The sequence below is a fragment of the Ictidomys tridecemlineatus genome, chromosome 11, assembly GCF_052094955.1.
Source record: "Ictidomys tridecemlineatus isolate mIctTri1 chromosome 11, mIctTri1.hap1, whole genome shotgun sequence".
Taxonomy (NCBI): domain Eukaryota; kingdom Metazoa; phylum Chordata; class Mammalia; order Rodentia; family Sciuridae; genus Ictidomys; species Ictidomys tridecemlineatus.
The window spans coordinates 58,423,197-58,639,540 of record NC_135487.1 but is presented as its reverse complement, the minus strand read 5'-3'; the positions used below and the strand labels follow the sequence as shown (position 1 = coordinate 58,639,540).

The following is a 216,344-nucleotide window of genomic DNA, read 5'->3' as shown; positions in this document are numbered from 1 at the left end:
TATTAATATATTCCTTAGAGTTTTGATGTGGCCTATCTGGTTGCCAAGCAAATAAGAAAATCACTGTTTCAAAGATAATAAATCAGAATTATTAACTGGTTTATTTTTAACTTTTTCAAATAAGCAGTACATGATTTATGCTGAAACTGTCATTTAAATGAGATATTGACCATTGCCTTAAACTGTTGCAACTATTCTATTTCACAAAATTGATTATATTTTTAAACAATGTATTTGTACATCTCCACAAAAATAAATTCACAAAATTCTTATTTTTCCAATTTATTTTCCACTAGAGTTTTTGAATTTATGGTATAGAATTATAAATTACATCATAAATCTGAACATTATTGAGGTAATATTCAGGTAAATCCTCTAAAAAATAGGACTTGAAAATATAATGAAAATAAGATATTTATATTTAAATGGGTATTCTCAGTATCTCTGTGAGAGTATATTAAAGAAATGTAAAAACAACATTGATAGTTTCATTTCCAGTGGTAAATACAAAGAATTTAATCTTTTTTGTGCCTTTCTTTGTTGGTAAGTGAGCATGAAGTAATATTTGTTAAAGGATATAAATTCACTAGATGCAGTAGTGCACACCTGTAATCCCAACAATTTGGGAGGCTGAGGCTTTACAATCACAAGTTTGAGGCCAGTCTGAGCAACCTAATGAGAACTTGTCTCAAAATAAAAAATTAAAAAATGATGGGGTTGTAGCTTAGGGATAAAACACCTCTGGCTAAATCCCCATATACTTGTCAGGGGACAGATAGAATGGTGGGAGTACAAGGTTAAGAGAATAATTCTATAGAATGGGCTCACTGCACTGACTCCTACATGCTTTCTTTGCCAAAAAGCAATTTGCATGCAGCCCTGCCTAGCCTAAGTGAAGAGAATATGTCACATTCCTCAGCATACTACCTGTAATCTGCAAGGAAATGCAGGACAGAAATAACATTGATAAGAGGAATCCAAGTTACTTTGAAGGGAGGGACTTTTGTGATCCTTTCCAAAGACCAGATTCTAGAAGATAAGGATAGTTCACCTCACCATAAAATATGTAAGAATGTTATGATTAAGAATCCAATTAGAACTAGTCAGCATGGGCCAAGGAAACCTAAGGTTGCCATGGCAGTGGGGACTGATGTCACCCTGCTGTCAGAAGTCAAGAGGTAAACCTGGATAGGACTCTCTGGAAATTTCTCTGAGGTCCCCAATATAACACAATCCCTTTCCTGAGAGGACCCGCTCTCTTGAGAGTATCCCCTTTCCGTTTTCCTATTCCATCAATATACTCATTTCAGACATGTTATTCTGAGCAACATGTCTGAAATCTGACTTATTTGCAAAAACAGGGATTTGAAAGCAGGGTGAGGTCTTTGCATTGCTTCAGTTTCTTGGAAGGCCCTTGTCTGTAACACCTCCCTCACCAAAAAGGACTGGGGAAATGTTACTCAGTGATAGAGTGTCCCTAGGTTCAGTCCCCAGTTCTAGGGGCAGGGGGGATATAAATTCAACAGGAATAAGAGTTACATTTCTGTCACTGGATAAAGCTTTCTTTTCCAAATTCATAGTACTTCTTTCAATTGTCAGGTTAGCTCTTCACTGATGGATTCATTCAGTTACCCACTGAAGTATGTGTTGTACCAATTACTCCAAAAAGCTTCTGGGGATCAAGTATGGGTAAGTGAACAGGAAACTGCAGTATAGCGTTTGTATTATGATAGAGATACATGATCGGTGAGTCTGATAAAGACTGGATTCCAATCAGAAAAAAGTTTCTTTGATATATCAAACATTTAGAGTAACATAATAACTTAGGACCCTACCTTGCCTTTTTCATCCTTTCTTTTCTTCTTCCAAGAGTTGATTTGCTTAGGAAATGACATTGTGGTATAATTGTAGTTCAGTTAATGACTAATTATTGTTTTGGGCAAATAACATTTCCATGCCTGAAGTTTGTCATTCGTAAAACAGAGTGGAGGATAAAAACAAAAATAATTAGTTCTACTTATATTGAGTTAGTTTCCTTTTCAATTAACAATTATCCATCCATGGCTGTCCTTCAAAGTGAAAAGAAAGCAAATTTGATGCAGGGTACACAATTATTTCAAGGTTTAAAAGTGGGACTATACAAGGTGGTTTTCAGAGAATCCATAGACATGTGGTTAATTATTTTGTAGCTGATTTGATGAAGAGATTCTGTTGGAACCCACATGCGGTTATTTCAGTGATTGTTTCTTTATATTTTGCTGCAGAAATCTCCAGGGAAAAACAAATAGTTGGATCTGCTAGAGTGTCCTGTATTTTCAAAAGTTTTAGAAGTCATTCAGGGTAACCTTTAACTTTGGGAGAATTCTATAACTGCTTTTCTCAAATGTTGAAGGCCATGAAACCAAAGTGTATTATCAAAGTACCATGTCTCTGGGTTCATATATAATCCTGGAGTTAGCCTGCTGAGTGTTTCCATATGACCAATTCTTAGTTCCTTCCTGCAGAGACAGTCTTAATCAACCGTTTTTTCAAGCATAGTTACCATTATTATTTGTCACATCTTTTCCTAAATCTTTTCAATGGCAGAATGGTAATCATGCCATATCCTTTTTGTACCTGCCCCCTTCATCCTACTTATCACTGCCGCAATGCCATAATTCTTTCACATGTGCTCAAAGGTTTGGCTAACCCTTGCATCACAATGTCCATTTCAACACCCTCAAAACCAGAACTGACTGATTCATTCATAAACTATTATACATTTTATACTTTTAGTTGTAGAACTAGGCTGGCTTCCTTCACTGCTGAAATTTCACCCATATAATGTTGAACATTGGGAATAAATATTTAATGAAGCATTAGGAGTTAGTGTAATGCTATTGGAGGCATAGAAAGTCAGTTTTTGCCCACAATTCCATTTGGCTGGGTTGAGGGTCAGACAGCGTTCTGACTTGGTTTTGAAGGGACTATTGTCTCTAAAGCTAAATTTTCAGGGAACTTGCTATAGCAAGTAATTTAAATTTTCAATTAGAATTATTGAGAAAATTACACACTACACACTTTTGCTTACAATTTTCTCCCCTTCTTTAATATGGGTTATCAAATCTTTAAGTCTAAAGAAAAATGATAAAAAGACATTTCCAACATGGGGTTTTTTGATGTCTAGTTTTATTAAGTCTTGTAGAATACAATGGACATGGATTTCAAGTCTTCAGTCTCATTGTTTAAGGTGACTCACTGTATGATGCCATTTTCTAACTGCTGGTTAGTTTCCCAAGTCTATATCTAGGTTTGATTATAAAAATATACTCATATTTCTCTGCTTTGTACATGGATCCGGAGAAGAAATTATGGAGCTTGTGTAAAGTGGTACAAGGTATTTGAAATTTATGTGGACCTTAGGTATATCATAATGAGAGATAAGTGAAGGCTTGTCACATTGAGGTTTTCACAAATTAACTCCATCATTATTTTTCTGAACCTTGCATTTTCCATCATGTCCAAAAATCCATTTCAAGTAGTCATGTTATAATAACTAACTTATTACCTATGGATCCTCTAAAGATCACATTTCCTCTCTGAACTATTAAAGAAACTTTATTCTAGATAGTCTGGACATGTGTTAATCCACAAAATCATCTGGAGATGGTGTATTAAGTTTGCATCCTCTAATGTTACTAAGCATGGCTATTCTATTGTAACCATTTTTTGGATACCTAATCATATTTATATTTGGCAATTATGTACTTCAAAGGCATGCTCTAAGTTGTTTCTATGAATGCAACATCTACTTTTATTAAAGCACTTTTCACAGAAGATAGAACTAATGCTTCTCTCTCTCCTGGTATGTGAGGAGCCTCTTGAAAGCAAGGATCTTTGCATTAAAAGTAGCTTAGTACAGTGTCTGACAACAGATATAGTAAGATGTTAATTGGCTCGTATTTAATCAAATTGATCTAAACTAAACCAAACTGAAGAGGATTGAACCAATTGAACTGAATGGAATCAATCCCTTCAATAAGAGAAATATTGCTAAGGTCTTGAAAAGTGAAATATAGATGAAGTTATTGCCAATTCTTCACTATAAGTAGCATTTTGAAATTATAAGCAGATTTTAATCTCTATTTTCCTCATTTTCATTCTAAATATTTACCTACCCATTAAGAACTTTTTGTTATCTGGAGTTTATTAGCACTAGTCATTAATACAAGATGTTTGATGCCCTGGAAATAATTTATAAATGAGAATTTTTCAGGAAACATTTAAAAACTACAATTATCAGAACACACCCATGATCTAAATACAAAATCTGTGGGGTTAAGCCCTTGAATTAGGAATAAATATAGGAAAACTCCAAAAAGTGTTTGGAACACAGCTTGTGCACAAAAGAAATACACAGCAGAGTCCATGCCTGTAGAGTTTGCAACCTAATTTGATTGTTGATAATCTAACTTACTCTACAAAGTCATTTTGTTGAGACTCAAATGATTGATCCAAAAAATACATATATAAGTTAATAAGAGGAAAGAGTTAAGTTGGACTGGCTGCAGGAAAATTTTTGAACATGGCATGTCTCGAAATAGATCTTGCTACTTGTGGAATTTTCAAAATCTTAGAGGAAAAGGAAATAACTATTTAATCTCTAGCATATGATAAATTGAGAGTTTGGACACAATTTAGATCATTATATCACTTCAGAGGATTCACAGAAATTATTAAGATGATGTTCATTAAAATCCTTATTATTGCTCGACACAGTAAAACAAATTAAACAAAACTGATGGGACCAAAGTAATTTAAATTTCATCTTGGATATTTTCTGAGACTAAAAATTGATGAGGCTAAATTAGGCAAAGTCATAAATACCAAATGACAGAGAAATTATATATAAAGTAGCAGCAGTGATGGAAAATATGAAGAGGAAAGATGAAAAGTTTCAAAAGGAAAAAAGTGTTAAACCAATAGAGCTTAGAAAAGCTAAGAAAATCATAATTATTGGAGGAGAGAAGGATCTGGGGAATCGTATGAGCCAGTATTCTATGAGTGAGAGAAACAGGCAAATTTTATGTAAATTCATGGTAAATTGAGAGGAATGTTTAAAACAGAGGAGGGATTTTATAAAGAACATAAAAATGTTGTTGGATGCATGTCTATTGAGATTACATTTGAGATGTAATGTTCAGTGTTGGATACCTACCTTATTACCTTAAGAGAAAAAAAGATCAAAAAAATTTTTCTTGAAAATGAAGAAATGAATCATGAAATATACTCTCTTTGCTTAAAAAGAAAAATTGTACATATTCTCCAAATGTTTATTTAATAATTACATAAATTTCCTACTTAGCCAATTGATAGGCAGCATATTTTCACCATTTGGAGAGTTTTTTTTCTTTCAATTCCAAAACAATTTCTAATAACTTTTATCTGACCATCTCAGACTCACAATACTCTGTGCCCTTGGAACTTGTATATCTTGACTTTATTGTTTTAAAGTAGATCACAGTGTGTTAATGATATAGCTGAGAATAGAGCAAAAATGCTGTCCAATTTTTATGTTGCCTTTGTTGAGCTTTTTGCTTAACTAGAAAATTGTTTTTTGTTTTCATTCACAAAAAAACTTTGAAGATTATCTTATTCTTTAACTAATGTCTGATTATAGACCATAAAAGATGCATTTATGTAAGTATTTTGTTACCGATGTTATTTTTCTATAAAAGCCATGAAAGAAAAGTTTTATGAAGTGGAGTTAAATATCTGAACACATTCTTTTTCCTTTTTAAATTGCACTGACACAATAATGTTATATGGGGTGTCATCTCTGTATCATTAAAAACACCACTTGCATACTGAATTTTTAGTTCAGCACAGATGATTATAAACTTGTAAAGACAAAAGGTTATTGTTCATGTTTAAACAAAAACATTTTCCAGAAATACACATTTTAAGGAGAATATAAAATGCAGGATTAATCATTAAAGTTTCAAAGTCTAAATTTTTTTTTACGTTCAAAGTAAATATGCTTCAGCACAATGTCTGTACTATATTAATTACTCATGAAGTTTCTGTTTTCCAGTTCTCTCCTGATTCACTTTTTCACAGTTCAATTTGCATAGCTTATGGCTAAGCAAAGCTATCACATGAATCACCACTTTCCTTTAATTTATAGTGTTTATAAGGAAGTGATCTGTGGGGAGATGCTGAAATTTTTTCTCCCCTATTTCTTATAGTTCACCTGAGCGTAGAGTCAACTTTTGTCATTTGGCAGCCAAATACTGAGACTTGCATTTCCATCACACACACATGTAACTAAGTATACACGTAACTTCCTCTGTTATTCTCTCCTCTTCTCTGAAAGGGATTATTGATCTTATTTAAATTTCTAAGAAGGTATCATAATTTTGGTAAAATATTATGAATTAATCTAGAATTTTGACATTTTTCAGTCCATTCTGTTATGGTTTGTCTATGAGGTATTTCCCCAAAGCTCATGTATGAGACAATGTAAGAAGGTTTGGAGGAGAAATGATTGGGCTATAGCCTTAACCTAATCACTGAATTAAATTCTATTGAAACTAAATGAATGGTAATTTGGAAGCAGGTGGCTGGAGGAAGTGGTTCACTGGGGGCATGGCCATGGAGTATTTTCTATCAGGAGAGTGGAGATTCTTCTCTCTCTCTTCTTTCTTTTCTCTCTCTCTCCTCATCATGTGAGCTGCTTTCCTTTACCACACTCTTCTGCCATGATGTTTAGCCTCACCTCAAGCCCAGAGGAATGGAGCTGGTCTTCTAGGAACTAGAACTTCTTAAACTGTGAACCCTCAAATGAACTTTTCCTCCTCTATGATTGTTCTGGTCAGATTTTTTAGTTACAGTGGCAATAAAGCTGACTAACACTTTCATAAACTACCCTTAGATTGGGCTTCTTTTACAACCTACTATGCACAAGGCATTCTTGCTTTCCAAACTACCTAAGTGCTACTCCTGCTGCCAAAATATATTCTCCTTCTCACCATCTCTCTTCCAACCTCTCACAAAAATCAAACAAAAACAGGATAATTCCTATTCTTCCTTTAGGTCTCAAGTAAATTTCCTGATTGGTAGCTTTTGTTAATGCCTTCTGCTGAGTGTACTAATGACATCCTCTACTTTCTTTATTGTAGCTCTGGTCAGAATTATATTTTTTTTCCTTATTATCTAAACTGGAAGAACTCTGAAATACATTTAATTCCTATCAAAGTCTCTGGCACATAATTAATACTTGGTATATGTTTGATCACTTGAAGTTAGAAAGGGTAGTATATCTGATTTATCTATTTTAAATGATGTCCTTACTTTTGAAGAAATTATGTAGATTTTCTATTTCAAGATATACACATTAAACAAACATTTAGACAGCTTATGTTTAATCTGACTTTCTCTATAAAATATTTAAAGTGATTTATCATCTCTATATGAGGCATTATGCTAGATTCTGTGTTGTCTACCCTCATCATGTAGTTTATTTGACATGGACTTAAAGGATTGAGAATAGAGACATTTACCTTATTCCTTTTTTTTTCTTTCATTATCTTTACATTCCATGATCATAACATCACTGGAAAAATACATTGTTTACTACCACTATCCCCTTCAGTAATATACCACCTCTTCTACTAACAAAAATATACCATCAGTAGGAAAAATGTTGAATAGAAAGTCAATAAATAATAGAATTATAGTTGATTTTTCATATAAATGAGGATGAACTGATTTTTATATATTAGCTAAATAAAATATAAAATTATAATCAGAGATATAAAAGAACTAAAAACAATAAGGCTATGTATACATACGAAAAAACTTGAATTCAGACATATAAGTGGAATAGGGGGTAAGTTTTTGTACTAAGGCATTTGCCAAAAGCATATAGGACTTATGTTCTGAGAAATCAGAGGTTGGCCCAGGGCTCTCTCAGGTTTAGAATTCTCAAAGGGGAACTTTCACATATTCAGCTGGAACTCTCTAAAAAATATGCCTTCAGGTATGGATCAACTAGACATAAACCTGCCATCCATTATTCTGAACTGGGGGGATTATGGATCAGGCCGCCTAAGTGCTGAGCACAGCAGAAGAAAAAAAGAAAGTAAAACCAGGTTCTTGAGAAATTACAGCCATAAGTATGCTCACTTTGGATTTACTCCTGGGTATGCAGAGTCTGATAAGCCAAATAACCTCAGACTTGAATTTATTCTAAGATTGCTTTCAAATGACAACATCTCCCCTGTTTCCTAATAGAAGCAAATACAGTGATCTTAGGTCATGGGGAACATCTAGAAGATGCTTTATTATGGACAATGACCAATAAACAAATTTATGAAACATACAGAGCATACAACATGAGCTGAAAAACAAGCATAAGAAATGGTCTCTTAGCCCGTCTGTCTTGGTGGATCATGCCTGTATCCCCAGGGGCTCAGGAATCTGAGGGAGGAGGATCTCGGGTTAAAGCCAGCCTCAGCAAAAGACAGGCACTAAGAAACTCAGTGAGACACTCTAAATAAAATACAAAATAGGGCTGGGGATGTGGCTCAGTGGATGCCTGAGTTTAATCCTGAGTACCACCCCCTCCCCAAAGAAAAGTGATCCCTTACTGACTTCAGATATTTGGATCTGGAATGTCCCCAGAGGCTCATTTGTTGAAAAATTGGGCCCCAGTTCAGAGATGTTCAGAGGTGAGGCTTTTGGGAAGTGACTGGATTCAGAAATCTGAACTCACCAGTGAATAAATGCACTGATAGCCGAGTGGACTATGGAGGTGATGGAAAGTATAGGTAGTGGGGCAAGACTGGAGCAAGTAGGTCACTGAAGGTATGTCCTGGAGGGAACATTCTTATCTCTGGCTTCTTCTGTTCTTGTTCTGTTTTCCAATTGCCATGAACTGAGAGCTTTCTTCTACCCTGCCCTTCCACTATGATTTTTTTCCTTACCTCAGGTCCAGAGCAATGGAGTCAGCCAACCATGGACTTTTAAACAATCTTTACTTCTTTAAATTGTTTATGTCAGATATTTTTGACATAGTGATGAAAAAGGTTAACATAGTAGAATTATCAGATATAGTTTACAAAACCACAATCTTAGGTACCACATTTAAAGGTGTAAAAAAAATGAGATAGATATCAGTATAAATATATATCCAGAGGAGAAACTCTATAAAGCACAAAACAGACACGGAAAAACTATGAATTAAAAAATTTTTTAAATTAGAAATTATCATTTCACACCTTCCAAAATATGTTCATGAAAATTTTAAATGACTTAGTTATTTTTTTATTTTAAATTTGTATATACAATTTTAAACTGATATGAAAATATTAGAGCTTAAAAATATTGATCAACTTAATAAAAATGGTTAAGACTTTGTTATACATTTGAATTTTTAGAAAACTAAACAAATTATTTAAATAAACTATGTCTGCAAATTTAAACTCTTCTTTCCAAAACCGCAGTTTTTGTTGAAATCTCCTTATTTCAGATTTCTGATATTTCAGAAACTAATAAAAACTATATTGATTTTGCTATAATCCTCAAATATACATAGAATCAAGGTTCAATGCAAAATACAGTTAGCATTGGACACCTGTTATTCCTTTATTCTTAAATAAACTTATTAGGAGTCTGTGCTATGATGATGGTATATTTTGTGCACTTCTTGGAATAAATAATGTACATAAATCATTCAAATGCATATTCAGTGGGAAGCCATCTGGCTTCATGTGAATTTATGAATATTTTAGCTTGTTCAGCTAGTCAAAAGTAAAATCTGGCACTAGGGATTATCATGTAGATTTGTGAGAGTATTATAAAAATTTTGCTTCCATAAATCAATGATTGACACATCTACTACATTTTCTTTCTTTCATTATAGATTGAGTCCACTTAAAATATGTACAATATTGCATGATTAGTTTGAAAGTCATCATAATTCATCTTGAATTAGAACATGCATATTTCATTAAAATAGTTTTATGTAAAAAGGGAATCTTGGCATTGATTTGGACTTCATAAGTTATTGTGGTGGACACTGTGATGTGGCACCCAGATCCTTTTTCAATGACAGACCAGATGCTTGAGCTACTGGGAATGCTGTTAGTAGAGGGCCTTCAGGTGTTAGCCCCATTCACAGAAATGAAAAATATTAGAAGTGCCTCACACTTGCCTCAGTCACAAAGAACTACCTTTTCAAAGGTACCTATTGGTACCTACATGATGTGTCATATAAATCCTGGGCACACACATTAAATTTGGGACAATATTGAAATGTCTTCTACCACCAAAGTTCCTTTTTGGATCAGCCAATTGAGACTGTTGCACACTAGTTTGACTTCTCTCTTTTGTCCAATCTTGATCAATGTTATTTTCAAGGATACTCCATAAATATCTATGCTGTATTCTGAACTCTATCTCATATTCCACTCTAAAAAATCTGACCTGTAGCAATTATATAATCCTACTTCTTATTTGAAACAAGAACTGCCTAGAAAAACTCTTGGTAATTGTCTTCCAGCACTTTGTATTTGTGTTATTGGACAAAATTCTTATAAAAATATATAGAATCTTTCTTCCTTGTATAAAACCCACTTCATTATGCTACTGGTTTCCTAATTCACTAAGTAAAAATCTGAAACATGCTCACAACTTATAGAATTATACTTTTACCCTTTGCAAGAATTATAGTTTAATAATGAGGAATGAAGATTTGAGAAATCATTGCACATATGAGCTCTGAAAATGGATCTCTGAGAAGTGAATATGTATATAGAAATCCAAACACAAAGACCTGCTTTCTAGTGATAGGAGACATAAGGATCATGATAAGGAAACAGTTTAAACAGACTTAAAAGAGTGGCCAATGACTTTGGAAAAGAACCAGGAGTTGTGGGGGATCTTGAAGTCAATTAAAGAATATAGGTCAAAGAAGGAGTAGTCAGTTGAGATAATGCTGATGAAAGAGCATGAAGATGTGAATGAGAATGACCATTGCATTCAGCAAATGGGGGTCTTAGAATGTTCAGAACAAGCCCAGGAGAGTTGTGGTGGTGGAAAAGTGGGGCTAAAAGTCTATTTTGGGCTGAAGAATAAATGGCACAATTTATTCCACAGATATTAGTGTAAAGGGAGCAGAAACTAATCACTGAAGGGAGTTAAGAAAGAGGTGTTTTTTTTGCTGTTTTTTAACTGGAAAAATACAAGAATATTTGTGTACTGATAAGAATGATTCAGTAGAGAGGGGAAAATGATGATATAAGAGAACGAAGGGAGGCTGAGGCAGGAGGATCTTGAGTTCAAAGCAAGCATCAACATCTTAGTGAAACACTAAGCAACTCAGTGAGATGTGCTCTCTAAATAAAATACAAAAAAGGGTTGGGGATATGGCTCAGTAGTTAGGTGCCGGGGTTCAACCCCAGTCCCCCCCCCAAAAAAAAAGAATCACTAGAGTGGTGTCCTCATAAAAATGTTACAACTAAATTGTCCCATTTTATTGGATATTATTGTTAAATTACAGTGCTTCAGAACACTCAAAATATATGCTTCACATTTAAGGATATGTAAACTCAGGAATTATCAAGTATATTTCTAGATTTCATTTCAGAAATTGTAGCCTGGGTGAAGTCACTGGTTTACTATAACGAAGACAGAGATAAGATTACACAGCATTACGGAATATTCTTTTATCACAGGAATAGGCAATGAAGTGCCTCAAACTTAGTTGATATCAGTAAGCTTCTATAGTTTTTATAAACTAAAATTCTCCTTACATAACTATTCATAGTATTCATGAAGTTTAGTCTAAGGTCCTTCCATCTCTATAAAAATTGTCATTCAATAATAAGCAGCAGAGGTTAGTATCTAGAAAAGGATTGTAATAATATGTGGTCAACCACTAATAACGAGCACTTTTTCATTGTTGTAGAATCACTTAATACTCAACTTTCAAATTAAAGAAAGCACTGTATAACAACGGTGCTAAAACCTTCTATGGAAAGTGGCTCTTGGTAATGAAAAGTTCTTTTAGTTCTGTTGAGTATCTGATTTGTCTGAATATGTGAAGATCAGCCTAGTGTTTGGAAGAGGGTTGTCAGCAAAACTGGGAAACCTATTAGAATGAAAACTTAATATTCAAGTTACTAGAGATAATGTGGACACAATTGGTATTCTAGTAAGGGATTGGTCAAGGAAAGAGAAAAAAAAGTTGTCAAAGAGGTACTTTTGAATTACAATAAAATAGCAAGTGAAGAAATTCTTGGTGATGAGGATGGCAAAGAATTTCTAAGAACAGTTATTTTTATACATTGTTGTGTTTTCATTGCTGTGATATATCCTTTTTTCTCCTACCACCTTTTTCTATAGCCACAATTATTTAGAGAAATATACTACACACAATATTGTGAGAAGGGATTTTTTTTTTCCTGAAGAGGATGTGGATACAGTTGTACAGAAAAGAGGAAAAGTTTAAGGTTCATATAATGAAAAATGCAGCTAGATTTTAGGTTATTAATTATGGTACATTTATAGTCTAGAGATATATAAATGATGACATAAGAAACATGAACAACTTCACAAATTGTTATCTTTTCTTATTGAACTCATGGCAAATATTTTTCTATTTAAGTATCATCAATTGTAACAAGTACAAAAGAATTTCACTAAAACTTCACTTTCTCCCTTTCTTACCCAGGCTAGTTTCCATAAACAACTCTTGATTTGACTGGATAATAGTTAATTAGGAATTCTATTAACTTTAATTTCAGTAAGTGATTTTTTTAAAGTTAAATTTCATTAAAAATTGGTGTCAATGATATATAATTAGTGAGTTTTATAAGCTGATATCCTTGTCAGTGTTCCTGTATATTTAATATTTGCACTTAAGAGTAGTTATGATCATAATTATTTTTTGTGTAAATTTTTCTAGGTTTAGGTTTTACTAAAAATATTTGAAACTTCTCGGAGGAACAGCATATTGGTGAATATAATTTACTTCCTCAAAGCCCAAGGCTAAAAATAATAGGAAAGAAACCAATCATGTAAAACTTCATTGAACAGTGCAACATTTCTCAACCTGCAAATGAAATGAACACTTACTCGATTTCAACAAAATTGTATTTTAAAAGATTTTTGCCTCAAGTGTAAATGCTTTAATTCTTGCCTGGGTAAATGCGACACTTTTTTACAAGGTAGTGGTAAATTAAAACTAACTTGAACCGTCTGACTCTTTTGCATAGAGAAAAGAGTGAATACAGATGAGTAATAATAAATTAAAATCACTCACATGTGCAGTTTACTTAGCCACAAAGTGTTGGCTTTTAAGAAGGATGGAGATTCAACAAGCAGATCTGTAACACATCATAAAATAGTGCCCTCAAAAAATAGACATTAGAGTTTAGATTGTTTCAGCAATGCATTGAAAAATAATAAATATGGCACAGATATCTGGGATATGACTCTAGTAGATGGACTGCACCAGTCTGCAATAATCAGAAATGAATTGCTGTGTTTGAATGGTTGAAATTTATAAAATTGGATGGGTAAGAGATCCTTGCAGCCAGAGGCTTCAGGACAGACTACTTGCCCAAGTACCCAGAAGGAAACATTAACTTTGTTTCAATTGCTTACTTGCGTGGGGAATAAGGCCCTTGGGGTGAAGGTCTTTAGAAACAAATATAAACAGTCAAATTGCTTTAAATGGATAATAGCTACTCCTCACAGGTATCTTTCTCTAATTCTGTAAGTATCAATGCAGTAGGTAATCATCATTTTTTATTATTCCTTCATATCAAATTTTAGCATAACCAAAAATGGTGGTCTACTAAACTACAGCCAAATTGTTAAGTTTGAATTCTATGGTAAGTTTGGTTTATCATGGCTCATACAGGTAACCCTGACAAGTACAGAACTATTAACTTTCCAAGCTGTAAACTGCCTTTTCTTATATACAAAAAAATCTACTCAGAAATTCCTGTGTAAATAAAGACAAATGGGAATATGAAGAACACAGTAATATGATAGAATTGAGCGCATAGATACTGGAGGGAAGGAGAATATGCAATGTGAAATAATCCCTGATGAAGTTAAATAAGTCAATTATGATAGTATAATTTCATTAAGTATAAACAATAAAAATTGTTCTTTAATCTCAAAGGAACTTGGCTTTGCCTAAAGAAAATTTAAAAAAAAAAACAGAAATTCAAGTTAATTTAAGTAGATAATAGTTGCTCTAATTATTACTTACCCTAAATAAATTCAAGATTTTTCTTTTATAATTCTTGGCAGAAATGAAAACTTGGTTATTCAACTGAACAACATCAAGAAGAGAATTTGAAATTATTTAGCATATTAATAATATTTTGTTCTTTTTTTCCTCCATCTTAATTCTGCTTGACTAAAGTTCCTTTTTTAATTTTTAAAAATTTGTTCTAATTAGTTATACATGACAGTAGAATGCATTTTGACATATCATACATAAATGGAGTATAGCTTCTCATTCTTCTGGTTGTACATGTTGTACAATCACACTGGTCATGTAATCACCTATGTACATAGGATAATTATGTCCAATTTGTTCTACTATTCTTCCTACCCTCATACCCACTCCCCTCCCTCATTTCTGCATCTACAAGTTATTCAAGTCCAGAGGGCATCATGGTATGAATGTGAATGGTGTCTCTGATTTTGCTGTATAATAACGCAAACATTCTGCCATTGGTAAAGTTTGATTTTGATTCATTGTTGAATTTGGTAGTCCTTATGTAACATTGGAAGATCTCAGTTGATGGTCAGCCAACTCCATCACTCTGGGCTTGAGGTGAGGCAGAACATTGTAGCTGAAGGGTGTGGAAGAGGAAAGCTGCTAAACCCAGGGCAGCCAGGAAGCAGAGTGAGGAGCCAGGGACAAAATATAATTCCCAAGGGCATGTCCCCAATGACCTAATTCCTACAGTCATACCCCAACTGCTGTTCACACAATAGTTCATTCAAATTATTAAATCAAATGGATTAATCCTTGATGAGGTTACAGCTCTCATAATCATTGCACTTTTGAATATTCCTATATTACCTAAAACTTGACCTATCTATCTCCAAATCAAAAGTCATTATTCATCATTAGCTTGTCAACAAGTTTACAGAATACAATTAGTTACAAGCAATAGCATTCCTTTAACCTCAGAGTATATGATTTAAGTGCTGTGCTTTTATAAAATTAAAATTATAAATCAAGAGGAAATGTACAATTTACATGCAGGCCTTTTTTATTGCTGATAAAATTCAGAAACAAAAACTATGAATCTTTTTTGAAAGGCTAAATAGAAAGTAAAAAAAAAATGTGACTGTCATAAAATTGAGCCACTTATCCAAAACAGGTCTCCCCTTATCATCACAGGGGTTTAAGAGTAAATTACTTTCTGAAGGTCTTTTAGACAAAATACAGACTAAAGTTCCTAATTTATCTTTTTTTCTCCACATTTCAACATATAAAGTGTATCATAGAATTGATATGTTTTAAAACAACTATTAGACAGGTAGCAATAGTAATGGAGTTACTTGTCATGTGAACTTAGTCATCAGTTGTAGATGTGACTGTTACTTCATTTGAGTTAGGTACAGTGTTGATACATGTGTGGTTCTGATACTACACACAAAGCAATACATCCCTAGGCAAGAGACAGGCATAACTTTTGAACAGATAACATTTTAAATAGAATGAATGTGTTGTGCAGGATTATGATAAAATTAAGATTAGGTAAACTATAATATTAAGCATTTAATGAATGATAAACACTAATTTCTGAAAGCTCTGAAAGTTAATCAATACATGTTTAACAATAGTTACATTTTCTCCATGGGAAGAACTTTAGAAACAAACACACACACGCGCACACACACACACACACACACACACACACACACACACACTCTCTCTCTCTCTCTCTCGCTATCTCACACACTCTATACTTTAGATAGACAAGTCATTTATGGTTACCAATTATTTTCATAACTAACATATCAATTTGTCAGACACCTCCTGCTGACTTTGAATTGAGGCCACCTATTTTTTAGGGACATGATTAAACTTTAGCAAAAATGAAACTTCATTTGTCAAGCAGTAAAGTATCAGCATCAAAACTTGCAGAACAGGTGCCTGGTATCTGCAAGTTGGTGTAAAATCTAGACAAAAGCATTCTAGGGCATTGTTAGAAATATGTAGCCTTACTAATCACTTTGATGACACAGAAGATAGTTCTTGGTGGAAATATGGGTATCAACAGTTGTGAATTGAAAGCATTTCAGAAGAGTTTGGCTCTGTCAAACTGCAGAAATATCCTCGTGAAATCTCCATATTTTACTTTTTGTTCCTTTATATTACATTCAAAAAATTAAATTATACAAGTCTATGCTTAAATGAATAGATCTCCAATAAACATAAAAATTATTCAATAAAGCAATATGTCATTCTTTATTGGTAGTGTTTTCTCTCAGTAAAACATAAACTAATAACAATTCTCATAATTAATAGCATTTTAAATTAGGTAAAATTATAGTCTTGAGCCTTTAATAAACAACACACACATAAAATTCTCTGAAAGCTCTAAATCAATAAATGTTAAAATAACCTCTATACATTTTATTTTCTCCTTGGAAAGAACCTTGAAAAAATAAAAATATGTCCATACATAAATAATTAAGGGTTTTAAATAAGTTATTTCTAGCTTACCAATTATTTTTATATTGACGTTAATTTATAAATAAAACTGGCACAGACTAGTTCTTATTCCAATTTAATTTAGAACACAAAACTGACACATCATGTCTGTAATTATTTATTAGAATTTGCTATGAAGATATTTCACTTATGTGCTTAAAACAAAATAGGAATATATAGACTGGGATTCTAGCCAATTTTAGTTACTTGAAGCTATTTATCATTTGTGTACTATCAGTTTTTTTTTTATACTTTTGCCTTGCTCCTTTTGTCCACCTTTTGGCCAATTATTGCTTCTCAGCATTGTCACTAATATGTGGTCAGAAAACAAAAATGGAAAGTAAAATCAGTCCACCTGGTACTTTAACAATTTTGTTAAAGTGAGTATTAGGAGAAGATGAATGTAATGTCCATGGTGAAACTGCATAATTGTCAGTGAACCTCAATTATTCCTACCACCTTCCCCACAGATAACTGATTTTATTTATGTATGTATACGTGTGTGTGAGCACGTATGTGTTTTCCTGCAGAATATAACTTCAGATAAAAGGTATAAGTTTTAGCAATACATGTTCAAGTATAAAAGGATAAAATAATATTTAGTTTTGTTTCATTTTGATAAGATCAATGAGACTCAATTTGTTATTATCAGAATAATTTGTATCTAGTTATTTATCAATTAAAATAATCTCAAATATTAAGCATTGATTTAATCTGAATTTGTCAGCTATGAATTTGTTTTTGGAAAAGTATTCCTACAGTATTTGGAAGACCCTGTAAGATGTCATTTTTATTAGTTTATAAAAATAAGACTATATTTGGGGAGAGAATAGCCAATAACACTTAGACTTTATTTGAACCAAAGTCCAAAAGAAGATGAATAAGTTCTAAACAGACTAGTGTTTAAAATTTCCTTTAAAACTAGTATTCATGATGTAAACAAAAGTGCTCCACATATACATCCTTATAAAAAGAAAATTACAATAATAAAAAACATCTAAAATTTATTTCTTTTCTGAAGTCAGTTTTAAAATATTCAATTAAAAATGGTTTATCTGTATTTTTGTGTTAAAATACTACAGCAAATAATACAATTTTCACTAATTTGCTTTACTAAATCCTCCCCAAAATATCTATGGACAATGCCTGTATTTTTAATCATGTTCATAGAAGGGCAAAGTATACAATATTTATGGTATCTCTAAATCAGACTGCTTTTTATTTATACTTATTTCTAGAAAAATTTGTTCCCTATATGCTATCATATCTTCTACATCTTTGTAGGCAAGCATTTCTTCAATTGAAAACAACTTATAGCTATTCAAGCTGAATGGTGAATTGTTCTTTATAGCATCTAACATTTTTAGCGATGTTATGACTGATTCACTCAAAGAAGAACAAACTGGGAAAATGCGAGCAGTCCACAAACTCATATGTGTCTTATTTCCCGAGAACAATTCTTCTGTAATTTTAAGATTCCAAATATCTAAACATGATAGAAAAGAGACTCCAAAGAACTGAAGTAACTTTACATCTAACAATGTTTTAACATTATTTTTCAAGTTGTCTTGCACTCCGAATGCCATGGTTGAATATGCTAGGTGTCCATTTACCTTCAAGCTTAAGGAACACACAAAAGAGTATGCAGGCACCACAGCTTTTGTTATGATATAAGAATTGCTAATAAAACAGTTTTCCCCAACAAATACATTAGGCCCCAATCTGGAATACTCTACAATTGAGCCAGGTGCCACAGAACATCTTAAATCCAATATACTTTGAATGATACAGGATGCTTTACATGAGCATTCTGGAATATCTGGAAGGATGCTAAAAGCTATGGACTGGAAGCCAAGCTCTGACTTTAAACTGCTCTCTGAAGTAAAATGAAACAAATATTCTTCAGTCGTTCCAATGTGATAAAATTTGGAGTTATTAAGAACAACAACATTTAGTGATGTTCCTTTAAGAAGATGAAATATTCTCTGCCTCATATGTACCAATTCTGATTCTTCTTTAGTGACATTTGATGTGTTTCTGGTGTATTCTATAGTTGCTCCAGGTCCTAAAGCCTGCAGAAAGTCACCATAGGCATCTATTTCACAGTTCAGTGTGCCTATTTCTTCATAAAAAGCAAGTAACTTTTTTGCTGATTTATGATCCATATAAAATACACTATCTGTATAGACATACTCACTGTCTAATTGGAGATAGGCAGTGTCACCACTAGCAAACTCCTGTTGACAAAAATTTCCAGGTCTACACACAGCATTAAATTGATGCATCTCTTCTATGCTGGGCTTATGAAGAAAACGATGGCAACATCTGTATTCAAGGTCCCTATGTTTTAAAGAATTTAAAGGATCTAAGACGAATACTCCATGTGTTGTACCTACCTTCACACTAGAAGGATGAGCTAAAGCAGTAAAGCCAGGTTTATCAAACTTAATATACTCAAATTCTCCAATACTATATAGTTCAATATCATCTGCACAGGTAACAAGAATTCCAGGATTCATATGTGGGGGAAAGTCAACGTACATGGCTAGTTTTAATTCCAACATCTGGTAAATGGGATTACCAAGTGGTAAGGCAGTAAAAATTTTCCCCAGAGCACTTGCACTTGGAAGGCGTTGACTGTAGCCGCCTATAAAATTTAAAAAGAATAAATATTTAAAAATGTATTAATATTTATAACATTTTCAAAACCCAGGGACATCCATTATAACTCAAATATCTCTAAATATATTTAATATATTCTATGTGTTACTATAATTCTAGAAAGGATAATGAAATCCAGATTAAAAATGAAACAGCAATTCTCCTGTAGCCATTTGATATAATACAATTTTAAAGATTTTAGTTTAGTACAGAAGTCTAATATATTATAGAGCCTGTAAATTGTTTTGAACATCAAGTAAAAAGGACTGTGGGCTAAAACTTGATGTTGTATCTGCATTTAAACAATAAATTTCAATTGCTCTTAAATTCACACATTAAAATTTTATTTCATAGAAAAAATTACAAAAATAAAAATGTAACAATTCCAAAATATAATTTTCTATTAAACTCTTATTTTCAGGTGCATCATTTTCCTTCAAATTATATACACTTAAAACATTTAAAAATTTATACGTACTTTTCATTTAAACAGGATTTTTCTTTATAAGTTGAGCATCATAACTTCTTAATTCATTGAAAAGTGTTCTCTTAAGTACTTTAAATATCGTATATCATTTTTATGCAAATAATTACAGTGAGAGGTAGCTTACCTTAGTCGAAAGAGTGATAAAAATTGAGTTCAAACCTGGTTCACCACTTTTAAGCTTTTTATCTTTGGACTTACTCCAAATTAGCACAAGTGAAATAACACTTGCCTTATCATGTTTTGTGAGATCAATAATACAGATAAAGCACTTGGCACTTAGTACACTGTTCAACAAATGACAGCTAATTATAATTTTCTATTTTTCCTTTTTCCAAGACTAGACAATAGTAAAATTTAGCACTAATGAATTATCTACAGCTGTCCTTCAGCATTCACAGAGACTGATCAAGACCCAGGAGGATATCAACATCCAATGACACAGTATTTGCATGCAGTATTCTCTTGTGTACTTTAAATCATCTCTAGTAAATTGTAATATAAAGTAATGTTATTAAAATAATGTATTAAATAGTTGCTATATTGTATTGTTTAGAGAAAAATGATAAGAAAAATGTGGGCAAATGTTTAGTACAGCCTCAATTATTCTTTCTCAAATATTTTCTATTCATGGTTGATTGAGTTTACAGATGTGGAACCTATGGATACAGAGGGCCCACTATATTTCTAACTATGTATTATTTTTTGGTGTCTAATTAAAATTTCCACTAAATTGGTAAGAGTTATAGTTACTTTTCTAGACTAAAACTATAAATTGAATTGTTTTACATTTAATTAGTCTAGAAACCAGAACTTGGTTGTACATTGTTCACATCATCTTTACAAAGAATCATGATCCTATATGTGAATCATAAGAAATGAAATGAAAAAAGCCTTAGAGACTATGTAGATGAATGCTTTTAAAATATATATGTCCCTGGACCAGTGACAATCCATGACAAAGTTTTCATTAGTCCTCTAGCATATAATAAAAAATAACAGAGGTTTTCATGTAACCATAATTTTCACACAATAAAGTGTATTCAAACTATTCTTTGTATAAATGCAAAAACAAAACAAAACAAAAAAAAACAAAAAAACCCCCCAAAACTACCCTTTATTCTGAAATTATGTTCTTTCAATTTTCTGTTTTAAAATTTCCTTATCTCTGTGTGTTTCCCCCTTGGTATACATACTTGAGGACTCCATGTCTTGTCACTTTTTTTTTTATGTTTTTAAAACTCTAAGGATTACAGCCTTTAGTTAACAATAATCAGACAAAAGTGCTAGACTGAAAGTTTTAGCAGAAGTCTAGTAATAATAGTGCTAAAATCGCCTGTTCCCCACAGCAAGAATCCCCTCCAAAGAACTCTTGAGAAATGATCATATTTCGATGAGTTCCATTTAAGGAAGAATAATTTTCTACATGCATATGAAAGACAAAACAATATCCATGAAAAGATGATGATGTATGAGATGAATAACTTTTACAATAAACTTTGTGAAAATCATTGTACACTTATTACCTAAAATAGCAAGAAAAGTATAATTTTTTTCAAAGTAAAATAATTTCAAAGAATAAATAAGACTAAAGGGAGAAACAGTCCCCAAGGTAACAGAGGTAGAATAATTCAAAAGAAAATAAAATTAATAAAGTTATAACTTTACCAGAGTGAATTAACAGGATAGTAAAAGAATTCCATTTATCTCCATATAGCTTTTCCAAACATCGAAGAGCACAAAGCGTCGATCCTCCATTTCCTTTAAAATCAATAAAAAGGAAGACTTGTTTAATAGAAACCTACTAAAATCAAGGTTATAATTTTAAGGATATGCTTATTTTAAAGATAAGGATAAGAATATGGCTTTGGCTAAAATTGACAGCAAAAGTACTGGTAAAAAAATAAAATAAATATATGCCATAGCAAGTAAGACAAATGAATATCAGTAAAGAAACCTAGAAAGCAGCCCTCAGAAACAAAAGATTTGCTAATATTCTCCTTAAAAGTAGTAATTAAAAAAATGCTAAATTACACAATGTTTAACACAGGAAGACTGAGACATATAAACACAGGGAGTTACAAATCATAAAATTTATTCTATTGATTTGTATTTTAATAATCCTATGTGACATAATAAAATTCACAAAAATCTAAAAAGATTTTTAGGACTAAAAACCATCCCAAACATAACAACCACACTAGTTATAACTACCAACTAGGCAAGATCTGTACCTTAGATTCTTATCTATACAATAGAATAATACAAGGACTGACCTCATTGTTGATGGAATGAAGACAACACTGGCTAATAAGAACAAAGCTAGAATTATACACATACATGCTAGTGGCTAGGGACTTCAGCTTTAAGTATCATATGGAAAACAGCCTTCAGAAAAACAGCATTTAATTTTATTTGCAAAGAAAGAAGGAAGGTCAAAGAACAAAGCTGACTTAAACTGGAATTTTCAAGTAAATATTCTATGATACTTAAACCACTAGACTTGTGTTCTTTACATTCTGTGTAATGTTCTAAAGTGACCATCTATATATGATGAATGTATGTTGTGCATTGTATTTTGTGTTCGGCATTGTGTTCCCAAGTGGCCATCTATATATGATGTATGTATGTATCTATTTAATTTTTTTTTCTGATTTGCTTTCTTTATGTAAATTTCTGAAGAACAGAAGGTTTGGGAGGCACCGTAAAAAGTCTACTGATAATGTCCAAAGGAGTACTTACTAAATTTCATTAAAACTAATAAAATTCTCTTTCAAATACATTCTGGAAATTTTCCACTATAAGTCACAATGGATTAAGAACAGTTGCTATGCCTTTTATCTTTCTTTAGAAAGGTCAATTTACATTCAAATTTTAAAGTTTGTAAAGGCTATAGGTGGAGCTTATGAACTATAAACCCTGAAAAGCTTTTCTTCAATTATTATTCTGCCAAGAATCTTGTATTATAAACCTGTTCATAAAATGCATACCAATTTTGGCTCCAGCAGGATCAACAAAAACATGATATTGAACTCCAAGGGGTAATTCCTTTCTTTTCAGCTTTTTTGACAGCTGTTGCCTATAAGCAAGTTCCTGCTTTTCATCAGCTGCTGTTATTGCAACTATGTCCCAGAATTCTCCAGCTGCCACAGGTTTGCCTATTTGGGAAAAGCAAGAAAATGATAACAAATATTATCAGAATTCTCTACCTGTTAAAAGTTTGCCTCTCTTAAGGGAAAAGAAAAGATAACTTCCATAATTCTCTTCAAAAATGCATCTTCTGCATTTGAAAATTAGGGAATAATTACTGTCCTGTTTTTATGATTAAAATAGTTCTAATGAGGACTGCTCAATTTTTTTCCCCTTTCAGGGTTTACAGTTTATTTTTTAAGAAATTCTAAAAGATTTAATGTTTCTTGATTAAGTGGGGTTCTTTTTATTTTCCAAAGACTATTATTTCAATTCTTAAATAAGAATAATACACAAAGAATCAAATAATTGAGTATCCTGCTTTAAAAATCAGTTCTCATCTATCAGAGCCACTTAGGGCTTGTTGGCTAAGTAACATTCAATCCAACGATCTATTTCTTCAGTGTTGCTGTTTATTACTTCACTTTTTTATTCCGTTAATGAGAGTCATGGAAGTTTACATAGGCTATTGGACTATGACACGAGGTACTGCATAACATAAAAGGTCCCAATTTTTCTGATGAACTCCTTAAAATACAGGCTGCACTTTTGGTAAACAGTTTGAGTCACTTCTTTATCAATAAAAAGGGTTTTTATTAGCTAACAAACAAGACCTGTAAGCTAGGGTTTAATAGCGTATAATATTTTACTGTTATCCAAATATTAGTAGTTTTTAGGCAATCATTTATTAGATAATTGTACAAGGAATGATAAGTGGCATAAGTAGTTTTTAAATACCGAACCGAACTTCCACTTAAAAACTTAAGCCATAATCCCTCCATGTTCTATTGCTGCCCTTCTCAGTAAGCATTTGCATTAGAGAACGAAAAGGTGAGGGATAGCTGTTAGGGAGTAAGGGCAAAATCAAATTCACTTATAAGGATCAAAACAGCGTGCTCCAGATATTTTCTAATGAACTAAACAATGCATAACTTCGATTTACAGCTTCAGTAGTCAGATTAAATATTTTCTCCTTCCTCCTCCTTTATTTTCATGTCTACACCACCAGGAATAAAGTTTTAAAAAGGCACTAAGCATAACGTAAAGAGAGGACGGTGACAAGCACTCAAAAGAAGTATTTGCCATTCCTGGGTCAGCAACTTAAAAGACTGCAGGTGAGAGGCAGAAAGGAAGTGACAACCCTCGGAAGACACCCTCCCTCTTCATTGCCCAGGAGATCTCAGTTCCTCCTTTGGTACCTCTCAGGTTTGAAAATCTCCGCAATTTTCGTTGGGTGGCTTCTCTCAGAGTTACGTCAAGAGGGACCCTAGCGCTGGCCATGGCCCCACCTTTTCCAGAGCCCGCGCAGCACAGCACGCATGCGCGGTGGGACGCCACGCATTCCCTAACCCGGTTAACGCTGCCCCGCCCCCTCCGTGCGTCCCTCACGTAACTACGCCGGGAGTGCTTTCGTCTCCACCCGGAAGGCGTTGATGGGCTGAGCTGGATCTTTGCCGGTTTCCGTAGCAACGGTCTCTGTAGCAGATGGCCGGCTAGCAATTTGTTGGACTGTGCAGGATCTGGGCCACTTTTCCCCAGCTCATAAGTTCTTACGGCCCAGTTGACCCGGTGAGTAGTTCAGGTTAGATGACACAGTTGTTGGAACCAACCCGCTAAAGAGAAAACGAAGTGCAACCTAGATTCCCACACTTTCGCCCGTGTGATCAGTCCTACCTGGAGGTTTGTTTCAGTCAGAAGCAGTTCTTTATTAACATCTTGTCAAATAAATTCAACCCCCAAGTTATCTGGAGCCATCTGTCCCCTACTCCGGGGCGATACAATAGCTGAGTAAAGTCAGTATTCTCTTCAGGAACTGTAGGTTTGTGGCTTCTTTGCGTTTACAGCTCCTAAAAGAGTGAGCCACACACACCACCGCTGTTTTTTGAGTTGGCTTCCTGGGTACTCATGCCTGTCTCCCAGATGTGGTCTTTGAAGTTGTATAAAATTCAGGTCTCTGATATTTGTTATTTATTTCTTCATTTTGCGCTTCGGTGTTCTTTTGTATGTGTAAATTAATTTAGAACATTTGGTAACATTACTGGGGATAAGTCAGCCTTAGATGTATTTTTGTTGATTATATATTTCTTTTGTGAAACACCGAGTTTATGGTGAGCTCTACGGATTAAGCTCTTCATCTTTATACATAAGAAAACTGAATTAGGGAATAATGACTTAGTCAAGGTATGAAAATTAGTAAATAACAGGATTTGAGAACTGTATTTCAATCCCAAACCCAGAATTTGTGGCACTCCACCATATGTTTTGATTTATTTGAGAAGCCTCTCCACTAAAGTCTTCATTAGGAGCTTAGGCAACCAAGGCCCTTGAAACTTACATAGATTGTAAGGTAACTTAGTTTTTCTTCTAAAGGTGGTGGACCTTGATATATAATTCTGTACTTAATAGGGTAAAAGGGCATATTACTGTTTTGTTGTTTCTGTTTTGTTTTGTGATGCTGGAGATTGAACGCAGAGCCTTGCTTATATTAAGCAAGCGCACTAACATTGAGCTACAATCCCAGTCGCTCTTTGAGTTTTGTCTTTTAAAACTTTTCTTTTTGTTTATAAAAACTACATTCTTTTTGAAGGACATTTAAAAAATACAGATTGACTGAATTGAGAATAGGCAATACAGAAAGTAGCAAGAGATAGGTCAAAAAGAGAAAGGCTATAGAAAGGATTTTGTTTTTTACTCCTGAGTAAAACTATTACAGAGTTTTTATGTGATTTGTCTTATGTTTAAAATGATCACTCAGAATTGTGAAAATAGATTATAGTGGGGGATCAATAAAGATAGAAGCAGGAAGATTTGTTTGGAGGTAACTGGAATAATGCATAAAAGTGATAGTTAGCCAAGATGGTAAAAGTGACAATGGTGAGAAATTGGTCAGATTCTGGATAAATTTTGAAGGCAAAACCAATAAAATTTATTGATAGAATGGGTGTGGAGTATTAGAGAGTGAAGTAAAAAATGACTGCCTGAGGATGGAGTGGTCATCAATTGAGATGGAGAAAGTTAAGGATGGAGAAGCTTGGTTGGGTAGAGAACATAATTTGATTTTGGACATTATGGAATAAACATGTATGCATGTGTGGTAGAAAATTGTTTATGTCTGTGTGCACCATACATGTGAGCGTGGAGTTTAGGAGAGAGATTTGCAATGGAGTTACAGTTTATGAGTTGTCAAAATATAGATGGAATTAATTTTCAACTATGATACTAAATTGAGCTCCTAAGGAAATTAATAAGTCCTACATATTTAGGTACTGTACATTTTAATAAGGTGAAGTGAACAATGAAAGAGTAACCAAAAAAATTCAGAGTGTAAAGAACTATAGTTAGAGTATAAATTGAGCTTTTCTTGAATCTATGAAGGGTGCCATAGAAATGGATATTATTTATTCCAAATATGACTACATTGTTCACATAAAATTTGCTGGAAGTGAATAGGCCACATTATCAGCTATGGTTTTTCTGTTCCTGTTTTTCTTATTTTTATCACATTTTCATTAAATTTTAAGTAATTTTTTAAATAATTCAGTATACTGATTGGGAGTAAATGACTTTGGCTGTAATTATAGTAAGTAAAAAGTTTTAAGTCCAAATTCGATATAATCACATAGTGTGATATAATTGTTTAAGCAGTTAAACAATCAGAGCATTATTATTTTACTTTAGCATTTACCAAAAAGAATGAACCTGGTATTTGCCAGAGTGTTATTTTATCAGAGTACAATATACCAATCCAGCTAAGTAGTAAGCTTATTAATTATGCCAAATCAAACACTGGAAACAATCTTGGTCTTAGATTCCATATTTTAATAAAGACATTGAGCAAATTAGAGTATAATCAATTGAAAAATAATGTTCTGTGAAGGCATTTGTGCCTCTCTTGGAGGAAATTATCTGAAGAGTTGCCATAGAGAGTAAGATACATAAAAAAAAAACAACACAGCTTTCTTAAGTTATACTTTTGTGAAATTAATTTAGTCTGATTTAAGTGAACAATTTAATATTTTTTATTTATAGCTAATTCTAGTTAGATTTTTTAAAATTACTTTGGGCATAAATATGACTGTTGAATGGGAATTTCAGAGAAGCACATTTTAATCCCCCTTTCCTATTCATATGAAGAAGTTGAAACCAAATGAAGAGGGTCATGGCTCCTGAGCCATGGAGTTCATGGTGCATGATATAGTCAGGCCACCAGTAAAAGTACTGGTGCAGCTCTGCTTGCTACCAGTACTTTTATTTATCTAACTATTGCTTCCTTCTACTTTTCATGACATACAGCAACAGCAACTCTTTTTATAGTTATTTTTACTTGAATTTGTTTACTCAGCTATCCTTTTTGAACTTTATTTCTTAAATATTTTTCCCCAATGAACCCTCTTAAAGGAACTCTCATTCCCTCTTTCCTTGTGAAGAGGAGAAAGAAAATTTCTTTCAGAGAAGAATTCTCACCTTCCTCCTGCTTCCAAACTTCTATTTTTACTTTCTTCCTTAGTTTTTTTGTAGACTTCAAATGAAATGTCCAGGTAGTATCCAGATATTATAGTGTGCAGATATTAGCATGAGGTTTGGAGTTTCTTTTTTGTTTGTTTTTTTATGAGGAGATAGAATTAAACTAGTAAAGAAATAGATTTCAATTAGTTTAGTACAATGTTTATTGCTTTTAATGGAAACATACTAGTGGTCCAACTTTAGGAGATAAAAATATGTTTTATGAATGCTAATCAACTGCTTTTGCTTTTGTAGTCTTGCAAGAGTGGAATAAAACCAAAATCTTCAGAGATAATAAAGTGGTTTTGTTATAAGTCTGTAGATTTTGGAGTGATTTGTTACACTGCATAAATAACTGAAAAGTACTTGTTTTTAAAAATTTTTGTAAGAGGTTGAATATTGTTTGTGAATTCAAAATAAAGAATTCAAGGAATTAACATAGATTTCTACCTAAATGAGAGTTTATTCTTTGTACTTAGTAGTCTCTCACACATTCTCACCTGAAAGTTTTCTTTTTCTCTGAGGGAAAGAAAAGACAGCCAGATATATCTATGTATACTAATAGTATTGAAGTCTGACTTAGAACTTTAGGTTTTATATTAAAATTTTTACATGTTAGCTAAACAGAACAAGTTTCCTGTTCTCAAGAGTACATATAATTTAGTGGGAAAGAGGACATTTAAATATCTTAAATTGGAGATATGGGAATGGAACAGAGATTTATATCATATAAAAGTAAATCTTCATCATATAAAAGACAATGATTTTGCACAGAAGCATAATAAAAATTAAAATGGCTGCATAATTATAAAAAAGGGCAAAAATTTTATTCTGACCTTAAGAGATCTTACTGACAACAGTAACTTGCCCTATAGACTTCTGGGAGGAACTGAATTCATCATAGGGAGGGAACTATTTGCCAGAATCTAACACTGCCTTGCAAGGTTTGAGCAACACCAGCTTGGCCAGTTTATTTTTGACCAGACATTCAGTAGACTTGGAAAATTTAAACATTGCCCTTATTTGCCTCATTTTCCAAACATTAGACCTGATAAAAGCTGAAGTCCATTTTCCTTCAATAAAATACTGAGCCTATGATCCCAATTAACAAATTTTTCCATACAAGGCTAAAACTGTCTTCTCTTTTATCTTAATCTTTTTTATGATTTCTCAGTTTGTAAGAGGATTGCACCAAGGCAGAGAGGTGTGACATCCTGTAATGACAGAGTTCAACTATTTCAATAGCTAAGATTCAGTGTTGTTAATTGTTTAGAATTTTAACAATTGGAAAAATAGATATAAACTAATATTTAAATAGTGCTTATTTTTGTTTATCATGTAGATAATTCAGTATTTTCTCCAGTGTATTATTTTAAAACTTTTTTTTTAAGAATTAAGAAAATTAGTTTTCTTTTCATAAAAAACCTTTTAAGCTGTGAACCTGAGTCTGCTTAATCATACTAGTATTTAGTTCTTACTTTTTTTTATTATAATAGAAATATTTTTGATTAAAGCTAAAAGTAGACAGTTATACAAAATGGAAAGAAAGGGCACTGAATTAAGGAATATGCTGATTATCTCAAATTTAGATTGAATAGCCCCTTAATCACACTGGTTTTTAATTCTTACAGATTTTATTTTTACTTACAGTAGACATCTTTTTGATGAAAGGTTAAAAAAAGTTGTATGAATGAAAATAAAGGAATTGTATTACATAATATAAAAATTACCTGGAATTCAGATTTAACTCAATAATTCCTTCTTTGTCAGACTATATGTTTTATTGGCAAGAAGTTTTCAACTGAGTGAAGAATACCAATCAAATTAGTTCCCTTACCATACATTCATTCTAATGTAGAAAATGTGAACATATTTAACATTTTGGTGGGGAGGGTACAACATTTTGAGTAGTATTACAATTGTATCAGTAAACTTCCCGAAACTATTGAGTTTGTTGATCTAATAGATACATTTGAATGCTTCACATAATTGCAGGAACCTCTCATTTCATAAAATTATCTAGAATGTCTGAGATCAGTATAGAAAACAGAAAAGAATTCAGCTTTTGAATAATGCTAGTAGTAGATCATTGACATATTCAGATGACATACAGACAGCATTCATTCGGAAAACTTAGTGAAGTGAATCAATGAAAATTGTATTAACATAATTGCTTTAGTATAATATTAATAAAACAAGATACAGATAAACCATTTTTGATAGAAGACAACTTAAAATAAAAAATTTTATTGTAAGTAATGAGGCTACAGACATTAATAACTATCCTTAGTTGATATCACTGTTTAGAATGTCTGGAAATAAATGTCAGAGTAAATATTATACCTTGTAGAAATAAGCATCAAAATAGAGTATTAGAGATGTAATGATCTGTGTGAGAAATAAACATTAACTATATAATTTTGTGTATGTGTATATATTGTTGGGATGCAGTAATGAAAAGTATAAAGTCACTATCATCCTTATGGGAGGAAATACGATCTCTAATACTTCATGCTAGATGGGTATTAATTGTCCAAAAGTTTTTTAAATGAGTTTTGGAGGTGAAATATAAAAGAACAATTAAGAAAATGAAAAGGCAAAATATAGTCTGGGAAAAATTTTTGCAAAACACATGTTTGATAAGGGGCTGGCTTCCTAAATAATGCAAGAAATTTAAACTCAAGTATAAAAAATACAGTCAAAAAATGGACAAAAGATATTGATATCTCACAGAAAATGCAGATAGCAAATAAGCATATAGAAAGATGTTCAAGATCATATGTCCATAGTAATTGCAAATTATAACAGTGAGATACCAGTATACCTATTAGAATGAACAGAATACAAAATACACCAAATATTAGTGAGTATATGGGGCAATTAATTCCTCTCATTCCTTGCATAGGGGGATGCAAACTAGGGCAATGACTTTGAGAAACAGAGATATTTTCTCATAAAATAAAAATACTATATGATCTAATATGTAAACTGCTGATATTTACCCAAATGATTTGAAAACTAATGTTCACACAAAAACCTAAACACAAATGCTTATAGAAACTTATTAATCATTATTCAAACTTGGAACCCAACAAAGTCTTTTCAGTAGATAAATGGATTAATAAACCATTATACATTCAGTGCTTTAAGAATGAACATTTAGAAAAAAAGATATTTAGGAAACTTAAGTGCACATTACTAAGTGAAAGAGGCTCTACTGTATATCCACATGACATTCTGGAAAGTCAGAACTATGGAGACATTAAAAAGATCAGTGGTTGTAAGGGGCTTGAGAGGAGGGAGGGAGGTGAAGTCCAGGGGACTTCTCGGGTATGAAATAATAAGGATTCTACATGATACAATAATGATGGACACATGTTATTATACATTTGTTGATACCCATAGACATGTAGCAATGAACAGTAAAGTCCAAAATATGGACTTTAGTTAATAATAATGTACTAACATTGGCTCATTCATTTTAAGAAATGTGTCACACTAATGCAATATATTAATAATAGAGAACTACAGAGGTTAGGGGGTTAATGAGAGAGTATATAGGAACTCCGTACTTCTTACTTATTTTTTCTGTTGACATAAAATAGGTCCCACCTTCAAAAAAAAGTTTTCTTTTAAGTCACATATGACCATAAAATAAACAACACACTTCTTTGGTATGTGATTCTTACTTTGCAAATTTCTTGGAGAACAGATATTACTTTCAAAAAGTAGATGCTATAGATGAAACTGTTGAGCACCCCAGAAACTGTTGAGCACCCCATTGTCTTATTTTGAAACATGCTGATATGTCCCTTATATAGTCTCTCTTAAGCTCTTGTCATAAACTGTTCTGGAGCTAGCCTATCTTCAGAAGACAATAGAAAAGTAGTACTTTGAAAGGAGACTTTGAGGAAGGACTTCCTAACAGTATTTTCTGTTTAGAAAAAGAGTGTAAATGAAAAAGATGCATTGTATATATTGCCTTACATTTCAGGGCCTCTAGAGCTTGTGTCTATTTGTGCTGTTTTGCTCTTTGATTTTGGAGGGCTGGTTAACTTTTAGTTTAGATTGAACTTTCTTAAGATATCCATAAATTGCCTGTTTAAATACATAGCTGCACCCTTAACCCAGAGATTCTGATACATAGATATAAAGGCGGGGCTCAGAAATTTCTCATCCTTTTAATTAATTACATAGATGATGCTTGAGAATTGCAAGGTTGTAGGTTTAGGCCTTAGGAGATTAAAAAAAATAGCCAATGTCTTGTTATAATATGAGTTTATCTGGAATTTCACATTCTCATTTGAATTTTTGTTAACTTGAGTTTACCTCACATCATAAAAACTGATTCCTTTATTAGGGAAGGTGGTTTATTGTGTGAGAAGCCCAGATAGACCACATGTGCTTATACATTCTCTTCTAAACTATCACTAATTGACTACCTTTTATGAAAACTAAAATTACTCATACTAAGGGTAAATTCATATGTATGAGATATATCATATAAGATTATACAATAAAGTATTGATCCAAAAGTTTCAGATAAATTTAATTAGCCAAATTTTAAAGTTTTAGAATTCTGAATCCTACTTGTCTAATTGAATTGAACATAAAAATCTATAATGTGATGGTAAGTTTTTTCTTTAAAATATAAATATTGTTGATACCAGTTGAAAATTGTTACACTTTATTTCCTTCTGACTGCATTTTTCAGCCACTGTACAGATTATTATTCTCCTAACTTGTTAACTATTCAGTGGTTTTATTTTTATTTAACATGGTTAAACCAAAATTATTATACTAGCTATGTTAAGACACAATTTTGTTTTTTTGTTGTTGTTGCTTATTTGGTCTGTAAGTGACATTTTTATTAATTCTATGTTCTCCATTCTATGAAAAAGAATATTTTTCTTCCTTTCACTGATTTGTTTTTGATAAGTACAATTATATCTTTTTCAGTAGTGACTAGATATTTAAAACACTTCAGGATCAAATATTCTATGAGAATTAGATACTCCTTTTTAAAATTTTTATCTCTTCTACTCATTTTAATTCTCATTATATCTTAGCAAATATTCTATTTTGTTTTCAGGTAGATTTTTAAAAGTTGAAAAATTTTCCATCTTTTCTAGATGTTTCATGGAACAATCACAAAAGAGCTAACCAGTCATGAAGAATGGAGTCACTATAATGAAAATATAATTGAAGATCAAAAAGATTTTGTTTTTGTGAAGTTCAGTGGACTTTATTTAAAATCTATGGAATATTTGCAATCTTATATCTCTCTTAAAGTATGCATTTTCTCAAATAATTTTATTACAGATATTCATCCACTTCAAAATTGTATAAAATTAATTAAACTTGACCTTCATGGAAATCAGGTAAACAATAGTCATTTAAGATGTTTGAATATAAATGAAATTTATGTGTAATGAACTAATATTATTTACCTACAATATTATTTTTAGATAATCTGTTATCTAAAATATAAATATAAAATTGAAAATAAATTTTAAAAATGTATATTAATACAAAATTAAAAGTACAATATTTTTTAAAATAAAGCACATAAACAAAACATGATTTGGCATATTTTATTTCTTAAATTTATAGTCCAAATTAAGAATACTTCTTGACTCTAGTTCTTTATAGAAGAAAAGTATTTTTGAAAATTTAGAGTCAGCTATTACCAAGTAATTTTCATTGAATCAAATATGTATCGTCATGCGTTTAATTATAACGATAACAAAAGTTTATTACAAATACCCAGTGTATTACGTTGTTTTCCCAGAAATCATTTAGATACTTGGAAATATTTATCTTGATTATTAATCAGAAACTTGCAAGATATTAAATTTTAGAAGATGTTTAATGTTTTGGTATTTTTCCATGTTATATTTAGAAAAGTAATATTTGAGCTAAATTTACTCATGATAATATTTCAGATCAAGAATCTACCAGATACGAAATTTTGGAGTGGATTAAAGTACCTAAAACTCCTCTATCTTCATGACAATGCATTTGCAAAGTTAAAGAATTTATGTGTATTGTCTGCCTGTCCAAGCCTCATTGCTCTCACTCTGTTTGATTGTCCGGTAAGCCTTAAGAAAGGATATAGACATGTTCTTGTTAACAGTATATGGCCTCTGAAAGCACTGGATCATCATGTGATTTCTGATGAAGAAATAATTCAGAACTGGCAACTTCCTGAAAGATTCAAAGCATATAACCAGCGACTTTTCTTCAATTTCTGCACTGCTTTGAAAAAGGTAATTGGCTTCATTAGGATTTCATTAGAAATGATTTTTTATTTTTTAAAGAAGTAGAATTTTAGCTTCTAAATTCTACACTTGAATTTAATAAACTTTTTAGTAGTTTTATCATTTTTATATAATAAATTAATGAATGTATTAGTGATGGCTTTCTATCTGAGCATTCATAGAGACTCATATGCTTTGTGTATGAAGACATTGATCCTAAAATCATGAAGTTGTAGAAAAATATATTTTTGCTTTTTAATTGAAAATAGAGCTCTGATTCATTTTTGTTTGGTATATAAATGACTCCTTTGGGAAATATTTGGTATTTTTAGAATGCTATAAAGTACAATTTAAGTTATTTTTGGAAAAGCAAAAATATTCATTCTTAAACAATTAATTTGGTGACATTAGCATAATCAAACCATCATTATATGTTGATTTATAAAATATTGAAGAAATGATTAGAAAAACTTGATTCCTAGAATCTTTATGATGCAGGATATACAAAAAATAAAATGTTCTTCATACAATATTAATGTTAGAGCAAATAAATAAAAGTTCAAAAGAAGGGATTAGAAAAAAATCTGAGATACAGTAAGTAAACAAGTATGTTGCAAAGCAGTGTTTAATTCTGATGTTCATATATATAGTCATGCATCATTTAACAATGGGAGTATGTTTTGAGTAATGTTACAATGCCTACATGTTATTAGACAATTTTGTTACTGTCTAAACATCATAGGTGTACTTCTGTGAACTAAGATAGCTATGACATCATTAAGTGATATAATCTTATGATACCATGACTGCATATGTAGTCTGTCATTCATGAAATATCATTATGTGGTACATGATTGAAAATGCACAGACATTTTGAGGAAGAATAGAAAATTATTTTGAATAATGATTACAAGTAAAAAGGTATGTATAAATATTAAACAGTAATTATGTATAAGTAGATACAATTCTTTAAAAATTATGAATATAGTAATGATTTTGTAATATTAGTTTTAAAAACTGGGTTTTGATAATAATTTTCTTAGTTTTTTTTTTGTTCTTTTGGTACTGGGGATTGAACTCAGGGGCACTCAACCACTGAACCACCCAGTCCTATTTTGTATTTTATTTAGAAACAGGGTCTCACTGAGTTGCTTAGTGCTTTGCTGTTGTTGAGGCTGGCTTTGAACTCTCAAATGTCCTATCTCAGCTTCCCAAGATGCTGTGATTACAGGTGTGCAACACCCCGACTGTCATAATAATTTTGTAATAATGATTAAAAATATAAAAAAGTGAGGGAGTATTTAAGTTTGGTATATTAATCTGGACTCTTAAGGAAGAATTTTATTTAGGTATTTCATTTCTGATATAATCAAAGATAGAACCATACATGACCCTATTAAAGACAATCAAAATAAATGAGGACCACATGACATTTATGGAAGTGATGAAAAATTTGGTAGGTTGGATAACATATAGAAGAGTTTAGTTTTCTTAGTGAATATAATGAAGATCAATTGAAGTTATTTGAGTAAGAAAATAGAATGGTTCTCTCATAGTATGTGCTCATAAACCAATGATATTACCAAAGTCAATATTTTGGTAGCAGATTAAAGAAGATGAGGGTGGAAAACAAATGATAGCAGGGAGATTAGTTATTCTGACAGGAAGGGATGTTATAGGGTTTATAGAGCAGACTACAATGTCAACTAAAATAGTATAAAAGTAAAGGACAGATGCTTTTTCTGTGAAAGCCATTATGGTAGGAACTCCGTTGTATTTTATTCCTTCACTCTTCACCAAATATGTGCTCTTTTACCTAAAATATGCAATTACTTTGTGTCTTGGGGATTCAGTGGTAAATAATACTGTAAAATTTCCTGCCCTTGTTTAAGGCCAATGGAAAGGAACAGGAAATAAACACCTAAGCTTAAAAGAAATAAAAGAATGGAAGTAACCATAGAATGTCAGATTATGTTATTTGCAAACAAAATGCAAAGAAAGAGCTAACAAAGTATGAAAGGCCTGAAGATATGGGCTATATTAATTCAGATGGATGTGTAAGCCCTTTCTGAAAAAAGCTTATTTATTCCTCATCATTTTCGTTGATGTGGAAAGGTATTACTTTTATTTCACAGAAGAAAATGAAGCATAGTGAGATATAAGGATCTAAGTCAGCATTAGACAAGTAAGTGATAAAGTTGAGATTTCAATGTCTTAGTTTCACATTTTTTCGATCAATGTATCATAAATGGTATCACAATTTGATGAGACATTTTTAAAAAATTGATGTGGGAGGAGAAGAAGAAGAAGAAATAAGGAAATATACCTCTAAAATTTTGAAACTTTATAACTGGGACAAAAAATAATTTAGTGGATTGGACAGCATTTTCAAAGTTATAGTAGAAAGATGAGTTTGTTCTAGGTTTTTTTTGTGTGTGTGTGTGAAGATATATATACTAGGTATTAGCAAAAACGAAGAACTAAAATTTAGAAATAGTGTTCTGGGCTTGGTGTATGTCCAGAGGTGTAAGTCCAGTAGTCATTTGCTTGAAGGCAAAGTTGAAACCAAGCTCTTTCAGGAAAATATAGGGATCAATGAAGACTGAGAACTAAAGGCACACCCTCAGGCTCAATTTGTGTATAGAAAGCAGAGGAACCAGTGAGAATAAAAGGGAGTAAAAGGAGAGATATGGGCATTATTATCACTCAAGCTATGGGGAAAAAAGTGGTTAAAAACTGAAGAAAGTTTCTAAAGGGTTAAAGAAATTTAGCACTGAAAGAAATGTATGTTGATAGTGAAGAGTTTCTTTTTTTTTAATCATTGGAATTTCAGTAGTTTCCAGATGCAAGTATGAAATTGTAATGAGTAACTGATTGCCAATTATAAAATATTTTCTCTAAAAATTTTGGGCAAAGGAAATATAAAGCCTTAATTGCAGGAAATAGAATAAATAGAAGATGTTTTTTAAAAATGAGGTGATACTAAGTTCAACTTATATTTAATCTGCTGAAAGTATTTTAAGAAGATAAAGAGTGAAAATTTTATAATGAGGGGAAAAATGAAGAAAACCACTACTGAAAAAGTATGAATGCAAAACAACACATACACAACAAACCTTAAAGTGCTGTCAGAATTTTTTTGAGTTATAGAGATTTAAAAAAACTATTTTAATAACATTTTGTTACTGTATGAATCAGTTTGTTGATTGTGCTGTAACCAATGTTCTTTTGGTTATTCTTTGATAATTGAAAAATTTATATCACTATTCATAAATTTTGAGAAGGAACAAATGTAAATCTATTAGGATAGATATTTATTCAGCAATATTTTAAATATATATCTTAAAAGATTTTATTGTACTTATTAATGAACATAGAATATTATGAAAACTGAAAATAATCATCCTATAAGTGTTCACATAATGTTTTTTTTTAGTAAAGTGTGAATGTAGAAATTCAAGAAGAATGTTTATTTTGAAAGAAACCAATTTCGTAATGTAATTATTGCTTATACCTTATAAAACATTAAAAACTATCGAGAAGTGTCTTGTTTATTCCTAATTGTGAGGTAAAATGATTTTTTGTTCTTTTTTTATGGGTATAGTTGGATAATACTTTTGTTTTAAAGATAAGAATATAGATGATTATATGAAATAAAAGTAATTTTAGAAATTTGAAGTGCTTATTTATCTAAAAACTTACAATAAAGAAATATATATTTATATATTAATCTATATAATTTTTTAAAAATATGGAATGATCTGTGAAATACCCAATTTCATCAATTGGGATCACATTTTGTCTGCATGTAATAAAAGAACAACTAATCAAGGATTATATTTTGAATCATATAATATGTTCAAGGATTATATTTTTAATCATATAATATATATTTCAAAGACAGGCAGTCCTCTGTGTAGTTAATTGTTTAAGTAATCATAAAGAAACATAGCTTAGTCTATCCTTCTCCTTTGCTATCTTAGCTAGTGGACATTTACTTTAATGGGCAAGAGATTCTTCACATCCTGCCTGGCATGTGGCAGAAAGAAGGGGAAGGGTGAGATCAAAAAGCACATATCAGCCAAGTTTGTCATTTTGTATCAGGGAAACAATAACTCCTATTTTTTTTTTCTGATACAATTCCACTACTGAAAGTGACTCTCCTGGCTACAACTTGATTGAAGGGAATTTGTTACAATGATTATTTTTAAATACAAACATTCACTTTTAAAAAAACTGATATTCTATTAATGAGAAAATAAAGGATAATAGATTCTTGGAAGGCAGCTAACAATTCCCATCATATAGAGAAATAGAAATTTATAGTGATTTTTAGGAATGGTGATTTAATTTAGAATGGTAATTTAAGCAGTTGGTATTCATTTGCTTTTATTTTCAATGAAAATATCAACATAAAGATGCATATGTATGAAGTTACAAAATAAATATTTAAATTCCAATTCATAATTCACTTTTTACAGTGAGATATTAAATAATATTTTTAAAATTTTAAATGTTTTTAATTTCTAAAAAATTAGTGAAGATCAAAAAATAGTCTTATGAAAATGTGTCAAAAGTAAGACTATTTTTACAAAATTACATCTTTACATCTGTGAATGTAAGCTGAATTACCAAAAAGTAAATGAATTATAAATTTTATAAATCAACGTAAAAGCCTTAATCAAGATGATTATTAACAAGATTGAGTTTGAAAACAAAAGTAATATATAAACGATAAATGTAAAATTCTATAGAACAAAACAAAGGACTTAACAGTGGTCTCAAACCATGTAGAATTTAACACACAAAATACGAGATTGCATAAAGAGGATCTCTTTCAACTGAAATAAAAAGAATAACAGTCACAATAAAGCTATTTTCATTCTGAGTAATGTATAAAATAGAATTATGTAAATACATATATATAATAAATACATATATCATAAATGACAATAGAGGGAGTACATAATACTTTATCTCAGCATTGCTAGTCATAAGGAAATGCAGATCAAACAATTATATTACCTCATATCTCTAATTATAAGTACTATTAAATATATAAATGCTTGAGAAATTGAGATTTTGTACATTGTGGAAATATAAAAAAATTAAGAGTTATTATAGAAAACATCATGGAAGTTACCTAGCAAAGTAAAACTATTGGTACCACATCATCCCTTTTCTGGGTATATATCCAAAAATGTTGAAATCAGGATCTCAAAGGAATATTTTTACTCCTATGTTTATGCAGCATTGTTTTCAAAACTATAATATGGAAACCACCAAAATGTCCATGAAAAGACAATTGCATAAAGAAAGACTTGTCACACAATTATTATTCAGCCTTTAAAAGGAAATGCTTCCGTTTGTGATGACAAGAGGAGATCTGAAAGACATCATATTACATGAAATAATTCAGTCACAGAAGATCAAGTACTGTATAATGCTCTTATTTGAAGCATTTGACATAGTCGTACATATAGGAATAGATAATAGAACATATTAGAAGTAGATATAAATGTGTATTAGGGATTGATGGGGGAAGGTTTGGGAGCTTTAATTAATGTTATAAATTTTTAATTATATAACATGAGTAAATTCTTGAGAACTCTTGTATAACATAGTGCCTATAGATTCCAATAATGTGTTGTGTACTTAAGAGGATAAATCTCATGTTAAGGGTTTTTAACACAAGCAAACAAAAACAAAGAAAACAACAAAACAAAAACAAAGCATAGTAACACAAAGGGAATTTGGGTGATGGAGAATTTGTTTATTCTTTTTATTGTGATTGTAACACAAACTTATACATATGTGCAAACTCACCAAATTGTATACCTTATTTATGTTCACTTTTCGGAGTTACCAATTATGCCTCAAAAACCCCACTAAGAGAAAACAGTATGTATATATTAATATAAATGAAATTCTAAAATTGTTTAAGGGGCAGAGAAAATCAGGACTAAGAAAACAAAAAAGTAGAAGAATCAAGGGAAAACAAGGCAGGCTTAAGCACTAATTTGTCAGTAACTATGTTGCAGATTAAATTAATGGTCTAAAAACAGTAATTATAAGATTGGCAGAGTGAAATTAAAAATATAACTCAATTATATGCTGTCTACAAGAAATATAATCACAAAGGAAGGTGGAAAATAAAATGATGGTGAAAGACATATTATTAAAAATTAAAGGAACGTAGAAATGAATGGTATCTTAATATCTGATCATCTAGATTTTAGAGCAAAGAAAATTACCAGAGGAACATTATATAATGATAAGAATTTCAACCCACAAAGACCTTCCTTCTAACTATAAATGTATTATTCAACAAGGCTACAAAATATGTGAACAAAAAACTTATAAAATTGAAATGAGAAATTAATTTTTACAGTTGGAGCTATCAATACTCTTTTTTAAAGAATCAGTGAAATTGGTCAGGACAACTAGACATAATATCAGATATATAAAAGCTGGGCAAGCAACCCCATTAGCCAACAGGATCTAATTGATATATTGTGCTACCTCTAACAATGGTAATATACATTTCTCTTCAAGTGCTCATGTAATTCCATGTTTCTATAAAACAGAGTTTAATAAGCTTAGAAGAATTTAAATCATACAAAGTGTGTGCACTGGTGACAGGGATGAAAGGAAAATCTTCAAACACTTGGAAACAAAACAACACACTTGTAAATATATTGATTAAAGAAAAAGTCTTAAAGAATTAAAGCATAAATGGAAGAAAATATAAATATTAAATATTATAAAATTTGTAGGACATAGCTAAAGCAATTCTGAGATGAAAATTTATAACACTAAAATAGAAAAGAAGGACTAATTCAAATCTTCAAATCAATGATCTACCCTACTAAAGAACTAGAAAAACAAGGGAGAAATAGATAGCAATAAAATAATCATGGTGGATTTCAATATCTCACGTTCATCAATGTACAGATAAATCAGTCAGAAAATTTGTAGGTAAATAATGATATTGAAAAGTACTTAAGAAAATAATGGACCCAACAGACATATAGATCTTTACATCTAACCGAAGTAGAATACACATTCTTCTTTTCCTGCACGTGGAATATTCCCTGGGATAGAATATATCAGGCCACAAAACTAATCTTAACATAGCTTAGAAGTTCTAAATAATATCAAGTATCATTTTTGTCACAGTGAAACTAGAAATCAACAATAGAAGAAATTTTTAGAAATTCATAAATATATAAAGTAAACATTTTTGAATAACCAATTGATCAAAAAAGAAGTCAAAATAAAATTTAAAACTGTCTTGAGACAAATGACAATAGAAACACAATATACCAAAACCTATATGATACAGCAAAAGCAGTTCAAAGAGCAGTAAATACCTACATTAGAAAAGAAGACAGATGCTGGGTGTGGTGGTACATGCCTATAATCCCAGCAGCCTGGGAAGCTGAGTTCAAAGCCTCAGTAATGACAAGGCACTAAGCAACCCAGTGAGATCTTGTCTCTAAATACAAAGTAGGGCTGGGAATGTGGCTTAGTGTCCAAGTGCCCCTGAATTCAATTCCCAGTACAGAAGGAGAAGGAGAAGGGGAAGAAGACAGACTACCAATAAAAGAATAGTAATAAATCAGAGAACAAAAAAGCCACAGGAAGAAAATCAATGACATTAAGAGTTGCTTTGAAAAATACAAACAGATCAACAAAACTACCTAGATAAAGAAAAAAATTAGAATATTCAAACATAAAATAGGGAATCAAAATGGAGGCATTACAAAAGAAGCTCCAGAAACAAAAAGGATTGTACAGGACTATTATGAACAATTGTTTGCCAACTAACTTGCTAATCCAGTGGGTTGTGTGTATATTTTTAGAAAATTGATTGAATCAGGAAAAAATAGCCTGAATAGGCCAATAATGAACAAAGAGATTCAAGAATGTTTTAGTCAGCTTTCTTCACACTGTATACAAAAGATCTGACAAGAACAATTTTAAAGGGGGAAAAGTTTTATTTGGAGCTCAGTTTCAGAGGTCTCAGTCCACAGATAACTGACTCCATTCCTCAGGGTTGGAGGTGAGGCAGTACATCATAGTGGAAGAGTGTGGTGGAGGAAACTGGCTCAGGACATCACACCAAAGGAGGGAGAGGGAGAGGAAGAAGGGTGGGGAGAAGTGTGAGCTCATGCTCTCTCCTTTCCACAGACAAAATATAAATTCCAAAGGCATGCCCCAATGACCCACCTCCTCCATCCACATCTCCCTGCCTACAGTTACCACCCAGTTAATCCCTATCAGGACATTAATGCATTGATTAGGTTAAGGCTATCATACCCTGATTGATTTGCTTCTAAACTTTCTTATGTTGTCTTAAACAACAAAAAACTTTTGGGATACATCTAGTATCTAACCACATTAAGGAGGTACTGAAAAACCTCCCAACAAAAAATATAGTTCAGGACCAAATGCTTCAATCCTGAATTCTACCAAGTTTTCAAAGAAGAATTAAAATACCTCTTACACTCTTAAAAAAAAAGCAAGAAAATATATCTGATAACAATTATTTTGATGCCATCATTACCTTGATGCTTAAACCAGACAGATACCACATGAAAAGAAAATTATAATATCTGTAACATTTATGGTAAAATCCTAAGTAAAATATTAGCAAACCGAATTCAACAACGCATCAAAAAGATTATACCTAAGGATCAAGTGGGAAGAGAGAGGAAGATGGCAGAATATAAAGTTTGCTTCCCTGGTTGCTATATGGTTTGAAACGAAGAAGAGCAGACAGGCAGTTTTTCAGCAAGCTGGGTGAATGAACAAAAATTAGGGGGCACATTAATGGAATTTAATACTGGACTCTCAGAACAGATTGAGGACTCAGGAGATCAAATATAATAAAGTGAGGAAGAAATCTCCAGTGCTACAATCGTAGCAGTAACTGGAAGTACAAGCCAGAATACTTTTTCTGTGAATGCAGTTAGCCACTAAGGGAATTAAAGGAACTCCCTTTCTCAGGAACACTGAGACATGTCAGGATACAGAGAGTTTAGAGATCAAAGTCACTGACTAAAAGAGTAAGGTGTGCTGCACTAAATTCTTGTATGAGAAAGAAGCTAACATCTCTCAGCTTTTGGCAGATGTGGAAGAAATTATTCTGCAGTTGTGTTGCAGGGGCTGGTAGCTAGGGGAGACTATTTCTGGCAGACCCAAGTCTGGCTTAAAAAACAAGCTGGATAATCCCACAGTGCATGACAGATAGTATGCCTAAGTGACCAGGAGAAAAATCAAGTGTGGAGAAAGGTTTACACAGGGAACTACTGGTCATGGAAACCCACCTGGTTTTCCTTTACCCTACAGTCTGGCTGTCTGCTGGATTCGTTGGGAGAGAAACACCTGCCTAGGAATTCAAAAGGGTTTGTGGGGGAGAGATTGAGTTTGGAGACTGAATCAGAGACCAGAAATCATGAGGTCTTCAGGTGACATAGTGGGTTAACAACAAGCACCTATACCATAGTGGCTTCCTGTGGTATACTCTTCCTGGAGGTGAGCTGATTTAAAATCTCCAGACCAATTGGCATTCAGCGAAGAGACTGGAGCATACCTAAGCCTAAAACCCAACTCTAGAAGTTCTGCCTTCAGGATTAACTTCTTACCCTAGCAATCCCATTAACTGCTGAGGATAGAGAATGCATCATATTACAAACAAACCCACCTAAATACTGAGAAAGGAAGCCAGGTATCTTTTGAACTCCAGTGGAAACAATTGTTTAATTTTTCTCTCTCACATTTCTGCTATTTTTGAAACCAATTATTTCCCATGTATAAATTTATTGATTTATTGAAGACTATGATATCTGATTGGTATATTTCAGTATTCTTTTAATTTTACTTCTTCCTTTCTATTTTTATTTTTTTTAACTTTTTACTTTATATATATATTTTCAATCAATTATCTGTTTCCCTCGATCCTCTTTTCTCCTGCTAACAAACAACCTCTATTATTCCCTCTTTCATTCTCTAATTTTTTTTTACTTATGTCTTATCTCTTACTTCTTCATAAATATCACATCCTATACCACTTCTGTTCTCTGTTTGTCCAACATTTGAAATTGTAAACACTTTTGTAAACTTACTGTTTTTATTGTAGACAATAAACTGAACACATCATTTCTATATAAAACTGTAGACACCTTAGTAGGAGCTACTTGATTTAAGTCTGTATATTGTTTGCATTGGTTACTGTTATTATTTTTTTTCTTCCATAACACTAAGTTACTAGAAACCTTGGTATCAATGGATTCTATTATTAGAGCATTTTGGTTTTTCTGAGGTGATTTGTTACCTTGTTTTTTCATGTTGTTTGTATGTCTACCCATTTAGAAGTGTAGATTATGAGGCAGTACAGTGTATACCTTGTAGAGTTACTCTACATTGATACCACAATGGAAGAGATGTCAGAGAAGGACTTTAGACTGTACATAGTTAAAGTGATACATGAGGTAAAGGAAGATATAAGAAGTGAAATTAGAAAATTTAGGAGATGAAAGATCACTTCAATAAAGAGATACAGATTTTGAAAAGAAATCAGTAGAAATTCTTGAAATGAAAGAATCAGTAAACCAAATTAAAAATTCAATGGAAAGCATGACCAATAGACTAGAACACCTGTAGGACAGAGTTTCAGGCAATGAAGACAAAATATATGATTGTTTTTTTTTTTTTTTTTTTTTTTTTTGGTACTGGAGATTGAACCTAGGGCCTTGTGCATTTGAGGCAAGTACTCTACCAACTAAGTTATATCCCCAGCCCAAAATATGATCTTGAAAATAAACCATGAACAAAACTTCCAACAAATATGGGATAACATGAAAAGGCCAAATATAAGACTTATTAGGATAGATAAAGGCATGGAGATAACAAATCAGAGGGAAGCACAAATTTTTCAATGAAATAATATCGAAAATTTCCCAAATCTAAAGAATGAAATGGAAAATCATCTCAGGAGGCACACTGGAACCTAAATATACAAAATTACAACAGACCCACATCAAGGCACATTGTTATGAAAATGGCTACCATAAGAATAAGGATAGAATTTTAAAGGCTACAGAGATAAGTGTCAGATTACATTTAGAGGGAAAACAATCTGAATGTAGCTGATTTCTCAATCCAGACCCTCCAAGCTAGGAGGTCTTAGAGTCTCTAATATATATCAAGCTATGAAAGAAAATGGATGCCAACCAAGAATACTGTAACCAGAAAAATTAAGCTTCAGATATGAAGGTGAAATTAAAATATTCCACAAAAAGTGAAAAAAAAAAGAATTCACAACTGGAAAGCCTGCATTACAGAATATTCTCAGCAAAATAATCCATGAAGATGAAGTGTGGGGAAAAAAAAGTGAAATCCAGCAAAAGGAGGAAATATACCAAAGAAATAGTCAATAAAATGAGAAAATAATTTAAACTAAAAACTAGAAATAAACCAAAATGACAGGGAATACAAATAATTTCTCAGTAATAACATGGAAGGTAAACAGCCTAAACTCATAAATCAAAATATGTAGACTGGGAGATTGGATTAAAAATAAAACCCAACCATATGATGTTGCTATTAGACTTACCTCATAGGCAAAGACATCCATAGACTGAAGGAGAAAGGATGGGAAAAAACATCATTCAGATGGATCTCGTATACAAGTAGGGTGTTCTATACTCAGATAAAATGGACATCAAACCAAAGTTAATTAGAAGGGACAAAGATGGCCATTTCACTGCTTAAAGGAATTATGCATTTTCAAGACATAACCATTGTAAATGTTTATGCCTCAAGCAATGGAATATCTATATACATCAAACAGACCTTTCTCAATTTCATGAATCAAATAGACCACAACACAATAATACCTAGTAAATTTAACAACACTGGATAGATACTCCAAACAAAAACTAAGCAATGAAAGTATAGAACTAAGTAATACAATCAATAATTTAAACTTAACAGACACATATAGAGTAATTTACCCATCAATGACTGAATATACTTTGTTCTCATCAGCATACAGATCCTTCTCTAAAATAGACATAAGCTACAAAGCAATTCTTAGCAAATACAAAAAAAAAAAAAACAGAGGTAATACCTTGCATTCTATCAGATCAAAATGGGAAGAAATTAGAAATCAACAATAAAATAAAAAAAATAGAAGCTACTCTAACACCTGGAGAATAAATAATACACTATTCAATGACCAATAGATAGCAGAAGAAATCAGGGGTGAAATGAAAAAAATACTTAGAAATATATGGGAATAGCAACACAACATCGAAATCTTTGAGACACTGTTAAGTCTGAGCTAAGAAGAAAGTTTGTTGTATTGAGCTTATTCATTACAAGAATAGAAAATAGTTAAATAAATAGCCTGACATTATATTTCTAAGCTCTAGAGAAAGAAGAACAAATCAACACTAAGAACAATAGAAGACAGGAAATAATTAAAATCAGGGCTTAAATGAAGTTGAAACAATTCAAAAAATTGACAAAACAAAAAGTTGGTTCTTTGAAAAAATAAATAAAATTGATAAACCCTTAGCCATGCTAATGAACAGAATGAGAAAATTCAAATTACTAAAATTCATAATGAAATAGGAAATATGACAAATACTACTGAAAAACTGATGAAATTTTGAAAATTTAACTCCAGTGAAATAGATAATCTTAAAGACATTGACAAATTTCTAAAGACATATGACCTACCCAAACCAAATAGGAGGACAATTGCAGTTTAAACAGATCAATTTCAAGCAATGCAATAGAAGATGACATCAAAAGCCTAAAACAAAGAAAAACCCAGGACCAGATGAATTCTCAGCCAAGTTCTACAAGACCTCCAAAGAAGAATTAACACCAATACTCCTCAAATTATTCCATGAAATAGAAAAGGAGGAAACCCTTCCAAATGAAGCAAGTATCACCCTGATACCAAAACTGGAAAAAGACACATCAAGGAAAAACTTCTGATCAGTATCCCTGATGAACAAAGATGCAACAATTCTCAATAAAATTCTGGCAAATTGCATATAAAAATATATTAATAGGATAGTGCATCATGATAAAGTGGGGTTGATTCCAGGGATGTAAGGTTGTTTCAACATATGGAAATCAATATATTCAAAAAATTGACAAAACAAAAAGTTTTAAAGATAAGAATAGATTCTTATCTTTAAAAGATTAAATAATATTTAAAGAATCATATGATCATCTCAATAAATATAGAAAAAGCATTTAACATAATATAGCACCCTGTAATATTCAAAACACTAGAAAAACTAGGGATAGTAGGAATGTACCTTAAAATTGTAAAAGCTATCTGTGTTAAGCTCCAGGCCATCATTCTAAATGGAGAAAAATTGAAAGCATTCCCTCCAAAAACAAGAGCAAGACAGGGATGCCCTTTTTCATCATTTTTATTCAAAATCATCTTTGAAACTCTAACCAGAGCAATTAGACAGAAGAAAGAAATTAAAAAGATACAAATAAGAAAAGATGGACTCAAACTATTCCCATTTGCTGATGACATGATTCTATTTTAAGAATACCCAAGACATTTCACCAGAAAACTTTTGGAGCTCATAAAGGAATTCAGCAAGGTAGCAGAATATAAAATTAACATCAGTTTCATTCCTATACATGATTGATGAATCCACTGAAAAAGACATTAGGAAAACTACCCCATTCACAATAGCCTCAAAAAATAAAATACTTAGGAATCAAAACAACAAACAAAGACAAAGGGGCCAAAAATATACATTTGGAGAAAAGATACCTCTTCAACAAATGGTGCTGGTAAAACTGGAAATCCATATGTAGTGGAATGAAATTGAACTCCTCTCTTTCTCCACAAAACTCAACTCACAGTTTATCAAGAATCTAGGCATTAGACCAGAGACCCTGCATCTAATAAAAGAAAAATTAGGCCTAAATTTATATCATGTTGGCCTAGGAACCACCTTCCTTAACAAGACTCTAAATGCACAAGAAATAAAATCAAGAACCAACAAATGGGATAGGTTCAAACTAAAAAGCTTACTCACAGGAAAAAAAAATCAATAATGTGAAGAGAAAGCCTAGTAAATGGGAGAAAATTTTTGCCATGTGAACATCAGATAGAGTACTAATTTCCAAGATATATCATTAACTCAAAAAACTTAACACACACACACACACACACACACACACACACACAGAGAGAAATAAATGGGCTAAGGATCTGAACAAATACTTCACAGAAGAAGAAATACAAATGGCCAAAAAATTCTCAAGAAAATATTCAACATCTCTAGCAAGTAGAGAAATGCAAATTAAAACTACACTGAACTTTCACTACAGTCAGAATAGCAATTATCAAGAATACAAGCAACAATAAATGGTGGTGAGGATGTGGGGGGAAAGCTTTAATTCATACATTGTTGGTGGGACTGCAAATTTCTGCAAACATTATGGATAGCAGTGTGGAGATTCCTCAGAATGTTTGGAATGGAACCACCATTTGAGCCAGTTATCCCACTCCTCAGTGTATACCCAAAAGAATTAAAATCAGCATACTACAGTGACACAGTCACATCAATGTTTATCCAACTAAACTATGGAACCAACCTACATGCCCTTCAATAGATGAATGAATAATGAAACTGGTATATACACACAATGGAATACTACTGAGTCATAAAGAAAAAATGATATTATAATGTTTGCTGGCAAATTGATGTAACTGGAGAATGACATGCTAAGTGAAATAGCCAACCAGATTAAGAAAAGGTTGAAAGTTTTCTGTTATGTGTGGATGCTAATTCACAATAAAGGTGTGGGGATAGGGAAGAATAGAATTACTTTGGATTATACATATGGGAATGAAGTGATGGAAGAGGGAATGGAAATAGGAAAAACAGTAGAATGAATTGAACATTACTATCCTATGCACGTTCATGATTATGTGACAATGTAATTCTATATCATATATAACTAGAAGTATGAAAATTATACTCCATATATGTCAAACTACAGAAATTTATACTCCATATATGTCAAAATACATTCTACTATCTTATACAACTAATTATAGTGATGCAGCCACATCAATGTTTATAGTAGCAGTATTCACAATAGCTAAATTGTGGAACCAACCTAGATGCCCTTCAGTAGATGAATGGATAAAGAAAATGTATATATACACAATGGAGTATTATTCAGCATTAAAAGAAAATCATGGCATTTGCAGGAAAATGGATGGAGTTGGAGAATATTATGTTAAGTGAAGTAAGCCAATCCCCCCAAAATTCCAAATGTTTTCTCTGATATGAGGATGCTGATCCATAATTGGCATGGGGGTGCCGAGCATGGGAGGAATGGAAGAACTTTGGATAGGGTAAAGGGGAAGGAGGGTGTGGGAGGGATCAAAGGGGTAGGAAAGTTTGTGGAATGAGATGGACATTACCCTAAGTACATGTTTAAAGACATGATTGGTGTGACTACTTCATGTAAAACCAGAGACATTAAAAATTGTGTTCTATATGTGTACTATAAATTGACATGCATTCTGCTGCCATATATAACAAATTAGAATAAATAAATAAATTAAAAAAATAAAAATATCTTTAAAAAAGGATCAAGTGAGATTTATCCCTGATATTTGAGGTTGGATTATTAAATGCCAATCAATCAATGTGATGCATCACATTGATAAGTATAACATTAAAAGACTAATAAACAAGAACCATATGATCATGTCAGTTGACCCAGAAAAGCATTCAAAATAGTTCAACATCCATACTTAATAAAAATTCAACAGTTTCATTATAGAAGGACAGTTTGTTCACATAACAAAGGCCATTTCTGAAAAAAGAAACACAGCTAATATCATAATCAATTGGAAGAAAATGGAAGCTATTCCTCTAACATTTGGTACAAGGTAAGAATTCCCACATTTACTAATTTTATTCAACATAATAATGGAAGTCCTAGGCAAAGCAATAAGGCAAGAGAAAGAAATAAAGTATATTTCAATTGTAAAGGAGGAAATCAAATTGTCACTGTTTATAGATGACATGATCTTGCATTAAGAAAAACCCCAAAGATTCTACCAAAAAGCTGTTAGAATTAATAAATAAACTTAAATTTGTATAATACATAGTTAACATGCAAAAATGTATGGCATTTCTATACACATAAAATGAATGAGCTGGATGAAAAATAAATCAATAAAACAATCACATTTATATTAGCTTCAAAAATTAGTCTCCTTAGTAATAAATTTAGCTAAAAAGACAAGTGATTTGTATATTGAAAACTCTAAAATTAATAATGAAAGAAATTGATAATGACACAAATAAATGAAAAGTCATGGTCATGGATCAGAAGAATTAATATTGTTAAAATATACATAACAACTCAAGGCAATAATCCCTGTGCATTCTATCAAAATACCAATGGCATTCAGAGAAACAAGAAAAAAAAAACCTCTAAAATTTATATGTAACCACAAAAGACCCAAAATAGAATAATTTTGAGAAAGAAAACAGACTTGGAAGAATCATACATTCTGATTTAAAAATTTATTACAAACCTCTAGCAATCAAAATTGCTTGATACTAGCATAAAAATAGCCATACAGACCAGTGACCAAAATAAAGATTCCAAACATATAGAGTCAAATAATTGATCAAATATAAACTAATTTTCAACAAAGAATCCAAGTTGACACAATGAGAAAGAATATTCTCTTCAATAAATAGTTAGAAAAACTGAATTTCTACATTCAGGAATGAAATTGGACTTTTATCTTATGCCATAAATAAAAGTCAAATGAAAATGGACAAAGGATCACAACCTAAGCCAAAACCATAAATCTCATAGAAGTAAACATAGAAGAAAAGCTCCTTGATATTGGTTTTGGCAATGAGGATTTTTTTTTTGTGAGTGTGTGTTTGTGTGTATGTGAGTGTGTATCAGGCAACAAAAATAATGAACAAATAAATAAATGAATATATGGCATTACATCAAACTAAAAACTTCTAAAAAAGTAATTATGAATGAAGTGAAAAATCTAGAAACAGATTAGAAAAATTATTTGCAAACCCATGGGTTAATGCTCCATATTTATGTAGAAATCATACCACCCTGTTTTATTTCCATGCAATTATTTGAGTATAGATATATCATTACTATCACTTATTGTATTGATTATTGATAATTTCTGGCTAAACATATTGTTTTCCAAAATTATAACAGGTTTTTTTTTGTTGAATTGAAAACTTTAGAAGTAATTGGTTTTTTTTTTTTCAGAAGTAACAGCCTTTAATATTACAGGAGTTTGTCCTCTAAAGTAAATTACAAAATTATTTTTCTACCCTAACCAAGTGTTGTAATCAATACACCCCTCCCAGATCCTCACTAGGTATTTGAAGATTCCTCACAGTTTCCCTTCTTAACTAAATTCCCAACCAGAAAATTTAATCATTCTTATAAAGTTAACAGATTCTCAACACCACAAATAGATGGAGGAACTCTTGCCTAACATTTGTATAAGTTCATGTTGACCAAAGAAGACAGGTTTCTCATTAAACTTTTGTTTTATTGGGTCTCAAAATTCTGTGACAGATTTTTGGTCAAGTTGTTTCCATTAAAAGTACTGATTTTAAAAACTAAAAACTTAAAACTGCCACAAACAAAAAACCCCCAAATGGTCCACAAAACATTTTCCTTTCCTTACAATGCTGCATTTTTATCATTAACCAGTCCTTTACTGATTGTTTTTATAATTAATTTATTGATTTTATAATCTTCTGTTAGTTTTTGTAAATTGTTTTCCAAGATACCTTCCTTTATGTTAATTTTTGAATATCAAAATGGTAAGTTATATGGAAGTCCTTTGAAAAATTTAAAACACTGTATAGTTTTAAGTAATTCTATGCAACTGCTGATAGATAACATGTTTGGATGCTTGAAATGTTCCAGCTAATATTGTGAATGCTTTGTAAATATTATTTCATAACAAACAAATGAGATGGTACCAATTTTATCTAAATTTTGCAGGTGATAAAAATAGGGATAAATGGGCTATTTATGCTAGATTGCACAGCTGACAAGTGGTAGAATTAGAATTTAACCTAATCATATTTTACATGGTGCCATTACTTCTATAGTGGAAGAAATGCAATACTTTTCCTTGGAAATAGTGTACTTTCACTTGTCTTTAGATATCAAATGGTTTTTGGCATTTGTACAAGTTTACAGTGATATCTTAATTGGCATTTTACAATATAATTGTTTCAGGACATGGGAAAACTGTCTGGAGTTTACTTTTTCCCTAGAAGGCATTAACACTGCCCATAACTGATGATTATTCTTCATATCTCTTTAAAGAGAAGGGATTACTTATGAGTCATTGGCAAGTAGGGCTCTGCTATAAACAATGTGAGCTTAATAGTTCTTTGCTGATGTGAATTGCATCTGACCAGGACTACTTGAGCTTAGCCATCAAAATCTCCTCCTGTGTTCTTTCGCCTCACTTCTTTCACTTTCTCAACTATGCACTTTTATATACTTACCTGTCACCACCCCTTTCCCTAAGCTACACATAAACACCATAAGCTCAAATACAAAGAAACTTGAAGATTTGTGGTAATAACCTCTATACTAATCAAGGATTATATATATATTTTAAAAAGATTAATTCTGAGAGGTACTTTCTAGATAGAGTGTAGGATTTTTTTCGAAGACATAATAAAGATCAGACTTGCAATGTTCTGAAATGTTTAGCCCTCCCTCAAAATGAAACTTCCCAGTGTGGTAGCTTTTGGAGATAGTATTTTTCAAATGATCACTTTCCAAACTATCAGATTAATATTTCTTCAATCAGTCTTCTGTACTCTCTATCAGGGGATTAATTCACTATTTGGGTTAAGGCTCTTATAACCAAATCATTTTTTCTCTGAAGTTTCTTGCATTGTCTTGCACATGAGCTTTTGGAGGACACCTCACATCCAAACCATAAGATGGGGTTTTAGTGAGTAGTCTATTACAACACTTTGGGCCTACCTTATAAGGAATGATTTAATAAATTGGTACAGGGTATATGGAGTACAGAAGACTGATTGAAGAAATATTAATCTGATAGAATTAAGTAATTTGTTGGATAGAAATGTAGAGAAAGAGGAGTGTGGGTTTAACAACAGTTGTAAGATGAATAATTTTAATGACTACATAGTTAATACTATATTGATTTAAATAAGGGAAATAATTATTTCAGTCTTGATAGGCAGGTAGAGAAATGGAAGTAGAAATTTATTTTGTAGGTCTGTAATTTAAGAGTTAATTTCTGATAGAAAATTATGATTTGTGGCTAATATGCAAATGTGAGGCAGTAAGATGTAGTTTGGAAAGTGATCATTTGAAAAATATTAGCAAATAGAGATAAAAAATAAAAGAGCATCTAAGTTCTAACACTGTTTAAATGGCTTGAGGAAAGTAAGAAGCAATACAGATGGATAAATAAAAATTTAAAAGGTAGAAACATTAAAAATGTGATGTAATTGCAACTCAATAAAAAAATTGAGCTATAAGAATTGATTGCCAAATCTAGATTGGAGATCAATAGTGCTGATTACTTAGTGATTTAATTATCAACTTATGACCAAATACCAATTATAAAACAAAAACTTAGTTCTAGACACATAGAATAAAAATTTGTTGAACTTGCTGAGGTTATGTGGTAAAGATAAACCAATAATTGATTTATGGTATAAACTTGTCAAGTTAAACAAACAAAGCAGAACTTGGTGAGGAGAAGTAAGGGACAGGGACTTTTGCCAAAGGCAGAGGGAGATTATTATAGTAGAATTCTGTTATTGCAAGATCTGCAAAGGACTTAAGGGTTAGCCAAAAGTTGTTTTTTTTTTCTCTAAAAGGGAGAAGTAAGCAAGGTTGGAAAGAGTTTGGTGAAAGGAATTGAGATAAAGGGAAATTATTTGATCTGATAGTAAGATCAGAGAATATTTTACTCTGATTCTAGTCCATAATCAAGATAGGTATAAGCAGATACAGTATATTGGCTTGGGCTGAAGGAGGACCAGAATTCACAGGCCTAGGAAGGGGAAGAATTGTAACCAATATTTGGCACATAAGTATTTTATTCCAATAGATCAGTGGAGACAAAATAGTTCACCTAATCATTAAAAGGTAAAGAATGAGAGTCTGGAAGATTTGTGTCTAGACCTTACATAGGTAGAGAAGGGGAGAATCCATGGGTATTATTCAAATCAGTTATAAGAGGAAGAGTTCCTTTTTGCACTAAACTGAAACAAAGGGATGAGGAAATCTCTTAGCTTTCACTATCTTCCAGGATTATAGGATTTAGCTTTCACTGTTTTCTAGGATTATAGGAGTCAGTGAAAATTCAACAGTGTCAACTGTGAGAGATGAGTTATTGCACAGGATAATATTGTAGAAGGATGTCGTTTACAGATCAATACCAGTAATAATTTCTTAGAGGAAGAAATTGAGTCTCCAAAAAAAAAAAAAAAAACTAAAACTGTTGAGAGAGTAATTCAAGAAAATAGAATGGAATGTGTAAAAAATCATTGAAGTTTGATCAACAAATGATTTACAGTGGTGTAAGTAGCAAGATATTACAAGAGTAGAAGTTATTAAATATAAGGCAAAGGGAGGTGAGTAGGAAAAGATTAGGTCCTGAAGGTCCTTTGCTACAAAATTAAGAAATTTGGAATTGATCTTCCACAGTTGTCAAAGAAATATATTAAGCTTAGATGTCATATGATTAGATTTGCACTTTGGAATATTTACTCTAGCAATGATGCATATTCATATTATTATTGGAGAAAATAGGAAATAGGAATTAATTTGGATATTATTTAGGAGGATTTTACTACTGTTGGAAATGAAAGCAAGCCAAGGTCAAGTAAATAACTTGCTAATCAGTAATGAATGTTTGCTAGAATAAATCTGAAGTAACACCAATCTACAATGCTTTGTGATTTTTTTTTTCAAGCAGCCCATAGATAATTGGATGTACATGAGGAGAAAATGTATATTTTAAACATTATATGGTCTGTAATCTTCATGATAGGTGATTTAAAAGAAGACAAATATAAATGTCATCTTTTAAATGTGTTCTTCTATACTGAAAATGCAAAGTGACTTCATTACTAACCAATCAAGTGATCAGTGAGATATAGTGAGCATGTAATCCCAAATCTAAATACTTGTAGGAAATATCTTCCTTAAAAGTGATATAGGACATTGGATCACCCATCATCTGCCAGCATATTGCCTGTCATGAGTGCAGATCGCTTGCTGACCACCACCAATCAGCCATCATTTGCCCATTTGCCCAGCTCTTGCTTGTCCATCACCATCCTTTCACCTACCAATCACCTGCCACCTGTTGTCTACCTGCTAATTTTTCATTATTAGCTCAAAGACCACCAGTGGATCTCCTGCTGCCCACTACTGCCTGGAAATCCATTGTCAGTGTTTCATTGGGTTTGGTTACATGTGGCCATTGCCATCTTGGGACATCAGACAGGGTCTGGGAGTCCAGGGACAAGGGGCCTGCAGGTTTGCAGCCACCACCATTGGGGCAAATTTGCCTTCATCTGGGGACACCTGCCAGGACCTGGATATATATTATCAGGGTACTTGCAGGTCTGGTTGTACCTGAGGTCTTCCTGCTGAGTGTGCTGGTGGCCGTTATCTGGCTGCCCCTTTGCAGGGTCTCTCTTTTCTGTGAGCACATCCATGGTGGTCTCTCTGCAAGTTGAAATAGCATTGAGAGCCTGGGGCTACAGCAAGGAAGAGCCTGGGGAATATGAAGCCCAGGTCTTTCAGATTGCAGCTGGGTCTGTTTGGGCCAATTTGGGCCTGACAAGCCTGTGGAAAGCTGGAGACTGAGGGGCGTCTTCCCTGGGGAGAACACAGGTTGGAGAAACTGGAGAAAACTAGGCTGTCTCCAGCTAAGTGTGTTGTGAATTGCATGGGGATGGAAGGAGCCGGCTGTACTAAGTGGGAAGACTGGAAGAGGGTGTAAGGTCATCTTGCTATTGGCTCACCCAGCCAACTGGTCCAGCACCCATGGGACTGGAGCTACCATCGAATTCCAGACCACCCTACCTATCAGCAGAAAAAGGAAGTTGAGAAAATATTTGAAAGCCAACGGGAGCAATCATTCAGTTTTCCATTGAGACTTTCCTTTTCTCTTTTGCCTCTCTCTCACATCTATACCATCTTTGAATCCAAATATTGTTCATACATCAATTAGTTGAGGAATGGGATGTCTGAATAGTTTGTTACAGTTTCATTGTATATTCTTATATTTTTATTTATATATATTTTTTTCTTACCTATTTGTCTATTAATTTTTTAAGTTTCTCATTCTCTCATGTAAAAGTCAACCTCTATTAATTCCTCCTTTGCTCTTATTATAAATTTTTACCTATATTTTTTCTCCTCCTCCCTCATAAACATCACATCTTACAATACTTCAGTTTCCTCATTGTCCATCATTTCAAATGGTAAACCCATTTAGCAAACTTACTCTTTATATTGTAGACAATAATTGAACAAATTATTTCTGTTTATTGTGACAAAACTGCAAACAGGAGCTATTTGGTTTAAGGTTCTGTATTGTTTACATTGAGTGGTGTTAATATTGTTCTCCTCTTAAAGGAGATGTATTGGAACCCTGCAAGGACACTATAAAAGTACAGGGTAGAAACTGTATTGCTGAGGGCCATTACCAAGTAGGAATGACGCATCGAAATTTCCTTGCCAAGCGTACCCCATGCTGCTTAGAGGACATTTGATGGAACATTGCATGCATGCTTATAAGGTGACCTTGCTCAAGGACCAAGGCGGATTCGGGTTTAGAGCTGATCAGGTTTGAGGAAGTAACCGGCTCCTTGAGTTTAAGGCGTTGCCAGTTTAAGATAATGGGTTTTAGGGAAGTTGGAAGTTGAAGATTATTGCTGGGATTAGGGTGTTCCTGCTGCTTGTTCCCATTGAGTTCTCGTGAGATTAAAATGGGATTTGGAGAGAGCCTCCTGGAGTAGGTGGTTGGTGCGGGAGACAGGAGAACGCGTTTGCCCCTGGACCTGTGTGGAGGCGGTGTGAGAGCGGGAATAAAGAATTGCTGTTTGAACCTACAAAGCTGTGAGTGCCTCGTGATTCTGGTGCCAAGCCGAGACATTGGCCTTTGGCACTGTATTGCCTCAGATTTATACTACTAGATGGGAAAATATACAAACAATGTGAAAAAACTTGGGAACAAAGCACCTCAAACAATCTAGATGTTCTGAAAATAAAATCCATAGACAACACAGTAGAATAAATGTCAGATAAGGAGTTTAGAAGGTACATGATTAGACTAATCTTCAATATAAAGTTGGTATCAGAGAGAAAATACAGGAAGTGAAAGATCACTTCAATAACGAGGCAGATATTGTAAAATGAATCAACTAGAAATCCTCAAAATGAAGGAAACTAAACCAAATTAAAAATTCAATGGAAAATATCACGAACAGACTACACCACTTAGAAGACAGAACCTCAGGTGATGAAGAGAAAATATATACTCTTGAAAATAAAGTTGACTGTACAGAGAAGATGACAAGAAACCATGCACAGAACTTCCAAAAAATATGGGATAACATGAAAATACCAAATTTAAGATTCATTGGAATAGGTGAAGGTGTGGAGATACAAACCAGAGGAATGCACAGTCTTTGCAATGACATAATATTAGAAAATTCCCCAAATCTAAAGAATGAAATGGGAAATCAACTATAAGAGATTACAAGACCCCAAATTACAGCACATTGCCATCAAGGCACATTATAATGAGAATGACTAACATACAGAATAAGGATAGAATTTTAAAGGCTGTGACAGGAGGAAAAAGAAGCAAATTACATATGAGGAAATCAATTTGGATTTCAGCTGATTTCTTAACCCAGATTCTCAATGCCAGGAGGTCCTGAATAACATATCAAGCTCTGAAAGAAAATGGATGCAAACTGAGTATTTTTTATCCAACAAAATTAAGTTTCCAATTTGAATATTAAATAAAAAGCTTCCATGGTAAACAAAAGTTAAAAAAATAACAACTAGAAAGCTTGTACTGCAAAATGTTCTCAACAAAATATTTCGTGAGGAGGAAAAGAAAAAAAAGAGATAATCAGCAAAGTGAGGAACTACACTAAAGGAAAGGTCTATCAAAGGATAAACTAAGTCAGGTTAAAAAAAATAAACCAAAATTACCAGGGAATCTCAATAATAACCCTGCATGTTAATGACCTAAACTCATCAATCAAAAGACGTAGACTGGCAGATTGGATTTAAAAATAAGACCCAACAATATACTGCCTCCAAGAGACTCAGGTCATAGGCAAAGACATCCATAGATCGAAGCTGAAAAGATGGGGAAAACCATCATTCATGTGGATCTCATAAACAAGCAGGGGTTTCTATACTCATATCAAACAAAGAGACATCAAGCCAAAGTTAATCAGAAGGGACAAAGAAGACTATTTTATACTGCTTAAAGGAATTACACATTTTCAAGACATAGAAATCATAAATATTTATGCCCCAAACAATGGAACATCTATATACCTCCAACAAACCTTTCTCAATTTTATGAATCAAATAGACCACAACACAATAATACTGGGTAGCTTTAACACACCTCTGTCACTACTGGATAGATTTTCCAAACAAAAACTAAACAAAGAAATTATAGAACTAAATAATGAAATCAATAATTTAGACTTATTCATCAATGACTGAATACACTTTCTTTTGGCAGCAAATGGATTTTCATCTGTTACAGACCATATGTTATGGCACAAAGCAACTCTTAGCAAATACAAAAAAAGAAAAAAGAAAGAAAAAAAGAAAAAAAAAACCCTTGCATTCTCTCAGACATTAACGGAATAAAACTAGAAATCAACGTTAAAATAAAAATAGAAGCTACTCTAACACCTGGAGACAAAATAATACACTATTCAATGACAGTGGGTAGCAGAAGAAATCAGGAAAGAAACAAAAAAAATACTTAGTGGTAAATGACAACACTAATACAAAATATCAAAATCTCTGGGACACTATGAGGAAGCCAGTGCTAAGAGGAAACTTAATTGCATTGAGCTCATTTATTAAAAGAATAAAAAGTTAACAAATAAGTGACCTAACATTATATCTGAATGCCCTAGAAAAATAACAAATCAACCAAAAGCAGTGGAAGACGGGAAATAATTAAAATCAGAGCTAAAATCAATGAAATAGAAACAATTCAAAAAAATGATAAAATGAAAGTTATTTCTTTGAAAAAATAAATAAAATTGATAAAACCTTAGCTTCAGTAACAAAGAGAAAGAGATAAAAGTTACTAAAATTCACGATGAAAATGAAATGTTATGATGGACAGTACTGGAATATAGAAGATAATTAGAAACTATTTAGAAAATTTATACTCAAATAAGATAGAAAATCTCAAAGATATTGACAAATTTCTAGTGACATATTACCTACCTAAACTGAATCAGGAAGACATACACAAATTAAATAGATCCATTTCAAGCAATGAATAGAAGACACCGTCAAAAGCCTACTAACTAAGAAAAGCCCAGGCTCAGATGGATTCTCAGCTGAGTTTTACCTGACCTTCAAAGAAGAATTAACACCCAAAGTCTTCAAATTATTCCAGGAAATAGAGAAGAGGGAACCCTTTCAAACTCATTCTATGAAGCTAGTATCATCCTCACCCTGCTACCAAAACCAGAAAAAGACGTAGCAAGGAAAGAAAACTTCAGACTGATATTCCTGATGAACATAGATGCAAAAATTCTTAATAAAATTCTGGCAAATTGCACAAGAAAACATAGTAAAAGCATAGTGCATCATAATCAAGTGGGGTTTATTTCAGGGATGCAAGGATGATTCAACGTATGGAAATAAGTGTAAGACATCACATTTACATACTTAAAGACAAGAATCATATCATCATCTCAATAGATGCAGGAAAAGTATTTGACAAAATACCACCCCTTCATGTTCAAAACACTAGAAAAACTAGGGATAATAGGAACATATCTCAACATTGTAAAAGCTGTCTATGCTTAGCCCCAGGCCAACATCATTCTAAATGGAGACAGGTTGGAAGCATTCCCTCTAAAAATTGGAATAAGATAGGGATGCCCTCTTTCACCACTTCTATTTAACATACTTCCTTAAATAGTAGCCAGAGCAATTATACAGACAAAAAAAAATTAAAGGGGTATAGATAGAAAAAGAAGAACTCAGATTAGCACTATTTGCTGATGATATGATTCTATACCTAGAAGACCCCAAAAATTCTACCAGAAAACATCTAGAACTCATAAATGAATTAAGAAAATTAGCATGATATGAAATCAATACCTTCAAATAAAATGCATTTCTATACATCACTGATGATCCCCTGAAAGAGAAATCAGGAATATTACCCCATTCACAATAGCCTCAACAAGTGAGGTAATAGACCTCTGCAATGAAAACTACAAAACACTAAAGAAAGAAATTGAAGAAGACTTTACAAGATGGAAAGACCTCCCATGCTCTTGGATAGGAAGAATTAATATTGTCAAAATGGCCATACTACCAAAAGTTTTATGCAGATTTAGTGCAATTTCTATTGAAATCCCAATGACATTCTTCATAGAAATAGAAAAAGCAATCATGAAATTCATTTGGAAAAATATGAGACCCAGAATAGTCAAAACAATCCTTAGCAAAAGGAGTGAAGCAGGAGGCAACACAGTACCAGATATTAAACTATACTAGAGAGCAATGGTAACAAAAAAGGCATAGTATTGGCACCAAATAGACATGTAGACCAATGGTACAAAATATAAGACACAGAGACAACCCACATACATACAGTTATCTCATACTAGACAAAGGCACAAAAAAAATAGAGAAAAGATAGCATATTCAACCAAATGTAGCAAAATGAATTCTCTCTCTTTTCCTGTACAAAACTCAACTCAAAGTGGATCAAGAACCTAGGAATTAGAGCAGAGACCTTGTGCCTAATGGAAGAGAAAGTAGGCTTAAATCCTTACCATGTTGGCTTAGGGATTGACTTCCTTTACAAGACTTCTAACATGCAAGAGGTAAAAGTAAGAATTAATAAATGGTATCAATTCAAACTAAAAAGTTTACTAAGAACAAAGGAAACAATAACATGAAGAGTGTGGGGCTGAAAACTAAGATGGCGCCTGGCTAAATGCCAGTAGGGGACGCTGAAGTTGTTTTGAAACCTCCCTGATTGGCTTACTTCAATTCCATGCTGGTGCACAGCTCATGCTCTTCATTAGAAACTATGGTATGGGTATACTTGTGGATTCCTTCTGCTGATTTGATCTTTATGTTGATTGATTCCGGCTTTTCTGTGTTTTAAAATGATTGGCTTTTACTCCTTAGGTATGTTGTGTGTGTTTCCTCAATAAATGAGATCCTGCATTGACTAGTCTCCCAGTACGTCTGATTGTCCTCCAGTGGGGAGGGCTGGGTGGGCGGCTGGCCGACCCTCACCTTTCTTGATCTATCTGGGTTGTGGCATGCTCTCCTAAGCCTCTCTGCGGGACGGAGTCGATAGAAGAAGCTAAAAACCCCAACAGAAGAGAGAGCCTACAGAATGGGAGAAAAATTTTTGCACCTGCACCTCAGATAGTGCACTAATCTCCAGGATATATAAAGAACTCAATAACTTAACACCAAGAGAAACAAGTATCTCAATTAATAAATGGACTAAGGAACAGAACAGACACTTCATAGAAGAAGAAATACAATTGATTGTTCAACATTTTCATATCTAGCAATTAGAGAAATGCAAATTAAAACTACTCTAAGATTTCATCTCTAATCAGGGTGGGAAATATCAAGGTTACAAGCAACAATAAGTGTTGGTGAGCATGTGGGTAAAAAGGTTCACTTATACATTTCTGGTGAGACTGCAAATTGCATAAACACCATACAAAGCAGTATGGAGATTCCTCAGAAGACTTGGAATGGAACCAGCATTTGAGCTAGTTATCCCACTCCTTGGCATATATCCAAATGACTTAAAATCAGCATGCTACAGTGGACCAGCCACAACAATGTTTATAGCGCTCAATTCAGCTCAACTATGGAACCAATCTAGATACCCTTCAAGAGATGAATGGATAAAATGTGGTACATGTACATACTGGATATTACTCAGGTTAAAGAAGGATGAAATTATGACTTTTGCAGGAAAATGGAAGGAACTAGAGGATACCATGCTAAGTGAAATAAGCCAATCCCAAAAAAATGAAGGCTGAATGTTTTCTCGATTATTGGATGCTGATCCATATTGGAAGTTGTGGTAGGGAAGAATGAAGGAACTTTGGATTGTGCACAGAGGAGTGAGGGGAGGGGAGGAGCTCAGGGATGGGAAGAATGGTGGAATGAGAATAACGTTATTATCCTGTATACATGTATGATTACATTATTGGTGTGACTCTGAAAAATGTACATCCATAGGAATGGGAAGTTGTGCTTCATTTGTGTGCAGTATGTCAGAATGCATTCTACTATCATGTATAAGTAATTAGGACATAATTTTAAAAGTTATATAGGATATCTTTCTCAAAGGAGTGTGCTATGTTCCAAAAAAAAAAGCATCTAACATTCTAGTTAAGTATAACAAAAATTTTAACTACTATAAATTCTTGTATGAATTCAACACATATTCGTTTTCTTTATGGTGATTCACAAACTAAGAGTTTCATTGGACACAATTTATAACACTATTTTTCAGAAAACAAGGTGACTATAGTCAAACTTTTACCTATGTTAGCACATTGAAAGAAAAATCTTGAATGAAGAAACTTATCAAGAATCTTGCATGCTGTACACAGCATTAAAATTATTTGATGCTTCTAATTTTTGATACTTTTTAAATTAAAATATGAATTTTTTATTATTTTTTGGTGCTTTGTATTTGTACATATTGATGGGATTTATTGTTATGTATTTGTACATGCACACAATATCACACTCCAGCATTTGTCTCCTCCCTCCCTACCTCTTGCCCCTTAATCCCTTTCCTCTACTGATCTCTCTTTCATTTTTAGGAGATCCACTCCCACTGTTATTTTCCCTTTTCCTTTCTAGTTTCCACTTATGAAAGAAAATACACAGGACCTTAACCTTCTGAGTTTGACTTATTGATGGTCTTTAGTTCCATTTATTTTTCTGCAAATGCCATAATTTTATTTTTCTTTATGGTTGAATAAAACTCCATTGTGTTTAAAAATTACTTTTTAAATATTATGCCTATAAAATACCTATGAATATTTTATGGGTTTATTTATATCACTAGATTACCAAGTATAAAATACCTTCTGGAAAAAGTTTTATGAAAGATAAAATTATTGAATTCTTTTCTTTATACAGGGAACCACCTATGAGGATGAGCTTAATAATATTAAATATGTTATTTCAAGTATTAATAAAATTCTGGCTCATAATTCACCAGTTTTGATTGTTCAAAGATGGATACGTGGCTTTTTAATTAGAAAAAAATTAAGGTATGTTTTATTTTCTTTCCCATTTGAATATTCAAATAATTAGAAAATTAGTGATAAAAATTCTCTAATAATTCACATTTTTGTATTCTCTCTCCTTAAAATGATATTTATACACCATTTGACCTAAGTTAAAGAAAATAAGACTTTGTAGTGATGTATTAGAATATTTATAATTATCAAATTTTGATACTTTATTTTTTGTTTAAATAAACTATAAAGTAACTAATCAATACTTTTTTATAAGCATTGTTTGAATAATTCTGATAGTGTTTAAAATTTATACTTAAAAGTATAAACCAAAACCACATTGAAATTCTGTAATGTAATGAGATATAATAGAAATAGAAGTCATGAACTATATAATGTAATATAATAAAAATATAAACATTAAAATATGTATGAGGATTTTAAGTTTTGTATAAATCTAAAGATAATTTTGCTGAGATATCTGCTAATACATCAATCTGTTTTATCCTTAATTAGTTGTTCTTTCCTCTCTGGAACTGATCTTTACAAATAAAGGAAAATCTTTCTTGCTAGAATCTTTTCACATTGTACTTGGAGAAGTAAAGTAGGATACTGTGTCATCAATATATGTGTAATTTCCAAATATCAAACTTGTGAAAAATAAATGAACATTTTCATATAGCTTATTTTCAGTTGTGTAATGATAATATTTAGAAGATGTAAATGCAATTTGTATATAAGTAGAATTAAAACAGGTACAGATTAGAACAGTGAATGTTTCCTGAGAATGCAAGATTGGGAAGTTTCACCAAAATGAGATTCAGCATTCTGTGGTAAGGTAGAATGTCTTCCTTTCTCAGCCTACATGTGTTAAATCATACTTGTTGATAGTCCTGATAAAGAGAGACAGTTATAGGGACATGTAGCAAAGTTGACAGTAATACAGTATCTGAAAGTTCTGAGGAGTGATTCCATATACTTTTCAAACCAAGGTCAAATTATAAGGAAGAATGTGTTCAGAAAATGGAAATATGTGAAAACATTGGAATAAACGATATGGAAAAGGATCAGGTGGTTGCTGACACGTGCATCTTTATTTAAATATTATTTCAGTCTCATATGTTCTATTTAAATTTAGTATGTACTTTAAATGAAATAAACATCTAATTCAACGAAATTGGCTTTAGTTTATTCCCCAGGATTGAGTTTTCTCTCTTATAATCAAGGCACCTTCTGATACTCAGTAATGTGAGTGAGATAAAAATCTTTCTTCATGGAAACAATCTCTGAAAACTCTGCATGTATGACTAGTTTCAATGAGTTTTGTGGGGAGAGAAATCAGTAATAATAATACATCACAGTGGTTCAAGACAGACTGGTTGGAAATGCTTTCTTTCTTTAAAGTTTTATTCTATTAAGAGCACATCACTTAACTACTGTGAGCGTAAATTTCCTCATCTGTAAAATTGTAAAGAACAGGGGCTAATAGTACTTATTTCTTTGTTTGCTTGTGGGAATGGAGATCATGAATATAATGCATATAGCACGTAAAAAAGGTGGATATTACATTCTCATTAGATGCTATTTTTTTTCTTTTTTTAAATCATCGTTGTTGTTGCTGTATTTGGTGTTGTCTGCATTATTTGACTCTGAGGGATAAGTTCCTTAGATTTCTTGCTCCCTTTCAATTATATTTTCCACAGCATGCCTAGAGTGATCTTTCAAAAATAGATGTCGGATCATTTTATTCACCTAATTAAAATCTTACAAGTGGCATCACACAGTTTTGTTATCACAAACACTTACTATACATGCTGCAGTTGTCTATGTAATTATCTGTATCACCAGATATAATGTAAGCTCTGTGAGGTGCAGAGACTCCATATCTACTTGTTTTCCTTATCTGTAGCATATAACAGTACTTGACACATGTTGAGTGCTCAGAAATGTTTGTGGAGTTGATTAATACATCAATAAATGAAAAGAGTATGGGAGCTGTAATCAGAAAAGTATTTCTTAATTCATCTATGGGAAAGTGAAATCCAGAACTGGGGACACAATATGCTGCCCTGACCTCTGAGTATAGATCCCAAGTGATTAGTCTTCTTATATCTATTTCTAGCCTTGAGAAATGCCTTTCCACACTCAAAACAATTTTTAATCTTGCTTGAAATTTTTTGCTTAAACTACTTGAAATATTGTATACAGACTAAACATTAAGATTAATGCTACTACATTTTAGAATGGAAGTGTTTTTAATATGGATGATAGGATATACTATGGGGAGTACATTTTCATTCTTAGAATAAAATACTATAATCGAATTGGCAGCCTCCTAAACATAGTTGACAATTATGTTGAGCTCATAGAGAAATTATTGATTGGGTTGATGAGCTGTGAAAGAAGTATAACATGGAAAATGGGGAAAAAACATTTATTACAGGCACCGTTTATGTAAAGAATTATGTTAATCCACTTTATATCATTTAGTCCACAGAGTTTTTGAGTTTGTCTTGTATTTTCTGTTGATAAGTAAAACATTAAGGATTTAAACTTGGTGGAGAATTTAAGATATTTATTGATTGTCAGCTACTATTTCGTGTTGGTCATTTGTTGTTAGTTACAAGGAGATGAAATTGTGTAAATTAAGTCTGTAAATATTGGGTTTTATTTCTTGAATTCCAATTCTGGGCTCCTTTACTTTTTGAAGCCCTGAAATTAACTATTTCCAGAGAGCTCTGGTCTTTTTAGTGGGGACTGATATTTGGAAACTCATCTGGGAGTTCATGTGTTAATTGCTCTTGGGGTGTCATGGTTCCTGGGCCATTTCAGCAAACAGAATCTAAATTGATTATTTTTTACATTATGATTTCATATTGATTCCTTAAATACTAATTCAACACAGAGGGTTCTTAACTGCTTTCCTTCAACATTATACTTTCTTTCTACTATGAGAATTAGGATTATCAACATTATCTGTATTTTCACATGTTAACTCCATAATACAAAATAGATTTAGAATTATTGTATATTTACTACTATCAATACATATTTAATAAAACTTGAGATTTGTTAGGTTATTCTTTTTGTCATTAGAATGGAGATATATAATTTAAATTTTCTGTTGAATAGTTATTTGTTTTATTTAGCAAAATGATATTAGTTATTTAATGATTTTGTTTTAATTTAAATATATTTCATATTTTAATCCATTTTCTAGAACATTTTATTTCATTTTTATTTGTAATTATGCTTCTTCTAGTTCATTCTTTCTAAAATGAGTTTTTAAAGTATTGATTCTTTTTCTGTCCTATCACTATTTCCATTTTTTTAAAATTCTAGCTTATGTTGCTTTTGTAAGTTTTATATGATTTTCTTGCTTTTACTTCATTTTGAAATAATAGGTCATAGTTTTTTTTTTGTTTTTTTTTTTAAGATAGGCTTCACTTTCTGTCTTTCTTTCATGTCTATAGTGATGTTATTATTTTCTTTTTCTGTATTATAACAACTATACTTGATTACATAGAAATACTGTTATATTGTTCTTGTTATGAGAAATTAGTTTTTCTGAACTTTAAGAAGCTTTTTTACTTTTGGTTCTAACACTGCTTCTTTGTTGTTTTTGAATAATATTAAAAATATCATGATTTGCTTTCCAATTTCTATGGCTCTCTTTCTTACTACCCCCCTTTTTAATGTCGACTCTCTCTCTGTCTCTTTCTCTGCTACTACTGCTGCAGCTGCTCCTGCTCAATTTGGATTCTGTCTTCAGGACCATCTCCTTAGTTATGAAATTCGACCTAGGGTACAGCTTTGGCTGCTTAGTTTTGGGGGTTCATTGTCCCACTGCTCCAGACCCTTACTGGAGATTCCATTTACATATGTTCAAATATGTAACTCCCCCCCACCAAGATTTGCAATTTACTATTTAGTTTCTGTCCTTAAATTAACTCTACAAGCTTTCCAAGTAGTGTCTAACTTTTTTTGTTTTATTTCTAATCTTCAGATACCTAAATGCTTCCATCAATTTCCTCCTGCATAGTTGCTAACACCAGAGTGTCCTTATAATATTGATGGATTTCCCCAATTGATTCATATTTCGATTTCCAAAGGATAATTTTTCGTAATGAATTATTCTATAGTCATATTATGAGATGAATGGTTAGGTAAATAGCTATTTAAGAATCAAGAAAGTTAAATAGTATAATTCAAATAATTGACTACTTCTTGTATATTAAACAAAGAAAAATTAGTGATAGTGAATGTAGGTTAAAAAAAATCAGTGATAGTGGATGTAAATGTCAGGAAGATAGATTTCATCTCATTTTCCAAGAAAAATTGCTAATTATGTTTATCTGAATGATATCGTAGTAAATTTCTTTTAATAAGTAATATTAAAATAGGAGTCCTTTGAACATTGGAATTTAATAAAGAATACTTTAGCACAGTTCAGAGTTTATTAGTTATAATGCTGAAGATATTTTAGACTGTATTTCCAAGTAAATATCACTAAATATGTTTGTACATGCATCAGAATACAGGAAGAAAACAATATACGATTATATTTAGATTAGGAAAAAGGAAACTTAAAATTATCACTATTATAACTTCCTGAATGTGATAAAATTTCTTTCTAGAAGAAGAAACAATATGTTTGTTTCTTTTAGTTATTATTTGATTTGGCTTTATGTAAGAGATTCCCCAGCCTGTGGTTTAAGCCAGGCTAAAGTTTTCTTTTTACAACAGAAGAGTCCATACTTCAAGAAGTCTAGGCCTGTGACTGCACAAACATAGGAACCCAAGCTTCCTTTAATTTTCTACTTTATCTTTCTATGTTTTGTCTTCTATCCCAAACACACTTGTGGTCCAAAATGGCCGCCCAGTTCAAATCATTTTGCATTTGGAAAACTCAGAAAGAACTTGTCACTTTACTAAAACAGCAACTATAGTAAGCCTTAGTAGGAATACTATATTTCTTTTTTCCTACATTTTCTTTGCCAGAATTTAGTCATCTAGGTACATTGACAGCAAGGGTTGCTAGAAATATGGTCTTTTGTCTGGCTATTTTGTCACATGTTGAAATTTGACTTCTATTACTAAATCTAAAAGGGAGAATGGGAATTGAACAATGTGTAGCATTTCTACCACAAAATATCTGAAAGCAAATGACAAAATAATCATATTTACTGCCCAGCAGCACTAAATGAGTATATGAAAAAAAGGAGCATATTATTGATTAAATATCTGTCTTATAAAGAGGAAAAAAAACAGAAATAATGCTCAGGTATAATTATAAAAAGTTTATAAGAAAAATGCTATAAGAAATTCGTAAAATAGAATACAAATATGCATTGAGCATGAGAAAATGTACATAAAAATCAATAAAACTGGAATTAGTTTTTATCAAAAGGCAAGAAATTGAGAAGTAAAGAGAGAGAAGAAAAAAATACATATTACCAAAATAAAGAATAAATAATAAAATATATATTACCAAGACAAAAAAGGGTTGGGCATGGTGGTGCATGCATGTAATGCCAGCGGCTTGGAAGGCTGAGACAAGAGGAACTCAAATTTGAAGGCAGCCTCAGCAACAGTGAGGCTCTAAGAAACTCTGTGAGACTCTGTCACTAAATAAAATATGAAATAGGGTTGGACTGGAGATGTGGCTCAGTAGTTGAGTGCCCCTGAGTTCAATCCCTAGTATCTCCCCACCAAAAAGAAGAAAAGAAAAGAAAAAAATGATATTATTGCAAGTTTTACATATAGTAAAGGTAATATAATGAACAACTTTATAGCCAATAATTTAATAATTTTTATGAATTGGACAAATTTTTTGAAGGAACACAATTTTCAAGTTGACAAAAGAAGAAAGGAAAATGCTGAATTATACTGGATATATATTAAAGAAACTGAATCTGTCATTGAAATGAAATCTACAAGGAGACATAAGTCCTCAATAACTTTAATAGTAAATTATTCTCTATGGATAAGGAAGATAATAGCACCATCATATACTCATGCATAAATTTTCCAGAGAACAAAAGAAAATACTTTCAAAGTTGTTTATTTATTTTTTCATTTTGAGAGCTCAGCAGACTGTGGATATCAAAACCTGATAAGAACATTTCAAGAAAGAAACTTCTCACATGGATGTAAAAATCCTGAATAGCATTAGAAAATCAGATTCAGTGATATGTAAGAAAGACTAACACCCTATCAACAATGTTTATTCCAAAAACACAAGGTTAATTTAATATTAGAAATCACATCAATAGACTAAAAAGGAAGAAAAAAAGAAATACCATGAGTTTTCTTCAGTTAACTCATTAGGATGTTAACTCAAACTTGTGCAAGCTCTGTGAATTTTTGTGTAATGGATATTTGATCATCTTTCACATGGGCTAGGCAGAATTCCAAGGTGATCCACATGACCTTTACTTTCAGGTGTTTCTCCCATAATTATATTTTGATGAAGGCAAAATGAAGTTTTGAAGCTACTTATTAATCAGTTGAGCTTAAAGTGGAATAACTGAATGGTTCTAACCTATGCATGTGAGATCTTAAAACACAGGGTTTTACTGACATTGATAGAACAGAACATCAGAATTACACTTGAATTACAAAAGGAATTTGGCTTGCTGCTGCTTTTCTGATCATGTAGGAAGAAAGATTTGAGTGTGATCTTTACAAGCTGGGGGTGACTCACTACAAATAGCCAATAAAAAAACAGGAACCTTGGCCCTGCACAAATAACAGGATTCTGCTAACAACCTGAAAAAGGTTGGAAATTAATTTTTCCTTCAATCTCCAGATAATAGCAAAAAGTAATATACTTGATTTTATTTCTTGCACTTTAGGAGTCTTGTTAAGGAAATTGGGGCCTAATCTGACATGATGAAGATTTGGACCTACTTTTTCCTCTATTAGGCGCAGGGTCTCTAGACTTATTCTTAGATCCTTGATCCACTTTGAGTTGAGTTTTGTCCATAGTGAGAGATAGGGGTTTATTTTCATTTTGCTGCATATGGATTCCCAGTTCTCCCAGCATCATTTGTTAAAAAGTCTACCTTTTCTCCACTGTATGTTTTTGGCACCTTTTATTAGTATGAGATAACTGTATTCATGTGGGTTCATCTCTGTGTCTTCTATTCTATACCATTGATCTACTTGTCTATTTTGGTGCCAGTACAATGCTATTTTTGTTACTGTAGTTTTGTAGTATAGTTTAAGGTTTGGTATTATAATGCTTCTTGCTTCACTTTTCTCGCTAAGGATTGCTTTGGCTATTCTGGGTCTGTTATTTTTCCAAATGAATTTTATGATTACTTTTTCTGTTTCTATAAGGAATGACATTGGGATTTTAATTGGAATCTCATTGAAACTGTATAGCGCTTTGGGTAGTATGGCCATTTTGACAATATTAATTTTTCCTATCCAAGAGCATGGGAGATCTTTTCATTTCTAAGGTGTTCTTCAATTTGTTTCTTTAGTGTTCTGTAGTTTTCATTGTAGAGGTCTTTCACTTCTTTTGTTGATTCCCAAGTATTCTTTTTAAGGTTATTGTGCATGGGGTAGTTTTTTCAATTTCTCTTTCAGAGGATTCATCACTGATGTAAAGAAATGCAATAAATTTATTCGTATTGATTTTATATCCTGTTACTTTGCTGAGTTCGTTAATTAATTCTAGAAGTTTTCCGGTGGAGTTTTTTGGATCCTCTAAGTATAGAATCATGGCATCATCAAATAATGATACTTTGAGTTCTTCTTTTCCTACCCATATCTCTTTAATTTCTTTCATCTAATTGCTCTGGCTATAGTTTCAAGGACTGTGTTGAATAGAAGTGATGAAAGAGGGCATCCCTGTATTATTCCAGTTTTTAGAGGGAAAACAAACAACCCAATCAATAAATGGGCTAGGGATCTGAACAGACACTTCTCAGTAGAACAAATATATGAAAAATGTTCAACATCTCTAGTAATTAGAGAAATGCAAATCAAAACTACTCTAAGATTTTATCTCACACCAGTCAGAATGGCAGCTATCAAGAATACATACAACAATACAACAATAAATGTTTGCAAAGATGTGGTGGAAATAGCACACTCATACGTTACTGGTGGGACTACAAATTGATGCAACCAATCTGAAAAGCAGTATGGAGATTCCTTAGAAAACTTGGAATGGAACTATCATTTGACCCAGCTATCCCACTACTTGGTCCAAACCCAAAGGACCTAAAATCAGCATACTATAGTAACACAGCCATGTCAATGTTCATAGGAGCTCAGTTCACAACAGCTAAACTGTGGATTCAAGCTAGATGCCCTTCAATAGATGAATGGATAAATACTGTGATATATATACACAATAGAATGTTACACAGCATTAATAGAGAATAAAATTATGGCATTTGCAGGTAAATGGATGGAGCTGTAGAATATCATGCTAAGTAAGCCAATCCCAAGAAACCAAAGGCTGAATGTTCTTTCTGATAAGTGGATGCTGATCCATAACTGGGGAAGATGGGGGAGGCATGAAAAAATGGAGGAAATTTGATTGGGCAAAGGGGAGGGAGGGAGGGTGGGGTTTATGGGGGCAGGAAAGATGGTGGAATGAGATGGACATCATTATCCTGGATACATGTATGACTGCACATATGGTGTGATGCTACATCATGTACAACCCTAGAAATGTAAAGTGGTGCTGAAATTGTGTACAATGAATCAAAATGCATTCTGCTGTTATATATATCTAATTAAAGTAAAAAAATAAATAAAAATACTGCCAAACTATATAAAATGATGAATAGTTTTGGTATATATAAGGACTCTCATGAACATAGTTTCTTCTAAATTGAGATCTATATGTATCTAATTATTTCACTGTTTGTACAACAAATCAATTGATAAGATTTAGACCTTTTTAAGATTAAGATAAAATTTAGCAAATGGAATTTAAAATAATTTAAAATTAAATATTAGATATCTTCTAGTATGTTTATTAACACTTAAAGATGAAACATTGAAATTGTTCTCCCTGAGATCAGGAAACAAACACATATGTCAATTATTAATACTCTGTCTTAACATTGTGATGGAGAAGAATATAACTAAGTGAGAAAAATAAAAACATAGCCAAAGGATTAGAAAGGAAGAAATAAAACTTTAATTACTTACCAATGTCATGATTCTGTGTATAGGGTAGGAAAGTATTAGTGGAAAAATAAATTCCATTAAAATGCTATTTACATAAACATTAAAATTGACAATTAGAGAATGAGAAGTTACTTTTGATAATATATGAAAAACACCATTTGTTGATTTAATCTTTGAGATGCAGGAAAACAAGATTAGATGTGCAAATGATATATTGAGGAAATGCCTTTGATGAACCAAAGGGAAAGTACAGGAATAGGCAGGGAGAGTCTTTGGTATCATATGAATCTGATATTTATGAAGGCAAAGAGAAAAAAGGATTGGACAGAAAGAGCCTCAGATAGTGACATAATTAAAAAAAAATCTTAACCAAGCCAATTGGGAAGTCCTACACAAATTTGTACTTTGGAGAAATTCAGTATCAGGCATAAATGGGCCAGCATGATTACTTTTGATGTGCTCAGTCATTGGTTGGGAAAAGCATTGGTGCAAACATAGTGGTAGTTTTAAAGTATCAGTAGCTGGGCAGAAGTCAATCAGCTATGCACCCCATAGTGGGTTCTAAAAGAATATATAAGCATCACATTTTTGGACACCATATACCATAAGTTAGGACACATGTTAGGAAAGATATGAATTTCTTTTTTAAAAAAAAACTATCAAGCTTTCCTGATATAGCAAAACCACAATGAATATAGGATATATTACTTTTGTAGTAGTACATGAATTAATATAGTAAAATGAATTAATTAAATGACATTAATGTAGTAAATTATATAAATTTTTCCCAATTGATCTGTAATTACAACATATTCCTTATCAAAACTGTAGGAATTTTTTTTTCATTTGAAAAATAATATTATGTTGGAAATTCAGGTTGGTCTGTACTCATTCTCAAATCACCACTAAAGAGATAGCAACACCCCCACCAAAAAAAAAAAACAAGCAAAAAATCCCCCCAAATCCAAGAACAACAACATAGAAAGATGGAGGACAAGAAAAGGACAAAGATAAAGAGATATAAAAAAATTTAGAAATAGAAAGCAGATGGATGCTTATAGGTACTTTGCAGATCTTGGAAACCTATAACCTAGGTGTTAAAAGGTTTAGATATGAAATGTTCCCCAGAAGCTGATGTGTGAGACAATGCAAGAATTTTCAGAGGTATAACCTAATAAGTGGATTAATCAACTGATATATTAATTAACTGGGCACTAACTCTGGGCAGTTAGGGTATAGCTGGAGGAAGTAGGTATTTGGGGGTGTGCTTTTGGGGGTTTATATTTTGTCCCTGGTAAGTGGAGTGCTCTTTTTGTCTCTCTACTTTCTGATAGCCATGTCCTGAGTTGCTTTCCTCTGCCATGCCCTTTTACCATTATGTTTTGTCTTATCTTGGATCCAGAGTTATTGAGTTAGCTGCCTGTGGACTAAAACTCTGAAAATGTGGGCCAAAATAAACATTTATCTTCTAAGTTGTCCTCCTTAGGTCTTTTGGTCAGAGCAAAACAAAGCCAACTAAAATAGAAATTGGTACTAAGAAGAGTAGTCATAGCTGTAACTAATCTGACCATATGGTTCAGAAGGTTTCTGAAATTAGGGGGAAAGATTTTGAAAAAAAAATTAGATATGCAAGCTGGAAACATTTTAGATCATTGTAAGTAGAGCTTAATGAGAGATTGGTGAGAGCTCAGGAGACCAGAATGCTGATAGGACTGTAGATAGTAAAAACTGTGCTTAGGAGGTTTCAGCAGAGAAGAGGACTCTATTGGAAATTGGACTAAAGGCCATTTGCATTATGTTCTGCAAAGAAGTTGTCTAAATATTTCCATGTCCTTAGACTTTCTGTGAAACTGAATTTAAAGGTAATGGATTAATTAATCTGGCAGAAGAAATTTAAATGCAGCACAGCCTTCAAAGAGTGACATAGGTGGTGGATTTTAGCCAAGTTTATTATACTAATGGAAAACAAAACAAAGCAGAAAGATTTGTAAAACTTGCAGGTTGGCCAGAAAACTGCTAATAAAATCATGGCTAAAGAATGTGAGGTTGTTAAAGACATTACAGTTTCTAGATAAATGCTAAATAATTTACTAAGAGACAATAAGAAAGAGGCTTGAAGGAATCTCCAGAATTGGTAAGCTCACACCTATCTCAGACTCAAAGATATAAAAGCAGAAATTCCTTTGAGAAGAGGTGGTGTGGGGGCCACACACACCTGGCTTACACAGCAGGGGATAGAAAGTTGTTTTACAAAATTTAGCCACACAGGCATTCAAAATTGCTGCAGCCATTGTCCCTGGAAACCTGGCTAGTGATTAAGATGCTGGCAGACAGCAATTTCAAGGTGCTGATTCTGCAGATATGCAATGTGCTTAAATTAGGTGGTCACAGAGATTTCCATAAAGATTTCAAAGGGAGACCTGGAAGACCAGGCAAAATGCAGTGGGGTTGGTGTACCTGTAAACTGCCCCTAATATGGTGATCCATGGTGATAGGAGAAAGAAACCAAAGCTGCATTGGAGACCCTGCTGATTAAGAAATGCCAAAAGTGTCAATGCCTCCCTAGCAAAGTTGCAGGAATCTAGCAGACACAATCCAAGGAAGCTGCCAAGTGGACTGCAACCAGTAAGGCCATAGGGGCAGAGCTATGTAAGCACTTTGGAGAGAACATCACATTGCCATGTGCCCCAAATGCTAGACAAGAAGATATAGAACTTGTTTGCCCAGCTATATTTTGGTCTTTCTTTGGTTTCATGCCTTCCTTCTCTTTCCCTTTATCTTTCTTTTGGAATGGAAATCTTTATTATATGCCTTTATAAATTGGTCATATATATACATGCCTTCTTTCTCTTTCCCTTTATCTTTCTTTTGGAATGGAAATCTTTACTATATGCCTTTATAAATTGGTCATATATAACTATCTTTTGATTTTTAGAGGGGCTAGTGCTGATAATTTGCCTTGAGTCTTAGAGGAAACTTTGAATTTGTTGTGTAGCAGTGCTAAAACTGTTAAGACTATGGGGATTCATAGAAATGAACTAAATATATTTTACATTGTGAGCTGGGAATGAGGTTTGGAGGACTAAGGGTAAAATGTTTTAGATATGAAATATTCCCAAAATCTTGGTACTGATTTTAGAAATCAGGAATGGATCCTTGTTCCCCAGTGTTGATGATTAAACACCCAAGAAATGCCCAGGTAAGTATAGAAAGCAAGTTTTATTTACGAAAGTGAAAAAGTCAGACTTTTCTGAAGTGAAGGAGCCTTTAGAACCCACTGGAGTGGATACATCTTGCTCTTTTATAGACCCTAGAACTCCCCACTTTAATTATTGTCTTCTCTTTCTTCCCTGTATCTGTGACCAAGGGCAGGGACACAGAGGTTGATTTTAGCAACCCAGCATGCCCAGGAGCATTATGGTGGAGGTTAACAATCCACTGTACTCTCTTTGATAAAATTGTCATTGATTACCTAAACAGCCTGCCTGAACTTTGCCCCTGCCTCAGTTTGCTGAGGAATGTGACATATCCTGTTCACTTAGGCCAGGCAGGGCTGCAGGTGGATTGCTTTTTGGCAAAGAAAGCATATGGAGGACAGCAAAGTGGGTCCATATTATAGAATTATTCTCTTAACCTTGTGTTTCCACCATTCTTATCTACCTGTCCCTTTATACACTCATGTGTGAAGAAATGCAAGAAAGTTTAGAAGTGAAATAATTGGGTTATGACATCCTTAACCTAATCATTGTATTAATTCACTTGAATGGATTAAGGAGGTGGTAACTACAGATAGGTAGTATGTGGCTGGAGGAGGTAGGTCTTTGTGATATGCCTTTGTGGTATGTATTTTGTCCCTGGTGAGCAGAACTCGCTCTGTTTTCTGGTTGCCATATCCTAAGCTGGTTTCTTCCTCCTTTCTCTTCTGTCATGATGTTCTGCCTCACCCTGGGCCAAGACCAATGGAGCTTGCAGTCTATGCACTGACACCTCTGAAACTGTAAACTTTTTCTCGCAAACTTGTTAGCTTTTTGGTGACAGTAACCCAAAAGATGATTAAGCCACAAGCAATTTTTTTTTAAATCAATAATGCATGCATTTTTAATTATTTTTAAAAGACCTTTTACCTCATTTTCTAGATAATATGTTAGGTACTTGAAAACTCTTCTGAAGTGATTAGCATTTTTGACAAAATCATTATTCTTTATTATCATTGTCATATTAGCATCACGTGTTATTATTAAATCTTAAATTATCTGGATTTGTGTAGTACTTTCAAATGTTTTTATCATCATTGACTATAATCTTTGATGACTGATCAAAGAAATTAACATCTCAAAATAATAAAAACTCTTTTCAAATGAATTTTTTAGAATTTTCTTGTTATCTTACAGTGAGAAGCATGGAAAACTAGAGTTTGAATGTATCAAATAAAATTTCCTTATTTTTAAATTTTTTATAAGTAACTTTTGTAAAGAACTATTCACCTTCTTTTTCATTTATTAGAAAATAAAAATCTCAAAATTTTGGTATAATAAAGTATCCTTAACTATTGTGAATTTTTTGGTGTTATGCAAAGTTGGCAGTGGATTAAAATCAGCAGATTTGTATCAAGTTCTGGCTTTGCATAGGATGCCAGACATTTTATGCTATCCTTCTCTTTTAATCCTATAAGTAATCTTACAAATAACTTTTCTGAGGTTAAAAAGCTCATAATTTATAGAACAGAACATAGGGTTACATCTTATGGATTCTAACCAATTAAAACATTCTTCTCATTCTATTAACATTTATGTTGTCCTGGGAAAATATTGTGCCCTTATGAATTAGTTTTGGTGAAATTATGAAATTATGTAAAAGTGTCCTACTTCTCTCATAGTCATAATATAATGCAGGATATTCAATTTCTAATTTTCATTGTTACATTCTAGACACAATTATTGAATGCCTACTATAAGGTAGGTACTTTCTAGGTCCTGAACATACAACAATAAATAGAATATTCAAAGCCATTGCCTTCATGAAGTTTACATTTAATGGAAGCATTATTTTCACATAATGGTATATATTTGAATACATATAACAGTACACTAACTTTATATATTACTTTATATTATATAAATAACTTACAAGTACTTGATTACTACTAAATTATTCTTACTAAAATTTCTTATGTTTAAATTTATAAATACAGTTATATTTATTATCTCACTGGGTTCTTAGAACAACTCTCTATAAGATAAATAATTACTTCATGTAAAATAGATAAAAATTGAGGACTCATAAAAAATACATTCTAAAAGTAAAAGAAATAGGGAATTTTGGTAATAGCTTAGTAGTAGAGCAACTCTTTAGTATGTTTAAGGCTCTGGGTTCAATTCCTTATTCCTCTGCACCAAAAGAAGAAAAAAAAGGAAAAGTACTACACTTAGCTACTTAATATCAATATAATTAAGGAAAATCTAAGTAATTTATTATGTTTTAATAGTGGAATATCTCCAAATTCTTTTCAAATTCATAGTAGGTCTAGAAAAGAGCATGAAACTCAGAGGACTTGCGTTTCTGGTAGTTTTCTAATTGTGTGATGATGAATAGTTTATGAATTGTTACTTTCATAAAATTATTAAAACATGTACTTTTCTTATCCATCCTATATATGTTTGGAAAATTAGTACTGCTGTGGTTTGAATATATTTCCATGCACTGGGAATTTAATCCCTAGTGCACAGTGTTGGTAAGTGGCACAGAGTGGAATATATTTATGTCACGAGGGCTCTGCTCTCATGCATGAATTAAACTCTATTTAGAAAAAGGGCTTGAGGCTGCAAGTTGAATCTCTACTATCATTTTTGGTCATTTGACAACTTCTACCAACCTATGACGCAGTAAGAAGGCCCTCATCAAATGCATCCCTCCAATCTTCCCAGACTTCAGAAAGTAAAATATCCAATTTTCATAAAGTATCCAATTCGTGTTATTCTGTTATAGCAGCGTAAAGTAAGAAAATAATAAAATAGAACAATTATAACAATAAAGTGTAATAAAATTTCCCAACATCACTACTTTTGTATTTTAGGACATTATGAAGTAAAATTAGGGGTACTTGAACACAAACTTTGCCAAACATTGATAGTTGATATGATTAATCAGATGGCTATAAAGTGACTAAGAGGTAGGCAGCATAAGGTCATCTCTTAGTATCAGTAGATTTGTTTCAATAGCTACTAAAATCCATTGATGCACAAGTTCCTTATAAGAAGTGGTATGGTTTAGTTCTGTCACTAAAACAAATCAACTTACAAAGAGAAAAAGGGTTAGTTTGGATCACAATTTTGGAAGTTTCAGTTTGAGATTGGTTGACCCCACTCCTGGTAGATTCCAGTGAGGGAGCAGCATATAATGATAGGAACATGTGACAGAGCAAAACCATTCATGTCATGACTGAGATACAAAAGATAGCACAGAAGGGTGACACAGTTTCTTTAAGGGCATTCGGCATGAGTGAATAGTTTGAATGAGTTTTGTGGGGAGAGAAATCAGTAATAATAATACATCACAGCGTTTCAAGACAGACTGATTGGAAATTCTTGCTTTCTTTAAAGTTCTGTTCTATTAAGAGCACATTACTTAACTACTCTGAACATGAATTTCCTCATCTGTAAAATTGTAAAGAGCAGGGGCTAATAGCAGTACTTATTTCTCTATTTGCTTGTGGGAATTGAAATCATGAATATAATGCACATAGCACCTAGCAAAGGTGGATATTACATTCTCATTAGCTGCTATTTAAAAAATATCATCATCATTGTTGCTGTGTTTGGTATTGTCTGCATTATTTGACTCTGGGCGATAAGTTCCTTGGATTTCTTGCTCCCTTTCAATTATATTTTCCAGAGGAAGCGTAGAGTGATCTTTAAAAAATAGACGTCTGATCATTTTATTCGCTTTAAACTTAAAATCCTGCAAGTGATATCATACAGTTTGGTTATCACAAACACTTACCATGCAATGCTGCAGGTGTCTATGTAATTATCTGTATTACCAGATATAATGTGAGCTCTGTGAGGTGGAGAGACACTATTTCTACTGGTTTTCCCTTCTGGGCCTCACTTTTTAAAGTTTCCACCACTTCCAGATAGCTGGGGACTAAGTCTGTAGTCTACATGGACCTTTGATGGCCATTTAAGATCACACTATAACAACATGTATTGTTATTTATCTCTGAGTCATGAAAGACATTGGTATTCTTATTTTTATGCAATCAACTGTCATATCAAGAAATATTTCTGTTTTTTAAAGAAAATGAAAGTAAAAAGGGGACTATTAGAGAAGAAGAGGTTCAGGGGGAGAGAGTGGGTATGATGAAAGCCAGTTATATACATGTATGGAAATGTCACAATGCAATTCATTCATTGTGCAATTAATATTCACTAATAATTATAACACAAAGTTAAAAAATGTCCATTCTTATGGATATTGGCAAACCATTATAAAAGTTTAAGCAAACATAAGATAATCATCAGATGTCACTCTATAAGTTCTCTAGAGTGAAAATTGCAACAAAGGAAGACTATAAGCAGCAAGTTTAGGTTACTAAAAGAGTTTAGATGAGTCATAAGGGCCTGTATTGCATGCTAATTCACAATAAGGGAGTGGCTAGGGAAGAATAGAGGTACTTTGGATTAGACAGAGGGGACTGAAGGGAGGGAAACGGGGATGTGGGAGTAAGGAGGATAGTAGAATGAATCAGACATTATTACCCTATGTGCATATATGATTAAATGACTGGTGTAATTCTACATCTTGTACAACCAGAAGAATGAGAAGTTATACTCCATTTATATATGATGTGTCAAAATGCATTCTACTGTCATGTATAACTAATTAGAATAAAAAATTATATAAAAAAGAATGAGTTGGTGAATGAATATATCTGAGAAGCTCGAATTTGAGCTTACATAAGTGGGACTCCATAATCAGATGTTACTGTTACCTGCCAACAGTACAGTGGGGCCCTCTATATCCATGGGTTCTGTATCCCCAAATTCAACAACAACCACAGGCCAAAATTTAGAAAAATATGCATCTGTATTGAACATTTACAGACTTTTTCTTGTCATTATTCTTCAAGCAACAGTATAAAATCTATTTACAGAGAAAAAAAATTGAATAAAATGTATTTAGTGTACAAATAGGGAGAAATTGATGAGCAATTCAATAGCAGTGATTGTGACAGGAATAAAGGACTACTTTGTGGATGACAGTAATGATTTTGATTTACAAAACTGCATGGAGAGTGGCCACTCTTACCTCTCTTCACCTTTAATTTCTTCCTCTTTGCCTTCCCATTCTTCTTCCTTCCTTCATTTACATATAAAATTTTATAGTTTATACAAAGTTACTGGTTTTGTATGGTAGCTGCTGTAGTAATTTAGTAAGTAAGCTACTTGGTTTGGTTGATAATTTAACTACAAAAAGTGTCATGAATAGGATGGCAAAGAATACAAAATTTTAAACAAAAGATGTTTTTCCTTATAGTTATACTAGATATATGTTCTATTACATATATGTGATACATTTACAGATATTTGAAAACAGATATCTCCTATTCCATAGGAGCTGTCATTTGGAAATAAAAGCAAACATGAATGCAAAACAAACATAAATATTACATTAAAAATAATTTTCGGAGGCATTCCAGGGATTAAACTCAGGGGCATTCAACCACTAAGCCACATTCCCAGTTCTATTTTGTATTTTATTTAGAGACAGGGTCTTATTGAGTTGCTTAGTGCCTCACTTTTGCTGAGGTTGGCTTTGAACTTTCTATCCTCCTGCTTCAGCCTCCCAAGCTGAATTACAGGCATGCACCACTGTACCCGGACTTAATAATTCTTAATATATTTTAATAAGAAGGGAAACAAACTTTATTAGTACTTAAAGAGAAAGTAAATGAGGAATCAGATTGAGGATCAAAATAAGACACTAAATATTTCTTATTCCAACAGTTTTTGGTTTACGTTACAGTATGAAAATGAACAAAGTATTTTTTCCCCCTTCATCTTTGACAGTTTCTGCTGAAGGATTTTAAAGAGAGGGAATAGAAGGAAGGATATCAGAGTTTTGTTTTTACAGTCAGGAAAAATAATGACTAAAAACACTTTTCCCAGTATGCCTTTCAGAAATTGGAATAATAAAAGTAAAATGATACTGTGAGAAATGGGTAGAAGGTATTTATGACTCATTATTGCTCAAAATAAGGAATAATACCAATCACATAACCAGAAATCCTGAGGAATATTTGCTATTTCTAAAATATGTATATATTATTAGATCTATTTATACTTTACAGATGCCTGTAGGATTATTTTTTCTTGAGATTACTAATAAGAGGCCCACTACGATGCCAGAAAGTTCCTCTGGGAAGATGCTCACTGCTGTGCTACAAAAGTGAAGCCAGCATCTAGGAGGCTGGCAAAAAACTTTGGCCTTACAAAATGAATTGGGAAATAGTCTATCCTACATTTCTGGGAAGAAATATAAAGGATTTATATTTTTTCTTCTTTAAATATTTGGTAAAACTCACCAGTGAAGTTATCTTGGTTGAAGCTTTCCTTTATAGTAATTTAAATTATAAATTTATTTCCTCTTTTTATTACAGAAGTAGTTTGACATTCTTCTTATGTTAATTTTGTTTATTTCTGACTTTTGAGTAATTTGTCTTTTCCAGTTTATTGGGATAATACTATTTTTTAAAATTTTCTCAGGATACTTTCTCAAGATATTAAAATTATCCTGAGAAAATAAATGACTAATTAATGATTAATTAAATCATTAATAATGTTGTTCTTTAGTAATTTATGACTTCTCTTTTTTTCTTGATGAGCCTACCTAGATATTTGACACTTTTGTTTATATTTTTAAGGAATCAATTATTTCACTATTTTTTGAATTATTTCTTTGATTTTCCATATCATTATTTTTCTCTCTTTATTAATTTACTTTTTTGTTTTTCCTCACAAAAATCTCAAATAGAAGCTTAGACAATTGACTTGAGATCTTTCTTCTAACATGACCATTTCCAGCTATAAGTTACATCCAAGCATTTTTTTGGGTACCTCTCACAAATTTTGATGTTTTCTTTTCATTCAACTCAAAAATTTTCTACCTTTATGATTTCATCCTTGACTCATGAATTATTGAAAAGTAATTATTTAATTTCCACTATTTTTGATTTTCTGAAATTCCCCTCATTTTTATTTACAGTATAATTTCATCATGATCATAGAACATATTTTACTGATATCAGTTTTTAAAAATTTGTTGATACTTATTTTATAGCATTATTTATGTGATATATCCTAAAGAATGTCTCATGTGTTTGAGAAGAAATCTTATTCTGTGATTGGATGGACTAATTCTATAAATATCAGTTACATAAAGTTGATTGATAGTGTTCTCATAATCTTCTATATGTTTGTTTATTTACTCTGGAGTTATTCCACCTACTATTGAAAGTGTGACATTTAAGTCTACAACTTTTATTGTTTAATTGTCTACTTTTTTCTTCAGTTGTATTAGCTTTTACATCATGTGCTTTGGAGCCTTGATGTTAGGTATGTGTTTTGATTTGTTAAGTATAACTGAAAAATTGATCATTTCATTAATATAACTCTATCCTTTTTATTTCCAATAACATTTTTTAACTTAATGTCTGTTTTGTCTGATGTTAGTATAGTATACAGTTACTCTTTTTATGGAATATTTTTCTCCATTCTTTTACTTTAAAGTGTCAGGTTAGATATGTAGCTTAGTGGAATAGTGCTTGTATGGCATGCAACAAATAAAACAAAAGTTTAAACTTTCTCTTGTATATTTCTCATAGTTAGAACTTATCTTTTATTATTTTTAATTTAGTATGAAAGTGTCTGCATTTTCATTGGAATAAGTGCTTATTGCCTGAAAGGACTAATAAAATAGATAGTCCCAGTCCAGTAAAAATATATAAGGAAACCGATAAGAAGTGACCTATATTCACAGTTAAAAATAAGTTTAAAATCGTGTAACTCACTAGACATGAAATCATCAACATTTGAAATCTAGAGTAAAACATTTAACCACTTTGATGTGCCATATTGATAACTTCCATAAATGGTAATGAGTAAGCAGCCAGAAGTAGACCTGAGGTAGCCATAATTCCCTGAGCCTTTGGCACATCACTTCCAGATACAACTTGCTTTGTTTTTAATAGTAAACAACAAAATCATTTTCTCTGTTTTCCATAACATTGAAATTTTTGATGGCACCTATTTACCAGAATGACTATAATATCTAAGCAAATACAACTATTAAATTGATCCAAAAAGAATTTAATAGTTCTATAGACCAATGAACAAACAATAGAATTAAAAGTTACCATTGAAAAAAAGCACACTTTCTAGATTATTTTATTGCTAAATTCTATCTAGTCTTTAATACACAAATTTATAATAGTGTTTAGACTAGTCTTATCTATTGGAAAAGGTTTTAAAACACAATTTTATAAGGTTTATATAATTTTAATTCTAGCATGTTGTAAAGAAAATGCACATTTTGTCCTGTATCAGGAACATGTATAGACTCAAAATTGAACATTAATAAATCATAATGCCATGTGCATAAAGAGATTTCAAAGTAATCAAGTAGTATTTGAATTTTATATGAAAATTATGGTTTGTTTAATAATTGGTGTTGGCAAAATTGATTATCTTTATGAACAAAATTTGTTTTTTTTGCTGCTTGTATATCATGTACCATGAAAGACATTTCAGATAGGTTCAAGCATTAGATATAAAACTTTAGAAAATAATTCTGCTAAATATTTTTGTAACCTTATTGTGAGAGAGACCTTTCATAGTTTTTATAAGCTATAAAGGAGATATTTAATTAACTACGTTAGAAAGAATATGACAATAGAAATTAAAGAATGTTAACATATAAAAGCTTATATAAATTCATCAAGCAAAACAAGTTAAATAGAAAAACAAATTATATGAACAGATACCTCAGAGAATAAGAAATAAAATATACCCACATGCTTATGAAAAGATTTTTAACTAGATCAACAGTCAAGTTATGCAAATTAAAGCACTAATGAGATTCAACTTTTCCTTAAGAAATTGAAAAATATTTTAAAGTGTGATTATAATTCTTAGGAAGATTTAAGGAAAGGGGAATTATACTACCAGTGAAAATTTCTACAGATATTTTAAGAAGCAAAATGGCAGATTTTTTAAAATTTAAAATAATAAAAAATGTTACACTATTTGTGATAATTTATTTTATGTATCATCTCAGCTAAGTGATGTTGCTAAACTGTTTGGTCAAATCCCAGTCTAGATATTTCTGTGAAGGTATTTTTTAGGTGTGATTAACATTTAAATCCATAGGCTTTGAGTGAAGCAAATTACATTGCATAATGTGAGTGGGCTACATCAAATCAGTAGCAAATACTAAGGTTTTCTGAAGATGTATTTCTGCCAAAATACTGCAACATAGAATCCCTGCTTGAGTTCTAAAACTGCAGATTTTGTACTAAGACTGCAACATCAATTCTTCCCCGCTGGCCTGCTTTGTGGATTTCAGACTTGCCAGCTTCCACAATGGTGTGAGCCAATTCCTTAAAATAAATCTCCCTTTCTATGTATATCTATTTCATTTTGATTTTGTTCCTCTGGAGAATCTTGACTAATATTCTTACACCATCAATAACACTTCTTGAAATTTATACTACAAAGATAAAGTGTGTGTGTGTGTGTGTGTGTGTGTATGTGAGACGGGGGGGGGGGGTTGGGGGGGGATGGGCAAAGGGAGAGAGAAATAAAAATATATAGATACTGTTATTTTCAGTTTTGAAAACATTCTGTGTCCATCATTGAAAATTTGTTATGAAAAGACAGTAAGAAATATTTTGCAGTTAAAAATAATGAGTTATTTCTAAAATCTGTTTAATTTAAAACATTTCTGTAACATAGTGAGTTAAAATAGTTATAAAGAAATGAATGTAACAAAATTCCATGTGTATACCAGCAAAAGCAAAAAATTTATGTACATATGAGCAAGATAAAAATATGGAACAAATCTATGAGTGGGCAATTTGGCAATATTCATAAGAAGAATGAATAGTAATGATTGATAATTGTGTATAAATACACATTTTTAAATAAGTGCATATATACATGTATATATGTAGTTTTTTACAAAACAAGATTTGTTTTGAATCTCTCCCATCTTTTTGAATAATAATATTGTTTCTGTTTTCTCCAAATTATAAAAAAAGATGGAGATACCTCTTTGCTGAGGGCCATTACCAAGTAGGAATGACGCATCGAAATTTCCTTGCCAAGCATACCCCATGCTGCTTAGAGGACATTCGATGGGACATTGCATGCATGCTTTAATAAGGTGACCTTGCTCAAGGACCAAGGCGGATCCAGGTTTAGAGCTGATCAGGTTTGAGGAAGTAACCGGCTCCTTGAGTTTAAGGCGTTGCCAGTTTAAGATAATGGGTTTTAGGGAAGTTGGCGGTTGAAGATTAGATTAAAATGGGATTTGGAGATAGCCTTGTGGAGTAGGTGAATTGTGCGGGAGAGGGCAGAACGCGTTTGCCCCTGGACCTGTGTGGAGGTGGTGTGAGAGCTGGAATAAAGAATTGCTGTTTGAACCTACAAAGGTGTGTGGTGGCTCGTGATTCTGGTGCCAAGCCGAGACATTGGCCCTTGGCACCTCTTCAGTTAATATATTTATGCATAATATTTTTGGAACAATTTCTAGAATTTGAATTTCCATGTCAATTGGTATATAGAATTATGTTTTTTATAATTGTATTACTAGTAAAAGTAATTGACAATTACATTGTATATTAATATTATAAAGATAATGTTTTCTATTATTTCTACTAGTAATAATGCTACTATTAATATATCTTGTAAAATAGGATTTTATAAAAATTTGCTTACATTTTTTTTTAAAGTTTTTGGAAGAGACAGTTGTCATTAAGTTTTTAGTGGGATGAGACACATGGGTAAATGCATTTGAAGGTTGTATTTAAAGGCAATGTTGAAAACTAATATTTCTAATTGTATTGTATCTGTCTACATTTTTACTTTCAACTACTGTGAAAGTTACCCTTAAAATTATAATCTTTTAGGCTGGGGATGTGGCTCAAGCAGTAGTGCACTCGCCTGGCATGCGTGCGGCCGGGGTTTGGTCCTCAGGAAGACATACAAACAAAGGTGTTGTGTCTGCCAAGCACTAAAAAAATAAATATCAAAAAATTCTCTCTCTCTCTCTCTTTCTCTTTAAAAGAAATTATAATCTTTTATGTGTTCCTGGGTTAAACTCTCTTTAAAATCTTTTGAGGTACATACGTTCTAAAGATGATAATTTTTATTTTGCTGATTGTAATTTTAATTTTTTCATTATTTTGTTTTTCTTCATTTTACAGTAGAAAAGTACTGAAAGTATGAAAACTCATAATTTTTTATGGACAAATAGAGCTACTATCTAAGTTTGTAATAGGGCAACTATATTCCCTTAAAATAATAACTATTTGAATTATAGTTCTTTTGTTTTCCATGTATATGAAGTTTATTATTTATTAATGGAATATTACATATTATCATAAAATCTTAATACTTACACAGTGACTTCAAATTTTCATTACTATCTAAATTTTAATGTTCTTTGCAGCTAATATTTTGTAGATATTTTGAAAGTATGCTGAATGTATGTTATTTCTCACTGAAAACTTACTGTGATCAACATTTCCTTTGAATTTTGATGCTCACCTCCCAGTAGTTTTCCATTGAACTTAGATAATTAACTATGAACTTGAGATTGCAAGATTTTAAAAATATTCAATATTATTAATAATATCTGTGTATTCAATTATAAATAATAGTTAAATCAATAATTTATTGTGACATTTAATTGGTCATAGAAGACTTTTATTTTTCTTTCCTAAATTGCCTAAGTTATTACCTGGCCCTTGTTGACTAGTTTATGTCTTTATTTTAGAGGACTATTTCTGATCCATTATAATCTCATTTATATGTCTTTCTAGTCTCAAATTTCAAGCTGTGATAGTATTCTTTAATATATAATATCACTTTTGCAGAGTAATAACAGACTGAATGAAATCTTATTTAATTTCAGTGAAGCAAGGGCAAGAGCTCCAGGTAAAGGGCAGTGTTATATGGGTGGGTTTTTTTTTTATTGTTGTTGTTGTTGTTATTTCTGTACTTCCAAATTTCTCTAATATTGAGTGCTACCTACAGTGAAACAAATTCCTATCTTGGAGAATTCATCTGTTTTATTATTTCAAGTTATACAGTTTCTTGAGTTTATTATCATTCTTTTTATTTTAATATCTGTTCCAAAGTTGAATTTTTTAAGGTGGTCACAGATTCCTTTAAGAATAATAAAATCTATTTTGGTGCCAATCCCATGCTGTTTTTGTTGCTATTGCTCTGCAGTATGGTTTAAGATCTGGCATAGTGATGCCACTTACTTCACTCTTCTTGCTAAGAATTGCTTTGGCTATGCTGGGTCTCTTATTTTTCCAGATGAATTTCATGACTGCTTTTTCTATTTCTATGAGGAATGTCATTGGGATTTCAATAGAAATTACATTAAATCTGCATAGTGCTTTTGGTAGTATGATTATTTTTGTTGGGAAAAGTTTAAATGGCAGCTGTACCCCAGAGAAAAAACCCCAACATGGCACCTAAGGACCTCTTCTTCCTACCTTCTTCTTTTCTGCAGTGGCGCGAAAAGTTTCCGCCTGTGTGAACTCTCCCGCCGGTGCTAATTTCAAATCTCGCTGGCAGGGAACCTTAGCCCCAATGAGAACTAATTCCTGGGCTTCGGAGCTGATATCTGTAAGAACTTGCCAATAAACGGGTTGCCTGCCATTTATCTAAGCCCTACATCTCCCCCTTAGTTCTATATAAGCACACAGCTTTTTGCAATAAAATTGGAATTCTCCCGGCCAAGTGTCTTTGCGTGGGGAATTCTTCCAATTTTGACGATACTAATTCTTCCTATCCAAGAACAAGAGAGGTCTTTCCATAATCTAAGGAAATATCTTTCTTTAGTGTTCCGTGGTTTTCATTGTAGAGGTTTTTCACCTCTTTCGTTGATTCCCAAGTTTTTTTTTTTTTTTTTTTGAGGCTATTGTAAATGGGGAAGGTTTCTTTGTTTCCCTTTCAGAAGATTTGTCACTGATATATAGAAATGCTTTTAATTTAGAGGTGTTGATTTTATATTATGCTACTTTGCTTAATTTTTTTTACTAGCTGTAGAAGTTTTCTGGTGGAATTTTTTGGGTCTTCTAGGTATAGAATTATGTCATTGGCAAGTAGTAATAATCTGAGTTCTTCTTTTCCTGTCCATATCCCATTAATTTCTTTTTTGTCTGTTTAATTGCTCTGGCTAGTGTTTGAAGAAGTATATTAAATAGAAGTGGTGAAAGAGGGCATCTCTGTCCTGTTCCAGGTTTTAGAGGGAATGCTTTCAATTTGTCTCCATTTAGAATGACGTTGGCCTGGGGTTTAGCATAGATAGTTTTTACAATGTTGAGTTATGTTACTGTTATCCCCTGTTTTTTTCTAGTGTTTTGAACATGAAGGGGTGCTGTATTTTGTCAAAAGATTTTTCTGCATTTAGTGACATGATCATATGATTCTTTAAGTCAGATGTGATGAATTCCAGTTATTGATTTCTGTATGTTGAACCAAGCCTGTATCCCTGGGATGAATCCCACTTGATCCTGGTGTACTAACTTTTTGATATATGTATATATATATATATATATATATATATATATATATATATATATATATTGCTTTTTAGTTATGGTTGGATATAATGCCTTTATTTTATTTATTTATTTATTTTTATGTGGTGCTGATGTTCAAAACCAGGGCCTCTCATGTGCTAAGCGAGCACTCTATTGCTGAGCCAAAACCCTAGCCCTATTTTATTTATTTTTATGTGGTGCCGAGGATTGAACCTAGGGCCTGGCACTTGATATGTGAGCGCTCTACTTCTGAGCCACTGTACGTTTTTGTATTTGATTTGCCAGATTTTATTAAGTAGTTTTGCACTTATATTCATTAGATATATTGGTCTGAAGTTTTCTTTTTTTTGATATATCTTTGCCTAGTTTTGGAATAAGAGTGATACTGGCCTAGAGTTTAGAAGTTCTCCCTCTTTTTCTATTTCATGAAATAATTTGAGGAATATTGGTATTACTTTTTCTTTAAAGGTCAGCTGTATATCCTTCCAGTCCTGGGATTTTCTTAGGCTTCTGATGGCATCTTCTATTTCATCACTTGAAATTGATCCCTTTAAATTGTATATATATCATCCTGATACAATTTGGGCAATTCATATGACTATAGAAATTTGTCAATGCCTTTGATATTTTTTATTTTATTGGAGTACAAGTTTTCAAAAATAATTTCTAATTATCTTCTGTATTTCTGTAGTGATTGTTGTGATATTTCCTTTTTTTGTCATGTGTGTTAGTAATTTGAGTATTCTCTCTTCTCTTCATTAGCATGGCTAACGGTTTGTATATTGCATATAAACAATGGAATACTATTCAGCATTAAAAGAGAACAAAATCATGGCATTTGCAGGAAAATGGATGGAGTTGGAGAATATAATGCTAAGTGAAGTTATCCAGTCCCCAAAACCAAATGCTGAATCTCTGATTTAAGGATGCTAATTCATAATAGGGTTGGGAGGAGCATGGGAAGATTAGAGAAACTCTAGAGCAAAGGAGAGGAGTGAAAGGAAGGGGGCAAGGGGTAGGAAAGATGGTGGAATGTGATGGACATAATTATCCCAAGTATATGTATGAAGACACAAATGGTGTGACTCTTGTTTGTGTACAACCAGAGATATTAAAAAGTGTGATCTATTTGCATATTATGAATTGTAATGCATTCTGCTGTCACATATAACAAATTAGAATAAAAATAATAAAATCTATAGGTGTTATTTTTGTATAATCTATACATGTGCATTCAAATAAAAGTTTACAAATTCATTGAGTTTATTATCCCCAAGTTAATCTCTGATATGTGCCATAGCTTTTAAATTTTTTTTTCTTTTATAACCTATATTCTTGGAATATTAGAAGCAATCTAAATAATTCCATGGAAGATCCAAGACTCCCTTTTCTCACTCTCATTTCTTTGGTCTTGTGATCTCTAGGCTGACTTACGTTGTTCAGAAAGAATATTAAAAGATATTTTTCATTTGTTTCTATATTTGTCAAAGGCAGAACAAACTTGTACAACTATCCATTTTTTTTCAAATTCATGAGCTAAGTACAATTTTATAAATAGAATTTTAATTGTTACGGCAACCAGAAAACTCAGATTCTTTGTCCAGTAGTATATTAAAAAGCCAATTTATAATATTGCTTGAGCAGCCTCAATAAAATAAGATGAAAATATAAAGAAAATATTTGAGGGCTGGGGTTGTGGTTCAGTGATAGAGCGCATGCCTAGCATGTGTGAGGCCCTGGGTTTGATCCTCAGCACCACGTAAAAAGAAAGAAATAAAGGCATGTGTCTAACTACAACTAAAAAGTAAATATATTTTTTAAAAGAAAATATTTTGATATAAAATAATTTATTTCTTTAAAACTTTATTTTAAAAAATAATTCATATTAATAAAAGAAAAAATACTTCCATGAGAAGTTCATCCAATGTTAAGACAACTAACCTTAGATTTTTAATAAACCTATCCCCCGAGTCTAATACAATGTTATTTGAATGAAAGAATGTTGGAACAATGAATAGAAAAGCAAGTGAATAAATAATTTCACTGAAAGTAAAATTAAATTTTAACATTTACAGATTGGGGAATGGTGTGAACCTATTTTTATGGTTTGACTTTACTTTCTATCAGCCATTATAAAAATAAATTATTATGCAAATAATTGTCTCTTAAAAAGAAAATTAAAATTAAATAAACAAGTAAAAAGTTGATAGAACAAAAAGCTGGTTCTTTGAAAAAATAAATAAAATTGACAGACCCTTAGCCATGCTAACGAAGAGAAGGAGAGAGAAAAATCACTAAATACGTGATGAAAAAGGAAATGTCACAACAGATCTACAGAAATACAGACTTGTACTACATGAAATAGAAAATATCAAAGGCATCATCAAATTTCTAGAGTCATATAATTTACCCAAATTGAATCAGGATGATAGACACAATTTAAACAGATCAATTTCAAGTAACGAAATAGAAGACGCCATCACAAGTCTACCAACCAAGAAAAGCCTTCTATTTCTGTAGTGTCTGTTGTGACATTTCCTTTTTCAGACTTGCATTATTTCTTTGCCCTGTTTTGTACTACTAATATTATAACATTAATATGTTAATGTTATATATTACATTTATATATGTTTTAAACTCAATAGTTCATTATTATGACTATCACTTTATAAATTGTTATGTCTTTTTTTTGAAGAGAGAAAATAAAATATATATACTCATAGAATTTGTTATGTTAATGATCCTATTTATCATTCTAGCTTTTTTTTTACTTATTTCTATAAATTTGAGTTAGCTTTTCCATCACCTGTCTCTCATACTGTTACTGTCAAATATATTTATATGATATTAGAGATACAAGTATATAATTTTTTTAAATTAATAGAAGAAAGTAAATATAGTATTTAGAAATTATATAATTATTTTTACCAAGTATTTTCACATCAATTCACATTAATGTCCAATGTGATTTCTTTCAGCTTTTAAAAGAACGTCCTTTAACATTTCTTATAAGGCTTCTCTGATAGAAGTGAATTTCTCAGTATTTATTGATTTGGAAAAACTTTTATTTTGTGTTCAGTTTTTAAAGAGTTTTACCATATTGAAGATTCTGGTTGAGGTTGTTGTTGTTGGTTTTGGCTTTGATTTTTTTCCATGCAGCCCTTTCACAATGTCATATTATTGTCTCCTAGACTCTTTGTGCCTTATCAAAAGTCAGTAATCTCATGGCAACTCCTATGTATATGACTAGTAATTTTTCCTTTGCTATTTTCAATGTTTTTTGTTTCTCTTCATATTTCAATAGTTTTATTATGATGTGTTGAATGTGACTTTAAAAAAATTCTGAGTTCATTGGTTTCTTGGATATGCACATAATTTTTTTTTCATCAAGTTTCAGAAATTTTGTCATTTCTTCTGATATTTTCTCTACCTTTTTCCATCATTTCTGTCCTCTGTATTCCCATTGCTCTTGTTGGTGAACTTAATAGTGTCCAACAACTGTTTGTGGGTTGGTTCATATGTCTTAATGGTTTTTTTTGTTCTTTCAAATTTCATAATCTCCATCAGCCTTTTCAAGTTTTCCAATACTTTCTTCTTCCAATTTATATCTACTATTGAGCTACTTTAGTTAAGGTTTTCATTTGTTTTTGTTTTTGTTTTCAGTTGTAGAATTTCTGTTTGACTCTTATTTTAATATTTGTTTTTAATGATAGTCTGTATTCGAAAAAGGCTTTGTCACCACACCTTAAAGCTTCATTTTCTTTAATCATAATATCTGCTTTGCAGTCTTTGTTAAGTTTGTCATCTGGATTCTTTCATAGGCAGTTTTGGTTGCCTACTCTTGTCTATATTTACATTTTTTGTTTCTTTGCCTGTCTCATAACTTTTGGTTGAAAACTGAACATTTTAGATTATAAATTAAACAAACCAGTATACTGCACCTCCACCCAGGATTTTTGTTGCTCATTTATTTATTAATTTAATGATTTGGCTCATTTATTTTAGAGAAATGTATGTTTCCTGAATTGTACAGCTTCTGAGAGTGCTCATTAGAGGGTTCATGTTTGGCCATGTGCATTTTACTCCAGGGATTAGCAGGGCCTTCTTTGTCTTTTTTTTTTTTTTCCTGATTTCTCTGTTAAATTCTCTGTACTCCTCTGTTACCATACCCAGAGTAAGCCTCCACTAACTGCCACTCTATTGCACAATTGTTTCTGACATTGTTGTGGGACATAAATTTCTCTATAGTTTGATATATTCTAAATTGGGCCCCATTATTAAGTAACTTTGAAGCCAGTCTTTGCAGTTTGTTCTGACCCTGGAAGTGCTCTTCTTAGCTATCTCTTTCCTTCATTCTTTTTGATATACTTCAAATAGTCAAGTGTTTCCTTTCTCTTCTAATAGACTCACCAGCCTCCTCTTAATTGCACAATTTCATTGTTTTAATAATGCTCTTAGGCTTGAACTTCCCCTGATACTCTGTTCCATAAAGTCAGTTCTCTTTGTAAGGTCAGAGTGGCTCCAGATATGCTGTATTTATTCCTGAGTAGAACCCCTGTGCCACTTGTGTAGAGCAGGGGGAGGGTCAGTGGCACAGTTCTCTCAGTAACATCTTTCTTTCATAAGTAAAGTGCTGAACTATGGCAATTCCACGTGACTCTCCACCCAACAAGTGAGTTGGGTAAGAGCAAGTTTCTGTATTCTTTTTATTTCTTTTAAATTTATTTAGTTATTTATTTGTATTATAATTATTAATACACCATTATACAATAATTTATCATATCTCTGATTATATATAAGGTATGTTGACACCAAATTCACATCTTCATACATGTATTTTGTATAATGATGAGAGCCTCCTTTCACAATCCATGCTATTCCCCTTCTCCCTCCTTTTCCCTCCCACCCCTATTCCCTATCTAGAGGTAATCTTCCTCCCTTGCTGTCCCTCCAACCCCATTTTGAGTCACCACCCCTTATATCAGAGGAGACAATCACAATTTGTTTTTTTGGGATTGGCTAAGTTCACTTAGCATAATCTTCTCTAATGCCATCCATTTCCCTGCAAATGCCATGATCTTATTCTTTTTTATTGCTGAGTAATATTCTATTGTGTATATATGCCACATTTTTTTTTTTTTTGTCTATTCATCCACTGAAGGACATCTAGGTTGGTTCCACAGTTTAGATATTGTGAATTGTGATGCTATAAACATTGATGTGGCTGTGTCCCTGTAATATGCTGTTTTTAGGTCCTTTGGGTATATTCTGAGAAGAGGAATAGCTAGGTCAAATGGTGGTTCCATTCCCAGTTTTCTAAGGAATTTCCATACTGCTTTCAAATTGGCTGCACCAATTTGCAGTCCCACCAGCAGTGTATGAGTGTACCTTTTTCCCCATATCCTTGCCAGCACTTGTTGTTGGTATCTTAGAGTAGTTTTAATTTGCATTTCTCTGATTGCTAGAGATGATGAGCATTTTTTTTTTGTATATTTGTTGATTGATTCTATATCCTCTTCTGAGAAATGTCTGCTCAGGTCCTTGGCCCATTTATTGATTGGATTATTTGTTTTCATGGTGCTTATCTTGTTGAGCTCTTTTTATACCCTAAAGATTAGAGCTCTATCTGATGTATGAGGGGTAAAAATTTGTTCCCAGGATGTAGGCTCCCTATTTACCTCACATCTTATTTCTTTTGCTGAGAAAACACTTTTTAGTTTGAATCCGACCCATGTATTGATTCTTGATTTTAATCCTTGTGCTATAGGTGTCTTATTAAGAAAGTTGGTGCCTAGCCCCATGTGATGGAGATTAGGGCCTACTTTTTCTTTTATTAGACGCAGAGTCCCTGGTTTAATCCCTAGATCCTTGATCCATTTTGAATTAACTTTTGTGCATGGTGAGAGATAGGGATTCAATTTCATTTTGTTGCATATGGATTTCCAGTTTCTGTCTTCTGTAGGTATTGCACCTAGGTTAGAGCTTTTGTCCTGAGTGGGAACTGAAGTGGGGAAAGAAAGTTTCAGACATCAGCCATTCTTGCCTGGGATAATACCTCTGAAATATGGAACTAGGGCAAAGATGTGATAAATGTGGTGCCTTTATCTTTTAGGTGAGATACTTGAGCTTCCTGAGGGAAGAGGGATTCTGTGTTCCAGCATATACCTATTCACAGTAGAACTTCTGTTATGCTGAACTGGGATGAAAAGAAAGGAAGGGAAGAATAGAGAGCAAGTTGTGGTTTAAATGGTATAGATTCTCATTGTTATAAAACTCGATATATTTTTTGAATATATTAAGAAAATGAAAATATTAAGTTAATGGGAATAGATTTTCTTGAATAAATATTTATTCCTTTTGCAGCACTTTCTTTGGAGAATTCTCAGAAATCTTTAAATTTTCAAAAAAAATGATAATAATTTGCACTGGTTATCGTTGTTTCATCAAGGACAGTTTCCACAGAATTATTTATATCTCCATTCCAGAACTCCTTTTCCCAGTGTGATCTTTTTCAAAGCCACTTTTCTATTTAAAGTTCTGCAATGATTTCCCATCTCAGTGACTTTCCTCCTGTTCTTCAAACATGCATGTGCAGTCTTGCCTCACCAAGGATACTCCTTCCCGGACTTTTGCACTAGATGTTTGCTCTAAATAGAATGCTTCCTTGAGATGCTATTGTCTCTTCTTAGCAATATTATCTCAGATTAGCCTATGTAAAAAGTAATTCACTTAATATATTTTGAATGGTTTATTTCTTCGTGATCTGTCTCTACTTATTAGTTTTCTTTACAAAGTACATTTTGGACATTTGCAGGATCCTGGAGCTCCAGTGGCACAATTGGTTAGCATGTAGTACTTATAGGATATTTGCAGGATACTATTTTTTGCTTGAAAATCCATTATTTTCTTTCCTTTTGTCAGTTGAATGAACTGTAGATATTATCTTAAAAGTTTCTCTAGTGTCACATGTGTTTATCTGATTACATTTTTGTTACCTTTGCAAGTGAGCAGGAGTAAAGAGTACAATTTCTGCTTTACTTGCTTAAATGGTTATTATGTTTCACTTGTTTTTATGTGTTCCCTTTGTATTGCACTGGAATACCAATGACAGTGTCCTTGGATGAGGTGAAACAAGATTGAATGAGTTTATGAGACCGGGCTACCCCATAAACCTATACAGTTCATGAGAGACGTAAACTTCTGTTTTGTTTAAATCATTAAAAATTTCATTCTATTAATACATCTTACCCTATTTTCTGGGTCACCAATGAAAGTAGTTTGAATGAAGAAATGGTGCCCACTTAAGACATATGAGAATTAGGACTTGCTTCCCTTAGATAATTTTTGTTGTACTTCTGCTATTAAGGAATAATGGTAAATTAATTTTAAAAAAGGAATAATGGTAACAATAAATTTACCTGGTTCATCATTTGAACTTACATAACTTTACTGTTTTGTCACATTGAGTGGATGTTATTGATATTTGGTAAGCTGTTTCCATGGTATGGGTGTGGTGTAATTTGATCCTTTCTTACAAAGACTGTTAAATAAAGATTCCTGAAAAAAATTTTGTCTAATGCTTTTTCTGCATCTATTTATATAACCTTACATTTTTTTTTCTCCATCAATTTGTTGATACAATGAGTTCTGCAATGCATGAGCACAGTGTTCTTATACTTTGCTTACTTTCATGGATTCTTTTTTAATATTCAAAAATTTCGCACCTGTATTCAAAGATGAGTCATTCTGTGTTTCTTTCTGTTGCCTTACTTGATTAGGCACTAGTTCTAGTGAAATATTCATTGTGATTAGAGGGAATATCCCTCCTTTGTTTTTAATCTTAGAGGGTAAAACATTCAGTATTTTACCAATAAGTATGGTGTTAGTTTATAAATTTTATTCATTGGGTAATATTTTGGACATATTGTGGTAAAGTATAGTATCAAAATTATCCTCACTTATTTATTTTTATCGTTTTTTAGGCTGTACAGCAGTACATTTAGAATTACATTGTGTCGGCTAGTACTGATAAATAGTACTAGTATGTATAATGTAGTACAAATATAATTTTTGTGATGTAGTAAGTACTTACAGCTCTTTTTTACTGGAGAAGAAAAATCTGACTTCACACTTATTGTCTTATATTCCTATTGATAGTTTAGTTGTGTTCTTCCTGTCATTATATTTTAAAAATCATATAGACATATATAGGTACAAAATCATTTGTACATTCATAGTGGCAGAAATTTCTCACACACATTCATACCTTGATGAATATTGACAAACACATCCTTAGTCCCTACATAGAATGATATAGTATTAAGGAAAAACAAATATTGCATTGAATTTAACAGCATACTATCTAAGATGTAGTAATTTATGAGTAATTTTTACCTTTTTATCTGGCAAAAACCTAATGGATGTTTTTTTCCTTCCCTTACAATAAGTCCTTTCTTCTTGTGTAAAAGACACCGAGAAAAAATTTTTAGAGACTATGAGGCAAAATGGGTTTACATAACCAAAGGATCTGAGGACGGGTTTCCAAAGGATATCATTTTCAAGGATGAAACTAATATAAAAGAAGAATTTACCCATTGGAAACATGTAAGTATAGTTAGTTTATTATTTTGAGATATTTTTTCTTATGATAGTAGAGTCCTAAATTATGAAGCATTAGTAAGAATTTCTTGAATCTTAAATATCTTCCATTATATTGTTAATATTATTATTTATACTATGAGAAAATTCATATAATTAATTACTACATTATAATATACTACATTAATAACATCATCATTATTTAATAATATGTGCTTTAATATATTAATCTATTTAATTATTGAAATAATAATAATGACATAAAACTCAGATGAAAGCAAAAAAATGTTTAGGTTATTAAAGTATAGTATATTCATTTAATGTTTTATAATAAATCACAACTTGCTTTGAGGATGCATGGAAATAGAAATTTACTTACATTAGTTGAATGCCTACTATGTACAGGAACTGTGCTAAAAGGTATTGTGCATATGGTATGCAGTTTATTATCCACAACGATGTGATATAGCTATTTGTATCTAATCTTATGAATAAAGAAACTAAAGCTCAGCAATGTTAATTGACTTTTAAAAAGGCACAGTTAAGTGATATAGCTTGCTTTTGACTTCAAGTGTTTGACACCAAAGTTTGTGCTTGTCTCTCTTTAGGGCTTCGTTTTGATTTGTACTTTAGGTAATGGTAGAAATGAAGACTCAACATTATAGTGGAATTAACTAGAGTAAAATTTTTTTATACTTTCTTTTTTTTTTTTTTTGGTACTGGGGAGGGATTGAACCCAGGGTACTTAACCAATGAGCCATATTAACAAACCTTTTTATTTTTTATTTTGAGACAGGATCTTGATAAGTTGCTTAGGCCTCGCTAAATTGCTGAGGCTGGCTTAGAACTTGTGATCCTCCTGCATCAGCCTCCTGAACTACGGGTATTATAGGCATGGACCACCATACCCAGCTAATTTTTAAATTTCTAATGTGTTTGTGATTAAAGTCCTTCATACATGGACTTATTCCTGAGTAGAGGGAGATTACAAATATTTCCATTACATTACCATCATAATAAGTGACTGCAAAATGTCCAGAATACCAATACTTTAATTTCAAATAAATAAGAACTTGTATTTTAGATGTATAGCACAGAAATATTCATAAATCCTTAAATCTCTTAAAAGTTATCCTTTCATTAATAATACAGGTTCAAAAGGCAAATATATTTCACTAAAATCCTTTTTCACATTGGTACTCAGTGGCAACGGTATTAATTTACTCCAGTTGATAGTGTACTCTGTGAAATTGTATAGTTCATATTAAGTTTCTTATGCCCCTCCCTGTAAAATAGAAGCTCATTATTTCAGAGCATGAAGCTTGATTTTTTTTGCATGCTTTATACACAGGAGTGTTCCCTCCTTGAAAACATTATTGATATTTCATAACTGTTTTTTGCTATGTTTCACACAGAACACTTACATATCTGCATTTCTTCATCTTCTGGAACGTGTTAGGAAACACTGGCAGAGTAGTCCTAGACCTTTGATAAGCATACAACTTGAAAGTAATCATTTGTTCTGTGTGTGAAGGCACTGTGTTCATGAGCTGTAACAATATTCTTGCCTGAATTCAGCATGGAGAGGGTAGAAACCTACCTGATCCTCTTTAACTTAGTTTCCGTCAGTACTCAATGTTTTTCTCTTTTTTGGTGCAACTAACTGGAAGGGGATGGCTAATTTTATATCAAGTAAACAAATGGCTCACATATATACATTTTTATTCTTATTTACCTCATTTTCCAGGTTTCATACCCTAAACTCACTCTTTCTTATTTAAAGACAGATTTTCTGGCATTCTGATGGTCTTCATTCTATACTTCTGAAACCATATACTTATTACATATTTCCAGATATTTCTCATTTTTATTCCCCTTATCCATCAATAGAAATGAACTAAATTTGTTATAGGCTCTTTTTCTAATAAACCCTTTCCTATTACTATATCATTTACTTCCCCTATTACCCAACAATTAATTGTCCATTTAAAATCTCAGGGGACATTTTCTTTTCCCTCTTTTTTCACAGTTCAATTTTTAAATAGTTCTAAGATTTAAATAGGTATTTCTAAAACTTAAATATATTTGACTATATACTTTCTTTGGAAATGACTAAACTAACAAACCAAATGATTTTTACCAGGAGCATGAAGATTAAACTCATAGCATACTTAACACTAGTGAAGGTAATTTTTTTATATTGTTCATTTTTATTTCTTCCTTTGTCATTAGTCTTTGTCTGTTTCTTCATTCATTTATAAACTTTTTTCATTGGTCTATTGATGTGGAGTTGCTATGTAGGGTTTTATTCCACTTAATTTAGAAAGGATAATTTCAGCTAAATTTGTCTTCATCATAGGTGTCTTTTGCTATTCAGAAAATTTTAATTTTAATAAGATCAAGTCACTGAGTATGTTGGTTCCTTTATTTTATATAATGTTTTTTAAAAGTCCTTCCCAACCTTAGGATTAGTAAAAGATGAAGTTTTTTATTCTAACACTTTTCTGTTTTTTATTTTTTAAATTTTAAATCCTTATTCTATTTGAAAGTTATTTTAATTTTGGATTGTGCTAAGGATAAAACTGTATATTTTTGTATACAGTAATTACATTATGCCAACATCATTTGTTCTTCCATGTATTTTATTTATTTTTATTTTTATTTTTTAAAGAGAGAGGGGGACAGAGAGAGAGAGAATTTTAACATTTATTTATTTTTTCTTAGTTCTTGGCGGACACAACATCTTCGTTTGTATGTGGTGCTGAGGATCGAACCCGGGCCACACGCATGCTAGGCAAGCGCGCTACTGCTTGAGCCATATCCCCAGCCCTTTCCATGTATTTTAAATAATACCTTTATCACTTAAGATATTCTTATATTTAGTTGAAAACAGCATCATTTTAATATTCTAGTTTTATGATGTTAATTTTTGATAAGGCTAGTCACTTCATTATTATTGGCTACTCTTGTGGTCTATATCTTCAAATAAAATTTAAAATCAATTAGTATAATAAATATTTGAATTTTAGAGGCATTATGTTTAAAAACTTCATGTAATAATAATTATGACAAATTGGGTCATCTAAATAAGAATAATGATATATATATATGTACTTCCATTCACTGATTTATTCTTTGGATTTCACTATGGTGTTTAGTATTATTGACATAGTGTCTGTATATATAGTATTACTACAAATGATTTTGATCTTTGTTGAGAATTTAAAATTTCAGGCTAGTTTTTTAATGAAAAACTGTATCAGTTTTCCTAATTGGTAACTTATGAATAAAATTATTTTCAGTTGATTCTGCTCTATTTTCAAAGTATGAATTAGAAAGTGAATATTTTTCTTTTCCTTTTCCAAAATCATACTTTCTTTTTTAAAAAATGGTTCTTTTTAGAGGCACATGACAGTAGAGTATATTTTGACATTTTACATACATGGAATATAACTTACACTGATTAGGATCCCATTCTGGTGGTTGTACATGATGTGAAGTTTCACTGCTTGTGTATCCATATAGAAACAAAGGAAAATTAAATCTGATTCATTCTACTGTCTTTTCTATTCCCATCCTATCTTCCTTGTCTTCATTCCTCTTTGTCTAATACAATAAACTTCTATTCTTCCCTCCCCCACCCTTATTTTGTGTTAGCATCCATATATCACAGAGAACATGTGGCCTTGGGTTTTTTGAAATGGGCTCATTTCACTTAGCATGAAAATCTCCAGTACCATCCATTTACAAATAAATGTCATAGTTTTATTCTTTATGGCTAAGTAATATTTCATTGTGTATTTGTACCACACTTTCTTTATCCATTTATCTGTTGAAGGGAACTTAGGCTGGTTCCTTAGAGAGCTATTGTGAATGGAGCTACTATAAATATTGATGTGGCTGAGGCACTGTAGTATGCTGATTTTAAGTCCTTTGGGTGGAGTGGGATAACTGGCCAAGGACTGGGATAACTGGCTCAAATGGTGGTTTCAGTCCAAGTTCTCTAAGTAATCTCCATACTGCTTTCCAGAGTGGTTGCAACAATTGGTAGTCCTATCAGCAATGAATGTGTGAATCTTTTCCTCTACATCCTTACTAACATTTATTATTACTTGTATTCTTGATAATTGCCATTCTCATTTTCTCATGAGCATATCATGAAGTTTTTCTAGAGACTACATGATATGTGATATAAGAGATTGAGCACATATACAGATATGAAAATATCTGTCATTTATTAAGCTAGACACTAAATAGATTCTGAAAAATGTAGAATAATCCCACCAATCTTCTCGTTGTTTTTGAAATGTTGTTATTTTATAAAGATGCAATTTATGTGAATATTGAATGCATTTATTATTTTTTAAAATAAATTAATAAATATTTAAAACATTTTATATTTTAAATTTCCAATATGATTTATATTGAAATAATAAAACACATAAACACACAATGTTTTGTTACCTTTCAACTTTTGAGAGTATAGAGGAGTCTGGTGACCAAAAAATTTGAGAACTTCTACTAAACCTCTACTCCACTAGATACTATCTTTTTAAATGTAACTCTATAATGATAAAGTAACAATTAAATTAGGTATAGTTTGTACAAATATATCAGTTAAAGATAATGACCTAAATGTACTTGTAGATTTTTTATTTGCTGTGCCTCATGTAACTCTGGTGTATTTATATATGGCTACATTTTACTGTATAAAAATATTCAATGTTGAATATGCTGTCTACACAAAGAAGATCCTTTTTCATTGGCTAGAAGACCTGTGTTTGGTGTCAGTTGCTCATGAGATGTACATGGCCATCATGCATTTAACAAGTGTCTTCTATTTCTCTTATTAAAATACTTCATAACACATACACCTTTAAATAATTGCACCAATGTTATATTTTAAAGACAGAACTCTGTTATACATGTCATGGATATGTATCTAAAAACAACTGAAAATTAAAAAATGAATAATTCTGTTAGAAATACAAAAGAAATGGGAGTGCATTGATTAGGACTGGGAATTATTACTCTGATTGTTATTGATTTACACAAAACAGATTATTTTTCTCTCTTTTATAATAGGAGATAAATAATATAAATAATGCTTACCAGTATAGCAACTATTCATCATAATGTTGTTAGAGTTCTTCACTCTTTCTGCTATTGAATCAAGATGTTGAGAAAGCTGTCCTTCCAGAGGCTCCAGGAAAGAACTCTGTTTTCTTGCCTATTTAGCTTCTGGAAGTTGCCTGCCTTCTGTATCTTGTGATCCCTACTTCATATCACTCCACTTCTCATTTCTATTATCCCATTTTCTACTTCTTTTTAAATGACCTCTTTCTCTTTTATAAGGACTTCTGTTATTAGATCTGACTCATCCCAATAATTAACCCATCTCAAGGACCACAGGTGTTTTAGGGAGAGATTTTAATTTATATTTCATATATTTCATTTAAAAACTTAGTAGATCATTAATCACACTCTCAACTTTCTTTGTTCTTTGTACCATACAAGGTGCTAGGGCTTGAATATTTGTATTCCCATGCATTTCATATATTAAGCCCCGACTTCCAGTGTAGATATATTTGGAGATCAGTTATCTAAAGAAGTAATTAAGATACAGTTTAATAATTTTATGTTATCTGATCTTGCAAAATCCTTTTACTAGTATGTCCTCTGTGTCTAATAGAGAAACCTTTAATTCTGTTACTTAGGGCTGCATAATCATACTAGCAAACACCAAGCCTACCTGTGTAGGTTAGGAATATCTGTAGGCCTTAAACTAAAATTACTCTGGCAGTTCCTCTTAATAGTTTCTTTTGATAGTTATCAGGCATTCCTGCCTAAGAATCTCTTTTATAGCCTCCAGTCTTACTTATTCTTGTGGGCTAACACAAGGTATATACCTTAAGTTACATTTAACTATTATTATTATTTAAAATGCCCAGGAATAACTGTGTTTTGGTTTTAACTGTCTTTGCTAAGATGAAGTAGTCAAACTGACTTTCATTTATATCTATTGTTAATAGTCAGCTGAGTTTCCATGGGAATCCTGGGGGAACTTTGAAGAAGCTTCTCAATTCGGCTAGTGCCATTTGTGCTAGGATAGGTCCAGGACTTGCTTGACCGTGTGGCTTCCCTTGGAAGCATCAGGGACGTCTCCCTTCTCCGATGACCCTCCTCTTCATAGAAAATGCACTGATTGGCTTTCTGTTCTCCAGTGGTCTCATTAATCTCCCTGATCAGGAAGTTATGTGGCCCAGAGTTGCAAAGCTCTTTAGAGAAGTCCCCTGTTTCCTGGATTCAGACTGACTCGGAGGGCAAGAGCCAAATATTGGTTTTCTTGGTCCTTTTAATTTAACTTTAATTTTAATTCTTAAACATCCAGCAAATAAATTTCAACAGCCTTATATTAAGAGTACCGGGCTTTAATGTCTATCTCTCTATCCTGTAGGTGATAACTCATTATCTTAAATTAATCCAGGTTGTGTATTCTTAAAGCAGTATTTCTGCAAAACATTAACAGGCAATCTTTAGACCATTTATAAGAAAACTACAAAATAAAATTAACAAGAGTAAAAACATATTTAGTTTGTGTAATAGCTACCTTGAACTTTGGCAGAGTTATACATTATATCCCCTGTTTGAGATCCTAGTAATCTTGACAAAAACCAACTTTTGAACACAACTGTATCCTATGAGAAAGGATATCTGTAACACTAAAAGTTAAATGTTATGTTTACAGTCCTGATAACTGGGGATGTTAAATCCTGGTGAGGAAATGTTTATTATACAGTGACATGTTCCAGCTGCTGCAACTTTTATTTAGTACCCATGGTTTTTGTTTTTCTCATAGAAGCACCCATCCCCAGATGACTCTACAACCTGTTCTTCCCCAACCAGACTTCAAACTGAACTGACTTCTAAAAGGGAACTCATGTCCGCCACGTCATCCCCCACATCATCCCCGACGTCATCCCCCATGTTGTCCTTGTCGAGCCCCCTCACATTTAATGCCACCTCTCAGCTCTGAAGCAGCCAGAATGAGCCATCACCCCTTCTCTTAGACCAATAAGGAGTTCCTAAAATTAGAGGAGGAATGAAGCCAGAAATAGACAGTGTAGTAGGTAAATCAAGTCAGGTTGGATCTAGGAGGCCAATTTTGAGTAAGTCTGGGAAGTTGAAGACTGGCCCCTAAGGGTTACTGTTTACCAAGATGTAGAGCCCAAATAGACCCCCAATTGAGAGAACCATGATTGGTTCCCAAGTTTTCAAACAAAGGGGGGAATGAGAAACCAGTCTCTACCTCAGAGCAAAGCCTGTCCAAGGAAGGGGGCATGACCATTGTCCTTGGAAAGACACACAGAGCACTCCTAGGCACATACCCACCCTGCTGAGTTGTTTATCTACAAATAACAGGAGAGATCTTCAGCACTAAGTGTCACTGACTCAGTCAGGGTAGGTGGAGATCCATAGCAACCGCCTAGCAACCACCAATCAGCATGAGATAAGGAAAATACCTTGGATGCCAGATCACCCTCCCAGTAGTTCATGGTGGTTGATAACATGTTGGGAAACCATGTAGTTCAGCACGTACTTCCCTTGTGACTTAAACCAATCTGTTCAAAAGAATCCCTCTTTGTACTAGCCAATCACACTTACCCAACTTGTTCCCACCAGTGAATGTGCTAATAATGTTTTAGAGTTGTTTTATTATTTTCCCGTGGTGTGTGATGATTTGCTAAGAGATGCTATGATGTATGTGAAGTCCCTGACTTCCCCAAAGAGTGTATAAAATTGCTGCAAACCCTGGGCTTGGGGCCTCTCAGCGTCACTAGTTGCTGTGTGCACAAGGATTGAGCTAGCTTGCGATAATCACCTCTTTGCTGCTTAAAAAAAAAAAAAAAGGAGTAGTTGAGGTTAAATTAGGTCATAAGAATGGGGTTCTGATCTGATGACATTAGCATTCTTAGAAAAACTGACACTAAGGAATCCCCACTATCCTGCTCTATGTGTACACAATAATAAGGTTGCCATCTACAAGCCAGTAACAATCTTCACCAAAGTTCTATTAGCCAGAATCTTAATGTTAAACGTCTAACTTTCATATATGTAAGAAAACATGTTTGTGTTTCAGTCACTAATTAATGGTACCTTCTGAAACCACCGCCCCCCCCCCAAAAAAAACCCCTTAACATAAAATGTTACATTTCACAAGTTTCTAGATTTATGATACAGACATCACAGCAGCCCTTTCTTATTGCATAACATATCTTGTCATCAATGAACGCATAGTTTTGCAGACTTGGGGAAGTTTTCCTAAAAGACAATTGGTAAAGCCTTTTCTCTCTTCTTTTGCCTTCCTCCATCCTGTTGCTGGCATGCCATGGCCAGTACTTTTAGACTATAATAGAATGAAAGCCATACTTAAGGTGGTGAACAGCTGGAAATACCCTGATTAAAGATGACTGTGAGATTGTCCTACTAGTTCTAGACTTCTTACAATTGGATGTTCATGTGAAATAGAAATGGACTTCTATCTTGGTGTTTTACTTAGTTGGTTATTTTTTTATTTTTAATTTTTTTACTTTTGTGTGTGTGTGTGTGTGTGTGTGTGTGTGTGAGAGAGAGAGAGAGAGAGAGAGAGAGAGAGAGAGAGAGAGAAACCAAGAGACTTGACAATAACAATATAGAAAGGGAAAAGTTTATTTGAGTCTCATGGTTTCAGAGATCTCATTTCACATATGGTCAACTCCTTCTCTGGGCTAGAGGTGAGGCAGAACATCAGGGTGTGTTAGAGGAAAGCAGCTCGAACATGATAAAAATGAAGCAGAAGGAGAGCTCTGTTCATCAGCAACAAAATATAAACCTCAAAGGCATATTTCCAGTGCCCTACTTCCTTCAGCCGTAACCTACCTGCCTAATTACAGTCCAAGTTAATCCATATCAGTGGATTAACCCACTGATTAGGTTAAAGTTCTCATGAAGTAATCATTTGACCTCTAAACCTTCTTTCATTATCATACACATGAACTTTTGGGAGATACCTCCTGTCTAGACAATAACACTTGAATATGTCACTACATGTAGCCAAACTTAAATTTGAATAGGTATACTAATAGATTATCCAGTCTTACTTAAGTGAGATGTAATACCTTATGGTCTAGCAATCTACAAGTTAAAGTATAAAGTGTCCACCTTCTATATACCCAGCATATAAGATGACATAGAAACTGGATAACCACAATGAAAACTCCCCTTTGAAAAGGAAGATAGTGGGAATAACTACCACTCTTCCATAGTAGTTACCAAATCTATCTGATAGGAATGATGAATACTTCTTTATTTTAAAATAGAATCATTGTAACATTTGGGCCATCTCCTACATCTTCCATTTGAAAACATTTTACCTATTATTATTTATCTCCACATTAGAATTAGACATTAGCAAATTTGTTCTTGGGTGTTGCACAGTTTCATAGCCTTAAGAGGTTTGGGGACTTCTGGATTGCTTTAGAAAAATATAGGAAACACCTAATGGCTTGGGAGTCTGAGGCACAAGGACAGTGAATTTGAAGCCAGCCTCAGCAACTTAGAGAGGTGCTAAGCAACTTAGGGAGACCCTGTCTCTAAATAAAATATAAAAAGGACTGGAGATGTGGCTCAGTGGTTAAGCACCCTTGGGTTCAATCCTTGGTACCAAAAAACAACAACAACAATAACAACAACAAACAAAACAAACCAGGAAACAGGTATTTTTGGAATGGACTTTAGTTTATTTGGTAATACATTTTCTTTAAAAACCTGGTAGTCTCCAAATTTATTTGATCTACTTGGGTTCTATGATTAAATAACTATAAAGATCTTGTCTAGGCATAGTTTATAATCCTGAAAACCTTGATCTTTTACTTCCTGGCTTTTGTTCTCTAACAAAATTCCTATATTTCAATTTAATAGTAGCTCCATAAGTAAATTCTCTAAATCAATAGACCATAGAGGGAAGGCAAAATTCTTAAGTCTATTAATCTCACTAGTTTGGTTCTTGTGTACTCTTCCCTATATTTTAAAAATGTGTGGAAATCCTGGACTCTAAAATGAAGATACTTTCCTCCAAATAATATTTTAATTTCCTACTTGCTAGGAATTAGGGATCACCTGCCAATATTGAACCACAAAAAAATTTCAAAACTTGAAGATTATTATAGACTTTTCATTTTACATTTGATGTTATGATTGTTTTTACTCTGTGTTACATGTATTGTTTCACTCTTGGAATTTCCAGTTGAATGAGTGCAAGGTGCTCTCTGGGTGATTGTGGGCTTTGATTTTTGACTCTTGAGATTTTGAGTCACCAGTCCTATAGTCTAGTTTTTAAAATGTTTCTTTCTGATCTGCAAATTTTTTTAGAACAAAAGCATCTGATTACTTACTTCTCTGGGACTTTGCCTTCTAATAAATTTTAACCTGAAAAATCCTGTCTTGATATTGTTCCCTGATTTTCAAAAGATTTTAAAAACATGTTTTACACAGCATTTTATGAGATTTTAGTGCACAATTGCATTTTACCAATCCTACATGTGGATGCCTCTACTATCCAAATTTTATTTCTCTTATTCAATGATTTTATTTCTGTTACTAAATATAAAAATGGCTGGGGATGTGGCTCAGTGGTTAATAATACAAATTTTTTACCTTGTAGATTTTCTCTTCTTTTAAGAGTGTATTGGAGACTAAAATTTGATTTATTTTGTTTTGATAATAAGGTCAAATGTTAATATTACTTCATGATTGTCTCTTATTCTTACTACTACCATTGTGTATATATTGTACATTATTTCTTGAGATCTGAAGAAGTAACTAAACTGATTTTTGAAAAACATGATCCTACTAATTGTATGTATTCTTCTCTTCCAGATAAACCATAAAAGAATTTTAACTTAGTTTTATTTTTTAATGAGTTTGTAGATACTTACTTATATGTAATCTAGCTTGAAATCTGATTTATTATGACTCCATAGATGTCACAAAAATTATATTTGTATTCAAAAAGAGAGATGGAACTTACAAAAATACTATTAATAAGTTCAAATGAAAGTTATGGGAGTACTATAATTAATACTGACATGTTGTTTTCTTTATTTTAGATAATTTCAGTTTTATCAAATGGTAAAATAATAGAAAAATGAATATCTACTTTTCATTCATTGTTGAATTTTCATGAGAAACACTAAAGAATGTTATAGTTTTAATTGCTTGAATTCTGGATTACATAAAAATTTTAATTATTTTTCTCTAATCTCAATTATGTTAAGTATTTTTGATATCTTGTTTTTGACATTCCATTATAATTCTAACTTACTGAGAAAATCTTGTCAACTTCACATTTTTAAAAAAATATCTACAATGAGATACAACATATAGAAATAGACACTAAGTTTACATACTGTCTTAGAAGAAAACTGGAGCTAAAAGACTGGATGGATTGATGGCAAGTTGGGAAATGTCAAAACACAAGAGAACAGAAAATATTGCAAAGGCAGAAAAATATGAGACTCAAATTGAGTCAGAAATCTAAATATCAGCATGATTATTTAGGTTATGAGCAAAGGGAAATTAATAGGGAGTTCTAAGTATTTGGAAGTTTAGTTGTCTCTTGTTGCAGGTTCTGTAATTAGGAGAGGAGGCTTTGCTATGTTGAAGATTTAGTAACTCCAAAGGAATAAAAGAATAAAACAGAAAAAGAACATATTTATATCAGAAGCTTTTCCCTCATTAGAGATCCATACCTGCATATCATGAGAGATTCCAGTATAAGAATTTAAATTTATTAGAATTAACCATAATTGACCTTAACTCCTGTGAATCAGATGGCATTTATTGAGAGCAAGTTTCTTCATTGTCATATAGCCTAATGTAGAAAAGCATCACTTATATAAAAGGATGCATTTCCTGATGTAAACTGGAACAAAGGTTTGATTTTTTAAAATAAAATCCTCTTTTACTACTAGGGGAAATTAGTTTCTCTGACTTACCTGTGATATTGCGATTCATATCTATCTTTGCATGTGACTTTTAAAGTTCATTTATACCCCACTTTCTTCAAAGATGACTATTTTATGTATGTCAATATCTTTAAGAATACAAAGTACTTTATAGCAGATTGTATTTTATTTGTTTTTAATCACAGTGATAGGAACATAGGAGGCAATCAACAAATATTTATTTGAAATACTCTCTTTTTATTTAAAAGAAGCATAATATAAATTCTATGTAAATTATTTTGGGTTATAACTTATAATTCAGAGTTTTATGAGAATATTAATTCGCTGTGCTATGATGGAAATAGTATTTAACAGCAAGTCATCACTGATGTCTTTATGTCAGTAGGAAGAATAAAGGCCATCATTGAAAGAAGATAGTTTAAAATAAGATGAAAGTCAAAACAATGATATAAAGTTATAAATTATGGAAACAAAACCGATTTTCTTGCTGATTCTGTTATACTAGAACTTAGATACCCTTCAAAGACAAAAAAATAAAGCATTTGTTGCATTCTGGAGTCTTTACAGTAAAGCTTATCATTCTAGAAATTCTATAGCCTTATGATATTAACAGACTGAAATTAAATGGTATAGTTAAATTAATGAGTAGTAGTAGATCCTTAAAGATTACTAGAGAAAACAAAAATGTTTTGGTGGATAATCTTAACTGATCATATCATGTATCTTTTACTACTAGTAGAGGTAAGAAACTTGGGATTGGAGCAATTGATCTGAATCAGCATTCTGTCATTTTCCTACAATATTTAGTATTCTGGTATATTCTTGAAAATACTGGTATGTGTGTATATATATATATATATATATATATATATATATGTATATATGTGTGTATATATATATGTGTATATATATAATATATATATTATATATATATATCAATAGACTATGCAAGATCCACACCTTTTGTTACATAGTCATCTTGTGGGAAATAAATATTTATTTTCAACTACTAAATATTTACAGGAAATATATACATTTATTTCACATGAAAAATCTTAAGGGACAATAGAGATGGAATAATGTAAAAACATGTTTTCCTTTTGACCTTTAGCTTTTGATCTCATTGAAATTTTAAATTTCAATTTTAGATATTTTGGTATCATTTAGAGAGCCATAATATTTTGAATTAATGAATACCTAAAAACAAAGCTTGAGCTCACTGTCCTAAGACAAAGTGTAATGTTTGTGAACTGTTGTTAACTAATGGTTCACCTGAAGAGTTAAACATTTTTTTCTATCTTTAAACTTTATTACTGTATTTTTCTTCAGGATAAAACAAAATTATGGGTCAATTTTCACTGAAGTGGGCTGGATGTGTGTATTCACCTTTCATCAGTGTCAAAAGGAATTGTGCACATCATTGCCTGGACAACAGGATGAAAATCTGTCTCTGACTCGATACTAGGGATATCAGCAGTACACACAAGATAAGTGTAAATTTGAAAAGAGAAATACACGTAGTTATACATCCATTTCAGCATATTTTAAGAAAGTAAAACTTACATACAGATGTTCATGAAATCATTTTCTTCCTCAAACACCTGATCACAATTTTTAAATTGAATGAAATATATGATCATACAAATATTGTGTTGCAATGACTGCTAATGCACAACTTTTAAGCTGTCCATCGTATTCTAATAAGCAAGATTACAAAATCAATAAAAGAGCCATTCTTTACCATTTACTTAGAATTGATTTTGATTTATTCAAACTAAACTTTTTACTATTTCACTGTATTTCAATATTGAGCTAAGCTTTGAATGGGATTATTCCTGTTTCATGATAACTCTCTGCATCAACATTACTAAATTTTCATAAAAGGGGCTGGGATTATGGTCAGCGGTAGAGAACTCTCCTAGCACATGCAAGGCTCTCCGTTCCATCCTTGGTACCACACAGAAATAAATAAATTAAATAAAGGTATTGTGTCCAACTACAAATAAAAAATAAATATTTAAAAAAATTCATAAAATATACTCAGCCAGAATGATTTAGGAAGAAAATATTAACTATTAAATCACATTGATGCTTCTCTGTAGTTAAAATAATTTGCAAAATATTCTATCCAAACAGGGGTTTTGATGACAATATTCACCTAGAAAGCCTGTAGAGACTCATAGTAAACAGTTGGGATTCCTTTATATTTAAATATATGAAACCCTAAGTAGACCTTGTTTGTGTCTTTGCAAATTTTTTCAATTACAGCTTGGTTTTAATAATTAATTTTATTTTATAGTGATATATAAAAATTGCACATGTTGTTGGGAAACATATGATGCTTCAATACATATATACACTGGGTAATGTTTAAAACATATTAATTATTCCTATCTTCTCAAACATTTATCATGCCTTTATAGTGAAAAGTTCTTGTTCTTATCTAACTACAACTTAGGACTCATTTATCAATCTTTCCCCTATCCTTTGACCTGCCCCACTCTCCCTGCTCTTTGGTAATCCCCATTTTACTCTTAACTTCTAAGACGAACTATTTTAGATTCAACATCTGAGTGAGATCATACAGTATTTGTCTTTCTCTTATTTCATTTAACATAATGATCTCTACTTTCCACTAATGTTATAAAAATGGATGAATAATATTAATGGCTGAATAGTATTTCATTCTTTATATATACCACTTTTCTTTATCCATTTATCATTTGATGGGCACTTATACTGGTTCTATATCTTGGGAATTGTGAATAGTACTGCAATGAATGTATGTAGATATCTCTGACACATAGACATCATTTACAGTGAATATGTACCCAAGAGTCTTATTGCTGCCTCATATGGTAGTTCTAATTTTAATTTTTGAGAAATCTCCATACAGTTTTTCATGATAGCTATACTCATTTATACTTTTACCAGTGGGGTGGGAAGCTTTCCTTTTCTTTACATCCCCACCAGCACTTGTTATCTTTAGTCTTTTTGAAAATATCATATTTTACTGGGGTGAGGTGATATCTCATTGTGGTTTTGATTTGCATTTACTTGGTGATTAGTGATGCTCAGCATTCTTTCATATACAGGTGCCCATTTATTTGTTGTCTTTTGAGAAATATTCACTCAGGTTTATTACCCATTTTAAAAACAGATTATTTTTTATTTTATTTATTCTAATTTGTTGTATATGACAACAGAATGCAATTCAATTCATATTACACACATAGAGGACAATTTTTCATGTCTCTGATTGTATACAAAATAGAGTCACACCATTTGTGTTTTCATACATGTACCCAGGATAGTGATATCTGTCTCATTCCACCATCTTTCCTATCCCTGAACCCCCTCCCTTCCTTTCCCTCCCCTCTGCCCTATCCTAAGTTCTTCTCTTCCTCATATGTTTCCCCCACCCCACCCCCATACTCATTATGGATCAGCATGCTTATATATCAGAGAAAACATTCATCATTTGTTTTTTGAGGATTGGCTAACTTCACTTAGCATTATATTCTCTAGCTCCATCCATTTACCTGCAAAAGCCTGATTTTATTCTTTTTTAATGCTGAGTAATATTCTGTTGTGTATATATCCCGCATTTTCTTTATCCATTCATCTACTGAAGGGCGTCTAGGTTGGTTCCACAATTTAGCTTTGTGAATTGTGCTGCTATAAACATTGATGTGGTTGTTGATTGATTGTATATCGTCTTCTGAGAAGTGTCTGTTCAGTTATTTGGCCCATTTATTGATTGGGTTATTTGTTTTTTGGTGTTAAGGTTTTTGAGTTCTTTATATATCCTAGAGATTAGTGCTCTATCTGATGTGTGTTTGGTAAAAATTTACTCCCATTCTGTAGGGTCTCTATTCACTTCAATGATTGTTTCATTTGCTGCGAAGAAGCTTTTTAGTTTGAATCCATCCCATTTATTGATTCTTTATTTTAATTCTTGTGCTATAGGAGTCTTATTAAGGAAGTCAGGGCCTAATCCATTGTGATGAATATTTGGGCCTACTTTTTGTTGTAGTAGGAGCAGGTTCTTTAGTGTAATTTCTAGGTCCTTGATCCACTTTGAGTTGAGTTTTATGCATGATGAGAGATATAGGCTTAATTTCATTTTTTGTGTATGGATTTCCAGTTTTCACAGCACCATTTGTTGAAGAGGCTATCTTTTCTCCAATGTATGTTTTTGGCACCCTTGTCTAATACGAGATAACTGTATTTGTGTGGGTTTTTCTCTGTGTCCTCTATTCTATAGAATACTATACTATAGTATTCTATTGGTTTACAAGTCTATTTTGGTGCCAATTCTATGCCATTTTTGTTACTATTGCAATCGTAATACATCTTCTGAGAAGTGTCAGAAGCAATGTAGTATATAGTTTAATGTCTGGTATAGTGATGCCATGTGCTTCACTCTTCTTGCTAAGGATTGCTTTAGTTATTTTGGATCTCTTATTTTTTTCAGATGAATTTCATGACTGTCTTTTCTATTTCTATGAGGAATGTCATTGGAAGTTTGATTGGAATTGTATTAATTCTGTATAGTGATTTTGGTAGCATGATCATTTTGACAATATTAATTCTGCCTATCCAAGAACAAGGGAGATCTTTCCATCTTCCAAGGTCTTCTATAATTTCTTTCTTTAGCATTCTGTAGTTTTCATTGTAGAGGTCTTTTACCTCTTTCATTATGTTGATTCCCAAGTGATTCATTTATTTATTTTTCTGGGGCTATTGTAAATGGGGTAGTTTTTCTCGTTTCTCTTTCAGAGGATTTGTTACTGATATACATACAGAAATGCTTTTGATTTATGGGTGTTGATTTTATATCCTGCTGTTTTGCTTGCTGTGGAAAATATGGATGTTTTAACTGTATTGATTCTTACAATGCATGAACATGAGGTAGCTTTCTTTCATTCTCCTTAATTAATATTTTATAATTTTCATTAGAATGAGCTTTAAATTCCTCAGTTAAATTTATTCTTAGGCATTTTATTTGTTTTTATTATTATTCTAAATTGTTTCTATCTAACTTCAGAGAATTTGATATTGGCCTATAACAGTGCTACTGATTTTTGGATGTTTATTTTGTAATCTGCAAATTTATTTAGTAATTCTAATTTTTTTTGTTGTAGTCTTTATCAACTTATTAGATGAGGTTTTATTCAAACAGTGACAGTTTAAACCATTCTTTTTCAATTTAAATACATTTTATTTCTTTTTTCTGCTTGATTGCCTGATTGCCCTGGTTAGAACTTTCAGCCCTATGTTGAAGGGTTGAAAATTGGCCTCCTTGACTTACTTGTTCTAGATCTTAGAAATCTTTCAGCTTTTGCCCATTTTATATAATTTTAGCCATTGGCTTTTTATATATAGTCTTTACTATGTTGAGATACAATCCTTCTATACCACTTTGCTCAGCATTTTTATAAAGGATGCATGTTGAATTTTCTAAAATGACTTTCCTGCATCTATTGAGATGATTATATTGATATTTGTCTAGCCTGTAGATATAGTAAATCTTGTTAATTGATTTGTATATGTTGAACCATCCTTGCATTCTTCAGATGAATTTCACTTGATCAAGGTATATGATCTTTCTGATATGCTGTTGGATTTTGCTTGCTCCTGGTTTTTGAGGAATTTTTCATGTACATCAAATTGGCTTATAATTCTCTATTTTGGATTATATCCTTATCAGGGTAATTATTTGGAAAATTCCTTCCTATTCTCCTTTTTGGAATGTCCTAAGGAGACATGATATTAGTTCTTTAACTGTTCCATAGAGTTCTTCAGTACATTCATCTGGTCCTGTTCTTTTCTTTGATTGGGATAATTTCTACTATTGATTGAATCCACTAAGTGTTATTGATTGGTTTATTCAGCTTTTCTATTTATTCATAGTTTAGTCTTGGCTATTAGTATGTATCTAGAAATTTGTGAAATTCTTCTAGGTTATCCAGTCTGTTGGCATGTATTTGTTCGTAAAAATCTCTAATTATTTTATTTCTGTTGTGTCATTTGTAATGCCTTCACTTTTATCTCTGATTTTATATAAGACTTCTAGAAGTTTTTTTAATTTGTTTAGGTAAAAGTTTTTCTATTTTGCTTAGATTTTCAAGGAACCAGCACTGTTTCATGGATGTTTTGCATTGCTTTTTAAGGGTGATGAAGGCAACTCCTTCTCTCCTGATTACTTTGTTATGTCTTTTCTTTTTGTTATATTAAAAGCAGGCACCAGGATCTCTCACCTGATATCCAAACTTCTTGTGAAAGTAGTTTGGTATGGGTATAGCTGTTCAATTTGATGTGTCTGTTGAAGATGGTTGCTAGAGGATATTACTCAGCTGACATTTAATTCTGCTACCGACTATAGTTTTGAGTCATTTTATCTAGTTACAGGGATATTGGATTGCATGTAACTTACTTACATATTGGCATTTGCTGAAATATTTCTTATGTGAATTGCATGCTTGAGGCTGTTAAAGAAATTGTGGTGAATAAACTATGATATTGGACAGATTGAGATTTGCACAGAAACTGAAAAACTTGCAAATGTATATCTGGGGTCACTGAACACTTTACTGAGCCTCAGGGATTTAACACACACACACACACACATAAACAAATACAAACACACATTTGTGTGTCTCTGTTTCACACTTTTATGTAATCTACCTTTAGATCAAAAGAGTTTCTGCAGTTCCTGGGATATATGTGATATTTAGTGGGAAGAATCATAATTACACTACATTTAAAGCAATCTTTTGAAAATAGTCTTTTTAGGCCTTAATATTGTAATAAAAGCAATGTGAAGAAGCATTTACATATATTTCAAACTTTCAAAATGAGTATATTATTCCAAGTTGCAGGATTATAAAACCTCAATTTTAGAAAATATGAGTCAGTTTGGTAGTTTATCAATAATGCAGTTCTAAAGCATATTCAAGGATCTTGTACCATGCTTTACTTTGGAAACATGATTATGTATATGGATACCATGTTAATTCATTGAGATGTTTTCCTTATGGATAATATAAACATAAACCCCTCCTGAGATTCAAACTCCAGTTTAAAGCCTATAAGCTCTAAAGTACTGGATTTGCTTAAAGTGTTTCGGTTAAAGAAAAACAACCTAAACATCATCAAAATGTTGGCAGTCCCAAACTACTGTTCTTTTCTTCTGTTTTCATAAATAAAAATATTTTTCAAATATACCTTAAGATATAGTCTCTAAAGCTACATATTTTGTTTTTAAGGAAAATTTTTTTTTCTTCAACTGAAAATTCTGTTTTATTGTTCATCATTAAATTTTACATCACCCTATGAACTGGTCTTATTTGAAGATTCCTTAGCAGTATTAACATATTTTTTCATTTCACTTCAAAATTATTAGACTTACCAGTTGAAAAGTATTATTCTAACCAAGTGTGCTAAGATATGAGGTTAATAGAATGCCTGCTTTTATCAGGAGTTTTGTTTCTATTTAGTCCATTTTCTACTGTTTTTCTCAATATCAATACTATTTTCATTTCATGCTTTTAACATCTACATTAAGAGAAGAATTGAATTTAAATCTTCCAACTAGCTTCATACCTAGGCCTTAGCATTGTGTCATGTAGATATTTGGCATTTGATACACCTTTTGTGAATAAATAATCAGATTTTTCATTCTCTTGTTATTTTGAGTTTTTATTACGACAGAGGTTAAAGAATCCAATCAAACTGTTAAAGGGATATTGAGATAATTAAGTCACAGACTGAGTCCTCAAAAAAAAATTCTCCTATAGGTGAAAAATATACATGATTGACATAAGACCGGATGCAATAAATACTTTGAAAGATGCAATAAATACTCTGCAGTAAGTATTTTGAATAAGTCTCAGTTATTTCAGAGGTTTGAGTATCCTTGATCTGAAATACAATTCCAAAATATACCAAAGTTCAAAACTTTTTGAGCATCTGAACCATGCCACAAGTATAATTACACACCTGATCTCTTGTGATGAATTATAGTCAAAATTCAATTGCATTAAAAATATTGTATAAAATTAACTTTAGGGTATGTATATGAGGTATTATGAAAACTAAATAAGTTTTGTGTTCAGACTTATTCAATAAGATAGCTTTTTACATTTATACAAATATTCCAAAATGTGTAACACTTTTTAGTCCCAGACATTTCAGATAAGGTTGCATCCTGTACAAAGAATATAGGCTATTAGACAATGTGATGAATGTATCAGAAAAAAGTAAGGTAGGATTATAAATGGAATTGCATTCCAAATAGATAAATATAATTCAATGCCTTTCTGGAGAGATTTTCTCCCAAAAATGAGTTTTCAGTAGAACTCTAACACTCTGAAATTTCCTCGTATCTCTTTTTAAACTTATTCTATGTGATACCAATTATTGTACATTCACAAACTAGCATTAATTGTTCTGAACTTGAAATTATATTCTAAAATCTCATGGAAATATTAGTGCCTTTTACTGGGTGTACATCTGCTACCACTAAGTATGTACCATAGAAAAGAGTGGCTACAGTGATGTACATATTGGTATCTCTAATATTGGTAATGCTGGACCTTAGATTTTTTGAACTGAGGAGGCATGAGCTTTCTTATTCTTTTTTCCTCCATGTGTTATTAAACTGGACATTTATGGAAAACATAGTTGGGAAACCTCATTTCTCTTGATTACTTTTTGTATAGAAATAAACTGTCACATTTCTCTTTATATCTAGGTCTTCCTTTGTGAAGTCTCTTCCTCATACATTGAGAATGTTATAATTTCTAGTCTACTTTGTTAAGATAAATTAAGTTTAGGGTCAAATGCAAGGTAGTAAAAATTTTTCAAGTCAGTTAAACCTTCCAAATTACTTAAAGAGTAATATCTTCAAAAGTAATTATTCTCATAAAACATTATTTTTAAACCATGTCCCTTTCTTTATGTTTTTTTTTTTCCTGTTAACCAGCATTGACTCTTAAAAGGATCCCAATGCCACCCTACAAATTTACCACTTGGAGGAAAATTCTATCTTCTTGTCATAAGTTTAGTACTTACTATACATTAGCCTCCTTTATATTGAAAGCTTGCTTTCCAATTTCATTAGAGACTGATGCCAAACAGTAGAGCTAAAAATTCCACTGAGACAAATAAAACAAACAGTTTAATTTGTGTTTTACTCCCAGAGTTATCCCTTTGAGTATTATCTGGAAAACCTAAGATTTGGATTAGCACATAAAAAAAAGGATGTATTGTCTGAAAATAGGAAAGAGAAATAAAAAAAAAAGCAGGAGATAGGATACCCAATGACTGAGTTACTGTGTTTTTTTAGCTTATTTTTAAATGATTTACTTTGTATTTGTTGTTTTTAGATATACATGATAGTAGAGTGTATTTTGACATTTTATATATACATGGAATATAACTTATTCTAATTAGGAAAGACAGTAGAATTGCACATAACTTTCCTATGTTCACATGTGAATGTATCACCAATGAAACCTCCACATCATGTACAACCAAAAGAATGGGATCCTAATTAGAATTACCGTGATTCTAAAGAGGTTTCTAAGATGATCTCTGAAATACAGCCTATTTGTAATGAGAAATGTATAATGTTTGTTTAGGCATAGAATAGTATAGATAGTACAGGAATAAGATAACAGTGGTTCTTTGTTAAACTGCTTTGATCAAAAAGTGAAAGCGTTGTGATTTGTGTAACACACAATGAAATAAAAAACTACAATACTAATGTTAGGGTCATTTCATACAATAGATTTTTCATTAGGATAAGTTGGTAAACAAAGCATGAAGAGTTGAAATATACCTTGAGTTTGGGAGATAGAAGAGTTCAGTATAAAATAATACTCTTGGTCTAGAAAGAAGACACAGGGAATTATTACCACTGTCATCTACTCTCAGATTTTAAATAATAAATCATCATCTTTCTTAGGGGAAAAATATCTAGTACAAGCATCCATTGGATTTTTTTTTTTAACAACTGGGTACATATGTAGTTTGTCAGTTAATGGGACATCATTAATCCTCAGTTAATCTATTCCAATTTTCAGCAATGTCTTAAATTTTTTCTTATTACAATTGGATGAGATATATTAATATATGCATATCTCTCCCACTTCCAAACCTTTTATAGATGATTTTTTTCTTAGCTTCTCCACTCTAAACCATGAAAGAGCTCTTCATTACTATTTTGGTTCTTTGGCTTATTATGATATAGAATCAACAGAATGGGTAGAGATATGTGTCTGAAAAAGATAAAATTATTCCTACCAGATGCTTATGTTTATCCTTTTGTGTGCATGTGACAAATTCAGGAATTGGTAAAGTAGAAGAGATCCTAGAAAATTCTGGCGAGTCTAAGTTGATGTACATGATAAAGAGCTTAGGAGAAAAATGTGAGAGTTGTGAAGAATTGCTAAGTGAAAAGCTTTGGAGTAAATGTAAGGTGTGAAATAATTCAGAAATAAAAGAATGCTGAAAGTGTCATAGGGATAAAGTCATATAAAAATAAAAGCTATAAATTTATTTTAAAATTATTTCTGGTAATTGGTTTTTCTCCAAAACATGGAGGTCCATTTCATATCATATTGAAATAAAGTTCCTAAACTTTCACTTTTCTTGTTTATATTTCTCTTTGGCACTGTTCATTCAGAATTTGACAAATAATTTTATTTTTTTAATTTAATTGATTTTATTTTTTAATACACAACATCGGATTGAATTATAATTCTTATTACACGTATAGAGCACAATTTTTCATTTCTTTGTATATAAATTATATTCATGCCAATTCATGTCTTTATACATGTACTTTGGGGTTTTTTTTGCATTACAATTTTTATTACACATATATACCACAATTTTTCATATCTCTGTTTGTATATAAAGTAGCTTAACACCCAATTCATGTCTTCATACATGTACTTTGGATAATGAGGTTCATCACATTTCACCATCCTTGCTAATCCCCTGCCCCCTCCCTTTCCTTTCCACCCTTCTTCCCTATCTAGAATTCATCTATTTGATGAATGCCATAGACCATTTTCAGTAATGAGTAAACAGTACATCCTTGTGAACTAGATTCTAGGTGGGGAAATGTAACTCAAGCAAACAAACAAATAAAATTGTGATAAATCTTATAATCAAAACAAATAGGGTGCTGGGCACGGTGGCACATGCCTGCAATCTCAATAGCTCAGGAGTCTGAAACAAGAGGATTGCGAGTTCAAAGCTAGCCTCAGCAAAAAGTGAGGCACTAAAAAACTCAGTGAGACCCTGTCTCCAAATAAAATTTAAAAAATAGGACTGGTGATGTGGCTCAGTGGTCTAGTGCCCCTGAGTTCAACCCCTGAGACCCTCCCCTGCAAAAAATAAAATAAAGAAAAAATCAAGAAGAGGAGGGAGATTATTTTTCACAAGGTTGTTATAGGATTTTCTGAGGGGATAATATTTTAAGTTCAGACCAGAAGAGTAGGAGCTAATCATGTGAAGTATGGGAAGGAGTGTTCCAGGCAGGGGGAAGAGTCTGCATAAAGACTAGAGGCAGGCAATAGCTTCCTTTTTAAATTTTTATTATTAGTTGTTCAAAACATTACATAGTTCTTGACATATCATATTTCATACATTTGATTCAAGTGGGTTATGAACTCCCATTTTTACCCTGTATACAGATTGCAGAATCACATGGGTTACACATCCACTTTTTTACATAGTGCCATACTTGTTATACAAAATTACATATAAGAGGAAGTGAGGGGGGAAAAAATCAAGGGGGAGAAATGAATTACAGTAGATGGGATAGAGAGAGAAGATGGGAGGGGAGGGGAGGGGAGGGGAGGGGGATAGTAGAGGATAGGATAGGCAGCAGAACACAGCAATAGCTTCTTTTGTTTGAGATTCCTTCAGGAGACTGAATGAAGTCTAGAGTGACAGAAGTATAATGAACTAAGTCAAGAGTAGCATGAGATAAATGAGCGAGCTATTTAGTCAGAGGCCTCATTTTACTGAGATTTTGTACCTCATAGTAAAGACTTAGTATTCTTAAATTACATTTAAAGACAAAAAGAAATATGATCAGGTTTACAACTTGAACCATGTAAATGTATCTTGTATATACTAAAAGAAGATATTTGTGATTGACCTTGACTGGGAAGAGATAATTATAACTTTATTTTTTTTTCTTTTTTTTTTCTTTTTTTTTATTTATTTTTTTATTGGTTGTTCAAATCATAACTTTAAAGAAATAACAGTAGAAATGCAAAAAGTTGAACAGATTTGAGACCTATTTTGGAGGTTGAATTTGCCAAGAATGCTCATGACTTACGTATACAGTTTCATAAAAGGGTTACAGAACAAAGTTCTTCTGATTTGAACAGGAGAATAGTATTTTCCAAGAAGAGGAAGATGTACGTCATAAGAAAGTGGAGCCCAGATCTCTTGTTACATTTTCTCTACTTAAATGTGACTTATACACTGCTTAATTTCACAGTAATTTAGTGGGTAAACGTCTATCTTTTCATGTTCCTGGTTTTCTGTAACTTTTAAACATATTTCTCTGTCCTGACACAATATACCAACTATTGTTCTGATCAGAAGTGATAGGATAAGAGTGCCATTTTTTCCCTTTCTAAAGTAAATATTAATATAAGTTAGAGTCACATTGTACAAAGGGGTTCTAATTAGTTTTCTCTTAAATATCTTGGGTCTCTTATCATTCATCCTTTAAATCATATGATGTATTCAATTAATTATTTTTGCCCAAATGTAATATCTCTTCCTATTTAACTTCATGTATTTAATTTGACCCACTGCTCCAGTCTGTGGATATGCCATGTTTTAGACTGCTGTCTGGTGTTCAAAGATTTTGTTCCTTTACCATTTCTTCTGAAAATGTGATAAACATTTCTTTTATATTTTGAGTCAAATCATACATACACATATTGATCAAGATATGATTGAGAACAGATCTGTTTATAATGAAATTATAGACGTTCTTTCAGAGTGGTATCATTTTATTAATTCTCACTTTTTTCCATATGATCACTCAAGTGCTTTACCTAATCATATTGTTATTTTTTAAGTAAAGAAAGATATATCAAACATACTACTGATTTAGGTTTACCATACACAAATATTTGAACTGAATTACCTTGAGCCTGTTAAAAATTAAATTATATCTAATGCAATTAATTTGTTGTCAACTTATAATGTCAAATGTTATCAAATATTCTTAAAATATTTTCTAAAATTATTGAAGACCAGTGTGAGGATTAGAGTGCTACAGAGAATAGAATATGCTTTTGCTATAGAAAACAAAATGTTTAGTAGATCATTCTTAGTCTTCTGATAACTTTTCCTTCTCCATGGTCTCATAGATCAGTCAATAATGGTCACATTGTTTCTTTTTCTTTTTGAAATATATAGAACAGAAAAGTACATTTTCATTATGTTGGTAGTTTGTGTGAGCTTTAACTTAGAGACTTTAGCTTATATAAATAGGTTTATTTAGAGATCTAGACTGATTATCTTACTACAGATTTATTCCACTATAAAGTATGAAATCTTGGTAATAAATTTTTCTTTTCTAAAATTAAACAAGGAAAACTATTTTAAATTATGACAAACAATGATGTTTGGATACATGATAAAAGGTAAATGGGGGGAACTAAAGAAATGATATTTTGAAAATAAATTTGCTAGCTACTTATTTAATTTCTGGCCTTTTAAATTTCATGATTCTATAAATTAACTATGATAGAGATAATGCATCTCAGATTTGACGTAGTGTTTTTTTCTTTATCATTCTGAGGCAACATAAAGGAATAAATACTTGTGAAAACCAAATTGTTGAGAACATGCATTATTTTCTTATGGGTAGGATAAAAATGTGGCATCTAAAAGACTATTTCTATGATTCAAATGGACTTTGAAGTGATTTTTTCACATGTGATGAATTGTATTGTTAGCAAGAAAAGATAGGGAAGTTATCAAAATAGAGTAAAATCCTCAGAAGTAGGAAGATACAAGAATCATACTGTATGATAAGGATTTATAGAAAATTTGAGGTGGAAAAGCATTTGACAATTTTTTTCAGATTTAATTGCAACATAGTGTTCTATGCTATTTTTGTCATATTTAATATAAAAATAGATTTAAATGAAAACAGATTCAACATTACCTAAAAATCACATCACATTTTGATATTATGAATTATAATCATTATTGGTAACCTTAAGAAAAATTTGTAAATATATAAAGTACAAAGACCATTATTGAGGTCTAAAGTACCCTGCTTATTTGTATTCTAGCAAAAACTAGTGATATTGTCATGTAAAGACTTAAAAGAAATTATCTTAGAGTTGATGAGTGAAAGCTATTTCATTGAAGAATAAATTCATGAACAGATAATACTTAGTACCTGCAATGAACAATAAAATATCCTAGCAACTTGCGACATTGCAGACTTGTTTTCAATATGATAAATTAGAGAATACCATGTATTAATAATATATATTTCTAATAATAATAATATAGATTTCATTAAACATATCTATGTTATGTGGTGTAGAGAGAAAACATATCCAAGTGGTTTTTACTAAAAGGTAGAATAAAAGAATAAAGGAGGTTTGAATCAGTGGACAAGTAAAAATACTGATGAAAATATGAGAATGATTTCTCTATTTTGAAATCCTCTTCTATGACTTTAATTCTCATAGACATAAAGATCTCTATGAGAGCTTGCAGGGTGAAAAAGCTCACCTCCTGTTTTTTTATGTATTAAATGAGCTAATATCTGTAAAGAGCTTAAAATAATGGCAGGTGATAAACTCTATGTAAATGTTATATATTCAAATATGCAAAAGCAAACATCTCAGAAAGATCTAGCTTCAGGTGAATATTTGCTAAGCTTTTAGAATTTAGATCAGTGTTTATTATCAAGGAAAGCACATTATCCTGCAAAAGTTGTAATGTACAAACATATACATCCTTTTATGGTCTTCGTTTTTCTACCTGTGACAGAGATAATTATTTGCCCATTTTTATCTGTCCTTTGTTCCCCCTTCTCTTCTTCTTAGTAAGAGGCCTTCAATTTTACTCCAGTACCCCCTCCTTTTTTTTTTCCTAGTTTAAAGGCCATATTCCTTACCCTCTCCTTTGTAACTGTGAGTGGTCAGTGAGATCTTAGTAGAAGTGATTAGTAGAATCTCTGAGAAGAGATAAGAAATATGATTGTGCCCTTTTTAAATTTTCTCTTCTTCCATCTTCCAGACTGAAATGTAGACAAGGTGTTTGAAGCTCTAGAATCTCTCTGGAATGATGAGAGAACTTTGAGGATAGAAGCAATGCATGCAATAAAATAGAGATGATTCCCTCATGACCTGATAAAACCTCTGGAATAGTCCTGGCTGGACTCTGAAGAGAAAAAGAGTTAATAAAACATTACAATACAGACATACAGTTTACATTGACAATGCCCCCATTTTTTGATGAAGCTCCTCTTCAACTTGTTATTCCTCCCAGTCATATTTGATCCACTTGTTTTTTTTCAGATTTTTAATTATGCTGACCACCCCCACCACATTCTTCTTGTGTTACTGTTCCTCCTTTTCCAGCTTATGTTGCTGTCATCATTGTTCTGTGAAGTAAATTTTCTTTCTCTGAATCTTCCTTTAGACTTTCTGGACAAACACTATAGTGTGTTTCTTTGCTGTCTCCTTATGGCATTCTCTGGACAGGTCTCCTTTATCCTCCATCTCTTTTGTAGCTTTATCTAAGGTATATTATTAACTCTTAATAGAAGGACAGTTTATCAAAATATTACAGAAAGGAAGATTTTTTAAATTTTTTTCTTAACTCTGCCTATTTTCCAGATTTCTTTTTAATTAAAGTCAATTATAATATTATATATTGCATATGAAAGCTCTTTGGGAACTCTAAAACATATGAGATGCTATCAGTGCTTTTATTTTATTTTCACAGGATATTTATTCTTCTGTTGATCTTAAAAAAGCTAGTGGACAGAGAAAAAATGTTTCTCCCATTATATATGGATTAAAAACAAAAGATATTGGCAGGAAATCAAAAAAATCAAGTCATCTCTTTCAAGAAGGTAAGTTATATAAATTTTAATTATATTTAAAAATATATTTTGATGACTAAATAAAGCACTGCCCATTGGGAAGAATGACTTGAACTCTAAATAAATACAAGAGTCAATGAAATATACAAATTCATGAATTCCATGAATTTCAAGAACCTAATATTTGGAAGAACCTAGATATTTGGAAGTGGGTAAATTGGATAGCAAGAATTACACTGAATTGATTGTTTTGTTATTGTATGGTTTTGTCCGTATTACACCTTCTTTGAGAACTATATGAAGTATCAGATTAATCACAAATTTTGAAATTAAAAAGTGATATTAAATTTACTTCAACTTTGTAATTATTTTTGTTATATAAATGAGTATTATTAAATTTTGGTTGTAAATATGCATTCTTTTATTTTTAAAGATTTTTTAAAATGAGAAAATGTTATAAGAGACATTCTTTTTTCTATCATCTTTCACAGAAGTATTATAAAGCCTTTTAATTTGAAAATCAGTTATCTAAAGGGATCCTCTTTAATTCACAAATACTTAATTCTTTCTATTTTATAAAATTCCATGTTGGTATCTTTATCTTGGTTATTTTCTTTTCTTGCATGTAAAACTGGTCACTCTGCTAGATCCACATCTGCCAGTGACTTGTTGCTTATTTTATCTGTACATCATTATTTTCATGTACTTCATAAAGTTCTATGTCTTTTATTTAAATGTAATTTTATTTTTATATGATGTTTTAAACCTTTAGGCTTATAAACCAAACTGGAATAAAAGGAAAAATAGGAGTCCATGCTACATACCCCTCCACTCATTCCTTTTACTACTTCAAGGCCATTTAATTCAATAATTTTATTATATTAAAATTAAAAATAAATAATTTGAGCTTAATCAGAAAATCTCTTTTTCAAATTTAGATTTAATCTATAGGTTTCTACTATGAAAGATTGAGATTTTATTCTCTTATAATTCTCCTTAACACATACACTTACCTATAACCTTCTCTCTTCTCCTAATAGAATTATAACATCACTATTTGGAGTTAACTAATATTTCATTTGTATTTATTTTGACTAAGTAAATACTGCCCACAGCTGGGCCACATTATTTTAGGAATAAATTTGTTTTTTTATGCAGTTTTTTGTTGAAAATGTGTTTTCAAATCTCTTACACCATTCAAACTACTGCCAATTCAAATATACCCACATTTTTAAAAAAAGATAATCCTTCTGGATCCCATCTTTTTACTCTTTTAATTTTATTGCTGTACTTCCTATGATAGCTGTTATTTTGGCACTTTCCTTCCACCGTGATCTTGAGAGTTTATCTCTCTCTAATCTGTTGAAACCCTTGTTTCCAGGATTCTATATCATGTTCTTTCTTGGTTTATTTTCTTCTTTTAATGAGAGGCCTTCTCTATTACTGACAACTTATGCATAGAGGTTAAATTTTTTTAAAATTTAAAAGCCTAAGCTTGTCTTTATGCCACACCTAATTTGGTAGATGATGAGATTAAGTGCAATTAAATACAGAATGTTTTTCAATTTTCTTTCTTTTTTTAGAATTACTTCCTTGCTTTCTAGATACCAGTGTTACTTTTGGCATCCATTGCCATTTAGTTCTTGATCTGATGTGTGTGAACTTCTGTTTGTTGTTGATTGTCACCTTTCACTGTAAATAAGCAGTTTTTATGTCAGGTATTCAAGTATTTCATAAGTGATTTGTCTCAGTTTTAGTTTGATTAGCTGGGTTTTCTCTCTATTCAGTTTATTGTGCTTTTTCAATCTGAAAAATTTTGTCCTTCAGTTCTGGGTATTTTTCTTATATCATTTTTCTGTTAAACATCCATAACATAATCATAATTCTACAGTTTGGTAATATTAAGCAATTTTATATTGTTGCGCAACGATCGTAATCACCCGTCTATCTCCAGAACTTTTCTATCTTCCTCAACTGAAGCTCCATACTCATTATACATTTACTTTGATCATCCTTGGCATTCCACCTCCTGGCACCACCATCTACTTTTCTTCTCTGGAATTTGATTACTCTAGTTATCTCATACAAGAGACTTCATATACTATCTGTTCTTCCGTAATTGAGTTTGGTCACTTAAGGATTAAGTTTATAACTTTCATCTGTGCTGTATCATGTATCAGGATTTCTCTCTTTTTTAAGGCTGAATAAAATTCTTATATATGTATATAGCCTATTTTGCTTATCCACTCATTCACCAATAGACACTTGATTTTCTTCCATGTTTTAGCTATTGTGAATAATATTGCTATGAACATGAGTGTGGAATATGTCTTTGAACCCCTGCTTTGGGAGGATCTCGCTTATTTTCTTTATTTCCTTCCTTCCTTTTTCTTTCTTTTTTGATATGGGGATCACATTATGGTGTCCATGTTCTAAAATTCTTAGGCTCAAGTGATCCTCCAACCTCAGCTTCCCAAGTAACTGGGACTTGCATGCCACTGCATCCAGCTTTGATGATTCTATTTTTAATTTTTCAGGAACTATTTTCTGTAGCAGCTTTACCATTTTATGTTCCCACAAACCAGTGTATAATTGTACAAATTGGTCCAAATCTTGGTCAAAACTTATAACTAATTTCTCATTCATTTATTTATTTTTTATTTTGATAAGAGTTCTCACTAAGTTGCAAAACCTGGCCTCCAACTTGCAATTCTCCTGCCTCAATATCCTGAGTTGCCAGTAGTACAGGCATGTGCCAACACAGCAAGTAACAATCTTCTTATTTGATTGTTTATTTTAAATGTGGCTAATAGTAGGATTTCTTATATATTTTGGATACCAATCTGTTATCAAGTAAATGATTTGAAAATGATTTCCTTTCATTGTGTGAATTGCCTTTTCATTCTATTAGTAGTGTCTGTGACATACAAAAGCATTCTAAGTCCAAATTATTTACTTTTTTTTAAAGAGAGAGAGAGAGAGGAGAGAGAGAGAGAGAATTTTTAATATTTATTTTTTAGTTCTCGGCGGACATAACATCTGTGTTGGTATGTGGTGCTGAGGATCGAACCCGGGCCGCACGCATGCCAGGAGAGCGCGCTACCACTTGAGCCACATCCCCAGCCCCCAAATTATTTACTTTTAATTTTATTTCGTATGCTTTTTGTGTCATATCTAAGAAATCACTGAGAACACCAATCTCTTGGAGCTTTTTCTCTGTTCTATGGGTTTTATGATCTTTTTTGGTGGTAGGGGGTTCAGGGATTGAACCCAGGGGAACTAAACCACTGAGCAATATTCTCAGACCTTTTTAAACATTTTATTTATAGATAGGGTCTTTCTGAGTTGCTTAGGGCCTCGCTAAGTTGCTGAGGATGGCTTTAAACTCAAATCCTGCCTCAGCCTCGCTAGCCTCTGAGATTATAGACATGAGTCATTGTACCCAGTGAGTTTTATAATTTTAACTCAATGTTTAGGTTCTTCATTAACTTTGGATTGATTTTTTTATATAAAATATGAATTCAAACTCACTTATTTTCATGTGGATATTCAGTTTTAAAAGCCCTAATTGTGAAAAAAGACTTCCTACCCACTGAATGTTCTTGAAACTTTTATTGGAAATCATTTGACCATATATTAAATAGTTTATATCTAGGCAGTCTATTCTATTCTATTGGTATAAATGTCTTTTGTTATTCCATATGTTGTTTTAAAAATATATTCATTTTAAATTTATGTATAAAACATAAAATTGTACATATAAAAGGGATACCATGATATATTTTAAGAAATATGTATAGTGTAATATTTAAATAAACATATATATCTTCTCAAACATTAATTATTTATTTATGGTGAAATCTTTCAATATCCTTTCTTCTAGCTTTTTGAAATGCACAGTACATTATTGTTATCATTGTACAATAACCCCAGAATTTCTTATTTCTATCTAACTGGAATGTAGTAACCATAGATCAATCTTTCTCCATCCCTTCTCCTACCACACTCTCCCTGCATTTTGTACCCCCCAGTCTAGATTTTTTTAGATTCCACCTCTGAGTAAGATCATGCAGTACTTGTTTTTCTGCACGTGCTTTATTTCACTTAATATGATGATCTTCATTTCCATCCATGTTATTGTAAATGACAGGACTTAATTCTTTTTATGACTGAATAGTATTCCATCATATAAATGTACCAAGTTGTCCTTATCCATTTATCAGGTGATGGACACATAAATTATTTCTATTTCCTGGGTATTATGATTAATGATGCAATGAATATGGAAATATAGATATCTCTTTAGAATACTAATTAATTTCCATTGGATATATATCCATGAGTGGGATTGATAAATCTTTTGTTGTTGTTGTTGTTGGACACAATACCTTTATTTTACTTTTTTAAATTTTTTTATGTGGTGCTGAGGATCGAACCCAGGGCCTTGCACATGCCAGGTGAGTGCTCTACTGCTAAGTCATAACCCTAGTCCTGAGATTGTTAAATCTTAATAGTTCTATTTTTAATTACTTGAAGAAACCTTCTTACTTTTTCCCATAATGGCTATACTAACTTACATTCCCAACAACAGTGTGTAATGATTCCCTTTTTTCCACATACTTGCCAGTTTTTGTTATGTGTAAACTTTTTGAAAAATAGCTATTATTATTGGGGTAGAATTATATCTCATTGAGGTTTTGATTTGCTTTTCTCTGATGATTAATAATGTTGAGTGATTTTTGTATACGTGCATATAGATGCTGTGATAATGGGTACATACATATTGAAAATTGTTATTTTCTCTTGCTGAATGGACCCCTGTATCATTACATAATAATGTACATTTCTTTTTACTGATTTTAGTTTAAAGTTAATTCTATACAAGTATCGTTACTCTTGTTTTCCTTTGGATTCAATTCGCATGGAATATCTTATTTCATCCATTCATTTTTCATCTATATGTATCATTAGAGGTGCAGTGTTTTTTTTTTTGTTTTGTTTGTTTTTGTAAGCAACATAGAGTTGTGTCTTATTTTTTAATCTATTCAATTACTCCATTTTTTAAAATTTTAGAATATAATCCATTTATACTCAAGATGATTAAGTATTAATACCACTGCTTTGTAACTTGTTTTCTAGTTTTTGTAGTTTATTTTTCTTTCTCTGTTTTATAGATCTCCTTTGCATTAAAATGATATGCTCTCCTGGTTTGCTTTAATTACGTACTTATTTTTAGTTTGCATGTTATAGATTTTTGCTTTTTAGTTATCATGAGGCTTACAAAAAACATTTTTGATTACAGAAAACTATTTTGAAATGATACCAGCTTAACATTATCTTAAGGATAAGAACAGAAACAAACAAGAATAAGAGAAAATATATGAGAAAACTACACCTTCATTCCATTTCTCTCCATATTTAAAATTTTTGATATCCAATTTTACATCTTTCTTTTAACATATTAATTGCATTTATTAATATAGTTATTATTTTTAATTATTTTATTTTTTAGACTTCATACTAGAGAAATGAATGATTAATGCACCAGTTTTAAAATATTAGAACATTATGAAATTGTGTAATTACTTTGCTAGAGAATTTTATGTCTTCTATGTTTTTTTTCTTATTTCTTAGTATCTCTTTCTGTTTGAAGCACTGCCTTTTATTTTCTTGTAGAACAGATTTGCCAGAGGTTCTTATTCTTAGCTTTTTTTTTTTTCATCTGAGACCATCTTTATCTTTTTTTTTCATTTCTGAAGGATAGCTTTGCTGGGTACATTGTTCTCAGCTGACAGATTTCTTTTTTCCTTTAGTACTAAGAAAATCTTCCCATACTTTTTCCTGGCCTGCCAAGTTTCTGTGGAGAAGTCAACTACAAGGTGAATTGGAATACCATTCTGTGTTGTTTCTTTTCTCTTGTAGCCTGAGAATCTTTTATATCTTTCACTTTTGAGATCAATATTGTAAGATGTCATGGGATAGATTTGGCTGAGTTAAAATTATGACCTTTGACCTTCTAATTCTGTTTATATGTTATCCTTCTCTATATTTGGGAAGTTTTTTATTACTTCTTTGAATAAACTTTCTACCTTTTTGACATTCGCAAGTCCTTTTTGTACCTCAAGAAGCCGAATATTTGTTCTTTTAGCGTGCTTTCTTTATTTCTTATCATTCTTTTTCCATTTTTCTCATCCAACTCTGTATTTTCATTAGCCTGTCATCAAGTACACTAATTCTTCTGTTTCATCTACTGTTATTGATGACTTCAATTATATTTTTAATTTTCTTGAGTGTATTTTCCAGCTCAAGAATTTCTGTTTGATTTTTAAAATTGCTTCCATCTCTTTATAAAATTTCCTTACTAGTGTATTGAATTGTTTCTCTGTCTTTCATTCAAGCTCATTGAATTTCTTTTTAAACAACTGTTTTAAATCCTCTGAGCATTTTGTCATACTGATTATTTTCTGGTCATTTTCTTGCACACTATTTTACTGGGTGAGATCATGGTTTCCTGAATGCTTCTGATGGGAGCTGGGGATATAGCTTAGTTGGTAGAGTGTTTGCCTCACATGCACAAAGCCTGGGTCCAGTCCCCAGCATCTCAAGAAAAAAAAGATCTGAATGCTTCTGATGCTTGTTGGCATGCAATATCATTTGGATGTTAAGGGATTTTAATCTTCTTATTTGTGTGTGTGTGTGTGTGTGTGTGTGTATGTATATGTTCTCCAGAAATTCTAACCATGCCACTGATTCTCTCTGAACTCCTTATCCTTTCTGCTGCTTCAGCACTGGATAATATCTATGTGCATGCTCTTGGTGTATTATCATTATTTCAGTACTCAAGATAAATTTAAGCCTACTTCTATCTCCAATACACTTTTTGGCATGTAGTCCAGAATGAACTAGGAAAGCACATAAAAAGAGTAGTCTGTTCTCAGAAGCTTTCTCCCTAGGACTTGGTTAGGCCTCCAATATAACCAGCCTGAGGTTAGACATTGGGGATTCTGACCAACTCTGTCTGGGCAGAGTCATCATAAATGACCAGCTTCAGCTCCTATATAATATCTGTGGTCACCATTGCCAACAAACTATGCTATACCCTTATCCCATAGCATATGAAGACCAGAACAAAACTGAGCTAGGCTCAAGGCTTACATTGCTATCTATGGGCTGCCTATTTCTCAGACCCATGTATGACTCAAAATTACTGCATTCAGCCTCAGATGATGCTAACTGAAATGCAAATCTCATAGATTGGGGTCATGCATATGTCTTACCCTGGCACTGGAGATGTGTCAGGGGAAACTTTAGATGGTCCATTAGGATTCTCCCAGTGTTAAGTTTTACCAAACTACCACTAAGTTCCTTAACTGAATCTTGTGCTTTCTATCATATCCTGTACCCAGTGAATGGGGTCTTTCACCACACTGTTCTGCTCAAGGTTGAGGGATGGGTGGTAGAGACATTCCCTTAGCTACCAAGTCTCATGTTAAACTGGGTTACTTAACAAGTCTCACAGCCATAGAAAAATGCAGTCTTGGAAGGAGGGAACATATGCCTAAGGATTAGCAATGATTCAAGCAAAAACTTGATTCTATCCTAGTGGTGCACAAGTCACCGGGTGACCTGTTCTAGCTCTGATTGTAGGCTCTGGCCTATATACAGGTCTTCACTTTATAGTGAGTGCTGGTTCTCACCTAGTGCTGGTCTTCACTTTATAGTGAATGCTGGTTCTCACCCCACTGAGCTCTAAAACAAAGCCTTATGTTTCTTTTTTGTGCACTGCTCAAGAGCAGGTGGAGTCTTATTTCCTGTCTGCCTCCAGAGGTTAGAGGTTGGAGAATGGAAGGAGGAAGAAGTCAGTACTTGGCCTGTAGTAGTTCCAGCTCAGACCATGGGAAATGGCCTGGCAGCAAGGCTAGTGAAATTTATCTGGCATGTCTGGCTTTGGGAATCACCACAGCAAACCTGGTACTGGGTGTCAAATCTAAGGCCTGGACTTAATGCTCTCTCCCTTCCTGAAGCAGAGATGTGCCTCTCTCCATGCTGGGATTATTAGAACTGGGGGAAGGATGACTCTGGCAACTCTCCTGTCTGCCTTCTTCAAGACCTCTCTTTATTTTGTTATACTGCAAGTAGGCACTGTGGTCTTTCACCTAATTTTCTTAGCTCTTGTGAAGGTAGTTTAGTGTGTAGTTAACTGTTTACCTTGTTAGCTTGTGTGGAAGCTATCAGTAGAGAATTTTACTTCCATCCTATTTTTCCTGTATCATAATTGTTTTAATTACCATAGTTTTGAAGTAAGTTTTGAAACCAGATTCTGTGAGACCAGTAACTTTTTTTATAAATAAATAAAAAATTTACTGGTCTCACAGTATATATGTGTATGTATGTATATATATATATCTGTTGTTGCTTGACATTTGGTTTGATTTTAGAATTTTTTTTAATTTCCACTAAAAATGCCATTGGGAATTTGTTAAGGATTGCATTGGGGTTTTTGATCCATTGGGTAGTATTTAACAATTTCAGGTTTTCCAATTCATGGACATGAGATATCTTTTTATTTATTTCTGTCTCTTTAATTCTTTTAATAAGGTATTGTAGGTTTTAATGTATAACTCTGTCACCTTTTTGGTTAAATTATTGTCAAGCTTTTATTTCTATTTTTGACACTAAATCAAATTTGTTTCTTAATTTTGATTTTTTGAATTGTTTATATAGAACTAATTGATATTTGTGGTTTGGTCTTATATCCTGCAACTTCATTAATTCAAGCTTATTTATTCTGTGTGTTTTTATGAATGTGTGTGTTTTTGTGTCCGTGTGTGTGTGTGTGTGTGTGTGTGTGTGTGTATGTGAAAATCATTATGAGTTTTCAATAAAGATCATGTTCTTTGTGGACAGATGATTTTTACTTCTTCACCTTTCCAGTTTGTATGTTTTATTTCTTTTTACATTGCTCTGGCTAGGACTTCTATTACTATATTACAAAAAAGTGGTAAAAATGGACATCCTTGTCCTAGTCCTACTCTTAAAGAAAAAAGGCAAGTAGATATTTTATTATTGAATATAATGGTAGCTGTGGGTTTTTCTTATTTGGCATTTATTATGTTGAAGTAATTCCCTTCCATTTCTACATTTTTGAGTGATTCTGTCATAAATAGTTATTGAATTTTTATGGATGGCTCTTCTACATATTGTATTTTCCTTGCAAGTTACTTTTTAATTAGAGTATTTTTAATAATGCTGATGATACTTATTTGTTCACCCATATTTAAGTATAAGTTCCTGAAATAATCTTTGGAAACTCTGTTTATATATGTATGGTTTCCTTAAAATCTTTTAATCTTTTTTTTAAATATGTTTTAGTTGTTGATAGACCTTTATTTTATTTATTTATATGCATTGCTAAGAATTGAAACCCAGAGCCTCACACATGCCTGGCAAGGTCACTACCACTGAGCAACAGCCCCAGCCCCTCAACTTTTGACTTTTAGTGTATGAGAATGAGGTGGTGTCTAGACTTTCGATTCTGTGAGCAAAAATATCAGTGTTTTTTCCAGAGGAAGAATTCTCTGATATTCTGCCTATGACATAAGAAGAATCACCCAGTTCTTAGAAATTTAGTGTAGGATTTTCATATTATCTATTTTTTCAGACACCTTGTTCCCTATCCTTACAATTTAACTGTAATTTTTCTGTTTATTTGATTTTACCTTTAAAAACACTTCAAAGCAAATATAAACCTTTTTAATTCAAGTTTTTTAAATAATTTGCAACATTTCAGAGGATTTTTCAACTGTTTTTAATGTGAGGTTGTAGTAGGAAACCTTCTCATTGAACAGTTTTTGTTCTCCCCAAACTATTTTTGTTCATTCTCAAATTTGAACAATTATTTGGATGAATTTTTGAAGCCTATGGGCAAAGCATTTTTAATACTTAAAAATATTATTGTACCTTTTTTTGTTAAAATTCGCAGTAAGTATTGCTATTGAAAAATCTAATACTATTTTATTCATCTTTCTTTAGAATCTTTTAAAGTTATCTTTCAAAATTTCAGTATGCATGCATGTCAGTGTCTGTATGCATATTTGATCTTACTCTCTTTTATTTGTCAAATATTCAATTATTTCCTCACATACTTAATATTTATTTATTTTTATCCTTCTGGGATATGTACTATGTACTCTTCTATCTTCCATGTCTTTCAACATTTTTCTTATATTTTGAATCTCTATCTTTCCCAGGATTATTCTGGGATAGTTCCTCAATTTGATCTTCAGACTCATGCAATATTCTGTAGCAGAATTCAGTTTACTGTTTGTATTCTCTGCCTAAGATTGATTTTTTAAAATTGACTATCACTTTTTGTTCTTAGTTCATATTGTTTTCTCTTCCCTTTCCTTTCTCTGTACATTCAATATAATTATTTTTAAATTCTTATTCTATCTAATATTGATTCCAATAGATATTTTTGTTATGAAAGTTGTTTGATTTTAGCTTATGAGGTCATATTCTTCGAGTTCTTGGTTTCTGTTTTTGATAATGTGTATTGGGAAATTGCAAGTAACCACTCTAATCTATGCCTGTCCAATAAATTCATAAAGAGGAAAAGAAATATACTTTAAGGCAAAGGCCATACTTACAAATAACTCATTCCCATTTGGTATTATCATACCAAACTTTTTTTGGATCAGGTATATTCCAAAACCTTAAAAAGATATCTACCTGGATTATGTTCTACCATCGATCAATAGATTATATCCTCATCCTAATAATTTTTTTTGCCTACAGTTACTACCAACTAAACTTCTAATTACCAATAAATTAAATATATATATTTAATTTATTATATATATATATATATGATTGCATTATTTATTTATCTAAAATAAATATATGATTGCATATATATATAAATATATGATTGCATTATTTATATATATATGATTGCATTATTTCCTTGCTTTGAAACTTTAAAAAAAATAACCAATGTTTACAGAACAATTTTTTTCCTGTGGCACAGAATATTTCCTCTTAACAGGGACTACCTCAAATGGGCAGTTTTCTTGCCACTTTTGTACCAGAAATTCCCAATGAAGGTGTCACTACTATCCAAGACAGTTCAAAACAATGGTTCATTCATTCACTGTTCCTGACACTTGTAATTACAAGAATATACAACTATTTCTATATGCTTGATGTTCCTCTCTATGTGGAATATGTAGAAGTGCATTTATTGTTGCCTGTTGAAAATTATTTCATACTATAATTATATTCATATTCTCCATTTTACTTAGTTACCTCCATAATCCAAATAAATGCCTTATTTTTGTTCATCCCATAAGACCTTATTTGTTCCTTTTCTTATGATTATTTTTGACAAATTTTCCTGTGCCAAAATGTGAATTTCTGGAAAACAGGCATTGTTTTTTTTTTCTCTTTTGTCTTGTAATATTTGAGAGTGCATTGTGTCCTGAGTTTTTGTAAATGATCTTCAATAAATCAATCCTAAATTATATCTAGAAAAGGTATATTGCCTGGCAATAAGTAAGCATGTGGTTTGTAGTAATTTCTTATTCCTTGTTCTGAAACACAACTTTTGTGGATTTGTTAATTTTTTCAATAAGTAATCTTTGAGTACCTATGTGTACTCAAGACACAGTCATGTCCAAGGCATATACCCATACAGCAAGCCTATGTAGCTGTGTTCTGAACATTTCTAAAATAAGAACATATGCTAGAAATAATAAAATCTGTATGGCACACTAAGGCAAACTGAACGATTTTGGAGAGTATTTGTATGAGGCATGGTAAGAAAATTATTTGTTACATTAATTGTGACAAGGAAAGTAAAATATAGTATATTAGAAAATATGTATGTGGAATAAATATACACATGAATACACACATATGTGTATATGTATTTTATTTCTTATAGATAAGATTTTTTCCAATATTTTTAATGACAAACTGGATTTTTTTCTATGAATTCGAGCTTCTATATTATTTTTTATTGTGTTTGTTTTATGTGACACAGGGGATCAAATCTATGTCTTTGTATATATTAAGCATGTATTTTATTACTGAACTGATCCCCTGCCTCTATGTCAAATTTGATGCTTAAAAAAATATAAACTATTTCTGATAAAGACTTCTGAATTTTGAGTTTTAATTTTGATCTTGTTTTGAGAAAATTTATTTTTAATTTTGTGATTTATGATACTTATAAGAATACATACATGTACTAATTTAATAAAATTAAATTAATTAAAAAAGAACATACTATTCACTTCAATTGAACAAAAACTGAAAAGTCTTAGAATATGACAACAAAATAGTGTTTTTTGAATTTGAAACATTGAAACCAATGGTGACCTTTATAAGAGGAAATTCAATAGTGATAAGCAGAAACCATGTTGGAGAAGGTTAAGTATGAATTGAAGTAAGTAGTAAAAACATTGTCAATATTTACTTTCTTGGGTTTTAAAAATCTATAGCCTTCATGTTCTTAGTAACCTAATGCACTTAAAGAAAAAAAGAAAATCTTTTGAATAAAAGAAATGCTTAATTATGATCCAAAGTTATTATGTTATGAATATTTTACTATATTTATACTTTGAAAATTTATTGTATATAAAGCACAAAAGAACATTATTATTAGAATATTTTAACGATAAAAAAAACTTAGTTATCTAAGTTAATTCTGAATATCTTATGAGATATAGATTGGTAAATAAGCCAGGGAGGGCTAGTCTTGTAAAGATGGTTGGTCAGGCAATTACTATTCCCTTCTTCATAGGTTATGGTAATTTGAGTGGATGGTTATGGGTTAATATTTTCCAAAATAGTATATTTGTAGCTTGTTTCAAGTAGAGCAGAAATCTGTATGTTAATCAGAGCATGAATGTGAGCAATTATTGCCTCACAATATAGGTCATCTCTTATAGGAGCTAGCTATCCTCTAGATACTATTTCTCTTGAGCATTGATTCTTTTTTTTTTTTTTTTTGCGTCTTTGGTCACATATACATAACTGAAGAAATTGAAGAATTTGATAAAAATTTCAAATTCTTCCCACTGCTAAAAATGCACATATGACCACAAAGTAATTTCATTTATGGTTGTGAGGGGTTCATTGACTCTTCAAAGTCCTATCTGAGGTGCTTAAATCAGTTGACAAAAACAGGAATTACATATAGAAGATTCTGTGCTCCTTTACAAACCTCTAAGATGTATAGTTAATGTTTGTGTATCATCAATTAAACATATTGTTTTTATGTCTTCGTGCTTTGAGCAACTTCTAAACATCAGACATTATATAAAATTCACTTAAGACATTAAGGTGTTCAGTGTTTCTAATAAGCTATGAATTAGTCTGAATGCTATTCATATCACCTGTTACTGTCATTCCAACTTTAAGATATTATTATTAAATACTTACATTTCTGCAGATATATGTAATCAATAGCAGTAATATGTTTTTTCTTAATATTTAATTAGAAATAATATACTATATTGTATATTTGTTCTGACCCTTATATTGTTAATATAAGATCATTCATAGTAATTCATATATCACTGAATACTGCAGTTCCTGCATGAAGTTATATTTTGTCATTCATTTTCTCCCTTGAACATTCAAATTTGGCAGAAATATTTAAACCTTTATCATATAAGTAAATAAACAAATGAGTGAAAGACTCATGGCTATTTGTAGCATGACTACTATGCCGCAATTTTGCCCTGGGAAGTCTGTTACTATCTGTTGTCCTGGTGTGTAAAAGTGTCTTTCAATCTTGAATACGTCCCATTTTGAATAATGTATGGTAATACAAGTGTGAGACATCTTCATTATCTCTCATTCATAGGTCATTTTAACATGATTGAATTGTAAAATTAGATTCAGACAATTGGAAATCTTACTCTAGTGTCAAACTTTACTACTAATTTTAAGATACAATCAAGAGACTTGAATGAAGCAGATAGAGAACTGGGACATAGTGTCTGGTTCTATAGGTTTTCTCTTTCCTTGAAAATGTACACATATGGCCCAGAAAAACATAAAGTTCTAGTGAGTTTTATATGTTAATTCACAAAAGAGGTAATGTTTACCTTATAAAATTTATTTCTATTACATATTCCAGAAAGTTCAATGTATATAACATTGTCCAGGAAGTGTACCTCACAGACTCTGGTTTTATTTTTATTATTATTGTTATTATTAATATTTAACTGTTTATCTTTTGTTGATTTTATTATTTTTAAAAATACACGAAAGCAGTGGAATGCATTACAATTCTTTTTCTTTTTAAAGAGAGAGAGAGAGAGAGAAAATTTTTTTTAATATTTATTTTTTAGTTTTCGGCGGACACAACATCTTTATTTGTATGTGGAGCTGAGGATCGAGCGCTCCAGGCAAGCGTGCTACCACTTGAGCCACATCCCCAGCCCTACAATTCTTATTACACACATAGAGCACAATTTTTCATATCTCTGTATATAAAGTATGTTCACGCCAATTTATGCCTTTATACATGCACTTTGTTTTTTTGCATTACAATTCTTAATACACATATACACCATAATTTTTGATTTCTCTGTATATAAAGTATGTTGACACCCAATTCAAGTCTTCATACATGTACTTTGTATAATGATGTCCATCACATTCCATAATCCTTGCTAATCCCTTGCCCCCTCACTTACCCTCCCACCCCTCTTTCTTGTCTAGAATTAATCTAATCCTCCCATGCTCTCCCTCCCTACCCCACTGAGTCAACCTCCTTATATCAGTGAAAACATTCAGCATTTTTTTTGGGGGGGAGGGGAATTGGCTAACTTCACTTAGCATTATCTTCTCCAATGCCATTCATTTACCTGAAAGTGCAATATTTTGTTTAGTTGTTGATAGACCTTTATTATTTATTTATTTATATACAATGCTGAGAATTGAACTCAGTTCCTCAACAAGTGCCAGGCAAGTATGCTACCACTGAGCCACAGCTCCAGCTGCCTGGTTTTATATACAATCAAGAGACTTGAATGAAGCAGATAGAGAACTGGGACATAGTGTCTGGTTCTATAGGTTTTCTCTTTCCTTGAAGAATGTACACATATGGCCCAGAAAAACATAAAGTTCTAGTGAGTTTTATATGTTAATTCACAAAAGAGGTAATGTTTATGTTATAAAATTTATTTCTATTACAAATTCCAGAAAGTACAATGTATATAACATTGTCCAGGAAGTGAGCAATTCTTTAGCCAGGAACCATCCTGCTACAAGCGTTCAATAGAAAAATTTGATTTTCCTCATAGGAAATGTAATTTGTCTAATTTTTTTCTGGAGTTCCAGTTGATATGGATATGGGTAAGATCACTTGCCTTTTTTGCTTTTTCCTAGATATATTTTATAAATAAAATCAGAACATTACTGTCCAGACAGTTTAACTTTCCACACATCCAATATGTTTTTGACATTTGAGAATATTTATTACACTTAGTTTTACCTTTATTACATTTAAGTTATTACTATATAAATATTTTTTATCAGTGCTAGGCATTTAAGATTCACAGTAAAATTGACCAAAATATCCCTACCTTCATGGTGCTATTATGTTTGAATAAGGATGATATTGTACGTTTTAGTAAAAATGCATGAGAATATGAGGTAAAAAAATCTGCATGTACCTATATGTAGTTTGCAAATAAGGATAGGTATTATAATATTTATATTAAAAAACAAATAGTTGTATTAAATATGACATTTTAGATGCTAATCGCTTTTGTTGTAAATAGTATCCAACATTCCTGTTTTATTAATTACCTAGTAATCAATAGATGCACTTTTATCTTCTTTATCTTAAGCCACAACTATTATTACTTCTAGTTGTTATTTTATATTACCCAAGAAAATAAATTAGCTTTTTTAGTAAAAATGATATATCACTGTGGGTCAGAGGTTCTAAAATAATATTGTATTTCATGAAGGCCTATTTTACCTTATAAACAAGAGATCATTAGTATTAGAAATTAAATGTAAAATTTCTTGATTTATACTGAAAAAACATGGCATACCAGACTGATACTAGAACCCTGACAGTGTATGCTGTGTTAATTTTTTTGATCCTTTATTGTAAATATAGTTAGAGGATAGGCCAAAATTCTAGTTATTTCAGAACACCATTTATGTTTCAGATATAGTTATAAATAAGTAAATTCAAATCTTTTACAGAAAATGCCAGCTGCTGCAAAAAAATATATTTCTGAGAACAATTTCTAGTCTGAATATAAGGTCAAAGGGTTAATTATTTGAGGGTCATTATATCAAAGTGTCTGTGATTAGATTTACACAATCTTCAGTTATTTTCCTCCATTACATACTTTGTCTTGCTCCCAATCCACTTTCAAATCTGAAATGAAGACTCTAAAGGAGATTTTATGGTTTCCATTGAAACACATTACATTTTCTGCCTCCAACATTTTTCTTCCAAATTCATCCAATTTATCATATCTTGCTGAATTCAATCCACTTGTCTCTATGCGATTTTAACAGAGCTTTTTCTTTTTCTATTCTTCTAAATTGCTTGCTGAAATGACTTGAATTTTAGTTCAGCATAAAAACAGCATCAACTAAGTTACTTCAGATGAATAATTAGAGTATACTTATGCATTGAAAATGACATCTTGGATATAAGATTTAAAATTAAAAGCAATATATGTGTATATATATTGTGTTTATACAATTGTTCAAATTGCTTTAACTTTAATTTTAATATCTTTAATACCAAGAAGAGAAAGAGGAAGGCAAAATTCAAATTTTATATATATATATATATACTTGGTTTTATTTGCTAATTTTAAGCACTAATGCCACATATTGCATATGTTTTCCTGTGTTGCCCAACTTCTTGTACAGTTGAGTAGGAATTATGTGAGCAGTCTCTCCAATTGACTCTGAGTAAAACTGAAACTTATCAATTCAGATTAAAAGCAATTTAGAGACTTACACTATTTCCCTGCTTTTTAGAACTTGAAGGATATGTTTTCCATTAACATAGCTGCAAGGTCCTCCTAACCAAAATTGGTTTTTAGATGAAAAGTAGATAAATGTTCACTATGCTAAACTATTTAGATTTCAGGTTTCATCTATGATGGAAGATAAAATAAATTATGCTAATAAATATAGAAATTAATACCATAACAACAAGAATAGCAGCAATAAAACCTTTGAATATGGTCAGATCTATGTAATCAGTTATACTAGGTGAGAAAAATATACCAGACTGAAAAGATGGCAATTCAGTCCTTTTTAGTAGCAAAGCATTTTTTTCTATGATAACTTGGAAGGTAACCTATGTGTGTAAAAATTTATGGCTCTAGAGGAAGAAGTTGGAAGATAGAGTAGTGATTCTGTATGTTAGTTGGATTTGATTATATTTGGCAAGTTACCTTATGGAATAAAGAATAGATCAGGAAAGTAACTGGTTTGTAAGGTAAACCAAAAGAGAATGAAATGTTCCAAAATCAAGGTCTTGCACATTTGAAAAACTGGTCTCTTTCTCAATCCTAAATAATAACTAAGTCATTAAATTTAACAAAACTTGAGACAAAAGCCTAACCTCTTAGTTGAAAATAATGACTCAAATTGGAATTTAGATTAGATATGTGGACTTCCCACATATTGTTCTAGATAGCTTTGTGATAACTTTCATTAAGTTGTTAGTAAGTTATGGGAAGAAAAATAAAAGACCCAAGTGCTACGTATGATTTCAAAAGAATTTGTTTTGTGGCTAATGGAATATGGAATTGACAAGAAAATAGACCAAATATCTATAATTATAAGGGAAGAGCATTATCAGAGCATCTTAAGTGTAAAATACCTTTGACAATTCAAAACTTGCATATACACTTGAGTTTGTATTCTTCAGCATTAAGAAGTACAGTCAGTTTCCTAATCTCCCACCTGAGAAAGCAAGAACCTTCAGAAGAAAGAAGAATTACTCAGAATAGTCAGAGATTCAACCATAAGTCATTTCTGTTTGAAGGTAAACATAGCTTATTCATCTACTGTTCTTTCCATTTGTAGTTAGGATTTCATTACTCTTCCTTTACATATTTAATATGTATATGGTAGGTAGGGCAGGAGGCAGATGACTTGTCTTTTAATTTATGTCTGTATACTAAAATTTTATTCAGACTATTGAGCAATACTGCAGACATCTAGGGATTCTGGCATTGGTGGAATTTCAGAGGATTTTTTTTTGAGGACCTTTGGTGCTGACTTTGTGTGTAGATAACTCACTTGTTTCTCTACATTTCCCAGCTATCCTCAAGTTTGGTAGGATTCAATTTTTTTTTTAATTTTTATTTTTTGGTACTGGGGATTGAACTCAGGGGCATTCAACCACTGAGCCACATCCCCAGCTCTATTTGTATTTTATTTAGAGACAGAGTCTCACTGAGTTGCTTAGTGCTTCACTTTTGCTGAGGCTTACATTGAACTCATGATCCTCTTTGAACTCATGCCTGCCTCAGCCTACTGAGCTGCTGGAATTGCAGGCATGTACCACTGTGCCTGATCAAATAATTTATTTCTGGTCAATAGATTATGATTCAAAATAAGTGTGTCACTTCTGGGCTAAGGTCATTTACACTCTCATTCTCTCACAGGCATAAAACAGAGCATTGTAGATGCTACATAATATGTGGTGATGGCATTGCTGTTTTTAGCATGTATTATTTTATTCTAATTGATTAATATTTAAAAATATTTATAATTTATAATATGGTATGTATCATAGATATCTTTACACACAAAAAATTGTTCTTTGAGGTTTTTGATAATTGTTAAAGGTTATACAGGGTTCTTACACCCAAGAATTTGAGAATTACTGATCTAGATGCTTTGAATACATAATCAGACTCCCTGCTTTCATGAGATTTACATTCCTAAACACAGCAAGACCACAAAAAATGAACAAACTAATTTTAAATGGTAGTAAGTGCTATAAAAAACATAGAAATAAAAAGTATAGGGAAGTGTAATGTGGTATTTTAGCTAACATAACCTTTATAACTGGTTTTTTATTTTATTTTTTTATTTTTTTTTTATTGGTTGTTCACAACATTACAAAGCTCTTGACATATCATATTTCATACATTAGATTGAAGTGGGTTATGAACTCCCAATTTTACCCCAAATGCAGATTGCAGAATCACGTCGGTTACACATCCACAATTTTACATAATGCCCAATTAGTAATTGTTGTATTCTGCTACCTTTCCTATCCCCTACTATCCCCCCTCCCCTCCCCTCCCATCTTCTCTGGCTTTTTATTTTAAATAGGTATATCCATATATGAATAAATAGTATTTATTCTATAATGAAAAGGAATGATTCACATGAAGATGGCAGGGAAGATTATCCTAGGCAAGGGAAACTATAAAAGTCACAATTTGAGAATAAGCTTCAGAGGCTTGAGAAGAAATATGAAGTCTTTCATAACTAGAACATAGTAAGTTAAGGAGGGCAAATTTGAAAAAAACAGGAAGACACTTTTAAACAAAAGCAATCCAACATATCAGTGTACACTGTGGCACTCCTTTTTATTCATAAATATTTGTAATTTAAGTATAATGCTTTCATTCATATTCAAATATGAAGAAATGTTATTCATAGCTCCCAAAGTAAAGATAATATTAAAATAAGTATGATAAAAATAATTCATCATGTACAACAGAAACTCAATGAGATTAATAACTTCACCAGAAATAATGGAGGTTTAATATATAGACTATATAGAGACAAAAATTTACTGTTTGGTTTTTAATTTCTAGACTTTTTAAACATAGATATACATAGGCATTACTTAGTATATAGATATTTAAATATACAGACAATAATTAGACTTTAAAATTTTTCTTTGTTTTAATTAGTTCTACATGGCATTAAAATGCATTTATGCACTTTGATGTATCATACATATATGGGATATAATTTCTCATTTTTCTAAGTACAAGTGTTGTACAATAATATCGGTCATGCAATCATATATACATAAAATAATAATGCCTGTTTCATTCGACTATCTTTCCTATCCCCACATCCCTTCTCTCCCTTTGCATCACTTCCCTCTACCTAATCTAAGGTAACCCTATTCTCTAGTGTCCCCCACCTTATTGTGAATTAGCATCTGCATATTAGAGAAAATATTAGGCCTTTGGTTATTGGGAATTGGCTTATTTCCTTTAGCATGATATTCTCCAACTTCATCCATTTACTGGCAAATGCCAGAATTTCACTCTTCTTTAAAGCTGAGTAATATTCCATTGAGTATATATCCCACATTTTCTTTATCCATTCATCTATTGAAGGACACGTAGGTTGGTTCCATAGTTTAGCTATAGTGAATTGAGCTTCTTTAAACATTGATGTGGCTGTATTACTATAGTATGCTGACTTTAAGTCCTTTGGGTTTATATTGAGGAGTGGGATAGCTGGGTCAAATGGTGGTTCCATTTAAAGTTTTCTCAAGAATCTCCATATTGCTTTCCATAGTGGTTGCACTAATTTGCAGTGCCACCAACAATGTATGAGTGTACATTTCCCCCACATTTATAGTTGCCTGTATTCTTCATGATTACCATTCTGACAGGAGTGAGATGAAATCTTAGAGAAGTTTTGATTCGCATTTCTCTAATTGCTAGAGAGGTTGAAAAATTTTTCATATATTTGTTCATTGATTGTATATCACCTTCTGAGAAGTGTCTGTTCAGTTCCTTGGCCCATTTATTGATTGGATTATTATATATTTTTTGGTGTTAGGATTTTTGAGTTCTTTACATATCCTAGAGATTAATGCTTTATCAGAGGCACATATGGTAAAAATTTTCTCCCAATCTGTAGGCTCTCTCTTCATGTTATCGATTGTTGATAAGAAACTTTTAAATTTATTTGTTGGCTTTTTATTCTTTTTAATGAATGTGGTTAAAGCAATAAACTTTCCTCTTAGTACTGCCTTCATAGTGTCCCAGAAATTTTAATATGTTGTATCAGTGTTCTCATTTACCTCTAAGAATTTTTTTATCTCATTCTTGATTTCTTCTACCGTCCAATCATCCTTCAATAGTGTATTATTTAGGCTCCATTTGTTACAGTAGCTTGTATTTTTTATTTTATTGTTGATATCTAATTTTATTCCATTGTGATCTGATAGAATGCAGGGTATTATCTCTGTTTTTATGTATTATGTATATATTTAAATATATAGAAAATATATAATATATTAAACATATAGACAATCTAGACATTTTAGACACATGATATAAACACTTTTGTTTGGCTCTTAGTATGCAAACATTATAGTATCTAACTATACACACATTATAAACATACTATTTATTATACATATACAAAATGGGGAATAGCATAAGGTTTTTACATTTCACTAGAATTAATGTTAGTATAAATCTGTAGTTGACTTTAACAAGTTAACATGTATTTATTGCAAGCCCTAGAATAACCACAGAGAAAATATTAAGCATATAATTAAAAGTTATTAAATGGATTAAAATGTCATCAAAGAAAAAAATATTTAACATAAAACAAAGGTAGTAAGGAATCAAAGGAGGGGGAATAGGCTAGGAGACTTATAAGAAACAAAAGTAAAATAACAGATTAAATCCAACCATATCAAAATAAAATTAAATATGTATTGATGAACAGTCTAATCAAAAAGCAAAAATTGCTAAGTTGGAGTTAAAAACCTCAATATCTACCCATGTATTTTGTGAAACAAACATATTTTAAAGTTTTATATAAATCAAAAGTAAAATGATAGAAAAAGATACCATGACAGCAACCATGCAAAACTGAAATGAGTATATTAATATCAGTTAAAAATAAATTTAATAATAAAAGTGCTGCTAGAAATAAAAAATACAATTCTTAATAGTAAACGTCCCTATATTTTAAGAATATAAACATATATTCTCCTAAGTGTAGAAAATCCCAAATGAGAAAAAGCAAAATATGACCAAACTGCAACGAAAAGTAGACAATACAACCATAATAATTGGAAACTTCCATACTCCAATTTCAATAACTGATAGAACAATTAAGCAGAGTATGTATATGAAACAAGAAGGATTGAGCAACACTTGGAAACAACAAGAGCTAATAAAACATTGAACAACAGGACAATACATATAATTTTCAAATGAACATAGAACATCTTCTAAAACAGACCATAGGGTTAGAATGAAACAAAATTTAACTAATTTTAAAAGAATTTTATATAAAACCTGTTTTTATACCACAGTGCATTTATATTATAAATCAATAACAAAAGGAAATTTATGAAATTCCAAAACATGAGGAAATTAATGACAAATATGTAAAAGAAATAAACTACCAAAACTGACTTAAGAAGAAATAGAATATCTGAGGAAACATATAAAAAATAAATAAATTGAATTAATTATTTAGATTTTTTTCCACAGAGAAAAATCCAGGCACACATGTCTCATTAATTTTCCATAGCTTCTATAATAATTATCACAAATTTGGTGGTGGCTTAAAATAACAGAATATTATTCTCTCATAGACATGGTGAAGCACTAATTTGACATAACTTTCATTAGGATAGTACAAAATTGTCTTTGTGGTCACATTCTTTCTAAAGCATCTGTAAGAATCTGATTCTTGACTTATTCAGCTTGAAAGCTGCCACCATTCCTGTGCTTGAGAAGGCCTTAGTGCTTTCTGTACTTACATCTTCACACTACTTTCTCATTTTTATAAGAACATTTATGGCTGGTCACAGTGGTGCATACCTGTAATCCCAGTGGCTTGAAAGGCCAAGGCAGGAGGATTGTGAGTTCAAAGCCAGCCTCAGCAAAAACAAAATGGTAAGCAACTCAGTGAGATCTTATCTCTAAATAAAATACAAAAAGAGCTGGGGATGTGGCTCAGTATTTGAGTACCTGTAAGTTCAATTCCCAGTTGCCCCCCAGCCCCTGAAAAAGAACATTTATGATGGATTTTAGGACCCTTCGGGGTAATTCAGAATTATGTTATATCAAGGTCATTAATTTAATCACATTTGCAAAGAACCTATTTTCAAATAAGATAATATTAACAGGTCACAGTAATGAGAACCTGGTGTTTTTAATGGTAAGTCATTACAGCAGTCTTTACTGGTGAGTTAACATTTAAAGAATTACAGCAATTCTTTGAAAGTTTTCATAAAAAAATGAGAAGGAAAAGATGGAATGCTATCTAATTCATTCTATGATATGGTATAATTTCAGTATGAAAATTATGTAACCAACCTAAAGATTAATATCTATGAATATAGACACAAAAATCATCAAAAACAATACGAGGGGCTGGGATCATAGCTGGGGTTATAGAGTAATTGCCTTGCACATGTGAGGTTCTGGGTTTGATCCTAAACACCACATAAATAAATAAAATAATGCTATTATGTTCATCTACAACTAAAAATAATTTTAAAAAATACTAGTGAGCTAAATCCAACAATATAATAAAGTATGAAAGGTTAATTTAACATACAAAATTAATGTAATATGCCATATTTAATGAATAAGGGATAACATTTCATGAATATCTTAATAGATGAAGAAAAGAAATAGGTGAGAAATTTCAAAACCTCTTCTTGATCAGCAAACCCAGAATAGGAGAAGGTGCTTCAATCACATAGAGAGGATCTACAGAAAACTAACTTTATGCTTAATATTGAACAACAAATTGCCTTCTCTCAAAGTTACTTGACATTCATGCCACTTTTATTCAATATTACTGGAGAGTGTAGCTAGGAAATTTAAGCAAAAAAAAAAAAGAAAGAAAACATAACTTAATTTTTAGGAAAGATAAAATTCTATTTGCATATGTCATGATGTTCTACACATAAAACCTAAGGACACTAAAACTAATAATTATTAGAACTGATAAACAAGTTTAGAAAACTTTAAGGATCAATATTAAAAAAATCAGTTGCATTTCTATATATTAGTATCCACCAACTAAAAATAATTTAGGAATATAATTTTATTTATAATAGTACCAAGCAGCAAAATACTTAGGAATTAATTTAACAAAGAAGTGAAAAATTATACAATATATATATATATATATATATGTATATGTATGTATTTTTAATTGCTGTACGAATTTAAAGAGGATCTAAGTATTGAATAATATACCATGCTCTGGACATACATGAGCTTATCTGTTCACCTACTGAAGTAAATTTTTTTTCAAGTTTTGGAATTTTTGAATGAAGCTGTTATAGATATCTATATTTGAGGTTTTGTATAGATATTGGTTTTTTAATTTATTTGGATAAATACCAAGAAGCACAGTTGGTGGATATTATGATGAGAATAATTTGTAAAAACTACCAAATAACCTTCCAAAGTGGATTTATCTTTTCATATGATTACTTGACATCAGTACATCTTTTTTGTAAGGTAAATGTTCAGATCTTTTGCCCATGTAATAAGGTTGCTTATTTTCTTATTGTTGAGTTTTTTGTTTGTTTTATTGGTGAATTATACATAGTAGTAGGCTACATTGTGATACATTCATACCAGCACATAGTATCATTTGATCTAATTCATTTCCCAATAACCCACTATCCTTTGCTAGTCTCCATTCTATTTTCATCAGATCTTCTTTCTCCCCTTTTACTCTCTAGATCTGTATATAAAAGAAAACATGTAACCCTTGACCTTCTGAGTCTGGGTTATTTCACTCAGCATCATGTTCTTTCTTTCCTCTATTTTCCTGAAAGTAATATAATTTTGTTTTTTAGAATCGGGTAAAACTCCATCATGTATATATGCAGTATTTTTTTATCCATTCATCTATGGAACACCTATATGAATTGTGCTGCCATGAACACAGGTACACATGTATCACTATATTATGCTACTTTAATTCTTTTTGATAAATACCAAATATTGGTATAGCTGGGTCACATGATGTTTCCATTCCTACTCTTTTGAGAAACTGATTTCCATAGTGGTTGAATAATTTATACTTCCATCAACAATATATAAGCTTTTCTTTTTGCCACATACACACCAGTATTTATTAATACTTGAGTATTTGATGATTGCCATTTTTATTGGAGTGGGATGAAACCTCTGTATAGTTTTACTTTGTATTTTCCTGTTGCTAAAGATGTGGAACATTTTTTCTGTACATTAGTTGGACATTTAACTTCTTTTGAGAGATAAATGATTGCTTAATTTGTCCGTTTATTAATTATTTATTGTTCTTATGATGTTAATAGTTGGTTTGTTTTTGCAGTACTGGGGATGAAACCCAGGGCCCCATACATACTAAGCAAATGTTCTATCACTGAGTTACATCCCCAGCCTGTTAAGTTTTTCGCATTCTTTATATATTCTGGATATTAATCTTCTGTCAGAAGAGTAGCTGGCAAAGATTTTCTTTCAATCTGTAGGCTCTCTTTTCATACTTTAAACTGTTTCCTTTGCTCTGCAGAAACCTTAAAGTTCACTTTCATCTCATTTATTAAATTTTGGTTTGATTTCCCAAAATTCTTGAAGAAGTTGATACCAGTGCCGATATGTTGGAGTGTTGGCCCTGTTTTCTTCTAGAAATTGCAACATTTCTTGTCTAATTCCTAGTCTTTGATCCACTTTCATTTGACTTTTATGTAAGAGAGAGATATAGATCTTGTCTCATTCTTTTACACATGGATATATAATTTTCCCAGCAACATTTCTTTAAAAGACTTTTCTTTCGCCAATGTGTTTTTTACATCTTTGTCAAGGATCAGATGGCTGTATCTGTATGTGTTTGTATCTGGGTGTTCTATTCCATTGGTCTGTCTCTGTGTGTTTTTATATGGTTACCATACTGTCTTTGTTAGCATTTTGTTAATCTGTGGTATAATTTGAAGTTGAATATTGTGATAATTCATGCATTGCTCTTGTTGCTTAGAATTGCTTTGACTATTCTGGATTTCCTATTCTGCCATATAAATTTTAGACTATTGTTTTTATTTCTGTGAGGAGTATCATTGGTATTTTGATGAAGATTGCATTAAATATGTAGAATGATTTTGGCAATATGTCTATTTAAAAAATAATTCTGCCTATCCGAGAGCATGGAATGTCTTTCCATCTTCTGATGTCTTCTTCAATTTATTTCTTCAGTTTTCTATAATTTTTACTGTGGAGGTCTTTCCCCTCCTTGGTTAGATTTATTACCAGGTGTTTATTTATTTCTGTTTTGAGGTATTGTGAATGGAATTATTTTCTTGGTCACTTTTTCAGCATATTCATAATAGGTTTACAGAAAAGCTATTGATTTTTCATGTTGGTTTTGAGTCTTTGCTACCTTGCTGAATTTGTTTATCAGTTCTAGAAGTCTTCTGGTAGAATTTTTGGGTCTTCTAATTATAGGTTCATATCTGCAAATAGTGATAGTTTGATTTCTCCCTTTCCTATTTAAATTCTTTTTTATTTCCTTCTCTTGCTTAATTGCTTTGGCTAATATTTCAAGTACTGTATTTAATAGAAATGGTGAAGGTGGATATCTTGTCTGGTTTCTGATTTTAGAGGAAACTATTTGTTTTTCCCATTTAGTAAGATGTTGGCTTTGAGTTTGTTACATGTAATAGCATTTATGATGTTGAGATAAGTTCCTTCTATCCCTAATTTCTTCAGTGTTTTAAAAATGAATTAATACTGTTTTTTTCAAAGTCTTTTCTGCATCTATTGAAATAATAATGTGATTTTTGTCCTTTATTCTATATATGTGTTGAATTGTGTTTATTATTTTGCATATGTTTAACTATACTTGTGTCACTGGAATGCACCCACCTTGATCATGATTTTAATGTGGTTTTGAATATAAAATACTAATATTTTAAGGATTTTTGCATCTATATTCATTGGGAATATTGGCCTGAAGTTTTCTTTCTTTGATTTGTCCCTATCTGGTTTTGATGTCAGGGTAGTACTGCCTTCATACTGTCAATTTTGGAGATCCACTCCTTGACCCTTTCTGGTTCATGGACTACCTTGAGGAATATTGGAATTATTTCTTCTTTAATGATCTGGTAGGATTCATCCGGGAATCTACTTGGTTCTAGGCTTTTCTGTGTTGGGAGCCTTTTTATTATTGCCTTAAAACTTAATAAGACTCATGCTTGTTATTGATCTGTTTACATTTGTTATATCATGTTGGTTCAATTTTGGTTAGTCATATGCATCTATCAATTTGTCAATTTAGTCTGTATTTTTCACTTTATTGCCATATAAGTTTTCAAAAATTTTCCTCTGAAATTCAGATATATCTATAGCAAAATCTCCCTTTTCATCTCTTGATTAATTTTGGGTGTTTTGGTATTTTTTGGTTAGTTTGGCTAAAGTTCTAACAAACTTGCTTGTCTTTTCAAAGAATCCATATTTTGTTTTATTGATTATTCCTACTTTTTTATTGTCCATTTCATTGATTTTGACATTAATCTTAATTAGGTCCTTCTTTCTATAATCTTTAGAGTTGGATTGTTCTTGCTTACCTAAGATCTTTAGATACACATATTCATTTGGAATAGTTCTAATTTTTTTTAAGTATATATATATTCATAGGTATAAGTTTCCTCAAAAAACCACCTTTATAGTATTCCAGAGACTGTGATATGTTTTACCTATATTCTCAATTAACTATAAGAACTTTAAAATCTCTCTCCAATTTTTTTCAGTTATTGCTCCTTGATCATTCAAAACTGTATTGTTCAGTCTCCATGTGTTTATGAATTTTCTGTATGTTTTCTTCTTGTTAATTTCTAGTTGTATTCTATTATGCTCCAATAAGATGTAACAGATTATATTAATTTTTTTGTATTTGCTAAGAATTGCTTTGTAACTGGATATATGATCTATGTACCTAAGACAAAAGTGAATTTGGCTCTTGGATAAGCTATTCTCTGGGTGTCCTTAAGTCCATTTTATTTATCGTCGCTTTTAAATCTGAAGAGTCTTTACGTAATTTATGTCTAAATGACCTATCAGTGAAAGAGGTGTGTTGAAATCATCTAGTAATATTATACTGGGGTCTGAGTTTTTATGTTGAATAGTGTTGGAGTTTTCTTTCATCATTAAGGAAGTGAGATTAAATAAATTCAAAATGAAATTGACAGCTGATATATTTTAAAATGCTAACATTTAAAAATTATTCTTATGAACCAAATCTTTCTCATTCTATCTTCATTTTTATAGGACATGTATAACATATGCATTCCCCTATTTTATAGACAAATACATGGTGTCAAGTTAAATAACTTCTTAATGACACTTTTCTGAAATGCTAGAATGTGGTATTTCATAGATCAATGTAAGTTAGCTCCTGGTATTTTGTACCTAATCACTATCCAACAGTCCCTGATTAATTTTCAGAAATAGACTAATGATATTGAGTAGGGGAGATAATTTTTCTGCATTTCTCTAACTTCATATCCTATTTAATCAACATAGCTGTCACATGTAAAGTGTGATTTTTGGTAAACTTTCTTATGATAACTTTGGATCATGCCTTAGATTATCCACTTATACTACACTATGAATTTATATGCAATGGACTTGAGAGAAGAACTCACTCAAACACTTTTGGGTTGTCACTAATAAAATAGGAAGAAAATGGGAACTGTGTCATTATAATGTCAATGACATTTTTGTGTCTAACAAATCAAAGAAAACTCCCTACATGATAGAAGTTGATGGTACTGCTTGCTTTCTTATATTTCCTTTCATTTTCCTCCCTCCAAACTTCTATTCTTTATTTCACTTGAACTCAAAGCTACCTTGAAGTCTATGTACTGCACAAGGTCATTCACTTATGTTTGGATGTTGGGCAAGTGTTGAGGACAGCAGCTACTTCAAACCCATTTCTGAACATTCAGATCCTAGCTACACTGATTATAAATAGGCTGAGACAATTTTCTTCTTCACAGATGGTTGACAAGTCTGTGATACATTTAGAAGAACCACATAAGCTCTGTTGACCACAAATGATACTGACTTCTGTGTTCCTCTCAGTTATGAAACATCCATGTGACAGTTAAAACTATATGTGGAGAAAAGTGCAAATAAATTAACTGTAATGTGATCCAGTTGTTTTGATCTCAAATAGAAAAGTATGTGAAGTACAAATATAAGGAAAATTTCTTTTTAGCAAACAATTATTTCTGTAAGAAATCTATACAAATAAAGTTATTGTGTTGCCTTTAATTTAAAAATATTAGTTTGTGAAAACTATGAGTGAGACATGAGAATTTGTACCTCAAATTTTATATGGTAATATTAATACAAAGTATACAAAGGTGCAATTTCTTCATTATGCCACACAGTTTATCAGCAAGCCCCACTGACTAAATTTGTAAATTAGTACAAGTTTTTCTACTTCTTTTAAACTTCATTGCTTTTTGTGGGAGCTCTACATGTGATTATTAATATTAGCTGTCTCTTGAGCAGTCTCCCTCATATTCTTATGGTCCATATTCAAATCCATTTTCTTCATGGTAGAAATCACATATCATATATCTTGTCTATTGAAAGGGCTCCAAATATCACAATAAAATCTCAACATTTATTTTTCTTTGAGCTATAATGCCCCATAGAATCTAGCCGCTGACTTACCTCTCTGACTATCTAATACCACCTTCTTGATTTACTTACCACTTGTTCCTTCTTGTTTTTCTGTTCCAAAATTAAATCAATTTTTTTCTTAGAAAGTCCTTTCTTTTAACCCAAATTCCTAGATCCTCTCACTGCCATTTGTCTTTCTGATTAATATTCATCATAGAACCTATCCCATGAACATATTTTGTTTATGATTTTGTAATATTTTTTTCCCAATAGAATAGTGATTTCATGAGACTTGGGGACATATCTTTCTTTGTAAAGAAGTTACCTTCCTCATCCGAAAAGTACCCAACACATGGGAAATGTTCAATATTATATATACGCTTTTCACAAGTATAATATTTTCTGTAAAATTGCTACTTTAGCAAAGAAAATGTTTTGATGAAAGAGGGATTAGTGATATGTATAGAAAACAAATAATTACCAAACCAAAGTAAAAACAAAATTTATTTAAAAAAAACCTAAGACCTAGAAAGAGATTGAATAAAGAATTATATATTGGAAATCATTAAGTATCACCTGAATTTGAAAACTAATGTAAATATGAATGGATGATTGGAAGGATAAATGATAAATTGATGAACGAATCAAAATTATTTTAGGATGCTAGATGCTATTTAGTTTTTCATTGAGACAGTATGTGATTTTAAGTAGCTGCAACTGGAAGATTTTGTCTATATAAAACACTCAAATTGAGATTTGAAACTCGAGACTACATAAATGCTCACACAGTTCGATATAGCAGGATTATTTAAAAAGAATTAAAATAGGATCATAAAATTAAATAGGACCATACCGTTTTTGTTACTATTGCAATGTAGTATAATTTAATGTCTGGTATAGTGATGGCACCTGCTTCACTCTTCCTGCTAAGGATTGCTTTAGCTATTCTGGGTCTCTTATTTTTCCAGATTAATTTTATGACTGCTTTTTTCTATGTGGAATGTCATTGGGTTTTTTTGATCAGAATTGCATTACATCTGTATAGTACTTTTGGTAGTATGGTCTTTTTGACAATATTAATTCTGCCTATCCAAGAACAAGGGAGATCTTTCCATCTTTTAAGGTCTTCTTTAATTTCTTTCTTTTGTGCTCTGCAGTTTTATTGTAGAGACCTTTCATCTCTTTTGTTATGTTAATTCCCAAGTTCTTTTTGTTGTTGTTGTTGTTGTTGTTTTAAGCTACTGTAAATGGGTAGTTTTTCTCATTTCTCTTTCAAAGAATTTGTTACTGATATATAGAAATGCCTTTGATTTATGGATGTAGATTTTATATCCTGCTACTCCACTGAATTCATTTATTAGTTCTATAAGTTTTCTGGTGGAACTTTTTTGGTTTTCTAGATATAGAATCATATCATTGGCAAATAGTGCGAATTTGAGTTCTTCTTTTTCTATCAATATCCCTTTAATTTCTTTAGGCTATCTAATAGCTCTGACTAGTGTTTCAAGATTTATGTTAAATATTAAGTGGTAAAAGAGGGCATCCTTGTCTTGTTCCAGGTTTTAGAGGGAATGCTTTCTAATTTTTCTCCATTTAGAATGATGTGGCCTGGGGCTCAGCATAGATAGCTTTTACAATATTGAGATATGTTCCTGTTATCCCCTACTTTTTCTAGTGTCTTGAACATGAAGGAGTGCTACATTTTGTCGAATGCTTTTTCTGCATCTATTTAAATTATCATATGATTCTTACCTGTAAGTCTATTGATGTGATGAATTACATTTATTGATTTCCATATGTTGAACCAACCTTGCATCCCTGGGAAGAATCCCACTTGATCATGGTGCACGATCTTTTAGATATGTTTTTGTATTTGATTTCCCAGAATTTTACTGAGATTTTTTGCATCTATGTCATTAGACATATTGGTCTGAAGTTTTCTTTCTCTGATGTGTCTTTGTCTGGTTTTGGAGTCAGGGTAATATTGGCCTCATAGAATGAGTTTGGAAGTGTTCTCTCTTTTTCTATTTCACAAAATAATTTGAGGAGAATGTGATATTAGTCTTTAAAGGTCTTGTAAAACTCAGCTGTGTATCCATCTGTTCCCAGGCTTTTCTTGGTTGATAGGCTTTTGATGGAGTCTTCTATTTCATTGCTTGAAATTGATGTGTTGAAATTGTGTATATCATCCTGATTCAGTTTGGGGAAATCATATGACTATAGAAATTTGTCAATGCCTTTGATATTTTCTATTTTATTAGAGTACAAATTTTCAAAATACTTTCTAATTATTGTCGATATTTCTGTAGTGTAGTGATATTTCCTTTTTCATGAGAGATGTTAGTAAGTTTAGTTTTTTCTCTCCTTCTCTTCATTAGCATGGCTAAGGGCTTATCAATTTTATTTATTTTTTTCAAAGGACCAACTTTTTGTTTTGTGAATATTTTCACTTGTTTTGTTTCTTTCAACATTGATTTCAGCTCTGATTTTAATTATTTTCTGTCTTCTACTGCTTTTGGTGCTGATTTGTTCCTTCTATGGGGCTTTGAGATGTAATTTTAGGTCATCATTCTATGCAATGAACTTTCCTCTTCATACTGCTTTCATAGTGTCCCAGAGACGTTGACATGTTGTATCAGTGTTCTCATTTACCTATAAGATTTTTTTGATCTCCTCTTTGATGTCTTTTGCAACCGTTGTTCATTCAATAGCATATTGTTTAGTCTCCAGGTGTGGGAGTAGCTTGTATTTTTTATTTTATAATTTAATTTCATTATGACTGATAGAATGCATGGTTGCATCTCTACTTTTTTGTATTTGGTAAGAGTTGCTTTGTGGCGTAATACATGGTCAATTTTAGAGGAAGTGTCCATGTGCTGTTGAGAAGAAAGTGTATTAACTTGTTGATGGATGAAATATTCTATGTATGTCAATTAAATCTAAGTTATTGATTGTGTTATTGAGTTCTATACTTTCTTTGTTCAGCTTTTGTTTTGAAGATCTATCCAGTGGTGAAAGACTTGTGTTAATGCCATCCAGAATTATTGTGTTGCAGTCTAATTGACTCTTGAACTTGAGAAGAGTTTGTTTGATGAACATAGATGCTCCATTGTTTGGGGGGCATATATATTTATAATTGTTCTGTCTTCTTGAAGTATGGTCCCATTGAGCAGTATGAAATGTCCTTCTTTATCCCTTTTGATTAACTTTGGCTTGAAGTCTACTTTATTTGATATGAGGATGGAGACATCTGCTTATTTCCACAGTCAATTTGTGTGGTATGTTTTCTTTCAACCTTTCACCTTCAGTCTGTGGATATCTTCCTATGAGATGAGTCTTCTGGATGCAGCATATTATTGGGTCTTTTTTTTTTCAAATCCAATCTTCCAGTCTATGACTTTTGATTGATGAGTTCAGGCCATGTTAATTCAGGATTATTATTGAGACATGATTTGTATTCCTGGCCAATTTTTGCTTATTTTTGGTATTTAATTTGATTGGGTTTCTCCTTTGGTTAGTTTTTCCTTTAGTGTAATACCTCCCTCTGCTGATTTTCATTGCTTTTCAATTCCTCCTCATGGAATATTTTGAACAAGGATGTTCTGTAGTGAGGCTTCCTAGTTGTAAATTCTTTTAACTTTTGTTTATCATGGAAGGTTTTTATTTCAACATCAAATCTAAAGATTAATTTTGCTGGATATAAGATCCTTGGTTGGCATCCTTTTTTTTTTTTTTTCAGAGATAGGTATATGTTTTTCTAGGATCTTCTTGCTCTCAGGGTCTGGGTTGAAAAATTTGCTGATGTCCTAATTGGTTTTTCCATATGTGTAATCCGATTTCTTTCTTTCATGGCTTTTAATATTCTCTCCTTATTCTCTGTGTTGGGCATTTTCATTATACTGTGCCTTGGTGTGGATCTGTTGTGATTGTGTACATTTGGTATTCAGTAAGCCTCTTGTAATTGGTTTTACAATTCATTTTTCATGTTTGGAAAATTTTCTGATATTATTTCATTGAATAGATGGTTCATTTCTTTGGTTTGGGACTCTATGCCTTCCTCTTTCTCAATAACTTTTAAATATGGTCTTTTATGTTATCTCATATTTCTTGAATATCTGTTCATGGTTTTTTACCATCTTCACTCTGTGATCTACATTCTTTTCAAGATTATATATTTTGTCTTCAGTATCTGAGGTCATGTCTTCCAAGTGGTCTAATCTGTTGGTGATGCTTTCTATTGAGCTTTTAATTTGGCTTCTTATTTCTTTCATTTCAAGGATTTCTGTTTGGTCTTTTTTAGAACCTCTATTTCCTTATTGAAGTAATCTTTTTCTTCTGGAATTTGCTTATGTAGCTCTTTATCAAAATGATCTTTTGCTGCCTGTATTTGCTCTCTTATATAATCATTTAATTCATAGAACATTTTAATTATGTACAGCCTGAACTCCTTCTCTGTCATTTCTTCTGTTGTGCTACCCATGGATTCTAATAATGCAGATCTTGATTTCTTTGGCACACTTTTTTCCTTTTTTTTTTTTTTTTAATGTTGTTTGCCTGTGTCTTCTCTTCTGGAAATGCAGATCCAAGATGCTGTTGTTTTTACCCCGTAGGCTTATAATGCCCTGCAGGGTTCTGATACCTCTCCATTGAGGGGAAGAACAATGTTAGCAGATCCCAATACAAACAATATACAACCTTAAACTAAATAGCTGCTATTAAGATATTTACAGGCTGTGCACCTGTCTTTGAGAGCTGTTTTGCATTTGGCAGTCACTGTGCTGGGTTATCAGCTGCGAAGGAGAGCGGGAGAGTTGGGAACTATTGGTACCTGCCCAGATGATCTTCGAAGCTTGGAATTGCCCCATCTAAAGATGTTAATGAAGGTTTCCCAAGATGTAGGTGGCTGCTTTTAGCAGTGGAGTGCCTGGTCAGGTGGGGGTTGTGGCTGGTGGTGGCTTTGGGTGCTGTGGTCAATGATGCAGCTCTGTTACAGGCAATGCTATGGCTGTTGGCTGCTTCTGAACCCAGTATGAGTCTCTGCTTGTGTCCTGGGGCTGTCCTGGGCTCCATGGGTTTGGCAGGGCTTTGTATATTTCAACTGAGTAGAAAACCCCAAAAGAATATTGGGGTGAAAGTAGAGAGTGCAAAAATAAATCTCTCATTATTATTTGCATTTTTGATACTTACTAGGTTTAAGAAGGAGGGATATATTCTGTGACCTAGTATAACTTTGTACTTTTAAAATAAGTGTTGGGTTAGAGATTTTAAAATAGTAACACAGTGACCTACTGAGACCTACCAAATATTGTTGTAATGTCCCTTTGATATTAAAGAACATTTCATCATTTTGTTTTTATGTATACTGTTGTTAGTTCTCTTTTTAAGAAATACAAAAGGGAAAAAGAAAACCAAAGAAACAGGAAATCCTCTGAGCTTATTTAAATACTGCACTTTTTGGTGCGGGATGGGCAAGAGGCTGTTAGCTAGCAAAGATTCCCTTGCAATGGAGCTTCTGTTTCCAAGCATGAAGGATTTTAGGTTCTTTTCTAACTTATTGACATAGAATCCATTGGAAGTCATGACATTCATTCACAGCTTCATTATTTTACTGAAGAAGAGTTTAATGGGCAGATTCCTTCCTATCTGGGCTGGGGGAGGAGCATTCAAAAACAAGCAAGCATAGGTTTTGCATGGGGAGTTTTCACATTTTATATTATTTAACATCTTTAATTTGTTAATATCATTTGTATAGCCAGAAAGCAGGAAAAGTCATTGATTTTCTGGTGAGTATAGAAGACTGTTGTCTATTAAGGATCTAACTAAGGGTTTCTGAGAACATGTACATGTGTTACCAATTTTCCATTATGATTATAAGCCCCTACTATGGTCTTTCAGCCTACTGTAACTCAAAACTATTTTAAAATCTTATTTTCATACAATGTTAGAACTACTTTAAGTCATTGGCCAAGTATTTATTCTTTATAAGCTTACAATTCAAAAAACTAATTTTATTTATTTTTTTGAAAACTGAAAAATGCTATATAGAGGAATGTTAACTATAATTATATACATCTTTGTCTCACATGACTCAGAAAGTTAGGTAAAGGACTATTACCATAGCAGTGTTGAGAATTTGTTTTGAAAGCATGCATTATTGTAGAAAAACATTTTTCTACAGTAATCTTCGGTCAGGGATGCAGAACCAAAATGACCTCATGTCACTTTTTTCCTTTTCTATTTGCCATGACATGACAGCTTGCATTACTTTATGTCAATGCCTTTCTTATACAAAGGTGATACCACTGATAGTATTGCGTTGTATACATAGACCGGTGACTTTTCACCCATTTAACTTGAATTACATTTATTGTCAATTTTTAGTTCAAAATATGGAAAACAGTATGCAGATTCCTTGGAAAACTGGGAATGGAATCACCATTTGACACACTATTCCACTTCTCGATTTATACCCAAAGGACTTAAAAACAGCATACTACAGGAACATAGCCACATCAATGTTTATAGCAGCATAATTCATATTAGATAAATTGTAGAGCCATTCCAGTTGTCCTTGAGTAGATGAATGGAAAGGGAAACTTTGCTATATATACACAATGGAACATCACTTAGCATTAAAAGAGAGTAAAATCATGGCATTTGCAGGTAAATGGATGGAGTTGGAGAATATAATGCTAAGTGAAGTAAGTCAATCCCCAAAAACCAAAGTCCCAGTGTTTTCTTTGATGTGAGGATGCTGGCTCATAATGGCGATGGGAGGGGAGCATGAGAGGAATGGAGGAACTTTAGATAGGGCAAAGGGGAGAGAGGGGAAGGGAAGGGGAAAGGGAGTAGGAATGATGGTGGAATGAGTTAGACATCATTACCCTAAGTACATATATGAAGACATGAATGGTGTGAAAACACTTTGTGTACAATCAGTGACTTGAAAATTGTGCTCTATATGTGAAATATAAATGAATTGCATTCTGCTATTGTGTATAACAAATTATACTAATAATTTGATTAAAAAACATAAATAGCACTTTGTGACTTGTTATTGGAAAAAAAATGTTAGTTATTGAGTTATTGAGCCATTCTAGACCATAAAAAAGCTGCTTATATATAAGATCAAGGTCTACCTTGAAGATTTGTATTTGTTTATGGGGGCTGTGGTGATGAGGATAATGATCATGATGATGACTGACTTGTATATAATGTAGAAGAAATATGGTAAATATCACGTGCATAAAGCTGTTATACCTGTAGACATTGTAATTATTATATTAGAAGTTCACTTTGCAACCTACTAACTAATATAGTTGCTGTTTTCACCTTTAATGTTCTGAGCAGGAACAGATTCAGAACATTAAAGAGTTAAGAGACTCTTGATGCCATTGACAGTGAGGCAAAGCAAAAGGCCATGGGAAAAACAGGTGAAAGTTGTCAGATGGGGAAAAATAGAAAGAACAAGTAATAAGACGAGAAAAGAAGTACATAGCAAATATTTTCAATTATTTTCATCAATGTTTTATAATTTTAATTGTATATATCTTCTACTTCTGGCTAAATTTATTTCTAGGTATGTGTTTGGTTGGTTGATTGATTTTGTCAAAGTGCTCAACAGTCTTTTATATCTAAATATTGCTGTGGGATTATTTTGACCCCGCTTTTAAAATACATAGTGTCTTTGAGAAAAAAGTAGTTCATGTGCAGCACAACACACATTTTCAAAACTTTTCTGTCATAAAAAAAGAAACAAACCAATGGGACAGAATAGAGTACTCAGAAATAAAGCCCCACACATATATGGTCTATTCATAACAGCATCAAATATATAATAGGGAAGGAATAAATTTAATAAATGGCATTGGGGGAATTGGATAGTCATATGCAAAAGGAGAGAAAAAGAAAAAAAGAGGAAAGGACAACTACCTTATGCCATGCACAAAAATCAATTCAAAATGAATTAAAGACTTGAAACTACAAAACTCTTAGAAAAGACACGGGAAATCTTGAAATTGATCTTAGCAATGATTTTCTTTTTTAAACTGACACACAAAAAAAAACCCCAGGCAACAAAAATAAAGATAAACAAATGAGACTACCTCAATGTTAAAGGTGTATGCATAGCAAAAGAAAATATCAGCAAAACAAAAAGGCATCCTACAGCATAATAGAAAACACTTGTAAACCACATACATAACAAATCCTTAATACCCAAAACATATAATGAACTCATAGTTCTATAACAGAAAATCAAATAACACAACTAAAAAGTGGAGAAAAGACCTGAATAGTTTTTTGGGTTTTTTTCCAAAAGAAGTATACAAATGGTTAACAGGTATATGAAAAAATATGTTAAACACCAATAATTGCTAGAAAAGTGAAAATTAAAGCTGGAACAAAACACTATCTCACATCTATTTAAATAACAATTATCAAAAGTATAGGAGTAGCAAGTCTGAGCCTGTGGAGAAAACAGAATCCTTGGGGCTGGGGCTGTGGCTCAACGGTAGAGCACTCTTCTAGCATGTGTGAGGCCCTGGGTTCGATCCTCAGCACCACATAAATGAAATAGAAAGATATTGTGTTCACCTACAACTAAAAATATATTAAAAAAAGAAAAGAAAAGATAACTCTATACACTATTGTGGACAATGTGAATTGGTATAGCTACTATGGAAAACAGTGAGGATGTTTTTTAGAAATTAAAAATATAATTATCATATGACCCATCAATTCCTCATCTAGGTATGTAGCTAAAGGAAGAGATATCTCACAAGATGCTAATAAGTTCATTGGATCATTGTTCATGATCTAAGTTCATTGGATCATTGTTCATTCACAATAGCTAAGATATAGAAACAGCCCAAGTATCTGTCAACATAGGAGGTTATAAATACATATGAAATACACATACATATTATTCAGCTTTAATAAAAGGAGATTCTGCCTTTTCTTATGACATGGATGAATCTGGAGGCTATTATACTAAGTGAAATAAGCCAGATATGGAAAGTACTGCATAATCTCACTTGCATGTGGATTAAAAAAAACCAACAACTAAAACTAACTATGTGGAAACTAAAAATAGAATGGTGTGGTTGCCAGAAAAAAGACAAGGGTGAAATGGTGCTGTCATGATGTATTAAAATGTACTAATGAGCTTAAGGAAACTGAGCATAAATCGGTTAAGAAAGGAAGTTTGGTTAGGCTGATCAGAATTGCAAATCAGGATACACAATTTCAGGCACGTTTAGCATGTATTCCAGGGTCTTATGAATTTAAAACAAGTTCTTTTTTTAAAAAGTATTTTCAGTTGAAGGTAGACAAAAAACCTTTATATTATTTGTTTATTTTATTATGTGGTGCTGAGGATCAAATCAAACTTCTCAAATGTTCTAAGCATGTCTTTACCACTGAACTACAGCCCCGTAAAATAAGTTCTAAAAGCAAATGCCACAGATTTGAAGGGAATTACATCAGTAGTTTGTCAAGAATTTGGATTGGTGCAGGCAGGATGAAAAGGTGTCTTGTAAGAAAGGGATTGGGTAATTATATATTAAAACATCATATTGTATAAGATATACAAATTAAAATAAATAAAATTGTAATTTTGAGTATAAGTATTCACATTTAATAAATAGTTGAAACTTTAAACAAAATACCAAAAAATACAAAACATTGTTCTGATTGTATAGGATAAAAACATATAAGACATATTTTTTATCTTTCCAAACCTGAAATTTACTCAGGGAGTTAAGATGAGCACCCACAATATAAACAGAGTTCTCTACAAACATTGAGTGGTTCTTTTTTTCTCTCTACTACGATATAGTGTTTTCAAACTTACTCATTCATGGCACATAGTAATAATATTATTTTCAGAATATCCAGAATGGAAATTTGAGGAAGTTTTTAATTAGTGTATATGTATGTTTTCATATAGATAGATATCTATAGATAGATATAAACACACTAATATTCTAACTATATTATTCACTTATAGTAATAAAAATAGAATATAAATTTTAGATAAAATAAAAAATATGAATTTACATAAAACTTCTAAATAAAGTACAATTATTTTATTGACAAGCTTGAACTTGGTTTCCATGAATGTAAATGTTTTATATCAGGTATAGTAATGTAAAATATTTCCATACAACCTTCAACATTTCTCTTTAAAAGGTGGAGTCCATTTCTTCTTTCTGAGTATGAAATAGACATACTGACTTACATATAACAGAAAATGATAAAAGAAATGATTTGTAACTCATAAGACTAGGTTATAAAAGGCATTGATTGTGTCCTGCTCCAGGCTTGTCTTGGAAGAAGTGAGCTGCCATCTTATGAGGACACTCAAGAAATCCTTTTGAAAGGGTCATGTGGCAGGGAACTGAAGCCATCTATCAACAGCCAATAAGAAACTTAAAGTTTCTGTAAATAGTCATGTGACTAAACCATCTTGGAATGGGATCCTTCAGCTCTAGTCTTGCCTTCAGATGACTGTGACTGTGAATGACATCTTGATTGCAAAATCATAGAAAACTCTAAGACACAACTACCCAGATAAGCTACTCCTGAATTCTGGCCAAAAAATGAACTGTTAAATAATTTTTTACTATTTTAAAGCCTTTTTGGTTTAGAGTAATTTATTAATTAGCAATAAAAATATCTGGTGCTTCAGGTTTGAATGTTATTTTTTTAAATCTTCATTGTCTACAATAATAAATTACATACAAAAGAACTTCTCTTTCTTCTGAACTTCTAAGCATTTTTTCTGATCATTTAGAAATTTTTAACAGTTGATAATCTTTTTCTATAAGTGTAATATTGATTTTGTATATGTGTGAAAATATGAAGGAACTTCATATCTAATTGAATATTTATATCATTCTATATTTCAAAAGAATGATAAAATGCAAATGTATCAAAAGCAGTTATCTCACAGCTAGATACAATAAAAATTTTATCAAACAAAAATAGATATAAACATTATACACACACACACACACACACACACACACACACATATATATATATATATATATATAGTGGATTTTGGAGTATCCACCCAAGATTAGCTATATTTAGGAAAGTATGCCATGCTTTTGAAACACCTTCTTTATGAGTCTCTTGTCTATAGTAGGCAACACCCACTGTAACTTACTGCTTAACTACATTTTCAAGTGAGTCCCCATCCTCTTCTGTTGTCTTGAATGCAAGACAGTGTACTGGACTCCACTTGAGGTTCAAAGATAAAGCTTATAGCAAATAGGATCTTAGATGCTACAGCAATCCTATTTCTTTCTCTTTTTTTTTCAAAGAGAATTTTTAAATATTTATTTATTTATTAGTTTTCAGTGGATACAACATCTTTATTTTATTTTTATGTGGTGCTGAGGATCCAACCCAGCGCCGTGCATGCCAGTTGAGCGTGCTACTGTTTGAGCCACATCCCCAGCCCAGCAATCCTGTTTCTTACCAGGGTGTTCAAAGTTTTGGGCATTCTTCTTTAATAGAATACTAGTGTGCTTAGAAGATTAGAAGAGAGAGAAGTTCTTTTGTATCTGTGCTCAAACTGCCATAAGAAAACAACACAGATTGGGTGGTTTAAGAACAGAAATTTATTTTGTCCCAGTTCTGGAGTCTGGAAATCTGAGATAAGGATACCAGCATGGTCAGTTTCCCTTGAGTGTTATCTGTTTAATAGAATATCACCATCTATTTACACAGAAATAGAAAATGAATTCTATTTTTTCTTCTTATAAGAACACTAATTCTACTGGACCAATGGCATACCCTGAGATTATATCACTTAACCTTAATTACTTTTTAGCCACTCTGGAGGTTGGAACTTTTAATTCATTCAATTAGCTATAACAATACTATAAATTAATACTATATATAAACAATAGGTATTTATTTCTTATAGTACTATAAACTCAAGATTAAGGAACCACAGATTTGGTGATTGCAGTGAATCCACTTTTATAGTCTGTACCTTTTGGGTTAGGGTCACACAGTGATAGGGGCAAGGGATCTCTCTTGGGCCCTTTTATAAGATCATTATTCTCATTTATAAGACCTCCATTTTCATGACATAGTCATCTCTCAAAAGCCCCACCTCCTAATACCATCAGCTTGGAGGTTAAGATGTGAATATATGAATTTGAGAGGGGTACATAGATATTCAGTTTCTAATATCTTAAGTGACAAAAAGATGTTTGTGAAAAGAGAAAAATATTAATTTAGGATTATCAAAACAAAAAAAGTATGACTAATAGTATGGTCAAATGGAGTAGGATTTGAATCATAACTTTTCCTTCTATTCACTGTTAGAATTTGGAAATTTGATTTCTATAAGAATTTAAAGCTGCAAGTACTACTGAAGCATCATCCTCCAATTTCAGTGTTTTTCATTTTTATTATTATTTAACTTTAAATTTCCTTGTGTTTTCTTCTTTCTTTAAATTTCCTTGCGTAACTCATGGATTACTTAGAATTTTTGTTTAGTATCCAAATATTTGAAATTTTCTTAGCTATCTTAGATTTCTGATGAAATTCTTTAACTCTTTAAAATCCATTCTGATAATCTTTGCTTTTTAAATTAAGGGTATTTAGGCTACTAACATTTAGTTATTGATTAATTATATTGATTATTGTAGCATAGGTATATCATTTTATTGTTCTTTGTTAAATGCCTTGTGTTTTCTTTATTTTTCTCTCTAGGTTTTAAAGCTCATTCAAATATATTTTTAAAAAAATGCACCTTGATTTATCTGTTGGATTTCTAACTGAAGCTCTTTGTATCATATATTTTGTTTCTCTAGGATATACAATATAAATCGTTCACTTTCTTCAACCTACTTACTGTTAGTTTTATATATTTCAAATAAAATATGGAATTCAGATAACATGTAGGCCAATTAGCCACCTACACTTACCTTTCTTTATGATGTAATTTCATTAATATTATATTTTTTGGATTATATTTTGGACACCATAAGTATTATGTTGTGATACTTTGAATTCTGTTATAAGAGTGTAGATATTTTGTTTTAGCAGACCACTAACATGTACTTGTTCTTGTGCATTCTTCACTATCCTCAAATATTTGTTTGGATTTTGTTTAATTTTTTTTACCATGTTAGCCAAATATTAGTATTTTATCCCTGTGTGACAGCTGTTTGACTTAGGTAAACCTATTTTTTTTTCTGAAAATGGTCAATAATATCTAATTTTACAAGTTACTAGTATTTAAATAAATGGTAATATTAATGTGAAGAATTTATCTCAGTGCTTACCAAGTGGTAAGGGCTAAGTAAATGACAACATTTATGTTTTTAAGATAAATAATTTTATTTTAGATGGTGATGCAAATGAGACTTTTTTAATGAATGTGAAAAGCCTGAGTCAAGGGTAAGAAGTAAAAGTATCTAATTACAATTCAGAACTAGTGACTATTACATTTGAATTTCTCTAGCTGCCTTCAGAAAAAAAGTTAATTAAGTTCATATTTATTGAGAGGCTACCATGTACCACATGTTATTCTAAGTACTTGATAAGCAATGGTGAACAAGCAGACACAATCTCAACTTTTATAAAGATTTTGAGAACCAACCTTAAATTGAAAAAAAAAAAAGCACTTATTAAATAACTACCAAGTCTTGGACATTCTATTAGGATCTTTAACTTAAAATAATACAAATAACATGATGTTACTCTCCTATTTTTATTCTATTTATTCATCTGTGTTCCTGTAGCTAATGTGACTATATGATTTGTCTTCCAAACTTAGCCCTTTCTAAGTCTGATAGCAGTTGCTATTAATAAAGTCACCAGTGTCATAGGTATAAGTTAAAACTTCCCATGGCAAAATGAAGTGTGTACATATATCAATTCCCTTTGCAAATAGTAATTTATTTAGAAACTTACACAGTAAGGCTAGATATTTTTTTCTTTTTCATATTATATCTATCTAGCATATTACATTGACTATTGATTTACCCCAAATTTTCATCTTTTGCTAACAGAGTCCACTGTCCTAATCCATTGACTTCATTATCTTATCACATTGGCCTGTCTGTAATAAGAATTTTCTGGGCAAGAATACTTTTAGACTTAATGATTTCTCTTAGTAATTTGTCATTTATTGATCCCACTCTGATTAATGGATAAATCATTATTTGTCCTTGTTATATTCAGAGGTAAACCTAATCTCTCTCCCCTTCTGTATGATATCTCTGTACACAGCCTTACCAATAACAGGGATATGCAGTAGGTTTTTTGTTTGTTTGTTGTTGTTAGATTGACTCCACAAAATTCATTCTGAAGACAGTCCGGGGTGATAAGATATAGTTTGGAGGATAAGGAATTTTTAAGCTTAATCAGTAGAATTCTTGCTAAAACTAGACTGAACAGACCCAGCTGAGAGCCCAGGATAAGGAATTAGTCAGGAAAACTCAGAGGGGCCTGATTCAGATTTGGTAAAATAATCTTTGTCAACATTCTCTGGAATATTTTTGTCTCAAATCACTTATTTTGACTGAAATGAAATAGTCGTTTTTCTATGCCTCCAAGGTTTCTATGTTTGTATTTTTAAAAATTTCCACAATACTTTGAAGTTACAAGCCTTTTCTCTTTCACTAGACTGTAATATTCCAGACACACAGTACCATTTTTATTTTTTGAAGACCTTGAGTGAAATTAGATAAAATTTTTTTAAGCTATGTCAAATTTTCACTTTTAAAACTTTAGTCAAAGGAATTGACTTTCTTGTTTGGTTATTTATAGCCCTGAAACTCAGTAATTTTGCCTGGTAATTACCCCCAGAACTAATTCATGTCTTAGGCATAGAATAATAAATGTGATCATAACCAGTTGGAAGTTTATATTTGCTCGTTAAACCAATGCAAAAGAATATGAACTTTATAGACAATAGCAAGGAGTTTGAATTTTATCATAAGGGCATTTAAGGACAATTTAAAGAGATCACTGTGGCTTGATCACTGTGTAAACAATAAAATTTTTATGCGTTGGGAAATTGTGGTAGATAAAATAAGAGCTGGCAAAGACCTGAAGTAGAGTAGGGGATAGGAGGTGGGAAAAAATCAATTAATTTGAGTTACATTTGGAAGGAAACATCTACAGGACTTATTGATAAAACTTATGTAGGGAACTAAATTATTAGATATAATTTACTGAGGTAAGGAAGACAGGTTTTAGAGGGAATAGATTTCTGGAAGTAAACAAAAGCTTGTTTTGTAATATAGCATGTTTAAAAGATACCTAAAAGAAATGCAAGTGGAAAAGATGAATTTGAGAGTTTATCAGTAAAGTTATGAGGATTATTCAGATAAAGAAAGAGAGTAGATAGAAATGGGAAGGATGCCTAGTAGCAAGTCCTCAAGAAGTCCAATATAAAGAGATTTGGCAGAAAAGAAAGTGTCTGCAAACAAAACTAGGAAGTAACAATCAGAAAAAAAATAGGAGAGATTATTATTATAGAATCTTGAAAAAGGAAGGAGAAAGCACAAAGTGTGTTTTATTGCTACTGAGATTTTATATAATATTAGAACCAAATAGTACCCTTTGCACTTATTTTTATAAAAGCCTTTGATAGGAGACTTTCAAGAATTTGATGGACAGAATAAAGGTGAAATACGTATCTGAATTAAATTGTTAGTACAGGTGAATAAAAAGATAGTTGTCTCTGTATCTTATCCATATTTTTTTACTATAATGTTTAATGAAAAAAAATGAATGGTAATAAGAACAGAGGGGACTTGGTTGTGTTTGCAATGGTGGTCCTGCTGGATATGCAGATTTAAACATGGATATGACTGGTCTGATTATATTCAAACAACTAATGAGAGACTGGCTTTTGTCCTTTGTTTTCCAGTGTCTTGCTTCAGATCCAAATTTTTAATATCTATTTTTAGACACTTTGCTTTTTGTATTCTGGTAAACTGCCACTTTTACTTTTAGACTTTATTTCCTGCTTTGCTATAGACTGCTTATTTTTCTAATGCAGATTCTCCTTTGGCCTTTATAAAAACTTCAGATATTCACTTCCTTCCTACTACTTGTCTATACCACAGATCCTTCCCTTCTTCATGGCCATCTTCACTTCCATCTTCACCACTATCAGCTTTGTCATTTTGAAATAGAATGATATTATGTGAATCTTCTATTAGAGAATAAAAAATCCTTATAGAATTGGCAGGTATGTAATTTCAATAGGTAGAGAAAATCAGTCAAATGTGAATCATTTAAGCTTGACTTCTATGCTTCCTTTTGCCATTAGATCCTAAATTCATCAATGCTTGTCAAAAAATAGATATGTGAGCAACAATGTGATTAAAGTTGTATTAGTTAAATTGGTATAGTAACAAATATACCCAGACATATATCTTATTTTAAGCATAATTATTAATTATTTCAGGTTCCATAACAGTCCAAATTATCTAATCTTCTTTTGGAATTATTTTTTCAATACATGTTTTAGGACCAATGTTTCTTCAGTCTTGTGGTTCCACCATCTCTCATGTCTGCAGTGGTCAGAAGTAAAAAAGAAAAGAAAGGAGACTTATTTATTTCTTAAAGGACTTGGATAAGAAATGATGCATCACACTTCTGTTCACATTCCACTGGAAGAGACTTTGCTCACAGTCACACAAAATAGCAAAGCAAGATGAGAAATTTAGTTTGTCTATCCAAAGAGGGAAAAAAACAGTTTAAATGGTAGCTATTGGTTTTCCCTAGAGTTAAGAAAAATAAAGTAAAACTAATTACAGTGTGTATCGTTGGAAAATATGAGACAATAGTAGTTTGTTAAATGCAATTAAGTTTAACTTTAAACTGCTTCCATACCTTGATCCCTTATATTAAAACAACAACAACAAAAAAAAAAACCCTGCAAGTTAACTTGATATGTGAAAAAACTAAAAGCCTAACTTTGGAGAATATTTTTGTAACAAATAGCTAAATCACAGAAAATCATAGCAACTGAACTTCAGTTAATCATAGGCAACCAACTCATCAGACTATTTCCAAATAAGGCAAAGCATTGAGCTATAAGCCATCAAATTGTTTCTGTGTATGTCACTTCCACATTGTGTCTATAATAATCCTTGCTCATGTTTTGGAATTGTGCTGTCAGAACCTCCACTCTTCTAGACCCTGCCCAATTCATAAACTGTTTTTGCTCATTTAAATTCTGTTTAATTTGTCTAAGGTTTGTCTTTCAGCAAACTAAATGAAAAAATACTATTTATAAGTGCTAAGGATAAGATAAGATGCTGTTGCTGAGTCAGTCCAAGTTAAATAATTGTGAGAAATAACAATGAAAACAGGAATCAGATTCAATTTATTTCTGTGTTAAAATGTTTTAATAGTGATTTTTCTTTCCAAAAATCACAAAATGGAAAGCAATTTGGGGAAAATGCTTCTTAGTGAAGTAAATAGTATGTTCTCATCAACTTTATTAATATACCCTTCAGAACAAGTTGAACAGAAAATAAGTTTAACTTTTGTTGTGACATATGTTTGTCTGTTGTATGATGTAGGTCAGAAGGAGTCTGGAGATGAAAATGAGAATGAAGTACTGGATACCAGTTTTAGGATATCAGCATCCAAACTACCTTTATATACTTCAGGTTTATTGAAGTATGATGCAGTATTGAAACAGAAAAAACAAGATTATTTTCCTGAACATGCCCATCTATTTCCTACCACCCATCCAAAGCCAGTAATTAAAAAAGGCACACTACCTGAGACAAATTTAAGACAGTTTTTTACAACACAGAGAGCCGGTATAAAACTTCAAACCCTTAAAGATATTGACAAATATTATGCTGAACAAAAGATGCAGGATCTCCATCAAGAAAAAATAGCAGCTGTATCCAGGGCACAAGTTGACAAAAAAAGAGTTGGCTTAACTGTTCATGAAAGCATAAATAAGAAAAAAATAGCTATAAAAAAACTAATTGAAAAAGATCACAACACTATTCAGAAAAGTTTACAGCAACTTTGGCAAGACAAATTAAAATACCTTATGAAAGTTAAAGAGAGAAGAACTCTGTTTCTAGAAGGAAAAAAACAAAAGGCTGAAGAACATTTAATAGTTCAAACCCTAAATAATGAGCGTACTATTCTGACCAAAGGAATGATTAAAATTGACAGACTGAAGAGGAATGATGCTACCCTAAGACAAAAATGGCTGAGTGTTCAGAAAAAAATAGAAGAAGAAAAATATCAAAAGAATTTACTCAACCAAATGAAGGAACATAGGTGGGTACAGTTTAATATGACAGAAGCTTTGAAGTCAAATACATATAAATATTACATACTAAATGCTGAATTCTGATTAGTAGTATTTTGTTTATTGAATTCTCCTTTGGAAAATGGAAACAAAAAGACAATTATGCATTCCTATATTATCATAGAATAGATAATACAGCAACTGTTTTTCCCTGTCTCAACCTCAGACAACAAAACCTGATTAATTAATATGTGTAATAAACAGCATTTAACTAGTGCTAAAAACCAGTCTTACAACTTAGTCTCCCTGTCGACATGTAACATGTTTTTTATTATTTTTATTCTGAAAGAAGTCTCAACTAGATCTTTTCATTCCCAAATCTCATAATCGCCCTAATAATTCATATTATTCTTCTCATTGAGATTGCCATTCCCATTCTCCATCTTTTCTTCAACTTGTGTATTTTTGCTAGCCTTGAAAACTTAATTTATCATCATCATAGATAGTATTTTCATCAGCCTCTTGACCAATGCTAGAAACTAGTCTTATAACTCAGTCTACCTCACTGCCGACATATAATGACTGTGTGTGTGTGTGTGTGTTGATTCCAGGGATTGAACTCTATCACTGAGTCCCATCCCCAGTCCTATTTTGTATTTTATTTAGAGACAGGGTCTCACAGAATTGCCTAACACCTTTCCCTTGTTGAGACCGGCTTTGAACTCTTGATCCTCCTCCCTCAACCTCTAATGTATTTTAAAAATAAAGTTCTGATTATGTCTATTTAAGTTTGTAGCTTTCAATTGCCCAAATAATGAAATTTAATCTTTTTAGCATTTAAAAAATATGCTCTGTTTAAATCTAGTCATACCATACTAAATTTTCTCCTAGAGTGCCTACCCTCTATTCTTAATTACATTTTTTTTTTCTCTAGACAAACTCATTCTCCATTCCCTACACAATTTTGCACTTTCTTATTCCAATGATTTTTCTCATACTATTTCCTTTTCTCTCAAATATGACCCTACTGGGGCACTATAAGCCCACAGTATTACTATATGTTATTATGCAACAAAAGTCTCTTTGTTATTGTGAAAATCAGAATGCTTTTGGTGTTTCAAATTAGTGCTGCGGTGATTTCTGTATGGGATGCAAAATATACTCTGTCCTCTAAGGAACTATCACAAGTAGTTGATGCTTAGCTGTATGTGGCTGTGTTTCACCCTTTTATTTTCCATCATATAGTACGTGAGCTGCACAACCAATGGCAAAACTCATTCTTTTATTTTCTACCATATAGCAGCCAACTAAAATGGTATTTTAACTTCTCTTCAATTACTTTTCCAGTCTAAATTGGTCTTTTAATATTTTGGTGATTCCATAACACTTTATTTAAATGTCAATTCTAGCAATTGTGATAGGCAAGTCTTTCTCATAGTGAACTGGGGAAATCCTTTGTAAAATAATTTGGCCCATCTTTCCATTTCTGTGTGTGGTACAGTGCTTAGTTAAAAAAATTATTCAATAAATACTTGTTGAATAAGTATTGAATAGGTGTGAATCCCAATTATCAGTGATTGTATATTACTTCATTTAAGTCAGATAATTGCCTCTGAGAACTCTGAGTATTTTTATATATTTTTACTCAATACTTAAGCCATTGAGATGAGAAATAATGCATACTTTTTCCAAATGTTTATATAATAAAGATATATAATCAGAATTGTTTCCAGTGCTGTGGATAAAACCTAGGGCCTCTGGCATACTAGACATACACTCTATCACTGAGCTAAATCCAAGCCTAAATTTTTAAATGAATTATAAAAATATAATTTACCCAGCTGTGAAAATAGCTTTGCTATTAATTAGAATATGTATCCATCTTAGCACAAGTGCTTATTTCATGGCAATAAATTTATATACTCTTATTTTCTTTCCCTCAGTGATGCACCATTGTATTTCTATCAATAGGTTCTTATCTTCCGTTCAGATTACTCAAGTAGTGATTCAAATTTAGCGCTCAGAGATTCATATCACAGGCAGTGTGGGGACTGACAAGTCATTTTGCCCCAAAAAACTGAAAATCTAGATAGGCGGTAGGCAAAAAAGGCAACAAGACTACTAGATTTAAATAACAATACAAGTAATAATATAAGTACTACTAAGAGACAGAATGAAAATTTCTGGTAAATAATAAGTAGGTGGCAGTAATATTGAAAATTGGAGGAGAGAATATTTTATACCTTACCTATCAGAGTATTCAGGACTCACACTTGTATAACAGAACAGGTTACCTAGAGAAAAATACAATAACCTTATTAAACTGAAAGTTACATGACATGGAAACTTCTATAAATGAAGAATCAGAGGCCCAGCAAAACAGTATTTTTATGCCTAGGGTTGATGAAGAGTGCACAGTTGTACAGAGGTGTGGTTGGTCAAAAAGGGGATATGACCTAAATAATAATGAACTGAAGGGAACTCGGCCAGACCTGTGTATTCAGATTATTATTGTCCTCTTGCTGTAATGTTCCTTCCCTCCAGGTATAGGACAGGACATTTGAAGATGTCCTAAATACTTTTTACACAACCAGAGATATGAAAAAATGTGCTGTATATGTGTAATATAAATTGTAATACATTATGCTCTCATATATAATAAACTAGAGTAAAAAATAATTTTTAAAAAAAATAACATTAGGGGCTGGGGATGTGGCTCCGGCGGTGGTGCCCTCGCCTGGCATGCATGCGGCCCGGGTTCCATCCTCAGCACCACATACCAACAGGGATGTTGTGTCCGCCGGGAACTAAAAAATAAATATTGAGAAAGTCTCTCTCTCTCTCTCTCTCTCTCTCTCTCTCTCTCTCTCTCTCTCTCTCTCTCTCTCTCCTCTCTCACTCTTTAAAAAAAATAACATTAGATCTTTAAAGGAAAGGGGGCAAGAAAACTTCACAGAGAGCTTTCTGCTTCTACGATTTTTTCAATTTCGTTCAGCTTAAAATACTCAGTATGCTAAGCTGCCATATTTTGGGTATCATTTCCCACATCCCATCAAAACCTTCAAAATTAAGTTTTGCAGAAAAAAGCAGAGGAAAATTATGATTATCTATTAGAATTTGGAAAAATCAGAGGAAAAGGGAAGACCATTATTAGCAGAAAAGTTCAGGATAGATAAAATCAGAAGAGACACCTGAGCTACAGAATACATTTTAAATATGCATTTTACCACAAAACCTTCTTTTCAAGAAATAGATTGGAAGGTGATCCCAGAAGAGATTTTTGACAAATCTGTTTCAAACAAATTTTAAAAAAAGTAAATTGTTTTGCCATAAAGACTTTTTATTTTTATTTAAATTTTTGAGGTGTAGAAGCTCTGAGAATTAATATTGATTCAAAATATTTTAATCTATGTGTAGCAAATTTAAATTTCAGTAGTTGTCAAAGAATATATTTTAAGAGAATAAAAACACGACTCATACATATATAAAATTAGCACATGCAAAAATTTATTTAACAGATTAATGAAGAAGAAACAGTAAAAAGTTACAACCAGTTAAAATGAAAATGCAAGAAGTGTGTGTGTGTATATACACACACACACACACACACACACACACACACATATATATATATATATATATGTATATATATATATATATATATATCCACTGGGAAATATTTATGCCACACAAAATTTATTTATATTTGTATAAACAAGAAACATTTGCCTTACTAATTATAACTTGTAGAGTTATATTTTATGTTTTTATCTCTCCAAATTTAAAATCCTTTATCTTAATGTATGGTGTGTGTGTGTGTGTGTGTGTGTGTGTGTGTGTGTGTGTTTGTAATTTTGAAAATAATTGTTTATAATTTTTATTAAAAATGTATCTTGGAAAAGACAATGAAATCTAGTTTGCTATATCAAAATATGTCTAGTGCAAATTAACATTGGATAAATTTAATAAGCTTAGTTTTAATCACAGTAAATTGCATATCTAACCATACTTAATTCAAAAAAGATGCAGAATCAAATGAGCTTTGTAATGAATCTTAACTGAATTATCTTCTAAGTCTGAAAAGATATCCTTGAAAGTGTTGTTTATGTCAGTAGTATTCTCCCCCACCAACACCCACCAAATTTTGAGTTTTACTGTTTTTCTTAAAAAACAAAAATTGAGTATTAATAAACAGAAAGGAACTCTGACACAAAAAAATAAAAAATAAAATTTGTCTAGAGACATCAGAAGTTTTTCAATCCTGATACATTTTTTGCTGTTGATTCTTCATTAATGTATCAGTATATACAATCACTTGACTTAGAAAGTCTAAATGAATCTCAATAATTAGTGAAGTTGTTATTAGGAATGTAGCTCCTTGATCCTGCAATGTGAAATAAAGGGGGAAAAAACAAAAGTGAAAAAGAAAATTCTAATTTAGTAAGTTGATAAAATATCCACAGGAGTACCTAAGTGTGAATTAAAGAAGTTTATCCTGAATCATAAAGCTTTTCTCCAACCAGCCACTGCCCAAAACTTGGTAAACTTTCAAAATACCTAAAATCAATTATTTAACATAAAAAATTACCAAACCTAATGTTAACCATTTTGGATTCCAACAATCCTTATTGTACTTTACATTAGTAAACTTATATCTATAGACACAAAAAGACTCTCTCATCACTTGGAACTGCCCCACTTCTGAAATTTTAGATTTTGATATACTTATTTATCTGTGACTAAAATCTACCTTTTCAAATTTTTCCTTTACTTTCACAACACACATTTTCAAATATATAGTTTTAAATATATATGTGTGAATATATATCTATACACACACACACACACACACACACACACACATATATATATATATATATATATATATCATCAAATCCTATGTGGGAACAATCCAATAATCCAATTGTCTATATTTATTTCTTGAAGTTAGACCAAAATAGGAAGAGGAAATAACTGACCTCTACATTTATGCCAATGTTAATTTTATGACCTCTGACTTTAGCTGCTCCCTCAGTAGCTTGTTCTTTAACCACTAACTACAAGAGCAATTTCAAACCATCACCCTGTCCAACACCACTTATGATCTACTTCTCAGCAAGCCACTTTATCACAAAGAAATTTATTTTCCAAAACAATTTAGTCCTTCCAGCTTGAATTCATTCAATTTAGTATATCCATATCTATAAAATTCTGTATATTATGGATATATTTACCTTTTTCCCTACTATTTCAGGATTAGCTTTCCAATTTCTATTAGAAGCTAATAATCTTTCTACTTATATTCTTAGTAATCTGTAAAATTATAGAATGAATATCTCTCCATTAATCAGAATTATGGCCTCCAAGAAGATGGATGCCCAGCTCTTATCTCCAGGGCTATGAATAAGTTGAGATACCACACCTGTAAATGTGATAGTAAAGGGAACCCTGCACATATAATTAATAATGTTAATTAGTCCATATTAAATAGATTATACTGGATTATCCTGGTGGACCCAATGTAATTACATTAGCCTTTATATTCAGGGCAAAAAAGAAAGTCAGAGGGATTAAATGAGAAGGATTTGACATGACATTGGTAACATAAAGATGGAGGGAGAAACAAACAAAACAAAAACATGACAAAAAAATGAGACATGCCATACCTGGACTTCTGACTCATGAGAACTATGAGATAATATAAGATTGTTATTATAAGTCAACCTATTTATGGATGTAAAACAGAAATCTCAACTTTGTTCTCCTTTCCATAAGATTGCTTTGATTGTCTGAGGACCTTTGAATTTCTATAAAATGTTTAACAAATTTTTAAAAATTAAGTTTAATCATTAAAAATAAATAAATTAAATCTAATGTATATTCAAAACAAATTTGAATGATAATTCATTTCTACCCCAAATAATCTTTGCATATAAACTGAAATTGTATTGACTATGTATTAATTTGGAAGAGAATTGACAGCTTATACCAATTCTTGTACATGGCATAACTCTTCATTCACTTTGGTCTTCTTTGATTTCTCTCAGCAATATTTTATTATTTTCAAATATAGGTCTTGCCTAACTTTTATCAAACTTATGTTTAAGTATCTTATGTTTTTCTGATCATATTTTAACTGAAGTTTTTTCTTGATTTCATTTTCTAATTGTTTGATTATGGTATATATAAAAATAATTGATTATTTTGTGTTTCTCACTCTTCAATTATTTTAAATTCTGTTTTTACATTTTCCACATAGTTTTTATCTGCTAAGGTGGCTATTTTAATATTTTTCTTAACTAATACCCTTAATTTTATGCATAAAATCTTTTTGGCCATTAATTTTACTCTACTATGCATCCACATATAACTACTTGAACTCCAGAGTCAAAATAGTAGCAACTATCTTTTATTGAATAATTATTAAATTACAGGAACTCCTTTAAGGATTTTATGTGTAGTAGTTTACTTGCTTCTTACTAAACATATGAATTGGATTGCCTACTTCAAAAAGATGAAGAAAAGAGGCAGAAAGTTTAAATAACTCATTCAAATCACACAATCCTTAAGTTTCAGTGCTGGGTTTTAAACCCCGAAAGAATGATTTTACTGCCTATACTCTTATAACAATCCATTGTTTCTCTATATTTGCTCCTTAGAAGTCATGACATGGATAGCAAGGTTCTTGAAGGTCAATGTTAACAAAACAAAACTAAATTTTCCCATCTTTTTGCTCTTCCTACATTTCTTAGTCTGATGAAAACCACTATTATTAATCTAGAAAGCATAATTTTTAAATGTCAGGAATTCTTATATAAATTTTTAATGTAAAAACTCATTAAATCCTCTTCTAATCTCTATGAGTTGGATTATCCCTTTGTAAAAGATGAAGAAACATGGGTAGAGAGAACATTGAATTTAACCACTGAACTATACATCCCAGCCCTTTTATATTTTTAATTTTCAGATGGGGTCTTCCTAAGTTACTAAGGCTGGCCTTCAATTTTCGATCCTCCTGCCTCAGCTTCCTGAGCCCCTGGGATTACAGGCATGCACCACTGCACCAAGCTCTAAATGGAGTTCTTTTTCCCATTTGATTATGTCTGTTCTGAAACCATCTAATTATTTTTAGTGACAATCTAATAATTAGTGTTTTAATAACCTAAGTAACAATCTAATTATTACTATTTTAATAACCTAAAACCATCACATTTTATAATCTTTTCTTTTTCCTTTTAGGGCTCAAGAAATATCCAGAAAACACTGTGCAGAAAAGTTTGTTATGGATATGCTTACTTTTCAAAAAGACGTTGAGAGATATCAAGAAGCTAAATCAAGAGTTGCACTTGTGAAAACAAATTTTGTCTTTAATATTCCCAATGGAATGTCAAAATGAACCAATGGCAGATCACCTTCTATGATGATCTTAAGTTTAGTCCATTACTTTTACCTAATGTACTTTGAAATGATACTCTGAAAGAAATGCTCTGTGTCACAAGATGGATTTATATGTAAATCTTTTAAAAATATAAAGAATAGAGTGTTTCTTGTATTAATCATAACTTAAATCAAGTTGACTTAGCAGCACTAAAAGTTTTCTTATATATACAGCTTCCCAAGGAACAATTAAAACAGATTTCCATTACTACAGGCAATATTGAAAAGATGCTGTATATATTCTCTTTTATATCCTCTCTGAGTGTAGCAATATGTAAGGTATTTTCAGTTTCTCTGGCAAGGTTTTAGCATAGTAATTTTTGCCCCTACTGCTGACTTTTATTAATATATTGCTTATTTGACTTCTTTCATTACTTACTTTAATACATTTAATTATATTTTCTGTTTATTTTATTAAAACAATTTCTGGATTTATTTTTTCAAAGTAGGGGTTTCAGCATTATATCAGTGATTTGTACTTTCATAAATATTTAGAAAATATAAATGATGAAAAGTAAACAATCTTATTGCCTTTTTGGAGGTTGTAAGATCTGGGTGTACTTTTGATGTGTTTGTCTTTTTTTTTGCATATATGTGGAGGCACGGAAGAGAAATAAAGGTAGAAAGAGAAACAGGAAAGAATACATATAATTATAAGTAATTGAGATCATAAAGTATGTAGAAATGATATAAATAATTTTAAGTCTGCTTAATACTGATGGTAGAAAACTTGAAAAACAAAGAAAAACATTAAAAACAAAAATCCTTTTTAAAATTTTTATCAATTTTTAATGTGTTTTCACTTATCTAAGGAAGATATATATACTACTATAATTGTGACATCACTCATTACAATATAAGTAATAACACTCAGAATTTCTGTTTTATATTAATCAGTTAGATACATATATTTTAAGCCTGCATTGCTTTAAAAATTCTATAATTTTATCAGTTTCCAGAGCTTATTCATTCATGCTTCTATACTGGACTGCTATCAAATGCTGGTAGTATTTTCTTAATTTTCAGTAAAAAACAATTGTCTATTTATTTATTTTATTGGTTTTATTTTTTAAATACATGACAGCAGAATACCTCACAATTCTTGTTACACATATGAAACAATTTTCAAACCTCTGTTTGTATATAAAGTATGTTAACATCAATTCATGTCTTCATACATGTACTTTGTATCACATTCTTCCATCCTTGCTAATCCCCTGCCCCCTCCCTTTCCCTTCCACCCCTCTTCCCTATCTAGAATTCATCTATTCCTCCCATGCTCTCCCTCCCTACCCCACTATGAGTCAGCCTCCTTAAATCAGAGAAAACATTCGGCATTTGTTTTTTTGGGATTGGCTAACTTGACTTAGCATTATCTTCTCCAGCACCATCCATTTACCTTCAAATGCCACGATTTTATTCTCTTTTATTGCTGAGTAAAATTCCATTGTATATATATGCCACATATTTTTTATCCAATCATCCACTGAGGAATATCTAAGTTGGCTCCACAGTTTAGCCATTGTGAATTGTGCTGATGTAAACATTGATGTGGCTGTGTCCCTGTAGTATGCTATTTTTAAGTCCTTTGGGTATAGTCTGAGGAGAGTGATAGCTGGATCAAATGGTAGTTCCAGTCCCAGATTTCCAAGGAATTTCCATACTGCTTTCTATATTGGCTGCACCAATTTGCAGTCCCACCAGCAATGTATTAGTTTGTGTTTTTGCCCACATCTTCTCCAACACTTATTGTTGTTTGTCTTCATAATAGCTGCCATTCTGACTAGAGTGAGATGGTATCTTAGAGTAGTTTTTATTTGCATTTCTCTAATTGCTAGAGATGATGAACATTTTTTTTCATATATTTGTTGATTGATTTTATATCTTCTGAGAAGTGTCTGTTCATCTTCTTGGCCCATTTATTAATTGGGTTATTTGCTTTTTGGTGTTTAGCTTTTTGAGTTCTTTATACACCCTAGAGATTAGTGCTCTATTTGATGTGGGGGGGGGAAAAATTTGCTCCCAAGATGTAGGCTCTCTGTTCAACTCACAGATTGCTTCTTTTGCTGAGAAGAAATTTTTAGTTTGAGTCCATCCCATTTATTGATTCTTGGTTTTAATTCTTGCATTATAGAAGTCCAATTAAGGAAGTTGGGGCCTAATCCCACATGATGGAGATTAGGGCCTACTTTTTCTTGTATTAGACACAGGGTCTCTGGTTGTATTCCTAAGTCCTTGATCCATTTTGATTGAATTTTGTACATGATGAGAGATGGGGGTTTAGTTTCATTTTGTTCCATATGGATTTTCAGTTTTCCTAGCACCATTTGTTGTAGAGGCTGTCTTTTCTCCAATGCATGTTTTGATACCTTTGTCTAATATAAGATAATTGTAATTTTGTGGGTTTGTCTCTGTGTCCTCTATTCTATACCATTGGTCTACCAACCTGTTTTGGTGCCAATACCATGCTGTTTTTGTTACTATTGCTCTGTAGTATAGTTTAAGGTCTGGTATAGTGATGCCACCTGATTCACTCTTCCTGTTAAGGATTGCTTTAGCTATTCTGGTTCTCTTATTTTTCCAGATGAATTTCATGATTGCTTTTTCTATTTCTATGAACAATGCCATTGGGATTTTGATAGGAATAATAGCTATTTAAATCTATGACACCAGCTCTCATTTTCCTGTTAAGTAGCATATAACTATTGAGCAAGTCATATTGGTATTTCTAATTATTCTTCAAAAAGAACAAAGGGATATATTATGGGGGTGGTGGGGTGGTAGAAAGTATAACAGATATTAACTTTACTAAAGCAAGTTTACATAATCCAGTTTTCTATTCCAGTTTTGAAATAATATGTTTAGGGGCTTTAATGAAAGCAATGATCCATTTCAGGTAGCATTATTATGAGACTTAATTGAAGATAATCCCATATAAATAAAGCAGCACAGTATTTTCAACAAAGTAAGCATTTAATAAAGGTTAAGTGTGCAGAGTGGAAGCAGAAATCATCCTCTCTGTAATTATATGAGGATTCATTAACTATTTAAGGGGAACCACCAAGGAATAGTGAGCTTATTTGTGTGATGTATCTGGAACACATCATTTAATCCATACATTTGCTGAGTATTTTTGCTCCCTTCCTCTATGCTTCCATTCCATGCCATGAATCTTTTATAGTTTTTACCACACAACAGGCAATCAACAGTATTTTTGGACTATTGCCAGCCAACTGTGAGCTTCTTGAAGGCAAAGGATATTTTATTCATTTTTTGTCTCTATTACTTCTCCTGAGTCAAATATGTTACTTACTATATTCTTAATGTTTATAACTCTCTTATTTATGTAATGTCTCAAGTCAACTTCATGAAATTTACTGCCACTTACTGTTTGTTTTGAATAATCCAAACTCTGTACCTCTGGATTGTATCTCAGTCCTGATATGCATCCTATAGTACCAAAATGCATGCCAAACACCTCTACTTTGAAGCTTGACATTTTTTTTAAGTTGTACATTAAAGTGGAATTCATTTATATATTCATACAATTATCTTATTCTCCAAAATCTTGCTTTTTTTCTGTATTTCCCAGCACACCTGGATATATAACCATCTACATGGATTCACTTAGAAGATATCTTTGAGTATTTTATTACTCTATCACATCTTATTAAATATTATACCTAATTAAATCTAACTATAAAAGTTCTCTATGGTGGAAAGTGGATAGCTTTTCAACAACTTTTTTTTCACTTTCTTTAAGACGCAACTAGTTATATTTCACAGCTTCTCTTGCAATTAATTGAAGCACATGATTGAGGTTTAAACAATAGAAATATCGGTCAAACTGATGTTGCAATAAAATTTTATTTATAAAAAAGAATACCAGCCAGATTTGATACATGGGTAATAGTTCTAATTCTGTTTATTGATAGATGAACTTGCATATTTTAAAATTTTATTTCTGAATGGTGATGCGTTCCCTCTTCCAATCTTATGTAAACCTTAAAATATAACAAATTTCTCAAATAAATGACTACTAAAATTTTTCTTATACTAATAAAAGTCCCCTTAAGTGTAGCTGTAGATTAATATAATTTTATTTACACATAATAATAATACTGAAGTATATTAAAATAACTCATCATGATAGAAATATATCATTACCTGGACAAAATGGGTTTAAAAAAAAGTGCCATTCTGAAGCCAAAGTTAAAAGAAGGAAATAGTGGCAGGTTAGATTAAAAAATAAAGTTATTGAAAAAAATATAATAGAACCAGATAGAATACATACTGTGTGTGACCCTTCTTTCTTTGAAGAATGAGATATTGGTACTAGAAAAGTGTTCATTTACCCCTTCCTAGAGTATACTTAGGTGAAGCAGTAGCCACTGCAATACTGAACCAGCTTTCAGCGATTACAGGAGAAGCATCTCAGAAAGAAATTAAAACAAGTTAATTATCAACATTATCTTCCTTTTATGTCCTTTGAACCAAAAGTAAATCTTATTTGGTATCCAGTGATCAATATATTAGTCCAAATTGTGTAGTTTGTGGTAATAGAAAGCAATGCTTTAAAGTGTAGGCTTTTAAAAAGAAATGGGTTTGAATTATTTGCCACTTTACTAATTATAAGACTTTGGGAAAATCAATGACGATCTTCTTCATTTGTAAATGACATAACTATGTAAAACATATTGGGCATTACTATGTCATTTTAAGAAATAATTCAGTTATGATAATGATACCTAGGTAGGAAGGCAGTAGATATTTTTCCAGTTATTAAGAAATGACCCTTGGTTTTAAAACTTTCCTGGTGTTTTGATACCTTTGGCTTTGTATTCCACTTTGAAGATAATGTTTTCTAAAATCACTTATTTATCTGTCAAGAGTACAGAAAAATACCAACGCTAACCTAAAATATCTACTAGGTTGAGGTGGTATTTCATGGTGTTTTGTTTGGTTTGCATTTCCTGATGATTAGTAATGTTCAGCATTTTATCATGTAATCTGTTTGCCATTTCTACATCTTTTGAGAATTGTCTATTTAGGTTTACTACCCATTTAAAAACAGGATTGGATTAATTTTTCTTTTTATTGTCATTTTTAAAACTTGTACACTATAGTTAATTATACATTCAAGTAGAATTTATTGTGACATGTTCATACGCATACATGACATAGTTTTGTTACTTTCATTCTGCTGTTTATCCCCTTTCCCATCTTCTCTCCCTCCTCCTCATTTTTCTTTCTATACTCAAGTGTTCTTCCTTTTATTTTTATGAGACCCCTAACCTTTTCTTAATTCTTTATTTATATCTGACTTCTGCATATAATAAAAAAAATTGACTCTTCACTTTCTGAATCTTGCCTACTTCATTCATCATGATATTCTCCAGTTCTATCTGTTTACCATCAATGGCATCATTTCACTCTTTATGATTGAGTAAAACTCCATTGTATATATATGCCATAGTTTTATTTAGTCATATATTGAAGAAAACCCAGCCTGCATGTAGCACTATACTATGATGATTTTAGTTCTTTTGGATAAATACTGTGAAGTGAGGAGATCCAAGATGGCGGGCCAGGGGGAAGCAGCATTCTGTGTTGCTCTGTGACCTGGAACTCAAGTTGTGAGAATAATGCTTCTATGTGGGCAAAATTACTGCTCCTGCATGGGAATCACGGCCACTGTCCCCTCCAGTGCTCCAGGCCTCAGCATCAGAGTAGGTCTCACAACTACTCACCCACATAGGACTATCAGGTACCCGAGCGGGACCATCAATACCTGTGCAGAACTTTTGGCCACACACCCGAGCAGAAATCACCAATGCTGCTCCCATGCAGGTCACCAAGCAGCTTCCCCCACACAGGAACTCCGACCACTACTCCTGTGTGGACTCCCATCTACCCACGTGGGGCTCCCCTGTTTGCCGCCATCTTGGGGACTCTGCAACAGCAGAGATAGTCCCCTATGTGCAGTAGCCCGCCTGCACCCAAGAACTTCACACAGGCTCTGAAGTCAACCGAAAGCCCCACACTGCAACCCCAGAGCTCGAGTTTGAACTCATCCTCCAATGCCATCGCTCAATTCCCCCCACCCAACCCTACAGCCCACCACTGAAAGAAGGCGTCTCCATCTTGGGCCACCTTTATAACCATCTTCAGTGGGGACAACTCCCACTTTTGTAACTCCAACTTTCCAGGTTCTTAGTTTCTAACTCCCCCTTCTCCCCAGCAGCCACAACCCTGGCACAGTGACACCCTGGTTACCTTCACCATCCTGAGGGCAGAGATACCAGCTAACAACAGATATCCCCACCTATTGGATGAGAAGAGAAGCAGGAAAGACATGGATTGCTATCCTGTTTCTTCAAGATTTTTTTTGTCTCTCTCCCTCAAAATTCTCCCACCCTCACATCCCCAAACATATGTGAAACTTTGCATGAATTAGGATTTTCATGAGGACAGGGACATCTGAGTAGTATATTACAGCTGTGTTGTATATTGTTTCTATTATCCCACCAATTTCTACTATTTTAACATTTTATTTTTCTTAATATATGTGTGTTTGTTTTATGTACTTTACTGTCTTCCCACTTACTTGTCTACCAAAAATGACTTCCTCTCCCTTCTCCTGATACTAATCTTCCTCTTTAGATTTCTCTTTTACACTTCCTAAGATATAACAACTCTGTATCCTCACCTCCAACCTCCTAAGCATATCATCCTACTCCTCACCCCCAGTTCTTTGTCCACCATCAGAAACTGTAGGCCCTTTTACAAACCTACTGAGTATATTGTAGATAATAATTGAATTCACCATTTCTTACATTGTGACCAAACTATAAACGTCTTAATATCAAACATTTGTTTTTAGGGTGTATATTGTTTATATGGAGATATGACAACATTGGCCTTCACCTCAAAGGAGAGGTATTGGATCCCTACAAAAGCATTATTAGCCTATAGGGTAAAAATGGTAATGCCTTGGATCCATGGTGATAGAAGGGAAGACACATGTGATACGAAGAAACAGGAAAGAAAGTGCCCCCAAACATATAAAGATACCACTTAATTAAAATCCATGGCAAGCACAGCAAAAGAAATAACAGAGAAGGAGTTCAGAATGTACATGATTAAAGTGTTCTATGAATTAATGGATGATATAAGAGAGCAAATATAGGCAGCAAAAGATCATTTTGACAAAAGGCTACATAAACAAATACAGAAAGCAAAAGATTAGTTCAATAAGGAGACAGAGGTTCAAAAAAAGCCAGAAATCCATTAAATGAAAGAAACAATAAACCAAATTAAAAACCCAATTGAAAGCCTCATCAACAGATTAGATCACTTGGGAGACAGGACCTCAGACAATGAAGACAAAATATATAATCTTAAAGATAATGTAGACAACATAGTGAAAATTGTAAGGAATCATGAGAAGAACATTTAAGAAATATGGGACAACATAAAAAGACCACATTTAAGAGTTATTGGGATAGAAGATGGAATAGAGTTCCAAACCAAAGGAATGAGCAATCCATTCAAAGAAATAATATCAGAAAATTTTCCAAACATGAAGAATTAATTGGAAAACCAGATTCAGGAAGCTTCCAGGATGCCAAATGTACAAAATTACAACAGATACACACAAAGGCACATTATAATGAAAATGCCTAACATACAGAATGAGGAGAGAATATTAAAAGCCATGAGAGAAAGCAATCAGATTACATATAGGGGGAAATCAATTAGGTTATATGTGGATTTTACAACGCAGACCCTGAAAGCTAGAAGATCCTGGAACAACATATATCAAACTCTGAAAGAAAATGGATGCCAACCAAGAATCTAATATCTAGCAAAATTAATATTTAGATTTGATGATGAAATAAAAACCTCTATGATATAAACAAAAGTTAAAATAATTTACAACTTGAAAGCCTGCACTGCAGAACATCCTTGGCAAAATATTTCATGAAGAGGAATTAAAAAACAATGAAAATAAGCAAAGGGAAGCATTACACAAAAGAAAAAAAATAATCAAAGGAGAAACCAAGTCAAGTTAAATACCAAAAAAAAAAAAAACAAAACCCAAAAAACCCAAAAATGACTGGGAATACAAATCATGTCTCAATAATAAACCTGAAGGTTAATGGCCTAAACTCACCAATCTAGAAACATAGACTGGCAGATAGAATTTTTTTAAAAAAGAGACTCAATGATATGCTCCCTCCAATAGACTTACCTCATAGGAAAACACATCCACAGACTGAAGGTGAAAGGTTGGGGAAATTTATACCACTCTCATGGGCTGTGGAAACAAGCAGGGGTCTTCATCCTCATATCAAACAAAGTAGACTTCAAGCCAAAGTTAGTCAAAAGGTATAAAGAAGTAAATTTCTTACTGCTTAAGGGAACAATTCATCAACAAGACATAACAACAATAAATTTATATGCCCCAAACAATGGAGTGTCTATGTTCATCAAACAAAATCTTGTCTGGTTCAAGAGTCAAATAGCCTACAACATAATAATTCTGGTAACATTAACACACCTCTTTCACCACTGGAGAGATCGTCCAAACCCAAAGCTGAACAAAGAAACTGTAAGACTCAATAATACAATACATAACAGACTTACATAGAATATTCCATCCTTCAAGGAATGAATACACTTTATTCTCAGCAGCACATGGATCCTTCTCTAAAATAGAGCATATATTATGCCACAAAGCAACTATTAACAAATATTAAAAAGTAGAGTACTACCTTGCATTCTATCAGATCATAATGGAATGAAATTAGAAATCAATGAAAAAATTAAAAAATAAGATGTACTCCAAAAACTGAAGACTAAATATTATGCTACTGAATGAACAATGGGTTGCAAAAGACATCAAAGAGAAGATTAAAAATACTGAGAGTGAATGAGAACAAAGATACAATGTATCAAAATCGCTGGGCCACTATGAAGGCAGTACTAAGAGGAAGTTCATTGCATGGAGTTCATTCCTTAAAAAAAGAAAAAGTCAACAAATAAATGACCTAACATTACATCTCAAAGCCCTTAGAAAAATAAGAAGAAATTAACACCAACAGCAATAGAAGACAGAAAATAATTAAAATCAGAGTTGAAACCAATGAAATGGACACAAAAAGAAACAATTGAAAAAATTGACAAAACAATAAGTTGGTTCTTTGAAAAAAAAATAAATAAAATTGAGAGACTCTTAGTCATTCTAATGAAAAAAAGGAAAGAGAAAACTCATATTACTAACATACGTGATGAAAAAGGAAATATCACAACATACACTACAGAAATATAGAAGATAATTAGAAATTATTTTGAAAACTTGTACTCAAATAAAATAGAAAATGTCAAAGGCACTGACAAATTTCTAGAGTCATTATTTGCCCAAACTGAATCAGGATGATATACACAACTTAAACAGTACAATTTCAAGCCATGAAATAGAAGATGCCATCAGAAGCCTACCAACCAAGAAAAGCCAGGGACCAGATGAATACACAGCTGAGTTCTACAAGACCTTTGAAGAAGAACTAATACTAATACACTTCAATTTACTTTAGGAAATAGAAAAAAGAGGGAGCACTTCCAAACTCATATGAGGCCAATATCACCCTGATTCCAAAACAAAAGACATATCAAAGAAAGAAAAGTTCAGACTAATATTTCTAATGAACATAGATGCAAAAATTCTTAATAAAATTCTGGGAAATCAAATACAAAAACATATCAAAAAGATAGTGCACCATGATCAATTGGTATTCATCCCAGGGATGCAAGATTGCTCAACATATAGAAACCAAAAATGTAATTCATCACATCAATAGACTTAAAGATAAGAACAGCATGAACTTCTCAATAGCCACAGAATGAGATTCAACAAAATACAGCACGTCTTCACATTCAAAACAATTGAAAAAATGGGGGATAACAGGAATATATCTCAACATTGTAAAACCTACCTATGTCAAGCCCCAGGCCAATATCATTCTAAATGGAGAATGATGGAACAAGATGGGGATGCCCTCTTTCAACCACTTCCATTTAATGTACTTCATGAAATATTGGCTAGAGCAATTAGACAGAAATTAAAGGGATACAGATGGATAATAAGAACTCAAATTAGCACTATTTGCCAATGATATGATTCTATACTTGGAATACTCAAAAAATTCCACCAGAAAACTTTTAGAAATAGTAAATGAATTAAGCAAAGTAGCAGGATATAAAATCAACACCCATAAATCAAAAGCATTTCTGTATATCAGTGACAAATCCTCTGAGAGAAAAATGAGGAAAACTACCCCATTTACAATAACATAAAAAAAACTTGGAGAGGCCTCTAACAATAAAACTACAGAACACTAAAGAAAGAAATTAAAGAAGTCCTTAGAAGATGGAAAGATCCCACTTGTTCTTGGATAGGAAGAACAAATATTTCAAAAAGACCATATTACCAAAAGCACTATACAGATGTAATGCAATTCCATAAAAATCCCAATGACATTCCACATAGAAATAGAAAAAGCAGTCATGAAATTCATCTGGAAAAATAAGAGACCCAGAATAGCAAAAGCAATCCTTAGCAAGAAGAGTGAAGCAGGTGGCATTACTATACCAGACCTTAAACTATACTACAGAACAATAGTAACAAAAACAGCATAATGTTGGCACCTAAGTATACAGGTTGATCCGTGGTGCAGAATAGAGGACACAGAGACTAACCAACATAATTACATTTATCTTATATTATACAAAGGTTCCAACATACATTGGAAAAAGAGCATATTCAACAAATGGTGTTAGGAAAACTGGAAATCCATATGCAACAAAATGAAATTAAACCCCTATCTCTCACCATCCACAAAACTCAACTCAAAGTGGATAAAGGACGTAGGAATTATACCAGAGACTCTACGTCCAATAAAAGAAAAAGTAGGCCCCAATCTCCATCATATCAGATTAGGACCCTACTTCCTTAATAAGACTCCTATAGGGCAAGAATTAAAATCAAGAATCAATAAATAGGATGGATTTAAACTAAAAAGCTTCTTCTCAGCAAAAGAAACAATCAGTGAAGTAAATAGAGAACCTATAGATTGTGAGCAAATTTTTACCACACACACATCAGATAGAGCACTAATCTCTAGGGTATATAAAGAACACTGAATGCTAAACTAAAAAAAAAAAAATCAATAAATGGGCCAAGGACATGAACAGATACTTCTCAGAAAATGATATACAATCAATCAATCAACAAATATATGAAAAAATTTTCAACATCTCTAGCAATTAGAGAAACAAAAATCAAAACTACTCTAAGATTTTATCTCACTTCAATCAGAATGACAGCTATTAAGAATATAAACAACAGTAAGTGTTGGTGAGGGTGTGGGGAAAAAGCACACTCATACACTGCTGGTGGGACTGCAAACTGGTGCAGCCAATATGGAAAGCAATATAGAGATTTCTTGGAAAATTGGGAATGGAACCACCATTTGACCCAGCTATCCTTCTCCTCAGTCTATACCCAAAGTACTTGGAAAAACAGCATACCATAGGGACACAGCCACATCAATGTTTATAGCAGCACAATTCACAATAGTGCTGAACTGTGGAACCAACCTAGATGCCCTTCAGTAGATGAATGGATAAGGAAAATATGGTATATATACACTGTGGAATATTACTCAGCAATAAAAGAGAACAAAATCATGGCCTTTGCAGGTAAATTGATGGAGTTGGAGAATATGACTCTAAGTGAAGTTAGCTAATCCTCAAAAAAAAAAAAAAATCCCGAATGTTTTCTCTGTTATAAGGAGGCTGATTCATATTAGGGTTGGGAGGGGGAGCATGGAAAGATTAGGCAAACTCTAGATAGGGCAAAGGGGAGGGAGGAAAGGGATGGGGCAATTGGGTAAAAAAAAAAAAAGATGGTGGAATGAGATGGACATCACTACACTAAGTACATGTGTGAAGAAGACACAAATGGTGTGAATATACTTTGTGTACAAGCAGAGAAATGAAAAATTGTGCTCTATATGTTTAATAAGAATTGTAATGCATTCTGCTATCATATATAACAAAGCAGAATAAAAATTTTTAAAAATACTGTGAGTGGGGTAAGTGCATCATATGGTCATTCCATTTCTAGTCTTTATGAAAAACCTGCATACTGCTTTCCAAAGTGATTGTACTAAGTTTCAGTCCAACCAACAATGCATAAGTGTACATTTGTCTTCACATCCTCATCAGCCTTTGGTATTATTTATAGTTTTGATGATTACGAATTTAAATGGAGTGAGATGAAATCTCAGTGTAGCTTTGATTTTCATTTCTTTGGTTGCTAAAAATATTGAACTTTTAAAATATATTTGTTGGCCATTTACATTTCTTCTTTTGAGAAATGTCTGTTTAGTTCATTTGCCAAATTATTGATTGTGTTATTTATTTATTTATTTATTTTGGTGTTAAGTTTTTTGACTTCTATGTATTTCTGGATATCAGCTTTCTACTGGAAGAGTAGCTGGCAAAGATTTTCTCTCCTTCTATGGGTTCTCTCCTCACACACTTGTTTTCTTTTCTGTGATGAATAATCTTTTAACATACTCTTGGATTTTGTTGAATATATTTTGTTATGTTCTTCAAGGATATTGGCCTGTAGGTTTATTTCATGGGTGTGAGTGTATTTTTTTGTGTGTGTTTTTTCTGGTTTTGGTATAAGAATAATGGTGGTCTCACAGAAAGAGTTTGGGTGAATTCCTTCCTGCCCAAATATTTGGGAGAATTTAAGATGAACTTGTCCTAGGTTTTTAAATCTTTGATAGGCTTGCACAGTAAAGACATCTGACCCTGGATTTTTTATTGATGGAGACTGTTTCCTGCTGATTTAATTATGTTACCTATCAGTCTGCTCAGGTTTTGTATTTCTTTATGATATAATGTTTGGTAAAGTATATGTGTTTAGGTATTTGTCCATTTCCTCTAAGTTATAAAATTTGTTGGCATATATTTATTCACAATAATCTCTATTGATCATTTTGTATTCCTATGTCATTAGTTATTATTTTTTCATCTCTGATTTTATTTATATCAGTCCTCAATCATTTTTTTTTTACTTAGTCTAGCAAGAAGTTTGCTTATTTTGTTTAACATTTTGAAGATGCAGGCCTTTGTATCCTTCTTTTAGAGTCATCTTTTGTGGTTAACTGATTTGCTCTCATAGTGTGTTTTAAATCCTTGCTTTTATTATGTTAAAGCTGTCTGTTATAAATTGTGCCAAGTGTTCATAATTAGTTTTATGAAAATATTTTTTGTCTATCAAAAATTATTCTAATATGATACCAACTTATTATTGATATTAAAGATGGGAAAGAAAAGAAACAAAACAATAAAGGAGAAAAATACTTAAAAAATTCAGACTTGTGTTTCAGGCACAGTTGGCATATGCCTCTAGTCCCAGTGACTAGGTAGGTTGAGACAGGAGGATCAGGTGAGCCTGGGAGACCTAGTGAGAACCTTTTCCAAAATAAAAGACAAAAAGGGTTTTAGATGTAGCTCAGTGGTAAATCACCCCTGGGTTCAATAATCAGTACCAAAAAAATTTAAAAATTTATATTTTTATCCCATTGCTTGTCATATTTTGATTCCCCCCCAAAAACATCCTGCCTTAGTCTTCTACATTGCTGGTATTACAGGCCACATCTTGAATTTTTGATATCTCATTGTATATCTGTCTACATTACCTGTCTCTTAACATTTTAGAATAATATTAATTTTTAATGATTTTTTTATTCAATTCTTCATAATAATAATATTGTGCATTGCGTGTGAGAATTTGTCCATGTATTTACTCTTACCACAAGTTTCATAGCTTCCAGTGTCTTCTTCATACTCACTAGCATTTCTTTATTTCAGTTTCAAGAATCCCCTTTAGCATTTCTTTTCTTGTTTCTTTTCTTGTTTCTTTTTTTGTTTTGTTTTGTTTTGTTTTTTTGGTACCAGGGATTGAAATCAGGGGCACTTGACTACTGAGGCACATCTTCAGCCCTATTTTGTATTTTGGTTAGAGACAGAGTTTTACTGCATTGCTTAGAGCCTTGCTTATGCTGAGGGTGGCTTTGAACTCAAGATCCTTCTTCCTCAGCCACCTGAGCCACTGGGATTACAGGCATTTGCCGCTGGGCCTGGCATAGGATAGGTCTGGTGGAGACATATTCCTTCAGTTTTTCTCAGGGAGTAGCTTTATCTCTCCATTTCTGAAAGATAGTTTTGCAAGGTACAACATTCTTAGTTTATAGCTCTTCTTTACTTTTTAAAAAAAATTCACTATTGAGAAAAATCTCATGCCACTCTATTCTGGCTTTTCAGGATTCTGAGAAGTCCACTGTAAAGCAAATTTGGACACCCTGTGAATTATTTGTTTCTCTTGCAGCCTTGGTAATTTTACCTTTATCTTTCACCTATGAGAGCTTGATTATGTATTGAGTTAGATTTGGTTGAATTTCATCTGACTTAAACTCTGACTTTCATATTCCTGAATATTTTTATCATTCTCTGGGTTTGGGAAGTTTTCTGTTATTATCTCTTTGAATAAGCTTTCTACTAGTACTCCTTGTCACCTATATTTTATCCAAATATATCACCAATGGTTCTCGAAATCAATATAATTATCTGCCTTCCTCTATGACTCTGGTATTTCACTTTTTTCAGCTGGTATATTTCAGCAATGTCCCCTGAAAAATTTTGAAAGAAATATATTTTGACTAAAGTTTTCAATCAGATATATTCTGTACCCACTTCTGAGCCACTATGATCTTTAAAATTTTGCATTTCAACCATTAAAATAATATATTAAAAAAGTAGAAAAATATTAAAATGTTAAACTGGTAGTAATAGCAATGAAAATTATATGGTTCTTGGATAACCACTGTTAACACTTTGGGTTATTTCTTTTCAGATTTAGTGTACATGTATGTCTGTTGTCCAGTTCACTAATTTTTCCCCCCTGTTCCTCTACCTAGTCCTGTCTCTGGGTCCCTGACACACAACTTTTAACTGGGGTCTTGTCTTTGGCTCCACTCATAACTCTAACTCTCATATATAAAATAAACTAGGCTAATATATTCACCATCTTTGATATCCAAATATACATATTTATGCCAATTTCTTTATTATAACTAATATAATGGATAAATATGTACAAGGTGACTTAGCATAATTCTAGATAGTACAAATGGCATCACAAAAATATGGTGAAAGACAGATCCTATTTTTATGCTGGTATGAATCTTGAGTTTGACCCAGGATGCAACAGTGGAGTAGGAAGGGATTCAACTTTCTTTTCTCCTTATTTTAGGCAAGTAGGATTTCTCTATTTGAAAAGGAAAAGTATTGGTAAGCTTTGCAGACTTTTAAGGAAGAAAGACATTCATCTTCCACAATAGAGACTAAAGGGCTGAAATATTTCCTATTCTGTCAGCTAATGTTAGGACACTTGCCTGAGTATTTATTCTTGCTCAGAACTCTCAGTTTTGAAGAAGTATTGCTTAGAGAGGGATAGTTGATGAATTATTTACTGCCAGTGTAACATCAACATTCCAGAAGCAGCAGCTACTATCTCTTTATGGCAGCAACACCACAACTTCTTAGGAGATTCTTTCTATAGTATAATCTCAATTTGCCTCATGTTTCATAAACTCTAAATTCCTGCCCATACTTTAATCTGAGAATTTTCAGGCTTTTTTTTCCCAATATATTTCTGACTATCAAGGAAGTAAAATCGTCGAGATGCAATAGGAACACGGAGTAGTAGAGATAGAGAGCTCCAGCCATTTCTGAAATATCTTCTCATACTTCCAGGTCTAGGATTTAAGTTAATAGGAAAGTGTGTGTAGCACTGTACAAGAAAGAGCTAGTGTTTTTCAGGAATGATTATTTGAGTAAACATTACAAGGTAAAATTTATGATCCTAGTGAAGTTTTGGCTGATGACGATGAGTAGTGGGTGGTAGAGGAAGAAGTTACATATTTTAACTAAGGCCTTGTTAATATACATAGAAATAAAGATTACAGTGTCATTTATTTAGCCTTCACGTTGTATCATAAATATGTTTGTATAATTCTTTTTATTTGTTCTTTTTATGTATGCATGAAAGTAGAATATATTTTGACCTGTCATATATATATGGAGTATAACTTCCCATTTTTTTTGGTGGTTGTACATGATGTAGAGTTACACTGGCCATGTATGCATATATGTAAATAGAAAAGCTATTTCTGGTTTATTCTACTGTTTTTTCCTATTTCCATCCCCCTTAACTTCCCCCCAACTCCACCCTGCCCAATTCCATGAACCAGCCGTCTTCCCCTCCTTGTTGCCTATTATGAATTGTCATACACGTATCAGAGAGAACATTTGGCGTTTTGGGGGGAGGTATCTTACTTGATTTAGCATGATAGTCTCCAGTTCCATCCATTCACCAACAAATGCCATAATTTCATTCTTTTTTATGACTGACTAATATTCCATTATGTATATGTACCATATTTCTTTAGCCATTTATCTGTTGAAGGGCACGGAGGCTGGTTCCATATCTTATCTATTATGAATTGAGCTGCTATAAACATTGATGTGTCTGTGTCCCTATAGTATGCTGATTTTAAGTCCTTTGGGTATAAACAGAAGAGTGGGATAACTGGCTCAAATGGTGGTCCCATTCCAAGTCTTCTGAGGAATCTTCATACTGCTTTCCATAGGGATTGTACCAATTTGCAGGCAAACCAGCAATGTATGAGTGTACCTTTCCCCCCACATTCTTACCAACATTCATTGTTACTTGTATTCTTGATAATTGATGTTCTGATTTCAGTGAGATGTAATCTCAGTGTAGTTTTAATTTACATTTCTCTAATTGCTAGAGATGTTGAAAATTTTTTATATATTTGCTAACTGATCATATTTCTTCTTCTGTGAAGTATCTGTTTAGTACCTTTGACCAGATATTGATTGGGTTACTTTTTGTGTATAAGTTTTTGGATGTGGGGTATTCCCCAAAAGCTCATGTGTGAGACAATGCAAGAAGGTTCAGAAGATAAAGGATTGGGTTGTAAAAACCTTAACCCAATTAGTAAATTAATCCCCTTATAGGGATTAACAGAGTGGTAACTGAAGAGGTAGGGTGTGGCTGGAGATGGAAATTAGGGCCTGGCTATAGGGTATATATTTTGTGTCTTGAGAGTGGAGACTCTCTCTCTCTCTCTCTCCTCTTTCTGATCTTCAAGTGAAATGCTTCCCTCTGCCACACTCTTCCACCATGATGTTCTGCCTCACCTTGAGCCCCAAGGAATGGAGCTGACCTTCTATGGACTAAAACCTGTGAAACCATGAGCCCCCAAATAAACGTTCCCTCCCCTACAGTTGTTCTGATCTTTTAGTCACAGCAACAACAACAACAACAACAACAACAACAAAGTGGACTAAACTAGAGTTCTTTGTATATCCTGGAGATTAATGCTCTACTGAGGTACAGGTGGCAAAGATTTTCTCCCATTCTGTAGGCTCTCTCTTTAGATTCTTGATTGTTTCCCTTGCTCTAAAAAAGCTTTTTAAATTTGATACCATACCATTTATTGATTCTTGAGTTTTACTTCTTGTGCTTTAGGTGTCTTATTGAGGAATTTGGTTCCTAAGCCAACATGATGGAGAGTTGGGCCTACTTTTTCTTCTAGTAAACACAGGGTCTCTGGTCTAATGCTTAGGTCCTTGATTCACTTTGAGTTAAGCTTTGTGTATAGTGAGAGATAGAGGTCTAATTTTATTTCATTATAGATGGATTTCCAGTTTTCCCAGCACCATTTGTTGAAGAGGCTATCTTTTCTGCAATGTTTGTTTGTAGAGCCTTTGACTAGTATGAAATGATTATATTTGTGTGGGTTTTTTCTCTGTGCCTTCTTTCTGTATCATTGATCTACATGTCTGTTTTGGTGCCAATACCATGCAATTTTTGATAGTATAACTCTGTATCATAATTTAAGATGTTGTTTTGTGAAACCTCCTGCTTTAATTTTATTACCGAGGATTGCTTTGACTTTTCTAAGTCTCTTATATTTCCAAATGAATTTTATGCCTGCTTCTTCTATGTCTATGAAGAACATCATTGGAGTTTTAATAGGGATTTTATTAAATATGTATAGTGCTTTTGGTAGTATGGCCACTTTGACAATATTAATTCTGCCTGTTCAAGAAGATGGGAGCTCTTTCCATCTTCTAAGGTCTTCTTTAATTTTTTCTATAATGTTCTGTAATATTCATTGTAGAGATCTTTCATCTCTTTTGTTATATTGGTTCTCAAATATTTTACTTCCTTTTTGAGGCTATTGTGAATGGGATAGTTTTCCTAATTTCTCTTTCAGTTGATTCATCACTGATGTATAGGAATGAAATTGATTTGTGAGTGTAAATTCTATACCCTGCTACTTTGCTGAAGTCTTTTATGAGTTCTGAAATATTTTATTGGAACTTTGGGGTCTTCTAAATATAGAATCATGTCATTAGCAAATAGGGACAGTTTGAGCTCTTCTTTTCCTATCCATATTCCTTTACTTTCTTTCTTCTGTCTAATTGCTCTGGCTAGAGTATCAAGGATGTCATTGATGAAAGAGAGCATCCTTGTCTTATTCCATTTTTTTGAGGGAATGCTTTCAATTTTTCTCCATTGAGAATGATGTTGACTTTGGGTTTAGTATATATAGCTTTTACAATGTTGAGGTATGTTTCTATATCCCTAATTTTTCTAGTGTTTTGAACATGAATTGATGCTGTATTTTGTCAAATGCTTTTTCTGCATCTATTGAGATAATTATGATTCTTTTCTTTAAGTCTATTGATGTGATTTGAATTACATTTATTGATTTCTGTATGTTGAACGAAGCATCCCTCTGTGAACCCCATTTGATCATGGTGTAGTCTCCGAACTCAGTGTTTTCTACCCCTGTCCTTTTTTTTTTTTTTTTTAATTTATTTTTTAGTTCTCGGCGGACACAACATCTTTGTTGGTATGTGGTGCTGAGGATCGAACCCGGGCCGCACGCATGCCAGACGAGCGCACTACCGCTTGAGCCACATCCCCAGCCCCTACCCCTGTCCTTTTTAATTCCTGGTCAGATACATCTCTCTCAACTGGTCCTGCAGGCAGCCAGATTGCAGGGGAAGGGGGACAGACAGGTGGGTTGCCATGAACAATTGCCCCCTATGTAAACCTCTCCTCATGTTTGATTTTCTCCTGTACACTTAGGCACATTCTATGTTTTGCAGTGTGGGTTTGTCTGGTCTTCATTTCAGGCCACACTTGGGTTTGCCAGGACTCAGTTCCCTCAGCTGCTGGTTCATATGCTGCAGCTGAAAAATGGTTTCTTCTTTGGACCTTTGCACCCCACAGTCTCATTCTCATACAAGGCTATTGTGCAGTGTGCCTTTCAGTTTACTTGATCAGTGTTATTCATATCTAAGCTCTCTGTACCTAGACACACCTCGTACCCCATAAAAATTCAGGTTCATTTAATTTTCTTATCTCTCCACTGTATTCATGGAGGGACTGCTCTGGCTGGTGCCTCCAGCTGCAGCAATGATTGTGGTGCTGAAGATTTCTTCTTATTGTATTATATCCAACCTCCTGAATTCCTGATATAATTTGATGGCCCAGCATTAAATTCAAATAACCCCCTCTTTATTTTTTATGCACTCACCTTGCTGAGAAGTTGCCTGATTGCTTTCTTGGTTTCACACCATGGAGCAGCCAGGAAAGTGACCTGCTCTATTCTGCTATCTTGCAACATCTCCTGTTTGTATAATTGTGCTAATATCTTTTTCCTTCCTCTCCAGTTTCCATTTCTTATCTATATGATATGATATTAGTGTAAATTTGTAACTGAATTAAATACTGATATATATCACTCAGTGATATTAGGTTCCAGTTGGATGTAGTAACTAATGAGACTTTGAATTATTTCCATTAGGAAGATAGATGTATGGTTTTTATGTTTGTGAAAAGAATATTTATGCTAAGATTGAAATGCCTCTTAGGGGTAGTGAGAGGCGTTAGGATCAGAAAAAAAAATATGTAAGTGGAGTTTTTCAGATTCTTTTTCTTTTGCTATATTTTATTTTTCAAATCATTTGAATGTCCTCTTTGGAGATAATATTCTTTGGCCAAGTCATGTTTAGACCAATGATCCATAGCCTAAAAATGTTTAGAGGAATCAAATAATTTTCACCCAAATTTCTGGCATACAGAATCAGTCATCTGTTGCTGATAGCACTTTTAATTGTAAAGGAGCAACACCAAGACTAAGAACAATTGAATCATTTACTATGATGTTGAGTTCAATAGTGGCAGTAACAAACTTCTGGTGATTACAGTCCAAGAGATGATCATTCTGTGGCATTTTCTTTTCTGAGCTTCTGCTGTCTACAATTTTACTTTCTGGGGTTTTAGCCATTCAGGATCAACTGCAGTCCAAAATATTGAATGTAAAATTCCAGTAACAAAAAACTCATATAAGTTTTAAATTGCATGCCATTCTGAGTAGCATAATAAAATCTTATACCTACCTGCTATATCCTTCCATGTGTGTGAATCATCCCTTTTTCAGTGTGTCTATGATATATTTACTACTCATCCATTAGTTACCTAGTAGCTATCTCAGTTATCACAGAGATTTACATGGAATTTCAGTACAGCAATGTTTGTGTTCATATAACCCTTGCTTTACTTAGAAGTGGCCTTAGAATATGCAAGTGGTGATGGTGTCAATTCATTTATGTCAAAGAAAAGCTGTAAATTGTTGCCTTTAAGTATAATAAATTATTATTTTGCTGTTATTGTTATTATCATTACAAGTTACTGGGGATTATACCCAGGGCCTCACACATACTAGGCAAACACTGAGCTACATCTGTATCCCTATAATAAATTATTTTGAAAGACATACCATTCAAATAAATTTTATTACCATATATTCTTATAATTTTACTATTTCGTTATTAATTATTATCGTCAAGCTCTTATTCTGCCTAATCTATAAACTAAACTTTATCATAGTATGTATATGTCAGTAGAAACAGTATAAATAGTATTTGGGGCTTCCTTTGGCTTTAGAAAGCCACTTGGCCATAAGCTCTTGGTACCTTTAATTTTCTCAGTTGAATGCAAGTATAAGAATTGTAATAAATTTCATTCATCTCAATAAAACTTACATTTCATATGTGAAAGATTTTTCGGAAGCTCATACAGTAGACTTACATCTTTATCATCTGCCAAATGGGTATAAAAATATTAATCACAAATTTTTAGAAGTTAGTGAATCATAATGCACTCATAGCAGTGCTAGGGCAATAATGTGTACTAGATATATGTTTGCTATTATTATTAATCATTTTCTTAGCTGTGATTTTTCTCTACTGTAGGGAAGACTGGAAGGAAATGTATCAGACACTGTTAATCTAAAGGTACATTAAATTTAGGGTCAGTTTTAATGCTGAGTGTACAGCCTGTGGTGCTCACCTTACCTTATTTTCATTCTACACATCTATCTGCTTAATCACCACAGTTAAGTTATAAAATCCTTATGTTCAGGAAATGTTTTAACAACGTTTATTAATGTTCCTTTCAGGCAGTGTCCTATACAGCAAGGTGATCCTCAAAGAAAATGTACTGCTTTCTCTCTTGGATGTGATTTAGTTAGTAACTAAATGAGATTTTTCTTAGCACCTATATCACAAAAGAACAGGAACAAAACTATTATTTTTTTCCATTTCCACCATAAATGCACATATTGAAATTCTTGAATCATTCCCTCTTTTGTGTAGTTTTCTATCTCATTTGTTATCTTGACTGATTTCTTCTCAGCTAAATGCACAGTTTCTCAGGTCACTCCAATCTCAGGTATACAAACATTCTATCTTATGTTTTACCTGTAGAACCTGTTAAGTCAGACTGCCATTCTATCTTATGGCACAGCAGTAAAAACACCTTCAACAAAACAACTAATAACCTCCTACTTGCTCTTCTTTATCCAGAATTCTGAGATGTATTTGATCTTATTAATTTTCCTCTCTTAGATACATTTCCCACCTTAATTTCCATGATATCACATGCTGCTCTTTTTATTTTTCCTTGCCCTTCTGACATTTTTTGGCCCCTGTTATTCTTTTCCTTAAATCTTAGTGTTATGTTTGTAGAATGAATTTTTGTATGCCCACAAAATTCATATGTAAAAAATCTAATTCCAAATGTGATAGTATTTAGAGATGAGATCTTTGGGAGGTGATAAGGTCAGAAAGAGGAGACCTCATGAATGAGATTTCTAGCTTTATAAAAGAAGCCCCAGGTACTTCCATCATGCCTTCTGTCATGTGAGGACACAGCAAGGAGATAACCATCTATGAACAAGGAAGCAGACCCTCACCAGACACCAAATCTGCCAGCACCTTGATGGGGCTTTTCAGTCTTCAGAACTGTAGCATTTCTGCTATGGCAGCCTAAAATGACAACTCCATCATTCTTCCCCATACAGCCTACTTTTAAATCTGTACATGTTTTCAGATTCATGGTACCCAGGGCTTCAGATTTTGATATCACATGTATAGTAAGTAGCAAGTCCTAACAGCATCCCTTGAGCTCTGGATACATTTGTTACAATCCACAACACATGTTCACTTGCATGTCCCACATGACACTCAAATTCAGTATACTACAAAATAAATTCAGGATTTTTCTTTTCAGAACCTGATTTATGTGCATAATCTCTAACCTCGGTGTTTCATTCCTTAGATAATCATATATTATCCATCCTCTTATTGTATCATTCTCCAAACTCTTCTACTCTGAATATCCAGTAACAAAATCTAGTTTAGCTATTATTATTTTTCCTCAAATCTCTTCTGCATATCCTTCTAGAATACAAATCTACTCTTTGATAATATCCCCACGGCCGTAGGTTAAAGTCAATACCCTATTCACTTACCAGAAAAGAAACTCTTATGATCTTGCCACTTCCTACCTTTCTAGTTTTTTTTAATTTTTCCCTTCAAAACTCTCAAACTCTATATTCTACTATCAGACTCTTCACAGTTCTCAGATTCCTTTCTCATGTGCCCTCATTCCCTTTTTGCTTGGAGAACTTCCTACTGATCTCCTGGAGTTCATAGGTTGTACTCTCTGAGTATTTCCTCATGATGCTTCTGTGCATATTCCCATGAGATTACTTACTACATACATTACGGCAATTGTATTATACTTTTCTTTACCTATTTGACTGTTTATTCACTGTATTTTGTTGATTTTATTATCCCCAGTTCTTGACAAGTCAAGGAAAAGAGATATTTAAAATTTTCTGTGTATGATATTTAGCCCTTGAAGTGGTTTCAAGAACAAACGATTACCCTTTAAATCTTTAATTGAATTTATTAAAATTTCATGTTTTGTGTAGAGGCAAAAATTGATGAATATCTTTTACAGGTTGATGAAACTGAGACATAAACATTCAGTGCCACTAGAATTTCAAGAAAGAAACTTCCTCCTGCGTTATTCTTTGAATAACTCTCTCGACTGTTCCTCAACTAGTAAGGAATCAATCTTTAGATTAAAAGCCCCATTTATAGTAATTTCAAAAACCTCCTACTCTCTTTTTTTTTCCCCTACGTTTAGAAGGGAGAAAAAAAAACTTGAAAGCTGACTTTTTTTTATAGAGTTTTACTTCTAAAAGTGTGGTTCTTTAGATAAAGAAAAAGAGTGATTATGAGAGTTAAATAAAGAATGAAGTACTTTATCATTGCTTTAGAAAGAGTTCCAACAGACTACCTGCATGCATAATTTTTAGCCAGACTCTTCCTGGCCTGATTTCTCCCCTCCTGCTGCCATCCTCCTAGTCCAACAGGGCACTCAAGATCCCTCCCATTCTACAACTCTCATGACACACAGTAAAATACTTTGGAAAGAGGCAGTCTACCTGGTAAGCATACAGATAACATTGGTTTTCTTATATTGAAGAAACAGTTCTAGCTTTAAAAAAATCCATCAGCACAGGCATAAATAGTTTAGCTTATTTTCCTAAAATACAATGTACAGCTTTTGAACCATGCCTCATGAAAATGGATGGCCTGTGTACCAGAATGTGCAGGTTTGTAGGAAACAGCCTTCTTCATCTGATACACGGTAAAAGTCTCTATTAAAATGTCATCTTACTATCAGAAAAACAAAAGCTAAAACATAAAATGTGCCTCTAGGTGTGCTTGTCTCTCTATAGGTGTGCACGTGTTTTCATGAATATTCAGGTTTAGTTTGCATATGCAAATAAGAGCTAATAATAATGACTGAAGCTAATAAAAACAAGAGTTAAAACAAAGGATTCAACTCTTGGGCCTAATAATCTAAAGTGGAAAAATATCCATGATCATTTCCCATGCCACAAGGAGAGGCATTTCATAGTTAAGTTGTTTTTTTTTTTTTTTTTTTTTTTAGTTTGTTTTGTTTTGTTTACTCATAGTAATGGGAATTGAACCCAGGGGTACTTTACCACTAATCTACATTGCCAGTCCATTTTTATTTTATTTTTTTTATTTTGAGATAAGGGTAGCTAAGTTGCTCAGTCGGGCTGCAAGCTTGTGATCCCCCTGACTCAGCCTTTGCTCTCACTGGCATTTCATGAGTATGCCGCCATGATTGGCTCATAGTTTACTTTTGGAGACTAAGGTACATAACTGAGAGAAATAGAGAAACAAGATAAAGTGCCAGATAAAATGCAGTGATATGAAAGAATAATGAGGGCTGGATCAAGTTTTTTTGTGGGGCCTGAAGCTTGTTCAGTTGCGAGGATCTTTTAAAAACAATACAAAATTTAAAATATAAAGTTAGGTGGAAGACTTGGTGTAGACCCCATAAAATAATGAGTACTGAAGTTGAAACCTCAGCATCTTCACAATAAATAGGCCTGCACAGAATAAAACTGGAAATCTCTTAAAGAGAAAGGAAGAGTTCATGACCAATGGATTTAAGAGCTGTACAGCCTTCTTTCATCTTATCATTACTAGAGGGAAGCACTAACCAGGCAAGAACTGAATGTTTATATTTGTATAACATGCAATACTTTGACAAGCATTGTTTCTAGAAGTCAGGGAATGTTTAAAGTGATGTAACCTCTATATTTTATATCAACACTTCCTCCATTCTTTCAGGAAAATCCTATTAAGTTTAGCATCCTAAAAAAATCAGGCTAGGATAACAAATACTAAAATCTTAGCCCAACATAGTTCATTTCTCATTGATATTACATATTCAGTGTGACTGAGGAAGGCCCCACTGTTTTATATGTTCAATGTCTGTTCCACATGACCTATAGTGTTGCTATGGCCCTTAAAGAAGGCACCATAGAAAGGAGGTAGCCTAACAGTCCTGGTATACCTTGGTTGTAAAATGGAATATATCAAATCTGCTTAAAGCTGTTTGCTCAGAACATTTCACTTGGTTCACCTAATACAAAATCTTTGAAAAATGCAGGGAACAGATAAAACAGCCAACCTCACCTCTAATATAGAGAGCATTGGGGTATATTCTTTGACCAATCATAAGAAAATTTCATTTCAAATTTGCTGCATACACACATACACACACACACACACACACACACATATATTTATGTATACATATATACATACACACATATGTACACATATATACACACACCCATATGTACATACTTTAAAATATATGTTTGAAATATACAGGTATTTCATATATATGTATATTATGTATATAGCAATTTAAGATCTATACCATCTTTAATAATTAGTATAGTGATTGGCATATAGTAAGAATTTTAGAATGTCTTTTGAGCAAATAAGTACATGAATTAATACAGACCATCAAAAAACCAAACAAACAAAAAGCAACAACAATTCCAATTCCTACACAGAAAAAAAAAAAGAAAAAAGAAGAAGAAGAAGGTAAGTGTTTCTAAAGCACCCAGCAAGAGAGAGCTAGGATTAAATCTAACTTTGCTGCCCGCCCCACCAATATTTCTTTATAGATCTTACCTATTGTGGCTCTTACTAATTAAAAATTATTTGCATTTAAAAAGTCTTATAACCTTTTAGTTAAGCTAAATTCAACAAAAAATTTGAACTCAGAATTCCATTAAATTTGATATTTTTTTAAACAACCAAAAGAAAAGAAAAAACCCAAATGAACTTGGGATGTAAAGAAAAATAAAGTTAGGCCCAGGGAGAACATCAACTGAGCAGGAGAGCTGAAAAAACTAGAAGCTAAAACATTATTATTTATATTTCTTAGGTCTAAGATCCTAAAATTTTCTTTAACAAGAGAAATTATCTAATACTAATGAATATTACATAATTATTTTATTGATTTTTGTGAGTTACATATAAATTTATTCAATGCTTTTATTATTTTTAAGATATATTTTCCCATTATATTTTTTATTTTTAATATTATCTACATCATTTCTTTGTCATGAAATTGTATTAGTTATCAACATTTAAAATAACTTTATTTCAACTGTAATATATTTTGTAACAGTGAGCTATATGATATAGCTTCTTTTATTAAAACACTGAGGGATTTTAAATCTTTTATATTTCACTCATCGAGGTCTGGAACTATCCTAAAATGTTGTACGTAGTTTTCTGTCCTCAGTTTCTTATGTTGCTTTCCAGAGAAGTGAAAGTCTCGGTTTACCTGATTTTGCTTTTCCCTGTCTCCTATAAATTACAGGCAATATTCTTTTTTTCTATAACCAAATTCATCATCATCTCATCCTCTATCTCACCAATAATGTTCTTCAGTGCCCCACCATCCAAGGCAGACACTGAAGCATTAACCTGGATGCCACTGTTCATTTGTACTTCATCTCAATAATCTATCATCCATTTCATTTTAAAATATGTTTCATAAACCAAAGTATTTTTTTTCACAAGTAGAGGTTTTCTTTTTTCTTTTTTGGTACCAGGGATTGAACTGAGGGACACTTAACCACTGAGCCACATCCCCCACTCTTTTTTATATTTTATTAGAGAGAGATGTTGCTTAGGGCCTCACTAAGTCACTGAGGCTGGCTTTGAATTCACGATCTTCCTGCCTCCAGCCTCCAGTGTCCCTGGGATTACAGGCATGAACCACTGTGCCAGCTTAGGTTTTTCTTTGAAAAGACTAGTTTGAACACTTATATCATGGTGTCTGAGCCCATCATCCAAGAACATCCTTGGGGAACCATTTTGGCTAATGGACTCTGGACTCCCCCTTGCAGTAAGTTTCACCCTTGTCATCAGAAAGTCAATGCCCTTTGTTAGCAAGGTTTGAACATAGACACTGGGGAGAAGGTGAAACCTCTTGTCTTCCAAAATGGACATCTTAAAAGTCATTAACAATTTTATCTTACAGAAGTTTTTGTTTTTAGTTCTCTGTCCCTTCTTTCTTTTGCCCTTTCCCCTTCTTCATTCCTTCCCTCTTTCTTATTTCTTAGTTTCTGTCTTTGTCTCCAGAAATTTTATACTTATACAATATTAAACATTGCTCTTTGGAAAGGTCATTTCAACAGATTTGATTTTCTTACATATTTTTGCCTTTCGAACAACTTGATGAGTTGCTTCATTAATCTCTTGGTCTCCCTGCCTCTCCTCCATCTGGCATCCCTAGTAGATGGAAGCAGAATTGCTCAGAGATAAAGACACAGACTCCAACTACAAATATATCATAAAAATAGCAAACAAAAATTCTTTGTGATTACTGGACAGCAAAATTACATAAACTCCATCTATTGTTTCATGGAGCTGCTATTAAATATGGACATTTGCAACTTAATTTGGTATATAAACTATAACTTAGTGATTGTGATTCATACAGTTATTCAGCATATATATTTGTTGAATATCTACTATGTACCATGAAAGTGGCTTGTGATAAAATGAGGATAAACTAAGCCATGATATTTGTTCTCAAAATATACATGAAAAACGATCTTTTAAGATGCCAAGTATTTAGGGTATATAGTAGAAATATTTAGGGAAGAGGATTTTGATAAGTATAAGTCTACTACTGCCTTCTACCCTTTTCAAATAAAATCTTTGTGAATCCTTTTCGGGTGAATATTACTTTGTAGGTTTTAGGGTCAATCATTTGCAATCAATGAATCTGTTTTTCAAGAAGCAAATTCTTACTGAGCATCATCTATAAGTAATATATTATTCTTGGCCTGTGTTAATTCAAAGAATCATAATGAAACACCCATTATTATCTCAAGATATTATTAAAGAAAAATTCTGTCAGATTAAAATGTACATGAAATGGTAAAAGAGATTATGTGATACATCTAAATCACACAGAACTATCTTCTGGGCATCTCCATTTGAAAGCTATGTAGGTCACTCAAGGTATAACCAAATTCATCATCATCTTATCCTCTATACCACAAATAATGTTCTTCAGTGTCCTACCACCCAAGGCAGACACTGAAGCATTATCCTAGATGCCACTCTTCATTTGTACTTCATCTAAACAATCTATCATCCATTTCGCTTTAAAGTGTTTCATAAACCAAAGTATTTTCTTTCTTCACTAGTTAAGACACTCTTATTTTGCTTGAGTATACTGTGATGCGAAATATACAACTCTTATTTCCTCTACTTTCTGCTTTTCTGTCTTCACACCTAGATGCATAGATCTTTCTAAAATACAAATATGTAACTGTCATTATTTACCTCCAAACAATATAAACAAATAGCATGCTTCTGCACATAAAAGAACAAGTTAGGTCTCCCTATTGGATTTAGGTTAAAATCTGAGCAATTTGGCATCAAAAAGAAAGCCCTGTAAAACTCAATTCCTCCCTCTGCCTTCAGCCTCATCTGTACTAAAATCTATCCCAGGGTTCCCATTACAACAACCACCTGGAACATGATATTCCCTTGGCCTGAAATGTTAACCTCCACTACCTCTGGTGTTGACTTAATTATGGTCATAATTAAAATCAGAGCAAATAAAATTCAAGAGCATATTCAAAAATGTATTTATCATAATCAAGTGGCATTGCATATTAGATATGCAAAGATAGTTCAACATATGCAAAAACAAACAATATAATATACTACATCAATAGAATGGACAAAATTAAATTAATTAAATTCAGTATTCTTTCATGATAAAATTCAAAACAAATTAGTATAAAAGAAATGTATGTAAATTTAACAAGTCCATTGCAAATGTTATACAGATGGAGGGAATGAAAAAAGTAAGCTTTCTCTGTAAGATCTAGAATAAGACAAGGATATCGACTTCTACCATTTTTATTCAACATGATACTAGAAGTCATAACGAGAGCAATCAGGCAAGAGAAAGAAATGAAGACAACTAAATTGAAAAGGAGGTAGTCAATACATTACTGTTGCACATGACATGAGCTTATATAGAAAATGACAAAAACTCCACCAAAATAATTAATAACTGACAGAATAAATGAACTCAACAAAGTTGCAGGATAAAAACATCAACATACAAAAATGGGTAGTATTGCTATATGTCAATGTGAGTTATCTGATATACCCATCAAAAAGGCAAACCCATATATAATATAACTACAAAACCCCTTAAAGAACCTAGGAACAAACTTAACAAGATATAAGAGATCTTTATAATGAAAGTAATAAAAATTATGAAACACTGACAAAAGAAAGTGAATACAAAAAAAAGGGAGGAGAAAAGAAAGACACCCTGTATTCATAGATTAGACAAATCAATGTTGTTAAATGTTCCATATAAAATGTTCTACAAATAAAAGAACCCTTACCAAATGACCATGATATTCTTCAAAGAAAAATAAAATTTTTATAGAACAATAAAAAGACAAAATAAAACAAATAGCCAAAATCATCTTGAGCAAACAGAAAAAAGGAGGAGACAACAATTACCTGACAAAAGTTTGTTATACCGAATATATAAAGAACTGAAAAACAAAATTAGAAATTTTTGTATTCACTTTCTTTCCTCAATGTTTCATAATTCTTATGATTTTTATTTAATTTTATTTAAAATGGATAATAAAGATTCAAGATGGTGGATTAGAGGAGGGCTACATTCCTAGTTGCTATGTGGCTCAGGATTCAAGCAGTGAGAGTACTGCTTCTCAGGAAGTTGACTAAAAGAGGGATTTCACTAATATTCAATATTGGACAGTCAGAATGTCTTAGAGACTCATAAATTTGGGTACACTAAACAAAGAAGAAAGAGTACATTGCAACAATTCTAGTTGTGAAAGCTGTAACGCTATTAGCATTGATTCATTGCAGAAGGGAGGGAGAATTCAGATAGAAACAAAATGGACAAATTAGGTATGGAAAAATCTGTGATCAACAAAGCAGCCTGAATTTGATAATCCAGAGGCTACTTTGTGAGTTGGTATTTGAAAAGTTCTTTGTTTCTCAATTGGCTGCAGAGAGCTGAGGCAGGAGTCATCTTGAGGTGGCCATGCTGAAGCTGCTGCTGCAAGAGCCAGGAGCTCATAGCAAGCAATGTCATACTGTCCTGGCATGTACTTACTATGAGGTCTAGGGTGTACCTTTCAAAATGTGAGTGAAACAGACTCAGAGAAAATTGTACCCAAGGAGACTCAAGTTGTGAAAATAAAAGGGTCCAACTGGCTTTTTCTTTGAGTCTGGCGGCTCATGTGACTAGTATAAGAAGGTTAGTAATCTGAACATATGAGTGTGAACATACCTGGACTAAACCTGGTAAGGTTGTATTCATAGACAGCATAGTGTGTGGAGGATTGGCTTCCCTGACCCACAAGGAGAATTCTCGGGAGTCTTCTCAGATCCAGATTCTCAACAGATTTTGACAACTTCCAGGCCCTAGGGCTGTGTTTAATCCCTATAGAGTAGACACCATAAGGCAAAGCCCCTAAAATACTGAAATACTGAATTGGATAAAATATTCCATTCTATGGAAATAATTTATATCAGAACCAAAATCTATCAATTTGAAATTTAAAAAAAAGAAATCAGAAAATGGAGACCTCCAATATTCATAGATAGGCAGAATTAATATTGTTAAAGTGGCCAAACTACCAAAAGCTATATACAGATTCAATGCAATCACCTTTAAAATAATGATGACATTCTTCAGAGAATTAGAAAAAAAATATGAAATCCATTTGGAAGAATAAAAGACCCAGAATAGCCAAAGCAATTCTAAGCCAAAATAGCAATGCCAGAGTCATCACAATACCTGATTTGAAATTATACCACAGAGCTATAGTAACAAAAACTCCATGGGATTGGTATACAAACACGCACATAGAATAATCGTATCAATAGAAGACATAGAGACAAACCCACACATCTACAGTCATCTGATTCTTGACAAAGTTGCCAAAAACCTAGTGATAAAAGACAATTATTTTATCAAATGGTGTTGGGAAAACTAATTATCTATATCTAAAAGAATAAAATTAACTCCTTATCTCTCCCAGTATACAAAAATAAACTCAAAATGTATCAAACACCTAGAAATCAGACCAAAACTATGACAATTTTAGAAGAAAATATGGGGTCAACAGTCCAGCATATAGGCATAGGCAACAAAATTCCCACTAGGACCCCTAATGCTTAGGAGATAATGCCAAGAGTTAATAAATGGGATGGCATCAAATTAAAAATATTCTAAACAGCAAAGCAAATAATCAATGATGTGATCAATGGCAGAAAATCTTTGCTAGATACTTTTATGACAGGGATAAATATCTAGAATATATAAAGAGATCAAAAAACTTTACACCAAAAAATATCAAATAATCCAATTAATAAATGCCAATGAATTAAGAAGACGCTCCTATTAAAAAATACAAATGGTCAACAAATATATGAAAAAATGTTCAACATCATTGGAAATTAGGGAAATACAAAAACAATTACAATGAGATTTCATCTCTCACGCCATTCAAAATGACAGTTATCAAGAATACAATAATCAATATTGGACAGGATGGGGAGAAAAAGGAATATTTTTACATTGTTTGTAGGACTGTAAATTGATACAACCACTATGTAAATCAGTACAGAGATTTCTTAAAGGCTAGGAATGGAAACATCATATGACCTAGCTATACCATTCCTCAATATTTATCCTAAAGAATTATAGTAATTATACTATAGTGATATAAGCACACCCATGTTTGTAGTAGCACAATTCATAATAGTCAAACTATGGAATGAGCCTAGGTGTACATAAGTGGATGAAAGCATAAAGAAAATGTGGTATATATACACAATGAAGTTTTATTCAGCCATGAAGAAAAATGAAATTATGTCATTGGATGGAACTAGAGATATAATACTAAGTGGAATAAGCTAAATTCAGAAAGTCATGGATTGTATGTTTTCTCTCATATGTGAAAGCTAGAGAGGAGAAAGGAAAAGAAAGTTGTGTATATGTGGTAAAATCACATGAAAATCAAAGGGAGATCAGTAATGGAAAAGAATAAAGGGATGGGAAGTTTGGAGAGTCATATTGGCCAAATGATGTTGTTATATTGTGTGCATGTACTAATATGTAACAACAAATTCCATCATTAGGTACAACTATAATGCACCAACAAAAAATATGGGAAAAGAAAAAGAAAAATATAAAATAAACAAAAGAAGATACACAATGGCAAACAGGTATAAGAAAACTTGCTTAATATCACTAATCATTAGAAAAATGTAAATCAAAACCACAATGAAATTTCACTATTCCCAATAAGAATGGCTGTTTTAAGAAAAACTGAAGATAACAAATGCTGGTGAGGATGTGGAGAAAGGGAACACTGTTGGTAGTAAGATAAGTTAGTAGAGTCATTATGGGAAACAGTATGGAGATTACTCCAAAATTTTAAAATAGATCTACCATATGATTTAGTAATTCTACTCCTGGGCATATATCCCAAAGTAAGGAAAATTTTTTATGTTGAGGAGTTATACTTTTGCACATTTATTGCAGCACTATTTACAATAGATAAGAAGGAGAAAAAAACTAAAGTGATATTGATATCTTTAACTGATTAATGAATAAAGAAAATATGGCACATATACACAATGAAATGCTTTATGGTCATGAAAAAGCGTGAGATTCTGTCATTTACAACAACATGGATGGAATTGGAAATCATATGTTAAGTGAAATGTGTCAGGCACAGAAAGGCAAGCAGCACATGGTTTCATTCATATATGTAGACTAAAAATGTTGATTTAATAAAGATTGAGAGAAAAGTGGTTTCCAGAGTGTAGATAAGGTAGGAGAGAGAAAGTTATGGGGAATATTTGATCAGTGGATACTTGTTGGCAGTTAGATAACAGCCAAAAACTTCAGGTTACTTTTGCACATTAGGTTAATCATAGATAACAATAATGAACTGTGCATTTCAGAAAGCCAGAGAAAGAATTTTTAATATTTTTATTATAAATAAATGATAAGTATTTCAGGAAATAGAAATGCAAACATTACACAATGTTTAAAAATTTAAACATTGCACAATGTATACATGCATCAATATATCATATTACCTTGTTAATAATGTTTATAATTTGATGTATCATTTTAAAAACAGAGAAACTGGTTCCATATACCTACTTTTATTCCCCACTTTCCACTCACATCAGACTGGTATCCCTCCAATAGCTGCATATGACCTTAAGCATATCTGTTGTTATTATGCATGGTGATATATTTGCCCACTGACTTTCTTCCATAGAATATAAGATCCTTTTGGTAAGAGAACCACTCTGTTAAAAGTTTTTCATCAGTAACCCATGCAATATTAGATGTATACAGAAAATTTGTTGAATTGGTTCAGTAATTACCATAGAGTCTCTGTAGAGTGAGAAACAATCTTAGATATGATGACTTACTTTGAGAAGCTGCCTGAGAAAAGGAGGAAAGTTTGGATTTTGGAGTCAGAATAATTCATTTTCAATCCCCACTCTGGTATTATTAGCCATGTAACTGGAATAAACATTTAGTTTTTCTAAGACTGGCTAACTTCATGTAGAAAATAGAGATAAACCCTATAGGCAGAGTAGTCGTGAAGATTAATTGAGAATGCATATAAAACTCCAGGACTTGTCATCTATTAGACATTCTTTAAAATTAACTGCCATGTTATTTATATAGATGCTTGGGTATTTCATGACTATTTTCAAATAGATTTTTTAAAATATTATTAGCAATGGTATTTTAATGAATTTTTTTCAAGAAAGAATTAGATATATTTCAGTATGATAATTTGGCATATGAGATAAAATATTTGTAAGGGTTTCTTTATTCCATTCTATGGTTCCATGATGGTGTTATATGGAATTTCATTAGATTGCATATTCACTGAGGGCAGAACGAAAGTGTCCATCTCCTCATGTCTTTCATGTTACCTAAGGCCACTTGATACTGTGTACTCTATTATTAACTTATTAGTGTTAAGAGCAGCAGCTGCCTCATATCAGCTATAACTTTCCATGTTGGAAATGAGAAAAAAATAAATAAATAGCATTTTCTGTACTTGAATGAATTGACCAACTATGAAAAATAGCTAAAAGAGATAAATAATATGAAGTAAATTGTGTCAATGCAAGTGAGAAAAGGCAGCACTGTCATAACATAAAAATAACTTGCATTGTTCACGTTTAACCTTAGCTAAATGGTATAATAGAAATTATCTCAGGAACATTCTTCAGGTGACCT

The 216,344-nt window shown here is 32.1% G+C and overlaps 2 protein-coding genes across 2 annotated transcripts; one reads left to right on the top strand and one right to left on the bottom strand.

Moving 5' to 3' along the window:
* Window positions 1–17,552: 17,552 nt before the first annotated feature.
* On the bottom strand, window positions 17,553–24,375 carry Fpgt (fucose-1-phosphate guanylyltransferase). Its single transcript, XM_005330678.5, has 4 exons — window positions 24,269–24,375; window positions 22,871–23,038; window positions 21,549–21,641; window positions 17,553–19,382 (listed from the first exon to the last, which is right to left on the bottom strand). The coding sequence occupies exons 1-4, from the start codon at window positions 24,348–24,350 to the stop codon at window positions 17,926–17,928; spliced, it is 1,800 nt and encodes a 599-aa protein (XP_005330735.2). The 5' UTR covers window positions 24,351–24,375; the 3' UTR covers window positions 17,553–17,925.
* Window positions 24,376–24,457: 82 nt separating this feature from the next.
* Lrriq3 (leucine rich repeats and IQ motif containing 3) lies at window positions 24,458–186,616 on the top strand. The gene is made up of 8 exons (XM_005330713.4): window positions 24,458–24,638; window positions 32,705–32,953; window positions 33,518–33,841; window positions 63,359–63,492; window positions 97,900–98,056; window positions 126,076–126,205; window positions 173,400–174,123; window positions 181,334–186,616. The coding sequence occupies exons 2-8, from the start codon at window positions 32,705–32,707 to the stop codon at window positions 181,488–181,490; spliced, it is 1,875 nt and encodes a 624-aa protein (XP_005330770.1). The 5' UTR covers window positions 24,458–24,638; the 3' UTR covers window positions 181,491–186,616.
* The last annotated feature ends 29,728 nt before the right edge of the window (window positions 186,617–216,344 follow it).

Bases quoted from the DNA above. Each gene is read 5' to 3' on its own strand.
- Fpgt (XM_005330678.5), bottom strand. From the start codon at position 24,350: ATGGCCAGCGCTAGGGTCCCTCTTGACGTAACTCTGAGAGAAGCCACC. The intron at 23,039-24,268 runs GTACCAAAGGAG...TTTCCCAAATAG, and splicing joins GAGATTTTCAAACCTGAGAG to GCAAACCTGTGGCAGCTGGA. The intron at 21,642-22,870 runs GTATGCATTTTA...TTGATTTTAAAG, and splicing joins TCCTGCTGGAGCCAAAATTG to GAAATGGAGGATCGACGCTT.
- Lrriq3 (XM_005330713.4), top strand. From the start codon at position 32,705: ATGTTTCATGGAACAATCACAAAAGAGCTAACCAGTCATGAAGAATGG. The intron at 98,057-126,075 runs GTAAGTATAGTT...TTATTTTCACAG, and splicing joins AATTTACCCATTGGAAACAT to GATATTTATTCTTCTGTTGA. The intron at 126,206-173,399 runs GTAAGTTATATA...TGTATGATGTAG, and splicing joins AAGTCATCTCTTTCAAGAAG to GTCAGAAGGAGTCTGGAGAT.